General features: G+C 39.4%; 8 protein-coding genes across 10 annotated transcripts; 1 reads left to right on the plus strand and 7 right to left on the minus strand.

The window, feature by feature from the left end:
- Window positions 1–20340: 20340 nt before the first annotated feature.
- On the minus strand, window positions 20341–170704 carry LOC309509747 (uncharacterized protein). The gene is made up of 19 exons (XM_082184566.1): window positions 170247–170704; window positions 165753–166175; window positions 163096–163518; window positions 160815–161264; window positions 158489–158938; window positions 155594–156016; window positions 149301–149723; window positions 38557–39018; window positions 36260–36709; window positions 33960–34412; window positions 31447–31869; window positions 29719–29976; window positions 29364–29618; window positions 29042–29284; window positions 28581–28838; window positions 23196–23498; window positions 22854–23102; window positions 22679–22762; window positions 20341–22380 (listed from the first exon to the last, which is right to left on the minus strand). Exons 1-19 carry the CDS (start codon window positions 170675–170677, stop codon window positions 22314–22316), a joined length of 6528 nt encoding a protein of 2175 aa, XP_082040692.1. The 5' UTR covers window positions 170678–170704; the 3' UTR covers window positions 20341–22313.
- On the minus strand, window positions 83482–93933 carry LOC309512342 (tripartite motif-containing protein 16-like). Its single transcript, XM_082187886.1, has 6 exons — window positions 92898–93933; window positions 88437–88532; window positions 88108–88341; window positions 87039–87198; window positions 84795–84842; window positions 83482–84547 (listed from the first exon to the last, which is right to left on the minus strand). The coding sequence occupies exons 1-6, from the start codon at window positions 93474–93476 to the stop codon at window positions 84024–84026; spliced, it is 1641 nt and encodes a 546-aa protein (XP_082044012.1). The 5' UTR covers window positions 93477–93933; the 3' UTR covers window positions 83482–84023.
- A 300-nt stretch (window positions 170705–171004) lies between the features above and the next one.
- Window positions 171005–190496, minus strand: LOC309476857 (nucleotide-binding oligomerization domain-containing protein 1-like; the record flags this gene model as incomplete). The annotated part of the gene is made up of 6 exons (XM_082139993.1): window positions 190134–190496; window positions 184486–184837; window positions 182775–184398; window positions 180012–180389; window positions 172477–172899; window positions 171005–171044 (listed from the first exon to the last, which is right to left on the minus strand). The coding sequence occupies exons 2-6, from the start codon at window positions 184817–184819 to the stop codon at window positions 171005–171007; spliced, it is 2799 nt and encodes a 932-aa protein (XP_081996119.1). The 5' UTR covers window positions 184820–184837; window positions 190134–190496.
- Window positions 190497–203664: 13168 nt separating this feature from the next.
- LOC309499705 (uncharacterized protein) lies at window positions 203665–205665 on the minus strand (the record flags this gene model as incomplete). The annotated part of the gene is made up of 4 exons (XM_082171114.1): window positions 205537–205665; window positions 205208–205441; window positions 204224–204383; window positions 203665–203771 (listed from the first exon to the last, which is right to left on the minus strand). Exons 1-4 carry the CDS (start codon window positions 205609–205611, stop codon window positions 203665–203667), a joined length of 576 nt encoding a protein of 191 aa, XP_082027240.1. The 5' UTR covers window positions 205612–205665.
- An 8365-nt stretch (window positions 205666–214030) lies between these two features.
- LOC309510727 (polyserase-2-like) lies at window positions 214031–222440 on the minus strand. Its single transcript, XM_082185597.1, has 10 exons — window positions 222365–222440; window positions 220371–220391; window positions 220118–220280; window positions 219741–220009; window positions 219499–219644; window positions 218007–218280; window positions 216732–216903; window positions 216385–216647; window positions 215846–215946; window positions 214031–215255 (listed from the first exon to the last, which is right to left on the minus strand). Exons 1-10 carry the CDS (start codon window positions 222423–222425, stop codon window positions 214926–214928), a joined length of 1800 nt encoding a protein of 599 aa, XP_082041723.1. The 5' UTR covers window positions 222426–222440; the 3' UTR covers window positions 214031–214925.
- A 7313-nt stretch (window positions 222441–229753) lies between these two features.
- Window positions 229754–233376, plus strand: LOC309499774 (uncharacterized protein; the record flags this gene model as incomplete). The annotated part of the gene is made up of 6 exons (XM_082171234.1): window positions 229754–230929; window positions 231001–231048; window positions 231130–231417; window positions 231504–231593; window positions 231685–232118; window positions 233299–233376. Exons 1-6 carry the CDS (start codon window positions 230848–230850, stop codon window positions 233374–233376), a joined length of 1020 nt encoding a protein of 339 aa, XP_082027360.1. The 5' UTR covers window positions 229754–230847.
- A 21757-nt stretch (window positions 233377–255133) lies between these two features.
- On the minus strand, window positions 255134–256225 carry LOC309512052 (tripartite motif-containing protein 16-like protein). The gene is made up of 2 exons (XM_082187456.1): window positions 256163–256225; window positions 255134–255910 (listed from the first exon to the last, which is right to left on the minus strand). The coding sequence occupies exons 1-2, from the start codon at window positions 256194–256196 to the stop codon at window positions 255384–255386; spliced, it is 561 nt and encodes a 186-aa protein (XP_082043582.1). The 5' UTR covers window positions 256197–256225; the 3' UTR covers window positions 255134–255383.
- A 4143-nt stretch (window positions 256226–260368) lies between these two features.
- On the minus strand, window positions 260369–262153 carry LOC309511865 (uncharacterized protein). Of its 3 annotated transcripts, XM_082187225.1 has the most exons (5): window positions 261889–262153; window positions 261365–261496; window positions 261098–261238; window positions 260610–260828; window positions 260369–260534 (listed from the first exon to the last, which is right to left on the minus strand). In XM_082187225.1, exons 1-5 carry the CDS (start codon window positions 261971–261973, stop codon window positions 260452–260454), a joined length of 660 nt encoding a protein of 219 aa, XP_082043351.1. In that variant the 5' UTR covers window positions 261974–262153; the 3' UTR covers window positions 260369–260451. The 3 variants fall into 3 exon arrangements, with proteins under 3 accessions (XP_082043351.1, XP_082043350.1, XP_082043349.1); XM_082187224.1 differs by having other exon boundaries at window positions 260369–260828; window positions 261101–261238; XM_082187223.1 differs by having other exon boundaries at window positions 260369–260828.
- Window positions 262154–271800: the final 9647 nt, after the last annotated feature.

Consider the following 271800-nt stretch of genomic DNA (forward strand, 5'->3'; position numbering starts at 1 on the left):
ATGCTGTGGGAACACCTCTGCTGGATTGTGACTTGAAGCACGTGTGCGATCACAGTCCAATGGTGTGACAGAACATCATAGGCAGGAGACGTCATGACCAGGAAGCTATAAAGCACACCTGAACCAAACAATGTCAGCTTCTCTGCCTTCAGCAAGAGCTCTGTGTGAAATTGTCTCTGTCTAATTACTGTTTGATTTTCTCAATCATATTATACAGCATATATATATATTAGGGCTGTCAAAAGATTAATCGCGATTAATCGCATCCAAAATAAAAGTTTGTGTTTACATAATATATGTGTGTGTACTGTGTATAATTATTTTGTATATATAAATACACACACATGCATGTATATATTTAAGAAATATTTGCATACATATACTGTATATATTTATATATAATTTATATTATATATAAATATAAATTTTTTATATATAAATTACACATTTTTCTTAAATATATACAAGCATGTGTGTGTATTTATATATACAAATTTAATTATACACAGTACACACACATATATTATTTAAACACAAACTTTTATTTTGGATGCGATTAATCGCGATTAATCTTTTGACAGCCCTAATATATATATATATATATATATATATATATATATATATATATATATATATATATATATATATATATACAGTACCAGTCAAAAGTTTGGAAACATTACTATTTTTAATGTTTTTGAAAGAAGTCTCTTATGCTCATCAAGCCTGCAGTTAAAAACAAAAAAAAAACAAAAAAAAAAACAGTAATATTATGAAATATTATAACAATTTAAAATAATGGTTCTCTTTTTTTATATATTTTAAAATGTAATTTATTTTTGTGATGCAAAGCTGAATTTTCATCAGCAAGTACTCCAGTCTTTGGTGTCTTATGATCCTTCAGAAATCATTCTAATATGATGATTTGATACTCAGTTATTATCAATGATGGAAACAGTTGTGCTGTTTAATATATTTTTTTGGAATACTTTTTTCAGGATTCATTGATGAGTAAAACGTTAACAGCATTTATTCATAAAAACAGCATTTATTCAAAATAAAAACATTTCTAACAATATAAATCGTTACCATCACCTTTTATCAATTTAACGCATCCTTGTTGAATTAAAGTACTAATTTCTTTAAAAAAAAGAGTTATTGTTCGCAAACTTTTGAACGGTAGTGTATATTGTTACAAAAGATTTCTATTCTAAATAAATACAGTTCTTTTTAACTTTTTATTCATCAAATGATCCTGAAAAAAGTATCTCAGGTTATAAAAAAATATTAAGCAGCACAACTGTTTCCAACATTGATCATAAATCAGCATATTAGAATGATTTCTGAAGGATCATAAGACACCAAAGACTGGAGTACTTGCTGATGAAAATTCAGCTTTGCATCACAAAAATAAATTACATTTTAAAGTATATTAAAAAAAGAGAACCATTATTTTAAATTGTAATAATATTTTTTAATATTACTGTTTTTTTTAGTTTTTTAGTTTTTTTTTTAACTGCAGGCTTGATGAGCATAAGAGACTTCTTTCAAAAACATTAAAAATAGTAATGTTTCCAAACTTTTGACTGGTAGTGTGTGTATATATATATATATATATATATATATATATATATATATATATATATATATATCAAGACATGAGTATAATGGCGACCAAACAGCAATTTGAATCATGTGTCCCTCCCTGCCCTCGCTACATTACGAGTGGTGAATAATGACTTGTTTGTTTGGGAATGGAGTTTCTACTTCATTGTCAAAGAAAGGTAGGGCTCTAAGCATCTGTTCCCCTTCTTCCCCTTTGCTTGCTTTAGCTCGTGTGACGACCATATTACATGAGGGTACCAGCAGTGGTGTAGTCTATTTTTTTGTAGTGAGTATACTGTAATTCCCCACCCCCACACACCCACTCCGCCTCATACTCGCCCGTCCCATAAGCACCACCACACTCACTAATGCATACAGTATGCATCGACATGTAATTGAGAGCATTATGAAATACTAAGGGTTATCAACATGTCAATTTGTTATAAGAAACACAACTCAGCCAGTTAAGAGCTACATTTAGCCTTAGATGTTACATGCATATGGTCCCTGAACCACAGGTTTTATCAGCTGACAAAAAAAAAAAACAAAAAAAAAAAAAAAAACATTATACAAATACAAATTTGCTTTTAGAAATGGTGTTTTTGAAAAAAAAAAAAAATGGTGTTATTGTTTTGCCAAGTTTATTGTTGAAAAATTTTGTGTGATATTCCCTTAAAATAACATTTTAATAGATTGTATTATTATTATTATTATTATTATTTTAAAATACATTTTACTGTGCAATTTCTTTCTAATTTCTTTGAGTTGGACCGAACTTTTATTTTGGTGGGATGTACACATTTGAGGTGTGTTTTAATAAACTATTATTATTATTATTATTAGGCCTACTTGAAGTATACTCTACTGTGCAATAGTAATATATTTCTGTTATAATTTCTTTAAAGTTATACCGAACTTTTATTTTTACAGGTTGTCGAAAAGACATTACAGTTTATGTGTGTATATGAAACGAATGAATGATGATAGTTTTATTAAATGAAATGGTGAAATTCTCGTGAAGTGACTTTCATAGCAGCTCTGCGATGAAGTGCACATATGTAGCCTACATCATGTCTCAATACAGTGAAACGCTGAAAACACCACGAGCCTGAGTCACGCGTGCTTCAGTATGTGTGTGTTTGTGTGTGTGTGTGTGTGTGTGTGTGTGTAGCACACATTGAGCGCTCATTCCCAGAGACGCATAGAACATTTGCAGTCTCTTTTAACTTTAATATTCACAGACACTAGTCCATATCGAGATTTGATTCATTGTACAGCCCTACTTTTGATTTATTCATTCAAAAATAGCCAAATTCCGTGACTGGATTCCGCGATTTTATCCGTGTCGCTTCGCAAACACAGATGGGGTGAATTTATGAATGAAAGTGTGAAAGTTCTGACACAAAACGAAGTTGTTACGTATCCTCACGCTTTTTTTAAGTGGGTATACGGAAATCCTTGGCCTTTTCTAGTGGGTATACGGCGTGTATCACGCAATATGTCCCAGAGCACTGGCAGATCATGACCCAAAACCACAGGGAATGGTAGGTGTTCTGCTACGCCCACATCCAGAAGGTAAGTTTATCCTTTCACCTTGATGTACATCCGCCGTAGGAAGCAGCTTTTCATCCCCATGAACACAGCAAGTGGATTTCTTGTCACAAAGATTAATCCAGACCGGTGAAACAAACTGTCTATGCACTAAAGTCTAGTCGCTGCCAGTGTCAACTAGATCATGTGGTTCTTTACCGTTGTAAGGCTGGAGCCAGTATGTCTGATCGAACCCTCGATGAAACAAAAGGCTCTCCTGGACATTAACACTTGAACTATCTCCTGCATATGTAACAGGGATTTCGAGGCGCAGCACACAGTGCAGTTCACACTTCACACACACTATCTCCCCTTCATCCCCCCTCCTCCTCACCTGAAATACACTGAAAACCTATGCAATGTAAAGTGTGTATGTACAAGAAGTATCTATGCATGTTTGATATCATTTAAAGTGTCTCAGTGCGCCTGGTAAAATGGTCTCATTCTCCCAACCATAAGGAAAAGCTAAAAGAAGTTATAAAATATGAGAAAAGTGATGTATCCTCTAAAGGGTTTTCCCTCCCCCAGATCCTCCAATCAGACTATACCTCCTATATGTAAAACAAGAACCTATTCAAGTACAAATTCCAATCCCCCAGTGTGAATCCCTGAATAGGGAACCAAAATCTAATTATAATGACAGACCACCATTTGGAATATTGAATTATCTGGGTATATAAGGAAAAGGTGTAGAAAAGTTCGAGGAGTCTGTAGGTTGACTGCCCACACAACCGCATGTGTGTAATTTTCGTTGCCAGGTAATTATCCTTACAAATTCTTCTATTCCTGAATTGTTGTTATGTTATGATTAACTGATGATTTTATTCTTGTGAATTGGATTTTGAATTATTGCTTCATTACCTGGTCAATAAATTGTAAACGTTTGATTTTATTCTGACTGACTCTGAGACTTGTTTTTCCCAAATAAGATTAACAGATTCGTATATTGCCACAAGGTTGCGTCAGAGATTAGCGACGGCTAAAAACTGATATCAGGAAGTGTGCGGGCGACTTGGATGAGAGGATGTGTTTGTCCATCTAGGATCAACACGACGCTGGTTGGTTAACCTAGCTTGGACGCTTCCGATGACTTCTGTTCTAATTTAATGTTACTTAAGATAAATGTACGGGCTTGGCTAATCCAAAGCTATTAAAGAGCCAAAACCTACTAAAGTAAAACGATTGAATTAAGTTCCTGAAGGGCATCCAAGGGGGCTATTGAATATATCTTTGATTGTTGCGCGTGTACGGCAAAATCCTAGATATTTAGCCAATTGCCCCAGCTTCTGATCTTCGGGGCTGGCTACTTGGGTCGGAGACCTTGGTAAGGAACTCGAAGCGATATAGTTTTTCCTGATCTAAGTGGGTAAAATATAAACAGAGTTTAAGAGAATAATCAAATATTCGTTCACGTTTAATGATGCGCAGATATCATTAAAACCTTTTCATTTATGGAGTCAAATGAAACGAGCTATTGCATGTGAGAAAATATATTGCATTTAATCTTGTTGTGTTGCGTAAAAGGAAAGACAGTAACATGCAGAGAAACCTTCCCCGTTTCATTGGAGAGCTTCTTTGGACCAATAGACGGGCTTACACCGTTTACTTCTACAGTGGTCATGTTTAAGGACAGTCCAGGCTTTACAGGATCTGCATGAGCTCTAGGCACATAACAAACTTGAGAGAGCTTGCCAACATTCTTTGGACAAACAGGTTTGGTATGACCCTCTTGGCCACACAAGTAACAAATAGTCACTTTCTTAGGTGATTTAAATGATGTTATGGATTCAGAGTTTCCCCCCACTTACCAGAGGAGTGGTACTGGGACGGATGATAGACATGGGGTTTTCGAGAGTCTCTGCCACCCCGCCAACTCCATGACTGGAACTCATCCGCTAATGATGAAGCTTCGGCAGCCGTTTCAGGGCCTCGCTCACGGATCCATACCTGGAGCTCAGGAGAGAGCATTCAGAGATACTGCTCAAGAATAATTATTTCTCCAATTTCTGTTTTACCTTTTGGTCGAATCCACTTCCCATACAACTCCTTCAGCCTGGCATACAGCTCTTTGGGTCTCTCAGATGATTCAACTTCCAGAAAATGAAATCTTTGTCATTAAGTTTCTGAATTAATGTTGTACTTTCTCAGAATAGCTGACTTAACGCTATCATAATTAAGAGGAGCACTTTCAGATAATTAACACGAGTGGAGAGCACTCAGCAATCAATGACAAGAGGTATAGATTCAGCAATCTCACCTCAATCCCTTGACAGTTTAGCAGCATCCACCACCCCTCCTCCACACTTCTAGTCCTAACCACTTACATACGGGGGGAATGATCTGGGTTCGGAGCCCTCCCCCCGGACAGCACGCCAAATACGCTTTAAACTTTACCCCCTCTAATTGTATGTAAGTGTGAACTCGTGAATTAAGAGAGTCATCAGCTCATTATTGGCCGACGCTGGTCATGTGTGTGATGCGTGTGATGCTGATCAACAATGAGTCGACGATCTGACGTAGAACCCAGAAGCGCTGCACTGTTTACACTATGTTAACAGCGTAGGAGAATAACGTGGAAGAGAAGAGATTGTTGAATAACGTCGTTATTTGGGGGGATTTTTGCACACAAAAAGTATTCTCGTCGCTTCATAATATTAAGGTTGAACCCCTGTAGTCACATGGACTATTTTAACTATGTCTTTACCACCTTTCTGGGCCTTGAAAGTTGCAATGACGTTGATGTCAATTGTGTTCATTTGTGTTACGAAGATAAACGAAGGTCTTATGGGTTTGGAACGACATGAGGCTGAATAATTAATGACAGAATTTAAATTTTTGGGTGAACTAACCCTTTAATCTTCACTACTCCTCACCCAGGATGACTCTGTGATGTCTGGTTGCCCCACTGTGAATTATCACCCTTTTGCTCCACTCACACTTTGCTCTCAAAGACACTTGGGACATTGATTGAGAACAGTACAGGCTACACAAAACAGGCATGCAGTCCCATAGTAATGTAATTCTCTCCACTAATTCATTGACAAATCTGTCTAATGAATGAACATGCATTTCCCCAGTATATTTTGTGTATTATTACAGTTTGTATATTGTCTTTTTATATTGTATAGTGTTATGCATGCCTGATGATAGAACTACTATAGCCCCATCTAGGTGATGTTATCCTCCTATTTCCTATCCTTGTTTAATGACTCAAACTGTGGTGGACATCGCCTTCTCATAGAATGCAGTGTGTGTTTACTATCAGTGTTGGTGTGACAGATGTTAATATTCATGAGTAAAAATACACAATGTGAATGAATGTATTTCACTAATGATCCTTCCTGTCGATTTTTATTGGGGGAAAGTTACTTTTAAAAGTAATGCATTACAATATTGAGCTACTTTTTTTCTCACCTGGGCTGAGGCTTGATCTCTCTCAGGCCTTTGCAGGTGTTTTTTGTTGTTGTTGTTGTTGTTTGTTTGTTTTTATTGACTGAGAAGTTCTTGTACTAGTGTTTAACGCAGTAATGCATTCAACAACCTACACCTTCATTTTCTTTTAAAAACACATAAAGTATATAGAATAATAATATTATATACTGAAAACTTCTTGACCCCATGGCAATGCATGCTATATAAAAGATCTCTTAACATTACAGATTATTGAAAGCTGAAAGTAATGTCTTTGTTACTTTTGTACTTTTTGTATGGATAGGCCATGGCCTACATAAAGTAAATTCACTGTCCATTGTGATAACAGTGTAAGAGTGTAATATAGGCTAGATATTTGCCATTATAAAATGTTATATTAGGGCAAAAGACATATCTTAAATATTTAAAATGTTTAATAAATTAGAGAACAAATAACATCCCCAATTAAACATCAATCTTTCCGCTTTAAATTTAGAAAAAAATCTACTAAGTGTCCTAAGTAAAAAAAAAAGTCCAGATCACTTCTGCAATGCAATGAAAAACAAAACAAAAACAACAACACACATTTGTGTGTGTGTGTGTGTGTGTGTGTGTGTGTGTGTGTGTGTGTTATTCTTATCTTAATATTAAGAGTTCACTATTTTATCTGGGTTTTGTTTATTTGAGTCTCTCAAAACGCCGGTCTGTGAGATGGTTTCTTTTTGGGGTGAGGATGAGACTTCCAATACTAAACAGCCTCTCAACCGGCGCATTGGAAGGTGTTGCTGTGTTGGCTTTTAAGAGGATCTTCAAAATCCTGGGGAAATCATGTAAATTTCCCATATCAGCTGATTTCAGGTATTCACATATCTCCATGTCCACAGTAATTACTTGTTTGTCATGTTGATTCTCTTCAGCAAATGTAATTTTCATGGTCTCTGCTTTCAGGAGACTGCAGTGGCTCTTTCCGTGGTCTCTCAACGGTGAGAACACAACACTGTGCTTCCAGAATCATCCTGATGGTGTCTTTTCTTGTTTCATCCCTCAGCCAGTGCAGCTTGAACTTTGGCAGAGTTACAACAGCAAGCACAGCTTCATCACTGTCAAGGATGGTGCTAAACCGTGTCTTGATAGCCTGCAAGAGAATTATAGATAGGTTAAACAGTTCATACTATTGGATACATCTATACTGATGCTATCTAACTCAGTCACTGACTGTAGTGACTGTAGCTTTCAGCCAGGAGAAGATGTCGTCAGGTGGCATCCAACTTTCACGGGGTGTTTCAACCCTGAACCACAACACCCTCCAGTTGGCGGGTCGGCAGTGGTGGCCAGTCACTGCCCAACTCCTCCTGGCCCCCAGCTCAACTCCTCCCTCCTACTTCAGAGCCAGCAAGACGCTCTTTCTGCTGCCTCACCCAAGGCTTGGTGATACTTGGTGGCTTTCCGCTCATAGGCTTCCTCGCACCCGTCTTCCCACGGGACCGTCAGCTCAGTCAAGATTATCTTCCTTGCCTCCTCAGACAATAAGACCACGTCCGGCCTCAGCTGTGTTTGCACAACCTGGGGGAAGACTAGTTTCCTTCCCATGTCCACCCTCATCTCCCAGGATTGTGCTGCTCGCAAGAGGCTCTTAAGGCTCTATAAACTAATAGACATGCATTCATACCAGAATAATAAAAATGAAGTAAGTAGAATTAAACTTAATAGCAGATGCATAAACATATTGACTTGAATGCACTGACACTACACTCTAAAAACTGCTGGGTTAAAAAATAACCCAACCTTAACCACACCGCTGGGTCACTATTGGACAGAACACGCGCTGGGTTGGTTTGACCCAGGTGCTGGGTTTTACCATTTAACCGATATTTCTGGGTCATTAATTTGACCCAACCAGTGGGTGGATTTAACCCTCTTGCTGGGTTAAGTCCTACTTATATGCTGGGTTATTTCGTGTCTAATTACCTTAATAAAATTAGTAACAAATATTTGTTATATTACGAATGTCAATAAACAAAGGAGTATGAACAAATGAATTACAGTATTTGTAATTCATTTATTGCTCCTTTATTGCTGTTCATGTACAGATGAAGATTCCCTGATCATTTGCTGTTAATGCTCGTGTGGTTGAATGATATAAAGATATAAAGAGCACAGAAACGCTCTCGGTTACTAACGTAACCTCGGTTCTCTCTAGATGAGGGAACGAGTGTTGCGTAAGCTAGCTTACGCTACGGGAAAAACCCTTTTCTCGAGAATACTGAAGCCAAAAATTATCCTTAATTTTGCATTAGTTTAAAACGCATTGCTGCATAAGCAGACCTAGGCAGAGCGACTCGCGCGCCTATTGGTTGCTCAGCAGCAACTGCTGCAACCTATCCAGGGCCTGCTCGTGACGAAGCACCAATGAGGGCGCGGGCGCCCGTGCGCGTCACGTCCCGCCAGAATGGGCGTGGCTACAGGCTATAAAAGCAGGCCCGTGAGGTTGTTCTCTGGTTTTTCAATCTGAAGCGAACCAGAAGTAGCACAAGCACGGCAGGGTTACGCAACACTCGTTCCCTCATCTAGAGAGAACCGATGTTACGTTAGTAACCGAGAGCGTTCTCTTACGAGAGTACTCTCGTGTTGCGTAAGCTAGCTTATGCTACGGGAACCCAATGTAAAACGCCGTGCGTGCTAGAGAAGGTCCACATGCACGTTCCCAAGGGCATGTGCCCGGGGACAAACGTAAGTGGTAATATCTGGGCCGACGAGGGGTGGGCCCAGGGAGTGATAACCATTCTAGAGTGTGGGAATGGGTGCTTAATACAGTAGAACAGCCAGGTACATCCGTGGGCTGAACTAAGAATGATAACACTGCCTGTCAGCCACCTGAACCCGAAGGACAGGTGAAAATCGATCACAGACAGGAAGACCTGGTCTGTCGATCTGGAGCCTGTGTATAACACAAACCACACACAGTCTGTGTCGATCTGCAGCGAGAGCGAACAGAGCTAGTATGTTAGACTGACAACAGTTTAGCCTGTAGGGCAGGCACCTCCAGGTTATAAAACCTGATAAATGTAGACGGAGAGGCCCAGCCCGCCGACATACAAATATCATGGAGTGAAACTCCGCGAGACCACGCCCACGACGAGGCCATGCCTCTGGTGGAGTGCGCTCTGACGCCCAGAGGGCAATGAAGGTTCTTAGACCTATAAGCCATAGCGATAGCGTCAACTATCCATCTGGACAGGCTCTGTTTCGATGTGGCTAAGCCCTTAGTGCGGCCACCAAACGAAACGAAGAGCTGCTCTGACTGCCTGAAAGCATCAGACCGTTCGACATATATTCTCAGCGCCCTGACAGGGCAGAGAAAATTCACATCGCCCTCACCTCACCCTCAGATCTCGGAAGAGCTGACAGTGAAATGATCTGTGATCTGAACGGAGTGGAAAGCACTTTGGGGACATAACCGTGCCTCGGTTTAAGGATGACTTTAGAGTCATTAGGCCCAAACTCCAAGCACGAAGCACTCACAGAGAGCGCGTGAAGGTCACCCACTCGCTTAACTGAAGCGAGAGCCATGAGAAAAGCGGTCTTCAGTGAAAGATACCGCAAATCCACGGACTGAAGGGGTTCAAAGGGTTCGCCCTTCATGGCATCCAGGACCAAGGAGAGGTCCCAGGCTGGAACCAGAGGGGGCTGAGGAGGATTTAACCTCCTAGCTCCTCTTAGGAACCTAACAATGAGGTCGTCTCTACCCAGTGACTGGCCATGCAAAGGTTTTGTAAACGCAGCAATGGCCGCCACATACACTTTGAGCGTGGAGGGGGACCTGCCCTCGTCCAAAAGCTCTTGCAGAAAGGAGAGAACCTCTGTAACGCTACATCGCTGTGGGTCTAAGTTTCGGGCCGAGCACCAGCCGGAAAACACTGACCATTTAGAGGCGTAGAGCCTTCTCGTAGAGGGTGCTCTAACCTGAGTAGTTGTGTTCAACACTGCCGCTGGGAGGTCAGCGGGTACCCGTTGATGGCCCATGCATGCAGGGCCCATAAGTCGGGGCGCGGGTGCCAGACCGCGCCCCTGGCCTGGGAGAGGAAATCTTTCCTCACCGGAATCGGCCACGGGGTCGTGCTCGTCAGTTGCATCAGCTCTGAGAACCACACTTGATTCCTCCAGAGAGGCGCCACGAGGAGCACAGAGCATTTGCTCTCCCTGATGCGCTTGATTACCTGTGGTAACATCGCGATCGGGGGAAACGCATAGAGCGGACGGCTGGGCCAGTCGTGGGCCAGCGCATCTCTCTGTTTCGTGAAGAATACTGGGCAGTGCACGTTCTCCGTCGACGCAAAGAGGTCGACAACCGCTCTGCCGAAGATGTCCCATAGTAACTGGGCTATCTGAGGGTGCAGGGACCATTCCCCGGGGGGAACGTTGTCCCTGGACAGCATGTCTGGGCCCACATTTTGGCAGCCCGGGACATGTGATGCTCTCAGTGAGCGCAGGTTGTGATGGGCCCACAAGAGGAGGCGTTCCGCCAGCTTGTGAAGGCTCCGTGACCTGAGACCGCCCTGGCGGTTGATGTATGACACCACTGACATGTTGTCCGTGTGGACCAAAACGTTGTGGCCTTTGAGGAGGGGGAGAAAGTATCTCAAGGCATTTTCGACCGCTTTCATCTCCAGACAGTTTATGTGTAGGCGCCTTTCTGAGGCTGCCCACAGACCAAACACTGGTCTGCCCTCGTAGAGGGCGCCCCAACCTGAGTTGGATGCGTCTGTCGAGATTACTTTTCGTCTCGAAGTCATGCCCAGATCCACTCCTGACTGATACCAGTCTGCCGCCTTCCAGGGATTCAGTGCTGTGACACAGTTCTGAGTTACCCTGAGGCGAACGCGGCCAGCGGACCATGCTCGCAGCGGGACCTGCGTTTTCAGCCAGTGCTGCAGCGGGCGCATGAAAAGCAAGCCCAGTTGAAGCACTGCCGAGGCCGAAGCCATAAGACCCAGCATCCTCTGAAAACGTTTGAGAGGAAAAATGCTGCCGGTCCTGAAAGCTGCAGCTGAGCGCTGAATCTGCAGCGCGCGCTGTGACGTCAGCCGCGCTGTCATTGACACAGAGTCTAAGTCTGTTCCCAGAAAAGAGATTCTCTGGCTGGGAGACAGTAAACTCTTGGTCCAGTTGATTTGGAGACCCAAATCCCGTAAATGGTCGAGTAATAGAGCCCTGTGCGCTATTAACTCTGATTCTGACTGGGTTAGAATAAGCCAGTCGTCCAGATAGTTCAGTATTCGCATCCCCCGTTGTCTCAGGGGAGCGAGCGCTGCATCCATGCACTTCGTGAATGTACGGGGTGCTAAGGACAGACCGAACGGCAGGACGGTGTACTGATAGCTCAGACCCTCGAAGGCGAATCGCAAGAAAGGCCTGTGATGGGGCGCTATTTGAATCTGAAAATATGCGTCTTTCAGATCCACAGAGATAAACCAGTCCCTCGGGCGAATTTGCGCGAGAATTTGACTGGTCGTGAGCATTTTGAACGATCTCTGCATAAGGGCTTTGTTCAGCCGTCTGAGATCTAGGATGGGTCTGAGACCGCCATCCTTCTTTGGAACGAGGAAATATCTGCTGTAAAAACCTGACTCGCTCAGTGTGTGAGGGACGGTTTCTACGGCTCGTTTCTCTAACAGTTTCGCAATCTCGGCGCGAAGTAGGTGTGCTACTTCGCTGTTCACCGTGGTTTCGACCCTGGCTCGAAAGCGAGGGGGTCTGCGAGCGAACTGTAGTGAATAGCCTCGTTCTACCGTGTTCAGTACCCATTCTGACACGCCCAGCAGCTCCCTCCATGCCTTTCTGTGAAAAGCTAGAGGGAGAATAACGCGCGGGCTGTTGTCACTGTGTGTGTGTGGCACATATCTCACAGCGCCTGAGAGAGAGCACGCGCGCTTCGCACACACATAACACAGCTCGTGTCTGGTAGAGGGTGATTTACACACGGGACATGTTTTGTGTTTATTGACGGGGGCTCTGAATGAGTGCATATCACAGAGCAGCCCGTGTTTGTGTGTAGGGATGAGCGCTGTACAGCGGGCACCTTTTCCACATTCAAAACACACACGGCGTGAGCCGAGTTTATGGATATGGGCCGTGAATGAGTGTGAATCACTGAACCGGCCGTGTTTGTATGTAGGCGCGAACACTGTGGAGTGGGCACATGACCTACATTTATAACACCATCGGCGTGAGCCGGATAAACAGACAGAATGCTCTTTCTGTGATATATTTGGGCGGCCGTAAAAACGGCCTTTGGGTACAGGCGAGCGTGTTGTGTAACGGGCTCGTTGACTGTGAAATACACATCTCCAGTCACCTCTGCTGAGGGGACTGTGAGAGCGAGGCGCGCTGATTTTGATGGCGGTCCGGCCGCAGCGGGACTCGACCATCTTCGTCTTCCTAACACGGAAGACTTTGAGGGCTCTGCCTTCAGCACAATCTTGGACCGGGGTCCCCGAGGGGGAGGCGGTCTGTGGCGGCTAGAAGAGCGTGAGCGCTGCTGGGAGTCCCTCGGCTGACGGCGCTGTGAGGCTGACGGCGGGGGAGGCTGTGGCGCTGATTTCCGGTTGGACGGCTGCTTAGAGCGGCCCGTAGCGGAACTGGAGCGCTTCGGCAAGAAATGCCGCATGGCCTGGGAGGTTTTCTGTACCTCGGAGTACCGCTCCAAAAACCCCTTGACAGCCGGGCCGAAGAGACTGGATGGCGCCACGGGCGCGTCGAGGAAAGTGGCTCTGTCGGACTCCTTCATGTCGGACAGCGTCAACCACAAGTGTCTCTCGGTGACAGTGAGAGACGCCATATTCCTCCCGATGGCCTGAGCAGCGGACTTAGTGGCTCGTAGCGCTAAGTCGGTCGCGCTCCTGAGGTCAGTAAAATTCTCAGGGTTCGGGCCCGCCTCGGAGAAGGTCGGCCTGATACACCTGAAGCACGGCCATCGTGTGAAGTGCAGACGCGGCTTGACCGGCGGCGGTGTAGGCGCGACCGATCAAAGCCGAAGTAGTCCTGCAGGCTTTGGAAGGTAGTGAAGGATGAGACTGCCATCCGGCGGAAGGCGGGCAGAGGTGCGTGGCTACCGGTTCCTCGACCGGAGGAATGCAGAGATAGCCTTTGTCTTTCGCGCCGTCTACTAGAGAGAGCGTCAAAGAGACAGTAGAGCGCAGCCTGGCAGAAAATGGCGCCTTCCAGCTCTTAGTGAGCTCCTCGTGGAGCTCCGGAAGAAAGGGGGCAGGTCTGGTGTGAGGCGTCGAGCGGCGGCCTGGCAGAAAGCAACCGTCCAGCCTGCTGGGTGCAGGCTCGTCAGGAAGCGACCAATCGAGGCCGAGGTCCTCCACGGCCTTCGTAAGCAGGCGAAGAAGCTCGGCGTCAAACGTAGACCGCACACCGCTCGATTCCTGAAGAGAAGGGGCGGGGTCCGGAATGGAGCCCGACCAGCCTTCGCAGTCAGAAGCCAGAAGAGAGCAGCTGTCCCCTTCTGCGTCATCTCCCCCCGACTCGATATGCACAGCGGGCGGCTGGCCGTGATAGAGGTGGGGGATGCAGAGAGCGATGCACACGGGGAGAGATCCGGCATGCAAGCGCTCGCGGCAGATGCCTCCGGCGTTCTCTGTGAACGGCGCTTTTTACGGCGCGGCCCAGAAGAGAGAAGCGGAGGGGCGGGATCCACGCTGAAAGATGCTAGGCGAGCCCGCAGGGTCGCCATAGACATCACTTCACATTCCGGGCAGCCGCCCAGGGAAAGCGCGGGGTCCGCGTGTGTCTGTCCCAGGCAGGAAACGCACAGGATGTGGCGGTCCCCGTCGCTGAGATCGGCTTGGCAGGAGCCGCATTTTTTGAAAAGAGGCATTTGCAACAACGCCTCGCTCTTTTAGATGCAAGCGTGTGTGACGTAACACGCGGTAATGAAAGGATATCGGCGCCGGATAGCGCAGCAGGAACGGCAGAGGAAGCGGCGAGATGGCCGGCTTGAAGCTCGTCCCGCTGAAGGCTCTTCGACGGTGCAGCTTCTCCGGAGAACAGCGAGGTGAGTGTCCACTTTGCTGAAGAGTTGAAAAATCAGAGAACAACCTCATGGGCCTGCTTTTATAGCCTGTAGCCACGCCCATTCTGGCGGGACGTGACGCGCACGGGCGCCCGCGCCCTCATTGGTGCTTCGTCACGAGCAGGCCCTGGATAGGTTGCAGCAGTTGCTGCTGAGCAACCAATAGGCGCGCGAGTCGCTCTGCCTAGGTCTGCTTATGCAGCAATGCGTTTTAAACTAATGCAAAATTAAGGATAATTTTTGGCTTCAGTATTCTCGAGAAAAGGGTTTTTCCCGTAGCGTAAGCTAGCTTACGCAACACGAGAGTACTCTCGTAAGAGAACTGGTGATTTACACAGAGCTGATTATAACAGCAGGAGTTTCCTGTGTGTCAGGACTGAAGAAAATCTCCACCGCTCACTGCATCTGCTAGAAGACAAACTTCAGCATGAGCTTTACAATCCAGATTCACATGATGTCGGATCATTTGAATGTCAGGCCATCAGGAGCATTTTATTTCTCATAGTTTAGATCGTAACGTTACTGTATCAAATAATAGTCATTTTTCATTTGCCATTGAGTCACTCTAGTTCATTATCAGTCATGTGATCGTCTCAATCTGCATAATCAACCATATTCAGACATTCATCTCTGCTGTGCTCTTAACAAATGATATTTACTAGCAGTAACACTGGTTTAATTTGCTCTTTCCACTGAAGATCAGAGGTTTCATATATTTTAAAACTGAAGACATGGTTTATTTGAGTATTATTTACACAATGATACTACTTTTATTATTCGTTCTTGATTATAGAAGTGAAAACTGACTTAGTAAGGAAGTAGTTCATACATTTTGAATGGTTAAATGCTTTATTTTTCTACAAAAATAACAAATCAATAAGAAAACTTGTTGTTTAACATGCGGTTTATTAAACGGGTTGCAAATCATCTTACATCCGCATTAAAGCCAGAATATTGTCTGCAGAAAATGACACAGTTCAGGCATTAGTTACAGTCTTGAACTATTTTAAATAGTTTCTATATTCATGATTTCTATTACACTACGTCAGAAGATATTATTACTCGTTTGATTTCTTGATGTTTGTGCTGGTGATTTTTGAGGCGACAGATGCTTCACATGTCAGATCTTGGTCTTTGTCCCACTCTGAGCTCTCAATGGTTAAATAACTGCTCATCTTGAGTTTCTGATCAGGCTGCTGTTCAGCAGAGCCGGTGAAGACGCCTGTAGTGAGTTCCCGTTCACAAGCCAGCGCACATCAGCAAAAGCCACAGACATGTGATTGATCAGACACACCAGAGTGACTTTACTGGAGCTGATCAGATCTTCTCTGGATGGACGGAGGATGTTCAGCACAGGAGGAGCAACATCAGCATCTGCATCAGCATCAACACAAATCACCATTAAGGAACTGATACTCTCATCTGATGTCCAGGCGAGTGCAAAGTTGATTGAGGTCCACTAAGGGCATGTCTGTGACTCTAAGCGCATCATGAAACGAGTTCCACCTTGTAGTTTCAGGGACCAGCAACTTTCTTTTGCTGAATTCCCCCAGGATCTCTGATGCCACAGTTGATCGACTAACTTTTGACCACAAGGCTGAACACTTTCCAGTTGCACTCCTGTTCACTGCTTTGCAATCTACCTTCGCCAACACAACTTTAACTACATCGTTCGTGCTTATAAGGTTAAGGGTGTGGGATGCACATCGGTGATGTGGAGGGAGAACATATCTTTCGCTGGTCTCATTGTCATCCCGTAAAACTTCGTGCAAGTCCGTAAATATGACCTCGTCTTCATTATTCTCTGCTTCATCATCATCATCAGCTTGAAACATTCTGGATGCTTTTACAAATGTTCATGCCATTGTCCGTGCCAGTGGCAGTTATCTCACCACAAAGAGCAAATGAGCTGTAAATTTGCTCTATCTTCGCTACAGTGTCATCGTACGCATGTCTCCCATGAAATCGTCTGCAGGCGACTGCAGCTTTTTGCACGAACAGCGGTAAAATACGTGTTTTTTATTTATTTAAAGAGATAGTTCACCCAAAAATGAAAATTACCCCATGATTTACTCACCCTCAAGCCATCCTAGGTGCATGTGGCAATCAGAGTTATATAAAAAAATGTCCTGGCTCTGAATAATAGAAGTCCATAAAAGTGCATCTCTCCATCATAAAAGTAATAATTAGTAAGTTTATAAAGGCCTTCTGAAGCGAAGCAATGCATTCATGTAAGAAAAAATATTTTTGGATGAACTAACCCTTTAACTAGCAGAATTTGTTTTGATTCAGTCTATTTTGCAAATATGAATTGTGAATGATTCATCATTTTTGAATTATCACACACACACTGTTAAAACTGTTTATAGTAATTTTATTAATAGCCTATTTGTTTATGTTTATGTATATTGTGCCTTTAGACAATGAAAGCTCTGATTAAATGATTCTTTTGCAGCATCACTCAACACTGAGCACTGAACGCATTTATTAGGGTGTTTTAGTAAAATATATGTTGATAAATATAACCTAGGCCACTGATGTTTATTACTGTGTCCTGTTGTATGGGTGCGTATTACAGGTTTTCTCAATTTCTAACACTCTATAAATGATTCAGTTGGCACAATTTACCAAACCATTCATTCAGTTCTTAAAACAAATACATTTCTCAAAACAAAAATGTATTTCATCTGTTTTCACACACATTACCATTTTCGGTAACACTTTATAATAACTGCACGCTATTAATCATTAGTTAAGCATTAGTAAACAGTTAATTCATCATTTATAAAGCATTAATAGACATTAACAAGCAGTTTATAAATACAGTTATAAATGCAGTATTCTTAATTTATAAGCATATCTATAATGTGTTTAATAATTGTGTTTTCATACTTAATTAATGATCAATTTATCATTTCTAAATGAAGTATTTCATTATTTACAAACCGGTTATTTAGGAGTTGTCAGTGGTTCATAAGATCACTTAGAAAGTGTAAGTAAATTATTAATAAACTGTTTAAATACATATTATTATTCAGACATATAGTAATAGTTACTTAGTGTGTTAATAAATGGTTTATTAACATGTATTTCTACTGTAATTCAGGGTTAATTCGGGTAGTTATAAAGCATTTAGTAGTGGTCAGTTCACTATGTTTGTGAGCTAATCTAAAGTGAGGACTAGTTATGCTTTGTAAAGCGTTTATAAAGAAGATTTAAAGGCTGTTCATATTTTTATGTTCTGTATCGCTGTGTTGTATTTGTTTACTTTTTCTGTTTAGAAGAAAACTGAGTCTTTAAATCTCCTTTATAAATGCTTTACAAAGCATAACTAGTCCTCACTTTAGATGAGCTCACAAACATACGAAATGCTTTATAACTACCTGAATCTACTACATTTACTTACACTTTCTAAGTGATCTTATTAGCCACTGACAACTCCTAAATAACCGGTTTGTAAATAATGCAATACTTCATTTAAAAATGATAAAGTGATCATTAATAAATTAAGAAAATACAATTATTAAACACATTATAGACATGCTTATAAATCAAGAATACAGCATTTATAACTGTATTTATAAACTGCTTATTAATGTCTATTAATGCTTTATAAATGATCAATTAACTGTTTACTAATGCTTAACTAATGATTAATAGCGTGCAGTTATTATAAAGTGTTACCCAATTTTCTTCATGATTTCTGCAAAACTCTACATAAAATTTTTACACGAGTTTAATCATGTTCTCATGATGATCAGACTCTCCACACACTCACAGAGAAGCAAGAAGAAGACAAACAGAAAAGAAAAAGCACAGAGTAAATATTTTCGTATTTTACCTTTCCTTAATTTCATAAGCATCCTTTTCAGCTGGAAATAATTATTTCATCAACAACTTTATCAAACGTTGTGAAAGTCATTTATTTCTTGTAAAGAGTTCATGATTTCCATCCCTTGTGACCCAATATCTGAAATCTCAGAAAGTGCTTCTTCATCCCTCATCTTCTGCATCACAATTTTCCTCACATTTTGAACTGTGATTGTTTTCCAGCACTATTTTCTCCACTACTAATGTCATTTTCCACATCTTCACTCCTTACATTGTTCACAACCATTTCTGTTATTTCATTATTCAAAACCACACTATCCTCAGTCTGCTAATTTTGTAATGAACCTTCTGTTTTATTATAGTAATAATACAAATAATTAATTATGTGTCACTACAAAAAAAAAAGAAAGAGATTTTCGTCAAAACAGAGTTTGGGAAAAGCACACACACACACACACGCACGCACGCACGCACGCACACACACACACACACACACACACACACACACACACACACACACACACACACACACACACACTCTGCCATCCACCTGATCTAAAAGAAAATGTGATTCATCATACCAGTCAACCTTCTTACGTCTTCTCCAGTTCTGACGTTCACATGCCCGACGTTCACATGCATGACGGTCACATCATGGACCCTCCGGCCTGCAGCTACGCAGCCTCAAAACTGCAATGCACTGTGTGTTCTGACACTTGATAAACGAAACTAAATGTGCAATGTTGCAAACTTCATGCACTCTCGCAGCTTTCCTTCTGATAGTGGAAGGACTATCAGACGCTGACACTGGATGACAGAGTAACCTCAATATTAGAAGGCTGAGTACATAATGCATCGTGTATACTATATCATTTGGAACAGATCTTATATATTTTCTATGAAATATCTGTATAAAAAAACATCCTTTCACAGCACATGGACTTTAAAGGAAGGAAATCTGTGCTAGTCAGATTCAAACTGAAGCAGCTCTTTATGGCCGTAACAAGTTATCAAGGGGTTTATTGTGCACCAGCTGCATACAGTAATCACCAGTTTGTTTCTATACAGACGTTTTAGCCTTTTATGTTCAAACCGAAGACAGACAATGATGGAGAGACTCAAGAACAAGAGACAACATGTAGACAACATTTCTGAATGGTTAGTTGTTGAATTTATGTAGCTTATGTGTAGTTATCTTCTAGTCATTGATTAGCATATTCTTTCATGATAATCTATAAATCTCGTTCCGGGTCAGAGATTATGTAAATTTTAGGGTTAGTGATGTCACTAACCCGGAAGGAATGTCGTGTAGTCCCTACCAGCCGTTTGTTGTAGTCCTTAAAATGCAATTTCTTTAAAAGAAAATATCTCCCTTTACTTTGAACTTTGAGTGTTGTAACTTTGCAGATGTTGTTTATGCTCAAACAGCAACATTACACACTAACTAAAGTTAGAAAAGTGATAACTTCTTGATTGTAACACAGAAACCGGCTATTTGCATAAAAATGCAAGTTTTGTCTTATGATCTGGAGTGACTGGAGCCGTTGTTCCAGCATGTCTGTGGAAATGGAATCGTCATGGCAACAGCAATGATCATAAACTCTGAAGAGGAAAACACAAGTGTCCTTATCATCTCTCCTAATGTGCATCTCGATCAGATCGTCCTCTGTTTCTCTAACTTAGAATATTGTTCAAAAGAACTGCTAAAATCGGATAAATATGTTTAAAAAACTAAGTTCAGTAGCTTTAAATTCAGAAAAACTTTTATTAAAGTCTAGCACAATATTATGTTTCAAAATGAATGTATGCTGGATTTGACACGAATATGGAAAAAGACAGATTTTTATTTCAATCAGTATCAGGTTATTATCGTATCCACAGAAATAACAAATCTAATAAATACAACACAGGATTGAATGCACAAGTTATTGAAAATACATTTGAAAACCGGTCAAGTAACAGTATGACACCTTATAAACGTCCTGTAAACATTTGTAATGCATTATATCTAAACTGCCTCAGTACCATAACATTCAAGTAGAACTAGAAGATATAAAAACTAAATCAAGTTTTACTCGCCTAACTGACCAATCATTTCAGTCAGAGGAATGAGGTAAGTGTGTTTTCCTGAGTATAACGTCTCTCTTGTATTCTGTCTGCAGTAAACACTAGAGTTCAGGAAGTCAAACGGTTTCTACTCTTCTTCATGATGAAGAGGAGAAGATCAGCTAACCAATGGTGTAAATACATTACTGTATGTCCTTCAGTTTGGATGTTTTCATTATTAATGAGAGGGAAGTCGTGGACTAATGGTTAGAGAGTCAGACTTGTAACACAATGGTTGTGGGTTCGATTATCAAGGAAACGACTGAGATGCCCTTGAGCGAGGCACCTAACCGTGTGTGTGTGTGTGTCGGTGTGTTTTCACTCACTGCTCCTAATGTGTGTGGACTAATTTGGATGTGTTAAATACAGAGGACAAATTCTGAGCATGGGTTACCAAACTGGGCCTTTGTGTCACTTCACTTTCACTTTAACAAATCATTGCTGCCCTCTACTGGAAAGACATTGAAATTGAAATGGAAAATGAAAAATATCAAAATCGTCTTCAGCATTCACAGAAAAATAATGCCAGTATTTATACATACAAATTGCTCTTTTTGTTTTTAGGTGAAGTGTGTGATTCTAGCATCTACAAATAGTTAAAAATGAAATCAAAAATGCAAATCTGCAAAACTAAAATCTATCATCCATCCATCAAATATTCAGATTATGCTGATAACACACATACAGGAATATTCCAACAGCAGTGAAGCACGTCAACATCTTTTACAGAATAAAAGCTTAACCACATTATGGATCCTCAGTGTTGCCGTGTCAGGTTTTTTAAGATGCTCAAACAAGTTGTGCAATGTTACACACATCACCTTAAAACGGTTTACATCTAAACTGTTGCCATTTGTGAAAATGTGCCATAAATGCAACGCAAGGCCCACATCCAATAAAGCATAAACGCCTGGAAAACATTTTAAATACATAGATTAAATAAGCTCTCTGTCAAGGACTGAAAGCTGCATGCATGCTTCGGCTGTCTTCAATAATTAGTTGAAAAAAGGGAAATAGGACCAGAAATCCATATTATCAGTAAAGAAAACTAAGAAAACATTTTCATTAAAAAATAAGATTAACATAACATAATATTTTCATGACTCTAAAACATACTAAAATAGACCACCAATTAATTTTACGTTTTGATACATGAAATATCAAACTTGAAACCTTTATAACTCGCCTGAATTAAACATGAAAAAAGCCTCTATAGCAAAAACACTGGATTGAAAGACTTCGCTGAAATATTTTACCGTTTTTATGTTAAACGATTCCAGTTAGCATATTTACTCTAGAAGACATAAAAAAAAAAAAATAAAACATGAGAAAAATGACTGTATTAACTACACTAAAACTAAATTATAGTGAAAACTAAACTAAATTGAATATAACAGAAATAAAAACTAAATTCAAAACTATAACAGTTTAACAGTATAACTAAGACAGTTTAGAGATGGATTTAGTCATTTTACAAAACAGTTAATGCAACAGAAACACACTGTTGATTATGACTGAAGATGATGATGAAACATGAATATGGAATAAAATCTGCTGCTAGATTCATCTCTGGGACTCTGATGGGCCGATTCTTCAAAAGTGTTCACACCTGTTACCTTTTCACGAGCCTCTAGATCTCTCTAGATCTGCATTGGTTGTTTCGCTTGTTGATTCCAGAGAGAGTTTATTATCATCACCAGATCTCAAATCGTGGGTCTGTGAGGAAGAGCTTTCTGGATTCAATTCTGTTGTTAAAGAGCCTACAGATACAAACACACACTGATATTAGAAACAGCAGCTGAAACAAACACACCATCATGAACAGAAATCAGATTTGTAGACATAAATTGTTCCATTGTTTTAATTTCTTTTTAATGGATGATAAATTGTAGTAGATAGCAAAGGAAAAGCAGAAACAAAATGGCCTCGAATCACAGAGAAATCACTTAAACTCAGAGATTGCAGTTTTATTTTGAGTCTCATGTTTGTTGCTACTGTAAGACTTCAGCTCAAATCACTTTAGAAGGGAATGTGATTCTGTGACGTTCAGACACACACCTTACTGTCTTTATGTCACTGTTGCGACAGACGATACTGTAGATTCTCTGAGCCCCAGTGTCAGTGATGCTATTGCCACTAAAACTGCAGATCAAACAAACAAATCAGACAAAATGCAAAAATATTACATTAAACTACAGATTATACTTTATACTTCTTTGTGTCTGTCACTCACTCAATGTTTTGTGCTTTGTGGAGGTTTGGGAGCAGCAGATCCAGGCTGGGATCAGTGAGACGGCACTGACTCAGATCCAGTTCAGTCAGTCCTTCAGAATATTCCAGAATCAGCGCCAGACCTCGACAGACCTGCGGCTCCAGAGGAGTCTGACTGAGGTCCACCTCGTCACCCAGAGCTCGAGAGAGAGACTCCGCTTCCTCAGGACTCACATGAGCCAGAAACTGAAGCAGCAGAGATTTATCACAGCTGAAACACACAGAGAAAGAGATGATTTACATTTAGATTTATATTAGATTTCTGTCTGTTTGTGTATGAATGTAATCTGTTGATGTTTCTCACCAGAGTTTCACAGCATGTAACACTGGGAACAGCTGGTCCATTCCAGCTGTGTTAATCTCACAGTCCTGTAGAATCAGCTGTGTGTGTGTGTGAGCTCTCTGAATGACTGTGGACATCACACGGCAGTCCTCAGTGGTCAGATGTAGAGTCTCAGAGTGTGTGTTTGCTGTCAGATCCAGAGCAGAACGGCAGGAGAAGTCCAGCTTGTGTTGCAGGACGGAGAGCAGAACTGAGGAAAACTCCTGCTGGACATCAGAGACACTGCAGCAGCGAAGCATCTTCAGTAACAGCAGCCTGTCAACCCTGAACACACACACACACACACACACATCATCAACACTGAACACACACACACACACACATCATCAACACTGAACACACACACATCAACACTGCAGCAGTGAGGCATCTTCAGTAACAGCAGCCTGTCAACCCTGAACACACACACACACACACACACACACATCATCAACACTGCAGCAGCGAAGCATCTTCAGTAACAGCAGCCTGTCAACCCTGAACACACACACACACACACACACACACACACATCATCAACACTGCAGCAGCGAAGCATCTTCAGTAACAGCAGCCTGTCAACCCTGAACACACACACACACACACACACACACACACATCATCAACACTGCAGCAGCGAAGCATCTTCAGTAACAGCAGCCTGTCAACCCTGAACACACACACACATCATCAACAATGAATCAGAATCAGAATCAGAAAGAGCTTTATTGCCAAGTATGCTTGCGCATACGAGGAATTTGTCTTGGTGACAGTAGCTTCCAGTACACATACAATATAAAGTGACAAGACAAGTGACAAGTAACATAGGTATAAATAAAAAAATAGAAAAAATTAAAATAAAATAAAAATAAAAGATTATAAATATATATAAAGTTATAAGGTGCTATAATGAAATGTCTGAGGGAAGTATTGCACATGTTTGTTCCACAGTAGGGGAACATTTAAGTGTTCATGAGGTAGATGGCCTGGGGAAAGAAACTTTTCCTGTGTCTGGTTGTTTTTGTGCTCGGTGCTCTGTAGCGTCGACCAGACGGTAACAGTTCAAACAGAAAGTGTGCTGGGTGTGACGGGTCCAGAGTGATTTTGCGAGCCCTTTTACTCACTCTGGATGAGTGCAGTACTTTGAGTGTGGGAAGGATAGTGCCAGTGATTCGCTCAGCAGTCCGAACTATCCGCTGTAGTCTACGGAGGTCGGTTTTGGTAGCAGAGCCGAACCAGACGGTGATGGAAGTGCAGAGGATGGACTGGATGACAGCTGAGTAGAACTGTACGAGCAGCTCCTGTGGCAGGTTGAATTTCCTCAGCTGACGCAGGAAGTACAGTCTCTGTTGGGCTTTCTTCACAATAGAGTCTATGTGAGTGTCCCACTTCAGATCCTGAGAGATGGTGGTGCCCAGGAACCTGAATGACTCTACTGCAGTCACAGTGCTGTCCATGATGGTGAGTGAAGGGAGTGCAGGGGGGTTTCTCCTGAAGTCCACGATCATCTCCACTGTTTTGAGCGTGTTCAGCTCCAGGTTGTTATAACTGCACCAAAGAGCCAGCTGCTCCACCTCCTGTCTGTACGCAGACTCGTCACCGTTCCGGATGAGTCCGATAACAGTAGTGTCGTCCGCAAACTTCAGGAGCTTGACAGAGGTGTCTTTAGAGGTGCAGTCATTTGTGTACAGGGAGAAGAGCAGTGGTGAGAGAACACATCCCTGTGGAGCACCGGTGCTGATGGTGCGGCTGTCGGACGTGATTTTGCCCATTCTGACTAGCTGTTGTCTGTCTGTCAGAAAGCTGGTGATCCATTGACAGATGGAGCTAGGGACAGAGAGCTGGGTCAGTTTGGTCTGGAGCAGTGATGGGACGATGGTGTTGAAGGCAGAACTAAAGTCCACGAACAGAATCCTTGCATAGGTCCCTGGTTTGTCCAGATGTTGTAGGGTGTAATGCAGTCCCATATTGACCACATCATCAACAGACCGGTTTGCTCTGTAGGCAAACTGCAGGGGGTCCAGCAAGGGTCCAGTGATGTCCTTCAGATATGCTAACACCAGTCTTTCGAATGACTTCATGGCCACAGATGTTAAGGCAACAGGTCTGTAGTCATTGAGTCCTGTGATCTTTGGTTTCTTCGGGATTGGGATGATGGTGGAGCGTTTAAAGCAGAAAGGGACTTTGCACTGCTCCAGTGATCTGTTGAAGATCAGTGAGAAGATAGAGGCCAGCTGGTCAGCGCAGGTTTTCAGACAGGCTGGTGAAACACCGTCTGGGCCTGGTGCTTTCCTTCTCTTCTGTTTCCTGAAGATCTGACGCACATTATCCTCACTGATCTGAAGTGCAGGGGGGGAGGGGAGGGGGATGGCTGGAGGTGTTGATGGCTGTGTAGAGAGATGGTCAGGGCGGGTATGGGGTGTCTGATCGGGGGTCTCAAATCTACAGTAAAAGACATTCAGCTCGTTCGCAAGATGCTTGTTGCTGTCGATGCTGGGGGATGGTGTCTTGTAGTTGGTAATGTCTTTCAGGCCTTTCCACACTGATGCAGGGTCGTTGGAGGAAAACTGGTTTTCCAGCTTTTTGGCATAGCTCTTCTTAGCCACTTCAATCTCCTTTGTCAATGTGTTCCTGGCCTGATTATACAAGATCCTATCCCCACTCCTGTAGGCATCTTCTTTGACCTGACGAAGCTGTCTGAGTTTTGGTGTGAACCATGGTTTATCATTGTTGAATGATAAGTAAGTCCTGGTAGGGATGCATAAATCCTCACAGAAACTGATGTATGATGTTACAGTCTCTGTGAGCTCGTCCAGATCGCTGGCAGCAGCTTCAAAAACACTCCAGTCAGTGCATTCAAAACAGGCTTGTAAGACCTGCTCTGTGTCGTTGGTCCATCTCTTTACAGTCCTTATTACTGGCTTAGCAGTTTTAAGTTTTTGCCTGTAAGTTGGTAGAAGATGAACCAGGCAGTGATCGGAAAGTCCTAGAGCTGCTCTGGCGACGGAGCGATATGCATCCTTTGTTGTGGTGTAGCAATGGTCCAAAATATTATTGTCTCTGGTGGGGCATGTAATGTGCTGTTTGAATTTAGGCAGTTCACGTGTGAGTTTTGCCTGATTAAAGTCTCCGAGAATGATAAGAACAGAGTCCGGGTGTTGTTGTTCTGTTTCTGTGATCAGATCAGCCAGCTGTTGCAGCGCCGTACTCACGTGTGCTTGCGGTGGAATGTAAACACTGATGAGAACGAGCGAGGAAAACTCCCGCGGCGAGTAGAACGGCTTACAGTTAATGAAAAGCACTTCCACATCAGGACAGCACATCTTCCTTAACACAGTTACATCAGTACACCACCTTCTGTTGATGTAAAAGCACACACACATCAACACTGAACACACACACACACACACACATCATCAACCCTGAACACACACACACACACACACACACACACACACACACACACACACACACACACACACACACACACATCAACACTGAACACACACACAAACAGGCGCACACATCTTTGTGGGGACTCTCCATAGACGTAATGGTTTTTATACTGTACAAACTGTATATTCTGTCCCCTTACACTAACCCTACCCCTAAACCTACCCATCACAGAAAACGTTCTGCATTTTTACATTTTCAAAAAAATATAATTTAGTATGTTTATTAACCCATTTCCCTCGTGGGGACCGCTGGCTGGTCCCCACAATGGAGGTGATCTCATGTTTTACTATCCTTGTGGGGACATTTGGTTCCCACAATGTAATATAAACAAAAAACACACACACACACACACACACACACACACACACACACACACACACACACACACACACACACACACACACACACACACACACACACACACACACACACACACACACACACACCATCAACACTGAACACACACACCATCAACACTGCAGCAGTGAGGCATCTTCAGTAACAGCAGCCTGTCAACCCTGAACACACACACACACACACACACACACACACATCATCAACACTGCAGCAGCGAAGCATCTTCAGTAACAGCAGCCTGTCAACCCTGAACACACACACACACACACACACACACACACACATCATCAACACTGCAGCAGCGAAGCATCTTCAGTAACAGCAGCCTGTCAACCCTGAACACACACACACACACACACACACACACACACACACATCATCAACACTGCAGCAGCGAAGCATCTTCAGTAACAGCAGCCTGTCAACCCTGAACACACACACACACACACATCATCAACACTGCAGCAGCGAAGCATCTTCAGTAACAGCAGCCTGTCAACCCTGAACACACACACACATCATCAACAATGAACACACACACATCAACACTGAACACACACACACACACACATCATCAACCCTGAACACACACACACACACACACACACACACACACACACACACACACACACACACACACACACACACACACACACACACACATCATCAACAATGAACACACACACATCAACACTGAACACACACACACACACAAACAGGCGCACACATCTTTGTGGGGACTCTCCATAGACGTAATGTTTTTTATACTGTACAAACTGTATATTCTGTCCCCTTACACTAACCCTACCCCTAAACCTACCCATCACAGAACACTTTCTGCATTTTTACATTTTCAAAAAAATATAATTTAGTATGTTTATTAACCCATTTCCCTCGTGGGGACCGCTGGCTGGTCCCCACAATGGAGGTGATCTCATGTTTTACTATCCTTGTGGGGACATTTGGTTCCCACAATGTAATATAAACAAAAAACACACACACACACACACACACACACACACACACACACACACACACACACACACACACACACACACACCATCAACACTGAACACACACACCATCAACACTGAACACACACACACACACACACACACACACACACACACACACACACACACACACACACACACACACACCATCAACACTGAACACACACATCATCAACACTGAACACAGACACACAGTTTTTTGCCCTATAAAATACAACTAACAAAATAATTTGTCTTTAACTAGTTGCAAAATAACGCAAGCTTTTATCCATAAGGCTTTTATATCAAAACAAAATCTGTTGAATGTAACAAACAGGCCGAGAGAAAGAGGAGAAGAGAGAAATAAGGAGTTTCTCAAATGAAAGGCTGCATATCTCGACTTTCACGTCATTCAACACTGTTATATATTTATATATATTCAACACAATATATTTTTAATATCAGATACACTAGACTCCGGTGTTTAATGCTCCAGAAGGACCGGTAAAGGAGGAACGCAGCCTTCGCATTGAGAAGCCTCTCCAGAGAGAAGCAGCGAGACCTAATGTGGGAGACGTGTCTGAAGAGAGGCACAATGCTCTCCAGCTCTTCCTCTGGTATGGAGGTCCACAGCAGGTCGAGTGAAACTGCAGTGCAGTGCTGGAGTGTGAAGCGCAGCGCCGCACAGTGGACAGAGTCCAGATCTCTGCTCTGCAGGGTGATGTAGTTCTGCACTGAACTCAACAGACTGGACACACACTCAACAGAGCCGCTCTCATAGATCTCTGTGATTACAGACAGCATGAAGACAGAGCTCATCCTGTACACACACACACACACACACAAATCATCATGATTAAAGCTTGATCGTTTATATCACTTCTTGTTCGGTTCGAGATTTTATATGCAAAAAAAAAAATTAAATCTTGCCATTCATTTAAAGGTTTCATCTCTTTCATCTCAGAGGTTTTATATCATTTCTAAAGTGTTTTTGAGATAGAAATAATTTATTGAATAGCTTACCGTTTAAACTGAATCCTGTTCAGAAACGGCAGGATTTCTCTGATGTTGCACTGAATGTTGCTCTTTCTGAAGTTCACAGTGATTTGTTGAATTCTGTGCTGCAGGAAATAGTGAAGCTCTTCCCAGCTCAAGGAACAGGAAGTCAGATCTCCACCCACTTTCTGCAGGAAGTGCTGAGTCAGTTCCTCTTCCTGAGCTTCATACACACATTCAACCAGCTTCTGGAGACTCTCTTTAGGTGGTCTACACATACAGAATTCAATGTTTTATTTCTATGCCATGATAGATATAAGGTCAAACACTGCTGAAATGTGTCTTATACCTGAGAATTACTTGGCCCTGGTGACACAGTAAGACACATAGAGAAACAGACGCCATCTTGTATTCAGTCAGGTTCAAACACCGGACAGTCCAGAGTCTCAGAAAGATGGCCAAACTGCTCAGGACTCTGGACCGCTTCCTCTCTGACAGCCGTTCACCATTCAGATCAAGTGTGAGTTCATTAATAGTGACAGGAGTTCGAACCCTCATTGACCTCAACAGCTGCACTATTCTCAGCACCATATAACCACTCAGCCTAAACAAAACAATACACACTGTAAATATTAGCCAATCTCAATTCAGGAAAATTATTCAAGATCAACATTTGAAATGATTATTAATAATCCTGTCTGTACCTGAGTGTGTGTATGTGTGTGATGTGTCTGAAGAGAAGCCTTGTTCCTCTTATAGAGATGGCTTCGGGTTTTAGTGTGAGGTTGAGTCTGTCAGAAGAGAAACGTAAGACTCTTCCCACAGACCTGCAGGTTTTACTGGGTAAACTTCCTTCCAGACTGACGGAGGAGCCAAGAACCTCCAACAGTGAAGTCACCAGCTCTGGATTCTCTCTGAGCTGAACCACTTTAACTAAAGTTAACAAACACCGCTCAGAACAGCTGAAAATACAATAAATACTTGATTACAATGACATATGACTCATTACAATTGGAAAAAGAAATGAACAATGCATTGTATTTCATTTGTAAAAACATCTAAAGACTCTTAGATTGACAGAACATGTTTTTCCATTCCCTGCGCTACTAGTCCATTGTTTTTCAATTGAATCATGTGCTAGACGGACGTGTTTCACCGCTGCGCTTGCGTCTCTCACAGGCTTCGTTCTAGGATTGTGTGACTTGGGGGGAATTTTGAAAACTTATGTAATGTTTGAAGGTCACACTTGGTTCAATTTATGATTCACTTTGATTTCTAATGAAATTGTATTAAATACTAGATCAAATGATTAATTTTTTTAAATACCTTTGTCTTTTTAATACTTTCTATGAATAATAAACTACTTAGTATTGTTTATTGCATGAACAGTCATTTGAGAGGAACTTTAAATATATGTACAGTTCAAGTCACATGATGTTTGTTTACATACAGTATAGACCACAAGACATAATAATAACTGAATTTACACAAAAGATCCAGTTCATATGTGTTGTTACCTGAACGATCAAAAGCTGCAAACATTCACTGATGCTCAAGGCAACACAACACATTAAGAGCCGGTGGCTGTAAACCTTTGAAAAGGAGGATTGTATCATCTTTATTTTATTTTAAGGTCTTATTTTTTAGTACTGCTCTGCAGAAGCTGCATAAAATACTTACATATTTCCAGATGACAAATTTACCCCCAATCATCCTGTGTAATTATTTACACCCCTTGCATTTTAATGCATTATGTTTCCTTCTGGAATGTCAGTAAATGTTTTCAGTTTGTAAATTATGACTTCAGCTAATAGGCTTCTTTGACACAAAGAGAGCAAAATACTGCTAAAATATTTGAGAGCTGAGCATTACTGAACAAAACAATTCCATATTTTAGTAGAATAGTTATATACATATTTAAACTTTTTTTTTAATTCATTTTCTAGATTTTTCATGGCCTGAATCACAATTTTAAAATTACCAATTTAAATTTCCAAGTTTTCCATGATCTATTTCAAGTTTGTAACTGATTTAGTCTTTATATTTTTTTTTAAATAGTGTGTGCTATCACAAACAAAAATTGTATCCTGGGAATACACAGACACTGTGTGTCTAAACCAGACGTGAGCGGCAAATATAACCCATTATAATCAGTGATGCTGTCTACACTGGACATGGATGCAGCGCGACGACAAATTCCTGACAGTAAATTGATGCTTTCTACTCCTGATGTACTTCCAGCTCTCACACTATTTCTAACACAAAGAACAAATTTGCAACGGTCGCTTTGTCGCGTCCAGTGTAGACAGCGTTGAGCTGGGACTGCGCGGCATGACAACTGTAGCATCTGATGTTGACACATTCTGTCACTAAAATAAGAATAGTATCAACCTGAGAACACTGACACTGTAAGTTGTTGTAGATTCTCTCACCTCAGCTGTGAGATGTAGGGCAGACACCGAAGGAAACTCTTCATTTTACTCTCTTCCTCTGAACATCCTCTCAGCTTTACTGGTTTCTTCTCTGTCTGGAGTTTCAGCACTTCCAGGAGGACGGAGGTCTTTCTCTGTGAGAGATCTATGATCCAGACATCAGGTGACTGGAAAACTGACTGTAATGCTGGAAGGAAACTCCTGCCTGTTTGAGTCTCATAGTTCTTCACATGTGAGTAAAGATCCAGCAGGAAATCACTCTGTTTAATTCTGTCAGTCTCTTGATAAGGAAAAGATGTGTATGTGCAGACTGATGATAACAGTTTCAGCGTCTGCTCTCCTGTCTGTGTCTCAGTCTCTGCTGCTTTAGTCAAGAGTCTCAGAAGAAACTTCACTTCATCACTGATGTTCCTAAAGTCAAACCTGATGTTCCTAAAGTCAAACCTGTTTCCAAAAGAAAATTTAAATGTTGTATGTGTAGCAATCTATCACAAGGGAAATATGAGTATTTAAATATTAATTCAATATGATGAATAATAACGCACCACTGAACATAGTTTATAATTCAATTACATTCAATTTGTTGTTAATGCACATACTGACTTCACCCTGTGCTTTAAGATACATTTAGTTTTACATTGATAGGTTTACAGCTTGAATAAAGTCTAAACATATTGGACAAAATGTATAGTAAACTCAGCCCTATCTAATCTTTCATTTTGCCCTGCTGTGCCATTGCTAATTATTAAACTAAAGTACAGTATATTAATTTCATTGAAAGGAAAAAGTTTGGTTAATATTCTAAACTTCTATTGTATATCAAGTAAATCTGTTATAGTTTTGTTGACTTCGAAATTGAGTTTGTAGACATATGACCGATTCAGCTCTAAGCTTCAGAAAGCTTTTAATCTTTTTGGACTTCTTCATGTAAATCACAGGCCTAGTGCCGATGAGTCTGGATCAAATTGCCCCCATTGTCACTTTAGTGTCCTGGCAGAGGCTGAACAGAAACACCTTTGTGAGCGTCAAAAAGATCTGAATCAACTCAACTTCCCTCCAACGCCAGGAACTAAAGAACATGTGGCTTCTGGAGAAACACACCTAATATACAGAGACATTCTTTCCATTTAACTCATAATTAAGTCATCCCAGAATGTATATGATATATTCCTGTGTGTATGAATGTCCCCAGCTTATATTAGCCTAGTTACAACTTTCTAGTTGTGTTAGTTAAACTCTAAGAGCTTATAGTCTAGTGTAAGAATGTTTCTCTGCTTTGATATCTTCCAGCCATTTCTTTCTTAGTATCAATATATTCCTCTCGTTACACCTTAATTAATGATGTTTAGTGTGTTACAATAAAATGTATAATACTATTTTTACCATCCTTTGGAGTAAAAATGAGCAATTCTGACATCATCACTAAACATGCAGATTAGGGGTCAGAAGGAGACAAAGAAACTCTCTCCCGCTAAACGTTCCTAACTACTATTGGTGATTTCAGCCAAAATAGGTGTGGACTGATTTATCCTTAAAGGACGATGACAATAGCTCGTTTTCACTCATTCCTTCTTCCCTGTCCGCTCTTTTTCCTGTCCTTCGGATGAGACAATATCTTCTTGATTTCAGCAATTTTGCTTTCAAGTAAACCTTTTAAACTTCCCGTGAACGACTCGCCCTCCGGAAGAACCCAAAGAACACTTCAAGCTCACAAACCACGAGGATCTACACACACACACACACACACACACACACACACACACACACACACACACACACACACACACACACACACACACACACACACACACACACACACACACACACACACGCTATGCACCAAAGAATAAGTGCAAGTATTATCTCTATGGATATTTAGATGTGTTTAAGATTGTTTGCCCCTGCCTTAAGGTGATTTGATTCTTTGCTGGCTCTCACAGATTAACTGTTTGTGATATTTGCCATTCTGTGATCTCCTCTCTCTTTCTTTCTTTACTTTTTGTTATTCTGTATATATGTTTTTTTTTTTTTTTTTACATGTAGTCGTATGTATTCATGGTTTCATTTATTAAAAACCATTATACGCTTGATTGTCTCTGTTGCTGCTCACAGATCATAGTCACTGAAATGTTTGATCTTCAGCCATAAGCTTTTATACTGTTGAGTATTTTAGTTAGTAATCTAATAGAACAGAAAAGTTATTCTTCATGACCAGAAGAATAATCTTTCTTAAGAGTTGATAAGAAGATCGTACTCTTTCCTTTTTGAGCTTATGCTACGAATGTTAGTTGAGGTTTCTAGAACCTGTCAGTTTAATTTTCCTGACTATTTTCCAGCTTCTCTGTGACACTTAGAATAACATTTTTGTTTAGTTTTTTTAATCAATTTTACACATTTCTGCATCTAAAGGTAAATACAAAACAATATATTTTTTTAATGATCCATTTAATACACAAAGACCTACTCCAGCTTTTTTAAACATGTTTAGCAAAAGGCTGTAGAATATCAGGTACCTCAGCTGTGAGATGTAGGACAGACACTGAAGGAAACTCTTCATTTCACTCTCTTCCTCTGAACATCCTCTCAGCTCTACTGATTTCTTCTCTGTCTGGAGTTTCAGCACTTCCAGGAGGACGGAGGTCTTTCTCTGGGAGAGATCTATGATCCAGACATCAGGTGACTGGAAAACTGACTGTAATGCTGGAAGGAAACTCTTGCCTGTTTGAGTCTCATAGTTCTTCACATGTGAGCAAAGATCCAGCAGGAAATCACTCTGTTTAACAGGATTATCATCATATTCATCCCACTCTTTATCAAAAGGGAAGGTTTTGTAACTGCACACAGACGACAGCAGAGTAGAGAATCTTGTTCCTGTAACTGTGACATTTTCAACTGCAGCAACACTGAGATTCAGCAGGAGTTTCACTGCAGACTTCTTCATTTCTTCATCATTATAGAACCTTAACCTGATAAAATACAGAGAAATACAAATCTCATTAATTTATGACAACATACAGCATTTATAAATCAACTATATTATACATAAAAACAAGTATTCTGATAAGAAGAAACATAAAAGCAACATTTATGTAAGAGGACAGAATCTAATGACATTTATTACACTTTTCCCCAAGGTCCATATACAGTATAACGTGTAGCGTCTGGACTGAATCACGATGACCGATTCAGTTCTAAACTTCAGAAAGCTTTTAACCTTTTTGGACTTCATGTAAATCACAGGCCTAGCGCCGATGAGTCTGGATCAAATTGCCCTCATTGTCACTTTAGTGTCCTGGCAGAGGCTGAACAGAAACACCTTTGTGAGCGTCAAAAAGATCTGAATCAACTCAACTTCCCTCCAACGCCAGGAACTAAAGAACATGTGGCTTCTGGAGAAACACACCTAATATACAGAGACATTCTTTCCATTTAACTCATAATTAAGTCATCCCAGAATGTATATGATATATTCCTGTGTGTATGAATGTCCCCAGCTTATATTAGCCTAGTTACAACTTTCTAGTTGTGTTAGTTAAACTATAAGTGCTTATAGTCTAGTGTAAGAATGTTTCTCTGCTTTGATATCTTCCAGCCATTTCTTTCTTGGTATCAAAATATTCCTCTCGTTACGCCTTAATTAATGATGTTTAGTGTGTTACAATAAAATGTATAATACTATTTTTACCATCTTTTAAAGTAAAAATGAGCAATTCTGACATCATCACTAAACATGCAGATTAGGCGTCAGAAGGAGACAAAGAAACTCTCTCCCGCTAAACGTTCCTAACTACTATTGGTGATTTCAGCCAAAATAGGTGTGGACTGATTTATCCTTAAAGGACGATGACAATAGCTCGTTTTCACTCATTCCTTCTTCCCTGTCCGCTCTTTTTCCTGTCCTTCGCATGAGACAACATCTTCTTGATTTCAGCAATTTTGCTTTTGAGTAAACCTTTTAAACTTCCTACGAACGACTCGCCCTCCGGAAGAACCCAAAGAACACTTCAAGCTCACGAACCACGAGGATCTACACACACACACACACACACACACACACACACACACACACACACACACACACACACACACACACACACACACACACACACACACACACACACACACACACACACACACACACACGCTATGCACCAAAGAATAAGTGCAAGTATTATCTCTATGGATATTTAGATGTGTTTAAGATTGTTTGCCCCTGCCTTAAGGTGATTTGATTCTTTGCTGGCTCTCACAGATTAACTGTTTGTGATATTTGCCATTCTGTGATCTCCTCTCTCTTTCTTTCTTTACTTTTTGTTATTCTGTATATATGTATTCTTTTTTTACGTGTAGTCGTATGTATTCATGGTTTCATTTATTAAAAACCATTATACGCTTGATTGTCTCTGTTGCTGCTCACAGATCATAGTCACTGAAATGTTTGATCTTCAGCCATAAGCTTTTATACTGTTGAGTACTTTAGTTAGTAATCTAATAGAACAGAAAAGTTATTCTTCATGACCAGAAGAATAATCTTTCTCAAGAGTTGATAAGAAGATCGTACTGTTTCCTCTTTGAGCTTATTTGCTACGAATGTTAGTTGAGGTTTCTAGAACCAGTCAGTTTAATTTTCCTGACTATTTTCCAGCTTCTCTGTGAACCTTAGAATAACTTTTTTTTTTTTAATCAATTTTACACATTTCTGCATCTAAAGGTAAATACAAAACAATATTTTTTTAATGATCCATTTAATACACAAAGACCTACTCCAGCTTTTTTAAACACGTTGAGCAAAAGGCTGTAGAATATCAGGTACCTCAGCTGTGAGATGTAGGACAGACACTGAAGGAAACTCTTCATTTCACTCTCTTCCTCTGAACATCCTCTCAGCTCTACTGGTTTCTTCTCTGTCTGGAGTTTCAGCACTTCCAGGAGGACGGAGGTCTTTCTCTGTGAGAGATCTATGATCCAGACATCAGGTAACTGGAAAACTGACTGTAATGCTGGAAGGAAACTCCTGCCTGTTTGAGTCTCATAGTTCTTCACATGCGAGTAAAGATCCAGCAGGAAATCACTCTGATAAACAGGATCATCATCATAATACCACTCTTCACCAAAAGGGAAGGTTTTGTAACTGCACACAGACGACAGCAGAGTAGAGAATCTTGTTCCTGTAACTGTGACATTTTCAACTGCAGCAACACTGAGATTCAGCAGGAGTTTCACTGCAGTCTTCCTCATTTCTTCATCATTATAGAACCTAAACCTGATAAAATACAGAGAAATACAAATCTCATTAATTTATGACAACATACAGCATTTATAAATCAACTATATAATACATAAAAACAAGTATTCTGATAAGAAGAAACATAAAAGCAACATTTATGTAAGAGGACAGAATCTAATGACATTTATTACACTTTTCCCCAAGGTCCATATACAGTATAACGTGTAGCGTCTGGCCTGAATCACGATGACCGATTCAGTTCTAAACTTCAGAAAAACTTATAATCTTTTTGGACTTCATGTAAATCACAGGCCTAGTGCCGATGAGTCTGGATCAAATTGCCCCCATTGTCACTTTAGTGTCCTGGCAGAGGCTGAACAGAAACACCTTTGTGAGCGTCAAAAAGATCTGAATCAACTCAACTTCCCTCCAACGCCAGGAACTAAAGAACATGTGGCTTCTGGAGAAACACACCTAATATACAGAGACATTCTTTCCATTTAACTCATAATTAAGTCATCCCAGAATGTATATGATATATTCCTGTGTGTATGAATGTCCCCAGCTTATATTAGCCTAGTTACAACTTTCTAGTTGTGTTAGTTAAACTCTAAGTGCTTATAGTCTAGTGTAAGAATGTTTCTCTGCTTTGATATCTTCCAGCCATTTCTTTCTTAGTATCAATATATTCCTCTCGTTACACCTTAATTAATGATGTTTAGTGTGTTACAATAAAATGTATAATACTATTTTTACCATCTTTTAAAGTAAAAATGAGCAATTCTGACATCATCACTAAACATGCAGATTAGGCGTCAGAAGGAGACAAAGAAACTCTCTCCCGCTAAACGTTCCTAACTACTATTGGTGATTTCAGCCAAAATAGGTGTGCACTGATTTATCCTTAAAGGACGATGACAATAGCTCGTTTTCACTCATTCCTTCTTCCCTGTCCGCTCTTTTTCCTGTCCTTCGGATGAGACAATATCTTCTTGATTTCAGCAATTTTGCTTTTGAGTAAACCTTTTAAACTTCCCGTGAACGACTCGCCGTCCGGAAGAACCCAAAGAACACTTCAAGCTCACGAACCACGAGGATCTACACACACACACACACACACACACACACACACACACACACACACACACACACACACACACACACACACACACACACACACACACACACACACACACACACACACACACACACACGCTATGCACCAAAGAATAAGTGCAAGTATTATTTCTATGGATATTTAGATGTGTTTAAGATTGTTTGCCCCTGCCTTAAGGTGATTTGATTCTTTGCTGGCTCTCACAGATTAACTGTTTGTGATATTTGCCATTCTGTGATCTCCTCTCTCTTTCTTTCTTTACTTTTTGTTATTCTGTATATATGTATTCTTTTTTTACGTGTAGTCGTATGTATTCATGGTTTCATTTATTAAAAACCATTATACGCTTGATTGTCTCTGTTGCTGCTCACAGATCATAGTCACTGAAATGTTTGATCTTCAGCCATAAGCTTTTATACTGTTGAGTACTTTAGTTAGTAATCTAATAGAACAGAAAAGTTATTCTTCATGACCAGAAGAATAATCTTTCTCAAGAGTTGATAAGAAGATCGTACTGTTTCCTCTTTGAGCTTATTTGCTACGAATGTTAGTTGAGGTTTCTAGAACCAGTCAGTTTAATTTTCCTGACTATTTTCCAGCTTCTCTGTGAACCTTAGAATAACTTTTTTTTTTCAATCAATTTTACACATTTCTGCATCTAAAGGTAAATACAAAACAATATTTTTTTAATGATCCATTTAATACACAAAGACCTACTCCAGCTTTTTTAAACATGTTTAGCAAAAGGCTGTAGAATATCAGGTACCTCAGCTGTGAGATGTAGGGCAGACACTGAAGGAAACTCTTCATTTCACTCTCTTCCTCTGAACATCCTCTCAGCTCTACTGGTTTCTTCTCTGTCTGGAGTTTCAGCACTTCCAGGAGGACGGAGGTCTTTCTCTGGGAGAGATCTATGACCCAGACATCAGGTGACTGGAAAACTGACTGTAATGCTGGAAGGAAACTCCTGCCTGTTTGAGTCTCATAGTTCTTCACATGTGAGTAAAGATCCAGCAGGAAATCACTCTGATAAACAGGATAAACAGGATCATCATCATAATACCACTCTTTATCAAAAGGGAAGGTTTTGTAACTGCACACAGACGACAGCAGAGTAGAGAATCTTGTTCCTGTAACTGTGACATTTTCAACTGCAGCAACACTGAGATTCAGCAGGAGTTTCACTGCAGACTTCTTCATTTCTTCATCATCATCATAATTATAGAACCTTAACCTGATAAAATACAGAGAAATAAAAATCTCATTAATTTATGACAACATACAGCATTTATAAATCAACTATATAGTACATAAAAACAAGTATTCTGATAAGAAGAAACATAAAAGCAACATTTATGTAAGAGGACAGAATCTAATGACATTTATTACACTTTTCCCCAAGGTCCATATACAGTATAACGTGTAGCGTCTGGCCTGAATCACGATGACCGATTCAGTTCTAAACTTCAGAAAAACTTATAATCTTTTTGGACTTCATGTAAATCACAGGCCTAGTGCCGATGAGTCTGGATCAAATTGCCCCCATTGTCACTTTAGTGTCCTGGCAGAGGCTGAACAGAAACACCTTTGTGAGCGTCAAAAAGATCTGAATCAACTCAACTTCCCTCCAACGCCAGGAACTAAAGAACATGTGGCTTCTGGAGAAACGCACCTAATATACAGAGACATTCTTTCCATTTAACTCATAATTAAGTCATCCCAGAATGTATATGATATATTCCTGTGTGTATGAATGTCCCCAGCTTATATTAGCCTAGTTACAACTTTCTAGTTGTGTTAGTTAAACTCTAAGTGCTTATAGTCTAGTGTAAGAATGTTTCTCTGCTTTGATATCTTCCAGCCATTTCTTTCTTAGTATCAATATATTCCTCTCGTTACACCTTAATTAATGATGTTTAGTGTGTTACAATAAAATGTATAATACTATTTTTACCATCTTTTAAAGTAAAAATGAGCAATTCTGACATCATCACTAAACATGCAGATTAGGCGTCAGAAGGAGACAAAGAAACTCTCTCCCGCTAAACGTTCCTAATTACTATTGGTCATTTCAGCCAAAATAGGTGTGGACTGATTTATCCTTAAAGGACGATGACAATAGCTCGTTTTCACTCATTCCTTCTTCCCTGTCCGCTCTTTTTCCTGTCCTTCGGATGAGACAACATCTTCTTGATTTCAGCAATTTTGCTTTCAAGTAAACCTTTTAAACTTCCCGTGAACGACTCGCCCTCCGGAAGAACCCAAAGAACACTTCAAGCTCACAAACCACGAGGATCTACACACACACACACACACACACACACACACACACACACACACACACACACACACACGCACGCACGCACGCACGCACGCGCGCGCGCGCGCGCACGCACGCACGCACGCACGCACGCACACACACACACACACACACACACACACACACACACACACACACACACACACACACACACACACACACACACACACACACACACACACACACACACACACGCTATGCACCAAAGAATAAGTGCAAGTATTATCTCTATGGATATTTAGATGTGTTTAAGATTGTTTGCCCCTGCCTTAAGGTGATTTGATTCTTTGCTGGCTCTCACAGATTAACTGTTTGTGATATTTGCCATTCTGTGATCTCCTCTCTCTTTCTTTCTTTACTTTTTGTTATTCTGTATATATGTATTCTTTTTTTACGTGTAGTCGTATGTATTTATAGTTTCATTTATTAAAAACCATTATACACTTGATTGTCTCTGTTGCTGCTCACAGATCATAGTCACTGAAATGTTTGATCTTCAGCCATAAGCTTTTATACTGTTGAGTACTTTAGTTAGTAATCTAATAGAACAGAAAAGTTATTCTTCATGACCAGAAGAATAATCTTTCTCAAGAGTTGATAAGAAGATCGTACTGTTTCCTCTTTGAGCTTATTTGCTACGAATGTTAGTTGAGGTTTCTAGAACCAGTCAGTTTAATTTTCCTGACTATTTTCCAGCTTCTCTGTGAACCTTAGAATAACTTTTTTTTTTCAATCAATTTTACACATTTCTGCATCTAAAGGTAAATACAAAACAATATATTTTTTTAATGATCCATTTAATACACAAAGACCTACTCCAGCTTTTTTAAACATGTTTAGCAAAAGGCTGTAGAATATCAGGTACCTCAGCTGTGAGATGTAGGACAGACACTGAAGGAAACTCTTCATTTCACTCTCTTCCTCTGAACATCCACTCAGCTCTACTGGTTTCTTCTCTGTCTGGAGTTTCAGCACTTCCAGGAGGACGGAGGTCTTTCTCTGGGAGAGATCTATGATCCAGACATCAGGTGACTGGAAAACTGACTGTAATGCTGGAAGGAAACTCCTGCCTGTTTGAGTCTCACAGTTCTTCACATGTGAGCAAAGATCCAGCAGGAAATCACACTGAACAACAGGATTATCATCATCATCATAATACCACTCTTCATCAAAAGGGAAGGTTTTGTAACTGCACACAGACGACAGTAGAGTAGAGAATCTTGTTCCTGTAACTGTGACATTTTCAACTGCAGCAACACTGAGATTCAGCAGGAGTTTCACTACAGACTTCCTCATTTCTTCATCATCATCATCATCATCAAACCAAAACCTGAAAAAATACAGAGAACCAAAAATCGCATTAATTTATGACAACATACAGCATTTATAAATCAACTACAGTATATTGTGCACAAAAACAAGTATAAGAGGAAACATAAAAGCAACATTTATGTAAGAGGACAGAATCTAATGGCATTTATTACACTTTTTCCCAAGGTCCATATACAGTATAACGTGTAGCGTCTGGCCTGAATCACTATGACCGATTCAGCTCTAAACTTCAGAAAGCTTTTAACCTTTTTGGACTTCATGTAAATCACAGGCCTAGTGCCGATGAGTCTGGATCAAATTGCCTCCATTGTCACTTTAGTGTCCTGGCAGAGGCTGAACAGAAACACCTTTGTGAGCGTCAAAAAGATCTGAATCAACTCAACTTCCCTCCAACGCCAGGAACGAAAGAACATGTGGCTTCTGGAGAAACGCACCTAATATACAGATACATTCTTTCCATTTAACTCAGACAACATCTTCTTGATTTTCAGCAACTTTGCTTTCAAGTAAACCTTTTAAACTTCCCGTGAACGACTCGCCCTCCGGAAGAACCCAAAGAACACTTCAAGCTCACGAACCACGAGGATCTACACACACACACACACACACACACACACACACACACACACACACACACACACACACACACACACACACACGCTATGCACCAAAGAATAAGTGCAAGTATTATTTCTATGGATATTTAGATGTGTTTAAGATTGTTTGCCCCTGCCTTAAGGTGATTTGATTCTTTGCTGGCTCTCACAGATTAACTGTTTGTGATATTTGCCATTCCTTGATCTCCTCTCTCTTTCTTTCTTTACTTTTCATTATTCTGTATTTATTCTTTATTTAAAGGTGCCATAGAATGGAGAACTGTATTTATCTTGGCATAGCTGAATAATAAGAGTTCTGTACATGGAACTGACATACTGTGAGCCTCAAACACAACTGTTCCTCCTTCATATGTAAATCTCATGTTTGCAAAAGACCACTGAAAAACGGGCCAATCCCAACATAACACCGACTGTGACGTTGCAGTCGGGATCATTCATATTTACACCCCCAAAATGTGCATATACCAGCCCATGTTCTAGGCCAGGCAGTAACGTGGACCTGCACAGCCGAATCATCAGAAGTTCTGCAGGTATTGTGAAGAAGCAAGCAAGGACAATAGCGAAAATGGCAGATCATGGATATAAATGTTATGTTCCAGGCTGTGCAGAGGATGTGAGCACTTTTGCTAGTACAGTAATGTTAACCTTAGCTAACTAGCAAACTCCAAGTAACGAGCATCAATAACTAAATAGTATGACGACCAATTTACACAGAGATTAATATTATTTCAGGCCTGTGTTGTCAAATTAATCTACAAAATACAACTGTAGACACATCTATGTCAATCCCTTTTTGTCGGGTAGCCTTGAAACGATTGTCATTTAACAATGCATCTAGTCAATTTGTTAAAATATTTTTTGTTTGAGAACTGAAGTATGATTATTTTGCATGTTTGTATCTGAGTACATCACAGCTCCTGTGTACAAATCTGTGAAACAGCCAATCAGAGCAGAGCTCAACATTATTATCAATGACCCTTCCAAATAAGGTAATCACAGCCCATTTCATTCTAGGGACAAATCCTAGGATTGTAAATGGACATGTAAAACCTTATCTGGATAACTTTTGCCCTTACCTAAGCCACATACCTTCTATGTAGATATCAGAGAACACATTTATTTATATTACATTACATCACCTAACCCCTAAATATATATTAATATTTCCTTTTTGAGCTAATTTGCACAAATGTTAGTTGAGGTTTCTAGAACCTGTCAGATTAATTTCCTGACTATTTTCCAGCTTCTCTGTGACCCTTAGAATAACAGTTTTTTCAATCAATTTTACACATTTCTGCATCTAAAGGTAAATAAAAAACAATATTTTTTTTAATGATTCATAATAGTACACAAAGACCTACTCCAGCTTTTTTAAACATGTTGAGCAAAAGGCTGTAGAATATCAGGTACCTCAGCTGTGAGATGTAGGACAGACACTGAAGGAAACTCTTCATTTCACTCTCTTCCTCTGAACATCCTCTCAGCTCTACTGGTTTCTTCTCGGTCTGGAGTTTCAGCACTTCCAGGAGGACGGAGGTCTTTCTCTGTGAGAGATCTATGATCCAGACATCAGGAGACTGGAAAACTGACTGTAATGCTGGAAGGAAACTCCTGCCTGTTTGAGTCTCATAGTTCTTCACATGTGAGCAAAGATCCAGCAGGAAATCACTCTGTTTAATTCTGCCAGTGCATTGATAAGGAAAAGATGTGTATGTGCAGACTGATGATAACAGTTTCAGCTTCTGCTCTCCTGTCTGTGTCTCAGTCTCTGCTGCTTTAGTCAAGAGTCTCAGAAGAAACTTCACTTCATCACTGATGTTCCTAAAGTCAAACCTGTTTCCAAAAGAAAATTTAAATGTTGTATGTGTAGCAATCTATCACAAGGGAAATATGAGTATTTAAATATTAATTAAATATAATGAATAATTGTGTGTCTGATTGGTCCAGTCGGCACATATGAATAGACATTTCACAGAACTCTGAAAGGGGTCACACACACACACACACACACACACACACACACACACACACACACCGAATGAGAAGCGCAGCGATGGGTCTTTAAAATTGAAACACATTGTTTCCTATGAGTGTATGAACACCGGCAGCGTCACTCGACGTCTGTCCACGGCGCACAGATACAACACTGTTCATAATCCTGACGCACCACTGAACATAGTTTATAATGCAATTACATTCAATTTGTCCAGAATTGTTGTTAATGTACATACTGACTTCACCCTGTGCTGCAAGATATATTTAGTTTTACATTCATAGTTTTACAGCTTGAATAAAGTCGATGAATAAAGTCTAAACATATTGGACAAAACGTATAGTAAACTCAGCCCTATCTAATCTTTCATTTTGCCCTGTTGTGCCATTGCTAATTATTAAACTAAAGTATAGTATATTAATTTCATTGAAAGAAAAAAGTTTGGTTACTATTCTAAACTTCTACTTTATATCAAGTAAATCTGTTATAGTTTTGTTGACCCTTGAAATTGAACTTGTAGACATAAAATGTGCGCAGATTCAAACCGATTCAAAATACAGTGAAGTGAAACTGATAGAGAAGTAGGTACAGTAAGTGAATATCCAAAAGATCCGGTACCTCAGCTGTGAGATGTAGGACAGACACTGAAGGAAACTCTTCATTTCACTCTCTTCCTCTGAACATCCACTCAGCTTTACTGGTTTCTTCTCTGTCTGGAGTTTCAGCACTTCCAGGAGGACGGAGGTCTTTCTCTCTGAGAGATCTATGATCCAGACATCAGGTGACTGGAAAACTGACTGTAATGCTGGAAGGAAACTCCTGCCTGTTTGAGTCTCATAGTTCTTCACATGTGAGTAAAGATCCAGCAGGAAATCACACAGTTCTGGGTTGTTATTGTGTTTCACGTCAAAAGAGGAGGAATTGCACTGAGATGCTTTATGGAAGAATTCTCGAAAGAATGAGATTTGCTTCAGTGGTTCTTTCCAAATCTTTAATCTGCAACACAGAAATCATATATCAATAACAACAACACTAATAATAATCATAATAATAATAATAATTTTAAATTATAACAATTAAGCAAATTAATAAAGAAATACATTACTATGGCAATAATTATATTGAACTGTAAAATAAAGGCATTTAATAATAATAATAATAATAATACAATTTAAATGTACAGAACATCAGTAAAATTATAATACTAATATTTATGTCTTAATTTTTTTGCTTTCAAATGTTAAACTTTTATTTTGGTGGAGACCTTAGAGCTTCTCTTTAAGTCAAGTCAAGTCAAGTCAAGTTTATTTGTATAGCGCTTTTCACAATACAGATTGTATCAAAGCAGCTTCACAGTATTAAATTAAAATAATACAACAAAGTTTGTTTCAAGAGGAATTTATTGATTGATAAAATTAAATTAAATATCCTCAAAATATCCCCAACTGAGCAAGCCAAAGGCAACAGTGGCAAGGAACCGAAAAACTCCATCAAGTGACCTAATGGTGTCCTAAAACTCCATCAGGTGACCTAATGGAGAAAAAAAAACCTTGGGAGAACCCAGGCTCAGTCGGGGGCCAGTTCTCCTCTGGCATTTATGAGCTAGAGGCCGGATTGTAGTTTGAACTGTAGGATTATATGAATGCCTGGCTGAAGAGATGCGACTTTAATCTAGTTTTAAACTGGGAGAGCGAGTCTGAGCAACGAACAGTATCAGGAAGACTATTCCAGAGTTTTGGAGCCAAATGTGAGAATGCTCTCCCTCCTTTGGTGGTTCTGGATATCCTAGGTATGACCAAAAGCCTTGAATTTAGTGATCTTAAAGAGCGCGATGGATTATAGGGTGATAAAAGATCCGTTAAATAGACTGGAGCTAAGCCGTTTAGGGCTTTATAAGTCAGTAGCAATACCTTGTAATTAATACGGAGCTTTATAGGTAACCAATGCAGTGATGATAAAATCGGTGTTATATGATCATATTTTCTTGATCTAGTAAGAACTCTAGCGGCGGCATTTTGGACTAACTGTAGCTTGTTTATTGAGGATGCAGGACAACCAGCTAGTAAAGCATTACAGTAATCCAGTCTCGAGGTCATGAATGCATGAACTAACTTTTCTGCATCAGAAACTGATAGCATATTACGTAGCTTAGCAATGTTTCTAAGGTGGAAAAATGCTGTTTTTGTAACATATGAACTTTAGTTCATAACAAATCTCATTGCAGAAAGTTGAAACATATTGCCTTTTTAAATGCATGTTACAAGCGACCCAAACTTACAGCACTAGCAGAGAAGAGTTAGTGTGAGCCGATTTTTACTGACAATAGACGTGTTAAAAGTCGGCATGAAATGGAAGTTGTGACCGTTTCTTTTCCCCCATATTGTGACATATATCCAATTGAAACGGGAATTGCTTGTTGGATTGCTGTTTACTTATTGTTACTTATGTCATGCAATAAAATACAAATTAATTATTTAAAAATCATACAAAGCGATTTGCTGGGTTTTTGTTTTAGATTCCGTCTCTCACAGTTGAAGAGTACCTTTGATAAAAATTACAGACCTCTACATGCTTTGTAAGAAGTGCGTGGAGGAGGGGAAGGCATTCTGAATAAAGATTACGAGGGCACATGATTTAAAAAAAGTGATGTGCACAAATAAATATTTCATAATAAACACTGCAATATTCCATTTAGATTTCATGGTGACTTTAACTTTAACTAACTAACCCTGGCTGAGATGCTAAGCGTGTTCAATCGCTGATGGCACCGTCCGCTAGCTTGTGCAGTCCTGACGTTTTTCTTGCATTTTGCGCTGTGGGCTGTACCATAGCACATGGGGTGGCCGCAGACTATTTTACATCATTTATTGTCTCCTGCGTGGACGTCGAAAAGAATATAGTTTAAAAGGCAAACACAGAGGATTACCTTTATTCGCAATTGTTTTTTGTGCTACATTTAAAGTTCTTAAAAATGCAATAGTGTGAATCTTATCTCAGCAAATGACCTCTCGTTGCATCTATCCCCAGCCAGTTGTGGGGTAGATTGTAACTACTGAACTCTTTGTATTTGACATTAACTCACATAATCTGTGATTGTTTTGTATATGTCCAAGTGAGTTATATTTGTAGCAGACAAATGTGGCTGCCATGTATCCAGAGGTGGAAGTAACGAATTACAACTACTCACGTTACTGTAATTAAGTAGTTTTTTTGGGTACTTGTACTTTTTTGAGTATATTTTTAAATCTGTAATTTTACTTGTACTCAAGTACATATTAAGATAAGTAATCTACTTCGCTACTTGTAAAATCACATTTCGTTACTGAGTACAATTTGAATTGATATTCAAATCTTTGAATGGCATTTCGGTAGCCAATAAAAATATTCGATCGTAAACGGACCAATAAAACCCCTGATATTTGGACTGAATGAAAGCCGCCGCAGTCGCAGCAGGTTTTGAAGAGCTGATCATGAAGGAGGCGAGGAGCTCAGAGTGATTAATGGCTGGACTGAAAGTTTGGAACAACAAACTACATAGTAGTACTGTCAAAATATCTATATTTTACCAGCTGCGCGTTCTCATTCTCTCATCTCAACGACAGCGAGTTTGAAAAACCCGCCTCCTCTCAGCGCGGGATTGCAGGTAACGTTAGGCCTATTACGCATAATTTTATTAATACCTGCAAGTTTCTATGGCATATTTTAATGGCAAATGTCACGAACAATATTATAACGCGAGGGCACATTCATGTAATCGCAGAAAACTGGACGCGAGCTCTCAAATATACGAACGAACTGGACTCGGATATTGAGTGTGCGCTCTCGGACTGTGTGTCATATCATGTGCAATCGCGAATCTCTCCAAGTGGTTCTCACTGCAGACTCAAATGACGTCCAGCTCCAATCTCTCCATGCTCTTGAATTAAACGCTGTCAAAAGTTATGAAAAATCTAGTCTTTTTGCAAATTAAATTCAGTTTGAATTGAAATCAAGCTTCCTCGTGCTGTGTGTGAGCTATTGCAACAGTTCACGTTACCCTATTGTAAAGACAAATACACTGAGTGAGTAAATATTAGATTATTGTAATGGTTATTGATCAATGTTTAAATATGTAAACAAAAGCCTAAATTAAAATCTCACCTTATAAAGTGGACGTGTCTCTTTAGAAGACTTGAATTAAACTTTTCCATTCAAATAGATTACTGTTACAATGAGTGTTGTGCTTTTCAATGCTTGAAAATAATGATTGCCTTGACAAAATGGATGGACAAAAATTTAGATATTAAAATATTTAGTATGTAGTAGTTTTCCCGATGGTATTAAAAATTATAGGCTAGGCCTACTGAATATTGACATATTTCAAGGTGTCATATTGAAGTTAGAAATTCCAGTATCCACTAATTAATGTCCTTTGACAATAAGGTAAAAACGTGTTAAAAGTAGCTATTTTCTACATAAATCTATGATTTTGTTGAATATTTTTATTGGTAATGCATTAACTATCGCCAGCTAAAAAGTAATTAGTAACTAGTACTCTGAGTAGTTTTTGAGAAGAGTAATTTGTACTTTTACTTAATTACTTTTTTGACACCAGTACTTTTACTTGTAATTGAGTATTATTTCAGCAATGTAACGGTACTTGTACTTGAGTACAAATTTTCAGTACTCTTTCCACCTCTGCATGTATCACATTTTGAGAGATCTAGCACAAACAGCGGCTGAGTTACAGATGCACAAACATAAGGTGTTACTTTATCCCCGGTCTCCCCTATACAACATATTCAGGCCTACATAGTAAACTCCCCAGGTATAGATATTTTCATTGTTCGTTTCCACGGCAACATTGAACTTCCGTGCTTCTCGTTCCCTTAAATTCAGCACAGTCATTAACTCGGTTCACTACAATAGAAGCTGTTCGCCCAGGATGAGTTGAGGTTTTATCTTTCTGATAGGTTTATTATTAAATGGCAAATTCCAAAATAATTTGGGTGCATCAGGCATGCAACAATATAATAAAGTAATAAAGTAAATAAATAGAAACGAGCAGGGCAGCAGGCAAAATAAGTTGCCGGGCCAGATCTGCCTTACATTTAGCACAGTTATTAACAATAACAACTATGGCACATCATGTGAAAAAAGGTGTTCATCTGTGTTAGCCTTTTAAACTATATACTTCTCAACGAGCACGCAGTAGACTATAAACGATAACTAATTTAAATGATGTTTGTGCTTTCAGTGTGATGAGTATGTGCTTCAGATGAACAATGCAATCAATCATCACAGTTTTAAACGTGTCAAAATAAATATTCCCAAACGTTAAGAGGTTAGTTAATACAAAAATTTAAATTCTGTCTTAATTTACGCACCCTCATGTCATTCTCACACATCACACACACATACATATATTTGAACGTCTGTGTTTACTACAATTTGTGTGTTGATCAGTAATTATGTAAGTCATCATATAAAGCGATCATGTCTCTTCTCTTCAGAAGACTAGGATTAAACTGATCGATTGTTTTTTTAGTTTTTTTTTACAATGTTTTTATGGCCTTGTTGGATCTTTTAAGTTTTAGGGAAATGGACTTTAAATAGAGGGACAGAAATCTCGCAGGTTTCATTAAAAAAATGTGATGAATGAAAATCTTATGGGTTTAAAACGACACGGGGGCGAGTGCATGATGAAAGAATAAATATTTAATCTTAAGGTATTTATAATACCTTTTAAATACAGTAAACTCAGTCTTGGAGTGAACAAAAACATATTGCGTTTTACATCCACGATACGTTGTCACTTTATTTTTTTTCTATTGCTATTTATCGTTTCATCCCTATTCCCTAGTACCTGATCTTGGGTGAGCAGCTGAGCATCATGTTCATTCCTGCGTCAGTCATGTTACAGTCCTCCAGATTCAGATAAACCTCTTTATCTCTGGACTGAGTGATCACGTAAGCCAAAGCACAACACTGATGAGGGTCAAGATCCTCTTCAGGCTCAAGCTGATGGTCCATCTTCTCCAGAAACATTAAACACGCTTTAGGAGACTGGAGCTCATACAAGCACTGACACACATAGAGAAGATCAAACTCTTCACTTTCACTCTGAGGTTGGAGGAAAGTTTCCAAAAACTTCTCAATGAACCAGTCAGATGTTTTCTTTATCTGATCCTCAGGGAAGAGACATTTGATGAGTTTAATGTTGTGTTCTCCCAGAAGTCCACATAAGAAAGGAAGAACATGTTTCATGTGTTTATTCTCCTCAGTTTGACAGAGTTGTAGGACTTTCTCAATTTCACCTGGATGTCGAAGAAGCCACAAAGCTGAGAAGAATTCCTGCATTGTGTTGTGAAGAAAAGCACAGTACGTTGTTGCAGATGTTGGCGAGTCTTTTCTTTTGATCATCTTCAGAAACGCACAAGAAATGTCTGTCTCATTACAGCTAGTAAGGTTTAGGGTTTTCTGCATAGTTGCATTGAATGCCTTTTCCATCAAAAAATAAACCTGATCTTTGATGTCTTTCAAGTATTTATCTATTTGATCAATTTGTTTCTTGACAGCAACACGGAAAATGTGGATGTACATTTCTGTGACTGTGTTTGGATGGTTGAAAACGTTGTCGTTTTTAAATTGAATCAAGTCTACAATCATGAATGCATACATTGGCACATGGCTGAGACTGAACAGCTCTTGATTCTTCAAAACAACATCTAGAAGAACAGGATCGTGACCCAACATCTTCTGATAGTAAGCGTTGATAGACTCTTCACTGAATCCTTGGACATACACTTTCCGTGTCGGCCAGTCGGAGAAAAGTGGATCATATTCCACCTCTGATCTGCATGTTATTATAATCTTGGCATCAGGCAGGAGCTCGCGGTTCATTATCTTCCATAATGTGTAATTTTCTTTTAAATCTACTACGCCATCAAATACAATGACAACATTCTCAGAGTTTTCCTCAATATCTTGAAACACGACCTTTCTGTCTTTTTCCATTGGTTTTAAATATACGTCAAAGAAAAAAGACTCCAAATTGGCAATGCTAGAACTGTGAGCCAAAGTACTTTCATCAATGTAAAACATGTAGTCCAGCTCTCGGTCATCTTTCTCTGCCCACAGACGCAACATTTCCTGGACAACTGTAGTCTTTCCTATTCCAGGTTTGCCTATGAGGAGGATGTTCTTTTCTTGGCATCTCAGCAGATCCACAGGTGAAAGTGCTTGTTGCTCAGTAGGAATGTAAGAGATCAGCTTTTTGCGCCGTAGCTTTTTGCCTTTTTTGTTTTTCCATTTTATTTTGCATTGAGGAGTTTTCACCACAGAGTCTGTCTCTAAAACAACAGGTATAAAATGGAAATTTATTTGTGCCTTGTCATCCCGATATTTACCGCAACATTCTCTTTGGTCCTTCAGAATCCTTTTTGCTTTCTTCTTGAGCGCTGTTTGGTAGTTTTGACAGGGCTTTGTACCTGAGACAGCAACAAAAACCAAGATTTGTATTGAAATGTGTTAATTTACTGTCTTTTTATTGAAATGTTTTTCATGTATCTACTCACCAAATGAATAGCTGACCTCTGTATCTTCCCATCTGAAGGGAAAACAGCTGATCCAGGAGTGTAAATCAGGATGTAATGTCTTCTTCTTAGTGACATCCAAAATCCTGAGTAATTCATAGCATGCCATTTTCCCTTTCTTAATGACCCAATCCAATATACATCTGGCTTTATCAAACTCTGTCATCTCAGCTTTGAGATCATCGACCTCATGGTCATTGAAAACCCTCTGCTTATAAAGATTCTCAATGATCAGAGGAAGGTTCTTCATATGGGTCACCAGGTTTCTCCTGGCGTTTTTGAGGAACTCAATAGCAGATTGCCGTGCACACGCCATGCTGCAGGCCTTTCAAACCTGAGGTACAAGACAGAAGTTTAAGCATTTTCATGCAACAGTATTACATGTCTTAATCATATTTATTAGCTGAGAACTGGAGAGATTGGATCCAGCAATTTCATACTACCTCAAGTCCTGGATTTCCACATTCAAACGGTCAGGCAGAGAGACGTTGCTCTCCTGGAGTATAGAAACACCCCGTTGGATGGGATTTTTCCCTGCGCAGTTGCTCATGGGAAGAAGCCTGAAATCAAAGATTCCAGTGTCAAAGAAACTGCTGATGCCCAAGGTTTTCAGGCATGTGTGTAATCGACTGAGAAACAGGCAAGTCAGACAAAAGCAGTACTTTGATTGTGAGACAAGAAAGCTACCTGAAATGAAGGAGAAAGAGTGAGTATTAGACAGGATAGCACCTGCAGTGGTTCTCGACTAACATGAACAACCAAGGCCTTATACACTGTTCAAACACCAGACAGTCACATCTTCAGAAGGAATAGTAGAGACTTGCTGAAAGCAAAGGAAACAGTGTGTCCTTCAACTCAAACTGAAGCTGTGGAAGACTTACCTGTTGTTTCGCCAGATTTAGAGCTGAATTCAGAGCAGGAAAACAACATGGACAATAATGCCAGTGCAAGTTGTTAATCTTCTGTGAATGCCACGAATTCACCAGTTAGAAATAGTACATGTCATTCACTGAATAATGAGAGACTGCCAATATTTGGTAGACCTATCAGAGTGCCTAGTAGGTACCGGGTGAAATACAGTGACTGTATAGTTCTAACCCTTGTGAAAAAATAATAATATGCTAAGTATACTTGCAGCCAGACTAGTGTTGCACGGTGTACCGATACTTCAAAAGTATCGCGATACTCGGAAATTAAAAACGTCACGATACCTAAATTTATCAGTATCGATACTAAAAAAAAAAAAAAAAAAACGCCTCCCTATGGACGTCTGTGTTTTTTTCCTGACGCACGCAGCAAAGAACCTGCCGCTGTCAGTGTCATGTGACAAAACACTACAGCGAGATGGCTGCATGTGCGAGCACAAGTGGTCCACGACTCGTAGAAATAGATGACGCGAGGAGTGACATATGGAAGTACGTTGCCTACCTTTCTCTGTTGCACGGTGAACCGATACTTCAAAAGTAAATCGGAAATGAAAAACGTCACGATTCCTTAATTTATTAGTATCGATACTTCTAAGAAAGACCGCCTTCCAGATTTGTAATGCCGGCGACACACTGACTGCGTGTCGTGTCCGTTTTTATTTCGGCTCCCATGTTAACTGCCTGCGTGACACACGCGTCTGGGCGCAGCTCGAGACGCGCGGAAAACGTGTGCATGCTAGAAATAGAACCGACGCCTATTTTTCACGCGACACGCAAGCGTGTTGGAAGCGTTTCCAGGCAAAATAGAATAGGAAAAGATGTTTCTATGTCATTTTGACACGAATACATATTAATAAATGACATTTTGATGTTTGAAAGTTTTGACATAAATACAATATAAATGTATTCTGTAGCCTATTTTGCCGTCAACACTGCCGACGTTGTCTTTGCTGCTATTGCTATATATTTATGTTTAACATGAAGTATAGGCCTTCCACAACTCTCTCCCCACATGTCAAATATATCACCAATGAGGCTTATCATATGTTACCAATATTAAACATTGTTTAATATAATCGCTGTTCATATTTTTATTCAAAGTTCAGAATCAAGATAAAGCTCATGTTTCTTATGATAAATGAGATAATGCTGCTAAATTTATAAAAAAATTTACCTTGAATGTCATTGCTCTAATTAATTTTTTATATTTTTATATTTCATATTTTGGTCAAATGTTTAATATATCTGCTGTTCATATGTTCATTTATTAGTGTGTTATATGATTAGAATGTTGTCCCGGTTTTAAAATAAAGCACAGCAATGATATTTGAGAGTGTTTCTCCCTTTTCAGGAAAAGTATCGAAAAAGTATCGAAATCGCAATACTTGACTTGGTATCGGTATCGAAACAATAATTTTGGTATCGTGACAACACTAAGCCAGACTAATTATCAGTATAATTCAAGTGTGTTAATGATTAGTTAACTTGAAGTGTGCTATTTTGAAACAACTAATTTTGTACTAAGTATATATTAGTTGTAATTAAATTGTAGTAAAGCATAACTTTAAGTGTATTTAGTGTACTTTTGTGTACTAAACTGGAACAACTTCAAGTAGTGCGTAAATGTAAAAATGTTTACGCATTTTATAAAATATAAAATGTGTAAATGTAAATATTACAGTGTTACTATTATTTGTGTTACAAGTACAATACAAAATCATAACTAAAAAAAAATTTTTTGTGTGTGTGTGCCTAGGATAGGACAGTAGCTAGACAGGAAGTGAGGTGGGAGAGAGAGAGGGGGGATGGGATCGGGAAAGGTCCACGAGCCGGGACTCAAATTCGGGATCCATAGGCACTTGCCCACGAGGCTATCGGTGCCAACCATAAGTGTATACCAAAGTGCACACTTTGTCTTCAATAACAAATGCACATTAATAGACAAATAATAGGCTACTGAGCTATCCTTTGTACAAAATACTACTGTATACTATAATGTATTTTGAAAGTATACTTTCAATGCATTGTTACAATGATCATTTCCAGCACATAGTTAAAATATACCTAAAATATATTTTTAAAAAGTGCAAATAAATACACTTTTAAAAAATAAACAGAATTTTCACTTCAAGTATATTTTTCTAAAATGTATTTTTAGAAAACATACTAAAGTACAATTATTTTAAAGTGTGTCAAAAGTTATATTGTGAAAATCGGTAAAAGCATGATGCTAATATACTTTTAATATATTTAAAGATTGTAAGTATATTTGCAATGTACTATTGAAAAGGGGAATATATTTAAAATACAATAAAGTATAATTTTTGTCATAGGGAAGTCATAAGAGTAACATAAGTGTATTATTGTTATATACAAGTTTTGTTAACGTTAAAAAAAAAAAAAAAAAAAAAGATGTCCACATGTATGATGTGTAGCCTCCATGTTGTAATGTAATGTAGTGAACGCTGTGAGGCGCTATTGCATCATCATCTTCATTATAGGCAAACACGAGTAACAACCAGGGAACAACAGCCACTTCAGTTCAACCACTTGCGATCTCCTGTCATCAATACATTACAGTGGCATTTATTATGAAATTATATTTAATTATTAAATGATTATGCAACTGTTGTAAATTGAATCTTTAACTCAACGTTGTCATATAAAAAAGTCATACTTCTAGATTAAGTTCCATGACTCTACACAAAGATAGCCTCGAGATCAGTCTCCGATTCACAAACAAGTGTAAAAACGAAACCAAAACACATTTTGTCTCAATGAGGGCTAGATTTGTTGGTATTTCAAGTTGTTTAATTCGCGTAATTTATTAGTTTCACAGTATATTCTCAAAAGGCTCTGATGGGTGAACAGACGAAGACAATAATATCGTGTAGCCATTCATGCGACGCGATTATAGAGACTACGTTAAACATGACTTCAAAGACATAGGCTACAATTAGGAAATGCCATGAAAGCATGAGTAGAAATAAATGAAACAAACTTTGATGAATTAAACTGAAGATGCGATCCATGCAGTACAAGCAATGTGCGGATTACCAATACACTTGGAAGAGTTTGTAAGTGTTTTTTGATCAGACTATTATGAAATTGAGTTATGAAATAGAACTGATTAAATTAGATTCCAGCGACACATAGTACATTTACAATATCAAACGAAGCAATGTTAACCATTTGGACTGGATATAAATTACCTGCCAGTCACCTACAGCAACTTCCGAGTTCCAAAACTGTCCTGGAAACTCCACGCTTGTTCTTCTTCTTGCTTGTTTATGGCGGTTGGCATTAAACTTTTCGCTGCTTTACCGCCATCTGCTAGTTAGGAGTGTGGGTCAAGAAGATGGCATCCCCCATTATTATATCATATTATATTCAAATATTAGGCACACAAATATTGAGTTGTGTTGAACTGACTCTTGAATTTCCAAAAATATATGTGGTCTTTTAGATTTTGTATTGGAAATTGGATTTATTCACCAATTTGTTGCATTTGTGCCTAAAATTTATGGAAGCATTAGCAATATTCAATTTGAAATGTAATATGCTAAATGACAATGCAATATGTAAAATGGGAATACATTTCTGTATTTCAATTTACATTTTCCATTACATTTGTGCAACGTTTGGTGCAAAATGAAAATGTAATTATATATTTTACATTTTACATTTCATACACTAGTTTTAATATGTAAATTGAATACATGTTAACGCTTTATAAGTTGCAAAATGAAAATGAAAATGTATTGCAGAAATGATTAGATATGTTTAACATGTTCAAGCAAAAAATTTAGCAAAATGATCATTTAAATGTTATTTTTTATTAATTGCATTTACACTCACAGTTGAGACACTTGCGATTGCATTTTCATTAAATGTCCCGCAATGAATGTAGCAAAATTCAATGTGCAAATTGAAAATGCATTCCGAGCCGATCACATCCCCCCTCCCACCCAGTCAATCACATATAGTCACTATTGCATCACCATCTTCATTATAGGCAAACAGTTTGTAAGTTTGTTAGTGTTCTTTAATCAGACTGGCTTTAATATACCTCTGATATAAAATAGGACCTCTGTTATAAAATAAAACAGAAATATGGTCCATTTAGCATAATAACATAACATTTAATATAAATTACCTGAGTCACCTCGACAGCAACTTCCGAGTTTCGACAGGGAGACCGGGGATGGTTGTAACACGGGTCAGTTGTAACAATTCCAATCTGTCCAATCAGGAACTAGTTACAAATCACCTGATTCATTTCGCACATGCTCAGTTTAGTCCTTATTCCACTTATGATAAAGAAGAGCCCTGGGGCAAACATAGCTGATGTTAGAGTGGAAAAAACTATTTTGAGGTAAGAAAGTAACTTTTTTTACTTACTTTGTTTATTTTTGTTATGGGAATTTATCCTTTGTAGTTCATAAAACTCATCAAATTTAAATGTTTATTGTGTGCCTTTGTCTTTTAATGCAGGTTGTTAGTGTTTTGCCTGTTACATTTACTCTGACTGAGAGTGACAAACACACTGAGACTGAGATTGACACACACAGAAACACACATCAGTCATATTGAAAAGTCAGTGTTGAATAAAAAGCTTTCAATATCCTTTTTTTGTGTGTGTGTCATAATCCTTATTTCATTATGTTACATATCACCCCGTTGGATATCATAATGTTACATCTCACCCCAGGGTATGTTACAACTAACCCAGACCCACCCAATCAGAAGCTTGGCCCACCTTGGCCCCACACCACATTACAGCCAATCACAAAATTGTTCAATCTTCAATATTCAATCGCTGCTCTCACGCCACACCATGTTCTTATGCAGTGAAACCTACATCGTGGAGCAGAGAGGACACTGACAACACGCTGACAGACAGGACAGACCAGGTTACTTTTAATATGAAACAAAGTCTCTTTCAAATTTGGTCATTTTTTTAATGCAATTTAAAAAATAAATACCATTTTGTGGCTCTTTAATGTGTCGTGACAGATCGCTGTAGAGCCTCAGTTAAAGCTGCTGGTGAACCGATCATCACTTCCTTCTAGTTAATTTTTAGCATCAAATAAACATAAATGAACATAAGAAGGAATGTTGTTTTAACCGCGGAAAGACGTCAGTAGCCTACACGCCGTTATTCAAGTTCAAATCCTCCAACGTTAATCTACTAACTCTCCTGACTGCTTTGTCGGACGCAGATGGTGGATTATTGGTCAGATCGCCTGTCAATCAAACTCCCTGCGAAGTTTGAATCTTCATGATGACTTGTAATCAAGAGTTACCACACTCTGTAATAAAACACAACATGCACAGATTTCTTGTTCCGAAAGGAAAACCTTGTGTTTTTAGCTCATGAAAAAGCAATAACACATTAACTGGACATGGGTGAGTTTGTAACAGAATTCTCTAAAATGAGTAGAAAGCTAATGTTGTAAATTATAGTGATGTAAGTAGATCTTTTTCAAGACCTGCCCCGCTTTCCTCAAATCTAAAGTGACTAAACTGATACAAGATCTGTTTAAAAAAAAACAAGATGGTTAAAAAAAACAAGAAAAGATTCTAAATATACATAAGAATGTAAAAATAAAAGTGTAAAAAATTACAATGGCCAAAAATCTGTACTGTTATACTACATTAACAGACGTGATAATAATTCTTAAGAAAAACAGCATTTCAGATAAAAGTAACATTTTTAGTTTGTAACAGTTTTCTAAAATGAGCAAAAAGCTGATGTTGTAAATGGTATAGTGATGTAAATAGTTATTTTAAAAGACCTGTCCCTTTTTATCAAATCTAAAGTTACTTGATACAGGATCTGTTAAGGGGTAAAAAATAATAATAATAATATTACATACGCAAAAAGAGAGAATGTAAAGATATACCTGTTAAACATTTTTATCTCTCTATATATAGAGTTACTAATAGTTGCAAAATATATTTAAAAAAATTTTTTTAAATACACCCGGCCCACCTGGAACATCACTTGGCCCACCTTTCATCTCATATCTGGAGCCGGGCCTGATCTACACACACATACACACACTCACGGTTCAGTGCCAGGCAGTGTTTGTCCATTTCTCACAGGTAACAGGTAAGTCAATCTCTTCATTTATTTAATTATGGGTTACTTCTTTATCCTGAAATAAAACTTTATAGACAGATCAGTAATGAGTATACACATAAACTAGGATTTAGACGGTTATACAGAGGGACACTGTAACCTATACTTATCGTTTTTTCTCATTTTAAATTTAACAGAGAGGAGTAAAAACAAGAGTTTGCAATATTAAACGCAAGCGTTGAAAGCATATTCATTAATGTTAAGACTCTTAAAAAGAAACTTATCTGTGTCAAAATCACTTTATTGTAAATTATCTTCTCAGTGTGGAGCAGTTCTTATGGTGTAAACAAAACCGAATGATGCAAGATATCATAATGATGACAGGAGACACTAAAGGTGCAAGACCTAAACAGAAAACAATTGGATAACCCTTTATTTGATTACATCAGTATAGCCTAAAAACATGTTTATTATATGTATATTAATGTACACAAATATTGACCTTTAAATGAATATCGTTTATCAATTTATAGCCTTTTTTTTCTATCTGTAAATAGCATTAAATAAAAATGCAATACTCTGAATACCTTAGTTCCCTTTCGAAAGGGAACTCTACACTACGTCAGAATGACGCTATGGGGAACGCCTCAGGCGTGACAGGTGTCTGAAATAAGTATCAACTCACGTCAATCATGTTGACCGGCGACAGCCCGTGAATCATCAGCTTGATTGATTAACGCGCGACCTGGATGTATAAAGGGGAGCCTTGCACACATGACAACATCTTTTCGTCTTCAGGGACTGTTTTGTCTGGTAGAGTATCTTACTACAGGTAAAATGAAACGTTCAGAGAAGAAGCAGAGCTTCCGCAAGTGTGCAGACCCGTGCCCAAGGTTCTTGCCGCCGGGTGACACACACGATCTGTGCGTTTGCTGTTTGGGTGAAGAGCATGCACGAGAGGCTCTCGAGAGAGCTTCTTGTGCGAATTGCGAGAGTTTTTCTTTGAAGACTCTCCGCTCTCGTCTGACCCTTTTCTCGAGGGAAGAGGGTTCAGCTTTTGAGCCCCGTGGTGCGGGTCCCGCTCGGGCTGAGGCTCAGCGGCGACTCTCATCATGGGGGTCTCAGAAGGAGCTGGCCGAGCGTCTTGAGAGGGAGGTTCACCTCTCAGACAGCTCGTCCGCTGACGAGGGTGAGCTGCAGGTAGATGATGACGTAATATCACTATCACCTAATGCGTCTGCAGCTGCTGCTCTTCCGGAAGGGCAGGATATGGTTGATGTTGTCAGTCTGGCAGAGACGGAGCGATCTCAACCATCCTGCCCTGTGTATGCGGAGCTGGTGGATGTTATGGGGCGCGCCACCGACAAATTACAGCTGCCGTGGAGGCGCGTCAGGGAAGAAACCGCTCGTGGTCGTCTCGACGATCGGTTTCTTCCCAGCCATAGGCCACCAGCTCAGGTGAGCCTTCCATTCCTTCCGGATCTCCATACTGAGATCGGGAAGGCATGGAAGAACCCATACTCTGCCCGTATTTATCCACATCAGCGGGGTAGTTTCGCTGCTGTGGAGGGAGCGGCGGAGCATGGGTATGTGTCGATGCCGCCCGTTGATGAGACGTTGGCTAACTATCTCATCTCTGGGCAGGCGTCGACACTAAGAGCTCCTACCCTGCCATCCAAGCCGCTAAAAACAACTTCGCGCTTGAATGGCAGAGCATACACGGCAGCGGGTCAGGCCAGTGCTGCTCTGCACACACTCGCTGTGTTACAGGCATACCAGGCCGACCTGCTGCAGGATCTCGACCAGGGGGCAGGACTGTCCCCTGAGGCGGTCATTGAGCTGCGCCGTACCACGGATCTTGCTCTCCGGGCCACCAAACAATCCGCTGCCGCCGTTGGCCGGTCAATGGCGGCTATGGTGGTCACGGAGAGGCATCTGTGGCTTAACCTGGCTGACATCGGGGAGAAAGAAAAGACCTTTCTTCTCGATTCACCGGTTTCGCCCGCTGAACTTTTTGGCCCCTCCGTTCAGACGGTGGTTGAAAAGTTCAGGGAGGCGAGGGCGCGCTCAGCTGCATTCAAGAGCTGCATACCGCTGAGATCCGAGTCCGTGCCCAAACAGGCGGGAAGGCCTGGCCAGTCTTGGTCTGAGGGCCATAGACAGGCCCAGAGGGCCAGCGTCTCCTCTCGTGCGCCTCCTCCTGTCCAGAGTAGGTCACAGAGGAGACGCAGTTCCCGCAGGAAGAAGGATCTGAGGGAGGTCATTCAGCATAAGCGCACTCAGCGGCGCTAGGAATGATCTCCCCGGATGCTTTCTTCTAAAGGTCCCCAGGCATTGCTCACATCAGGCCCGGGGCTGGGCCTATGATGATTAGTAGGTCTGATGGCCCTCCTCAGCCTGGCTAGTATGAGCGCCTCTTTCAGGCATGTAAGTGGTAAACCCAGGTACTCTTTAGGAAAAGAGGGAATTCCTGACGTGTCTTTACTTCACACGCCGCAGGTGTACTGTCTGGTCTTCTTTGTAATGTTTTTTGTGCGCAAATAACATATTTCTGTTCTCTTTCAGACCGAGTATCCTGTATAGAGTTTGGGGGCAGTTTTTTGGTAAGAAGGTAAAAATCTAAAGAAAAGAATTTCCCTTTTGGAGGTGCTGTATGGCAGGTAGTAGGCCTTTGCAGGCCTCCTTGACCAGACAGTCCTCCTTTTAGAAAAGGAATGTGGTATCAGGTCAGAGGCTTCACCAAGCCTTCCTGTATATGAGCTCTCACATACTGCGGTTATCAGGTCAGAGGCCTTACTAGGCCTTCCTGTATTTGAGCTCCCACATACTGTGGGTGTTTTGAGCTCCCACATACTGTGGTTGTATTTGAGTTCCCACATACTGTGCTTATCAGGTCAGAGGCTTCTCCAGGCCTTCCTGTGTTTGAGCTCCCACATACTGTGGTTAGCAGGTCAGAGGCCTCACTAGGCCTTCCTGAATATGGACTCCCACATACTGTGGTTGAATATGAGCTCCCACATACTGTGGTTATCAGGTCAGAGGCCTCACTAGGCCTTCCTGAATATGGACTCCCACATACTGTGGTTATCAGGTCATAGGCCTCACTAGGCCTTTCTGAGTATGAGCTCCCACATACTGTGGTTTAATATGAGCTCCCACATTCTGTGGTTATCAAGTTATAGGCCTCTCCAGGCCTTCTTGAATATAGCTCCCATATAATGTGGTTATCAGGTCATAGGCCTCACTAGGCCTTCCTGAGTATGAGCTCCCACATACTGTGGTTGAATGAGCTCCCACATACTGTGGTTATCAAGTTATAGGCCTCTCCAGGCCTTCTTGAATATAGCTCCCATATAATGTGGTTATCAGGTCATAGGCCTCACTAGGCCTTCCTGAAAATGAACTCCCACATACTGTGGTTGAATGAGCTCCCACATACTGTGGTTATCAAGTTATAGGCCTCTCCAGGCCTTCTTGAATATAGCTCCCATATAATGTGGTTATCAGGTCATAGGCCTCACTAGGCCTTCCTGAAAATGAGCTCCCACATACTGTGGTTGAATGAGCTCCCACATACTGTGGTTATCAAGTTATAGGCCTCACCAGGCCTTCTTGAATATGGGCTCCCACATACTGTGGTTATCAGGTCATAGGCCTCACTAGGCCTTCCTGAGTATGAGCTCCCACATGCTGTGGTCGCCAGGTTACAGGCCTCACCAGCCTCCCTGGTGATGGGCTTCTACATGTCAGGTTACAGGCCTCTCCCGGCCTTCCTGAGTATGAGCTCCCACACACCGTGGTCGCAGGTCTTCCTAGTTATGAGCTTCCTCATGTCAGGTTACAGGCCGCATCTGGCTTTCCTGATTATGAGCTCCCACATTCTGTGGTTATCAGGTCAGAGGCCTCACCAGGCCTTCCTGAATATGAGTTCCCACATACTGTGGTTGTATAGGAGCTCCCACATACTGTAGTCGCCAGGTTATAGGCCTCACCAGGCCTTCTTGGTTAGGAGCCTTCACATGTCAGGTTACAGGCCTCACCGGCCTTCCTGAATGTGAGCTCCTACATACTGTGGCATCAGGTTACAGGCCTCTTCTGGCCTTCCTGTATATGAGCCCCACATTCAGTGGTTGGATATGCGCTAGGTCACAGGCCTCACCGGCCTTCCTGAGTTTTAACCTTCCACAATTGGTGGTCACCAGGCTTTAGGCCTCTTTTGCCTTCCTGGTTATGAGTTCTTTCATGTCAGGTGGCAGGCCTCACCAGGCCTTCCTGCATGAGAACTCCCACGTATTGTGTCTATCAGGTTGCAGGCTTCTTCTGGCCTCCTGATTATAGGTTCCCACGTACGGTGGTTCCCTGGTTACAGGCCTCACCAGGCCTTCCTGGGTTTGAGCTTTCACATGTCAGGTTACAGGCCTCACCCGGCCTTCCCTGAATGTGGGCTCACACATACTGTGATTTTAGAGTGATGAAGTACGTGCAAACCTTTACTTCATTCCTTTTTGGTACATACGTTCCATGCTTGTGATAAGTCACACGACTTATGTCTTGTGTACTTTCTAATCCATTTTTTATGGTAAGGGTAGTGCGCGTTCGCTTCTGTTCCTTCCTATGTGGCTCAGACCCTGGTCTTTCACTTCGGGTCCCACTCTAGTTACGTCATGTCGTCACTTTATAACGACAGACGTTCTGTCTCTAGCTAACTTCCACATTCTGATGAGCTCCCACACACGGTGGTCACCGTGTTTCAGGCCTCACCGGCCTTCCCGAGTATGAGCTCCCACATGCAGTGGTCGCCAGGTTAGAGGCCTCATCAGGCCTTCCTGGGTTCAGAATGGCTAAGTACATGCACTTTCTTTCATGTACTTTCTATTTTTGGTAAGGGTTGTGCGCTGTACGCTTATTCCCTTTCTGAGCAGGTTAGAGGCCTCACCGGCCTTCCTGATAGGAGTTTCCACATGCTGTGGTCCCCAGGTTAGAGGCCTCACCGGCCTTCCTGATAGGAGTTTCCACATGCTATGGTCCCCAGGTTAGAGGCCTCACCGGCCTTCCTGAAGGTAAGCTCCCACATATTGTGGTTGCATACAAGCTCCCCCATGTTGTGGTCGCCAGGTTAGAGGTCCTACCAGGCCTTCCTGAGAGGTAAGCTCCCTTTAGGCCCTCACAGGCCTCCTCAGTGTTTTGAAACACAAACACTGGGTAGATCCATGGATCGAGTAGAGAAACTCCCCTCACTGGCAAGGGTTGTAAAGCACTATGCTGAGTCATACTCTCCAGGATGTCCCGTCTCTGAGATCCGGGCTGAGTGGTTCACTGCCTACTTCGCAGTCCCTTGGGTTGGATGCCTTTCTAAGGCAAGTGTCCAGAGGCTCTGTCTTCGGACAGACAGGAAGTGGCCAGACTGTAGTGTCTTATGTAGTGACACCAGGTCAGGCCTGCCTGGTGGCATTTCAGGTGGCACGTTCCCCTGAATAGTGACTGGCTGGGGTTCCCTCGGGTCCCCTAGCCACATTCCCTAGAAGGGACCCTTTCTAGTTTGAATTGTGGTCCTAGGCCTTTGAGCTGGCCCAGGTAAACCTTCCCTTAAAACTGTGAGGTTTTCTGTGGTATCCCTTAGCTTGGGCGATGACCGTAGGGAATGCTGTCACTGACAGCCCAGACCTGAGGGCATGCACTCCCCTTAGCATGGTGGCGTTGGTATATCGTTCCCCATAGCGTCATTCTGACGTAGTGTAGAGTTCCCTTTCGAAAGGGAACGTCTCAGGTTACGACTGTAACCTATGTTCCCTGAGAACAGGGAACGAGACACTACGTCTTCCTGCCATGCCTCGGGGCCTGCCTGCAACAGTCCCTTCAGACGATAGGATGTTGTCATGTGTGCAAGGCTCCCCTTTATACATCCAGGTCGCGCGTTAATCAATCAAGCTGATGATTCACGGGCTGTCGCCGGTCAACATGATTGACGTGAGTTGATACTTATTTCAGACACCTGTCACGCCTGAGGCGTTCCCCATAGCGTCATTCTGACGTAGTGTCTCGTTCCCTGTTCTCAGGGAACATAGGTTACAGTCGTAACCTGAGACGATTTCATTTGTATCGTATTTAATGAATTGCAAAGAGCACTTTGTATGTTAGTGCAAATTTATCTCCATGACATTGACTCAATATATTATTAGAAACGACAGCATCATGTAAGTTAAATATTACGTTTTGCAGCTGAAATGTGGGGATGAGGATGATAGATGAAGGATGAAGGAACTTTGCGCAATGAAAAGAGTAGAATAATCTGATCTGGGAACTAATGCAAAGTCCAAGATATTACATCCCAGTCCCATCCTCTCCTGATGAATATCTTGAATTTGGAGGCATTTTAACTGCATAATAACAGTGAAAGCATGCACTCTCAAGGTGTGTTTGGGTTTTGCAAAGCGAGTGGCATCTATAATGTCAGTTTGCACATTGTTAAAACAATTATGGGTAACACTTTAGAATAATGGTCCATCATTAATAAGTAACTATGCAGGAAGTAATGCAGGACTAATTAGTAGTTCTACATTAACACTTCAGCTAATACTATTAACTAATATGTAAACAAGCTTAACTAATCATTAAGTAATATCAAATTTAGGACTCGAATTTAGATAGTTCCTTATTAGGTAATCAATAATTTATTTAATGAGATTGGCATCGTTAAGAACTAATATGTAATTATGACCAATTATAAAGAATTACGAATTAATTACTAATCACAACAATAATGTGTCAATCACGTTACTCTCAACGTGGTCATAAAATGCATCACTAATTATTCTAGTCACTATACAGGAACTACTAGTGACATGGACCATTATTTTAAAGTGAAATAGTTGTTTTTCACTTTAAACTAATGGTCCAGATCACTGGTTTCAACCATATGTGGAACATTCTTAGACTTGTTCATCATATTGTATCCTTGAGTGGAGGCCCTCCTGTCACGTCCCAACACTCTTTACCATTCCAATACAATTCCATATTTGATTAAGGTTTGTGTGTGCTCTGTTACAAGACACACACATCTTAAAGATTGTTTTTTTTTTTTTTTTCACACTCACACTGAAGACTAAAAACTTTACTGTTTAATGTTATGTATCTGTATTATTTTTCTTTATTCGTTTTCATAATAATTTCATAATGTATTGCAGGTTGGTGGAACACTTTTGGAAAAAGTGTCAAGTCACTTTGATTTTTTTTGGCCACTGACGACGGAGTGTGGAGATTGAAAATGACATTAAAAACATGTCCATATATGTCTCTGTAAGTCATTTATTTACTAGACAAGCTATTGGTTTGGAATGCAGTTAAAAAAGAGATGGGTGTTTATAGTTTATACAAGTTTAGAGAGAGAGGGATTTTCATTTTCTTAAGCTAAAGCAAAAACACACCTTTATGAGATACAAGTTAAAGAGAACTTGGTAAAGACAGAGTATAAAACCTACATTAAGTGCACATACCCTGCATTTTAGCCCAGACCAGTAAGCTATTTTAAGAAAAACGTATAAAAGATATAAATTAGATCATTAGATCATCTCATTTATAAGAAACAACTCAAACCAGAATCTACATTCAAACCACCTGGGAAAAGTTTTTAATGTGGGTTTTATCATGTGTGACGATGGAAATAATAATCCAAATATTTGAGTGAGTGTGCAGTTCAACTCTTTACTTAGAGAGAGAGATTTACATACATATATAGCCTACATATATGCCTATTATAAATATGTCTTTTGTGTCTTCACATATTTCCAATATCTACTGTAATGTTGCCCCAGAAACCATGTGGAGTGTGTTTTAATGCAAGGAGTAAACCGGGTCTTACCAGAAGAGGCCATCTCACGCAAGCTAAAGACAGGCAACAAAAGAAAATTAAAAAGAAAATTAATTTTGAAAGTGAGTAGAGAAGACTAGGGGCAGCTAAACTTACACATGATTAGCTAAGTTTGAGCCAGACAGAACATCAACCTGACCGTCCAGAACTTTTTGTCTCTCGAAATAAATTATAGACCCATCCATTGATATATAGAAATGAATAGATATCTTACTACTCTAGCTTTATCTTGCTAATCGTTTGTAAATAATAAATGTTGCATAATTGCTAAACAACAATAACTTTAGCAGATTATTTAACATACCTCAATTCGTGTCACTGTACAGCCTCCCCCTACTGAACACATCAGGAACAACAGGGGAGTAAAACTGCCTGGGGCGTATATCTACCGGCTCCAGGTCTGCAGCCTCCCCCTACTCTTTTCAGGACAGTAGCCTACAGGAATATACTGTGAATTAACAGCGCTCAAAGTCGACACTCAGAGGCTGTGTTCAAAATCACACTCTAAACCATATAAACCATTCATATTTCCTGCATTAGTTCACTAATATAGTCCAGTTGACAGAGTGAATGAAAAGAAGAGAGTGAATTGAGACACCGATAAACACCCGATAAGCAGAATCACTGAAGAACAGAGAAACAAGAACAGTAAAAAGAGAAACACAAGAACTACAACTGACTTCCAGTTTACAAACCAGTTTAACATTATTTCTTTCATACATGTACAAAAGTTCTTGTTGAGAATAAACATATATTTAGTTGTTGATGTTTTATTGAATATAATAAAGGTTGTAGTCACCATGATAGTGATCAGTGTTTGCTTTAGGGCTCTTGACCCTTTACTTTTTACCATTAGTTTCTCTCTGGCTGCTGTGACTGTGTTTATAAAACACATTGGTTATGGCAAGAAAAAGCCAAGAGGAAGTTTATCACGTGTTTTTGGACATTGTGATGATACCATAATCATTCTGGACGTGCTAAATTCTCAAATTTTATCATGTGTATGAGATTTTAACTTATGGTTATTTAATATTCATCATATATCTGTAAAGCTACAACATGAAATCCAGCAATGTTCCTGTAATCAGTTATTCTGAATGATATTGAAATCACAGCATATGAATTTCAACAATGGTGACAATCAAACGTTTCATGTTGCAATGCATGCTGGGTTCCAGTACAAAACTCCCAGCATGCACTGCTGCATGAATAAAATAAATAAAAATGATTGCCACCATTGTTGAGAGACATACTGATTTTTGATATCTCTGTGTTTCTACAATATGATGTAGCTCTGTTTCTTTGGTTGTGAATGATTGTAACTCATTGCTGTAGTTTCACAGTGGTGGTAATGTAACACTTTCGATAAAGGATTAAACTCTGAATGAGATTAGTTAATGAACATATGATGATTTTGTCAACATAATCAATATAACAAACTGCATTTGTTATGGCTGCTCCTATAGCTGCCGACGGCTTGGTTAAACTGCGCACTCTTTACGCACATCAACAGTCTTGTAGTCCATTTCTTCTTTTCTGTTTCTTTATTTATCAAATGCAAACATTAAACATACTCGAGACGGTAAAACATCCAACTTGGTGTGTGGTAAAAACTGTATGCGTTCCCCCACCAAGCCCAACTAACTCTACGTGTAAAACACCGGTTTAAAAACACTCTGTGCACATACTGCCCCCACCTGGTGACAGCCCGAAATACATATACATTAATACTGGCTCCAACACACCGGCCCCATAATTGTTGGTGCAACTACAATTATTTCTTAAATTATCAAAGGAGCCAAAAAAGGTGTATGTGTATTTGTTGTTGATGAAGATCAGTCCTTTATATCTTCAACCAGCAAACAGATCTTAGAAACCGGTCTATCCAGTAGTCCTGTTTTTGTCTTCAACTGTACGGAGCGAACAAATCCCTTTTTGTCAGGATATGTCTGGATGATTTTGCCTAATGACCATGAGCCACGTGGAGCTGTTGGATCCATGATGACTACTATATCACCGACAACAAAGTTTCTACGTGGTTTCATCCACTTTTGGCGTTCCTGAAGCAACGGAAGATACTCCCTTATCCACCTTTTCCAGAAAAGATCAGACAGATATTGGACTTGCCGCCATCTACGCCTGATATACGAGTCACTTTCTTGAAAAAGTCCTGGTGGAAGAAGTGGTTTTGATCTTAATTGTAGGACATGGTTGGGCGTGAGAGCTTCCAAATCGTTTGGATCGTCTGAAAGCTTTGTGATTGGTCGGTCATTAAGGATGACTTCAGCTTCACAAAGAATAGTGTGAAAGCTCTCATCATCCAAGCATTGTTGACGAAGAGTGGAGTACAAAACTTTCTTTACAAGGCGAATGAGCCTTTCCCACACACCTCCATGATGGGATCCTGCAGGAGGATTAAAGGTCCATTTTATGCCTTCTGATAGAAAGGTATGCTGAATTTCATCATGGTCCAACGTTTTCAAAGCTTCCCTAAGCTCCCTCTCTGCTCCAATAAAATTCGTTCCATTATCGGATCTTAAATGCACTACTTGCCCACGACGACACATGAAACGACGAATGCAATTTATACAGGAATTTGTATCCAGAGAGTAGGCTACTTCAAGATGTACTGCTCGACTAGTCATACAGGTAAACAGAACTCCATACCTTTTCACAACACTGCGACCTCTTTTCACATCAATAGGTCCAAAGTAGTCTACACCAGTATTAGTAAAAGGAGGCAAATCTGGTACAATCCTTTCCTTTGGTAGGTCAGACATTTTTTGTTCTCCAAATTTGCCTTGAAAACGTCGACATACGACACACTCAGAGATTACTTTTCTACAGGCAGAGTTTGCTTTAATAATCCAGTACCTTTTCCGCAATGTTGACAGCATGTGGTTTCTCCCTGCATGACCTAGTTGTTTATGAGCGTGCTGCATGATAAGTTTAGATATACGATGTTCCTTTGGCAGGATAACCGGACATTTAATCTCCTCAGGCATTGCTGATCTACTAAGTCTTCCACCCACTCTAAGTAAACCATCAATCAATACTGGATCAAGCTTGTAGATGTTACTACTCCTTTTAACTCCAGATGTTCCACCTTGCAGAGAAGAAATTTCCTGTTTGAATGAACCACGTTGAGAAAATCCAATAATTGCTGATTCTGCTTGAGAAAGATCATTTGGTGTAAGAACTTGACAACGGAATCCAGTTCGGAACCTTTTCATTTCCTCTTTAACTCTGTCCTGTTCTAATATAATATTACTCGTTCCAGAAGTAACAGAGGACTGAATATGTTTCCTGTGTTGCTTGAGCCTCCAGAGCACATCCTTGAACCTTAGAATCCATGCTACTGCAATTTTAAATTTTTTCGGATCATCCTTTAAGACCTGGTCACAATAGGATTGTGGCCATTCTTCTAAGGCTTCCAACAGGAAATCTGGACCCTGTATCCATCTGTTGGCTTTCAAGAAGTTTTCAACGGACATGCCTCTAGAGGCATCATCAGCAGGATTCAATTTTGTTCCAACATGTCTCCATTGCACAACGTCTGTTGCGTCCCTGATGACTGCCACTCTGTTTGCCACAAATGTATGGAATCTCTTTGCATCATTGGCAATGTACTTCAAGACAGTTTGACTGTCTGTCCAAAACATTGATTTGTCCAAATCCATTTGAAGTTCCTTCTTGAGCATCTTGTCAACTCGAACAGCTAAAACAGCAGCTGCAAGTTCAAGTCTGGGTATCGTTATCTGTTTTAAAGGAGTGACTCTGGATTTTCCAAGCATAAAGGAAAGTCGTACCTTTTTGTTTCCATCTTCCAGACGCAAGTAAGAGACGGTTCCATAACCACACTCACTTGCATCTGAAAAGTGATGCAATTGAGCCATCCTGATCTTTCCAAAATCCTTTGGCATAATGCATCGGTCTACTTTCACCATAACTACCTTTTTGAGATCTTGCAGCCACTCTGACCACTGACATGCCAAAATCGGTGGCATTTCATCATCCCATCCGATGTTTCTTTTACATAGTTCCTGTAATAGTAACTTAGAAGGCAGTATTAATGGTGAAAGAAATCCCAAAGGATCGTAAATAGAACTGACAACAGACAAAATGCCTTGTCTTGTGTATGGTCTTTCACTTACGGCAATCTTGAACATGAATGCATCAGATTCCACACACCAGTGTAACCCAAGCGCTCTTTCCACAGGTAAGTTGTCTTTATCCAGGTTGAGATCTTTTGTTGATTTTGACAGGTGTTTTTCTGGAATACTTGCTAGTACCTTACGACTATTACTCATCCATTTGGATAACTGGAATCCTCCTTTAGAACAAACTGCAGTTAAATCTTTAACCATGTGAAGTGCCTCCTCTTCAGTGTGAACAAATGTTAAACAGTCATCTACATAGAAGTTATGCAAGATGGTATTCAAGACTCTGTTTGGAAAGCAATCTTTGTAATCCTCCGCAAGTTTTCTCAAAGCATAATTGCTACAGCTTGGTGATGAAATTGCCCCAAACAAATGGACTTTCATTCTATATTCTTTAAAGCTTTGCGTATTGTCGCCATTTGGCCACCACAGAAAACGAAGAAAATCCACATTCTTCTGTGACACCTTTACTTGATGGTACATAGCCTCAATGTCCGCCATCAAAGTCACATGATCTTGCCTGAACCTGGTCAAAACCCCCAACAATGTGTTGGTGAGATTTGGGCCTTGCAGTAATTGTGAATTCAAGGACATTCCTTTAAAGACTGCACTACAGTCAAACACAACTCTAATCTTCCTTTTTTTAGGATGGTATACCCCGTGATGTGGGATATACCACACCTTTCCATCATCCCGCTGTAACTGATCTTGTGGTACTGCTTCAGCATACCCCTTGTCGATAACATCAGTGACGAAGGCTGAGTATTGTTCTTGAAACTCCTGGTTCTTAGTGAACTTTCTTTTCAAGGTCATTAAACGCTGTTCCACAAGGCATCTATTATTAGGCATGATAATATCATGTTTCCTAAATGGCATGTCAATACAGTAATGACCATTTTCAGTGGTAATTGACTGATCCATTATCTCCATAAAGCGTTGATCCTCTCTGGACGGTTTGAAGTCATCTTCTAAAAAATTCTCATTGAAATCATGATTGTACTGTGCCACCAGTAATTCTTCTATCTTGGCAACAGAGATCCTATATGCAGTGACTGATTGAAAGCCAGTCTTCCTTCCATCATCTGCTTCTTTTACAAGACCGTTTATGACCCACCCCAATAGGGTCTTAACGGCATAGGGTCCTTGACCTTCACTATTGATGATCTCCCATGGTTCCAAGAGTTTTGGAGCATTTGTACCGATTAACAATTCAACTTCAGCATCCAGTTTGGGAATATTGACAACATCCAAATATTTCCATTTGCTTAGATCCCTTTGATCAACTACATTGCTTTTGTTTACAGGTATTGTCTTCTGAGTAAAGACTTCAGGCAAATCCAAGAATTTATCCTCAGACATTCCTGATATCTCTAATCCAGTGAGCACAGATGTATTTACCACATTTTCGTGTCCCATTGTTCGCAGCAATATGCACTTCTTTGTCCCATTCATCTTCAGCTTCCGCATAAGCCCTTCAGTACAAAAAGTGGCTGTACTCCCTGGATCCAAGAAGGCATATGTTGTTACTGTAAAGTCTCCAAGCCTAGACTTCACCTTAACTGGCACAATAGACAATGAACAGTCTTGTTCTCCGGCCCCAGTATGAGCACAGGTCTGCAGAGTAACAAGAGCATTACTCACTGGCTTTTCTTCAAAGGTTTTACTCTTAGCTGAGATATGCAGTATAGTAGGATGCTTCTGACCACACACACAACAAGTCTGTCGACTTGTGCAATCTTTACTAAGGTGTCCAGTTTTCAAACAAGCAAAGCAAAAACCATGATTCTTCAAAAACTCAATCTTTTGACTGTGAGTCATCTTCTGAATCAAAGGGCATTTTTCCAAAACATGGTTTTCTTTGCATGCATAGCAGCAAGATGAAGAGCTATGCTGTGATGAATGGACTTTAGGCTGAAACCCTTCAACAGTGTTTACCATAGCCACTGTAGCTGAACGCTGCCCTTTACCACTGTAAGGAGGAGCAGATTTGATTTTATGTGATATAGGTGGTTGTATATCTTTAATATCTCCAAAGAGAGGATCTGTGAGAACCTTAACCTGATGTTCAATGAAGTCCACCATATCTGTAATCTTAATCCTACAACCATTGCGTTCTTGTAACTCACAGGCTATGGCTCTCCATTTTTCCCTGAGTCGGTAAGGCAGTTTCAACATGATGTTCTTAAGATTCGACGAAACATTAATCTCATCCATATACTGCAAGTTTATCATCACATTGCAATACCCTCTTAGAAACAAAGCATACGCTTGCAAACCATTGATGTCATCAGGTTTTATTACAGGCCAATTCAAAGCCTTTTCCATATAGGCTGCTGTAATTTTCAACTCATGGCCGAAGTGCTCCTTTAACAAATCCTTGGCCTTTTTGAATCCTTGTTCAGCTGGCATATGCTGACAGCTTCTCACCAGTTCTTTCGGTTGTCCTCTAGTGTACTGTTCTAGATAATACAAGCAATCCTTTGAATTTGTGGTCTTTCTTTCAATTCCATGCTCAAAAGTTTGAATAAAAGCAGTAAACTGTAATGGATCTCCATCGAAGATTGGAATAACTCGAGGAGGTAAAGAAGCCATGTCCCCCCGATGAGCAAGCTGGGCTGTTATATTTGCCTGTTGCTGCATGATGTTGTACAAGACATTTTGTCCAGTATCAATTTGCGGAGAAGATTGTGAAGAATGAACTTGTGATTGACATTGAGAAACTGGATTATTTTGAACAGCAGCTGCCACATTCTGCATACCTGAAGTTTGTTGTGTGGTTGAACAGTGCATTGGAATTTGAGTAGAATTCTCAGGCAACTGTAGTTGTACATTCAGTGAATGTGATTTTTTACATTTTGAATCATCAGAAAGTGCCCTTCTACTACTTCCATCATGCATGGTTGTTAAAACTGACAACTTTGCATCGTTGGCTGCTATTTTTGCATTCATCATAAGTTGTTCCTTTTGTTTTTTGAGTCTTTCACTTTGTATGCGAAGTCTCTCTTCTTCTTCCTCCAAAACATGTCTCCTCTCCATAGCAGCAGCATGTTGTAATAATGCAGCCTTTTCTGCCATGGCCTTTATCCGTGCAGAAGATGTTGAACTTGAAGTAGTAGTTGAACCTTTTGATGCTTGGCTATGATGAGATCGTTTTGTGGACACATTTGAAATGCTGTCATCAGGTCCTATTTCACTGCTTGTTATAGATGAAGCATCGCAAGTTTTATTCACATTCAACGATTTTCCAGTATCAGCCAACCATTCTCTGACATCTTTATCAAATTCCTGGTTTTCAGTCATTGTAGCACAGAACCATTTGTTTTGTTTGTCAGACTCATCCTGAGGTATCGGCATTTCAACGATTGAATTATGCAGTTCTTCAGCCTCTTTGCAATACTTGTCAAACTTATTAATTTGCCTTTCAACATCGGTTACAGTTTGACATGTGATTTTGAGAGAAAACAGATCGTTCACCTTTTGTTTGATCTTGTTTACTTGATTTAACTTCTGTTTTCTAGTCCTTTGCAAATTTTCAAATAACAGAGTAACCCCCTTAGCGGTCATTTTTCTCACTCTTTTTTGCGACTCATTTTCATCAACAGCACAATCATCTTTTGCAACCTTTTTCCGAACAACATCTCCAACATCAACACCAGCAGCCATCTCAAAGTCTGATTTCTCCTTTCCATCCATGAACAACAACACAACCAGCACGTAAAATCAGCATGGCATGTCTCTGATTAATTCGAACTTCAAATTCCATTAGATGAAGCCTTTTAAACAAAGTAAACAGCACCCACCGGCCTTCCTTGGTTTCCGTCCTATGTCCACGTTGCAAACTTACAGCGAGCAGGATTCCTTTAATCCTCATTCACCGTCCTTTGTTTGGAGTTAAAACAGGAAACCAGTCCAAATAGCGCTCCACGTATAATCCATTCAACGCCTCGGCGCGATCCAACGGGAACAAGTTTTTACTAATGTTATGGCTGCTCCTATAGCTGCCGACGGCTTGGTTAAACTACGCACTCTTTACGCACATCAACAGTCTTGTAGTCCATTTCTTCTTTTCTGTTTCTTTATTTATCAAATGCAAACATTAAACATACTCGAGACGGTAAAACATCCAACTTGGTGTGTGGTAAAAACTGTATGCGTTCCCCCACCAAGCCCAACTAACTCTACGTGTAAAACACCGGTTTAAAAACACTCTGTGCACATACTGCCCCCACCTGGTGACAGCCCGAAATACATATACATTAATACTGGCTCCAACAGCATTCATAAACCATGTGTGTGCACAAGTGTGGGTTGCAAAAACACGGTTCAAGCAGCAAGATAAAAACTAACATTAACAAGTCAAGGGTCAGCATCCCAACTAAAGCAAACATTCTCCACACCACTCTTCCTCCTCTTCCTCCTCTTATACTCTTCCTCCTCTCCCTCTAATATTGTTTCCATCCATTGTTGGTATCAACATTCTGTACAGCATTTTGAGTCAGTTTTGCCACTCTGAACTGACTTGTGTTATGTACAGTTGGTTTGGTCATGTTTGGACAGTTGTTATTTAACAACAACAGAAACACGGTGAGCAGAAAAATTTATATTTTTATAAAACACTGCATAAAACGTGAATTTTTATCTGTCATACTACAGACTCAGACCGTTTAACCAAACCAGGTTTGAGACAACTAAGTTAACCTGTGGCACCTTTAGACGTTTATTATTATATTCCCCCCCCCCCCCCCCCCCCATATTTAGCATGATTAATCAGCATATTAAGAGTATTTCATAATAAACAATGTTATAATTTGAAAAATTATTTAGAGATGAAGCGAAGACAAAAAAATCTGAAATTACTAGTCAACTTTATTTTGTGCTCATGATGAGAGTTTTGCTTATTAGATTATGTATGTTGTTTGTTTTTAGTTTAGTTTATTACTTTGAGTAAAATATAAAAATGGTCCATTCTTTTCTTAAGACTTCCAGAATGTTTTCTCAGTCCCAAGGCCTTCTATGTGCCAGAAACATAGGTGTCTAAATGTCACATAAATACATACATAAATACATAAAAATAGCCTGATGAAACATCTGATCTAACCTTTTATATTCATATCCAGTTGGGAGAAATAATTATGTGTGTTTTCAAGTTATGATTTTCTGATTATTTTTGTATTCAAGACTATTCTAATATTAATATTTAGAGTTTTCTTGTCTGGTTGACATTTGGCTGCATTTAATTTTGAGGAATTAAATGGTAAATACTCACATCATTTTGAGTTTCTGATTTCTGCTAATTTCTGATTTTAAAGTTAGATGCCTGTGTTAATATACTATATTAAATACAGAAATATACTTATAGTACATACAGTATACAATATATTCACCTCAGTTGTGATTATTATACTTTTTTATGTAATTGCAAAAATAGCAAAAATGTATGTGCGGAAATGGCGGCAACATACACTTTCAGGGTGGAGGGAGACAGCCTTCGCTCCAACCCTTGCTGCAGGAAGGAAAGCATGACACTGATCGGGCATTTCGTGGGTTATTGATGTTTAGAAGAACACCAGTTGACGAAGGGGTTCCACTTCAACGCATAGGCATGTCTCGTGGATGATGCTCTAGCGCAGGGAACGGCAACTGGCGGCCCGCGGGCCAAAACTGGCCCGCCAGCAATATTTTCTGGCCCCACGGATTATTTTGGTAGTCCTAAATGCTGCACAAAACTCTTCCACTACTTGAGAAAAGCCGTAGTCGCGCGGCGATTTCACCGCCGCATACTGTGTGAAACGCCCATAGGGAATCATGCGGCGCGGGATTACATTTTAAAGTATAACTGTGCGTTCACACCGGACGCGAATAGCGCGTCAAATTCGCGCCTGCCGCGTCTAGTTATACGCTTGACCACTTTGTGTCCATTCGCGCGTCAAAAGAGACGTTAGCGGTCAGAACTCTGGTGTACTTTGGACGGAGCGGGCGGTCTGACTGACAATAGCCCACTCGCACTCCCGACATCTTTTGACAGCGTATCCGCACTTAATTCTGACCGCCTGTACACCTATCTCTGAGGAGCTGTTTGGTACTGAAACCATTGTCAGTCAACAACATTCTTTTTTTTGCAAGGATGTTTGAAATAGTTCGGCAGAAAATAGCCTACTTCATTTCGTCAGTAGGGCAATATGATTTTCGTTTATGTTGCTTAGAAATTTGAGTGATAGGCTTTGTCCTATTTAATTTATGTTATTTATATTTCATTTTTTTTTTCTCTGCTGACAGTAGATGTTAAAATAGCCTACTATTTATATTGACACGAACACAATTTTTGTATAGCATTTAAAATTATTATAGGCTACTTAATCTCCTTCTTTCCGTTAGAGACATTTGAATGTGAGATTATGGAAACGAGATCTAAATTTTGTGGACCCGTCAGGTCGGGAAATAAAGCGGGTGAACACCGAGTATATTTTAAGCGGTTGCTGAATAGAACCTTGTGGGAGCGGGACGGGAAAAAAAACAGTCCCGCGCAGACCTCCTTAAACCTTAGGTGTGTATGTGTGTGTCCCCGAATAAATAATAATAAAAAAAAAAAGGAATAAAGTTAAAAAGTCGGACTGTACGGAATGAGGCATGATTGCTATTCACACCTTTATTAAAATGGCTGTAATCTGTTACCACAATAGTACTTGATCTGTTTAAAATTATTTCCTTGATATATGCATAAGGTGTTAAATTAAAAATTAAAAATTAAAAATTAAAATTTGTCTAATCCAGTAATTCATTTTTTCTATTTTTGATCTGAGCACAATCAGAAAATCAGAAAACCCGTCCTTATTCGTTTTTTTCATTTCAGTTCAGGAAATAAATAATGGAAAAACAAGTCGCTTTTCATCTTTTTATTTTTGGTTTTAATAAAAATAAAAATAAAAGATTGAATGAATGATCCACGGACGGTGACGGACACATCATATTCCACAATTATAGGCCTATATAAGAGTATTTAATTTGTATCCATAGGCCTACTCCGTGTAGCTGGCCCGCCATCTACTGGCTAAAAAAAATATTGGCCCGCGGCCAAAGTTACTTGCCGACCCCTGCTCTAGCGGAAGTGATGGTAGCGACCACCGCTGGTGGTAAGGTACTCAAACCTGCCTCGTCCTGTCCAGGAGCCACACGTGGAGGTTCCAAAGATCGGGACGAGGGTGCCATAGGGTGCCCCGTCCCTGAGAAAGCAGGTCCTTCCTCAGAGGGATTGGCCAGGGAGGTGCTGTCGCGAGGAATACTAGTTCTGGAAACCAGGTCCGGTTGTGCCAATACGGGGCAACCAAAATGACCTGCTCCTCGTCCTCCCTGATCTTGTGCAAGGTCTGCGCAAGAAGGCTCACTGGGGGAAACGCATACTTGTGTAGGCCCCGTGGCCAGTGCATCCGTGCCGAGCGTGCCCTCGGTCAGGAAATAAAACAGGTCGCAATGGGACGAGTCGTGGGAGGCAAACAGATCTACCTGTGCGTCCCCGAACTGATCCCAAATCAGCTGAACCGACTGGGGCTGGAGTCTCCATTCTCCAGGGAGAGGCCGAAGCCGAGACAGCTCATCGGCCGAAGGTTCAGGTCTCCCGGGATATAAATGGCTCGAAGCGACCTCAGATGCTTCTGACTTCATATGAGGAGGTGGCGAGCGAGTTGCGACATACGGCGGGAACGTAGACCACCTTGATGGTTGATGTTCGCTAGGGCTGGGCGATATATTGCATGACATTGTTATGCACATCTCGTCAGTAAAGCCGGTTCCTTGATTAGTAGTAAATCGCCATCACCTGCTTTCAGATGGAGCGGCATTTACTACACAGAGCCGTAGTTCACTGAGAAGCTGAGCCATTTCGCATTAATTATCACGGACGTACCGCCTGCGATAATTAATGCGATTTTAATTTAATTAAGGTGGGAGGCTTTCTAAGCGAAACCCCATTCGTCGTCACTGACGTAACTCGTAGTGACCACGAAAGGGAACAATCTTTTCACAAAACTGACAAAACCTTGTCAAACTGTCAAAATCCATCAACATTCTGTGCATGAGCTACTTTCTGACATTCTAACTGAAAGTGGGTGAATATCAAAATACATAATAGAAACATTTTGTTAAACCACTTACAAGTGTTATGTTGACAACACTATTGAAACAATGACTTTTTATTACAACTGTACATGAATAAATAGATCATTTGGCCCTGGACTAACAGGGTATTCTATTTGTCCATTCTATTGGCTCTATTCTATTTTGAAGACTTGTACTGGCTGCACAAGTCTAATTTAAGGCTCTCACAAATAAATAGTATGGGTATATTATACATTTTCTGAGTCATCAGAGTGCCTTGAGTATTGAAGTTGTTGAGTTTTGTGTCCGTGGTGTTCTTTCATGCCACAGGGATAAAAGAAAGCATACAGTTTAGGCGGAGTTATTTCTGGTTTAAAGAAGTCATGTGACCTCTGTGTTTGTCAGACAGATTCAGTACTGGGTGGGCTTAAATGAAAGCACCATATTATAGAATATTGACAATATCCCTAGCATGAGCCTAAACCCGATATACACCAGATTTCAAAAACGGAATTTATTTTAGGGGGTTAGTAACTTCATAAGCTGAAAAAAAGTGATTTCGCTACCACCCCTGCACTGCTATCGTGATTTTTCTAATACTAGGGGTGTATACCTTGCCAAAAAACAATGATAGCATTTGTCCCCCCGATGATACCGATCAACCCCCCTGGCTCATGGACTATAATGATTCTCTTGATGCAATGGAATGCTAGAAGTTTGTTGGCCAATGGACAAGAATTAAAAAATATATATATATAGAAGAGCTAGCTAGCAAACCCAGTGTTATTTGTATTCAGGAGACATGGTTGAGACCAAATTTAGATTTTAGACTAGGTGGATATGATTGTGTGATAGGAGGGAAGGAGTAGGGGGTGGGTGTGTAACATTTGTTAGAGAAGGTATTGCATTTGAAATGAGCATGAATACATAGTCATAGAGATCTTGACAAAGGAAGGAGAGCTCATAATTATTAATTATTATAATCCTTGTAAGAAATTAGATCTAAATGGGTTAATGCAAATTGAAGGAATGGATGGAAATAAGAGAGTGATTTGTGGGGATTTTAACGCACACAGTACATTATGGGGAGGAACAAAAACAGATGTAAACGGTGGGGTGATCGAACAACTGTTAGAGAAAAAGGAATTGGTTTGTTTAAATGATGGGAAAAGGACCAGACTGGATGTACAGCTGAATGTACTCTAGCTGTAGAGTAGAGTTGCAATGAAAAGTATTTATATAGCACTGATAAGATCAGTGTTAGACTATGGAAGTATTGTTTATGACTCGGCAGCAAAAACTTTGGGTTGGAAGTTGGAGAAGTTGGATGTGATACAGGCTCAAGCTTTGAGACTTTGTTGTGGTGCTTTTAAAACAACTCATGTATCTGCTCTTCAGGTAGAAGTGGGTGAAAAGCCATTACAAATCAGACGAAAGCAGTTAATGATGAACTACTGGGTAAATCTTCAAGGTCATTCAGAAGATCGTCATTCAACAGTAAAGGTACTCTTTCCGTGCTGAGAAAAGGAAAGGTCTAAACGGAAGTGTTTTGCATGGAATAGTGACAAAAAAGCTAGAGTTATGATTTTAAGTCAGAAAAGATACATTTCAACAGTACCATTATCAATAACTCCACCTTGGTTGTTTCCTGCAGTACTCATAGATTTTGATATGCTAGAGTTAATGAAATAATCTGGAAACATTGTAGCTGTTGTTGAAGATAGACTACAATCAAGCATTTGTCCCAGTATATACGGATTGATCTAAAGATTCTAAAACAGGAAGAACAGGTTTTGCTTTCAGAATTTCATCCTTAAACATTTCTGTTAATAGGAGAACATTTGTCAGTATACACAGTAGAGATGATGGCAATAGCAACAGCACTACAGTGGATAAAAGAGACTCAAATCAAAAAGGTTATACTTTGTACAGATTCATGTTTGGCATTAAAGTCATTGAAATCATTCACATCTCACAGTCGACAGGATATAGAAAATGAGATATATGAAAATCTGTATAGATTTAGGAATATGAACATCATGATAATATTTATGTGGATACCGGCTCATAGAGGGATAAAACATAATGAAAAGGTTGATAGTTTAGCAAAACAGGCTTTGGAAAATGAGGAGGTCATGAATATTTCACTTAGTAAATATGAAGCAAAAGCAGTAATTAAAGCATATACCACGAAAGAGTGGCAACATAATTGGGATACAGTAAATACAGGACGTCATCTTTATGAAATACAACGAGAAGTAGGAGTAGTGAGGATAACTAAAAGAAGCACCAAAGAGGAAAATATTTTAACAAGATTAAGGGTTGGACATACTATGCTGAATAAAACCTTAAAGATAATAAATAAACATCCAAAAGGATTATGTGAGCATTGTGGAGCATAATGCACCTTAATGTTGGTGCTACCCGCCATAAAATCGAAGAAGAAGAAGATTATCTGCAGGTCTTGTTGTTTTATGTAATGTCATCAGCTGATCATGATAGTCTGATGTGGAGTGTCCTCTGGTGGCTCTCAAGGGCACTCCAGCTGATGACCGTTACAAGTAAGTTTCCACTTTTGTTTGTTGTTTTGGCTAGACCTTCTCCTGAAGATTGAATGCTTCCATTTTCTTTGTTTAACAAAAATGAATAATTTTATTTTTGCATCATCAAGTGGTTGGCTCACATTTCTGGGGCAGAGGACTAAAGGGAATCATCCACGCTTACGTTTCTCCTTTTTGATTTAATTTAATCCTGTTATCCTCTCCCAACCCTACTGGGAGAGCTTTTAACATGTAACTATATATATATATATATATATATAGTGGGTACGGAAAGTATTCAGACCCCCTTAATTTTTTCACTCTTTGTTATATTGCAGCCATTTGCTAAAATCATTTAAGTTCATTTTTTTTCCTCATTATTGTACACACAGCACCCCATATTGACAGAAAAACACAGAATTGTTGACATTTTTGCACATTTATTAAAAAAGAAAACCTGAAATATCACATGGTCCTAAGTATTCAGACCCTTTGCTGTGACACTCATATATTTAACTCAGGTGCTGTCCATTTCTTCTGATCATCCTTGCGATGGTTCCACACCTTCATTTGAGTCCAGCTGTGTTTGATTATACTGATTGGACTTGATTAGGAAAGCCACACACCTGTCTATATAAGACCTTACAGCTCACAGTGCATGTAAGAGCAAATGAGAATCATGAGGTCAAAGGAACTGCCTGAAGAGCTCAGAGACAGAATTGTGGCAAGACACAGATCTGGCCAAGGTTACAAAAAAAAATTCTGCTGCACTTAAGGTTCCTAAGAGCACAGTGGCCTCCATAATCCTTAAATGGAAGACGTTTGGGACGACCATAACCCTTCCTAGAGCTGGCCGTCCAGCCAAACTGAGCTATCGGGGGAGAAGAGCCTTGGTGAGAGAGGTAAAGAAGAACCCAAAGATCACTGTGGCTGAGCTCCAGAGATGCAGTTGGGAGATGGGAGAAAGTTGTAGTAAGTCAAACATCACTGCAGCCATCCACCAGTCGGGGCTTTATGGCAGAGTGGCCCGACGGAAGCCTCTCCTCAGTGCAAGACACATGAAAGCACACCTGAAGGACTCCAAGATGGTGATAAATAAGATTCTCTGGTCTGATGAGACCAAGATATAACTTTTTGGCCTTAATTCTAAGCGGTAAGTGTGGAGAAAACCAGGCACTGCTCATCACCTGTCCAATACAGTCTCAACAGTGAAGAATGGTGGTGGCAGCAGCATGCTGTGGGGGTGTTTTTCAGCTGCAGGGACAGGACGACTGGTTGCAATCGAGGGAAAGATGAATGCGGGCAAGTACAGGGATATCCTGGACGAAAACCTTCTCCAGAGTGCTCTGGACCTCAGACTGGGCCGAAGGTTCACCTTCCAACAAGACAATGACCCTAAGCACACAGCTAAAATAACGAAGGAGTGGCTTCACAACAACTCCGTGACTGTTCTTGAATGGCCCAGCCAGAGCCCTGACTTAAACCCAATTGAGCATCTCTGGAGAGACCTGAAAATGGCTGTCCACCAACGTTTACCATCCAACCTGACAGAACTGGAGAGGATCTGCAAGGAGGAATGGCAGAGGATACCCAAATCCAGGTGTGAAAAACTTGTTGCATCTTTCCCAAAAAGACTCATGGCCGTATTAGATCAAAAGGGTGCTTCTACTAAATACTGAGCAAAGGGTCTGAATACTTAGGACCATGTGATATTTCAGTTTTTCTTTTTTAATAAATGTGCAAAAATGTCAACAATTCTGTGTTTTTCTGTCAATATGGAGTGCTGTGTGTACAATAATAAAAAATAAAAAAAAAGAACTTAAATGATTTTAGCAAATGGCTGCAATATAACAAAGAGTGAAACATTTAAGGGGGTCTGAATACTTTCCGTACCCACTTTGTGTGTGTGTGTGTGTGTATATATATATATATATATATATATATATTTTATATATATTATATATATTTATTTTTTTTGTAACTGCATGCTTTGGATGCTGTGTTCTCCATTTATGTTGATGTAGTGTCTATTGGTTGATCTGAAGTGAAATGGCTCGACTCTCCACACATCCATATAGAGAAGCAAGAAGACAGACGGAAAAGAAAAAAGCACAGAGTAAATATTTTTGTGAAGCTGCTCTTTTCTTTTCTTTAATTTCATTAGCATATTTTTTCAGCTGGAATCTTTTCATTTTATCCAGAACTAGAGCTCACTGCTTTTTGCAACAACACTGATATATATTTTTTACATTTATTTCTCCACTACTAATGTCATTTTCCACATCTTACATTGTTCACAACCATTTCTGTTATTTCATTATTCATTATTCCTTAATCTTTTCATTTTGTTTGTTTAATCATTTCAAATGAAAGGTACTTTTAATAGTAATATTAAAATGATTATGTGTCACTACAATAAAAACTAAATGAATATGATTTCCATCAATACAATTATAGCTTGATAAACACACACACACACACACACACACACACACACACACACACACACACACACACACACACACACACACACACACACACACACACACACATCATTCTTACTGTCTCTATAAAGGATTTAATACACACATTTATTCTGTTATTTCTGTGACAGAAGTTAAGATATTTAAGAAAATTTTAATAAGAGTCTCTGTCTCTCACTGTCACTGATTTATCGTGCAGCTCAAAGTATTATGGGTAAAATCTCTCTACAATCTGTCCTGAAACATCAACACAGTTTCACTGATGATCCAGAATAAACCCTAAACCCAGGATAGAGCGTCTGAGTGAATGTGGTCTGGACTGTGTGGATGAGGCTCATTGTGTCAGAGAAGCTGTAGAAGGACAGAGTTCCTGCACTGTGATCCACATACACTCCTATTCTTCTGCTGATGGACTTTACAGGGAGAACAGTGTGTGTGTTATTGTGCCAGAATGTGTAACTGGAGGAAGAGCACTCCAAACTCCAGGACTGATCATTGCCTCCAAACAAACAGTCATTACCCCGTCCCTTCCTGCTGATGCTCTTATATGACACTGATATATCAACACCACGACTCCCAGTCCACTCAATCTCCCAGTAACAGCGTCCACACACACTCTCTCTACACAACACCTGACACCTCTGATCAAATCTGTCTGGATGATCAGGATACGGCTGCTCTCTGACAGTGTAAGTAATAACTCTGTTTCTCTCAGACAGACTGAGGTGTTTATTCACTGTGTTCAGATCCAGAGTGAGCTGATGGGAATCTGATGGAGAGAAAACACATCAGAAACAGGAATTATGAATCTGTCTGATATTTTAATGTATCTGAACTCTTCATGAATCAATGTTCAATGTATCATCAGTGTCTCAGTACAGCTGACCAAATATCCTGTGCAAATCATCATTTACATGATCAATTATAAAACTCTTCTATCATGATTTATTTCTCCTTCTACAGGAAGAACATGAACACATTCAGTGAGTTTTTCTGCTTGTTTTCTAGTGACTCACATTGTAGGAAGTCGTTCCTGGTTTTGGGATTCATGTTGGTGAAAGTGACTGTGGAAATAAACAGACATGAACAGTGTGAAGAGAAATGACAAGATAAAATACATTCATTTCTAAGACATTTCTAATATGATGCTCTATAATATTAGATGATGGAATCATTTCTGAGAGCAGATTAATAATCTCCAGGGGCTTCATTTATAAAACACACACATCGGATTGATCCTAAATTCCATGGATTTCATCCTCCGTCATGTGTATATAAACGCTTGTCCACGATGATGAGTCCGTATTTCTGAACCATCAAGAGATATTTGTGGCCGTTCTGTAGGAGGATTTGATGGACTTGAATTTAATCATTGTAACAACAATGGCATCTGCTTTTCGCATTAAGTGGATCATGTGATGGCAAAACACATCGTCTTTGTCCTTGCTGGTTAATAATTGCCCCACGAGGACCAATTTACCAGCACCCATGTGACTCGTATCCCCCAACTTTACAGCCTCATGACATTCCGCACACACACACAAACACCCTTTTGTGTATAACTGAGAATAAGAGAAATATCTGTTATTTTCCTTTATAATGTGTGTACCTTCCTATATGCACGTGTGATAGAGGTTTGGTTTGCTAGAGTATAGTTTTGAATTCTAAATGTTCATTGAAGGGAATTCCTCAGTCGTGTCTTGTTGTAACCCTACCTCAGACCATAAAACTTTACGACCCAGGAAAGCAGGCATTCCAGCATTACACACACACACACACTCTGGACTTTGAAACAGATATTCCCCCACATAACAAGCCACTGAATGTTGATATGTATTCCTATGTTTCTCAAAGTGTCGTCACTTGCCATAACGGAAACACTGACAACTTTATTGTGTGTTTAATCAAACTTTATTTGTGTGCAATTATGCATATAAGTGTAACGTTATGTTTCCCCAATCTTTACCTGTCATAATTGATATCTCTGTAATCCTCTCCATCTCACGGAGACGAATCTTGACTGCAAAGTACAATAATATGCATTTGTTCCAGGAAATATCATATTTCTAAGTATGAATCCTTTCCCTCATAAGACATATGGTAAAAGGGGGCGTGTTTTTCTTCACACAAAGAAGACTTCTTCCCGCTACAGATCAGAAGTTTTGATTCGCTCTGTCCCCAAAACAGGGCGTAAACAGATGTCTGTTAAAAGGAAGAGACCCCCACTTCTCTCTCTCTTCTCTTCTCTCTTCGATCGCTCTTCTCTCCTCGATCTCCTCTTCTCCCCGGCTTCAAGAAACATCTGAAAGGCTCAGGCCTTCTCCTCGGACCAACACATGTTCGAGTCGTAGCTGCCGTTCTTTGCAACTAAGTTCCTATCGCCTTTCCCCTCGACAAGGGAAACGACTGAACTTTCTCGGTAACGTTAAATTCAAGTGAGCCTTTACATCGTTTTTCGAAACGACCCAGAAGACGAAGCTAGACGCAAACCAGCCGGACACGCGCACGCGCGCGTCCCCTTTTCAGCATCACACTGAAAGAGTACCACATCTCGCAAGTATCTTTCTCTCTAACAGCTGATTCCTGGTGTTTAGCTTGTTTAGTTTGTTTGTTTTATTGTTTGCATTTTACGTACGTTTATATTTGTAGCTTATAATCTCTAGCGTGTGCCATTTTATTAATAAACCCATTTATACTTTTAACTGTCTCTGTGTTTGAAAACCCACTTTTTATAAAGTCAATGAAACAAAAGATCTATAAAGCTACAGGCTCTATATTATAAAACTACTTTGAGTAGTTTTAATTTATAAACCCAAAGAGGTTTTATCTTCGTGGCCAGAAGATAAACTTTCTTGGAGTTTTGTAAACAGGAATACTTCTTCTTAACTGTGATAGTCTTACACTTATTCGCGGGACGAATAACGGATGACGAAACCAGTTACAGAACGAGGCATTTCCTATAATTGACAAAGTAAATGCATATGCGATTTATGAATTATGACCATGAGTTATGATTATTAATATTCCTAAAATTCCCTATATCCTTGAGCTAATTCGCATTAACCCAGAGGCATTTACGCTACATCATTTAAAATACATAAAGTTTATATAAAAATGACCTGTTATTTATAAACTGAGATGCATTTAATTACATTTTTGTGAAAAATTGTAACAATCGAAGGAACATTTCAGAAACGGTTGTACGTTCAGATTTGGGATCTTTCTCCACACGTCTGTATAAACGAGGCGCAGGACTTTACCTCCGTCTGAGATCTTCTTGATCTCCTCTTTGCAGAAATCCTCCAGTTTGTCTCTCAGCTGACGGACAGATTCTCTCATGCCATCAAAAGAGGAGAGAGAACTGAAGGAAACGTCGGGTTCGTCTGTAGATTCAGGAGGTGCTGAGAGAGACTGGAAACTCTACAGAAAACAGAAATCAAAACTCATCATCTCCACACTTCAGCCAATAACCTGCACTATATCAGATCTGAGCGGCTCTTGTTGACTTGACTTCTCTTCAGTGACTCGCTTCAATCCAGCACTTTCACACAATCAGCACATTCTCCTCATATTCATAATTTAATGCTACAAACTCTAGTATTTGACACTTAATAATAATATCATATATATATACTGAAAAGCAGATTGAATGTAATGCTTTCAGACACTTCATTATTTTTAAAATTAGAATTAAAATAATTATTTTAATTAATGTCTTATAGTCTAAAATTATATTAAATTAGCTAATATTTAGAGAGCTTTTTGACCACCTTAAGTAAGATTTAAGTATCTGTATGTTATTTCATAATTATTTCTATTGTCTTTGAAATATGGTTACTGCTGAATGAACTGACACACATTTATGATAAACTAAAATATACTCAATTTAATTTCTATTGAAAATTGTTTGTTTAATTTTATCAACATTATCAATATTATCAGCTTTGAAGATCACCTGACCCAATTTCCTAAAATAATTTTAGAAGAAATAAAAGATTTAATTAAAAAGATGATGAAAAATCTAGTTGGCTGGATATTGATACCATCAAGTTCACTGATTTCATCAAGACAGAAGAAACCAGAAGTAAAAATGAGTTAATATTTAATGGTAAATTTCCCAGGGCTTTGTAAGTGTGTCTCTTTAAACAGAAGATGATCAGATGAGAGTCTGACTGATGATTATATGATAACACAACACTTGACTGAATCTGACTGAATTCCTGACAACATCTCAGTCAACGGCTCATTCTGCTCTCATGAAATGTTTCTCTGTCATAGCAGGATCTTGCTCAAGTCCACTATGATCCTGTTCTTCTAGATCTCTGTTACCTGCAGGAACTGGATGTGATCTTGTGTGTGTGAAAGCTGCTCCAGCTCAGCGTCTCTCCTCCTCAGATCATTGATCTCCTGCTCCAGTCGCTCCAGTCGTCCTTCAGCTCGACTCACTGCAGTCTTTTCCTGATCTCTGATCCGCTGTGTGACCTCAGAGCGGCTTCTCTCAATGGAGCGGATGATCTCAGTGAAGATCCTCTCACTGTCCTCCACTGCTGTCTGTGCAGAGCGCTGTTACACACACATCACAATCACACAGTGGCTTCAGCACGACTGACAGAGTCCAAACTGAGACGTCTCAAACTTCTCTTCTTCTCCAGACTCACCTTATGAGACTTCACAGCCTCTCTCAGATGCTGAAGATCTTTCTGTCTCTGCTGGATTCTCTGACAGATCTTCATCTGCGTCTCCTTCAGCTGTTTCTGGAGGACAAACCAATGACAGGGAATGACACATAAAACTACTGTCATACAAACATTAAAGTTACATCAATCCAGAGTTGGTGAAGTGGTTAAAGATCTTGCATGGTAAGTTGTTACTGTCTGGTTCAAACCACAGATTCATGGTTTCCTGAAATGAATGTCAGCAGTATTTCATCAGTGCCTAGTTTTATATCATTAGTATCATCATTTACTCTCCCTCATGTAACTCCAAACCTGTATGACTTTCTGTCTATTGTGAGACACAACAGAAGATATTTAGAAGAATGTCTCAGCTGTTTACAGAGGCCAAATAAAATATGGTGACACGTCAATAACATCAAACCTCATTGGTTCTTTCATGTCACAGTCACATGACTAAACACCATGATGTCATTGTGTTACCCCATTGGCAGATAATGTTTTGCTTGTTTTAAGCAAAAACTCAATTTTTATTTATTTCCCCAGAAAACAAGACTTAATATCTTATGTAATTTTACTACTTTAGTAAAATAACGTTATGCATCTTTATTTAAGAAATGTTTGATATTTGGACTGGAAACAAGACAAAAATACTAAGTAAGAAAAGCATTTTTGCAGTGTAATAACTGAACTTGCAACAGTTTTGTTGCAAAGAACAACATTATGGTGAAATTAGATCTCGTGTTTGAGTTAAAAACGAATTATTGTTAAGCATAGCAAGAATCATAGAAAAAAGGCTAACAAATAAGAGTTATACCCACCAATTAATATTGCCCCTTCATTCATGACATGGATACCGTAATCATATAGAGTAAACATAGTTGCATTGCATACCTTTATCTTTCGCTCGTTTCTAAATTGGGCACCTGATGGCTTTGACCTTTCTTGTCCATCTCTTATTTGGCACTCGACATCGACAATCAACAGATCCCCTGATCCCCCCATAACTGTCACTCACGCTCACGAGTCACGACCAGAAGTCAAGACTAAACCAATTCACCTTGGTGGTGGTGACCAAGTAATCGTTTTGTATTATCTATTTTTATTAGCCATTCAGACCATTCAGAAAAACAAAAATGTGCAGGAAATATAGAGGCCCGTATTTATAATATTATGAATGAAATGTGCGCTATCTGGAAGAAAGTCGAGGTGTGACTGATAACTTCGATAACTATATGGACTAAATTTGACTCAAATAAAAAAAGTAGCATATTTTAAAGAGTGCACTTATTTTGGAAATTATACACTTAAAAAGAATATAATTGTGAATTAAGTGTGAACTGAACGTAATGTTTTCAGACACGTAATTGCATGTTAATTGCTATTAAAGGTACAATATGTAAGAATTTTGCATTAAAATATCCCAAAATCTCAAGGCCAGTGTTATATATTTTGTTAAGTTGATTACTTACAATATCCCAAATGTTTCCAACTATTTTTAAATCGTGAGAAAATTGTGATTTTAACCAAGGAAACGGGGCGTTAGAGCAGGGGGGAGCTGGGAGTCGCCAGTCAATTGCGTCATATCCGCGTTACCCTCGGTTTCCGCTCGTACTGCGTGGAGTCCTGGACAAATGCGGAAGTTGTAGTTGTAGCGTCTATCAAACTACAAACTTTAGCATGTTTCGTGCAGTCGTTATGGTACACAATTATTCTTTACCGATTGCAGCTGGTTCTGTCGACAAAGCATGCTTAATTTTATATTTTCCAAATGTAGCATTCGGTAATAGTTATGTTTATGCAAGGAAAGTATTATTGCTTTAGGTTTGTGTTTAGTTTATTGACATTGTTTATCACGTCTGGTATTGATGGCCATGTAAATAAACATAGCATGTGTTATACATAAAGATTAATCAGTATTTTGGCAAATGATGTGGGTATGTTCGAATGTACTTTTACAACAATTGTTTAGAACACGTAAAACTGTGCAGCGTTATCACAACAATGAATTCGACAAATACAGTAACATCTATAATAACCAATTTAGTATTAAACCTTACTTTTCTTGCGGTTAATTCATTTTAATGAAATAAAAGTGTGATGAGGTTTAAAGGGACACTTCACCCATTTGCATTAAGCTTTGTATTGTTAGAAACCCAGTCATATATTATAATAAACGTGGATTTTTCATTAATTTTTCCCTGAGATGGGAGAAATAAGGATTTAAGTGTTTTACTTCCTGCTTATTATGACGTAAAAATCATCATTTTGCGTCATAATAAGCAGGAAGTCACATTTCATTGAAAAGTGTAGAGACTACAAACACTAGCTCCTCATTATTCCAGGGGGCGGGACCCGCTCACGCTACAGGCCTATTACAGATCAGTGGGTGGGACTTCACTTTCTGAAACTAAAAGCAATATCCTCCATCTTGTTTGGAAGCTAAGCTAACAGGCACTGTGGAGCAGGCTGTGAAGATATGACAATAGCGGAGGGTAACGTTACTCAATATGATGTAGAAGAAGAGGATTTCGGAAGTCTGATGCTCGAATCAGGTGTTTGTGGCTACCTTTACAAGCCGCATAGCGAAGAGCAGCCGAGGCAGAAGACCTGCCTGTCGCGGACGAGAAGCCCAGACTGGCTCGAGCTGGGGGCGGACTGGTGGCGCCGGTGATCTCACTATGCAACTACGAACCGCTACGAACACAGAGATAGAGTCCGTCTGCTGCAAAGCATTTAAACGATGCCAATTTCTCCTGGACGAAATCTCTGAATCACACGAGGACACGGACGTTTGTGTTGTGAACCATCCTAGTTTCGCGCCGCATCTGACTGAACATCCCGGTAACGTAACTATGCAATAATTCACCACTTCGAAAGAAATACAAATGAGGAGTAATTCATTAATGAGTTCGCCAACTAACTAACGTTAGACATTTTGTGTGAAATGAATTTCAAGCTCCGGTGGTAGCTAGCCTTATGGACGGATGAGTGATTCATATGCGTCAGAGTCTCACTAGTAGCCTTGTTGTTTTCAACTGCGCTCTCTAACTGGTAGGCGCGGCTTGGGAGTGGCCTCCTAGGGCAGCGAAGCAAGTGCATTCTGGGAGTTGTTGTCTTTCATCCACATAAGCCAAAAATACATTTTCTGGCTTTTCTCAGTCTAGAAAGCTCCAAATTCAAAAATAATTTCACATTTCTTCTACATAAATGACCTATTTTAAATACACATTCATCTTTCCAGAGGTGAAGTATCCCTTTAAGAGTCAGGAAGGAAGAAGACAGGGATCGGCGTGGCTGGGACTCGTACTTTATTAAAATAAAACAAAACAAACAAAATCCGCGCACAACGCGCATTTCACTGTGGCAACCGCGACGGCTCAAAACAGTTCAAAAATGAGAGCTCGGATCCACCGGTTTTCTTCCTCTGCGTCCAATTTTCTCTCCAGTCTCTCTCTCGTTCCAGCGCGGCTTATAAGCGGTCTCTCCACGCCAATAATACTGCAATAAGACACAGGTGTTCGTCATTTGCACTTGACCTACTTGCTCGTCTCTTCTCTCTCCCATCACAGACCGCGCTGAACCACGCCCCCCTCGCCACAAAAAGCATGTCATTAAACGCAACATTTATAAAAATAGAACTTAGCCTCATCCATAAACATGATTTTTCGATTCCCGTCTGACTGATTTACATCCACGGTGGAGTTTAAAATGACAGTTCCCATCATTCCACGCTCCTTCACATCGTCATCAAGCTACGCCGTTGTTGTTGTTTGGAATGTAGCGCCCTCTAGCGGCAAACAATTGTTGCATATTGTACCTTTAAATGAAAATGTATTATAGTTTAAATGTAAATATAAAGCAATTAGCTGAACTTAAGAGTGACTTTTTGACCCACTTAAGTAAGATTTAAGTATATAATGTAATTTCATAATTCTATTGAGTTAAATATTATTAAAATGTACTTTAAAGTAAAACTTTTAATTTTACATTATAAAAAAGTGTACTTTATAAAGTGTTCTTATGAAACAGTCATGAAAGTTGACTCTCTTTAAGTGCACTTAAGTGGCCTTTCATTTCATTAATATTATATTATCTCCAAGTACAGTTTTTGGTTTTTTTTTAATATACTTTTAATTTGAAGTACACTACAAGTGCATGTCAATACACTTAAGCGTACTTCTTTCTTTAACCACTAGTTGTTTAGATTACTTTTATGCTTTTTCTCCTTTTTGGAGCTTGAAACTTTTTTACTGCATTGACTTACACTGACTTTCTCACTGACTTTCAAGGTATAAACTAAAATAGATGAGAAATTCTTCAAAATATCATCTTTTATATTGCACAGAAGAAACTCAGTCAAGCCGGTTTGGAACAACATGAGTAAATGAGTGAGTAAATAAAGACACTTTCATTTCTGTGTGATCAATCCCTCTCAGTTCATACCTGTTTCTCTGTCCTCTGTGCTGCAGTTGATACAGTGTTGTGGTTTTTATGTTCACTCTCCTTACACCACACACAGATGCACTGTTGATCAGTGATACAGAACATTTCTAGCTCTTTATCATGTTTACGGCAGATCATGTCCTGCAGTCGTCCAGTGGCATCAATCACTTTGTGTGGCTTACGAGAGGGAAATTCCTCATGACGGTCAAAATGAGTTTGACAGTAAGATTCCTGACACACCAGACAGGACTTGACAGCTTTGTATTTTCTTCCAGTACAGACGTCACACTGCACGTCTCCAGCTCCAGCGTAACAGTCAGCAGGAAGTTTAGTCTTCTTCAGTTTCTCCACCAGTTCAGCCAGAATGGTGTTTTTAGCTAAAGCAGGTCTTGGACTGAAGGTCTGTCTGCACTGAGGGCAGCTGTAGACTCTCTTCTCATCCTCCTGATCCCAGCAGTCTGTAATACAGATCTTACAGTAACTGTGTCCACAGAGGATAGTCACTGGTTCCTTCAGGAGATCCAGACACACTGGACACGTGAACTCATTCTGATCCACTGAAATTCTGGCTTCTGCCATTTTACCGCATGAATACAGAGAGACACAAACACACAACAGCTCAACAATACTTCAGTTTCGGTTTCTCTGAACTGAGGAGTTGAAATAGTTTCCTGCTTCTGTGTTTGAGTGACGTGTGTAAAACAGGAGTGTCTGTAAAGCAGCTTCCTCATTCCTGGTGAAGGAGAGTCACTTTACTGCTGTGTTTATGTGCCCTAGTGGAGTCGAAAACATTAAATTGCGTGCATGTTCAATGAGTGCATTCACACCGCGAGCAGTGTGAAAGCACACTTTTGATGGACAAAATAAATATGATTTCACACAAAAAGTACCTAAAATGCACATAATTTGCATGTGTTTTAACAAGAACTGGAGTAAGCTATGTCAGAAAAGAAAATGAAGACTCAAAAATATTTATAGAAAATTTACCCATTTAAACTTGTTTTTTATTAATCAGTTTGGGTAAAAGTGGTGTTTTATAATATATATATATATATATATATATATATATATAGATAGATAGATAGATAGATAGATAGATAGATAGATAATAAATATTTGTGTGTGCTGTAAAGTGGTTAGAAAAAATTTAATCGTAATCGGCTAAAATCTATCGGCAGGTCAAACTCAATGAAAAATCAGAATCGGCCTAGAAAATTGTAATCAGTGCTTCTCTATAATCTTTCTGATTGGCTGGTATCAAACCCCATCACATAATCTGATGTTCACCTAGATGTTTTATTTATTTATTTTAACATTTGACGTAGTATTGTCGATGGGTTCAATAACACATCCTGCAAAAGGGGGGCCTTGGCCAGAACCTAGTGGTATTTGGGGGGGCCTTGTCATGGAAAAGTTTGGGAACCCCTGGCCTAGTCCACAAGACAAAATACATTGTGTGTCATTACCTGAATGATCCACAACCGTTTTTCTTTTTTTTGTAATGGTTGTTCATGAGTCCATTGTTTGTTCCGAACAGTTAAACTTCTCAATGGTCTTCAGAAAAATCCTCCAGCTCCTGCACATTCTTTGCTTTTCAAGCATCTTCTGCATATTTGACTCCTTACTAGCAGTGACTATGATTGTGAGATCCATCTTTTCACACTGGTGACAACTGAGGAACTCATACACGACTATTACAAACCCTGCAAATATTTAGTGATGCTCAAGAAGGAAGCATTAAGAGCCAGGGGGTGTCAACTTTTGAACTGGATCATTAGTGTAAATTGTTCTTATTTTGTTTAAAAATTAATTAATTAATTTAGTCCTTCCCTTCAGAGGCTAAATAAGATATTAGCATGTAAAACAAAATAAGAAAAAATTTAAACATCACCATCATCCTGCTCAAAAGTTTAACCCTTGGCTCTTAATGCATCGTGTTGCATTCTTCAGCATTACCTTGCAGATTCTGAAAGATGTACAGTAGGTAAACATATGACTGTAACTATACATTGCAATCATTTTGTAAGGGTTACAATATTAATTTAAGAGCTCAGTGTTGAGACCGAATTTGATTGACAGGCGATCTGACCAATCATAATGCAGATAACCACCATTTTTGTCCGACAAACAAACCAAACCAGTTAGAAGATAAAGGTCAGCGGACTTGAACTTGAAAAATGGTGTGTATTGATGTCTTTTTGCAGTTCTGATGTCATTCATGTTTAATTCGTGATATAACTAGAATAGATAATCAGTTAATGTGCTGCTTGAACCGAGGCCCTACACATTAAAGTGCCACAAAACAGTATTGTTTGAATTTCATAAAAATTACAAAATGAAAGCTGAGACTTTATTTCATATCAAAAGTAGCCTGCTCTGTCTTGTCTGTTGGCGCAGTCAGTGTCCTCTTTTCTCCGCAATATATTTTTCACTGTGTGAGAACATGTGGAGTGAGAGTGGAATGGCTTGTCGGACGTAGCAACAGTAACTAAGAGGAATAACAGGGTAACTGACTTTGTGAAAGGTCAATTTCAAATAATTTTAATCTTTGTGGACTCGGCCTGACTCGACTCAAACTCGGATGTTAAGGACTCGGACTCAAGTCCGACTCGGCCCTCTTTGGACTCGGACTCGGCAATGATTGTCAAGGACTTGGACTCGACAAAGGTGGACTCGGACCCAATACTAGTTGGAAGTCTATTCCACTCATGTGTTCCTCTAAAAGCCAAAGATAGCTGACCAAAGGTAGTTCTTCAGGGAATGGTAGGTTGTCTGCTACACCCACATCCAGAAGATAAGTTTGTCCTTTCACCTTGATGTACATCTGCCGTAGGAAACAGCTTTTCATCCCCGTGAACACTGCGAGTGGATTTCTTGTCACAAGGATTAATCCAGACCGGTGAAATAAACTGTCTTTGCACCGAAGTCTGGTCGCTGCCAGTGTCAACTAGAGCATGTGGTCCTTTACCGTTTACTTCTACAGTGGTCAGGTTTAAGGACAGTCCAGGCTTTACAGGATCTGCATGAGCTCTAGGCATAACAAACTTGAGAGAGCTTGCCAACATTCTTTGGACAAACAGGTTTGGTATGACCCTCTTGGCCACACAAGTAACAAATATTGGCACTTTTTTAGGTGATTTAAATGATGTTATGGATTCAGATTTTCCTCCCACTTATAGGAGTGGTACTGTGACAGATGATAGACATGGGGTTTGCGAGAGTCTCTGCCACCCCGCCAACTCCATGGCTGAAACACATCTGCTAATGATGCAGCTTCGGCAGCCGTTTCAGGGCCTCGCTCACGGATCCATACCTGGAGCTCAGGAGAGAGCATTCGGAGATACTGCTCAAGAATAATTATTTCTCCAATTTCTGTTTTACCTTTTGGTCGAATCCACTTCCCATACAACTCCTTCAGTCTGGCATACAGCTCTTTGGGACTCTCAGATGATTCAACTTCCAGAAAACAAGATCTTTGTCAATAAGTTTCTGTATTAATGTTGTACTTTCTCAGAATAGCCGAGTTAACACTATCATAATTAAGAGAGTCATCAGCTCATTATTGGCCGACGCTGGTCATGTGTGTGATGCGTGTGATGCTGACCAATAATGAGCCGACATTCTGATGTAGAACCCAGAAGCGCTGCACTGTTAACACTACAGCAACAGCGTAGGAGAATGACGTGGAAGAGAAGAGATTGTTGAATAATGTCATTATTTTGGGGGATTTTTGCGCACAAAAAGTATTCTCGTGGCTTCATAATATTAGGGGTTGAACTACTGTAGTCACATGGACTATTTTAACTCTGTCTTTACCAGCTTTCTGGGCCTTGAAAGTTGCAATGACGTTGATGTCAATGGAGGGACAGAAAGCACTCAGATTTAATAAAAAATATCTTAATTTGTGTTCTGAAGATAAACAAAGGTCTTATGGGTTTGGAACGACACGAGGCTGAGTAATTAATGACAACATTTTTATATTGCGGAGACCAGGAAAGAGAAGCGGGTGTTCAGATTCTATAGAGGTCACACATTAAACCAGTTCATCACAAAGTTATCAAACGACTCCTCTGTTTTGTGCACATCTACATGGTGTCAGAAGCTCGATAGTCAAAATCTACGGCGCATAGAACCGCTCGTTTTTAATGAAGACATCGCTAACAACTGGCTGAAATTCAAGAGGGAATGGGACGTGTACAGCAAAGCAGGACTGTCGGACAAATCAAAAAAAAGTGCATGCTTACACTCTCCTCAATTTAGCCGGTTCGGGTGCACTAGACAAATATGAATAATTTCACTCTCAAGAGGGTGAGGACAAAAAGGATCCTGATGTGTTAATTAAAACATTTGATGAGATATGCTTGCCAGAATGGAACATGATAATGGACAGACATGCATTCAATATCTCAGTGCAAAAACCTGACGAAGGAATTCAGTCTTACTATAAGACTGTTGGCTAAATTTTTTTTACTTTGGTACGCTAACTAATGAACTAATACGTGACCGAATTGTCTGTGGCATCTACAATGATGCAGTCCATTCTCAACTATTAAGGGAGAAAGACTTGACATCAGAATCAGCAATCAGAATATGTATGTTTGAGCGTTCTAGAAGGGGTATAAGGAGTGTTTGCAGTGCAGAAGAACAAAAGACGATGTAACAATTGTGGAGGTGAGCACGATTATGAGCGCAACAAATGCCCAGCTTTTATCAAACGCTGCAATCAACGCAGCTGGGGGGATGGCGCCATCTAGTGGAACTGGTGAAAAAAACCTACACAGAGTAAATGAAGTGGAAAGTGAAGTCCACCAAGATTATTTTCATTGTGAAAGTGTGGACCTGCTTGTAAAGAAAGGAGAAATATTCACCAGTCTCAAAACAACCTGTAACAAGCAGGTCAAGTTGAAAATAGACAGTGGAGCTAAATGCAATGTTATGTCTGTATCCACATTGCAGCACGTTGACCCCAACAGTGAAATTGATCAGTCAAACAGAGTAAATCTGAAAGCCTATGGTGGTCAAACAATTCAGACACTGGGCACTGCCACCCAGGGCTGGACTGGCCATCGGGCATACCGGGCACTTTCCCGGTGGGCCGACGTGCTTTTTGGGCCGATACATCTCATACTCATTCATCATTTTTATTATTACTCTTTTTTTTTTTTTTTTGGGCCCATAAAATGTGTACATCGGCGGCCCATTCGTTTTGTTTTGTTTTGCTTAATTGGCTGGGTTAGTGCCGGTGTAATGCGATTGGTCAAAAAAAGTCAGCGTTAGTTTTTTTTTTCTTCTGACAGACCAGCCCATGAAACACGTAGATCAGCGGCCCATTGGTTCTTTTCTTGATTGACACTGGGCTGGCCCAATCACAACTTTAAACGAGTGAGCGAGCGTGCAGCAGTGTGAGTGTGTATGGCCCTGTCCCAAATGGCACACTTCATGTGCACTTTCGGTCTTGTGGACTTACAATGGCTGCCGCGTGCGCGTGTCCGTTAAGTCCGTGAGACCGCAGTGTGTCCCATTTGTCATTTTTAGATCTCAGAAGGGTGCTCACGAGCGCCCCCAAGTGGTCGATTTGCGCCCTTGATGCGCACTTTTGCCAAGCCCGCGCTGATGCGGGCTCCACCATAGACGTAATATAGATAGACGCCCTATCGACCGCTACTGCCTACTGGCGCGGGCGAGCCGTGGGGCCGCCATCTTAGACCGGTCACCCGCTCCACTCAGTGTAATCTGTATGGCAGGTGCAATGAGCTGTCAGCGCATTTAATTAATCATACCTCACTGAATACCGAACTGATTTTCACGCGGGTTTTTTTTGCTGCAAAGGTCATTCATGTAGCTATTATACAGGACACATGGTTCGGCGTATTTTAATATTCAAAGTAGGCTTAACATTAATATAATATTCTGATTTAAGATATAAAGTGACCAGACGTCCAAAATCAAAAAATGTGATGTAGGATATAAGGTATTTTATAAATCACACACTATAAATATGATAAAGAAGCAGAAACAGATAGTTGCAGTAAAGTAAGATATTTTAATAAGTTGAAGAAACGTGTGTGTTTCACATTTACATTGCTTCCTGATATCACGTGCGCAAACACAAATAACCTATATATAAAACAGTTATGTCCGGTCGAACAATGTATGAATTAACTTCAGATTGGGTTGCGCTAATAGTAAGCTTTGTGCCTCTTACAAGTGCTTTCAAACTTCTTTCTGATCTGAATGGTATGTGGAAAACACTTGAGTTGAGGGAGCCAGAAAACACTTGGGGGAGACTTCTCCTAGTGTCCAGAACGCAACTGAATGCCTTTTCAAGTGTCTCAATACTGGAAAAACATGCCCCCGAACCCCCCTAGAAGCACAGAGGTCCACCCACCACAGTTTTACCAAAAATCCTGTAAGAAACACTGGTATTGCTATGCCAATGCAGCTTATAGTTTGATTTAGGATTCATCACTGTGGAGGATAGTTCAACTATATTAAAGATATTATTAAAAAATGTCAAATTTTACTCTCACTTGTTCCTATACTCACTCATTACCTGGCATTAGTGGTTTTAAGGAATAGGAGATTGTATGCATATATTTAAGGGCGTGCAAAGATGGGTGGTGTTTATGATCATATAGTGGGCCAGTCTGGGCCAAAATGCCCGGGCCGATTTTTTGTCCCAGTCCAGCCCTGCTGCCACCCTAGTTCTTTCTAGGCTTAACACACAGCATGAGGTTAAATCTCAACGTATCCCAGAAGTACATGCTGTACAACAACAGGCTCCCCGAGATGAGTGATTATGAGGACTTGTTTCGTACTGACACGGCTGGGAAGCCATCTTCATATTTTGAGCAAAGATTATTAAACGACAACTTGCACGGATGAAGGTTTACCAGAAGACTACAGCAACGAGCTTGCACATCTGCTCCTGCATGAGAGGAATGACTGTCAACACCAGCAGGAGGCAGCAGCGTTCATCACTCAAAAGCAACTGGAACTTGGACTGCGGTTATCCAAACCATTAACAAGCAGCGCCTGATTCATTTTGATAACTTAATCTTCACTTTCTTCATTTCAAGACGGCATGGCATTCATGAGAACGTGCTTGTTTCCGTTGCTCACTCAGGTAATCAGAAAAAAAGCCCCTGATGTTCTGAAATATATAAAACATGTCATAAATCAGTGTTAGAAACAGTGAGAGGCAAAAACACACGTCACAAATTTCACTAACTACTATATACATTATTTTAAGCTCATTTTGTTTTTTTACTTTTCTTCTTGCCAGTATTTTTAATTCATTTATTGCTCCTTTATTGCTGTTCATGTACAGATGAAGATTCCCTGATCATTTGCTGTTAATGCTCGTGTGGTTGAATGATATAAAGATATAAAGAGCACAGAAACTGGTCATTTACACAGAGCTGATTATAACAGCAGGAGTTTCCTGTGTGTCAGGACTGAAGAAAGTCTCCACCGCTCACTTCATCTGCTAGAAGACAAACTTCAGCATGAGCTTTACAATCCTGATTCACATGATGTCGGATCATATGAATGTCAGGCCATCAGGAGCATTTTATTTCTCATAGTTTAGATCGTAACGTTACTGTATCAAATAATAGTCATTTTTCATTTGCCATTGAGTCACTCTAGTTCATTATCAGTCATGTGATCGTCTCAATCTGCATAATCAACCATATTCAGACATTCATCTCTGCTGTGCTCTTAACAAATGATATTTACTAGCAGTAACACTGGTTTAATTTGCTCTTTCCACTGAAGATCAGAGGTTTCATATATTTTAAAACTGAAGACATGGTTTATTTGAGTATTATTTACACAATGATACTACTTTTATTATTCGTTCTTGATTATAGAAGTGAAAACTGACTTAGTAAGGAAGTAGTTCATATATTTTGAATGGTTAAATGCTTTATTTTTCTCCAAAAATAACAAATCAATAAGAAAACTTGTTGTTTAACATGCGGTTTATTAAACAGGTTGCAAATCATCTTACATCCGCATCAACACAAATCACCATTAAGGAACTGATACTCTCTCTCTGTAATGCATCTGATGTCGGTCCGTGTACGTTTTGATAGTTTGTTTTTTCGTTTGAAACACAAAACAAAATAACGAGAAACCACCTGTTTTTCGTTTGTCGTTTCAAACCAAAAACAAAGAAACGGTAAAAAAAGAGCCGTTCTCCCGTTTTTGGTTCTGAATCCAAAAACGAAAAATGACAAAACCAAAATCAAATAACGGTCCGATTTTGGTTTTTTTGAAATTCCTTTTTCCATTTGAAGATCTACATTGAAATATAGACAGGTTGGCCACGTGACCCGGAAGTAATAGTAAATATGGCCTATCAAAATAAAAGCCAAGCTTTTAGAACGGTCATAATATTCAGCGCTAACGTTATAGAGTAACGTTAGAAGAAGAAAAATCAATTAATAAATAGCCTTATATAAACCTGGACCGGAATAAATATGTTAGCAACAGTAGTTTTTTTATTTTAATTTTTTACAAATTTTATTAACATTTTGTCAAATTACAATTTTAACACGTATACGAAATTGAATCAATATAGGTACAGCTTCATATATCTGATCTTAACAAGGTGAAAAAATACAAAATAAAGAAATAAAGAAATAAAATAGAAATAAAATAACAAAACACATAGAAACATAAATGAAAAACACTTAGGGGTCTGCTTATGCATTAAAGTTAAAATAATGAAATAATTTGATTGTTTTGTTTAATTTGTTGTTCTTTTTTTTTTTAATTTTCAATGCTGTCCCAATATTTTTTAAGGTCTGTAATTTTGAAATTGTAAAAGGAGGGTTTGCTTCTTTGCCAAATCATTTTGTGCAGATAATATTTAGCTAAAATAATTAAGTTAATTACATATTTTTCATTGGCTGATAAATATGGCTCAGTGACTATAAGAAGTATTTCAAATTTGCTTAGAGAAATATTCTTTTTTATCTTTTGGGAAATAAATCTTTGTAAATGGGACCAAAAGGAAGCTACAAGGGGACAATCAACAAAAACATGCTCAATGGTTTCTCCTTCACAGCCACAGAAAGTACAAATGTTACACACAGTTGGAAAAAAAGTACAGATGTTTGCTTTTGAAGGGTAATACCTGTGAACAATTTTGAATAAAACTTCTTTGATTTTATTTACAATAATATACTGATGAGGTAGCAGGAAGATCATGTTCCATAGTTTCTTGACCAGTAAAGTCCATCGGTGTTTACATATAGGAGTACTGGTAGGATCAAGTATGTTTCTAATAAAAGTATTGTTACATCTCTTATCTGTAAGTGGAATGCCAGAAATAGCAGGAGAACCGACTGTTACAGATAGAGAAGTATCTGTCTGTATGCTCTGTGCTAAAGAAACAAGACTAACAGGAATAGACTCAATCACCATTTCGAATTCTTCTTGAGATGTATCAATACCATATTTTTCCATGAAGTGCTCATAAGAATAAAATTCATTTTTTGTATTTAGCAGATTGTTTACTGTATTCAGATTACTCATAAACCAATTATTCAGAAAGAGTGTTTTGTTTTTGTGTAGTATATATGCATTGTTCCAAAGAATACAGTTGTGAGGGGAGAAATTGTGTTTAAAGATAAGATTCCAACATAACAAGGTTTGTTTATGAAAATTGCTTAATTTCACGGGGAGTTTTCCTACCGAAAAAGGACATATCAATAGAAAGTTAAGACCACCAATAGTTTCAAATAAGCTGTTTGGAATAATATTCCACATACTATTTGGACACTTGAGGAATCTTTTAATCCAGTTGATTTTTATAATTTGGTTAAATGAAGTAAATGTCAGTACATTCAGATCACCTTCAGCCAGAAGGTTTGAGAGAACAGACCTTTTAACCTTGTCAGGCTTATTCTTCCATATAAATTTGAAGAGAATTTTATCAAATTGGGAACAAGTGGATTTTGGAACATCTAGAGATGAGAAAACATAAGCTGCTCTTGACATCCCTTCTGCCTTACTTAACAGAACTCTGCCATATATGGATAGATCTCTGGCAGACCAACAATTAAATTTGGTTTTGATGGTCTGAGTCACCGGGAGCATATTTAGGTCCAGAGTTTCTCAAGGATTTCTCGATATTTTAATACCAAGATAAGTTATAGTGTTTTTGAGCGAGATATTACATATTTCAGATTGGCTGCTGTCTTTTAGGGGCAGAATTTCACATTTTTTAACGTTTAGTTTTAATCCTGATACTTTTGAGAACTTAGATATTGTAGATAAAGCTAGGGGTACTTGTTCGATATTTTGCAAACATAAAGTAGTTAGCAACAGTAGTTTATTACAGCTATTTAATATCGTGCCTATCCAGACATCACCAGTCACGTTTAATGAGCGCATTGTTTGGCTCAATACAGTTGGTAATATAGGTTAACCTAAGAACTTATTGTGTGTGCAGAGTTGTTACTGTTAGCGCTATATTATATAATTAAATTTGTATTTAATGTGGTTTCCACCGTAATGGACAGCGAACTGACAGCGATTGAATGAATACTTATACTTGTCAACGTGAATTCCCACGTGACGTCATGCGTAGGCCTAATAATATCAGTCCCTATCTCGTCTTTGCCATTCGATTGACACCCTCGTAAAACTTGTGTTGGTCCTCAAATATAATTTTATCCTAACAGCATCATATCTATTTTCAAAAAGCCCAAGGACACGCTGTTACCTCGCTCACGTTATACAGTGTTAATCAGTCATTTAAATACTGCCACCTGCTGGTAGAAAGGGGGAACAGTTATCCATTACGGTGGAAACCACATTAAATATACATTTAATTATATAATATAGCGCTAACAGTAACAACTCTGCACACACAAATTGAGCCAAACAATGTGCTCATTAAACGTGACTGGTGATGTCTGGATATTAAATAGCTGTAATAAACTACTGTTGCTAACATATTTATTCCGGTCCGGTTTATATAAGGCTATTTATTAATTGATTTTTCTTCCTTTAACGTTACTCTGGTTGTCTGGTATAACATTAGCGCTGAATATTATGACCGTTCTAAAAGCTTGGCTTTTATTTTGATGGGCCATATTTACTATTACTTCCGGGTCACGTGGCCAACCTGTCTATATTTCAATGTAGATCTTCAAACGGAAAAATGGAAAAAGGAATTTCCAAAAACCAAAATCGGACCGTTATTTGATTTTGGTTTTGTCATTTTTCGTTTTTGGATTCAGAACCAAAAACGGGAGAACGGCTCTTTTTTTTACCGTTTCTTTGTTTTTGGTTTGAAACGACAAACGAAAAACAGGTGGTTTCTCGTTATTTTGTTTTGTGTTTCAAACGAAAAAACAAACTATCAAAACGTACACGGACCCAGCAACTTTCTTTTGCTGAATTCCCCCAGGATCTCTGATGCCACAGTTGATCGACTAACTTTTGACCACAAGGCTGAACACTTTCCAGTTGCACTCCTGTTCACTGCTTTGCAATCTACCTTCACCCACACAACTTTAACTACATCGTTCGTGCTTATAAGGTTAAGGGTGTGGGATGCACATCGGTGATGTGGAGGGAGAACATATCTTTCGCTGGTCTCATTGTCTCCCCGTAAAACTTCGTGCAAGTCTGTAAATATGACATCGTCTTCATTATTCTCTGCTTCATCATCATCATCAGCTTGAAACATTCTGAATGCTTTTACAAATGTTTGCGCCATTGTCCTTGACAGTGGCAGTTCTCTTACGAGAGTCCTCTCGTACTGCTTTTTGTAAAAACGCTACGGGAAAAGTCTCTTTTCACGAAATACTGAAGCAAAAAATTATCCTTAATTTTCATACATGTAAAGCGCGTTGCGGCAGTGCTTAGCTATGGCGAGACGGCTCGCTCGCTCATTGGCTGCTCTGCAGCAACTGCATAAGCCTATCGAGCGAGGCCTGAGGTGACGTCAGGCCAATGAGGACGCTTCGCGCCCTCCTAGCCATTTCCCGCCGAGATGGGTGTGGCTAGCCTCTATATAAGGAGCTCGAGAAGGCTGATTCACTTGATTTTCATCTCTTCAGCGAAGCTCACGCATCGCTGGATCACGAGGAAGCAAGCGTCGTTTGAGGCAAGCATTTCAGCGGGACGAGCCACTCGAAGCTGCTGGCAACGCCGCCTTCTACAGCCGTACCTGCTGCGCTTTCCGGCGCTATATATCCTTTACCACTCTGTTTGTGTGTGTGTGTGTGTGTTCGCCGCCGCGACACTCACCCCCTAAAAGAGCTGCGTCTTTTTAAAGATGCCTTCATGTGGCTCGTGCCGAGCCCCACTCGCCCAGGGAGACCAACACGTCATCTGCGTTTCCTGTTTGGGTGAGAACCATGCAGCACTCGCGCTCGCTGACGGCGGCTGCCCTCACTGCGACCTTTTGCCGATGGTGACTCTGCGGACTCGCCTGGCATCCTTCTCAGAGTCTGCACTCCCCGCCGCGCTGCCGCGCCGTAAGAAGCGCCGCTCGCAGCGGGCCCCGGAACCCGCTCCAGCTCGACCAAGCTCGCCGGTTTGCCCGCCTGCTTCACCGGCTTCTCCTGTTTCACTTCCTGATGCTCAGCGCCCGCAGTCTGCCGCCGCTTCATCAGAGGAAGTCATTTCTGAGGCCGCGTCGAGAGAGAAGGATTCCTGCTCTCTGCTAGCTTCAGGCAGCGAGGACTGGGCGAGCTCTGAGGACCTCGCGCCTCCTGCCCGCAAGCCCACTACGAGAGCCAACATAGAGAAGGAGCTCATGCGAGTACTCGCGCTGGCCGCGGCGAGCCTCGGCCTCGAGTGGTCTGCACCGGAACTCCCTTCTCGTACCCGGCTGGATGGTAGCTTCCTCCCTGGTGAGCGCACTTCTCCGGAATCTAAGCCCGCCCCCTTTCTTCCTGAGCTTCACGAAGAAGTGGCGAAGGCTTGGAATGCGCCCTACTCTGCGCGAACGCGCTCGTCTGTGTCGCCAGCATTTTCCTCCCTGGATAATGCGAAAGACCGAGGCTACCTTTCACTTCCGCCGGTGGAACAGGCGATAGCGACCCACCTTTGCCCGCCCTCTGCTGGACGGCGGACTAAACCGGTGTTGCCTTCTAAAGCCTGCCGCATGACGTCGACGCTGCTCGCGCGAATCTTCTCCGCCGCTGGGCAGGCTGCGTCAGCGCTACACACCATGGCTACACTGCAGATTTTCCAAGGTGATCTCCTCCGTAAGCTGGACGAGATGGGACCGGAGGCTATCTGCATCGCGGATCTGAGGAGCGCTTCGGATCTAACACTCCGCGCTACCAAGTCTGCTGCACAGGCCATGGGAAGATGTATGGCTTCCGCCACTGTTGCTGAGAGGCACCTATGGCTTACGCTCACGGAAATGGCTGATTCCGAGCGCAACGCGTTTCTCGACGCCCCGCTGTCTTCCGCTGGCCTTTTCGGTTCTTCTCTCTCCGAGTTCGTGGAGAGATTTACCGAGGCCCAGAAAGCGTCCCAAGCCTTTAAGCACTTCCTGCCGAAGCGCTCCGGTTCTGCAGCGAATCGCGATAAACAGAATCCGCGAAGCACTCAGCATCAGCCCCCGCCTTCCGCCACACCTTCTCAGCAGCGACAGCAGCACAGCTCTAGGTCCCGCTCTCGCTCTACCAGCCGACGCCCTGCTCAGCGCGGGCCTCGGCCGAGGGTTGTGGTGAAGCCGGAAGCCCCGAAGAAGTCCTAGCACTCCTAGGGAAGCGCAGGTGTGTGAGCCCCGCTGCGGCCGGTCTCTCACCCAAGCGCACCGCTGTTTCAGTCCCAAGACTTGCGACTGTTCCAGCGTTTTCTGCAAGACGCAAGCCTGCACAGTTGCCCGCTCGCCTGCACACAAAAGCCGTTTTCACGGCTACCCAGATATATCCCGAAAAGAGTGTATTTTCTGGTGTCCCGGCCACGGCCGTTGGTGCTATAAATGTAGTGTCGATGCCCACTCCTCAGTGCCCATCCCTACACACAAGCACAGCCCTACACTTAGGGCTCGCGCACATAAAATCGACTCAGGTCGATTGCGCTTCCAATATAGTGAAAGTGCCCACTCCCCAGTGCCCACACACACTATGTCTCACAGACCACAGGCTCTCTGTAAAAACGAAACCTGTGCGCGCTCGCTCTGCTCAGACAGGCAGCGCGGCCAAAGCAGTAAATGTGCCCGCTTCCCGCCCACGTTTACTCGCAGACATGAGTCCCGCGGGGCTCGCTCAGACCTCCCTCACTCAGTTAAGCACTGTAGTAAGGTCGAGGACGAGCGCTCTGCCCGCTGTATTAAGCGCGCCCCCCGCCTCGAATGCCACAGGCATAACGCCTATGTTATCGCACCTCGAAGCACCTCTGTCGCACGGCGAACAGAGCGCGCTTCGCATCCAGCCCTTAGCCAGCCATGCAGAAGCATGGGCAGCGCTTCCAGGGATTTCGGACTGGGTGCTAGGCATTATAAAAAGAGGCTTCTCGCTACAGTTTTGTCGACGCCCTCCCCGCTTCACAGCGCGCGTCGAGACTACGGTGAATTTAGAAGTAGCACACCTACTTCGCGCCGAAATATCAAAACTGATATGCAAAGGGGCGATAGAGCATGTACCCCTGGCTCAAAGCGAAGGGGGGCTATACAGCAGATACTTTCTAGTCCCCAAAAAGGACGGTGGTATCAGACCCATACTGGATCTAAGACGGCTGAACAAAGCATTAGTGAAACGCAGTTTCAAAATGCTCACGACCAGGAAAATTCTCGCGCAGGTTCGCCGAGGAGACTGGTTCATGTCAATAGATCTGAAGGACGCGTATTTTCAAATACAGATAGCGTCACGTCACAGGCGATACTTGAGATTCGCCTTCGAGGGTCAGATATACCAGTATACAGTCCTTCCGTTCGGCTTGTCCCTGGCACCTCGTACATTTACGAAATGCATGGACGCGGCGCTCGCTCCTCTCAGACTCAGAGGCATGCGAGTGCTGAACTATTTGGACGACTGGCTGATCCTAGCTCAATCACGATCACAGCTCGTGGAGCACAAAACCATTTTACTCGACCACCTCGAGAATCTTGGTATCACGGTCAATTGGACGAAGAGTTCACTGAACCCCAGTCAAACGATTTCGTTTCTGGGTACCATTCTGGACTCACAGTCTATGACAGCGCGGCTGTCGCCACAGCGCGTGCTGCACATTCAGCGCGTGGCGAGATCTTTCCGCTGCGGCGCGTCTACCCCGCTCAAAACGTTTCAAAGGATGCTAGGTCTCATGGCCTCAGCATCAACGGTTCTCCAGCTGGGCTTGCTCCGCATGCGCCCTCTGCAGTTCTGGTTGAAAGCGCGAGTACCGCGCGGAGCGTGGGTGTCCGGCCGGTTGCGTCTCAAGGTCGATCAGAGCTGTGTCACAGCCCTGACACCTTGGTTGGCAGACGACTGGTACCGATCAGGTGTAAGCCTGGGGACTTCCTCGAGAGTGAGGATGGTGTCGACCGACGCATCCACCTCGGGATGGGGAGCGCTGCTCGAGGGCAGACCGTTCTTCGGCCTGTGGTCGAAACGAGAAAAGCTCCAACACATCAACTGCCTGGAAATGATGGCAGTGCACAACGCGCTAACGCGCTTTTATCCCCACATCAAGGACCAACACGTCGTAGTCCGTTCGGACAACACGGCCGTGGTGTCCTATATAAATCGCCAGGGCGGTCTGAAATCCACATCCCTGTACAGGCTGGCGAAACGCCTCCTAATATGGGCTCAGCACAGTTTGCGCTCGCTGAGAGCAGTGCATGTGCCTGGGCTCCAGAATGTGGGCCCAGACAGACTGTCCAGGAACAACATTCCCCTGGGCGAATGGTCTCTACACCCACAAACAGCCCGGCTGTTGTGGGAGAGATTCGGCAGAGCGGAGGTGGACCTATTCGCGTCCCGCGAAAACGCTCATTGCCCCGTGTTCTTTTCCAAGAACGACAGCGCGCTGTCCCACGGGTGGCCGCGCTGCCCGCTTTATGCTTTTCCCCCCGTCTCCCTCCTGCCTCAGGTGTTAGAGCGGGTCAAGGAAACGAAATGCTCGATACTGCTTGTAGCACCGTTCTGGAAGAACCAAGCATGGTTCCCAGTCCTGATGCAGCTAGCAGACATCGCTCCATGGCCAGTGCCATTGAGGAGAGATCTCCTCTCGCAGGCCGGGGGCTCGATTTGGCATCCGCACCCGGAGCTGTGGTCGCTTCACATGTGGGCGCTCAACGGTTATCCGTTAACCTCGCAGAGGGAGTGATAAACACCATCACTCAGGCCAGAGCGCCGTCGACTCGGCGGCTTTATGCCTCGAAGTGGTCGGTTTTCTCCGGCTGGTGTACAGCTCGGAGCATATCACCTCTCAATTGTGAGGTGACGGAGGTTCTCTCCTTCCTACAGGAGCTGTTGGATAAGGGCAGATCCCCTTCCACGCTCAAAGTTTATGTGGCGGCTATTACAGCGTTTTCCAGAACAACGCTGGGGCAGTCTCTAGGAAGGAACGATTTAGTCATCCGCTTCCTCAGGGGAGCTAGGAGGCTAAATCCTCCCAGACCTCCTTCAGTTCCTATGTGGGACCTTTCTACGGTTTTGGCGGCCATGAAAGGTGCCCCTTTCGAGCCTATCCAATCTATTAGCCTCAAGCATTTGTCTTTCAAAACAGTGTTTTTGATGGCTCTCGCTTCAGTGAAGCGCATAGGCGACCTGCACGCGCTCTCTGTGAGCCCAACGTGCTTAGAGTTTGGACCTAATGACTCTAAAGTCATACTCAAACCTAAGCATGGATATGTGCCAAAATCCCTCAACACACCATTTCGGGCTCAGGTCATCTCCCTGTCTGCCCTGCCGGGATCAAGTGAGGAAGGGGACTCAAGTTTTCTCTGCCCCATTAGGGCTTTAAGAGCTTACGTGTCCCGCTCTGCTGTCTTCAGACAGACTGAGCAGCTCTTTGTCTCGTTCAGTGGACGTTCCAAGGGAATGGCTGTTTCGAAACAGAGCCTATCCAGATGGATAGTTGACGCCATAGCGCTGGCTTATACTGCCAAGGGCCTCCAGTGCCCGTTGGGAGTTAGAGCGCACTCCACGAGGGGTGTTGCCTCCTCGTGGGCTTGGTCCAGCGGGATTTCCTTACAGGATATATGTACGGCGGCGGGCTGGGCCTCGCCGTCTACATTTATCAGGTTTTACAACCTAGAGGTTCCCGCCTTGCAGGCTAAGCTACTATCGGTGTAGCCGATTCAGCTGTCTAACTAGAACACTGAAATCGCATGCGCAATGCGCTGCCGACTGTCTTATGGGCAGAATTGTGTAAGACCCACATTTCCCGCATTTAGCTCAGGTTTCCCCACCCTGTCTATGCTATGTCATATTCGCGTCTGCTGACGCAACCTTATAAGGACAGAGGAATCCCCTCTTGTCTCTAGACTCTCTCTGTGAGGTCATGTTTTACGTCCGTGGACGTTGCAATATGGGGAAATTATGTAATCAGACTCTTTGTGAGTCTATCTGGTGATTATGCACTGTACACCTGGTTTGCTCCAGTGATTGGTGTCTTTATCCCAGCACGCACGGCGCTTTGCAAGGGGTTCCCGTAGCGTTTTTACAAAACGCAGTACGAGAGGACTCTCGTAAGAGAACGTACTCGGTTACTAACGTAACCTCGGTTCTCTCTAGAAGAGGGAACGAGTACTGCGTTCTCTGCCGTGCGTACGGTTCACTCTGGTTCGCTTCGGCGATGAAAATCAAGTGAATCAGCCTTCTCGAGCTCCTTATATAGAGGCTAGCCACACCCATCTCGGCGGGAAATGGCTAGGAGGGCGCGAAGCGTCCTCATTGGCCTGACGTCACCTCAGGCCTCGCTCGATAGGCTTATGCAGTTGCTGCAGAGCAGCCAATGAGCGAGCGAGCCGTCTCGCCATAGCTAAGCACTGCCGCAACGCGCTTTACATGTATGAAAATTAAGGATAATTTTTTGCTTCAGTATTTCGTGAAAAGAGACTTTTCCCGTAGCGTTTTTACAAAACGCAGTACTCGTTCCCTCTTCTAGAGAGAACCGAGGTTACGTTAGTAACCGAGTACGTTATCTCACCACAAAGAGCAAATGAGCTGTAAATTTGCTCTATATTCACTGCAATGGCATCGTACGTACAGTATGTCTCCATGAAATCGTCTGCAGGCGATTGCAGCTTTTTGTGCAAGCAGCGGTAAAATACGTGTTTTTTTTTATTTTTATATATGGGATAGTTCACCCAAAAATGAAATGTACCCCATGATTTACTCACCCTCAAGCCATCCTAGGTGCATATGACAATCGGAGCTGTATAAAAAAATGTCCTGGCTCTTCCAAGCTTTATAATAGCACTGAATAATAGAAGTCCATAAAAGTGCATCTGTCCATCATAAAAGAGCATCTCTCCATCATAAAAGTAATAATTAGTAAGTTAATAAAGGCCTTCTGAAGTGAATCATGTAAGTATAATATTTTTGGGTGAACTAACCCTTTAACTAGCAGAATTTGTTTTGATTCAGTCTATTTGCAAAAATGAATTGTGAATGATTCATAATTTTTTAATTATCACACACACACTGTTAAAACTGTTTATAGTAAATGTATTAATAGCCTATGTTTATATGTTTATGTATAGTGTGCCTTTAGACAATGAAAGCTCTGATTCAATGATAATTTTGCAGCATCACTCAACACTAAGCACTGAACGCATTTATTAGGGTGTTTTAGTAAAATATATGTTGATAAATATAACCTAGGCCACTGATGTTTATTACTGTGTCCTGTTGTATGGGTGCGTATTACAGGTTTCCTCAATTTCTAACACTCTATAAATGATTCAGTTGGCACAATTTCCCAAACCATTCATTCAGTTCTTAAAACAAAGACACATTTTCACACACATTACAAATTTTCTTCATGATTTCTGCAAAACTCTACACAAAATGCCCTGATTTTACACGAGTTTAATCATGTTCTCATGATGATCAGACTCTCCACACACTCACAGTGAAGCAAGAAGAAGACAAACAGAAAAGAAAAAACACAGAGTAACTATTTTCGTATTTTACTTTTCCCTAATTTCATAAGGATCCTTTTCAGCTGGAAATAATTATTTCATCAGCAACTTTATCAAACGTTGTGAAAGTCATTTATTTCTTGTAAAGAGTTCATGATTTCCATCCCTTGTGACCCAATATCTGAAATCTCAGAAAGTGCTTCTTCATCCCTCATCTTCTGCATCACAATTTTCCTCACATTTTGAACTGTGATTGTTTTCCAGCACTATTTTCTCCACTACTAATGTCATTTTCCACATCTTCACTCCTTACATTGTTCACAAACATTTCTGTTATTTCATTATTCAAAACCACACTATCCTCAATCTTTTCATGTTGTAATGAACCTTCTGTTTTATTATAGTAATAATAAAAATAATTAATTATGTGTCACTACAAAAAAAAAAAAAAGAAAAAAAAGTTTCACAGCACATGGACTTTAAAGGAAGGAAATCTGTGCTAGTCAGATTCAAACTGAAGCAGCTCTTTATGACCGTAACAAGTTATCAAGGGGTTTACTGTGCACCGGCTGCATACAGTAATCACCAGTTTGTTTCTATACAGACGTTTTAGCCTTTTATGTTCAAACCGAAGACAGACAATGATGGAGAGACTCAAGAACAAGAGACAACATGTAGACAACATTTCTGAATGGTTAGTTGATTAATGTATGTAGCTTATGTGTAGTTATCTTCTAGTCATTGATTAGCATATTCTGTCTTGATAATCTATAAATCACGTTCCGGGTCAGAGATTATGTAAATTTTAGGGTTGGTGATGTCACTAACCCGGAAGGAATATAGTGTAGTCCCTACCAGCCGTTTGTTGTAGTCCTTAAAATGCAATTTCTTTAAAAGAAAATATCTCCCTTTGCTTTGAACTTTGAGCGTTGTAACTTTGCAGATGTTGTTTATGCTCAAACAGCAACATTACACACTAACTAAAGTTAGAAAAGTGATAACTTATTGATTGTAACACAGAAACCGACTATTTGCATAAAAATGCAAGTTTTGTCTTATGATCTCACGTTCCACAGAAACGAACGACAGTCGTTCCCAGTCGCTCCCGGTGTAAATGTTAGGTTACTCCAGATTCCAGTTATGATCTCCATAATGATGCCGGGAAACAAATGACTTTCAGCTTAAATAACACTAAAACACACTTCAGCAGCTGCTCATCTCTTTCTCAAAGATGTTGAGATGTTTTATGTTCTGTAAGCTCTCAGTCGTCCTACTGAGATTCCCTCATACAGACACATTCAACATCAACTGAAAAACACTGAGATTGTTTCAGTGACTGGAGCCGTTGTTCCAGCATGTCTGTGGAAATGGAATCGTCATGGCAACAGCAATGATCATAAACTCTGAAGAGTAAAACACAAGTGTCCTTATCATCTCTCCTAATGTGCATCTCGATCAGATCGTCCTCTGTTTCTCTAACTTAGAATATTGTTCAAAAGAACTGCTAAAATCGGATAAATATGTTTAAAAAACTAAGTTCAGTAGCTTTAAATTCAGAAAAACTTTTATTAAAGTCTAGCACAATATTATGTTTCAAAATGAATGTATGCTGGATATGACACGAATATGGAAAAAGACAGATTTTTATTTCAATCAGTATCAGGTTATTATCGTATCCACAGAAATAACAAATCTAATAAATACAACACAGGATTGAATGCACAAGTTATTGAAAATACATTTGAAAACCGGTCAAGTAACAGTATGACACCTTATAAACGTCCTGTAAACATTTGTAATACATTATATCTAAACTGCCTCAGTACCATAACATTCAAGTAGAACTAGAAGATATAAAAACTAAATCAAGTTTTACTCGCCTAACTGACCAATCATTTCAGTCAGAGGAATGAGGTAAGTGTGTTTTCCTGAGTATAACGTCTCTCTTGTATTCTGTCTGCAGTAAACACTAGAGTTCAGGAAGTCAAACGGTTTCTACTCTTCTTCATGATGAAGAGGAGAAGATCAGGTAACCAATGGTGTAAATACATTACTGTATGTCCTTCAGTTTGGATGTTTTCATTATTAATGAGAGGGAAGTCGTGGACTAATGGTTAGAGAGTCGGACTTGTAACACAATGGTTGCGGGTTTGATTATCAAGGAAACGACTGAGATGCCCTTGAGCGAGGCACCTAACCGTCTGTGTGTGTGTGTGTGTGTGTGTGTCGGTGTGTTTTCACTCACTGCTCCTAATGTGTGTGGACTAATTTGGATGTGTTAAATACAGAGGACAAATTCTGAGCATGGGTTACCAAACTGGGCCTTTGCGTCACTTCACTTCACTTTCCTTTCACTTTAACAAATCATTGCTGCCCTCTACTGGAAAGACATTGAAATTGAAATGGAAAATGAAAAATATCAAAAGCATCTTCAGCATTCACAGAAAAATAATGCCAGTATTTATACATACAAATCGCTCTTTTTGTTTTTAGGTGAAGTGTGTGATTCTAGCATCTACAAACAGTTAAAAATAAAATCAAAAATGCAAATCTGCAAAAATAAAATCTATCATCCGTCCATCAAATATTCAGATTATGCTGATAACACACATACAGGAATATTCCAACAGCAGTGAAGCACGTCAACATCTTTTACAGAATAAAAGCTTAACCACATTATGGATCATCAGTGTTGCCGTGTCGGGTTTTTTAAGATGCTCAAACAAGTTGTGCTGTTGCCATTTGTGAAAACTAAAAGAAAACATATTCATTAAAAAATAAGATTAACATAATATGATATTTTCATGACTCCAAAACATACTAAAATAGACCACCAATTAATTTTACGTTTTGATACATGAAATATCAAACTTGAAACCTTTATAACTCGCCTGAATTAAACATGAAAAAGCCTCTATAGCAAAAACACTGGATTGAAAGACTTCGCTGAAATATTTAACCCTGTTTTTATGTTAAACGATTCCAGTTAGAATATTTACTCTAGAAGACATAAAAATACTAAAAAAATTAAAATAAAACATGAGAAAAATGACTGTATTAACTAAAACTAAATTATAGTGAAAACTAAACTAAATTGAATATAACCGAAATAAAAACTAAATTCAAAACTATAACAGTTTAACAGTATAACTAAGACAGTTTAGAGATGGATTTAGTCATTTTACAAAAAAGTTAATGCAACAGAAACCCACTGTTGATTATGACTGAAGATGATGATGAAACATGAATATGGAATAAAATCTGCTGCAGATTCATCTCTGGGACTCTGATGGGCCGATTCTTCAAAAGTGTTCACACCTGTTACCTTTTCACGAGCCTCTAGATCTCTCTAGATCTGCATTGGTTGTTTCGCTTGTTGATTCCAGAGAGAGTTTATTATCATCACCAGATCTCAAATCGTGGGTCTGTGAGGAAGAGCTTTCTGGATTCAATTCTGTTGTTAAAGAGCCTACAGATACAAACACACACTGATATTAGAAACAGCAGCTGAAACAAACACACCATCATGAACAGAAATCAGATTTGTAGACATAAATTGTTCCATTGTTTTAATTTCTTTTTAATGGATGATAAATTGTAGTAGATAGCAAAGGAAAAGGGTCCGTGTACTTTTTGATCATTTCATTTCCTGTTTGGAATGGAATAACGAGAAATGAAAACCAGCTCGTTTATTCGTTTTTTAGTTTAGTTTAAAAAACGAAAAATGAGATTTTGGCTCGATTTTTCATTTTTCGTTAGTGGTTTACAAATCAGTTTATGGGTTCGATGTTTCATTTGCACACGTGGGCGGCGCTGAAACGCCCCTTTCATCTGATTGGTCAAACCGCTCCGCCTTCAGTAAGTTACGAGCTTTTCTTTCTGTCAGGCAGAATAAGAGTCAGTACGAGTGCGGCACTGACAAATGCACTTTAATAAAATAATGTCTGAAACCACCACTCACTGTTAACTACACACAATATCTGAAGCAGAAATATGTTGCTGGTCACGTAATTCGTGCTGCTGCGACTTGCAAGCGACCCCAATAATGTGAGCCACAGTATATGACAGATTATATTAGCATATTTCCCATTGATAGGCTAAATACAGTGCAAATATTTCCATCTCTTTGGATAAAAGGGTCCACTAGAGGGGGCGACAGGATAATAAGTGTTTTCTACTCTCTTTCCCTGTTTGCATCAGTTTAAATGACAAATAAATGCATGAATTTCATTCATAAATAGGCCATATCTGTGTATCTCTCTAGTTTATTTTAAGATATTGTTATTCACACTGGTTTATTTAATGTTTTATTTAATGCATTTAATGTTTGTCCATCCGGAACTTTTATTTGTCATGAGCTCTAGCCTATATTTTAAGATGTAGCCTACTAGGAAAAAAAAATGAATCAACAACACAAACTCTGTTTTTACTCAGCAAATTAGTTTTTCTTTCAAGTAAGCTATAGCCTACAAGTTATCCTGCTTTTTGCCATGGCTTGCCATACTGCCCAGAATAAACAACATTTTCTCCACACGAGATGTTTAAAAACCCTGCATTTAGTTTTTTGTGAAGACGAGCGCATATCTTACAAAGGTTCCAGTTCTGTTTAGGCCATTGTAGTTTGTAATACAAAGGAAGTCCATTTGTGCGGTCGTTGGCGTTAAACGAAAAGGACATTCTGAATATGAGCCGACTGTAAAATTGGGGGAATTACTGGGGGAATTAACGCGTTAATCTTTGCGATTAATTTGAAATGTTTAACGCGTTAAAAAAAAATAACGCAATTGACGCAGCACTTTTTTTTTTTGCCTCGTTTTAATGATTTCCTGTTGCGTCTGCTATTAAAAAGGCCGAAATATGCCGTCCCGCCCCTCCATGTTCGGCGGTCAGGTTTCATTCTCGGGCAGCTTTCATGAGCGGGTCTTTTCCGCTCGGTATGTGCGTCGCGCTCTGTGCTCCGCGCGTGTGTGTGTGTGTGTGTGTGTGTGTGTCGGCGGCTCTGTCGTTAACGGCCCAAAGGCTTCAAACATGTACTAAGCACTGGAAAAGTAAAGTCCACTCAAGTAACGTGAAATTTCTCTGTTGACTTCTGTTTGCTGAGCTGGTATAGCCATGCTGGGCAACAATGGTAAAATGACCTGCTCTGATCACATGCTCTGGTAATAATAGCTTTGTAGGACTATATTTTGTTTTAATAATTAATAAAATAATAATAATAATAATAATAATAATCTGTTAAATTGATTATGTTGATTGATTATTGAAAAAGAATAATATATTGATATATTGATGTTTAATATTTTAATATAGGGCTATTTTCTGTTCCCTTTTTTTCCTGTGTTGTTTAATTAGGTGATTCTAAGTTTAAATATTGATGATTACAAGCTTGGGGGAAGCGCAATTAATTGCAATTAATTACAGAAATTGTGCAATTAATTAGTTAATTTTTTTTAATCGATTCCCAGCCCTAAAAAAAACATTACCGATGTGCATCTTAAAACTAAAAAGGCACTGATATATTTTTAAGATCAGTCAGTGCAAGTTTATTTCAGTGGAAACAGCTCAGACTTACATTTTAGTCTAGGACTAGTCTTAAGCCCTGTCTGTGAAACCAGGGGAAAGATTTTTATACTGTAGCCTACAAACTGTATTATCCCCTAATTCTAATTATGGGTACGGTAGGTCATCTACGGACATCTAATGTTACGGACATATTATCATGATACAGTTCATCCTATTATTGGTTTTTATTTCCACTTCCCTTTTAACCAAAGAGATGGAAATATTTGCACTGTATTTAGCCTATCAATGGGAAATATGCTAATATAATCTGTCATATACTGTGGCTCACATTATTGGGGTCGCTTGCAAGTCGCAGCAGCACGAATTACGTGACCAGCAACATATTTCTGCTTCAGATATTGTGTGTAGTTAACAGTGAGTGGTGGTTTCAGACATTATTTTATTAAAGTGCATTTGTCAGTGCCGCACTCGTACTGACTCTTATTCTGCCTGACAGAAAGAAAAGCTCGTAACTTACTGAAGGCGGAGCGGTTTGACCAATCAGATGAAAGGGGCGTTTCAGCGCCGCCCACGTGTGCAAATGAAACTGATAAACTGATTTGTAAACCACTAACGAAAAATGAAACAGCGGAAAAAAAAAATTAAACTCGTTATTCCATTCCAAACAGGAAATGAAGTGATCAAAAAGTACACGGACCGAAAAGCAGAAACAAAATGGCCTTGAATCACAGAGAAATCACTTCAACTCAGAGATTGCAGTTTTATTTTTGAGTCTCATGTTTGTTGCTACTGTAAGACTTCAGCTCAAATCACTTTAGAAGGGAATGTGATTCTGTGACGTTCAGACACACACCTCACTGTCTTTATGTCACTGTTGCGACAGACGATACTGTAGATTCTCTGAGCCCCAGTGTCAGTGATGCTATTGCCACTAAAACTGCAGATCAAACAAACAAATCAGACAAAATACAAAAAAAATTACATTAAACTACAGATTATACTTTATACTTCTTTGTGTCTCAGTCACTCACTCAATGTTTTGTGCTTTGTGGAGGTTTGGGAGCAGCAGATCCAGGCTGGGATCAGTGAGACGGCACTGACTCAGATCCAGTTCAGTCAGTCCTTCAGAATATTCCAGAATCAGCGCCAGACCTCGACAGACCTGCGGCTCCAGAGGAGTCTGACTGAGGTCCACCTCGTCACCCAGAGCTCGAGAGAGAGACTCCGCTTCCTCAGGACTCACATGAGCCAGAAACTGAAGCAGCAGAGATTTATCACAGCTGAAACACACAGAGAAAGAGATGATTTACATTTAGATTTATATTAGATTTCTGTCTGTTTGTGTATGAATGTAATCTGTTGATGTTTCTCACCAGAGTTTCACAGCATGTAACACTGGGAACAGCTGGTCCATTCCAGCTGTGTTCATCTCACAGTCCTGTAGAATCAGCTGTGTGTGTGTGTGAGCTCTCTGAATGATGGTGGTCATCACACGGCAGTCCTCAGTGGTCAGATGTAGAGTCTCAGAGTGTGTGTTTGCTGTCAGATCCAGAGCAGAACGGCAGGAGAAGTCCAGCTTGTGTTGCAGGACGGAGAGCAGAACTGAGGAAAACTCCTGCTGGACATCAGAGACACTGCAGCAGCGAAGCATCTTCAGTAACAGCAGCCTGTCAACCCTGAACACACACACACACACACATCATCAACAGTGAACACACACACATCAACACTGCAGCAGCGAAGCATCTTCAGTAACAGCAGCCTGTCAACCCTGAACACACACACACACACACACACACACACACACACACACACACACACACACACACACACATCATCAACACTGAACACACACACATCATCAACACTGAACACACACACACACACACACACACACACACATCATCAACACTGAACACACACACATCATCAACACTGAACACACACACACACACACACACACACACACACACATCATCATCAACACTGAACACAGACACAGTTTTTTGCCCTATAAAATACAACTAACAAAATAATTTGTCTTTAGTTGCAAAATAACGGCTTTTATCCATAAGGCTTTTATATCACGCAAAATCTGTTGAATGTAACAAACAGGCCGAGAGAAAGAGGAGAAGAGAGAAATAAGGAGTTTCTCAAATGAAAGGCTGCATATCTCGACTTTCACGTCATTCAACACTGTTATATATATTTTTATATATTCAACACAATATATTTTTAATATCAGATACACTAGACTCCGGTGTTTAATGCTCCAGAAGGACCGGTAAAGGAGGAACGCAGCCTTCGCATTGAGAAGCCTCTCCAGAGAGAAGCAGCGAGACCTAATGTGGGAGACGTGTCTGAAGAGAGGCACAATGCTCTCCAGCTCTTCCTCTGGTATGGAGGTCCACAGCAGGTCGAGTGAAACTGCAGTGCAGTGCTGGAGTGTGAAGCGCAGCGCCGCACAGTGGACAGAGTCCAGATCTCTGCTCTGCAGGGTGATGTAGTTCTGCACTGAACTCAACAGACTGAACACACACTCAACAGAGCCGCTCTCATAGATCTCTGTGATTACAGACAGCATGAAGACAGAGCTCATCCTGTACACACACACACACACACACACACAAATCATCATGATTAAAGCTTGATCGTTTATATCACTTCTTATTCGGTTCGAGATTTTATATGCAAAAAAAAAAACTTTAAATCTTGCCATTCATTTAGAGGTTTCATCTCTTTCATCTCAGAGGTTTTATATCATTTCTAAAGTGTTTTTGAGATAGAAATAATTGATTGAATAGCTTACCGTTTAAACTGAATCCTGTTCAGAAACGGCAGGATTTCTCTGATGTTGCACTGAATGTTGCTCTTTCTGAAGTTCACAGTGATTTGTTGAATTCGGTGCTGCAGGAAATAGTGAAGCTCTTCCCAGCTCAAGGAACAGGAAGTCAGATCTCCACCCACTTTCTGCAGGAAGTGCTGAGTCAGTTCCTCTTCCTGAGCTTCATACACACATTCAACCAGCTTCTGGAGACTCTCTTTAGATGGTCTACACATACAGAATTCAATGTTTTATTTCTATGCCATGATAAATATAAGGTCAAACACTGCTGAAATGTGTCTTATAGTCTTATACCTGAGCATCATTTGGCCCTGGTGACACAGTAGGACACATAGAGAAACAGACGCCATCTTGTATTCAGTCAGGTTCAAACACCGGACAGTCCAGAGTCTCAGAAAGATGGCCAAACTGCTCAGGACTCTGGACCGCTTCCTCTCTGACAGCCGTTCACCATTCAGATCAAGTGTGAGTTCATTAATAGTGACAGGAGTTCGAACTCTCATTGACCTCAACACCTGCACTATTCTCAGCACCATATAACCACTCAGCCTAAACAAAACAATACACACTGTAAATATTAGCCAATCTCAATTCAGGAAAATTATTCAAGATCAACATTTGAAATGATTATTAATAATCCTGTCTGTACCTGAGTGTGTGTATGTGTGTGATGTGTCTGAAGAGAAGCCTTGTTCCTCTTATAGAGATGGCTTTAGGTTTTAGAGTGAGGTTGAGTCTGTCAGAAGAGAAACGTAAGACTCTTCCCACAGACCTGCAGGTTTTACTGGGTAAACTTCCTTCCAGACTGACGGAGGAGCCAAGAACCTCCAACAGTGAAGTCACCAGCTCTGGATTCCCTCTGAGCTGAACCACTTTAACTAAAGTTAACAAACACCGCTCAGAACAGCTGAAAAAACAATAAATACTTGATTACAATGACATTATGACTCATTACAATTGGAAAAAGAAATGAACAATGCATTGTATTTCATGTGTAAAAACATCTAAAGACTCTTAGATTGACTCTGTTCACACAGAACATGTTTTTCCATTCACTGCACTACTTGTCCATTGTTTTTCAATTGAATCATGTGCTAGACGGACGTGTTTCACCGCTGCGCTCGCGTCTCTCACAGGCTTCGTTCTAGGATTGTGTGACTTGGGGCGAATTTTGAAAACTTATGTAATGTTTGAAGGTCACACTTGGTTCAATTTATGATTCACTTTGATTTCTAATGAAATTGTATTAAATACTAGATCAAATTATTTATTTTTTTAAATACCTTTGTCTTTTTAATACTTTCTATGAAAAATAAACTACTTAGTATTGTTTATTGGATGAACAGTAATTTGAGATGAACTTTAAATATATGTACAGTTCAAGTCACATGATGTTTGTTTACATACAGTATAGACCACAAGACATAATAATAACTGAATTTACACAAAAGATCCAGTTCATATGTGTTGTTACCTGAACGATCAAAAGCTGCAAACATTCACTGATGCTCAAGGCAACACAACACATTAAGAGCCGGTGGCTGTAAACCTTTGAAAAGGAGGATTGTATCATCCTTATTTTATTTTAAGGTCTTATTTTTTAGTACTGCTCTGCAGAAGCTGCATAAAATACTTACATATTTCCAGATGACAAATTTACCCCCAATCATCCTGTGTAATTATTTACACCCCTTGCATTTTAATGCATTATGTTTCCTTCTGGAATGTCAGTAAATGTTTTCAGTTTGTAAATTATGACTTCAGCTAATAGGCTTCTTTGACACAAAGAGAGCAAAATACTGCTAAAATATTTGAGAGCTGAGCATAACTGAACAAAACAATTCCATATTTTAGTAGAATAGTTATATACATATTTAAACTTTTTTTAAAATTCATTTTCTAGATTTTTCATGGCCTGAATCACAATTTTAAAATTACCAATTTAAATTTCCAAGTTTTCCATGATCTATTTCACGTTTCAAACTGATTTAGTCTTTATATATTTTTTTAAATAGTGTGTGCTATCACAAACAATAATTGTATCCTGGGAATACACAGACACTGTGTGTCTAAACCAGACGTGAGCGGCAAATATAACCCATTATAATCAGTGATGCTGTCTACACTGGACATGGATGCAGCGCGACGACACATTCCTGACAGTAAATTGATGCTTTCTATTCCTGATGTACTTCCAGCTCTCACACTATTTCTAACACAAAGAACAAATTTGCAACGGTCGCTTTGTCGCGTCCAGTGTAGACAGCGTTGAGCTGGGACTGCGCGGCATGACAACTGTAGCGTCTGATGTTGACACATTCTGTCACTAAAATAAGAATAGTATCAACCTGAGAACACTGACACTGTAAGTTGTTGTAGATTCTCTCACCTCAGCTGTGAGATGTAGGGCAGACACCGAAGGAAACTCTTCATTTTACTCTCTTCCTCTGAACATCCTCTCAGCTCTACTGGTTTCTTCTCTGTCTGGAGTTTCAGCACTTCCAGGAGGACGGAGGTCTTTCTCTGGGAGAGATCTATGATCCAGACATCAGGAGACTGGAAAACTGACTGTAATGCTGGAAGGAAACTCCTGCCTGTTTGAGTCTCATAGTTCTTCACATGTGAGTAAAGATCCAGCAGGAAATCACTCTGTTTAATTCTGTCAGTCTCTTGATAAGGAAAAGATGTGTAGGTGCAGACTGATGATAACAGTTTCAGCGTCTGCTCTCCTGTCTGTGTCTCAGTCTCTGCTGCTTTAGTCAAGAGTCTCAGAAGAAACTTCACTTCATCACTGATGTTCCTAAAGTCAAACCTGTTTCCAAAAGAAAATTAAAATGTTGTATGTGTAGCAATCTATCACAAGGGAAATATGAGTATTTAAATATTAATTAAATATAATGAATAATTGTGTGTCTGATTGGTCCAGTCGGCACATATGAATAGACATTTCACAGAACTCTGAAAGGGGTCACACACACACACACACACACACACACACACACACACACACACACACACACACACACACACACACACACACACACACACACACACACACACACACACACACAGAATGAGAAGCGCAGCGATGGGTCTTTAAAATTGAAACACATTGTTTTCTATGAGTGTACGAACACCGGCAGCGTCACTCGACGTCTGTCCGCGGCGCACAGATACAACACTGTTCATAATCCTGACGCACCACTGAACATAGTTTAGAATTCAATTATATTAAATTTGTCCAGAATTGTTGTTAATGTACATACTGACTTCACCCTGTGCTGCAAGATATATTTAGTTTTACAGAGTGAATAAAGTCTACCCTTACGAAAAAGAAGTTTATTCAAGTGTGCTATTAGTATACTTCTTTTAAACTAAAAATAAGAAAGTATACTTTCAGTCTACATTTTATGTACTTTTCAGAAATATACTTCAAATTGCACTTAAGTGTACTTGACTTATACCGACAGAAAAGTCTAATGGCCTCTACTTGTTGATCGAGATATACTTAAAAGTATAATTAAGTATTCTAAGTATTCTTGGCTTGTACTTTTGTTTACTATTTTGATTGAGTAGCTTATTAAATACGTTTTTTTTTAAACATAATATTACACACTGTCTTATAAACTAACATGGTCATGTTTATATAGTAACAAGCTTTCGGGTGGAATAGCTTATAGAGTAAATAAAATAAGCATGGAACTGAACCTGATCTTGTACACAGCGATAATAATAATGAGTTTATTCAAGTGTGCTATTAATATACTTCTTTTCAACTAAAAATAAGAAAGCATACTTTCAGTCTACATTTTATATACTTCTCAAAAATATACTTTATGTACTTCTCAGAAATATACTTAAAGTTACACGTGTACTTGACTTATACTGACAGAAAAGTCCAAGTATATTTGGCCTGTACTTGTACTCAATCATTTGATCGAGATATACTTAAAAGTATAATTAAGTATTCAAAGTATACTTGGCTTGTAGTTGTGTTAACACTTTTGATCGAATAGCCTATTAAATATAAATAATATTGATTAAAATATTAAAATATTATTTTTTGATTATTTTTGAATATTATTTTTTTGAAAATATTGATTCAAATATTGATATAAAACAGATATGTTTCTAATTATGTGTATCTGAATATTTGTTTAGGCTAGTCCACTGGTAGTGTACATAGGAATTTACTTTAATTCTACTTTACTCATTGACTGAATTTTCCAGCTATCCATATCTTCACTGTTATACGGTAGGGGGCGCTATATGACACATCTTCTTCTAGTGCAGAATCTCCAGATCAAAACACAGGAGAAGAAGAAGCTGAAACAAGTGATAGAAGATTGCTCACTCAAATGTAAAATAACGTGATCATCAAACATTAAACAGCTTGTAAATCAAAACTGCCTAATGTTTCCAAATGAAATGAAGCGTAACCCATGAAGAGAAAACAACAGTGAAGCTTTGGGGGTGTTGGACTCGATCTACGCTATCTGTGTTTTGATCATCGTTCTGAATCTGATCAAGGCGTAGTCTTTGACAAAAATGAGATTTTCTCAACTTTTTTGTTTAAAATGTTGCCTTTCTTTATGAAACTCACTAACATTCAAGTGTTGATTAAAAAGGATGCATGAAGCTAATAAAATGTTTTGAAAATTAAAGTACAGTTAAAGGTATTTTTCAAGTATAAAAAAATAACATTTGAACATATGGTATAGGCCTACTGCAAGTGCAAAAATAATATATAAATAGTAAACTATAAGTATAATGTTAATTTCACTTAAAGAAAACTTGTATAAAACGATAAAACTAGTTGTGCACTTAAAGTTTACTACTGTTACACTTATAGTACACTTAAACATATACTTTTATATACTAAAAGTGGGCCAATTTAGTCCCAAGTGGTATTAAAATAGTACACTTACAAGTTTACTACTATTGACATTAGCATACTTACTGCATAATGTATACTTAAAAATATACTTGAACATTACTTAAGTATACTTCATAAAATAAACTTGAAGTATACTTCTTTTTCATAAGGGTAAACAAGAATAAAGTCTAAACATATTGGACAAAACGTATAGTAAACTCAGCACTATCTAATCTTTCATTTTGCCCTGTTGTGCCATTGCTAATTATTAAACTAAAGTATAGTATATTCATTTCATTGAAAGAAAAAAGTTTGGTTACTATTCTAAACTTCTACTGTATATCAAGTAAATCTGTTATAGTTTGGTTTGACTTCGAAATTGAACTTGTAGACATAAAATGTGCGCAGATTCAAACCGATTCAAAATACAGTGAAGTGAAACTGATAGAGAAGTAGGTACAGTAAGTGGATATCCAAAAGTTCAGGTACCTCAGCTGTGAGATGTAGGACAGACACTGAAGGAAACTCTTCATTTCACTCTCTTCCTCTGAACATCTTCTCAGCTCTACTGGTTTCTTCTCTGTCTGGAGTTTCAGCACTTCCAGGAGGACGGAGGTCTTTCTCTGTGAGAGATCTATGATCCAGACATCAGGAGACTGGAAAACTGACTGTAATGCTGGAAGGAAACTCCTGCCTGTTTGAGTCTCATAGTTCTTCACATGTGAGCAAAGATCCAGCAGGAAATCACTCTGATTAATTATGTCAGTCCATTGATAAGGAAAAGATGTGTATGTGCAGACTGATGATAACAGTTTCAGCGTCTGCTCTCCTGTCTGTGTCTCAGTCTCTGCTGCTTTAGTCAAGAGTCTCAGAAGAAACTTCACTTCATCACTGATGTTCCTAAAGTCAAACCTGTTTCCAAAAGAAAATTAAAATGTTGTGTGTGTAGCAATCTATCACAAGGGAAATATGAGTATTTAAATATTAATTAAATATAATGAATAATTGTGTGTCTGATTGGTCCAGTCGGCACATATGAATAGACATTTCACAGAACTCTGAAAGGGGTCACACACACACACACACACACACACACACACACACACACACACACACACACACACACACACACACACACACACACACACACACACACACACACACACACACACACACACACACACACACACCGAATGAGAAGCGCAGCGATGGGTCTTTAAAACTGAAACACATTGTTTCCAATGAGTGTACGAACACCGGCAGCGTCACTCGACGTCTGTCCGCGGCGCACAGATACAACACTGTTCATAATCCTGACGCACCACTGAACATAGTTTATAATTCAATTACATTCAATTTGTTGTTAATGCACATACTGACTTCATCCTGTGCTTCAAGATACATTTAGTTTTACATTGATAGGTTTACAGCTTGAATAAAGTCTAAACATATTGGACAAAATGTATAATAAACTCAGTCCTATCTAATCTTTCATTTTGCCCTGCTGTGCCATTGCTAATTATTAAACTAAAGTACAGTATATTAATTTCATTGAAAGAAAAAAGTTTGGTTAATATTCTAAACTTCTATTGTATATCAAGTAAATCTGGTATAGTTTTGTTGACTTCGAAATTGAGTTTGTAGACATATGACCGATTCAGCTCTAAGCTTCAGAAAGCTTTTAATCTTTTTGGACTTCATGTAAATCACAGGCCTAGTGCCGATGAGTCTGGATCAAATTGCCCCCATTGTCACTTTAGTGTCCTGGCAGAGGCTGAACAGAAACACCTTTGTGAGCGTCAAAAAGATCTGAATCAACTCAACTTCCCTCCAACGCCAGGAACTAAAGAACATGTGGCTTCTGGAGAAACGCACCTAATATACAGAGACATTCTTTCCATTTAACTCATAATTAAGTCATCCCAGAATGTATATGATATATTCCTGTGTGTATGAATGTCCCCAGCTTATATTAGCCTAGTTACAACTTTCTAGTTGTGTTAGTTAAACTCTAAGTGCTTATAGTCTAGTGTAAGAATGTTTCTCTGCTTTGATATCTTCCAGCCATTTCTTTCTTGGTATCAATATATTCCTCTCGTTACACCTTAATTAATGATGTTTAGTGTGTTACAATAAAATGTATAATACTATTTTTACCATCCTTTGGAGTAAAAATGAGCAATTCTGACATCATCACTAAACATGCAGATTAGGCGTCAGAAGGAGACAAAGAAACTCTCTCCCGCTAAACGTTCCTAACTACTATTGGTCATTTCAGCCAAAATAGGTGTGGACTGATTTATCCTTAAAGGACGATGACAATAGCTCGTTTTCACTCATTCCTTCTTCCCTGTCCGCTCTTTTTCCTGTCCTTCGGATGAGACAATATCTTTGAGTACGCTTTTGAAAATATGCTTTTGAGTAAACCTCTTAAACTTCCCACGAACGACGCGCCCTCCGGAAGAACCCAAAGAACACTTCAAGCTCACGAACCACGAGGATCTACACACACACACACACACACACACACACACACACACACACACACACACACACACACACACACACACACACACACACACACACACACACACACACACACACACACACACACACACACACACACACACACACACACACACACGCACACACACACACACACACACACACACGCTATGCACCAAAGAATAAGTGCAAGTATTATTTCTATGGATATTTAGATGTGTTTAAGATTGTTTGCCCCTGCCTTAAGGTGATTTCCGCTCTCTCTCTTTCTTTACTTTTTGTTATTCTGTATATATGTATTCTTTTTTTACGTGTAGTCGTATGTATTCATGGTTTCATTTATTAAAAACCATTATACGCTTGATTGTCTCTGTTGCTGCTCACAGATCATAGTCACTGAAATGTTTGATCTTTAGCCATAAGCTTTTATACTGTTGAGTACTTTAGTTAGTAATCTAATAGAACAGAAAAGTTATTCATGACCAGAAGAATAATCTTTCTTAAGAGTTGATAAGAAGATCGTACTGTTTCCTTTTTGAGCTTATTTGCTACGAATGTTAGTTGAGGTTTCTAGAACCTGTCAGTGTAATTTTCCTGACTATTTTCCAGCTTCTCTGTGACCCTTAGAATAAGGGTTTTTTTAATTTTTTTTAAATTTTTTTTTTACAATTTTACACATTTCTGCATCTAAAGGTAAATCCAAAACAATATTTTTTTTTTTTAATGATCCATTTAATACACAAAGACCTACTCCAGCTTTTTTAAACATGTTGAGCAAAAGGCTGTAGAATATCAGGTACCTCAGCTGTGAGATGTAGGACAGACACTGAAGGAAACTCTTCATTTCACTCTCTTCCTCTGAACATCCTCTCAGATCTACTGGTTTCTTCTCGGTCTGGAGTTTCAGCACTTCCAGGAGGACGGAGGTCTTTCTCTGTGAGAGATCTATGATCCAGACATCAGGAGACTGGAAAACTGACTGTAATGCTGGAAGGAAACTCCAGCCTGTTTGAGTCTCATAGTTCTTCACATGTGAGCAAAGATCCAGCAGGAAATCACTCTGATTAATTATGTCAGTCCATTGATAAGGAAAAGATGTGCACTTAAGTGTACTTGACTTATACCGACAGAAAAGTCTACTGGCCTCTACTTGTTGATCGAGATATACTTAAAAGTATAATTAAGTATTCTAAGTATTCTTGGCTTGTACTTTTGTTTACTATTTTGATTGAGTAGCTTATTAAATACTTTTTTTTTAAACATAATATTACACACTGTCTTATAAACTAACATGGTCATGTTTATATAGTAACAAGCTTTCGGGTGGAATAGCTTATAGAGTAAATAAAATAAGCATGGAACTGAACCTGATCTTGTACACAGCGATAATAATAATGAGTTTATTCAAGTGTTCTATAAGTATACTTCTTTTCAACTAAAAATAAGAAAGCATACTTTCAGTCTACATTTTATATACTTCTCAAAAATATACTTTATGTACTTCTCAGAAATATACTTAAAGTTACACGTGTACTTGACTTATACTGACAGAAAAGTCCAAGTATATTTGGCCTGTACTTGTACTCAATCATTTGATCGAGATATACTTAAAAGTATAATTAAGTATTCAAAGTATACTTGGCTTGTAGTTGTGTTAACACTTTTGATCGAATAGCCTATTAAATATAAATAATATTGATTAAAATATTAAAATATTATTTTTTGATTATTTTTGAATATTATTTTTTGAAAATATTGATTCAAATATTGATATAAAACAGATATGTTTCTAATTCTGTGTATCTGAATTTTTGTTTAGGCTAGTCCACTGGTAGTGTACATAGGAATTTACTTTAATTCTACTTTACTCATTGACTGAATTTTCCAGCTATCCATATCTTCACTGTTATACGGTAGGGGGCGCTATATGACACATCTTCTTCTAGTACAGAATCTCCAGATCAAAACACAGGAGAAGAAGAAGCTGAAACAAGTGATAGAAGATTGCTCACTCAAATGAAAAATAACGTGATCATCAAACATTAAACAGCTTGTAAATCAAAACTGCCTAATGTTTCCAAATTAAATGAAGCGTAACCCATGAAGAGAAAACGACTGTGAAGCTTTGGGGGTGTTGGACTCGATCTACGCTATCTGTGTTTTGATCATCATTCTGAATCTGATCAAGGCGTAGTCTTTGACAAAAATGAGATTTTCTCAACTTTTTTGTTTAAAATGTTTCCTTTCTTTATGAAACTCACTAACATTCAAGTGTTGATTAAAAAGGATGCATGAAGCTAATAAAATGTTTTGAAAATTAAAGTACAGTTAAAGGTATTTTTCAAGTATAAAAAAAATACATTTGAACATATGGTATAGGCCTACTGCAAGTGCAAAAATTATATATAAATAGTAAACTATAAGTATAATGTTAAGTTCACTTAAAGAAAACTTGTATAAAACGATAAAACTAGTTGTGCACTTAAAGTTTACTACTGTTACTGAAATGTCTGCTACAGACACGGTAGTGCTTCTTCTTTAGCGTCTCGACTGGCGTCATGATGTCAATTTTGAGAACGACAAGCCACTGTTGTAGAAGCTCCGGGTCATTGCAGCGAAACGGCAGATCATGGAAGGTCTCCGGATTGAACCTTTTATCTTTTATACCGCAGCCGGGATAGATACATGTGTTTGGCATCTTGTCCTATCTTTTAAATCACGCTGCAGTAGTCTGAAGTAACTGTGTCTGACTATTTCACAACAATGCTCTGCTCAGTCAAGTGTACACAGTTGTTTCCATCAACAAAGTTTCACGCGAGAGTATAAAAATGTTTAGCTGAATTTTGAAAGTTTTATAAATCCTTGTATTTTTGGATCATCACTTAAAAAGTATTTCGAATATCATCCAGTTATCAATAAATTTCTATGGAGTGTTAAATTCACTAGCTTTTCCCTTACAGTTGTGAGTTTTGCACAGGACTTTTACGTGCTTTTCCCAAACAACGGAAGTGACCTTAGCAGTAGTTCTGTCAGGACCACTATCGTCATATATGATTGACAATTAGCATACAATTTGGATTGGCGGTATGGTTCCGTTCTGGGCGAGAACTCCCTGCGCATCTGTTACGTTAGATATTCACAATAACAGACCAGGAATCCACGTGATGCTCAGTATAACTCTTTACTCCGGAACCCCCATCATAACAGTGCCTCCCCCCTTATATCTCCCGGTACTACAACAGTTCCTTTAAACATAGTTCCCATTACAGAACACCTCCCCCTTTTAAGAAAGGAAAGACAATTTTCCAATTGTAACATATTAAATATCTCTTTACAGAACCTTTAAGCATTCAGTTACAAGTTACATCTTCTTATGAACAAACAGTTAACATTTTACTCTCTCTTTTTTTTTTTTTCTCTCTGTCTCACAAATTCAAACGTTCAGGAGCCCGTGATACTCGGCCAGAACTGGTCACGTAAGGTGCTCTACTCAACTCTGTGTCCCTGGACACATTCACTCCCTTAGTAGTGTGCATAGAAATGTCAATGTCACTATGTTCAAGGGCTGTTTCAGTCTTTTCCACAGGTTCCCGAACACACGGCGAAAGAACCGGCCGCATGTGAGTGCGGTTTCTCCTGATCAGACCTCCCTCAGTGTGCACTAAATAAGACCTAGGCGTTTCTCCCTGGCGTATGACAGTCCCTTGTGATTTCTCTTTCTGCAGCCACACGCTCTGTCCAGGCTGCAAAGTTGGTGAGGGACGTGTCTTGTAACGCATATTGTACCTGCGTCGCTGTCTCTCTTTTGCCCACTTGTCAGATTCTCTGAATCTCTTAATGTTTGGCCATCTTGGGGTCAATACAGTTGGAAGCTGTGGTATGGCAGTACGCAGCTGTCTCCCCATTAAAAGTTGTGCTGGAGAGTACCCGTTCTCCAGAGGGGTAGAGCGATATGTCAGCAAAGCTTTTGTTTTCTCACCTCCCCCTTTCCAGAGTCCTTTTACTGTAGCCACTGCGCGCTCTGCCTCCCCGTTTGCTTGCGGGTATCCCGGGCTGCTGGTAATGTGTGTGAACCCGTATTCACTGGCAAAGTTCTTAAAGAGTGCACAGCTGTATTGTGGTCCATTATCAGACATAACCGTCTCTGGAATGCCATGGCGGCTGAACACATCCCTTAAAGCGGCAATGGCAGTGCTGGCCGTGGCTACATTGAGGCGCGCTACTTCAATGTAACGTGAAAAGTAGTCTACAACCAGAAGATATGTATTTTTCTCCCAGAAAAATAAGTCTGTGCCCACCCGCTGCCAAGGTCTCTCTGGCACTGAAGTGGTTAACAGAGGCTCTCTATGCTCAGCCCTATGCTGTGAGCATGTGCTGCAGTTTTCCACGAGCTGATTGATGTGCACAGACAGTCCCGGCCACCAGATGGCCTGGCGAGCTCTAGCGCGACACTTGACTATACCCTGGTGACCCTCGTGTATACTGTGGAGGATTTCTTGCCTCATGCTGCGAGGAATCACGATTCTCTGTCCCCGTAAGAGCAGCTCTCCTGCTACTGTGATATTTTCTCTTTCAGGCCAGTATGATCCCAGCTCTGGTGGAAGAACATGTTTCTCCGGCCACCCAGTCTCACAGTATTGGATGAGTTTAGCGCAGATGGGATCATCTTTCTGGTTCTTGATTATCGTATTCAACCTCGTCTCTGTAGCTGGGAGGGTTTGTATTACAGAATCCACAAACACCTTAACATCACTCTCATTCTCCTTCTCTACCTCTGTGAATGTGTGTTTCACTGGAGCTCTTGATAATGTGTCAGCGGTTATCAATTGCTTTCCCGGCACATGAACTATATCAAAAGTGAACTTCATCAACCTCAAACGGAACCGCAGTATTCGTGGTGGGAGTTCCTCTAGCGCTTTGGTGCTTAGCAGCGAGAGCAATGGTTTGTGATCTGTCTCCAGTCGAAACCTCAGGCCCAGGAGGTAAGATGACAGCCGTTCACATGCCCACGTGGCTGCTAAGGCCTCCTTTTCAATCTGGGCATAATGTTTTTCCGCCTCAGACAGGCTCCGTGAGATGAACACAACCGGTTTCCATGTTCCATCTGTCTGCTTTTGATTCAGTACACCCCCCAAACCAAAGGAAGAGGCGTCAGCAGAAACACATGTCTCTAATTTTGGGGAGTATGATGCCAACACGTGCTGAGAACTCAGTTCTGACTTTAGTTTTCCAAAAGCCTCTCGTTGTGGTGATCCCCAGCACCATTCATTTTTCTCACTGAGCAAATCTTTGAGTGGGCGGGTGTAAGATGCAAGATGGGGTAAAAATTTACCCAGATAATTAGCCATTCCCATCACTCTCCGTACTCCATCCACTCCCGTTGGTTCCGGCATCTCCAAGATCGCCCTGACTTTGTCTGGATCTGGTGCCACACCATCTGCTCCGATTCTGTGCCCCAGAAACATCATTTTGTCCGTTGCAAACACACATTTCTCGTTAAGCGTCAAGCCTTCATCTCTCAGTCTCTTAAGGACCCGATGCAGTCGCTCATTGTGTTGCTGCATGTCCTCACCATAAACTAATATGTCGTCAGCATGACACACAACTCCTTCACAATCTTCCAGCATTTGCGACATACGACGCTGAAAATGCTCTGGGGCCGACGAGATCCCGAATGGTAGACGGTTGAATGCATATCTGCCAAATGGGGTGATAAATGTGGTTAAAAGTGAACTTTCGTTGGACAACGGAATTTGCCAAAAACCGGACGTAGCGTCCAGCTTTGTGAATACTTTGGCCCCAGCAAGCATTGCAAGTGTCTGGTCAACAGCAGGGAGGATGTGACGTTCTCTCCGCACCCATTTATTTAGGTGCGTCAAATCCACACACAGTCGTATCTTCCCTTGGGCCTTGGGCACAACCACCATGCCCGCACACCATGGAGTGGGCTGAGTCACTTTCGAAATCACTCCCATATCCTCCATTCGTTTTAATTCCGCTTGCACTTTATCTCTCATTGGCAGGGGCACACGGCGTGGAGAAGACAGAGCATATGGGACAGCAGCTGGCTCCAACTCAATTTTGTATGGCTCCTTTAATTTGCCTAAGCCAGAGAACACTGAGGGGTATTCGGCTATAATGTCCTCCTTTCGCTCTTGTACTGTGTGGAGACGCTGTATTAGAGTGAGGGCTTCAATTGCAGGGAGCCCTAACAAGGGCTTGGACAGTCCAGCGACTACATAAATGTCCTGTTCTGTAGTTTTCTCTTTTATGCTTAATCGCCCTTTAAACCGTCCCTTCACATCCAGCCTTTGATTTCCTGGCCCAAACAGCACTTTCCCCGGTGGATGTAAAACCCCATATTTTTCCGTGGAGAAACTGCTGCTTGGAATTGCTGTAACTGCTGCCCCTGTGTCTAATTTGAAGACCGTGTTTTCCCCATTCAGTACAATCAGTTCATTCCATCCATCAGTTTCTTGTTTATACACCTCACCAAGGAAAGCAAAATCCCCCTCCTCCTTACACTCTGACTGCCCCTCTGTTATGTTATGAACTCCACCAGCTGACTTACATTTTTTTGCAAAATGTCCCTTGCGATGACATCTTCTGCAGTCTGCATCTCTAGCTGGGCAGTCTTTCCAGAGGTGATTTTTAATGTTTCCACATCTACCACATCCTCGTGAGTTTTCTACTTTCATTTTAGGTGGCTTTTGTGATCTCCTTTCCTTTTTGTGTATAGCTTCAATGTGTCCAATCGGCTGCTCTGCTCCGCGCAGTATTGGCTGTTGTTTTTTCACCGCCGCACTTTGTCTCACTCGCGTTATCGCTTTTTCTAGCGTCAAATCCGCGTCCAACTGCAAGCTTTCTGACAGTTTGGCATCGCGTATGCCGACCACGATACGGTCCCTTATCAGATCTTCTTTTAGAGCGCCGAAATCACATTGCTCCGCGAGTGAATGAACAGCTGTAATAAACGACTCAACGCTCTCTCCCGGCTCTTGATTTCGCTTGTTGAATCGCGCGCGTTCAAAGATAACATTCCTCTTGCTAACGCAGTGCTTGTTAAAAGCCTCCGTAACGGCAGCATATGATCTCTTCTGAGCATCAGTCAATGGTAACACATAAAGTATATCTTCGGCATCATCTCCCGCCGCATACATCAGAATCAGAATCAGAATCAGAAAGAGCTTTATTGCCAAGTATGCTTGCGCATACGAGGAATTTGTCTTGGTGACAGTAGCTTCCAGTACACATACAATACAAAGTGACAAGACAAGTGACAAGTAACAGGTATAAATAAAAAATAAAAAAACATGAAAGTGTTCACCTGATATTCCTCTGTCTGTTTATCCAAACCGGATGCGATTCTGTAGCGCTCGAAACGCTTCATCCATCGTGGCCATTCGCTTGTATTAGTAAAGTCGAACTTGCCGGGCATTACTAGCTGTGAGGCTAACATTGGTGGGGCTGGCGCTTCTCCATCCATTTTCCCCTTTTAGGTTCGGTTTGCTTCTGACACCATGTTACGTTAGATATTCACAATAACAGACCAGGAATCCACGTGATGCTCAGTATAACTCTTTACTCCGGAACCCCCATCATAACAGTGCCTCCCCCCTTATATCTCCCGGTACTACAACAGTTCCTTTAAACATAGTTCCCATTACAGAACATGCAGCCTAGCATGGATAAGAGCAGGGAGAGCAGCAATAACCCCCCTTGGGGTAAACAGAACAGAACCAACATGAATGTATTGCAGATATCATTAATTCAAGATTTTAAAGTACGACATAATTTGAGAATTTATTCTGATTCGAAGGGAATCAGAATGCCAAATCCTGACTGACGAGAGGAGGAGCTGGGGATGGAGGAGGGTAATTCCCTCCTGAGAAACGCGATAATACTGAAGCAGCTTATATATGTATACGGTGATAGGCGTCGTATTCCTATAGGTAGATGTGGATCAGCTGATAGTCAGCTGATGCGAGCTTGACTAACATGACCTGCCAGAACTAACGCTACGCTTGATCATGAGCCATCAGGCAAGTGTTATTTAAATAAACTCCTGATGTATTTACAAACTTTCCAATGCCTCGTTTTATGAGTACAGAACCTATTTTTTCTACTGTAGAAGTTTGGTACCATTCTGGGCATTATTAGTGGGTATTTACGAGATAGATCCTTGGATCCATTAGCACCTGTTTGGCTCGAGGTCATGGTGCAAAGGACCCTAGGTTGATTTTACTCCGAACCATTCCTTTAACATGCTTTATAAAAATATCTGTGGGGTATTTTGAGCTAAAACTTCACATACACACTCTGGGGACATCAAAGACATATTTTACATCTTGTGAAAAGGGTATTATACCACCCCTTTAATTTTTCCATGATGCAGCATTCTCCATCTAAAACTTTGAGGGCTGGTAGTACTCACACCGCCTACAACGTCACCAAGGCCCGCCCCGATCGGCCTGACGGGGGCGCTACAGCGATCAAAAGTATGAAATAGCTAATAACACTCCTAAACCGTTAGGCGTAGGTTCAAGTGTCTTATATCGTTGGAATCCTTGGCTCAAGGCAGACAAAATGTATGGACAACATGCAGATTTTGCAGGCGACAATTTTGAGTAATTTTGGATTTTGTGAAAAACATACTTTTGCGCACTATTCCTCGGCTTTTGACCCGATCGGAACCAAACCAGTGCAGCAAGATTCTCTGGAGTCTGATTGTCAATTATTATCAAGAAAATTCAAAATTTCGCTGTACGGTCGCTAGGGGGTGCCAAAATGTTCTACTATTTTCTAAATATCATCACTAGACATTTTCACTAAACTCGGACCACATGTGTATGAGCTCAATCTGAGGTTACTTGGGAAAAATTGCGACGATTGGCCACTTGGTGGCGCCAAAAAATACAAAAATGTCTATAACCACCCAAGCCCAAATGACTTGATAATTGGCATGTGCTGTCTTTGAACGAGGTGCCACGAACGAGAACACTGGCTTATCTAAAAAAATATGGCGGCCAATTAAATTTGAGTAGCTATCAGACAAGGTTACGGTTAAGATGAAGGTTAAGGTTAAGGTTAAGGCTGATCAGAACGAAACTCAGTGAGCATGTTCAACTCATGGCTCTAGATTTCTGTAAGAATTTTGAAAGAAATCGGCCCCTAGTTGGCACTAACTAGTTTTATGCCTCTGTAATCACGTTGTTTTTCACACATACACACAATATTCATGCCATTTGCTCCATAGACAAAATAACAGCTGAAAAGTAATGTCAAACTAATGAGGCCCTTACGAAATAGAAGTTTATTCAAGTGTGCTATTAGTATACTTCTTTTAAACAAAAAATAAGACAGTATACTTTCAGTCTACTTTTTATGTACTTCTCAGAAATATACTCGAATTGCACTTAAGTGTACTTGACTTATACCGACAGAAAAGTCTAATGGCCTATACTTGTTGATCGAGATATACTTAAAAGTATAATTAAGTATTCTAAGTATTCTTGGCTTGTACTTTTGTTTACTATTTTGATTGAGTAGCTTATTAAATACGTTTTTTTTTTAAACATAATATTACACACTGTCTTATAAACTAACATGGTCATGTTTATATAGTAACAAGCTTTCGGGTGGAATAGCTTATAGAGTAAATAAAATAAGCATGGAACTGAACCTGATATTGTACACAGCGATAATAATAATGAGTTTATTCAAGTGTTCTATAAGTATACTTTTTTTCAACTAAAAATAAGAAAGCATACTTTCAGTCTACATTTTATATACTTCTCAGAAATATACTTAAAATTACACGTGTACTTGACTTATACTGACAGAAAAGTCCAAGTATATTTGGCCTGTACTTGTACTCAATCATTTGATCGAGATATACTTAAAAGTATAATTAAGTATTCAAAGTATACTTGGCTTGTAGTTGTGTGTTAACACTTTTGATCGAATAGCCTATTAAATATAAATAATATCGATTAAAATATTAAAATATAATGGTATACGGTAGGGGGGCGCTATATGACACATCTTCTTCTAGTGCAGAATCTCCAGATCAAAACACAGGAGAAAAAGAAGCTGAAACAAGTGATAGAAGATTGCTCACTCAAATGAAAAATAACGTGATCATCAAACATTAAACAGCTTGTAAATCAAAACTGCTTAATGTTTCCAAATTAAATGAAGCGTAACCCATGAAGAGAAAACGACTGTGAAGCTTTGGGGGTGTTGGACTCGATCTACGCTATCTGTGTTTTGATCATCGTTCTGAATCTGATCAAGGCGTAGTCTTTGACAAAAATGAGATTTTCTCAACTTTTTTGTTTAAAATGTTTCCTTTCTTTATGAAACTCACTAACATTCAAGTGTTGATTAAAAAGGATGCATGAAGCTAATAAAATGTTTTTAAAATTAAAGTACAGTTAAAGGTATTTTTCAAGTATAAAAAATAACATTTGAACATAGTAGTATAGGCCTACTGCAAGTGCAAAAATTATATATATAAATAGTCAACTATAAGTATATAGTTAACTTATAAGTTAAGTTAATATAAGTTTATAAGTTAAGTTCACTTAAAGAAAACTTGTATAAAACTACAAAACTAGTAGTTTACTGAGAGTACACTAAAACAAAACTTGCAAGTATACTTGCAGTATAAAAATACTTAACTAGTAGTTTACTGAGAGTATACTTCAAAGTGTACTTTCATAAACTAAAAATTTGCTACAAGTATTAAAATAGTAAACTTCTAGTATATCCATAAGTTCACTTGCAGTAGAAAAGAGAAACGTAATTATGAACTAGTTGTGCACTTAAAGTTTACTACTGTTACACTTATAGTACACTTAAACATATACTTTTATATACTAAAAGTGGGTCAATTTAGTCCCAAGCGGTATTAAAATAGTACACTTACAAGTTTACTACTAGTACATATTGACATTAGTATACTTACTGCATAATGTATACTTAAAAATATACTTGAACATTACTTAAGTATACTTCATAAAATAAACTTGAAGTATACTTCTTTTTCATAAGGGTAAACAAGAATAAAGTCTAAACATATTGGACAAAACATATAGTAAACTCAGCCCTATCTAATCTTTCATTTTGCCCTGTTGTGCCATTGCTAATTATTAAACTAAAGTATAGTATATTAATTTCATTGAAAGAAAAAAGTTTGGTTACTGTTCTAAACTTCTACTGTATATCAAGTAAATCTGTTATAGTTTGGTTTTACTTCGAAATTGAACTTGTAGACATAAAATGTGCGCAGATTCAAACCGATTCAAAATACAGTCAAGTGAAACTGATAGAGAAGTAGGTACAGTAAGTGAATATCCAAAAGTTCAGGTACCTCAGCTGTGAGATGTAGGACAGACACTGAAGGAAACTCTTCATTTCACTCTCTTCCTCTGGACATCCTCTCAGCTCTATTGGTTTCTTTTCTGTCTGGAGTTTCAGCACTTCCAGGAGGACGGAGGTCTTTCTCTGTGAGAGATCTATGATCCAGACATCAGGTGACTGGAAAACTGACTGTAATGCTGGAAGGAAACTCCAGCCTGTGTGAGTCTCATAGTTCTTCACATGTGAGCAAAGATCCAGCAGGAAATCACACTGAACAACAGGATCATCATCATCATAATCATACAACTCTTCACCAAAAGGGAAGCTTTTGTAACTGCACACAGACGACAGCAGAGTAGAGAATCTTGTTCCTGTAACTGTGACATTTTCAACTGCAGCAACACTGAGATTCAGCAGGAGTTTCACTGCAGTCTTCATTTCTTCATCATTATAGCACCTAAACCTGATAAAATACAGAGAAATACAAATCTCATTAATTTATGACAACATACAACATTTATAAATCAACTATACAGTACATAAAAACAAGTATTCTGATAAGAAGAAACATAAAAGCAACATTTATGTAAGAGGACAGAATCTAATGACATTTATTACACTTTTTCCCAAGGTCCATATACAGTATAACGTGTAGCGTCTGGCCTGAATCACGATGACCGATTCAGTTCTAAACTTCAGAAAGCTTTTAACCTTTTTGGACTTCATGTAAATCACAGGCCTAGTGCCGATGAGTCTGGATCAAATTGCCCCCATTGTCACTTTAGTGTCCTGGCAGAGGCTGAACAGAAACACCTTTGTGAGTGTCAAAAAGATCTGAATCAACTCAACTTCCCTCCAACGCCAGGAACGAAAGAACATGTGGCTTCTGGAGAAACACACCTAATATACAGAGACATTCTTTCCATTTAACTCATAATTAAGTCATCCCAGAATGTATATGATATATTCCTGTGTGTATGAATGTCCCCAGCTTATATTAGCCTAGTTACAACTTTCTAGTTGTGTTAGTTAAACTCTAAGTATAGTAGATTCCCTTCCTGCTCAGCTACTGTTCGGACGCTCTTGCTTACTGCTCCGCGCTTTGCTCTATCGCTTTTATATTTTATCTTCTATACTTTTATCATTTTAGCTCCTTTTATCACCTAATTTTAACTTCAGCAAATCAGCACAGTGCTCAAACGACAAAGTTTGGATTACTACAAAAACGCAGAATTCTTCTACCTGACCAGCTTACATTCCGGGGAAAGGAAAACACAACTGCCTACAAGGATAAGAGAGAAAATGCCTCTTCTGGAATCTACTTGCTGCACTAACTGCCACAGACTTTTACAAAGGATTGCAGTTCTTGAAACAAAGTTATTTACGGGACCACCAAACCAGACGGAACACACAACAGAGCTTCGTCATGGACGCCCTCAGCATATAGCCGGTGAGTCCCATGAAACTAGTGCTCCTCGAAAGGTAGAGAAACAAGCCGATCGACTTACAAATCGATGGCACAAACAGGGAGCGAGACCCAAAGACACTCGAGACATCAGATTGGCACGAGTATCACATATTGCCGCAGTAGCATCCTCTACCCCAGATACAGCTCTGATAAAGATTGCAAACACTGGTCTCCTACCAACACCTATACATCTTGAGAACAGATTTGAAGTACTAATGAATGTAAATGAGGAATCCCCAAACGTGATGAATGTGATCGAACACAGACTGTATCAGCCAGTAGCTAACACTGATGCTAACTGGCGCTCAAGGTTGAGCAGACAGCGGCACTCTGCTCAGAGCGCAGCCGAGCCCAGGACTCTGATAGTGGGGGACTCCATAATCAGAAACATTAGCAGCAGGGATACAACTACATGCTGCCTTCCACAAGCTACAACTTCTGATATAAACAGGGAACTTCAGAACATTCTAATGAAACATAAGACTGCAAATCGACTCATCATTCATGTGGGGAAGAATGACATTCATAAAGAGCAGTCAGAACTCCTTAAGAAGGATTTCAATGAACTTTTTGAAACACTTAAAAAACTGAAAGTTCAGACATTCATCAGTGGACCACTCCCAGCAAGAGGGACAAACAGGCTTTCACGGTTGCTTGGGATTAATACATGTCTGCAAAAAACCTGCAATATAAAAGGAGTAAACTTCATTGACAACTTCAATCTCTTCTGGAGTCAGAGACAACTATTTCATCGGGATGGCCATCACCCAAACAAACTTGGTTCAAGAGTGTTAAAGGACAATATCTACTTCTCCCTCAATCATCCTTCTGCAGTGTGTGCCAATCCACTCAATCAGAATGGCACACACACACCTGGACACAGTATGAATGACCACAGGACTTCACTTCAGAATGGACATGATGTTGACATATCACACAAGGACAATGATAACACCACTGAGCCACAACAACCTCTGCTCACGGACACCATCTCAGCTGAGCCCTGCCCACAGAGCTCACCACAGACAGACACATCAGAACTGCTCCAAGATTCAGCACCCAAGGACGACTTCCTGGAAAACAGCCAGGGAAGCCAGGACAGCATATCACAGCCTCCTATAACACCAGAGCAACAGCCCCTTTCACCAGACACGTTTTCCCTCACGCCAGCAACTCCACTTCTGTGCTTCTCACAGAAAATGGAAGAACTGGTGCATGCTGGAACCAGACTATCACACTCTTTTGCTGCAAGCCCCCAGATATCAACCAAAAAACGTCGGGCACCGCTACCACCAAAGCCTGCAGGCCCAGCTCACCCTCCCCCTGCCTCTGTGAGAGCTCTTCGGCCTCTGCCACAACGCCAGGGCCCACACCCTCCTCCATCTGCTCGAGGTGAACCAAAAACAACTGATACCAGCTCTCAGTGATGTGTGTCGGGTCCCCGCTTTGATAACAGTAACTTTCTCAAATGTTTACAGAACAAGCGAGAACCCAGTGTGCCTGTATCTTTCTCTATTGCTGTTCTATTACAAGATAGAAAGTCTAAGGCCTTCAATAGCCGTACAGCAAACTCAACTAATCTGGTGCCTATTGCACGTCTAACTAAGATTGGTGTAGGGAAAAAAAGTAAGACTGTTAAGTTAGCAATTTTAAACATCCGCTCACTTAAAAATAAATCACTTCTAGTCAATGACTTAATAACCACAAACAACCTGGATTTTATGCTTCTAAATGAAACCTGGCTAGAAGACAGCTGCAGTGCAACAATCCTCAATGAAACATGCCCTCCTAATTTTACTTTTATGAGTGTCTGCAGAGCTGTTAAAAGAGGTGGGGGTCTAGCTGCTCTTTTTAAAGATATCTATCAATGTAAGCAAATATCATTTGGGAACTACACGTCTTTCGAATATCTGGGTATTGTATTAAAAGGTGCTCCACGCATTTTACTCATCATTATTTACAGGCCTCCAAAATACTCTCCAGCCTTTGCTGAGGAATTTACAGAACTGTTATCAACAATTACCTCAGAGTTTGACTGTTTTGCCATTGCTGGAGATTTTAACATTCACATAGATAATGCAGAAAACAATATGGCAAAAGAAATCAAAACTGTTTTAAAAACTTTTGATCTGACTCAGCATGTACATGGACCCACACACAATCATGGACACACTCTAGATTTACTTATCAGTAAGGGTCTAAACATTTCATCGATTGTTATTAAGGATGTAGCACTGTCTGATCATTTCTGTATTTTCTTTGATATATTGATCTCTCCTGCCACTGAAGCTAGATCTGTGTCTGTCAAGAAGAGATGCTTAAATGAGAACACTAGTGTACTATTTATGAAGGCTATATCCTTAACACCAAGCATATCTGCTGACTCTGTTGATTTTCTCCTTGATTCTTTTAACTCAAAAGTTAAAAGTGCAATTGATGATATTGCTCCTGTGAAAGTCAGGAAGAAGAGTGGCAGACAAAAAGCACCTTGGAGAAACTCAACAGCAGTGCAAAATATGAAAAGACAATGCAGAAAAGCAGAGCGCATGTGGCGGAAGACAAAGCTTGTAGTCCATTATAACATCTACAAAGACAGCCTTCATGCTTTCAATATGGAACTAGGCAAAGCTAGACAGACTTTCTTCTCAAATATTATAAACTGCAATTTAAACAACACACGCACTCTTTTTGCTACTGTAGAGAGACTGACAAACCCCCCAAGCCAGATTCCCAGTGAAATGCTCTCAAACAGCAAGTGCAGTGAGTTTGCTTCTTTCTTCTCTGACAAAATCAATAATATCAGAAAGGTGATCAGCACATCCTTGAGTTGCGCCGGGGTCAGACAGATCAGACCACCTGAAAAAGTAGTAACTTTGTCTGATTTCAAAAAAATTGATGGCAAAATTTTGGTAGAAACCGTACAACACCTTAAAACATCAACATGCGCCCTTGACACACTTCCCACATCTTTTTTCAAAAGTGTGTTAAACAGTTTAGAAGCAGATCTTCTAGAAGTGGTAAATGCCTCACTTCTCTCTGGGAGTTTTCCAAACTCCCTGAAAACTGCAGTTGTCAAGCCCCTCCTGAAAAAGAACAATCTGGATAAGACCATATTAAGCAACTATAGACCGATCTCAAATCTTCCTTTCATAGGCAAGATCATTGAAAAAGTTATCTTCAATCAGCTGAACAAATTCTTAAGCTCGAATGGATACTTTGACAATTTTCAATCTGGTTTCCGACCGCATCACAGCACAGAGACAGCGCTCATAAAGATAATAAACGATATTCGCTTAAATACTGATTCAGGCAAATTATCAGTGCTGGTACTACTCGACCTCAGTGCTGCATTTGACACTGTCGATCATAACATACTTCTTGACAGGCTGGAAAACTGGGTGGGGCTTTCTGGGATAGTCCTAAAATGGTTCAGGTCATACTTAGATGGGAGAGGTTATTATGTGAGTATAGGAGACCATAAGTCTGAGTGGACATCCATGACATGCGGAGTCCCTCAAGGCTCAATTCTTGCGCCACTCCTGTTCAACCTGTATATGCTCCCAATGAGCCAAATAATGAGAAAGAACCAAATTGCTTACCACAGCTATGCAGACGACACACAGCTGTACTTAGCACTATCGCCTAACGATTACAGCCCCATTGACTCCCTGTGCCAATGCATTGATGAAGTCAACAGTTGGATGTGCCAAAACTTTCTTCAGTTAAACAAAGATAAAACTGAAGTCATTGCATTTGGAAACAAAGATGAAGTTCTCAAGGTGAACGCATACCTTCACTCTAGGGGTCAAACAACTAAAAATCAAGTCAGGAATCTTGGTGTGACACTAGAGTCAGACCTTAGTTTCAGTAGTCATGTCAAAGCAATAACTAAATCAGCATACTATCATCTAAAAAATATTGCAAGAATTAGATGCTTTGTTTCCAGACAAGACTTAGAGAAACTTGTGCATGCTTTCATCACCAGCAGGGTGGATTATTGTAATGGACTCCTCACTGGCCTTCCCAAAAAGACCATAAGACAGTTGCAGCTCATACAGAACGCTGCCGCCAGGATTCTGAGCAGAACCAGAAAATATGAACATATCACACCAGTCCTCAGGTCTTTACACTGGCTCCCAGTTAGATTTAGGATTGATTTCAAAGTATTATTACTGGTATATAAATCATTCAATGGCCTAGGACCTCAATACATTGCAGATATGCTCACTGAATATAAACCCAACAGATCACTCAGATCATTAGGATCATATCAGCTAGAAATACCAAGGGTTCACTCTAAGCATGGTGAGTCTGCTTTTAGCTATTATGCCAGCCGCAGCTGGAACCAGCTTCCAGAAGAGATCAGATGTGCTCCTACAGTGGTCACATTCAAATCCAGACTCAAAACACTTCTGTTTAGCTATGCATTTACTGAATGAGCACTGTGCCGCTGTTCGTCCGACTGTACTGTACTGTATTTCATTTTATTTTTCTAAACTGTTTTAATTATTCTTATTTCTTTTTATTATTTTAATTTCTTCTATGTAAAGCACTTTGAATTGCCATTGTGTATGAAATGTGCTATATAAATAAACTTGCCTTGCCTTGCCTTGCCTTGCCTAAGTGCTTATAGTCTAGTGTAAGAATGTTTCTCTGCTTTGATATCTTCCAGCCATTTCTTTATTGGTATCAAAATATTCCTCTCGTTACACCTTAATTAACAATGTTTAGTGTGTTACAATAAAATGTATACTACTATTTTTTACCATCTTTTGGAGTAAAAATGGGCAATTCTGACATCATCACTAAACATGCAGATTAGGCGTCAGAAGGAGACAAAGAAACTCTCTCCCGCTAAACGTTCCTAACTACTATTGGTCATTTCAGCCAAAATAGGTGTGCACTGATTTATCCTTAAAGGACGATGACAATAGCTCGTTTTCACTCATTCCTTCTTCCCTGTCCGCTCTTTTTCCTGTCCTTCGGATGAGACAATATCTTTGAGTACTTTTTGAAAATATGCTTTTGAGTAAACCTCTTAAACTTCCCACGAACGACGCGCCCTCCGGAAGAACCCAAAGAACACTTCAAGCTCACGAACCACGAGGATCTACACACACACACACACACACACACACACACACACACACACACACACACACACACACACACACACACACACACACACACACACACACACACACACACACACACACACACACACACACACACACACACACACGCTATGCACCAAAGAATAAGTGCAAGTATTATTTCTATGGATATTTAGATGTGTTTAAGATTGTTTGCCCCTGCCTTAAGGTGATTTCCGCTCTCTCTCTTTCTTTACTTTTTGTTATTCTGTATATATGTATTCTTTTTTTACGTGTAGTCGTATGTATTCATGGTTTCATTTATTAAAAACCATTATACGCTTGATTGTCTCTGTTGCTGCTCACAGATCATAGTCACTGAAATGTTTGATCTTTAGCCATAAGCTTTTATACTGTTGAGTACTTTAGTTAGTAATCTAATAGAACAGAAAAGTTATTCATGACCAGAAGAATAATCTTTCTTAAGAGTTGATAAGAAGATCGTACTGTTTCCTTTTTGAGCTTATTTGCTACGAATGTTAGTTGAGGTTTCTAGAACCTGTCAGTGTAATTTTCCTGACTATTTTCCAGCTTCTCTGTGACCCTTAGAATAAGGGTTTTTTTAATTTTTTTTAATTTTTTTTTTTACAATTTTACACATTTCTGCATCTAAAGGTAAATCCAAAACAATATTTTTTTTTTTTAATGATCCATTTAATACACAAAGACCTACTCCAGCTTTTTTAAACATGTTGAGCAAAAGGCTGTACAATATCAGGTACCTCAGCTGTGAGATGTAGGACAGACACTGAAGGAAACTCTTCATTTCACTCTCTTCCTCTGAACATCTTCTCAGCTCTACTGGTTTCTTCTCTGTCTGGAGTTTCAGCACTTCCAGGAGGACGGAGGTCTTTCTCTGTGAGAGATCTATGATCCAGACATCAGGAGACTGGAAAACTGACTGTAATGCTGGAAGGAAACTCCAGCCTGTTTGAGTCTCATAGTTCTTCACATGTGAGCAAAGATCCAGCAGGAAATCACTCTGATTAATTCTGTCAGTCCATTGATAAGGAAAAGATGTGTATGTGCAGACTGATGATAACAGTTTCAGCGTCTGCTCTCCTGTCTGTGTCTCAGTCTCTGCTGCTTTAGTCAAGAGTCTCAGAAGAAACTTCACTTCATCACTGATGTTCCTAAAGTCAAACCTGTTTCCAAAAGAAAATTAAAATGTTGTATGTGTAGCAATCTATCACAAGGGAAATATGAGTATTTAAATATTAATTAAATATAATGAATAATTGTGTGTCTGATTGGTCCAGTCGGCACATATGAATAGACATTTCACAGAACTCTGAAAGGGGTCACACACACACACACACACACACACCGAATGAGAAGCGCAGCGATGGGTCTTTAAAACTGAAACACATTGTTTTCTATGAGTGTACGAACACCGGCAGCGTCACTCGACGTCTGTCCGCGGCGCACAGATACAACACTGTTCATAATCCTGACGCACCACTGAACATAGTTTAGAATTCAATTACATTCAATTTGTCCAGAATTGTTGTTAATGTGCATACTGACTTCACCCTGTGCTGCAAGATATATTTAGTTTTACAGAGTGAATAAAGTCTACCCTTACGAAAAATAAGTTTATTCAAGTGTGCTATTAGTATACTTCTTTTAAACTAAAAATAAGAAAGTATACTTTCAGACTACATTTTATGTACTTTTCAGAAATATACTTCAAATTGCACTTAAGTGTACTTGACTTATACCGACAGAAAAGTCTAATGGCCTCTACTTGTTGATCGAGATATACTTAAAAGTATAATTAAGTATTCTTGGCTTGTACTTTTGTTTACTATTTTGATTGAGTAGCTTATTAAATACTTTTTTTTTTAAACATAATATTACACACTGTCTTATAAACTAACATGGTCATGTTTATATAGTAACAAGCTTTCGGGTGGAATAGCTTATAGAGTAAATAAAATAAGCATGGAACTGAACCTGATCTTGTACACAGCGATAAAAATAATGAGTTTATTCAAGTGTGCTATTAATATACTTCTTTTCAACTACAAATAAGAAAGCATACTTTCAGTCTACATTTTATATACTTCTCAAAAATATACTTTATGTACTTCTCAGAAATATACTTAAAGTTACACGTGTACTTGACTTATACTGACAGAAAAGTCCAAGTATATTTGGCCTGTACTTGTACTCAATCATTTGATCGAGATATACTTAAAAGTATAATTAAGTATTCAAAGTATACTTGGCTTGTAGTTGTGTTAACACTTTTGATCGAATAGCCTATTAAATATAAATAATATTGATTAAAATATTAAAATATTATTTTTTGATTATTTTTGAATATTATTTTTTTGAAAATATTGATTCAAATATTGATATAAAACAGATATGTTTCTAATTCTGTGTATCTGAATATTTGTTTAGGCTAGTCCACTGGTAGTGTACATAGGAATTTACTTTAATTCTACTTTACTCATTGACTGAATTTTCCAGCTATCCATATCTTCACTGTTATACGGTAGGGGGCGCTATATGACACATCTTCTTCTAGTACAGAATCTCCAGATCAAAACACAGGAGAAGAAGAAGCTGAAACAAGTGATAGAAGATTGCTCACTCAAATGTAAAATAACGTGATCATCAAACATTAAACAGCTTGTAAATTAAAACTGCCTAATGTTTCCAAATGAAATGAAGCGTAACCCATGAAGAGAAAACAACAGTGAAGCTTTGGGGGTGTTGGACTCGATCTACGCTATCTGTGTTTTGATCATCGTTCTGAATCTGATCAAGGCGTAGTCTTTGACAAAAATGAGATTTTCTCAACTTTTTTGTTTAAAATGTTTCCTTTCTTTATGAAACTTACCAACATTCAAGTGTTGATTAAAAAGGATGCATGAAGCTAATAAAATGTTTTGAAAATTAAAGTACAGTTAAAGGTATTTTTCAAGTATAAAAAATAACATTTGAACATATGGTATAGGCCTACTGCAAGTGCAAAAATAATATATAAATAGTCAACTATAAGTATAATGTTAAGTTCACTTAAAGAAAACTTGTATAAAACGATAAAACTAGTTGTGCACTTAAAGTTTACTACTGTTACACTTATAGTACACTTAAACATATACTTTTATATACTAAAAGTGGGCCAATTTAGTCCCAAGTGGTATTAAAATAGTACACTTACAAGTTTACTACTATTGACATTAGCATACTTACTGCATAATGTATACTTAAAAATATACTTGAACATTACTTAAGTATACTTCATAAAATAAACTTGAAGTATACTTCTTTTTCATAAGGGTAAACAAGAATAAAGTCTAAACATATTGGACAAAACGTATAGTAAACTCAGCACTATCTAATCTTTCATTTTGCCCTGCTGTGCCATTGCTAATTATTAAACTAAAGTATAGTATATTAATTTCATTGAAAGAAAAAAGTTTGGTTACTATTCTAAACTTCTACTGTATATCAAGTAAATCTGTTATAGTTTGGTTTGACTTCGAAATTGAACTTGTAGACATAAAATGTGCGCAGATTCAAACCGATTCAAACTACAGTGAAGTGAAACTGATAGAGAAGTAGGTACAGTAAGTGGATATCCAAAAGTTCAGGTACCTCAGCTGTGAGATGTAGGGCAGACACTGAAGGAAACTCTTCATTTCACTCTCTTCCTCTGAACATCTTCTCAGCTTTACTGGTTTCTTCTCTGTCTGGAGTTTCAGCACTTCCAGGAGGACGGAGGTCTTTCTCTGTGAGAGATCTATGATCCAGACATCAGGAGACTGGAAAACTGACTGTAATGCTGGAAGGAAACTCCAGCCTGTTTGAGTCTCATAGTTCTTCACATGTGAGTAAAGATCCAGCAGGAAATCACTCTGTTTAATTCTGTCAGTCCATTGATAAGGGAAAGATGTGTATGTGCAGACTGATGATAACAGTTTCAGCGTCTGCTCTCCTGTCTGTGTCTCAGTCTCTGCTGCTTTAGTCAAGAGTCTCAGAAGAAACTTCACTTCATCACTGATGTTCCTAAAGTCAAACCTGTTTCCAAAAGAAAATTTAAATGTTGTATGTGTAGCAATCTATCACAAGGGAAATATGCAGTGTTGGTCAAGTTACTTGGAAAAAGTAATTAGTTACTGATTACTGATTACTTCTCCAAGAAAGTAATCCAGTTACTTTACTGATTACTTATTTTCAAAAGTAATTAGTTACTTTACTAGTTACTTTCTAGTTACTTTTCAAAAACATGATGCACGAAATGAATAAGCTAAAGCCATAGACCTTTCTGCTTAATTCTATTCTTTCTGCATATTCCATCATCTAAAATTTAATCAAATTAAACATTCTTTTTTAAAACTTGTTTTATTAGTTTCAGTATTTTAACTTTATGCACATTGCATCAATGACTCACTCATTAAGATGGTCGCCTGCCGCCTCCTACTGGCGGTTTATAAATATTATTTCTATGCACAAATAATATTTCTTATTTGTATATTCAAAAAATATTTTAAATAATCTCATTACATTATTTAATGCAGTTTATTTGATTGGTAACAGCCCTTTAGCATGTTATTATTCTATTGTAATTTATTGATCAAATTTAAGAATTTTAAATGAAAGATGAAGCAAACGATTAGGGAAAAATGCCCTTTATAAAGGTTAAAATATCATAAATATGCTGATTTATATATGTTAAAGCTGACTGAACTGATGAGAATACTGATTCGGAATAAATGATATTTACAACACACACACAAAAAAAAAAATTCCTGTTCTAACAAGTGTTTTTACTCAGACAAGTGAATGACCGACCGAAGGACAAATGCAAAGCCCTGGTATATTTTTCTAATTATTATTCATTTATTTACCCATAAACCTGTCTTTAGGAAGCCATAAGTTACAGTGGCAAGAATAACTTTGTGAAACCTTTGGGGGTGGTGGATAGGGTTTAAATTAAGACAGGAGTTTGCCTTAATCTAGTTGATCATGCATTTCTTTTCTTTTATTCCACAGCTGATGTGTGCAGTTTTTTATTGCTTGCATTAAAATAATTTTCTCTTGTTTTGTTTTTTAATTGCAGTCTTTTTCTTCTGCCATTCATGCTTATCAGCTCCATGCAATCTTAAGCTTTTCTTGGTTCAGCTACACACAGTCTGAAAAGGTTTTTTTTTGGCAGTTTGCTAAAATAAAAGACCCATTCTAAGAGCTGTTGTCTTTTCTACCTTGGGAAATAATGTTAAACGAACAACTTAAAAAGGCATGACAAATCATGACATAAAGACTGACATCACTCACAACGTACCAATGCATTATCCCTCATGAACAAATATAACGTGTTTGCATGTTCATACCAGTTTACCATTACGACATCATTCATGAATAAACATGACGTCTGAACACGGACAAACGGTGCGTGTTGACGCGTCAAAATTCACGCGTTTCGTTTAAAGACTTTTGAACGCGATCGCTTACCATAGTGTTTACCACTGACTTCGCGGCGCTCATGTCATTTGTCACTCACGAGTCACGGCTCACTTCGCGAGACAGTCTCGCAGTGTAACGCAGTAACGCAGCCTGCTTACAGGAAAGTAACAGTAATCTAATTACTGCTTTTGCAATTGTAATCCCTTACTTTACTCGTTACTTGAAAAAAGTAATCAGATTACAGTAACGCGTTACTTCTAACGCGTTACTGCCCATCACTGCAAATATGAGTATTTAAATATTAATTAAATATAATGAATAATTGTGTGTCTGATTGGTCCAGTCGGCACATATGAATAGACATTTCACAGAACTCTGAAAGGGGTCACACACACACACACACACACACCGAATGAGAAGCGCAGCGATGGGTCTTTAAAATTGAAACACATTGTTTTCTATGAGTGTACGAACACCGGCAGCGTCACTCGACGTCTGTCCGCGGCGCACAGATACAACACTGTTCATAATCCTGACGCACCACTGAACATAGTTTAGAATTCAATTACATTCAATTTGTCCAGAATTGTTGTTAATGCACATACTGACTTCACCCTGTGCTGCAAGATATATTTAGTTTTACATTGATAGGTTTACAGCTTGAATAAAGTCTAAACATATTGGACAAAATGTATAATAAACTCAGTCCTATCTAATCTTTCATTTTGCCCTGCTGTGCCATTGCTAATTATTAAACTAAAGTACAGTATATTAATTTCATTGAAAGAAAAAAGTTTGGTTAATATTCTAAACTTCTATTGTATATTGTAACGACAATGACTATGACATGCGGTCACATGCTGTTCAAATTAGTAAATCCTGATCTCCAAGTCTGCTTGAACGGTCAAAATTGCATCTTTGTGGCTCCCCCGAGGGACATTTGAGTCACATAAGGAAACCCTGTTTTCTTAGAATCCCCTCTAAAACCCCCATTTCAGCTCTGGACTCCCTGTGACTTTTACAACCTCACAGACTCGTGACATTCCAGAACACACACACACGTACACACACACACACACACACACACACACACACACACACACCAACATCCTTTTGTGTTTAACTTAAAATGTGTGTAACTCAGACTGGTATCTGAATTTCCTGTATGTATGTGTGATTAATGTTGTTGTGATCATACAGTTATGATCTTCGAGTGTTTGGATCTGAAATGTATTTTTGAAGAATGTTCTCCCAGTAGAATCGCATCCCGTAACCCGAGCTCATTGGCAGGTCATAAAATTTGACCACAGAGCTATCCAGCCCTATGCATGAGATAACAGGGTCGCAACATTCCAACACACACACACATACAAACACACTCTGGACTGTGAAACAGAAACCCCCTACAGAAAAGGACTTTTACCCATAAAGTCACTCCTAAAGGTACTAAATATATAAATTTGTGTGTTAAGAGGTGTGTGTAACCCATAGGAAAGCATATGTCCTATTTGTGACCTTAATAGAACTGCTATTGCCTATACAAATGCATAATAATGTATCGTTGCATGGCTACAACGCCTAGATTCTATTTTTGATATCTCTGTAATCCTCTCCAGCTAACGGAGTTGAATTCCAATAACAGAATTCAGTGATGCGCATTGTTTTATAAGTTCATATGTCTGGAGAAAATCCTCTCCAGTTAAAGTCAATCATGACTCATTCGAGTGGGCGTGTCTAACCGGACAAAGGAATCTTCCCGCTCGAAAAATCTCGACAGCTGATTCGTCCTACACGAAGGAGGGGACGGCACCTGGGACACTGATAAAAGTCCAAAATCTCTTCTCTTCGCTCTCTCATCCCACTCTCAACTCATCCAACTTCTCTGGACCCTCCTCCCCGGCGCAGCGCTTCTCCAAGGAACATCTGAAGGAGGCCCTGGCCTTCTCCATCGAACGAACCCATGTTCGAGTCGTAGCTGCCGGTCTTTGCAACTAAGATTTCCAGCCTCTCCCATCCCGGGAGACGAATCTGAACTTTTCCGGTAACGTTAAATTCAAGTGAGCCTTTACATCGTTTTTCGAAACGACCCAGAAGAAGAAGCTAGACGCAAACCAGCCGGACACGCGCACGCGCGTCCCCTTTTCAGCATCACACTGAAAGAGTACCACAACTCGCAAGTATATTGATTCCTATAAAAGCTGTTCCAGGTGTCTAGGTCTTAGGTCTGTGATTTAAGTTACCCTCTATCTTCCCTCTATATCTTTCTTTCTTTCATTCCATTTTCATTCTGATCACGCTATGTTTATGTTTTTGTTCGGTTAAATGTTTATTCGTTTGTTTGCATTTTTACGTACGTTTATGTTTGTAGTTTATATAATCTCTAGTGTGTGCCATTTTATTAATAAACCCATTTATACTTTTAACTGGCTCTGTGTTTGAAAACCCACTTTTTATAAAGTCAATGAAACAAAAGATCTATAAAGCTACAGGCTCTATATTATAAAACTACTTTGAATAGTTTTTATTAATAAACCCAAGGAGGTTTTGTCTTCGTGGCCAGAGGACAAAATTTCTTGGAGTTTTGTAAACAGGAATACTTCTTCTTAACTGTAATGATCAGACAGTACAGAACGAGGCATTTCCTATAATTGATAAAGTAAATGCATATGCGATTTATGAATTATGACCATGCGTTATAAATATTAATATTGCCAAAATTCCCTATATTCTTGAGCTAATTCGCATTAACCCAGAGGCATTTACGCTACAATATCAAGTAAATCTGTTATAGTTTTGTTGACTTCGAAATTGAACTTGTAGACATATGACCGATTCAGTTCTAAACTTCAGAAAGCTTTTAACCTTTTTGGACTTCATGTAAATCACAGGCCTAGTGCCGATGAGTCTGGATCAAATTGCCCCCATTGTCACTTTAGTGTCCTGGCAGAGGCTGAACAGAAACACCTTTGTGAGCGTCAAAAAGATCTGAATCAACTCAACTTCCCTCCAACGCCAGGAACTAAAGAACATGTGGCTTCTGGAGAAACACACCTAATATACAGAGACATTCTTTCCATTTAACTCATAATTAAGTCATCCCAGAATGTATATGATATATTCCTGTGTGTATGAATGTCCCCAGCTTATATTAGCCTAGTTACAACTTTCTAGTTGTGTTAGTTAAACTCTAAGTGCTTATAGTCTAGTGTAAGAATGTTTCTCTGCTTTGATATCTTCCAGCCATTTCTTTCTTGGTATCGAAATATTCCTCTCGTTACGCCTTAATTAATGATGTTTAGTGTGTTACAATAAAATGTATAATACTATTTTTACCATTCTTTGGAGTAAAAATGAGCAATTCTGACATCATCACTAAACATGCAGATTAGGCGTCAGAAGGAGACAAAGAAACTCTCTCCCGCTAAACGTTCCTAACTACTATTGGTCATTTCAGCCAAAATAGGTGTGGACTGATTTATCCTTAAAGGACGATGACAATAGCTCGTTTTCACTCGTTCCTTCTTCCCTGTCCGCTCTTTTTCCTGTCCTTCGGAAGAGACAACATCTTCTTGATTTCAGCAATTTTGCTTTTGAGTAAACCTCTTAAACTTCCCGTGAACGACTCGCCCTCCGGAAGAACCCAAAGAACACTTCAAGCTCACGAACCACGAGGATCTACACACACACGCACGCACGCACGCACGCACGCACGCACGCACGCACGCACGCACGCACGCACACACACACACACACACACGCACACACACACACACACGCACACACACACACACACACACACACACACACACACACACACACACACGCACACACACACACACACACACACACACGCTATGCACCAAAGAATAAGTGCAAGTATTATTTCTATGGATATTTAGATGTGTTTAAGATTGTTTGCCCCTGCCTTAAGGTGATTTCCGCTCTCTCTCTTTCTTTACTTTTTGTTATTCTGTATATATGTATTCTTTTTTTACGTGTAGTCGTATGTATTCATAGTTTCATTTATTAAAAACCATTATACGCTTGATTGTCTCTGTTGCTGCTCACAGATCATAGTCACTGAAATGTTTGATCTTCAGCCATAAGCTTTTATACTGTTGAGTACTTTAGTTAGTAATCTAATAGAACAGAAAAGTTATTCATGACCAGAAGAATAATCTTTCTTAAGAGTTGATAAGAAGATCGTACTCTTTCCTTTTTGAGCTTATTTGCTACGAATGTTAGTTGAGGTTTCTAGAACCAGTCAGTTTAATTTTCCTGACTATTTTCCAGCTTCTCTGTGAACCTTAGAAAAAGTTTATTTTATTTATTTTTTTATTTTTATTTTTTTACAATTTTACACATTTCTGCATCTAAAGGTAAATACAAAACAATATATTTTTTTTAATGATCCATTTAATACACAAAGACCTACTCCAGCTTTTTTAAACATGTTGAGCAAAAGTCTGTACAATATCAGGTACCTCAGCTGTGAGATGTAGGGCAGACACTGAAGGAAACTCTTCATTTCACTCTCTTCCTCTGAACATCCTCTCAGCTTTACTGGTTTCTTCTCTGTCTGGAGTTTCAGCACTTCCAGGAGGACGGAGGTCTTTCTCTGTGAGAGATCTATGATCCAGACATCAGGTGACAGGAAAACTGACTGTAATGCTGGAAGGAAACTCCAGCCTGTTTGAGTCTCATAGTTCTTCACATGTGAGTAAAGATCCAGCAGGAAATCACTCTGATTAATTATGTCAGTCCATTGATAAGGGAAAGATGTGTATGTGCAGACTGATGATAACAGTTTCAGCTTCTGCTCTCCTGTCTGTGTCTCAGTCTCTGCTGCTTTAGTCAAGAGTCTCAGAAGAAACTTCACTTCATCACTGATGTTCCTAAAGTCAAACCTGTTTCCAAAAGAAAATTAAAATGTTGTATGTGTAGCAATCTATCACAAGGGAAATATGAGTATTTAAATATTAATTAAATATAATGAATAATTGTGTGTCTGATTGGTCCAGTCGGCACATATGCATAGACATTTCACAGAACTCTGAAAGGGGTCACACACACACACACACACACACACACACACACACACACACACACACACACACACACACACACACCGAATGAGAAGCGCAGCGATGGGTCTTTAAAATTGAAACACATTGTTTTCTATGAGTGTACGAACACCGGCAGCGTCACTCGACGTCTGTCCGCGGCGCACAGATACAACACTGTTCATAATCCTGACGCACCACTGAACATAGTTTATAATTCAATTATATTAAATTTGTCCAGAATTGTTGTTAATGTACATACTGACTTCACCCTGTGCTGCAAGATATATTTAGTTTTACAGAGTGAATAAAGTCTACCCTTACGAAAAAGAAGTTTATTCAAGTGTGCTATTAGTATACTTCTTTTAAACTAAAAATAAGAAAGTATACTTTCAGTCTACATTTTATGTACTTTTCAGAAATATACTTCAAATTGCACTTAAGTGTACTTGACTTATACCGACAGAAAAGTCTAATGGCCTCTACTTGTTGATCGAGATATACTTAAAAGTATAATTAAGTATTCTAAGTATTCTTGGCTTGTACTTTTGTTTACTATTTTGATTGAGTAGCTTATTAAATACTTTTTTTTTTAAACATAATATTACACACTGTCTTATAAACTAACATGGTCATGTTTATATAGTAACAAGCTTTCGGGTGGAATAGCTTATAGAGTAAATAAAATAAGCATGGAACTGAACCTGATCTTGTACACAGCGATAAAAATAATGAGTTTATTCAAGTGTGCTATTAATATACTTCTTTTCAACTAAAAATAAGAAAGCATACTTTCAGTCTACATTTTATATACTTCTCAGAAATATACTTAAAATTACATGTGTACTTGACTTATACTGAGAGAAAAGTCCAAGTATATTTGGCCTGTACTTGTACTCAATCATTTGATCGAGATATACTTAAAAGTATAATTAAGTATTCAAAGTATACTTGGCTTGTAGTTGTGTTAACACTTTTGATCGAATAGCCTATTAAATATAAATAATATCGATTAAAATATTAAAATATAATGGTATACGGTAGGGGGCGCTATATAACACATCTTCTTCTAGTGCAGAATCTCCAGATCAAAACACAGGAGAAAAAGAAGCTGAAACAAGTGATAGAAGATTGCTCACTCAAATGTAAAATAACGTGATCATCAAACATTAAACAGCTTGTAAATTAAAACTGCCTAATGTTTCCAAATGAAATGAAGCGTAACCCATGAAGAGAAAACGACTGTGAAGCTTTGGGGGTGTTGGACTCGATCTACGCTATCTGTGTTTTGATCATCGTTCTGAATCTGATCAAGGCGTAGTCTTTGACAAAAATGAGATTTTCTCAACTTTTTTGTTTAAAATGTTGCCTTTCTTTATGAAACTCACTAACATTCAAGTGTTGATTAAAAAGGATGCATGAAGCTAATAAAATGTTTTGAAAATTAAAGTACAGTTAAAGGTATTTTTCAAGTATAAAAATTAACATTTGAACATATGGTATAGGCCTACTGCAAGTGCAAAAATAATATATAAATAGTCAACTATAAGTATATAGTTAACTTATAAGTTAAGTTAATATAAGTTTATAAGTTAAGTTCACTTAAAGAAAACTTGTATAAAACTACAAAACTAGTAGTTTACTGAGAGTATACTTCAAAGTGTACTTTCATAAACTAAAAATTTGCTACAAGTATTAAAATAGTAAACTTCTAGTATATCCATAAGTTCACTTGCAGTAGAAAAGAGAAACGTAATTATGAACTAGTTGTGCACTTAAAGTTTACTACTGTTACACTTATAGTACACTTAAACATATACTTTTATATACTAAAAGTGGGCCAATTTAGTCCCAAGTGGTATTAAAATAGTACACTTACAAGTTTACTACTATTGACATTAGCATACTTACTGCATAATGTATACTTAAAAATATACTTGAACATTACTTAAGTATACTTCATAAAATAAACTTGAAGTATACTTCTTTTTCATAAGGGTAAACAAGAATAAAGTCTAAACATATTGGACAAAACGTATAGTAAACTCAGCCCTATCTAATCTTTCATTTTGCCCTGTTGTGCCATTGCTAATTATTAAACTAAAGTATAGTATATTAATTTCATTGAAAGAAAAAAGTTTGGTTACTGTTCTAAACTTCTACTGTATATCAAGTAAATCTGTTATAGTTTGGTTTGACTTCGAAATTGAGCTTGTAGACATAAAATGTGTGCAGATTCAAACCGATTCAAACTACAGTGAAGTGAAACTGATAGAGAAGTAGGTACAGTAAGTGGATATCCAAAAGTTCAGGTACCTCAGCTGTGAGATGTAGGGCAGACACTGAAGGAAACTCTTCATTTCACTCTCTTCCTCTGAACATCTTCTCAGCTCTACTGGTTTCTTCTCTGTCTGGAGTTTCAGCACTTCCAGGAGGACGGAGGTCTTTCTCTGTGAGAGATCTATGATCCAGACATCAGGAGACTGGAAAACTGACTGTAATGCTGGAAGGAAACTCCAGCCTGTTTGAGTCTCATAGTTCTTCACATGTGAGCAAAGATCCAGCAGGAAATCACACTGATCAACAGGATCATCATCATTATACCACTCTTCCTCAAAAGGGAAGGTTTTGTAACTGCACACAGACGACAGCAGAGTAGAGAATCTTGTTCCTGTAACTGTGACATTTTCAACTGCAGCAACACTGAGATTCAGCAGGAGTTTCACTACAGACTTCCTCATTTCTTCATAATTATAGAACCTAAACCTGATAAAATACAGAGAAATAAAAATCTCATTAATTTATGACAACATACAGCATTTATAAATCAACTATATAGTACATAAAAACAAGTATTCTGATAAGAAGAAACATAAAAGCAACATTTATATAAGAGGACAGAATCTAATGACATTTATTACACTTTTCCCCAAGGTCCATATACAGTATAACGTGTAGCGTCTGGCCTGAATCACGATGACCAATTCAGCTCTAAACTTCAGAAAGCTTTTAATCTTTTTGGACTTCTTCATGTAAATCACAGGCCTAGTGCTGATGAGTCTGGATCAAATTGCCTCCATTGTCACTTTAGTGTCCTGGCAGAGGCTGAACAGAAACACATTTGTGAGCGTCAAAAAGATCTGAATCAACTCAACTTCCCTCCAACGCCAGGAACTAAAGAACATGTGGCTTCTGGAGAAACGCACCTAATATACAGAGATATTCTTTCCATTTAACCCATAATTAAGTCATCCCAGAATGTATATGATATATTCCTGTGTGTATGAATGTCCCCAGCTTATATTAGCCTAGTTACAACTTTCTAGTTGTGTTAGTTAAACTCTAAGTGCTTATAGTCTAGTGTAAGAATGTTTCTCTGCTTTGATATCTTCCAGCCATTTCTTTCTTGGTATCGAAATATTCTTCTTGTTACGCCTTAATTAACAATGTTTAGTGTGTTACAATAAAATGTATAATACTATTTTTTTACCATCTTTTAAAGTAAAAATGAGCAATTCTGACATCATCACTAAACATGCAGATTAGGCGTCAGAAGGAGACAAAGAAACTCTCTCCCGCTAAACGTTCCTAACTACTATTGGTCATTTCAGCCAAAATAGGTGTGGACTGATTTATCCTTAAAGGACGATGACAATAGCTCGTTTTCACTCATTCCTTCTTCCCTGTCCGCTCTTTTTCCTGTCCTTCGGATGAGACAACATCTTCTTGATTTCAGCAATTTTGCTTTTGAGTAAACCTTTTAAACTTCCCGTGAACGACTCGCCCTCCGGAAGAACCCAAAGAACACTTCAAGCTCACGAACCACGAGGATCTACACACACACACACACACACACACACACACACACACACACACACACACACACACACACACACACACACACACACACACACACACACACACACACACACACACACACACACACACACACACACACACGCTATGCACCAAAGAATAAATGCAAATATTATTTCTATGGATATTTAGATGTGTTTAAGATTGTTTGCCCCTGCCTTAAGGTGATTTGATTCTTTGCTGGCTCTCACAGATTAACTGTTTGTGATATTTGCCATTCTGTGATCTCCTCTCTCTTTCTTTCTTTACTTTTTGTTATTCTGTATATATGTATTCTTTTTTTTACGTGTAGTCGTATGTATTCATAGTTTCATTTATTAAAAACCATTATACGCTTGATTGTCTCTGTTGCTGCTCACAGATCATAGTCACTGAAATGTTTGATCTTCAGCCATAAGCTTTTATACTGTTGAGTATTTTAGTTAGTAATCTAATAGAACAGAAAAGTTATTCTTCATGACCAGAAGAATAATCTTTCTCAAGAGTTGATAAGAAGATCGTACTCTTTCCTTTTTGAGCTTATTTGCTACGAATGTTAGTTGAGGTTTCTAGAACCTGTCAGTTTAATTTTCCTGACTATTTTCCAGCTTTTCTGTGACACTTAGAATAACAGTATTTTCTTTTCTTTTTTTAAATCAATTTTACACATTTCTGCATCTAAAGGTAAATACAAAACAATATTTTTTTTAATGATCCATTTAATACACAAAGACCTACTCCAGCTTTTTTAAACATGTTGAGCAAAAGGCTGTAGAATATCAGGTACCTCAGCTGTGAGATGTAGGGCAGACACTGAAGGAAACTCTTCATTTCACTCTCTTCCTCTGAACATCCACTCAGCTTTACTGGTTTCTTCTCTGTCTGGAGTTTCAGCACTTCCAGGAGGACGGAGGTCTTTCTCTCTGAGAGATCTATGATCCAGACATCAGGTAACTGGAAAACTGACTGTAATGCTGGAAGGAAACTCCTGCCTGTTTGAGTCTCATAGTTCTTCACATGTGAGCAAAGATCCAGCAGGAAATCACACTGAACAACAGGATCATCATCATTATACCACTCTTCATCAAAAGGGAAGGTTTTGTAACTGCACACAGACGACAGCAGAGTAGAGAATCTTGTTCCTGTAACTTTGACATTTTCAACTGCAGCAACACTGAGATTCAGCAGGAGTTTCACTGCAGACTTCCTCATTTCTTCATCATTATAGCACCTAAACCTGATAAAAATACAGAGAAATAAAAATCTCATTAATTTATGACAACATACAGCATTTATAAATCAACTATATAGTACATAAAAACAAGTATTCTGATAAGAAGAAACATAAAAGCAACATTTATTTAAGAGGACAGAATCTAATGACATTTATTACACTTTTCCCCAAGGTCCATATACAGTATAACGTGTAGCGTCTGGCCTGAATCACGATGACCAATTCAGTTCTAAACTTCAGAAAGCTTTTAACCTTTTTGGACTTCATGTAAATCACAGGCCTAGTGCTGATGAGTCTGGATCAAATTGCCCCCATTGTCACTTTAGTGTCCTGGCAGAGGCTGAACAGAAACACCTTTGTGAGTGTCAAAAAGATCTGAATCAACTCAACTTCCCTCCAACGCCAGGAACTAAAGAACATGTGGCTTCTGGAGAAACGCACCTAATATACAGAGACATTCTTTCCATTTAACCCATAATTAAGTCATCCCAGAATGTATATGATATATTCCTGTGTGTATGAATGTCCCCAGCTTATATTAGCCTAGTTACAACTTTCTAGTTGTGTTAGTTAAACTATAAGTGCTTATAGTCTAGTGTAAGAATGTTTCTCTGCTTTGATATCTTCCAGCCATTTCTTTCTTGGTATCGAAATATTCTTCTTGTTACGCCTTAATTAACAATGTTTAGTGTGTTACAATAAAATGTATAATACTATTTTTACCATCTTTTAAAGTAAAAATGAGCAATTCTGACATCATCACTAAACATGCAGATTAGGCGTCAGAAGGAGACAAAGAAACTCTCTCCCGCTAAACGTTCCTAACTACTATTGGTAATTTCAGCCAAAATAGGTGTGGACTGATTTATCCTTAAAGGACGATGACAATAGCTCGTTTTCACTCATTCCTTCTTCCCTGTCCGCTCTTTTTCCTGTCCTTCGGATGAGACAACATCTTCTTGATTTCAGCAATTTTGCTTTTGAGTAAACCTCTTAAACTTCCCGTGAACGACGCACCCTCCGGAAGAACCCAAAGAACACTTCAAGCTCACGAACCACGAGGATCTACACACACACACACACACACACACACACACACACACACACACACACACACACACACACACACACACACACACACACACACACACACACACACACACGCTATGCACCAAAGAATAAATGCAAATATTATTTCTATGGATATTTAGATGTGTTTAAGATTGTTTGCCCCTGCCTTAAGGTGATTTGATTCTTTGCTGGCTCTCACAGATTAACTGTTTGTGATATTTGCCATTCTGTGATCTCCTCTCTCTTTCTTTCTTTACTTTTTGTTATTCTGTATATATGTATTCTTTTTTTTACGTGTAGTCGTATGTATTCATAGTTTCATTTATTAAAAACCATTATATGCTTGATTGTCTCTGTTGCTGCTCACAGATCATAGTCACTGAAATGTTTGATCTTCAGCCATAAGCTTTTATACTGTTGAGTACTTTAGTTAGTAATCTAATAGAACAGAAAAGTTATTCTTCATGACCAGAAGAATAATCTTTCTCAAGAGTTGATAAGAAGATCGTACTCTTTCCTTTTTGAGCTTATTTGCTACGAATGTTAGTTGAGGTTTCTAGAACCTGTCAGTTTAATTTTCCTGACTATTTTCCAGCTTCTCTGTGACACTTAGAATAACTTTTTTTTTTTGAATCAATTTTACACATTTCTGCATCTAAAGGTAAATACAAAACAATATTTTTTTAATGATCCATTTAATACACAAAGACCTACTCCAGCTTTTTTAAACATGTTGAGCAAAAGGCTGTAGAATATCAGGTACCTCAGCTGTGAGATGTAGGACAGACACTGAAGGAAACTCTTCATTTCACTCTCTTCCTCTGAACATCCTCTCAGCTCTACTGGTTTCTTCTCTGTCTGGAGTTTCAGCACTTCCAGGAGGACGGAGGTCTTTCTCTGGGAGAGATCTATGATCCAGACATCAGGAGACTGGAAAACTGACTGTAAAGCTGGAAGGAAACTCTTGCCTGTTTGAGTCTCATAGTTCTTCACATGTGAGTAAAGATCCAGCAGGAAATCACTCTGTTTAATTCTGTCAGTCTTTTGATAAGGAAAAGATGTGTAGGTGCAGACTGATGATAACAGTTTCAGCTTCTGCTCTCCTGTCTGTGTCTCAGTCTCTGCTGCTTTAGTCAAGAGTCTCAGAAGAAACTTCACTTCATCACTGATGTTCCTAAAGTCAAACCTGTTTCCAAAAGAAAATTAAAATGTTGTATGTTTAGCAATCTATCACAAGGGAAATATGAGTATTTAAATATTAATTAGATATGATGAATAATTGTGTGTCTGATTGGTCCAGTCGGCACATATGAATAGACATTTCACAGAACTCTGAAAGGGGTCACACACACACACACACACACACACACACACACACACACACACACACACACACACACACACACACCGAATGAGAAGCGCAGCGATGGGTCTTTAAAATTGAAACACATTGTTTCCTATGAGTGTACGAACACCGGCAGCGTCACTCGACGTCTGTCCGCGGCGCACAGATACAACACTGTTCATAATCCTGACGCACCACTGAACATAGTTTATAATTCAATTACATTCAATTTGTTGTTAATGCACATACTGACTTCATCCTGTGCTTCAAGATACATTTAGTTTTACATTGATAGGTTTACAGCTTGAATAAAGTCTAAACATATTGGACAAAATGTATAATAAACTCAGCCCTATCTAATCTTTCATTTTGCCCTGTTGTGCCATTGCTAATTATTAAACTAAAGTACAGTATATTAATTTCATTGAAAGAAAAAAGTTTGGTTAATATTCTAAACTTCTACTGTATATCAAGTAAATCTGTTATAGTTTTGTTGACTTCAAAATTGAGTTTGTAGACATATGACCGATTCAGCTCTAAGCTTCAGAAAGCTTTTAATCTTTTTGGACTTCATGTAAATCACAGGCCTAGTGCCGATGAGTCTGGATCAAATTGCCTCCATTGTCACTTTAGTGTCCTGGCAGAGGCTGAACAGAAACACATTTGTGAGCGTCAAAAAGATCTGAATCAACTCAACTTCCCTCCAACGCCAGGAACTAAAGAACATGTGGCTTCTGGAGAAACGCACCCAATATACAGAGATATTCTTTCCATTTAACTCATAATTAAGTCATCCCAGAATGTATATGATATATTCCTGTGTGTATGAATGTCCCCAGCTTATATTAGCCTAGTTACAACTTTCTAGTTGTGTTAGTTAAACTCTAAGTGCTTATAGTCTAGTGTAAGAATGTTTCTCTGCTTTGATATCTTCCAGCCATTTCTTTCTTGGTATCAATATATTCCTCTCGTTACGCCTTAATTAATGATGTTTAGTGTGTTACAATAAAATGTATAATACTATTTTTACCATCCTTTGGAGTAAAAATGAGCAATTCTGACATCATCACTAAACATGCAGATTAGGCGTCAGAAGGAGACAAAGAAACTCTCTCCCGCTAAACGTTCCTAACTACTATTGGTCATTTCAGCCAAAATAGGTGTGCACTGATTTATCCTTAAATGACGATGACAATAGCTCGTTTTCACTCGTTCCTTCTTCCCTGTCCGCTCTTTTTCCTGTCCTTCGGATGAGACAACATCTTTGAGTACGCTTTAGAAAATATGCTTTTGAGTAAACCTCTTAAACTTCCCGTGAACGACTCGCCCTCCGGAAGAACCCAAAGAACACTTCAAGCTCACGAACCACGAGGATCTACACACACACACACACACACACACACACACACACACACACACACACACACACACACACACACACACACGCTATGCACCAAAGAATAAGTGCAAGTATTATTTCTATGGATATTTAGATGTGTTTAAGATTGTTTGCCCCTGCCTTAAGGTGATTTCCTCTCTCTTTCTTTCTTTAGTTTTTGTTATTCTGTATATATGTATTATTTTTTTACGTGTAGTCGTATGTATTCATGGTTTCATTTATTAAAAACCATTATACGCTTGATTGTCTCTGTTGCTGCTCACAGATCATAGTCACTGAAATGTTTGATCTTCAGCCATAAGCTTTTATACTGTTGAGTACTTTAGTTAGTAATCTCATAGAACAGAAAAGTTATTCATGACCAGAAGAATAATCTTTCTCAAGAGTTGATAAGAAGATCGTACTCTTTCCTTTTTGAGCTTATTTGCTACGAATGTTAGTTGAGGTTTCTAGAACCAGTCAGTTTAATTTTCCTGACTATTTTCCAGCTTCTCTGTGAACCTTAGAATAACGTTTTTTTTTTTGTTTTTTTTATTTTTTTTTTACAATTTTACACATTTCTGCATCCAAAGGTAAATACAAAACAATATATTTTTTTAATGATCCATTTAATACACAAAGACCTACTCCAGCTTTTTTAAACATGTTGAGCAAAAGGCTGTAGAATATCAGGTACCTCAGCTGTGAGATGTAGGGCAGACACTGAAGGAAACTCTTCATTTCACTCTCTTCCTCTGAACATCTTCTCAGCTTTACTGGTTTCTTCTCTGTCTGGAGTTTCAGCACTTCCAGGAGGACGGAGGTCTTTCTCTGGGAGAGATCTATGATCCAGACATCAGGTAACTGGAAAACTGACTGTAAAGCTGGAAGGAAACTCTTGCCTGTTTGAGTCTCATAGTTCTTCACATGTGAGTAAAGATCCAGCAGGAAAACACTCTGATTATTTCTGTCAGTCTTTTGATAAGGAAAAGATGTGTATGTGCAGACTGATGATAACAGTTTCAGCTTCTGCTCTCCTGTCTGTGTCTCAGTCTCTGCTGCTTTAGTCAAGAGTCTCAGAAGAAACTTCACTTCATCACTGATGTTCCTAAAGTCAAACCTGTTTCCAAAAGAAAATTAAAATGTTGTATGTTTAGCAATCTATCACAAGGGAAATATGAGTATTTAAATATTAATTAGATATGATGAATAATTGTGTGTCTGATTGGTCCAGTCGGCACATATGAATAGACATTTCACAGAACTCTGAAAGGGGTCACACACACACACACACACACACACACACACACACACACACACACACACACACACACACACCGAATGAGAAGCGCAGCGATGGGTCTTTAAAATTGAAACACATTGTTTCCTATGAGTGTATGAACACCGGCAGCGTCACTCGACGTCTGTCCACGGCACACAGATACAACACTGTTCATAATCCTGACGCACCACTGAACATAGTTTATAATTCAATTACATTCAATTTGTCCAGAATTGTTGTTAATGTACATACTGACTTCATCCTGTGCTTCAAGATACATTTAGTTTTACATTGATAGGTTTACAGCTTGAATAAAGTCTAAACATATTGGACAAAATGTATAATAAACTCAGCCCTATCTAATCTTTCATTTTGCCCTGTTGTGCCATTGCTAATTATTAAACTAAAGTACAGTATATTAATTTCATTGAAAGAAAAAAGTTTGGTTAATATTCTAAACTTCTACTGTATATCAAGTAAATCTGTTATAGTTTTGTTGACTTCGAAATTGAGTTTGTAGACATATGACCAATTCAGCTCTAAGCTTCAGAAAGCTTTTAATCTTTTTGGACTTCATGTAAATCACAGGCCTAGTGCCGATGAGTCTGGATCAAATTGCCCCCATTGTCACTTTAGTGTCCTGGCAGAGGCTGAACAGAAACACATTTGTGAGCGTCAAAAAGATCTGAATCAACTCAACTTCCCTCCAACGCCAGGAACTAAAGAACATGTGGCTTCTGGAGAAACGCACTGATACTCTTTTCATTTAACTCATAATTAAGTCATCCCAGAATGTATATGGTATATTCCTGTGTGTATGAATGTCCCCAGCTTATATTAGCCTAGTTACAACTTTCTAGTTGTGTTAGTTAAACTCTAAGTGCTTATAGTCTAGTGTAAGAATGTTTCTCTGCTTTGATATCTTCCAGCCATTTCTTTCTTGGTATCAATATATTCCTCTCGTTACGCCTTAATTAACAATGTTTAGTGTGTTACAATAAAATGTATAATACTATTTTTACCATCCTTTGAAGTAAAAATGAGCAATTCTGACATCATCACTAAACATGCAGATTAGGCGTCAGAAGGAGACAAAGAAACTCTCTCCCGCTAAACGTTCCTAACTACTATTGGTCATTTCAGCCAAAATAGGTGTGCACTGATTTATCCTTAAAGGACGATGACAATAGCTCGTTTTCACTCATTCCTTCTTCCCTGTCCGCTCTTTTTCCTGTCCTTCGGATGAGACAACATCTTCTTGATTTCAGCAATTTTGCTTTTGAGTAAACCTCTTAAACTTCCCGTGAACGACTCGCCCTCCGGAAGAACCCAAAGAACACTTCAAGCTCACGAACCACGAGGATCTACACACACACACACACACACACACACACACACACACACACACACACACACACACACACACACACACGCTATGCACCAAAGAATAAGTGCAAGTATTATTTCTATGGATATTTAGATGTGTTTAAGATTGTTTGCCCCTGCCTTAAGGTGATTTCCTCTCTTTCTTTCTTTACTTTTTGTTATTCTGTATATATGTATTATTTTTTACGTGTAGTCGTATGTATTCATGGTTTCATTTATTAAAAACCATTATACGCTTGATTGTCTCTGTTGCTGCTCACAGATCATAGTCACTGAAATGTTTGATCTTCAGCCATAAGCTTTTATACTGTTGAGTATTTTAGTTAGTAATCTAACAGAACAGAAAAGTTATTCTTCATGACCAGAAGAATCATCTTTCTCAAGAGTTGATAAGAAGATCGTACTGTTTCCTCTTTGAGCTTATTTGTTATGAATGTTAGTTGAAGTTTCTAGAACCAGTCAGTTTAATTTTCCTGACTATTTTCCAGCTTCTCTGTGACCCTAAGAATAACTTTCTTTTTTTTTAATCAATTTTACACATTTCTGCATCTAAAGGTAAATACAAAACAATATTTTTTTAATGATCCATTTAAAGGAGACATATCATGCTTTTAAATTGTTCCTTTTTACATATAAATCATACATTTGTAGTCTATATAAAGCGGAACTGCAATGCTTGGGTCTGAATTCCTCATTATTATAGCTCCACAGGCCCCTTTTCTAATGTGCTTCTGAAAGCAACTCGTTTTGGTGCGGTCTCTTTAAATAATATTGAGACACTTCATACCCCGCCCCCTCTCCAGGTTGTAGCGGTGACACTCGGTTCAACTCCACCCCGTTCGGCCATTTTTGTAGTCTGGTAGCAGAGATAGGATTATCTAGCGCACAGAAACTTTTATACACACGTTATTAACAAAATGTCAACAACGGAAGACTTGTCCAGCCAGCCTTACATGTTCGAGCCAGAGCCGGAGCGAGATGAAAATGAAGACGACGAACCTGCAGAACAACGTCTTCATATGGATGTATCGCAATGGTGTGTACTGTATTTACACATGAAACTTTGGTCTTCCGACCTTTTACCACCGTGTCGATTTATTTTGATTAATATGTCCGAGGGAGAGAGAGCAAGACAGCGTCTAGTTTGGAGACGGTGATGTCTTGTTTACACTTTCGCCTGGCTCTGAAGAGAGAGAGTGAGCGCGCGCGCGACCGGGTCTCTCTCTCTGCTCGTTCTTTCAGTTAAGCCCCGTTCACACTGCCAGCGATTTTGTCGCTGCATGTCGCTAGTCTCTGTACTGTGAAGTCGCTTGTGGGCGTTCATAGTGCTGTCGCTCTAATGTGACTGGTAGACTGCACGTCTGGCCATATTACAAAATACCATCACAAGTGATATATACAACTATATCATTTTAATTTGACTAGGATTTAGGCTCAAAAGAAACAGTATGCTGTTGGGAGAGTGTTTTTATATTACCACAGCAGTGTTCAGTGGATTAAATCATTTAGCCTACTGGATTAACGATCGATCAATCAACAGATTAACTCATACTGTCATAAATTACTAAAACGTCATTCGAATTTGACAAATAATCAATTTTCTTGTCCCTAATAGTCAACATAATGCAGGGGAAACTGTAAAATGATCTGCAGCAGTGCTAAACTTGCATCATAATTACAACACTCGAACTAAATGTGTGAATTAAACTCACTGAGACTGTCGACAGTTTCTTTTCCATGCATCATTTTATTATATCCATGTGTGGTTACAGTCAAATCATATAAAACAGTGAAATCGCCCTCGAACTCCTGTCTTGCCTGCACTCGAGACGATGACGTGAGCTGAGCTCCTCTGAAAGTCTTCTTTCCTATTGGTTGTCGCTCGCGAAAATCGCTTCTCATTTGCATAAAGTTGAAATTTCTGAACTTTTGTCGCGCGTCTCGTGTCGCTTGACACGCCCACATTCTGTCGCCAACGGTCACTGTCGCTCGTGTCGCCGGAAGTCGCCAGCGCTCCATTGAAATGAGTGGGATCATGTCGCTTTGTCGCTGCGTGTCGCTGGCAGTGTGAACGGGGCTTAATGAAGCGTGTGGGTTACTACATCCAACAACCGAACATTTTAACTTACCCTCTCGTAACTTCTGCATCCTTTAGCTTGGACTACAAAATTGCAGCGAGAAATAATAATGGCGGATTGCTCGAAGTGTTGGGCCGGAAGTCAATGTCCTTATTTGGCAGTTCCGCTGCAAATACTGTGACGTGATAGTTCAAAAAACGTCATAGATAACAGAAAAATCTGAACCGGTTGAAAAATATGACCAAAACAGAATATAAAGATATCAACGAAGCACCTGAAGAGAATAATTTCATCTTTTCTGTACTTCTAAACACTCCAAATATACAACAAAATGCATTTAAGGGCTAAAAAAGTGCATTTAGCATGATATGTCCCCTTTAATACACAAAGACCTACTCCAGCTTTTTTAAACATGTTGAGCAAAAGGCTGTAGAATATCAGGTACCTCAGCTGTGAGATGTAGGGCAGACACTGAAGGAAACTCTTCATTTCACTCTCTTCCTCTGAACATCTTCTCAGCTTTACTGGTTTCTTCTTTGTCTGGAGTTTCAGCACTTCCAGGAGGACGGAGGTCTTTCTCTGGGAGAGATCTATGATCCAGACATCAGGTAACTGGAAAACTGACTGTAATGCTGGAAGGAAACTCGTGCCTGTTTGAGTCTCATAGTTCTTCACATGTGAGTAAAGATCCAGCAGGAAATCACACTGAACAACAGGATTATCATCATCATAATCATACCACTCTTCATCAAAAGGGAAGGTTTTGTAACTGCACACAGACGACAGCAGAGTAGAGAATCTTGTTCCTGTAACTGTGACATTTTCAACTGCAGCAACACTGAGATTCAGCAGGAGTTTCACTACAGACTTCCTCATTTCTTCATCATAAACATCATCAATCCAAAACCTGAAAAAATAAAGAGAACCAAAAAACTCATTAATTTATGACAACATACAGCATTTATAAATCAACTATATAGTACATAAAAACAAGTATTCTGATAAGAAGAAACATAAAAGCAACATTTATTTAAGAGGACAGAATCTTATGACATTTATTACACTTTTCCCCAAGGTCCATATACAGTATAACGTGTAGCGTCTGGCCTGAATCACGATGACCGATTCAGTTCTAAACTTCAGAAAGCTTTTAACCTTTTTGGACTTCATGCAAATCACAGGCCTAGTGCCGATGAGTCTGGATCAAATTGCCCCCATTGTCACTTTAGTGTCCTGGCAGAGGCTGAACAGAAACACATTTGTGAGCGTCAAAAAGATCTGAATCAACTCAACTTCCCTCCAACGCCAGGAACTAAAGAACATGTGGCTTCTGGAGAAACGCACTGATACTCTTTTCATTTAACTCATAATTAAGTCATCCCAGAATGTATATGATATATTCCTGTGTGTATGAATGTCCCCAGCTTATATTAGCCTAGTTACAACTTTCTAGTTGTGTTAGTTAAACTCTAAGTGCTTATAGTCTAGTGTAAGAATGTTTCTCTGCTTTGATATCTTCCAGCCATTTCTTTCTTGGTATCGAAATATTCCTCTCGTTACGCCTTAATTAACAATGTTTAGTGTGTTACAATAAAATGTATAATACTATTTTTACCATCTTTTGGAGTAAAAATGGGCAATTCTGACATCATCACTAAACATGCAGATTAGGCGTCAGAAGGAGACAAAGAAACTCTCTCCCGCTAAACGTTCCTAACTACTATTGGTCATTTCAGCCAAAATAGGTGTGGACTGACTTATCCTTAAAGGACGATGACAATAGCTCGTTTTCACTCATTCCTTCTTCCCTGTCCGCTCTTTTTCCTGTCCTTCGGATGAGACAATATCTTCTTGATTTCAGCAATTTTGCTTTTGAGTAAACCTCTTAAACTTCCCGCGAACGACTCGCCCTCCGGAAGAACCCAAAGAACACTTCAAGCTCACGAACCACGAGGATCTACACACACACACACACACACACACACACACACACACACACACACACACGCACACGCACACGCACACGCACACACACACACACACACACACGCTATGCACCAAAGAATAAGTGCAAGTATTATTTCTATGGATATTTAGATGTGTTTAAGATTGTTTGCCCCTGCCTTAAGGTGATTTCCTCTCTTTCTTTCTTTAGTTTTTGTTATTCTGTATATATGTATTTTTTTTTTTACGTGTAGTCGTATGTATTCATAGTTTCATTTATTAAAAACCATTATACGCTTGATTGTCTCTGTTGCTGCTCACAGATCATAGTCACTGAAATGTTTGATCTTCAGCCATAAGCTTTTATACTGTTGAGTACTTTAGTTAGTAATCTAATAGAACAGAAAAGTTATTCATGACCAGAAGAATCATCTTTCTCAAGAGTTGATAAGAAGATCGTACTCTTTCCTTTTTGAGCTTATTTGCTACGAATGTTAGTTGAAGTTTCTAGAACCTGTCAGTTTAATTTTCCTGACTATTTTCCAGCTTCTCTGTGACACTTAGAATAACGTTTTTTTTATTTTTTTTTATTTTTTTTACAATTTTACACATTTCTGCATCCAAAGGTAAATACAAAACAATATATATTTTTTAATGATCCATTTAATACACAAAGACCTACTCCAGCTTTTTTAAACATGTTGAGCAAAAGGCTGTAGAATATCAGGTACCTCAGCTGTGAGATGTAGGGCAGACACTGAAGGAAACTCTTCATTTCACTCTCTTCCTCTGAACATCCTCTCAGCTTTACTGGTTTCTTCTCTGTCTGGAGTTTCAGCACTTCCAGGAGGACGGAGGTCTTTCTCTGGGAGAGATCTATGATCCAGACATCAGGAGACTGGAAAACTGACTGTAATGCTGGAAGGAAACTCTTGCCTGTTTGAGTCTCATAGTTCTTCACATGTGAGTAAAGATCCAGCAGGAAAACACTCTGATTATTTCTGTCAGTCTTTTGATAAGGAAAAGATGTGTATGTGCAGACTGATGATAACAGTTTCAGCTTCTGCTCTCCTGTCTGTGTCTCAGTCTCTGCTGCTTTAGTCAAGAGTCTCAGAAGAAACTTCACTTCATCACTGATGTTCCTAAAGTCAAACCTGTTTCCAAAAGAAAATTAAAATGTTGTATGTGTAGCAATCTACAGTATCACAAGGGAAATATGAGTATTTAAATATTAAATATAATGAATAATTGTGTGTCTGATTGGTCCAGTCGGCACATATGAATAGACATTTCACAGAACTCTGAAAGGGGTCACACACACACACACACACACACACACACACACACACACACACACACACACACACACACACACACACACACCGAATGAGAAGCGCAGCGATGGGTCTTTAAAATTGAAACACATTGTTTTCTATGAGTGTACGAACACCGGCAGCGTCACTCGACGTCTGTCCGCGGCGCACAGATACAACACTGTTCATAATCCTGACGCACCACTGAACATAGTTTATAATTCAATTACATTCAATTTGTTGTTAATGCACATACTGACTTCATCCTGTGCTTCAAGATACATTTAGTTTTACATTGATAGGTTTACAGCTTGAATAAAGTCTAAACATATTGGACAAAATGTATAATAAACTCAGCCCTATCTAATCTTTCATTTTGCCCTGTTGTGCCATTGCTAATTATTAAACTAAAGGACAGTATATTAATTTCATTGAAAGAAAAAAGTTTGGTTAATATTCTAAACTTCTACTGTATATCAAGTAAATCTGTTATAGTTTTGTTGACTTCGAAATTGAGTCTGTAGACATATGACCGATTCAGCTCTAAACTTCAGAAAGCTTTTAATCTTTTTGGACTTCATGTAAATCACAGGCCTAGTGCCGATGAGTCTGGATCAAATTGCCCCCATTGTCACTTTAGTGTCCTGGCAGAGGCTGAACAGAAACACATTTGTGAGCGTCAAAAAGATCTGAATCAACTCAACTTCCCTCCAACGCCAGGAACTAAAGAACATGTGGCTTCTGGAGAAACGCACTGATACTCTTTCCATTTAACTCATAATTAAGTCATCCCAGAATGTATATGATATATTCCTGTGTGTATGAATGTCCCCAGCTTATATTAGCCTAGTTACAACTTTCTAGTTGTGTTAGTTAAACTCTAAGTGCTTATAGTCTAGTGTAAGAATGTTTCTCTGCTTTGATATCTTCCAGCCATTTCTTTCTTGGTTATTTACATTACATTTAGTCATTTAGCAGACGCCCTTATCCAAAGCGACTTACAAATTAGGACTAAGTTCAGCGAGTCATCATAAAGAGGCAAAAGCAACAACAACGCAGGAAGTGCTCAAAATACGAAGTTCAGGTATTATTCAGAGTAGCCTAAGCCTGATAAGTGATGTTTCAAAGGGAAAGGATTATTTTTTTTTATTTTTTTTATTTTATTTTTTTTTTATTTTTTTTTTCTATAAGGTTAAGTGCTCACGGAAGAGATTGGTTTTCAGCTGTTTTTTGAATGTTGTCAGGGATTCTGCATTCCGGATGAGGGTGGGGAGAGCGTTCCACCAGCATGGAACTGTAAATGAGAATGTTCTGGAAAGTGATTTTGTGGCTTTCTGTGATGGAACCACGAGACGTCGCTCGTTGACCGATCGTAGGTGTCTGGTAGGGATGTAGACTCGTAGGAGTGAGTGAAAGTAGGAGGGAGCTGAGCCTGTGATAGTTCTGTAAGCAAGCGTCAGTGCCTTGAACTTGATGCGAGCAGCTAGAGGTAGCCAGTGCAGAGAGATGAACAGAGGAGTGACGTGGGCCCTCTTGGGCTCGTTGAAGACAAGACGAGCTGCAGCATTCTGGATCATCTGTAGGGGTTTGGTCGCACATGCTGGGAGTCCAGCCAGAAGGGCATTGCAGTAGTCAAGCCTAGAGATGACCAGGGCCTGGACGATAAGTTGTGTTGCATGCTCAGTTAGGAAAGGCCTGATCTTCCTGATGTTGTGCAGTGCAAACCTGCATGATCGAGCTGTCTTTGAAATGTGATCTGTGAAGGTCAGCTGGTCATCAAACGTTACTCCAAGATTTCTGACCGATCTTGATGGGGTGATTAATGATGACTCTAGCTGGATGGTGAAGTCGTGCTGTAGAGACGGATTGGCAGGGAGGACGAGAAGCTCAGTCTTTGCCAGGTTGAGCTGCAGGTGGTGTTCCTTCATCCATGTGGAGATGTCCGCCAGACAGCTTGAGACCCGTGCAGCTACTGTGGGATCATCTGGTTGAAAGGAGAGGAAGAGCTGTGTGTCATCAGCATAGCAGTGGTAGGAAAAACCGTGTGCCTGTATGATGTGTCCCAGTGATGTGGTGTAGATGGAGAAGAGGAGGGGACCAAGAACTGAACCCTGGGGAACCCCTGTGGTCAGCTGATGTGCTCTGGATACCTCGCCTCTCCATGCGACCTTGAAGGACCTACCTGTGAGATAGGACTCAAACCAGTGGAGTGAAGTTCCTGTGATGCCCAGCGATGAGAGGGTGGACAGAAGGATCTGATGATTCACCGTGTCGAAGGCAGCAGACAGATCCAGGAGAATGAGGACTGAAGATTTGGAAGCAGCTTTTGCGATCCGTAGGGCTTCTGTGACTGACAGTAATGCAGTCTCAGTTGAATGTCCTTTCTTGAAGCCAGATTGGTTGACATCCAGCTGGTTGTTTAGAGACAAGAAGGATGTTAGTTGGTTGAAGACAGCTCTTTCAAGTGTCTTCGCAATGAATGGTAGGAGAGAGATAGGTCTGTAATTCTCTACCAATGATGTGTTTAGCGTTGGTTTTTTGAGAAGTGGAGTAACCCGAGCCTGCTTGAATGCTGTAGGGAAGGTGCCAGTGTGGAGGGATGAGTTGATGATGTGTGTGAGTGATGGTAGAAGTGTGGGAGAGATGGCTTGTAGAAGGTGTGAGGGGATGGGGTCAAGCGTGCAGGTGGTAGGGTGACTGGAGAGGAGAAGTGTAGATACTTCTTCCTCGGTTAGCGAAGAAAAGGAGGACAGAGGGGTATTGGCTGTGGAAGGGGTCGGTCTGGGTTCCTGTGTGTGTGGAGCTGAGAACTGACTGCTGATAGCTGTTGTTTTGTTGGTGAAGAAGGTCGCAAAATCGTCAGCAGTTAAGGAGGAGGCGGGAGGTGGTGGAGGTGGACAGAGGAGAGAGTTGAATGTCTTGAAGAGTAATCGTGTGTTGGAGGAGCTGTTGATCTTGTTGTGGAAGTATGAAGATTTTGCAGCATGAACATCAACAGAAAAGGAGGAGAGGAGGGATTGATACATACTCAGGTCAGATGCGTCTTTTGATTTGTGCCATTTCCTCTCCGCTGCCCTGAGTTTGGTCCGGTGTTCCCGAAGAACCTCAGATAACCAGGGGTTAGAGGGAGTAGTGCGTGCTGGCCTGGAGGAGAGAGGGCAGATAATGTCTAGAGAAGAGATTAGAGTGGAGCATAAGGTGTCCGTTGCGGTATTCACATCCAGAGATGAGAATTGTGAGGGTGGGGGAAGAGAGGATGACACGGCAGAGGAGAGATGGGAGGGGGAAAGTGAGCGCAGGTTTCGTCTGAAAGTGACTGGTGGTGGGGGTGCAGGGGTAGAGAGTTGTAGACTGAAAGTAATGAGGAAATGATCTGAAACGTGGAGAGGTGTCACCAGGATGTTTTCTGTGGTGCAGTTGCGTGTGTAAACCAGGTTATCAATATATTCCTCTCGTTACGCCTTAATTAATGATGTTTAGTGTGTTACAATAAAATGTATAATACTATTTTTACCATCCTTTGGAGTAAAAATGAGCAATTCTGACATCATCACTAAACATGCAGATTAGGCGTCAGAAGGAGACAAAGAAACTCTCTCCCGCTAAACGTTCCTAACTACTATTGGTCATTTCAGCCAAAATAGGTGTGCACTGATTTATCCTTAAAGGACGATGACAATAGCTCGTTTTCACTCGTTCCTTCTTCCCTGTCCGCTCTTTTTCCTGTCCTTCAGATGAGACAATATCTTCTTGATTTCAGCAATTTTGCTTTTGAGTAAACCTTTTAAACTTCCCGTGAACGACTCGCCCTCCGGAAGAACCCAAAGAACACTTCAAGCTCACGAACCACGAGGATCTACACACACACACACACACACACACACACACACACACACACACACACACACACACACACACACACACACGCTATGCACCAAAGAATAAGTGCAAGTATTATTTCTATGGATATTTAGATGTGTTTAAGATTGTTTGCCCCTGCCTTAAGGTGATTTGATTCTTTGCTGGCTCTCACATACCCCTTTTCCACCAAGGCAGAGCTGGTGCTGGTTCGGAGCCAGAGCCTAGTTTCAAATCGGTTCTTTGTTTTTCCACCGCCAAAGCACCAGCTCCGAACCAGTAAAACTGGTTCTTAAGTAGCACCAAATCATTGCAGGGTCTAGAACGGAGCCAAGAAAGAACCGCTTGCGTCAGAGGCTGGGGGCGGGGTTACCGTGGCCAACAAGACTGAAGAGAAACTTGTGACCGCCATTTTCAAATAGCAGCTAATCGAGCTAATAGCGGCTCGATTATAATATCCGTCTATGTAAGTTACGGCGAGCTGCACGAACGCGTTGGATTCGCCGTGTTTGGATGCCGATTTATTTTCGCAAACCCATGAGCATCCATAGTAACGCAACGTCTATTATTGTTGATGCCTTGTTCGAGATGCACCGGAGCAGCGTGGACCGATCAGAGCTGCGGGAGTGTTTGGAGATCATACGACTCCTTGTGCTTTTTGATCGCTTTCGCGGTGCTTTGATTTCATGTGCTGATCATTCTGCGAGAAGCCGATGCATCTCGAACAAGTCTGGTGTGTTTGTGTTTGGCGCTGCCGCACTAGCGTTGCTGGGCAACATGATACGTATGCAGTGACGTAAGATATAGCTCTGTTGTGGCTCTCTGGCCGGTGGAAACGCAAACCGGTTCGTCAGTCGAACCAACTCCGAACTGGCAATAGCTCTAGCTCTGAACCAGCACCCGGTTCTTGTTGGTGGAAAAGGGGTAACAGATTAACTGTTTGTGATATTTGCCATTCTGTGATCTCCTCTCTCTTTCTTTCTTTACTTTTTGTTATTCTGTATATATGTATTATTTTTTACGTGTATGCATTTATAGTTTCATTTATTAAAAACCATTATACGCTTGATTGTCTCTGTTGCTGCTCACATACCCCTTTTCCACCAACAAGAACCGGGTGCTGGTTCAGAGCAAGAGCTATTGCCAGTTCGGAGTTGGTTCGACTGACGAACCGGTTTGCGTTTCCACCGGCCAGAGAGCCACAACAGAGCTATATCTTACGTCACTGCATACGTATCATGTTGCCCAGCAACGCTAGTCCGGCAGCGCCAAACACAAACACACCAGACTTGTTCGAGATGCATCGGCTTCTCGCAGAACGATCAGCACATGAAATCAAAGCACTGCGAAAGCGATCAAAAAGCACAAGGAGTCGTATGATCTCCAAACACTCCCGCAGCTCTGATCGGTCCACGCTGCTCCGATGCATCTCGAACAAGGCATCAACAATAATAGACGTTGCGTTACTATGGATGCTCATGGGTTTGCGAAAATAAATCGGCATCCAAACACGGCGAATCCAACGCGTTCGTGCAGCTCGCCGTAACTTACATAGACGGATATTATAATCGAGCCGCTATTAGCTCGACTAGCTGCTATTTAAAAATGGCGGTCACAAGTTTCTCTTCAGTCTTGTTGGCCACGGTAACCCCGCCCCCAGCCTCTGACGCAAGCGGTTCTTTCTTGGCTCCGTTCTAGACCCTGCAATGATTTGGTGCTACTTAAGAACCAGTTTTACTGGTTCGGAGCTGGTGCTTTGGCGGTGGAAAAACAAAGAACCGATTTGAAACTAGGCTCTGGCTCCGAACCAGCACCAGCTCTGCCTTGGTGGAAAAGGGGTAACAGATCACAGTCACTGAAATGTTTGATCTTTAGCCATAAGCTTTTATACTGTTGAGTACTTTAGTTAGTAATCTAATAGAACAGAAAAGTTATTCATGACCAGAAGAATAATCTTTCTTAAGAGTTGATAAGAAGATCGTACTCTTTCCTTTTTGAGCTTATTTGCTACGAATGTTAGTTCCCCTTTTCCACCAAGGCAGTGCTGGTGCCGGTTCGGAGCCGGTGCCTACTCGCGAACCAGTTCTTTGTGTTTCGACAGCCAAAGAACCGGTTCTCGGCCAGGAAAATTGGTTCCAAAGCGGCACCAACTCTTTGCTGGACTAGAACCGTTCTTTAACCACGTCATGCTGGAGGCGGGGTTATTGTCGAACTTCTTCTCGAACGTAACCTCCGTCCGAACAGCACAAATGTGTTCTAAACGTCTTCTTCTGACCCCAATATAGGATCGCAAAGCAAGGAGAAACATTTGCAGAAAGACGATGTATTCCGCCATTGTAATTGTTATGTTTGAATTTGGCGCAAGTGTTTCTAGGAAAGCTAAAGGGGGTCGCACACCGGACGCGCAGCTCAGCTCAGCGCGACGCGCCGCGTCTTTTAAATTCGAACGCATTATTCTCTAGAAGTGTACACACACCGGCGGTGCCTTTCGGCGTCTGTCCGCGGCGCCCAGCAACGGCTCAGGACCGTGTTCAAAATCCTGCCGCGCAACAGAGCGCCATTTAACCGACGTTACATAGTTTTATATTAAATTTGCATGTGTCTCATATCGTAGTTAATGTATACTGACTTCACCCTGTGCTGCAAGTTTTATATTCATTTACAGAAATCAGGAAAATTGCTGATGTTATTGGATTTGCAGGTGGTGTACACCCCCTTAAGACGTAGCCTATGGCAACGTACACAGTGATGACGCCGTTCGCTGGGCTCTCTAGTCAGTGGAAAAACAAACAGGTTCTGAGAAGGTTCGCAAGTTGAACCAACTTTGAACCAGCACCAGTTCCGAACCAGTTCTTTTTTGGTGGAAAAGGGAGGTTTCTAGAACCAGTCAGTTTAATTTTCCTGACTATTTTCCAGCTTCTCTGTGACACTTAGAATAATGTTTTTGTTTTTTCAATCAATTTTACACATTTCTGCATCCAAAGGTAAATACAAAACAATATATATATATATTTTTTAATGATCCATTTAATACACAAAGACCTACTCCAGCTTTTTTAAACATGTTGAGCAAAAGGCTGTAGAATATCAGGTACCTCAGCTGTGAGATGTAGGGCAGACACTGAAGGAAACTCTTCATTTCACTCTCTTCCTCTGAACATCCTCTCAGCTCTACTGGTTTCTTCTCTGTCTGGAGTTTCAGCACTTCCAGGAGGACGGAGGTCTTTCTCTGTGAGAGATCTATGATCCAGACATCAGGAGACTGGAAAACTGACTGTAATGCTGGAAGGAAACTCCTGCCTGTTTGAGTCTCATAGTTCTTCACATGTGAGTAAAGATCCAGCAGGAAATCACACAGTTCTGGGTTGTTATTGTGTTTCACGTCAAAAGAGGAGCAATTGCACTGAGATGCTTTATGGAAGAATTCTCGAAAGAATGCGATTTGCTTCAGTGGTTCTTTCCAAATCTTTAATCTGCAACACAGAAATCATATATCAATAACAACAACACTAATAATAATAATAATAATAATTTTAAATTATAACAATTAAGCAAATTAATAAAGAAATACATTACTATGGCAATAATTATATTGAACTGTAAAATAAAGGCATTTAATAATAATAATAATAATAAAACAATTTAAATGTACAGAACATCAGTAAAATTATAATACTAATATTTATGTCTTAATTTTTTTGCTTTCAAATGTTAAACTTTTATTTTGGTGGAGACCTTAGAGCTTCTCTTTAGTTCATAACAAATCTCATTGCAGAAAGTTGAAACATATTGCCTTTTTAAATGCATGTTACAAGCGACCCAAACTTACAGCACTAGTGTGAGCCGATTTTTACTGACAAAAGACGTGTTAAAAGTCAGCATGAAATGGAAGTTGTGACCGTTTCTTTTCCCCCATATTGTGACATATCCAAGTGAAACGGGAATTGCTTGTTGGATTGCTGTTTACTTATTGTTACTTATGTCATGCAATAAAATACAAATTAATTATTTAAAAATCATACAATGCGATTTGCTGGATTTTTGTTTTAGATTCCGTCTCTCACAGTTGAAGAGTACCTTTGATAAAAATTACAGACCTCTACATGCTTTGTAAGAAGTGCGTGGAGGAGGGGAAGGCATTCTGAATAAAGATTACGAGGGAACATGATTTAAAAAAAGTTATGTGCACAAATAAATATTTCATAATAAACACTGCAATATTCCATTTAGATTTCATGGTGACTTTAACTTTAACTAACTAACCCTGGCTGAGATGCTAAGCGTGTTCTCCACTCAATCGCTGATGGCACCGTCCGCTAGCTTGTGCAGTCCTGACGTTTTTCTTGCATTTTGCGCTGTGGGCTGTACCATAGCACATGGGGTGGCCGCAGACTATTTTACATCATTTATTGTCTCCTGCGTGGACGTCGAAAAGAATATAGTTTAAAAGGCAAACACAGAGGATTACCTTTATTCGCAATTGTTTTTGTGCTACATTTAAAGTTCTTAAAAATGCAATAGTGTGAATCTTATCTCAGCAAATGACCTCTCGTTGCATCTATCCCCAGCCAGTTGTGGGGTAGATTGTAACTACTGAACTCTTTGTATTTGACATTAACTCACATAATCTGTGATTGTTTTGTATATGTCCAAGTGAGTTATATTTGTAGCAGACAAATGTGGCTGCCATGTATCACATTTTGAGAGATCTAGCACAAACAGCGGCTGAGTTACAGATGCTCAAACATAAGGTGTTACTTTATCTCCGGTCTCCCCTATACAAAATATTCAGGCCTACATAGTAAACTCCCCAGATATAGATATTTTCATTGTTCGTTTCCACGGCAACATTGAACTTCCGTGCTTCTCGTTCCCTTAAATTCAGCACAGTCATTAACTCGGTTCACTACAATAGAAGCTGTTCGCCTGGGATGAGTTGATGTTTTATCTTTCTGATAGGTTTATTATCAAATGGCGAATTCCAAAATAATTTGGGTGCATCAGGCATGCAACAATATAATAAAGTAATAAAGTAAATAAATACAAACGAGCAGGGCAGCAGGCAAAATAAGTTGCCGGGCCAGATCTGCCTAACATTTAGCACAGTTATTAACAATAACAACTATGGCACATCATGTGAAAAAGGTGTTCATCTGTGTTAGCCTTTTAAACTATATACTTCTCAACGAGCACGCAGTAGACTATAAACCATAACTAATTTATATGATGTTTGTGCTTTCAGTGTGTATGTGCTTCAGATGAACAATGCAATCAATCATCACAGTTTTAAACGTGTCAAAATAAATATTCCCAAACGTTAAGAGGTTAGTTAATACAAAAATTAAAATTGTGTCTTAATTTACTCACCCTCATGTCATTCTCACACATCACACACACATATATATATTTGAACGTCTGTGTTTACTACAATATGTGTGTTGATCAGTAATTATGTAAGTCATCATATAAAGCGATCATGTCTCTTCTCTTCAGAAGACTAGGATTAAACTGATCGATTGTTTTTTTAGTTTTTTTTTTACAATGTTTTTATGGCCTTGTTGGATCTTTTAAGTTTTAGGGAAATGGACTTTAAATAGAGGGACAGAAATCTCTCAGGTTTCATAAAAAAAATGTGATGAATGAAAATCTTATGGGTTTAAAACGACACGGGGGCGAGTGCATGATGAAAGAATAAATATTTAATCTTAAGGTATTTATAATACCTTTTAAATACAGTAAACTCAGTCTTGGAGTGAACAAAAACATATTGCGAATGATTTTTTTACATCCACGATACGTTGTCACTTTATTTATTTTTTTCTATTGCTATTTATCGTTTCACCCCTATTCCCTAGTACCTGATCTTGGGTGAGCAGCTGAGCATCATGTTCATTCCTGCGTCAGTCATGTTACAGTCCTCCAGATTCAGATAAACCTCTTTATCTCTGGACTGAGTGATCACGTAAGCCAAAGCACAACACTGATGAGGGTCAAGATCCTCTTCAGGCTCAAGCTGATGGTCCATCCTCTCCAGAAACATTAAACACGCTTTAGGAGACTGGAGCTCATACAAGCACTGACACACATAGAGAAGATCAAACTCTTCACTTTCACTCTGAGGTTGGAGGAAAGTTTCCAAAAACTTCTCAACGAACCAGTCAGATGTTTTCTTTATCTGATCCTCAGGGAAGAGACATTTGATGAGTTTAATGTTGTGTTCTCCCAGAAGTCCACATAAGAAAGGAAGAACATGTTTCATGTGTTTATTCTCCTCAGTTTGACAGAGTTGTAGGACTTTCTCAATTTTACCTGGATGTAGAAGAAGCCACAAAGCTGAGAAGAATTCCTGCATTGTGTTGTGGAGAAAAGCACAGTACGTTGTTGCAGATGTTGGCGAGTCTTTTCTTTTGATCATCTTCAGAAACGCACAAGAAATGTCTGTCTCATTACAGCTCGTAAGGTTTAGGGTTTTCTGCATAGTTGCATTGAATGCCTTTTCCATCAAAAAATAAACCTGATCTTTGATGTCTTTCAAGTATTTATCTATTTGATCAATTTGTTTCTTGACAGCAACACGGAAAATGTGGATGTACATTTCTGTGACTGTGTTTGGATGGTTGAAAACGTTGTCGTTTTTAAATTGAATCAAGTCTACAACCATATATGCATACATTGGCACATGGCTGAGACTGAACAGCTCTTGATTCTTCAAAACAACATCTAGAAGAACAGGATCGTGACCCAACATCTTCTGATAGTAAGCGTTGATAGACTCTTCACTGAATCCTTGGACATACACTTTCCGTGTCGGCCAGTCGGAGAAAAGTGGATCATATTCCACCTCTGATCTGCATGTTATTATAATCTTGGCATCAGGCAGGAGCTCGCGGTTCATGATCTTCCATAAGGTGTAATTTTCTTTTAAATCTACTACGCCATCAAATACAATGACAACATTCTCAGAGTTTTCCTCAATATCTTGAAACACGACCTTTCTGTCTTTTTCCATTGGTTTTAAATATACGTCAAAGAAAAAAGACTCCAAATTGGCAATGCTAGAACTGTGAGCCAAAGTACTTTCATCAATGTAAAACATGTAGTCCAGCTCTCGGTCATCTTTCTCTGCCCACAGACGCAACATTTCCTGGACAACTGTAGTCTTTCCTATTCCAGGTTTGCCTATGAGGAGGATGTTCTTTTCTTGGCATCTCAGCAGATCCACAGGTGAAAGTGCTTGTTGCTCAGTAGGAATGTAAGAGATCAGCTTTTTGCGCCGTAGCTTTTTGCCTTTTTTGTTTTTCCATTTTATTTTGCATTGAGGAGTTTTCACCACAGAGTCTGTCTCTAAAACAACAGGTATAAAATGGAAATTTACTTGTGCCTTGTCATCCCGATATTTACCGCAACATTCTCTTTGGTCCTTCAGAATCCTTTTTGCTTTCTTCTTGAGCGCTGTTTGGTAGTTTTGACAGGGCTTTGTACCTGAGACAGCAACAAAAACCAAGATTTGTATTGAAATTTGTTAATTTACTGTCTTTTTATTGAAATGTTTTTCATTTATCTACTCACCAAATGAATAGCTGACCTCTGTATCTTCCCATCTGAAGGGAAAACAGCTGATCCAGGAGTGTAAATCAGGATGTAACGTCCTCTTCTTAGTGACATCCAAAATCCTGAGTAATTCATAGCATGCCATTTGCCCTTTCTTAATGACCCAATCCAATATACATCTGGCTTTATCAAACTCTGTCATCTCGGCTTTGAGATCATCGACCTCATGGTCATTGAAAACCCTCTGCTTATAAAGATTCTCAATGATCAGAGGAAGGTTCTTCATATGGGTCACCAGGTTTCTCCTGGCGTTTTTGAGGAACTCAATAGCAGATTGCCGTGCACACGCCATGCTGCAGGCCTTTCAAACCTGAGGTACAAGACAGAAGTTTAAGCATTTTCATGCAACAGTATTACATGTCTTAATCATATTTATTAGCTGAGAACGTCTCGGGTTATGACTATAACCCTTGTTCCCTGAGAAGGGAACGAGACACTGCGTCGTTGAAAACGACTCTTTGGGGACGCTCCCTTAGCGTGCGCCTCTGAAGTATGAATGAAACTAATCCAATCCTGATTGGTGTTGCGTCATGACGTAACATGTGACGGCATAACCGGATGCATAAAAGTGACGCTGGCACACACACACATTAGCCTCGCGATGAAGCAAGCCGCTCTCAGGCATTGAGGGGCGTGGCAGGACGACGCAGTGTCTCGTTCCCTTCTCAGGGAACAAGGGTTATAGTCATAACCCGAGACGTTCCCTTTCGAGGGAACTCGCACTGCGTCGTTGAAAACGACTCTTTGGGGAACGAATGCCCACTAGGCCACGCACCGAGAAAAGGCCTGCCCTAGAGTGAAACTGAACTCAGGCACCCATCTAGGACGAGAGCACATGTGCGCCAGGCGTACTAGGGAGGTGCAGACTATAAAACCTGATAAAAGTGTGTGGGGTAGCCCAACCGGCTTGCCTCACAGATCTCCTGGAGGGGCACTCCCAAGAGGAGGGCTCTAGAGGACACCATGCTTCTAGTAGAATGAGCCCTTACAGCCAAAGGTGAAGGCAAATTGCGCACCTTGTAGGCCTACTTATGGTTTGTTTAGCCGGGAGCCCCTCATTAGGTGACCCGAAACACACTACAGTAAGTCCGACCTCCTCCAAGAAGAGGACCTCTCAAGGTAATACTCGGAACTCTGACTGGCAGAGCAAGGAACCTCTTCTCTTCTGCCGACACATGTGGTGGAGGATGAAATGCTTGCAGGACCATGGACCTAGCCATGTTAAATTGCACTTAAGGCACATAGCTGGGTCTCGGATGCAGGATGGCCTTAACTCCGCCGGGGCAAACCCCAAGCAAGCTGGCGTTAATGCCAGGGCTTGGAGGTCTCCCAGTCTCTTTATAAGAAGTAGCTAAGAGAAAGGCTATCTAGAACGTGAGGTCCTAGGCAAAGCCGACTGAAGGGATTCGAAGGGAGCCAGGGATAGCCCTTCGAGAACCACCGCCAGGTACCAGGAAGGAACCCTGGACCTGACTGTCAGTCTCATCCTCTATGTACCAAGGAGAAATAGTATGACCAGATGGTGCCTCCCCAAAGGCCCAATATTCAGTGGTGCATGGAACGCCGCAATGGCATCCATGTGCACCATCCATGTGGACGGGGAGAGATTCGCAGAGAACGATCTTGAAGAAAATCCAGAACTGAAGCCACTGGGCAGTTAACTGGGCCTAACTCATGTTCTCTATACCAAGTGGAAGAACATTCCACTTAAGGCCATATAATCTCCTAGTAGACGGAACCCAGAGATAAGTATGGTTCCGTGCACCCCAAATGATAGAACAGCATTTAGGTACTGAGCCCCCTCAGAGGCCAGACCCACAATTTCCACAGCTCTGGGCGAGGATGGAATATAGTACCCTCCGCCTGAGATAACAGATCCCTCCTCAGAGGAATCTGCCATGGCGGAGCTATCCGGAGTGAAATTAAATCCGAAAACCATACTCGGGCCGGCCAAAACGGGGCTACCAGAAGAAGACTGATGCCCTACTGACGGACCCTCTCCAGGACTCCCGGGAGCAGAGTGATCGGGGGAAAAGCGTACAGGCGAAGCCTCGGCCAGGCCTGTACCATGGCATCCAACCCCAACGGGACTGGATGCCCGGGCCTCAGCCCCTGCCTTGACAGGATGTCTGCTCCCTGATTCTGAACCCCCGGGACATATATTGCTCTCATAGATAATATTTTCCCTTGGGACCATAAAATAATCTGATGCGCCAATCTGGATAGAGGGCGCGATCTGAGTCCCCCTTGTCGGTTCAGATACGCTACCACTGATGTATTGTCCGAACGTATCAAGACGTGGTAACCTTTGATGTCTGGGAGGAAACTCCTCAGAGCCCTGAACACAGCCAACATTTCTAGGCAATTTATATGCCAAGAATGATGAAGGTCCTGCCACAGTCCCCTGGCAAAGCGCCGATAACCGTGCCCCAGCCAGTGAGGGAAGCGTCTGTTGAAATGGTTTTCCGGCGACATGACGCCCCTAATACTGGCCCTTGGGACAAGAACCAAGATTTCTTCCATATTAATAAGGAACGAAGGCATCTGCGCGTAACCTTTATTATACGGAACGGATTCCCCTTGGGGGAAAAACCCCTTGGCTTTGAGCCACCACTGAAGGGGCCTCATGTGAAGAAGGCCCAAAGGAATTATGTTGGATGCCGCTGCCATGAGGCCCAGCAGTCTTTGAAATTGCTTTACAGTGATGGCCTGGCCTAGCTTTATCCCTGACACCATGGTCAGGATGGATTTCGATACGTGCGGGAGACATAGGTGCCTGCATCGTAACCGAATTCCATACTATGCCCAGAAAAGTAGTTTTCTGAGCTGGTTCTAACACACTTTTCCTAGTGTTGAGTCTCAACCCCAATTTCTGAATGTGGCCAAGAACGACATCTCGATGCCGAATTGCCATTTCTCGAGACTGGGCCAATATGAGCCAGTCATCGATATAATTCAGAATACGGATGCCCTGAAGCCTCAGTGGAGCCAGAGCTGCATCCATACACTTAGTGAACGTGCGGGGAGAGAGTGCTAGGCCGCACGGAAGAACCCGATATTGGTACGCTTCGCCCCCGAAAGCAAACCTCAGGAACCTCCTGTGACATGGAAGGATGGAGACATAAAAATAGGCGTCTTTTAGATCGATCGTGACAAACCAATCCTCGGATCTGATTTGATTCACGATGATGGGAACAGTGAGCATCTTGAACCTGAATCTCCTCAGAGAAAACTATTCAACTGCCTCAAATCTAAAATCGGCCTCAGCCCGCCATCCTCCTTTGGAACTATAAAGTACCGGCTGTAAAACCCGGACTCTTTCTCTGGTAGGGGAACAATTTATATGGCCCCTTTGACCAGTAGAGTTCTGTACCTCTTGTTCCATAACCCGAGCCTGTTCTGGAACCACTGCAGTCAGTACCACCCCAGCAAACTTGGGAGGTCGGTGACCGAACTGCAGTATTTAGCCATATTTTATAATATTCAGGACCCATATAGATATATTCGGAAGGCGTTGCCATTCTTCTACAAAATCTACTAAGGGAACCAGCCCCTCGAGACTGACCTCGGGTGTTTTTCGAGCACTATTCTCGACCTCCTGAAGCGGAGGACCGGCAGGAAAAAGTCGAGAAAGATTTTGTGACCATAGACGGTGCCCTATTGCAAGCTTTTGGGGAGAACGCCACGGTGTGCGTTCGCTGGAAATCATTGTGGCCCGAAGCGCACTTTACGGCGGGATACAGATATCGATTTCCTGAGGGCTCCCCCAGAGGGGAGACTTTTTGGGTTTCGTTCTCGACACCCTGAAGCGGAGGACCGGCAGGGAATAAATCGAAAACAGTTCCGATTGGCGAACGCGAACACTGGCCGCAAGCCTTTTGGGCGCCTTTTACAGCGTGCATTCGCTGAAAACCGATGTGTCCCAAAGCGCACTTGAAGCTGGATACAAACATCGATTTCCTGAGAGCTCCGCGGAGGAGCGATTCTCGCTCATACCTCCACGGGGGGGGGGGGGGGGGGGACAGCCATCTTCGTCTCGTTTTCGATACCCTGAAGCAGAGGACCGGCAGGGAAAAATCTTAAACGATTTTTGATGTTCGCTGCTCATCATTTTAATTCTTCAGAATTAAATGCAGCCAAAAACACTCGATAAGTGAAACACGGTCTGGATGGTAGGTTGAATTAAAATATCTAACTTCTTAAAGTCAGATAATATATTCCATCATTTCAATTCCATCATATTAATTCATAGAATTTAATGCAGCCATAATCACCAGACAATACTGTTTTAATATTTATTTATACGGTCTCGTAATCTACACGCTGCCTCGGCAAACGCGAGATTCGAGCCGTTACAATATATTTGGCTTTCATCCCTCGAGAAGAAAGTCATCAGGTGCGAGGTTGAAACATCCGACAGCGCACGGATTGCACTCGCGCCGATATATTTCTCAATGAAGTGAACACTGCCAGCACCCTCAGGAGCTGATTGTGAATGCCTCGCACCCAAACAGTATTATTTCACAGATCGCGTGTGTCCCTTTTATTGCAGACTCGTAATCTAAGCGCTGCCTCAACAAACGCGAGATTCGAGTCGTTCACAATATATTTGGCTTTCATCTCTTCGAAAAGAAAGTCAACGGGCTCGAGGCTGAAACACCCGAAACGCACGGCTGTGTGCGTCGAGATATTTCTTAAAAACCACAGCCAGCACCCTCAGGAGCTGACAGTGCATGCCTCGCACCCACTCAGAATCTTTATTGCAGAGTAGCCGTCATCTACGCGCTGCCTCGACAAACGCGAGATCCGAGCTATAGATTCTGTATTGCAATGTAGTGGGACAACTCTTTATTATGGGTTACAACAACACCGGCGAGTGTGACTCATGTTCCTCGTCCCCGATGCTGAGCACATCCACTTCCTCAGAAGCAGATAGCTCGAGCATCGGGCACTCGTCACGGGCAGAAGAAGGCACATCGCGGGCTTCTGCGTCGTGAGCGAGCGTTATAGAATCTGCGGATGATGAACATGAAAGTGCCTCGGCAGTCTCGTTCTCATCCGCGAGATCCTTCTGCGATCCCCACGATCCAAGCCACCGCGCCGCCTCAACGGACGCGGGACCCGAACCGCGGGGATCGCGAGCCAAGTGGGAGCGCAGCACTCTATAGTACTTTCACAGTGTTCACAGGCAGCCCCCTCGAGAACTGCCTGTGCGTGCTGCGCTCCTAACAGTGTACACACAACTGATGCGTGTCTCCACCCGTGAGAAATATAGGGCAGGGGTGCACACACTTAGTGTATCTTTCACTCGCCATAATATAGAGGATTTCACTGACAAACAACATCAAATAAGACAGACAGTTTCACAGAGAGCGCTTGCTGAAGAGCGAAAGCTAATGTGTGTGTGTGCCAGCGTCACTTTTATGCATCCGGTTATGCCGTCACATGTTACGTCATGACGCAACACCAATCAGGATTGGATTAGTTTCATTCATACTTCAGAGGCGCACGCTAAGGGAGCGTCCCCAAAGAGTCGTTTTCAACGACGCAGTGCGAGTTCCCTCAAAAGGGAACTGGAGAGATTGGATCCAGCAATTTCATACTACCTCAAGTCCTGGATTTCCACATTCAAACGGTCAGGCAGAGAGACGTTGCTCTCCTGGAGTATAGAAACACCCCGTTGGATGGGATAGGCCTTTTCCCTGCGCAGTTACTCATGGGAAGAAGCCTGAAATCAAAGATTCCAGTGTCAAAGAAACTGCTGATGCCCAAGGTTTTCAGGCATGTGTGTAATCGACTGAGAAACAGGCAAGTCAGACAAAAGCAGTACTTTGATTGTGAGACAAGAAAGCTACATGAAATGAAGAAAGCAGAAAGAGTTAGTATTAGACAGGATAGCACCTGCAGTGGTTCTCGACTAACATGAACAACCAAGGCCTTATACACTGTTCAAACACCAGACAGTCACATCTTCAGAAGGAATAGAAGAGACTTGCTGAAAGCAAAGGAAACAGTGTGTCCTTCAACTCAAACTGAAGCTGTGGAAGACTTACCTGTTGTTTCGCCAGATTTAGAGCTGAATTCAGAGCAGGAAAACAACATGGACAATAATGCCAGTGCAAGTTGTTAATCTTCTGTGAATGCCACGAATTCACCAGTTAGAAATAGTACATGTCATTCAATGAATAATGAGAGACTGCCAATATTTGGTAGACCTATCAGAGTGCCTAGTAGGTACCGGGTGAAATACAGTGACTGTATAGTTCTAACCCTTGTGAAAAATAAATAAAAAATGCTAAGTATACTTGCAGCCAGACTAATTATCAGTATACTTCAAGTGTGTTAATGATTAGTTAACTTCAAGTGTGCTATTTTGAAACAACTAATTTTGTACTAAGTATATATTAGTTGTAATTAAATTGTAGTAAAGCATAACTTTAAGTGTATTTAGTGTACTAAACTGGAACAACTTCAAGTAGTGCGTAAATGTAAAAATGTTTACGCATTTTATAAAATATAAAATGTGTAAATGTAAATATTACAGTGTTACTATTATTTGTGTTACAAGTACAATACAAAATCATAACTAAAAGATTTGTTTGTGTGTGTGTGTGCCTAGGATAGGACAGTAGCTAGACAGGAAGTGAGGTGGGAGAGAGAGAGGGGGGATGGGATCGGGAAAGGTCCACGAGCCAGGACTCAAATTCGGGATCCATAGGCACTTGCCCACGAGGCTATTGATGCCAACCATAAGTGTATACCAAAGTGCACACTTTGTCTTCAATAACAAATGCACATTAATAGACAAATAATAGGCTACTGAGCTATACTTTGTACAAAATACTACTGTATACTACAATGTATTTTGAAAGTATACTTTCAATGCATTGTTACAATGATCATTTCCAGCACATAGTTAAAATATACCTAAAATATATTTGTAATAAAGTGCAAATAAATACAGTTTAAAAAAATATACAGAATTTTCACTTCAAGTATATTTTTCTAAAATGTATTTTTAGAAAACATACTAAAGTACAATTATTTTAAAGTGTGTCAAAAGTTATATTGTGAAAATCGGTAAAAGCATGATGCTAATATACTTTTAATATATTTAAAGATTGTAAGTATATTTGCAATGTACTATTGAAAAGGGGAATATATTTAAAATACAATAAAGTATAATTTTTGTCATAGGGAAGTCATAAGAGTAACATAAGTGTATTATTGTTATATACAAGTTTTGTTAACGTTAAAAAAAAAAAAAAAAAAAAAGATGTCCACATGTATGATGTGTAGCCTCCATGTTGTAATGTAATGTAGTGAACGCTGTGAGGCGCTATTGCATCATCATCTTCATTATAGGCAAACACGAGTAACAACCAGGGAACAACAGCCACTTCAGTTCAACCACTTGCGATCTCCTGTCATCAATACATTACAGTGGCATTTATTATGAAATTATATTTAATTATTAAATGATTATGCAACTGTTGTAAATTGAATCTTTAACTCAACGTTGTCATATAAAAAAGTCATACTTCTAGATTAAGTTCCATGACTCTACACAAAGATAGCCTCGAGATCAGTCTCCGATTCACAAACAAGTGTAAAAACGAAACCAAAACACATTTTGTCTCAATGAGGGCTAGATTTGTTGGTATTTCAAGTTGTTTAATTCGCGTAATTTATTAGTTTCACAGTATATTCTCAAAAGGCTCTGATGGGTGAACAGACGAAGACAATAATACCGTGTAGCCATTCATGCGACGCGATTATAGAGACTACGTTAAACATGCCTTCAAAGACAGGCTACAATTAGGAAATGCCACGAACGCATGAGTAGAAATAAATTAAACGAACTTTGATGAATTAAACTGAAGATGCGATCCATGCAGTACAAGCAATGTGCGGATTACCAATACACGTGGAAGAGTTTGTAAGTGTTTTTTGATCAGACTATTATGAAATTGAGTTATGAAACAGTTATGAAATAGAACTGATTAAATTAGATTCCAGCGACACATGGTCCATTTAAAATATCAAACGAAGCAATGTTAACCATTTGGACTGGATATAAATTACCTGCCATTCACCTCTACAGCAACTTCCGAGTTCCAAAACTGTACTGGAAACTCCACGCTTGTTCTTCTTCTTGCTTGTTTATGGCGGTTGGCATTAAACTTTTCGCTGCTTTACCGCCATCTGCTAGTTAGGAGTGTGGGTCAAGAAGATGGCATCCCCCATTATTATATTATATTATATTCAAATATTAGGCACACAAATATTGAGTTGTGTTGAACTGACTCTTGAATTTCCAAAAATATATGTGGTCTTTTAGATTTTGTATTGGAAATTGGATTTATTCACCAATTTGTTGCATTTGTGCCTAAAATTTATGGAAGCATTAGCAATATTCAATTTGAAATGTAATATGCTAAATGACAATGCAATATGTAAAATGGGAATACATTTCTGTATTTCAATTTACATTTTCCATTACATTTGTGCAACGTTTGGTGCAAAATGAAAATGTAATTATATATTTTACATTTTACATTTCATACACTAGTTTTAATATGTAAATTGAATACATAGGTTAACGCTTTATAAGTTGCAAAATGAAAATGAAAATGTATTGCAGAAATGATTAGATATGTTTAACATGTTCAAGCAAAAAATGTAGCAAAATTATCATTTACATGTTATTTTTCTTAATTGCATTTACACTCACAGTTGAGACACTTGCGATTGCATTTTCATTAAATGTCCCGCAATGAATGTAGCAAAATTCAATGTGCAAATTGAAAATGCATTCCGAGCCGATCACATCCCCCCTCCCACCCTGTCAATCACTATTATAGTCACTATTGCATCACCATTCTTCATTATAGGCAAACAGTTTGTAAGTTTGTCAGTGTTCTTTAATCAGACTGGATTTAATATACCTCTGATATAAAATAGGACCTCTGTTATAAAATAAAACAGAAATATGGTCCATTTAACATAATAACATAACATTTAATATAAATTACCTGAGTCACCTCGACAGCAACTTCCGAGTTTCGACAGGGAGACCGGGGATGGTTGTAACAATTCCAATCTGTCCAATCAGGAACTAGTTACAAATCACCTGATTCATTTCCCACATGCTCAGTTTAGTCCTTATTCCACTTATGATAAAGAAGAGCCCTGGGGCAAACATAGCTGATGTTAGAGTGGAAAAAACTATTTTGAGGTAAGAAAGTAACTTTTTTTACTTACTTTGTTTATTTTTGTTATGGGAATTTATCCTTTGTAGTTCATAAAACTCATCAAATTTAAATGTTTATTGTGTGCCTTTGTCTTTTCATGCAAGTTGTCAGGGCTAATGTTTTGCCTGTTATACAGAAGCTGTAAGGTGAGCTAGTTCATGGCTACATGACTCTGGGTTAGTTAACAACAAGACTTGGGGTTAGTTGTAACAACGAAACGTTACAACCTAACCCTAACACCTTACACACACACACACACACACACACACACACACACACACACACACACACACACACACACACACACACACACACACACACACACACACACACACACACACACACACACACACACACACACACACACACACACACACACACACACACACGTTCAATTTACATTTTATTATGGCCATTGGCCAATACTATAACTGACAGTCACAAACGTGCTCACACAAACACAATGTTCAAGTGTTCAATTTACATTTTATTATGGCCAATACTACGACTGACGGTAACAAACATGCTTACACACAAACAATGTTTGTGTTCAAGTTCAGTTTATAATGGTCATTTACTCTGACTGAGAGTGACAAACACACTGAGACTGAGATTGACACACACAGAAACACACATCAGTCATATTGAAAAGTCAGTGTTGAATAAAAAGCTTTCAAAATCCTTTTTTTGTGTGTGTCATAATCCTTATTTCATTATGTTACATCTCACCCCAGGGTATGTTACAACTAACCCAGACTATGGGGTGAATTTAACATTTCACTCCTCGTGTTTGAAACTAAACCATGCATTTCCTGTTTGTGGTGCAAAGATAATAGCATGTCATTGGATAGCAGGCACTTGTAACTATTTTGAATCACATTTTGAGCACACTGGCTTAAAATTACTTCAAGATATAGACAGAAAGGTAAAACATTTTACAACCATCCCCGGTCTCCCCTACAGGAAACTGTTTCTGCAGCGCTTCCTCTCCAGAACCGGGATGAAGTTTCTCACAGTATTATTAATGATACCTTATCTTTCACGAAACTGCAAATTACCAGTAACATTCCCTGAATCATCAACATTTATTTTCTGCAAATGCTGATAATAGCAGGACATTTAATCATAAGCAGGCCCAGAATCTATGGACTTTTTCCTTATTTATTTAAGACAATCTGAAGAATGGCTTTATATGTTAATATGTGTTAAACTGAACTAAGAGGACCTGAAGGGTAATAATAATGTTCAGCAAGACACATTATTGCCCAAACAGGGAATTTTTACATGCATCTACACACACATACACACACTCACGGTTCAGTGCCAGGCAGTGCTTGTCCTTTTCTCACAGGTAACAGGTAAGTCAAACTCTTAATTTATTTAATTATGGGTTACTTCTTTATCCTGAAATAAAACTTTATAGACAGATCAGTAATGAGTATATACATAAACTAGGATTTAGACGGTTATACAGAGGGACACTGTAACCTATACCGTTTTTTTCTCATTTTAAATTTAACAGAGAAGAGTAAAAACAAGAGTTTGCAATATTAAACGCAAGCGTTGAAAGCATATTCATTAATGTTAAGACTCTTAAAAAGAAACTTATCTGTGTTAAAATCACTTTATTGTAAATTATCTTCTCAGTGTGGAGCAGATCTTATGGTGTAAACAAAACCGAATGATGCAAGATATCATAATGATGACAGGAGACGCTAAAGGTGCAAGACCTAAGCAAAAAAACAATTGGATAACCCTTTATTTGTTTACATCAGTATAGCCTAAAAACATGTTTATTATATGTATATTAATGTACACAAATATTGACCTTTAAATGAATATCGTTTATCAATCTATAGCCTTTTTTTTCTATGTATAGCATTAAATAAAAATGCAATACTCTGAATACCTTAGATTTCATTTGTCTCGTATTTAATGAATTGCAAAGAGCACTTTGTATGTTAGTGCAAATTTATCTCCATGACATTGACTCAATATATTATTAGAAACGACAGCATCATGTAAGTTAAATATTACGTTTTGCAGCTGAAATGTGGGGATGAGGATGATAGATGAAGGATGGAACAAAGGAACTTTGCGCAATGAAAAGAGTAGAATAATCTGATCTGGGAACTAATGCAAAGTCCAAGATATTACATCGCGGTGCCATCCTCTCCTGATGAATATCTTGAATTTGGAGGCATTTTAACTGCATAATAACAGTGAAAGCATGCACTCTCAAGGTGTGTTTGGGTTTTGCAAAGCGAGTGGCATCTATAATGTCAGTTTGCACATTGTTAAAACAATTATGGGTAACACTTTAGAATAATGGTCCGTCATTAATAAGTAACTATGCAGGAAGTAATGCAGGACTAATTAGTAGTTCTACATTAACACTTCAGCTAATACTATTAACTAATATGTAAACAAGCTTAACTAATCATTAAATTTAGGACTCGAATTTAGATAGTTCCTTATTAGGTAATCAATCATTTATTTAATGAGATTGGCATCGTTAAGAACTAATATGTAATTATGACAAATTATAAAGAATTACTAAATTACTAATCACAACAATAATGTGTCAATCACGTTACTCTCAACGTGGTCATAAAATGCATCACTAATTATTCTAGTCACTATACAGGAACTACTAGTGACATGGACCATTATTTTAAAGTGAAAAAGTTGTTTTTCACTTTAAACTAATGGTCCAGATCACTGGTTTCAACCATATGTGGAACATTCTTAGACTTGTTCATCATATTGTATCCTTGAGTGGAGGCCCTCCTGTCACGCCCCAACACTCTTTACCATTCCAATACAATTCCATATTTGATTAAGGTTTGTGTGTGCTCTGTTACAAGACACACACATCTTAAAGATTTTTTTTTTTTTTTTTCACTCACACTGAAGACTAAAAACTTGACTGTTTAATGTTATGTATCTGTATTCTTTTTCTTTATTCATTTTCATAATAATTTCATAATGTATTGCAGGTTGGCGGAACACTTTTGGAAAAAGTGTCAAGTCACTTTGATTTCTTTTGGCCACTGATGATGAACTGTGCAGATTGAAAATGACATTAAAAACATGTCCATATATGTCTCTGTAAGTCGTTTATTTACTAGACAAGCTATTGGTTTGGAATGCAGTTAAAAAAGAGATGGGTGTTTATAGTTTATACAAGTTTAGAGAGAGAGGGATTTTCATTTTCTTAAGCTAAAGCAAAAACACACCTTTATGAGATACAAGTTAAAGAGAACTTGGTAAAGACAGAGTATAAAACCTACATTAAGTGCACATACCCTGCATTTTAGCCCAGACCAGTAAGCTATTTTAAGAAAAAATGTATATAAGATATAAATTAGATCATTAGATCATCTCATTTACAAGAAACAACTCAAACCAGAATCTACATTCAAACCATATGGGAAAAGTTTTTAATGTGGGTTTTATCATGTGTGACGATAGAAATAATAATCCAAATATTTGAGTGAGTGTGCAGTTCAACTCTTTACTTAGAGAGAGAGATTTACATACATATATAGCCTACATATATGCCTATTATAAATATGTCTTTTGTGTGTTCACATATTTCCAATATCTACTGTAATGTTGCCCCAGAAACCATGTGGAGTGTGTTTTAATACAAGGAGTAAACCGGGTCTTACCAGAAGAGGCCATCTCACGCAAGCAAAAGACAGACTGCATCAGCCTGCTAATGTTTTTAATGTTGATGAAGATGATAATCAAGAACAAATTGAAGGTGTACAAGCAGAGCAGTTAGACGAGGATTGGGATGAATTGGAGCAAGAGGGAATTACAGACAGAGTAGCCCTTTTTCTAGCTCCAGGTCTTCCCATACATTTACTAACATAAACTATGTGGTTTAACACACCTCACGTTTAATTGGTGACATTGTGAACAGACTGAAAACCAAGACAATGTCACTGTTTAGTCAGTTAGGTCATGATCAGAGCCCACAGGTAGAAGAGCTCCGGCAGGAGTTTTCAGACGCAGCCGAGCCTCTCAAAGGACTGGAGACAGACTACAAACAGATAAAGTATTTCACAACATTGGGGAACTTCATTCAGCCAGTTGAGGAGGTTTTACCAAGCGTCTCTTATGTTCAGCAGAGGGATTCAGTCACTGGCAGTGTCCGACAAGTTGCTGTGGCTGATACCTATCAGCGTATTCTGCTCAAGCCTCTTCTAGTCAAGATACTGGAACTTCCTGGCATTTTACAGGCAATGATGGAATGGCAAAGGAAAAAGAGGGATTTTCTTCAGGATGTGTTTGACGGAGAATTTTGTAAATCACTGTTAAGTTTAAGACATTAAAAAATGTGTTCATGCACATTATACCTCTATGCTGAATATTGTTTAATATTCCACATGACCGTTTACCGAAACTAAAAGGGGACTGACACTGTCATGATTCTGCCATCTAGTCTTTGATTTTCCCTGGTCTTGAGGCAGGATCATGACAGACCCATGTTTTATGTGCACACACATGGCCTTTTGCTGGGCCATGTGCTTGTGTTGTCTCGTCATCTAGCCCCGCCCTCCTTGTTATCCTTGTTTAGTCATTATTGTTTCCCCATTATCACCTGTTGCCCTCATCATTTGTTCCTTTTTTAATCCCCTTGTGTTTGCTGTCCTGTGTCGGTTCATTGTGGTTCCTACATGAGTGTTATTCATTATCATTGCTAATCATACCTGTGAGTACCTTGTGGAAAGTCTTGTCATTGTGAGAGTATTTATTAGAAGTATTGTTTGTTTATTGTCTAGTTGTAGTTTAGTCTTGTCAGCCCGAGATTCCTCGTCCTGTCCATGTTTTGCCCCCTCGTGGGTTTTGTTTTCCTGTTTTTGTACCAATAAACCTTGTGTTCATTGTACACTGTCTGCATTTGGGTTCATCTCCTTGCACCATCATAACAGGACTCTTTTTGCGTACAGTGTGATCCCCACTAAGGATTTGTTAGCTATTGATGTGGAAGAGCTACTTGATCATCACCCATTACATGCAGTCAAGTCATACAGAGAACATGATGACACTTCTTACATCTCTCTGCGCTACAGACTTTTTTAGACTGCAGTTAAGCATGTGAACAGCCACTTGCACTATTTACACTGCTTTGTTGACGTGGGAACACACCAACCAAGTTAGTCTTAATTCTGCCTCAGTGGAAGAGGATCAGTATCACCCCAATCACTCAATGAATGACATAAATATTTGGACAACTTGGAGGGGACACTACTTGGATTACTGAGATTGGATAAATTGGACTGTAAGTAAGTGTTTTTTTTTTTTATATAATTTTTTGGTATAACTAAACACTATAATACACAACCCTATGACACTCACCTTGATCTATAATGCACTGGTCACTTAAGACAAGAGTGTACCGTGACAAAGTAATAATATATACACAGGTAGCCAAACCCATTGAATCTTAAGCTCAAAACATTATTTATATATTTTCTTTTCTGCAGAAGGGCTCTAATGCTCCGCCAGCTGCTGTGTCACCTCAACCTTCGACTTCTAATGAATCCAGAAGCCATGATGCTGACCCCATATGCCCCCTGGAAGAATCAGAGGCAGATCAGGTGTTGATGTTAGAAGCAGTTCCACCACTTGTAAGGGTTTTTTTTTTTTTTTTTTTTTTTTTTTTTAAACATTGGCACTCACAGTAGCTAATTGTTTTGGGGAAAGGAAAATATGTGCCCTTACTACAGATCAAGTAGAAGTTGATGGATGGAATGAAGCACTAATACATTATTAATACATACATTACAAGTAGTTTTAGTACTTGTTCCCCTTTTCCTTTTGCTAATACTTGACTATGAAACTTCAGGTCAGGATATTAAATATTCACGTTTAGATTTGTGACTTTGTCCAAAATTGGTATGCCAGGGTTAAATTGGTAAATTGCAATGAATCCTCAACAACTGTTCTTGTCATTTATTTTAGGATATCCAACAGGTTCTTTCTGCAGTCTCCAGTGGCAGAGAAATAATGAAGAACCTTCAAGACATCAATAGAAAACAAAGGATCACTCTGACCCAAATTCTGGTGTCTTTCTTGATTGAGAGGTTTGGAGAGAGGTATGTTAAATATGGGATACATCTGGTATAACTTAAAGAGGCCATACTATGCTCATTTCAGGGGCTTTTAGTATGGTATTGGACCTCAGTGGAGCACATTTGAAAGTTTACATCAACAAAAAACTCTGTTACTATTGCATACAAGCTGGCTGTGTATTCTTCCATTCTGGGTCTTTCCTACTTTGCTCCCAGATCTAGTGTTTCGCCCCTCCCCTTGGGCTTCTGCCTCCGCTGCATGCAGCAGCCCAGGGGGAGGCGGGAGAGACGCTTCTGCTCACATTCAAGGAAGTTGTCACTCCCAGTAAATGAAAAGTACAGAAATCAGCTTGTTTACTATTAAAAATGTCGATTTCATCCATTCAACAGTACGTATTGAACCCGGAAACTGACCCAGACAACAAAACACACAGCCTGAAACTGAGTCTTAGCAGGTCCTCTAGAATAAGTATCCAACATTTTAAAGATATTTATAAGTCTGAAAAACTGGAAAAGCACAATAGGTCCCCTTTAAAGCTAGGCAACAGACTTAAACATTAGTGTTTTGTGTTCAGGTTCTCTGCTGATGCTTGCAAAAGTATTAGGTTGAGTATTTGAAATTCAATGTCTCTGATATTTTCAGATTATCTTACTTCTGGAAATATTTAAATATCTGGAAATTTAAATGTATAGGCTGTACATTTGTGTGTCACTTGTTTATTTACTGAAAGTGTTTTTTTTTTTTTTTACATTTACAGGCCATCCACAAACATAAAAGAGGCCCTGGCGCTATCATTGGTGCAGACATTCCCGGCCCTGAATGATGGATCAGACAGTGGCTATGTGAGTTTAATTATCTTGGTTCATATGGAAATTGATGCGGCTTTATAACTAAATTTTTTTTTTTTTTTTTTTTTTTTTTTTACAAAGATGTGAATGTACTTAATAAGCAATGGTGTCTAATGAGATGAAGGGGTCATACAAGACATAATATATTGTATGTGTACATGTATCATTTTCTTTAATTTAGCTTTTAACCCTTGTTTCTCTTGTTCCTTATCTGGTCCTGATGTGTGTTATCTCTACTGCAAAACTTTGTAAAAGATTAAAAATGTCCCTCTTGGATAAGGAAAGTTCTATCTTTTTTTTTCCAGGAAATATGGTACACAAAAGCCAGGAGGTGGGTTGCCAGAGCTCGCTCACTGTTATGTCTCTCTCTCTCTCTCTCTCTCTCTCTCTCTCTCTCTCTCTATATATATAATCATCGGACACAAATCAAATTAAACTTCTTTGTGTCATTATTTTGCGCCGTAAATTGCGAGTCAGACTCAGATTTAGAAGCTAGTGCATGAAAGTCAGAACACACACACAGGTAGATTATCAGAGTTTAGTCCGTGAATCCACCTGGATAGTCTGTTTCAGAGACATTGCAGGCTGTCTGTGGAGGTTTGATTGATGTGAGTGTCTGATTGGCAGCCGGAGCGTGACGTGGGGCTCCGGTTTCCCAAAAGTTGAATCTGGCTCAACTTCTCTCGTCGGATGCCGGTGGCATTTTTTTTGCGGCAACCCCTGCATTGCGGGCTGTGGGCACGTAAACGCACAACCCCCACTGAAATTAATTGAAAAACGTCGCCGGCTTCCCTGTCCCTGTCTGAACGCGCGCCACTGGAAGAAAACCCATAAACTTATTTGTAATCTCTTGTGTTTTTCTGGAGAATCAACCGTCCCAGAAGAAAGGGCCCTCCAACAGAAGGAATGGCTGAAACACAATTCAGAGCCTTTCACCCAAGTGCAGTCCTACATGAAGGACACAGTGTTATGCAGAGCCAACTGGATCTGGGCTAATAGCTCCAAGGACATACTGGAAATCCTCACAGAGTACCCTCATCTCACCAGTACGGGCATGGTATGGTTCCACTGGAACATATAGTAGTAATACCTTATTTACATTTTGTATCAAAGGAGCGGATTTCACATTTTTTCCTTTGTTTCCTGTGTTTTTTTTAGATTGCGCAGGACTTCCTGGTTCTACATGGTGAGGCTGCACCTAAATTATTTGAGACTTGGCTCCCTGAATATGCTGAAAAGGTCCTGTCCTTGGCCAAGCAGGACAATAAACTCCATCCACTTACTGTTGAGGACATGACACTGGGTAAGTTAAAACTGACCTTTTGTGTGTTCTATGGCAAGGGTCCTGGGATTCCTTTCCTTTTGGTCACATTTGTCTGTATGTTGAGACACAAATATCTGTTCATTTACATATTTCTATACTGTCATTTTATTTTCCACACACATACTGATACCTAGAATATTGTTAACCTACAGATGCCAAAGGGGAACTAGCTCTAAAAATGCTACCCACCATGGTGTCACAGGCCGTCTACAAGGTTGGGAAGAAAACTATCCGGCACTCCACTGAAGAGTCCCGGACAGCGTTCATACACCAAATGCCTGTAAGTACAATGGACCAGTTTCTCAGCACCACTCTGAGAGAGAATATTATTAATTCTAACTATACTGTACAGGTGAAAGAAGGCAATCCAAGTGATATGTTTCATGTGAAAGCTAAAGGGTGAATCCTGATTTTTTTTTTTTTTAAACAACTCCAAGGTTCCTCACAGTTGTATTTTAGTTTTGGGCGATGCCATCCAAGGTAGCAATCTGACTAGAAAGTGAAGTTAAAGATGTTAAATTTTATTACTCTGTGGTTCTCAACCCACATTTTTTATTGTACACATTCACGACCCACTCAAAATGAACACACCAATTAAGAACCACAGCTCATTTGGCTTCCTTGTACAGTTAGTATCAGCATTATAACACAAACTGGTAGTCTATTATCTTGCTTACAATTCACCTTCTACACAATATTCACTTTCTTTTATCTATCTTTCTGTCTCTGTCTGTTTTAGGTTGGAACAAATATGGTGGAATACCTCCAGCATTCGAAGCCATTCCCCTCTGTCCTGGCACTGGGAGATCCCCAGCAATGTGCCTCTCAAGCATTTGTGATATTAGCTGGTCAGGCACTCCCTCAGAGCACGCTGCTTGGGGCAGTTGACGTGTGCTTCAAGGCATTTTATGTTCTTGATATCAACTACCCCAAGCAGTGTGCTCCCGCATGGGAGTTTCTGCAGCAAGTTGTGTATCAGATTGAGGGATCTGAATCAAAACCAGTCAAATTTCTGTTGTTGTTCCCGTAATTAAGCTGCAGTAAATGACACAACCAATGTTTGAAGACTTTAAGCCTTAAATCCAGTCCAGTTATTGAATGTTGTCGAATGTTTGAGAATTGTTTATTTTTCTATTTTTTCTCTCTAATATTTTTATTACAGTATGAACTAAAATAAATGGGAAAATAAATATGTCCAAGTGTGTGTTTTTTATTATTATAATTTTTTTATATATAGATTTTAATTTAATGCAATAAAAATGCAATAGTGCTTGAAGTGTGTATTTTATTTTCTGAAATAAGGCATACTGGCATATTAACCCAAGTTAGGTTATTTTTGACCCAACTCCTGGGTTTTAAAAAGGATCAACTCATTTTTGGGTTATTTCAACCCAGATATTGGGGTTGCTCTTTTGAGCCAGAAGTTGGGTTATATTAACTACAATTTTGTTTGTTTTTTAACCCAACATTTGGGTCAGGTATTTAACCCAGAAGTTGGGTCAAAAAGAATAACCCAATTTTCTGGGTTGAAATAACCCAGAAATTAATTGGTCCCCTTTTTAACCCATTATGGGTCATTTTTGACCCAGGAGTTTTTAGTGTGTATCATGATTTATTTCTCCTTCTACAGGAAGAACATGAACACATTCAGTGAGTTTTTCTGCTTGTTTTCTAGTGACTCACATTGTAGGAAGTCGTTCCTGGTCTTGGGATTCATGTTGGTGAAAGTGACTGTGGAAATAAACAGACATGAACAGTGTGAAGAGAAATGACAAGATAAAATACATTCATTTCTAATAAGATGTTCTATAATATTAGATGATGAACTCATTTCTGAGAGCAGATTAATAATCTCCAGGGGCTTCATTTATAAAACACACACATCGGATTGATCCTATAAATTCCATGGATTTCATCCTCCGTCATGTGTATATAAACACTCGTCCACGATGATGAGTCCGTATTTCTGAATCATCAAGAGATATTTGTGGCCGTTCTGTAGGAGGATTTGATGGACTTGAACTTAATTTATTAATAACTGTGATTTAAAACTGAGATGCATTTAAGGACATTTTTGTGCAAATGGACGTTTTATAAATCATAGGGACATTTCGGAAACGGTTGTACGTTCAGATTTGGGATCTTTCTCCACACGTCTGTATAAACGAGGCACAGGACTTTACCTCCGTCTGAGATCTTCTTGATCTCCTCTTTGCAGAAATCCTCCAGTTTGTCTCTCAGCTGACGGACAGATTCTCTCATGCCATCAAAAGAGGAGAGAGAACTGAAGGAAACGTCGGGTTCATCTGTAGATTCAGGAGGTGCTGAGAGAGACTGGAAACTCTACAGAAAACAGAAATCAAAACTCATCATCTCCACACTTCAGCCAATAACCTGCACTATATCAGATCTGAGCGGCTCTTGTTGACTTGACTTCTCTTCAGTGACTCGCTTCAATCCAGCACTTTCACACAATCAGCACATTCTGCTCATATTCATCATTTAATGCTACAAACTCTAGTATTTCACACTTAATAATAATATCATTTAAATATATATATATATACTTAAGAGAAGATTGAATGTAATGCTTTCAGACACTTAATTCTTTTTAAAATTATAATTAAAATAATTATTTTAATTAAATGAATATCTTATAGTCAAAATTTATATTAAATGCAATTAGCTATTATTTAGAGAGCTTTTTGACCAACTTAAGTAGGATTTAAGTGTCTGTATATGTAATTTCAAAATTACTTCTATTGTCAACTTTGAAGATCACCTGACCCAATTTTGGTGCCAATTACTGAAATTATTTTAGTAGAAATAAAAGATTTCATTATAAAGAAGATGAAAAATCTAGTTGGCTGGATATTGACACCATCAAGTTCATTGATTTCATCAAGACAGAAGAAACCAGAAGGAAAAATGAGTTAATATTTAATGGTAAATTTCCCAGGGCTTTGTAAGTGTGTCTCTTTAAACAGAAGATGATCAGATGAGAGTCTGACTGATGATTATATGATAACACAACACTTGACTGAATCTGACTGAATTCCTGACAACATCTCAGTCAACGGCTCATTCTGCTCTCATGAAATGTTTCTCTGTCATAGCAGGATCTTGCTCAAGTCCACTATGATCCTGTTCTTCTAGATCTCTGTTACCTGCAGGAACTGGATGTGATCTTGTGTGTGTGAAAGCTGCTCCAGCTCAGCGTCTCTCCTCCTCAGATCATTGATCTCCTGCTCCAGTCGCTCCAGTCGTCCTTCAGCTCGACTCACTGCAGTCTTTTCCTGATCTCTGATCCGCTGTGTGACCTCAGAGCGGCTTCTCTCAATGGAGCGGATGATCTCAGTGAAGATCCTCTCACTGTCCTCCACTGCTGTCTGTGCAGAGCGCTGTTACACACACATCACAATCACACAGTGGCTTCAGCACGACTGACAGAGTCCAAACTGAGACATCTCAAACTTCTCTTCTTCTCCAGACTCACCTTATGAGACTTCACAGCCTCTCTCAGATGCTGAAGATCTTTCTGTCTCTGCTGGATTCTCTGACGGATCTTCATCTGCGTCTCCTTCAGCTGTTTCTGGAGGACAAACCAATGACAGGGAATGACACATAAAACTACTGTGATCAATTGTGATCAATCCCTCTCAGTTCATACCTGTTTCTCTGTCCTCTGGGGGGGGGGGGATATAAACCATCATCACTGAGTATATTTCAAATAATAATAAAATGAATGATGTCTTTGATTTTGCTTATTTTGGCAATAAAAGTTAAATATCCCCATTTGACCAAAAAGTAAACATTCATATTGACCGACCACCCCCCTGTATCTGCATGAAATGGTTTGGTCCTGCCTTAGCGTGCGCAGTGGTTAGTTGCAGCCAGTCAGTCGATGCGCCAGAAACACAGAGACCACAATGTTGCATAGTAAAAGAAAAACTGGTTTTCAAAAAAGGAAAGAGAGAAAAGAGACAGAGGGAAGACAAAAGAAAGGGTATTAATCTGTAACCCAGTTTTTCCCCAAGAACGGTGGGTAGCCTTTAGTCTGTGAGTGGTATTAACCTGTTGTCCATAGTGAAATAAGCTAGCTAGCTGCAGGCTAGTGTTAGCCTACATTTCATCAACATTTAATCAGTGCAGGGAAAGATATTCATCTTAAATCATTGTCCATGCACCTTTTAGCAGACTTAACAACAGACGAGTCAGCAGCACCCCAGTCTCCCCATAACTGCACCCCTCCCTGACCCAGTGAAGAAGGTGAGCAACAATTGAGCGTCAGCGTCAGTTCTGGCAGGCCAGGTAGTCAAGACGCTGCTAATGCATTGCTTCAACACTGTCCCGCCAGCTGATCTGCTCTAGCTGATCTGCTTCAGCTGAGTTGCATTAGCTGGGTAACTCCCCTCGCTGCTCAATGGCCAAGCTCAAACAAGGCGCCCTATTTAAAGCACATTCAGTTTGCTCATACATGCTTGCTGCTCGCTACTGCTGCCCGCCACCTCCCCAGCTCCTCCTTATGCATAACGTGGCATTTTGCTTTGTCATGTTGCCTGCTCTGTTCACGGGGGGATATTTTAGCTCTCACAGTCCTAAACTGTGAGCGTTCCCTATGCTGCTGCTGTCCTCTGACTCTCTGCTATTTCATGGTGCTCATGAAAGGTCAGAGGACTCCCTGAACAGAGCCATACCGCCAAATTCAATTCAGGAACATCAACCTGTTTGCAATCTATTCAATAAAAATTCTTAAATTATTTTTATTGTCTGTGTGTTCTTGACTTAATGGACCTGACAGAATTGTGTTAATGACTTAGCATCATTCCAGGGAGTCTGTGTGGGGTTCTCTGACTGTCTCTCTTGCTCTTTTTACCATAACAAAAAAGAAAATGAAATATTTACAGTATTAATGACAGAAATCAAACACAAATAATTTTCTCACATAATGACCATTATGACATAAAAACAAAATAATTAAAAACAACCTCCTGTCTGTACTGGATGCAGTTAGAAACAGTTAGAGTAGCTTACCTCAACCTAGTTACAGACAATATTAAAATAATCCAGTTTGATGCATTCATTTAGACTGAATTTTGGCCGTTAAATGACATCTATAGATACAGACTTTGTTATTCCCATCATTCCAAACCTCAAAACTTATGTATTTTAATTAAAAAGTTGTATTTTATTTTAATTAAAAAAATATTTTAATTAAAAAGGTAATATATATTTAGGTTTTTTCTTTTTTCTTTTTTTTTTTAAATCTGTCATTAATTTTACAATAAAAATACATTGAGACTGTAAAGGATTGCCTTAAGGACATTTTTATGGTGGCTTTTAATCTTGCATCAAATAGTGAACTGCATACTGTATGCAGACTTGCATTTACAAATCACCAGCAGTAAATATTGTGCTAGTACTAGTATTGAACTACAAGAAGCAAGACAGTTGCAAGCCTTTGATTAGAGTTATGTAAAGCTTTTGATGGGACAGTTAGGTCCTAGAGATGTGGGGACAACAGCTGCACAGAGGGGGCCCAATTTGATTTTGTTTGTCATGTGGCCATGGGCATCAGTTTGGTTTGAGATGTGCTGGGGACAAAGAAGCATTCGGAAGTGCATTTTCAGAAGTTCTGGGTACAATGACGCATTCATTTTTTTTTTTTTTTCTCTTTCGCGCAGGTCATGTTTTGAAAGACGATGTCCTGTAGCTTACTAATGTAAATGAATTAAAATGTATACAAAAATGTGATGACGTCCGACTCGTTTTATGAAGAAGAAAGATGTAAGTTTTCAAAAAGCACAAGACATATGATATGACCCACTATTCTGCTTCATTAGTACCATGTTGACAATATGACATGGACATGACGTGGTTTAATGTACCTAAACAATGATTACCAAATTTCTCTCTCATGTTGCTCCTCATAACCACTGAAACCGGTAAAAAAAAAATCGAACCCAAAGTCTAATTATTATGGACGTTATCTAGTCCAGTCATTTTATGAAAAAAGGTTGAACAAATTGCAACAGAAGCAAACTCAACTGATTTTGTATCCTCAATATGTCCTGAGTAAGGGAAAAAAAGTCCAGAAGAATCCCATTAGGGGAAAGTTTAGAAAAAGACCCAAATATATCCTATTCATACGCCTATTTTTTTTTTTTCTTATGTGAATAGGGTAAAAATGTTAACCTTTAGATATCACCATGAAAATGACTGAGTTGATTACTTACATCAAGACAAACAAAAAATGTATTACAAGTTTTTTGAAATTGTTTGTTAACATGGACAAACAGTGCATAATCTAATTATGTATGTACTAATTTGCATAAATACCACAACAGATCTAAACATTGGGTCTAGCCAGGTGAAAATGTCTTGTTAGAACGAAACAAATACTTTGCTAGTTAACTGGATATGTTTTATTTATTTATATTGGTACATACGTGCCGCGAAAACCGTGACCCTAAAACCGTGATACGAACCGAACCGTGGGTTTTGTGAACCGTGCCACCTCTAGTGTGTAGATATGGTCAATTGTACTGGGAATTAAATCTAAATATTAGCAAAAAGGCATAGCCACACATTTTCCCACTGAACTCCAACACGTAGCCTATGGTTGGCCAGGCCTATTTTCCTTGCTTCATTTTTCCTTCCTGACGCTTAATGTCAGATTAGTCCAGTCATTTTAGGCCAAAATGGGGGTCAACCTTGAACAAATTGCAACAGGAGCAAACTCAACTGATTTTGTATCCTCAATCAGTGGCGGCTGGTGAAAAATATCTTCGGTGGGGCTGTGTCATATCTGAATATCTGACATCATTTTTTATCTGAATATTACTCTTCAGCTCACAGTCTGTAAATTCTACATTGTTATTGATATGCTATTTGTTTGAATCCCTCTTTGTTTTGTGTCTTTAACCTAACTTTGTAAGTGACCTCTGTATATTAGGCCTACTTTCTGCCCTTGATATGTGTATTGTGCTTTGATGTTGATGTTTATTTTGTTCTATTCCTTAACCCAGTCCCAGTGGTTCTCAAACTTTTTAGAGTTGTACCCCATGAGGCTTTTGCCATCCTTCTGCGTAAGTTACCCACTCTTCAGTCGCACCTTTCTCAGTAAGGGACAATATTTGCCCCTTTAAATCAATTTTTACAGTGCATTTTTACCTTTACAAATACCTTTATAAAATAAATAATGCTTTAAATAATGAATGTTCATAATAAATGTTCAATAGAGAAATATGCAATGGTAAAAACGAAGTGATGCTTTTAAATATTGAATTAAAACCGCCAGTAGGTGATGAGTCATCGAGTCATTCACTCAGTAATGAAGCAAGTGGCTGTATTTATGAATTAATCATTGAATCATTGACTCGAATGATTCGTTCAAAGCCGCAGATTCGTTCACAATCATTCCTGTGTGCTGCAGTTCTGCTGTGGCTTTCGTTGGAGATATTATTTTGTTGTAAAAAAAAAATATATATATTGACAACTGTGTTGAAAATGAACATCACTTAATATTAATATTTCGTTTGTTGAACTGTTGTATAAAATCAATGTCACATTCACAATCGTGTGGATCTTCATATAATGTGATCATCATTAAACACAGGAACTCACACATGGTATGTGTTTGTATCGAAGAGAGTTTGAATCTTATATCGATCTCCATGCTCAGCCTGTGTCTATATTTGTTCTTCATGCTATTAAGTGCTAACTCCCTACTTTTACAAAGGTAACGTACATTGTCGAGAACGGCAGTATAGCGCGATTTGCCAATGCAGCAATCTGCACGAGACCTGTCATATAGCCTATACACTGCTTACATGCAGAAAGTTTTGACCGCAAAAGATGAGGTAATTTGATCGGATGTCATGTATTTACAGCATTGTACCTGGTAGAAATGCATGCTCAGTTCAAATCTTATTGAGGTAGTATTAAAGGAACGGCAAAATTCAGCATTTTGTTCCCGCACCCCCTTCTGTGACCTCATGTACCCCAGTTTGAGAACCACTGCCTTTTACATATATTTGAAGAGTTCAGATGCAAAAGCCTCTAAATGCCATCTGAAATTTTCTTATAGAATGATCATTTTTATCAAGCTCGTATATTTAAATTCAATAATTTCACTTAAATGGCAATGAAGATTACCTATTAATTGTCATTTAAGTGAAATTATTGAACTTAAATATACGAGCTTGATAAAAATGATCATTCTATAAGAAAATTTCAGATGGCATTTAGAGGCTTTTGCATCTGAACTCTTCATTTGTAAAGCGACCTTGGGTGTTGGAAAGGCGCTATATAAATAAAAATAATAATAATTATTATTATTATTAACCACCCAAACACAATTTAACACAAACTGCATGATACCAGTGCTCTGTGAAAAAGTCAGTAATTATTTAATGCCATATTACAAGGCTGAGGCATTCTTACACAAAAACAAACAAATTGCACAAACTTTCCATTTGCATTTGAAATTGAACTCACTTCCCTCACTCCGGTAACTGTCCATGCCGGATCTGTCCCCGTTGTTTTAAAAAGTAATCACAGAAAGCAAAACAAGGCATTAGCATGCATCCACGCATGAGTGCGCGCGCAGCTTGGGGCGCTAAACAGAAGCGCCCATAGCTGACTAGATTTGAGCTCACTGATTGGCTACAGTTTATGTCAAACATTTATATATTAAATCAGTAATTGGCCAGAGCCCGTCTGAATTGGCTAAGCTGCTCCACAGACCCACATCTTTGGGGCATTGACTCCAGCGCCCCAGAGCTGATAAGACGTGCACGCAGGTGGAGGAGACGTGTTGAAAAAGCAGACATTTTTAATTTCTATCATTTTTCACATATACTGGGTGCATTTAATATCTCAAACACACAAATACTGACAATTTGTATGTATGATTTATGTATATATTTTCTTATTTATTTAAAGAGAGTGTGGCTCATAAACTGTGGTCTGGCTCATGGGGGGGTGGCGCCCTAGCGCCCTCTATTGGCCAGCCGCCCCAATATGTCCTGAGTAAGGAAAAAATCGCTGCGATCAGTGGCACTGATACAGTGTTCTCTTGTGCCTCACGCACACGCCGCACAGTCTTCACTCGGAAGCGCGCTTCAATCCGTTGTGGAGACTCTCTATTCGTTCCGGTGAAATCACAAAACAAAATTCACACAAATCTGTCCCTGCTTGATATACAACCACTGATAAACATAATCGGTTTTGATGAAAAAGAAAAAATATATATATACGAGTGCGGATTAGAACTCATAACCTATGACACGCTTGGCAAAAGTTCTGCCACTGGACCAATAAAGTACATATGTGAAACAGTCGATCTATGTATTCACGTGAAAAAACAACTAGTGGAGTACCTAGATCTCATTAAATGTCTAAGTAAACCCAGTGTACTATTTAAATCAATTGCTGGACCTCGTAATGTTATTCTACATACATCTTATTTATGATTTTGCATTGTATTAGCACAGGCATGAGGCTACATTGCGCATGCGTCGAACCGTGTGACGCACACACGCTCCGAACCGAGACAAGCGAACCGAACGGTTCGGATGTTTTTTCATGTACCGTGCCACCTCTAGTATATATATATGTATGTCAACAAAAAATACTTATTAGTAACATGAAAATGACCTTTCTTTGGGAGGGTTTGCCTTCGCCATGCTTCCTGGAAGTAGGGGTAGGAATTTGACAGCCTCATGTGACAGGAAGGATGTGAATACCTTTTTTTCTTTTCTTGAAATCCTTTATTTGGTTGTTTGCTTGCATGTCATTGAGACATTAAACATGGATAACATCTAGAAAAATATTTACAAAAGGAAAATGACAACTATACACTGCGGCAACGATAGTTGCCGGTGGGCTTAATTAGTCCAGTGTTATTTTAGTATTATTTATTTATATATAGACTATCATACATTTTAGTAATATTTTATTTGCATTGCTATTTGTATTTTTATTTTTTTTATTTTTCAGAATGTTTCTGGATGTCATGACGTTTTGTCACTAACTTCTGTGAATTCTGTCTTCATAGAAAACATATACATTACACACTTAATTTGTTCACTTTGCTTGACACAAAATTCAAGAAATTTGCCAGATTGTGCCACACAACATTGCAAAACTACAAGATATTTGAAGGAAAACACCATCTATTTTATGTTTCGCACAGCAAGAAAACTCAACATCAAATATCTTCATAATCTCTAGATATTATGAGAAATTATCCATAAGAGACCGATGCATACCATGTCCGGGTTGCAAATTGTGCATACACCAAAATTCTTTTTATGAATATGGTCCATTTCGAAGTGTTTAAATCCAAGCAAACAATATTCGTAGATTCTCCTCTTCTCCTGTATTGTTTTGTGCTTGCACAGCATCATGCAGCATGTAGACTCTGATCAGAGGCGCCGGCGCCGCTGGTTCCGTGACGCACAGTTTGTAGGCTATATTAGCTAATGTCGCAATCATATTTAATTAAATTTGTAAAGTTTAATTACAATTCTTATAAAGTCATTATCGAGTCATGCGGTATGACGCTGATTTAATTTAAAGTATTCGTTCTCAATTCAAAGTCACATATCGGCCGAAAAAAAACCCCTGATTGTGTTATTATGCATTACATTCATTCAGCCACAGAGCATTGTAATGACATCAAACCTGGTCTGTCCTAACACTGGAAGACGGTACCAAAATCTAGCACTGCAACAACTCGCTAATTAAAGAAAAAAAGGAATATAAATTAGCTCAACTTACCATGTGCTTATTTTTAGTTGGAAAACATAAGCTCACTATTATTAGTCCGGTTGTTGAGAAGCATGGCCAAACCGTTAATCATTCAAAAGCAAGCCGAAAGATAGAATTTGAAATTTTGAGTGACAGACAAGTAGAAGGGTGGGGGCACATTGGGGGGCCAATCAGTTTTCAGGAGGGGCCAGTGCCCCCATGGCCCCTCCCCTGTTTATGCCACTGAAAAAGGCCTCAATGATAAACCCAATATTTCCATATCAGAACTGCACAATCTCTCTCACTGTATAGGCTACTTGCAGCACCATTCATCCCTAATGTAGACACCGCCTCTCGTCTTCCCCGAGTTTTCATCCCTGTCTGCTTGAACAAGGGAAAACCCTTCAAGTTCATCCACTGAGCTAGGGACATGACGGTGGAGCCAGGTCTCTGTAAACACCATCAAGCACGAGTCACGATACTCAAGCGCAAGTTTATGCACAGCTCCTCTATTTTGTTCCTTAAAGACCGCACGTTGCTCAAAATCATGGACGGCAGATGTTTCGGAGACGGTTTCCTCCTCTCTTTCCTCTTCTTCAGGGTCATGTCGGATGAACACTTTTCCTTCTGACATCCTCAGGTATGTCCGTGGATAGCGTCATCCTTGCAGGCCTCAGTGAAAGCAGCTCCTCTCTAGTGTTGCACAACGATAGCAGTCCGACAGAGCGTGCAGGTGTCACTCGATTCAAAGCGAAAATCTCCGCTCCGATCAAGACCAGCAATAAAAACTGTGCCAGAATTGTCCTCATTGTGATTAATTAATTACCTTAACTTGACAACTTTAACTTAAGACAGCACTTAATAACACGTAGACAACAGACAACAGCTGGTCAATGCTCACGAGTCAGTGTCGCCAGCAGAGCAGCGCCACCATTAATCAGTGTTTTCATATCTCCTCTCACTTACCATACGAGTTGATGGCACACTTAGGTCACTGTGCTATTGTTGAGCTTCCTGTTGCTGGCATATATAACACTATTTAAAACAGGAATAAAATTACCTTTAATAGGAAGCTGAAAATACAGGTTGTGTGAGATGCTTCAGGAAGTATATTCTTTTGTTGATCTTTTGTCAGTATCTGTTAAACTGCACAGGCTCACATTTAGCAGCAATGACTCTGCAGAATATAAGCCACATTCTTACCACATGCCTCTGCTTCTTGCCCAGGATACTTCAAATAAATGCACACAACAGGGTTTTTTAGCTTAATTTATTTTAATTGAATCATTTTTACAACCTAAAAAATACACATTTTAATAAAATAGATGAATTTTACAAAGTACTTTTTAATTTATTTAACTTACAGTAATGTCCCAAGTGTGGTACAGCTTGGGGTACTTGTTGGTTAAGCTACGCTACAGTGAGTATTATAAATTAACCACTCAAATTGGGACATTTTCATAAAGTGCCATGCTGAATCACAACTACATGTTGTATCTGCTACAATGCAACTATATGTAAACTATATGCCTGATTACACAAATTATTAGCTGCACTTTAAAAATAAATAAAAAAATTATTAGTTATGCACTATTGCACTTGGTACTGCAAGAGAAAACCATAGTAGTTAGAACAACAGGCAACAGCTTCATGGTGTGAGATAATAGAGATCTTAAGAGTTCACATTTGTCAGAAGTAAAAATGAATTATGTGCTCCACAAAAGCTTTTGATGTCCTTCGGACGAGACGTTAAACCGAAGTCCTGACTCTCTGTGGTCACAAAAAATACCATGATGTCTTTCGAAAGAGTAGGGGTGTAACCCCGGCATCCTGGCAAAATTTGTCCCTTTGCCTCTTTCCATCATGGCCTCCTAATCATCCTCATATATACTGATTCGCTTCATCACTGTCTCCTCTCCACCAATAAGCTGGTGTGTAGTGGTCATTCTGGCACAATATGGCTGCCGTCGCATCATCCAAGAGATGCTGCACATTGGTGGACATTGAGGAGATTCCCCCTTCTATGTAAAGTTCTTTGAGTGCAGAGAAAAGCACTATATAAATTTAATGAATTCATTATTATTATTATTATTATAGTTAATGAAAAGTGGCCTATTCTACTCAAAAGACTCAATCGATGCCTTGAAGAAAGATTTGGAAAGCTGCAAGTGAGAGGAACAGGACAGAAAGCGTAAAAGAGATGGAAGATACTTGTGACCCATTAGTGGCAGCTTGGGTGGGGTTGGTGCTGGTTGTAGTTGCACTTATGGAGCTTGTGGAGCTTGTGGCTTTTGGAGGGAAAGGGCCCACCACAGTTCTCAGGAATGATTCAAAGCTGGAGGTTTTAGTTAAGACCTGGACATCTTGACGGAGAGCAGAGCGGGATCTGTCACTTGTCAAAACAGCAGCATGGATCCATGACAGACCCTGTTTACACATCAGCGGACCCCCTTGATCACCCTGTGTGTGTGTGTGTGTGTGTGTGAGAGAGAGAGAGAGAGAGAGAGAGAGAGAGAGAGGGAAATCTTTACTGAATGTTACAAAATTTACAAAAATTTATATTTGTCAGTTATCACACTTGTCGCAAATATATTTAAATAGAAAACAGCTTTTTTAAATTGGGTACAGCCCAAATTTAAAACAGCCCATTACTATTTTATCATAATAATTCATGTTACTAATTATACTTTATTTTAGATTAAATAAATGCAGCCCTGGTTAGTTTTATGGAAACAAGTTAATGAAATAGGCTTCATGAACTAACAATGACCAACAATTTTTGTTAATTTATGTTTTATTTTTTTTGTTTAATGTTAATTTAGAATATACAATGTTCATTGTTCATTAATTTTTGTTCATAATTCATTAAGTAATGTTAATACAACTTGACATGTATTAATATATATATAATTTAATATGAATCTAACTTGATCTAAACATACTTTAGTTCAAGTTACCTAATGCATTAAATAATAATAAACTAAACTAAACCTTATTGTAAACTGTAAATATATTAAATTTCCTTCCTGTTTCAAACAGAATTAACTTGCCTGCTGTAAGTTCAAAGAACTTGTGCAAATACTGTTGCTTTGTTGTTGTGAGTTTCCACAATCCACAATAGAGGTCTTGAATTCCTGAAGAGTTTGATTCACTATAAAAGAAGGAAAACAACTTAAAATTTGGAAGACATGGAAAAAGGATAAACATTCTAATAATCTAATTTTAGCAGTTAGTGTAATGTTTCAAAGCATTCACACACACACACCCTAACTCTAAACCTACCCATTACAGAAAACATTACTTATGATTTATAAACTGTTTTCCTCATGGGGACCAAAAATATACATTTTGTATATTCCCATCTCCCAAAGTAGGGTTTTCCAGGACATGCACACGTCGGGTTCCATGTATTATGGGGACTTTCCATATACAAAATGATTTTTATACTTGAATTTTTACATTTTCAAAAAACATCACTTAGTGTGATTTATAAGCTGTTCTCCTCATGGGGACCAAAAATGTCTTTGTGGGGACATTTTATCCCCATTACATAGGATTTACTCGAACCACACATACACACAAAACACACCTCCTCCTGCTCCTGCTCCTGAGCTCCATCCTGCCACCCAGCATTGAGTATTAGCGCTGAAGGTATTCTCTCCCACGTCCACACATATAGACTGAATGAAATTCGTAAGGTTTGGTGCAACGGCCAGCTGCAAGACTGCAACGTTGTCGCCTGAGGCATTGCTGATGGTGAGATTCGCCACTTTTATAGAGACCTCATTGGGGTTGGAGCCGTTCTGATTTAGACGGCCCAGGATCACGGACCAATCGGAAGCATTGTTGGAGCTGGACAAAAAAGAATTCCATTAAATCAAATCATTTTGATTTCTCTAATCAAAATGTCCTTTTTTCATATTTAAGTGCCATTACCTGGTAAAACAGCTGGCAGAGCTCATGACAAACCGTTCAGCAATTAGCGTTCCTCCACAAACGTGACTGCCATTAAACTGCAGACTGGCCATCCATGGCCATATGCCTGGAGACACAAGGGAGCTGCTTGCTCCTACACGGGTGTTAAGATTGGCACTTCCACACACTACAGCTACAGGAACAGAGAGAAAGACATTGAATGCCGGGTTTTATCAGTCAAATGTTTCTTTGATCTTTGATTATGCTTAGACTACACAGTAATGGGCTATTAGCATAGAACATATCTTATGAAAGCTATGTAGAGCACTGGAAGAACAGGCTTTCAGGCCATTGTTTGTCAATTGTTTGACATCACAAACAAGCCTCTACACTGTTTCAAGTACTATTCATTTATAGTGCAACTTTAAGCTAAGCATTTAAAAGTTCCCAGCATTCACTTCAGTCCCCAGCAGAGGTGGACAGTAGTGAAGTATTTTTACTCTGCTTAAGTACATTTTTCAAGTGTCTGTACTTTATCAGAGTGTTTTTCTCTGGAAAACTTTTACTTCACAACATTCCAAAGCATAATGTCGTACTTTCTAATGAAAGTGTTTTATTATTTAAGTTTTTAAGTATTATTTAGTATTTAAGTTTAATTAAATACTTGACTAAAGTAAAAAATACTTCACTACTGTCCACCTCTAGTCCCCAGATATCAGTATTTAAATGATACAGAAAAGATGAATCGCTGTCTGGCCAACTGATATTTCAGCAAGGAGGTAAAGGTTAGGATCATGAATTTTCAGTAGTATTTCAGCACACCACAAGTGTATAATATACATATTATACATTATAATATATAGTGTTTATTATTATCCTAAGTCTGAAGTCACAAGCATAATGCTTTTTCATTAATACTTTTTTACTGGATCATTAAAAATAACTGGTTCATAAGTCATTTGTTTGTTCATTGTTGCATTTAGGAACTCTAATGAAATGATGATATCTGATAAAAGTGTTGCTAATTTTGAATGTTTTTTAAATTATTGTAGCAATTTTTTTAAATTTTTTTTTTTTTTTTGCATTGGGTCTGGAGCCCTGTGCCTCTTTCACCTTGCTTGAAAATGACTACATGAATTTCCTTCACTAGCAATATAAATATGTGTTTACCTGAATTTAAGTAAAAACACTTTGAAATCAAGTACACTTTTAATCCACAAAAGTCTTTGGACAAGTTGCCAAGTGAACAATGTATGCATGTTTTTTCCAGGATCTTATAACTTGAAGGAAACTCACTTGGGACAGTTGTAGTTGGAGGGGCAGTAGTTGTCGTAATGGCAGGCACATCAGTACAGCTGGTGCTCAGGTCACTGTCAGTACCATTGGAGGTGAACGTAATGAAGCCTGGCTGGTTGGTGGTGATATGCTGATTGATCCAGTTCTGGTACTTAGAAACTCTGGCATACACACCAGGTAAATTGGGTTTAGCACAACCTATGCCAAAGCTCACAACTCCAGACTGGATCCAGACCGAACCCTGTTTGCTGACCATAGGACCTCCAGAGTCACCCTGTAGGATGAAGAACAGGTTAGTGACATGCCAAGTAACCTGTTCTACACATCTATTCCAGTTGTAGTTCACAGCTGTTATATATAATATGAAGGAATAATGGGAAGATGACATCCTTGTTATTGCATGTTTAAAGCATCAAGTCAGTCGTATGTTAGGAAATGTCCTGAAGATTTTAGTGCTTCTCTTTTTATGGACGATCAACACTCGTCATTGAAAATTATACAGTTATGGTTGGAAGACTTGTCACATGAAAACTACAACATGACCATGACCACACACACATGTATGTCTATACCAGGGATTTTCAAACAAAAAAATAAAGAATATTCTAGGGGGAAATATGAGGGGAAAATGAGGGGGGAAAAGATTTTACAAAATGTAAGTAAAAAGACTAATATATAAAAGCCAATTATTTATTTTTGCCAACAACCAAATCACACTTTTTCTCACATAGTATGTGGTATTATAGTATTGTATGAATTGTATATATAGCTGTATTTATATTTAAGGAATGGGGATCCTTATCTGTTCATCTGTAAACTTCTTCATTGTTCAGTTGCAATTTTCAGTTATGAGTTAATTCCACCTAGCTGTATAAAAACCAATTATTTAATTTAGCAGACAACATGTTGCCTTTATACCACACTGTTTCTCACACAGTATACATGGGTCTTTTATGAAAATATACAAATGTATAGCTGCCTTTGAAGGGGATCATAATATTTGGGGGCCATTGTCATTAAAAAGTTTCAAAACCCCTGGTCTATAAAACAATCTCGTCTTCTTCATTACAGTACAAACATTAGCAATTCCATTTATTTATTCTGAATTGGGCAAAACTGTATATATATATATATATATATATATATATATATGTATAAACATATATAAATATGTATATATTTATTACATTTCTGCTTGCAAAACTAATATAAAATATAATATACTAAGTCATTGACTGTGCAGGGAAGATCCCAATAGTCTGAGCATTGCAATTAACCCAAAAGTGTTTTGAGAGTGATTCACTAGGTTGAATTCCCTTACATTTGTCAAGGTTCAACCCTTACATTATTAGTTTATTTGTATAAATTAAAAGTTTTAGTAGAGACCCCTTATTCTACTTATTCTTAACTCTATAACTATATAAACTTTGCAAAATATTAACAGCCCATTAAAACTACATGAAGTAACAAACAGAAGTATGGGAGTTGTTACCTGACAGGAGTCTTTGCCCCCTTCCAATAGTCCAGCACATATCATGTTGTCTGTGATTGTTGAGACACTATAAAGACACTTACACTGCCTGTTTCCAACAATAGGCACATCCACTTCCTGTAGAGTTTGCGGTGAAGGCAGGGGAGCTGAGAAACACATAAAATGATCAAAATATACGTCAACTATTGCGATAGTACAGTATCCTGTGACTCTGATCGAGGTTAGATAAATTAAATATGTACTGTTTGAATGAATCGTTCCCCATCCTGTGACCCAGCTGGAGGTTTGGGTGAAGAACACACTGTTTGAGGAAGCCAGACAGACCGGACTGATGAAGTCAGTAAAATTCACTGGCGAAGCCAGTTGCAGAAGAGTGATGTCGTTATTGTTAGTGCTGCTAACGTAGTTTGGGTGTTTTATGATACTAGAGACACCTATGGACACCTCATCTGCATTAGTTCCTTCCTGTGTCTGTCGGCCCAGGTACACAATTAGGCCAGAGGTTGAAACACTGGAATATGGTAGAAAAGGAAGTGTTAAGCATTCTCCACATCAACTGAATGCATTTAAAATAAAAATAAAAATAAAAAAATGGCAAGGGTTGGTTTATTATAATTACCTGTTAAAGCAGTGAGCTGCTGTCAGAACCCATTGATTGTTGATGAGGGATCCACCACAAAAATGTCCCCCGCTCCTATGAAGGCTGACCTGCCATGGCCAAGCCCCAGCGAGTGCATTCAGTCCCCCCACTATCCTTGTGTTGAAACGTGCTTTGCCACACACTGACAATGGACAAGGTAAAGAAAACAAATTTTAGACTGGGAATTTTTTTAAGGGAATTTGGCTACTTAAATTGTTGAAAAACTAGTTACCATCCAGTTGTGCGCCACACCCTAGAAAATAAGAAACAAAGTTTAGTAACCAATAACTTAAGTGGAGAATTTTTTTATTTTTTTTATTGAAGGGTGGGAAAACAAAGGTGCAAAATGGTGATGCAGTCCCAGCTGAAAGCGAACCACGGTTGAATTATTTTATGAAGCGAACAGTATTGCCAGTATTGGAATACTTTGGATGTAGAAGGTTGTCCTTGAGGATAGGTATCCAATTAGCAAAAAAAAAAAACATGGATGCAAAGTGGATGCAAAAGGAAACAGAGAACACCATCCCTCTGTGCAGATGTCCCGTTTATAACTTAAGGCAGAATGAATTCCGTGATGCAGAGGGAATCCAGGAATCCAGTCATTAAAATTGAATTTAGCCTACATAACGCAGATGTCACGTAAAACACGACAAGTGATGGATGGATGAATAAATCTAAAGTAGAGATGTGCAGTAAATCCAATCGCCACATGGACTGTGAATATTAAAGCACAAAAATACTGCTATGAAAATATATAATCAGCTTGTTTTGTGTGTCAGTATGAATGAGCTGCTGTTTCTAGCTACATAGACTACAAGTACACAACGCGCTCATGCTGTTATCAGCATCTGACAAATAATATGATGAGTAGCCTACATGAATACATGAACATTTCCAGAGCTGCTCTGGGAGAACGCCTGAACATTTTCATCATTTTATTTGAGAAAATGTCAAATACACTCTGAGACAGGTCTTCACTACAGCTCGTCAAAATAAAAGTTTGGTTTAGCTAGGAGAAAATTTTTAATGACATAAAATTGTAATAGGCATGACGTGAAGAGGCTCTGGCTTGGAGGGTACTGTGGTCTTTCGGGGCTCCTCGTCCGCAAAACCCACAGTAAAAGTTGAGTCTCTTTCACGTCATGCCTGTCAAGCCTGAGACTGTTCATGCCAGGTCAGCCGTGCCTGTGTCTTCGGACAAGATGGCTGCTGCGCCTGAGTGAGCTCCGGATGATACAGCACTTATGATAATCGCCACAGCTATTTTGTGTGTGTGGGCAGCACACACATCAGCTCCAGCCTGTGTATTTAAGCCCTCATGTTTGCCATGTGTCTTTGTCAAGTTTTGTTTCACTTTAACACTTTGGTAAGCGTCACGTTCATGTTTATGTTTCTACCTTGAGTTTCATGCTACGCCATACCTTTAAGTTTGATCACATTTTGTAAATAAACTGCACTTGGATTCTCATCTACACTTGCCTCCAGTGGAATACATTACGACTCTATTATTCTTAAACATTTAAATAAATTATCAATGTTAAAAATAAGTTTTTAATCTAATTCATTATCAATTATTGAATTTAGTTGATTAGACATGTTTTATTGAACAAACAAACGGTTTCAACTTTGTTATAATAAAAGCATTTGTTCAACCAAAAAAATAATAATGCTGTTTTCATTCATTTAAATGATGATTTAATAATACAGTTTATTTATTTAATCATTGATTAATACCGTAAACCATGATATTTTCTGAGATGGTTATCATACCGTGAAATTCTCATACCTTTACAACCCCACACGGGAGAGTCCCCCACCCCACCCCCGCTGTTAAAAAAGTAAATTTTATATGAGCTACTTTTTACTTTTACTTGAGTAGATGTTTTTACTTGTATTTAAGTAAAATTTCATTGAAGTAGTAGTACTTTTACTTGAGTAGAATATTTTTTTACTCTTTCCACCTCTGCTTAGTAATAACAGTAAATTATGCATAATTACATTCAACTAACCCAAATCTAACCCTATAGTAAGTACATGTAGTTGCTTAATATTACTTAGTACTTAAATATATAATCACACTATAACAATGAAACCTTAAGATAAAGTGTAGCCAAAAAGTGTACATGCCATATAAAACGTAGTTGCATAAAAGTAAGCAATAGTTATGTTAGTTAAAATGAATTATTAGGTATCCTAAAGTATCAATTATCCAATAAAAGGTCTTACCGCTCATTAGAAGAGAGACAACAAATGCTACACAGAGTTTGTGGATCATCTTCATCTTCATCTCTGACAACACGGACACCTGCAGTCCTGCTCTTAAATACTCCTGCTAACCTGTTTCCAACACGCCCACCTGTTTTTAACGCCCTTCATTGTTTATTGAAAGTGTAATAAGGGACATGTTGGCGATTCTCAGTCATGCGTAATTGTCACCTGTGCAAACTCTGAAATCTAAACTTGTAAAAAAGAAAAAATACGATTTTTGTTTGTGGTGACTTTTTAATGTTGAGAAGATCGAAGAAGGTTCATGAGGTGCTTTAGTGTTTCTAAAAATAAAACTATTTTATGAGGTTATGTTTTCATATGAGTTTGTGCCATGTGATGCATACAGAAAAAAAGTTTTTTATAGGTTGACCTAAGCATGAAGGTCCAAAAAAAAAAAAAAAAAAAAAAGGAACACTTTATAAAAACGTTCAGTTGTAAGTCATTTATAAGTGGTTATAGTTAATGATGAACTAATCATTTACAAAACATTCATAAATGATTAGCAAGTGATATACTAACATTTTATGTATGTTTTGTAAATTCCGTTACAAGTCATTTACAAGTGATTATTAAATGATTAACTAATCATTTACGAAACATGACTATGCATTCATAAATGATTAATAAGTGATATGTTCATTATTTTATGTATGTTTTGTAGATTCAGTTATAAGTCATTTACATTTGATTAGTAAATGATTAACTAATCATTTACAAAACATGACTATGTGTTTCATAAATGTTTCATAAATGATGTTAATTTTCTTGTATGTTTTGCTCACATCAGGTGCACAGTGGTTAAAGACTCCATGTGTTTCAGAGAATATGTTTACACATCATTCGTAGATAAGTTTGTTGATCTTATGCCTTATTGATTCTTGAAGTGGTAATCTACGAATGATGTGTAACACATTTACAAGTGATTAATAGTTTACACTTTAGATTAGGGGATGCAGAAAGTGTTGTAAATGATTTATTCATGCATTTACACATCATTGTGTTGAACACTGTTACTTACCTGTTACAAATTATCTGTACGTGTATACAAGGCATTTACAACACTTTCTGCACCATCTAATTGCTACATACATACGAAAAAAATAACATAATTTATTAAACATTTATGAAATGCATATTCATGTTTTGTAAATGATTAGTTAATCATTAACTAATCAATTGTAAATGACTTATAACTGAATCTACAAAACATACATACAATAATTAACATATCACTTATTAATCATTTATGAACGCATATTCATGTTTCGTAAATAATTAGTTAACCATTAACTAATGAATTGTTGGAATCCCCGTAAAAACTGTAATTGTGTTCTTATAAGTTTAAAATTAAAATATGAAATAAAAACATATTTATGATTGATGGTATAATTTAACGTCCTAAAAATGTCAGTAAAATCTTCTCAAAAAGCCACGGTAACAGTGGCAAGTTAAAGTTGTCTTGCAATAGTAAAATGATTGAATAAATCCTGTCCGCCATGGTGTTCCTCAGGGATCTGTCCTGGGCCCCGTATTGTTTAGTGTTTACAGTGGTGGTCAGAATTAATGGCACCCCTGGTAAATATGATCAAAAATGGCTGTAAAACATAAATCTGCATTCTTTATCCTTTTGATCTTTCATAAAAAAAAGCAAAAATCTAACCTTTCACTGAAGTAAAAGAATTTAAAGTGGGGGGTAAATCACATTATAAAATAAATGCTTTTCTCCAAAACATGCTGGCCATAATTATTGGCTCCCTGTTATTAAATACTTTTTGCAACCTCCTTTTGCCAAGATAACAGATCTGAGTTTTCTCCTATAATGCCTGATGAGTTTGGAGAATAACTGACAAGAGATCATTCCTCCATAGAGAATGTCTCCAGATCCTTCAGATTCACAAGTTCATGTTGGTGCTACTTCTGTTCAGTTCACTCCACTCATTTTCTTTAGGGTTCAGTTTAGGGGACTGGGACGGTCATGGCAGAAGCTTCATTTTGTGCTCAGTTACCCATTTTTGTGTTGATTTTGATGTTTGTTTTGGACCGTTGTCCTGATGGAAGATCCAACCACGGCCCATTATAAGATTTCTAGCAGAGGCAGTCAGGTTTTGATTTTTTAGCTGTTGGTATTTGCCAGAATCCATAATACCATGTATCTGAACAAGATGTCCAGGACCTCCAGCAAAAAAATAGGCCCACAACATAATATCCAGCAGTGTATTTAACCGTAGGCATGGGGTACTTTTTATCCCTGTTTGCACTAAACACATCTGGTGAGTTTGCTGCCAAAAAGCCCTTTTTTTGTTTCATCTGACCACAGAATCCGGTCCCTTTTTAAGTTCCAGTCGTGTCTGACAACTGAATATGTTGGAGTTTATTTTTGGAGGAGTGAGGAGGATTTTTCTTGAAACCCTCCCAAACAACTTGTGGTTGTGTAAGGGTTGTTTGATAATTTTTTTTTTTTTAGGCTTTCTGACCCCAAGACTCAAGTAATCTCTGCAGTTCTCCATTTGTGATCCTTGGAGTGTCTTTGGCCTCTCAAACTCTCCTCCTCACCGTGCATTAAGACAGTATAGACACACCTGTCCTCTTCCTGGCAGATTCGTAACAACTTTAGTTGATTGGAACTTCTTAATTATTGCCCTGATGGTCAAAATGGGGATTTTCTATTCTTTAGCTATTTTCTTACAGCCACTTTCTATTTTGTGATGCTCAACAATCTTTTGATGCACATCAGAATATTCTTTGGTTTTACTCATTGTGATGGATGATTAAAGAAATGTGGCCTTTGTGTATTCGTCATATTTAAACTCCTATGAAACAAGAAGTCAAAGCTTGACAATTTCATGTTCCTAGTCACCCTGGTGTGCTAAATAAAGGTAAATATTAATGGGAACATACTTCAGAGATATTTTACTCATAAAAAATTCTAGGGGTGGCAATAATTGTGGCCGACGTGTTTTGGAGAAAAAAACATTTGTTTCATAATGTGATTTCCTCCCCACTTTAAATTCTTTTACTTCAATGAAAGGTTTGATTTTTTTTTTATGAAAGATCAAAAGGATAAACAATGCAGATTTCTTTTTTTACAGCCATTTTTTTAAATCATATTTACCAAGGGTGCCATTAATTCTGACCACCACTGTATACAAAGATATGTGATCATCTGTGAAAACATAAAGAAACACAAAGAAACAACGAGGATCATAGAGAAAGTGTCACGAGTGGTTGGACCAGACGAGGAAGTAGGATCCATTTGCAGTATTCCTTTATTACACAAACTCAGACTACACAAACGTAAACTCAGACTCAGGAAACAAGGCGTGGGAACAGAACAACCAGAAAAATATACTTGAAGTGAAAATTCCGTTCATTTTTTAAAAGTGTATTTATTTGCACTTTATTAAAAATATATTTTAGGTAATAGAAATATACTGTGTGCTGGAAATGATCATTGTAATAATGCATTGAAAGTATACTTTCAAAATACATTATAGTATACAATAGTATTTTGCACAAAGTATAGCTAAGTTTTATTGTACATTTGTTATTGAAGATAAATTATGCAATTAGTAGTATTTGGAATAAGCCAAAGGTATTAATGAGTCTATACTTTTTACTGAAATATATTTCCTTGTGGGAAAGTGTACCGACATGTAGCGCCATTGTGCTTCGGAAGACCTGAGTTCGAGTCCCGGCTCGTGGACCTTTCCCGATCCTGTCTCCCACCTCACTTCTACTGCTACTGTCCTTTCCTAATAAAAGGCAAAAACGCCAAACATAAAATATATATATAAATACGCTTATGGTATATTGCTTGTATGTTTCGAAGACACTCGTAATGATTTTGTAATGTACTTGGAACACAAATAAAGTACACTTTAAAATCACTAATCAAGTATGTAATTAGTCCCTATACACTAATAATAGTCCCTATACTAAGTATACTTGAATCTGGTCCAATTTAGTACACTAAATGCACTTAAAGTTATGCTTTACTACAATTTAATTACAACTAAAATATACTTAGTACAAAATTAGTTGTTTCAAAATAGCACACTTCGGATGTTATGCTAAATGATGCATAGTTACAACTAAGCCTAAACCAAACCCTAACCCTAACCTTAACTCCATAGTAAGTACATGAAGTTTATTAAAATAACTCAGTACTTATGTGACAATGTAACTGTCACCTTAAAATAAAATTTGTTACGAGGTGGCTGTTTAGATCATACAAAGACGCAGGAGATAAACAAAATAGTCTTTAATAGTAACTCTAATACGTACACAGGAGATCACTGGAATCTAAGCATAACACAAAGCATTAACGAGACTGGACAAAGAACTGAAATAACCAGGGAGGTTTGCTTGGTTCAGTTGGTTTGTTTGGTCTAGACCCAAAAAAAAAAAAACAAAAAAAAAAACATTTAGTCCTGGCCCGCTTAGCGTTCAGATTGGCTGAACCTAAAGATACCAATCCTAAAGGCATCGGGATATGCTCAATCTGATTGGTCGGCTTTTATGACGTATAGTATAGGGTCTTTTTAGGGTCTCATCTTCCTGTTTCTGGTTCGTTTACATGTATTTGGTCCGTGTTGCATTCATATTTAGTTCAAAGCGGACCGAGACCCATCTTTTCAGTGGTCTCAGATCGCTTGTTTGGTGCGCACCAGGGTTCTGATCGCAGCGTTCACACTTATTCAAATGAACCACACTGCAATCGCACCAGGTTTCGATTACTCAAACCATACACAGAGTAAATGAGGGAACTAAACAGGAACAGAATGATACCCAATGGGTAATCATTGAAACTAACAAGAACTCAGACAGGCACAACAGGAACTAGACACAATAGAACTAAACCGGACATGACTGTGACATGTACATCTGTACTAACTTAAGTATAATTTCTGAGTATATTGTATACATCTGGAGGTTTGGAGTGACATGAGGGTGAGTAAATGATGACAGAATTATCATTATTTTTGGGCGAACCATGTCTTGGGCATTGTTGAATTTAACACAATTAAATTATATCTGAAGAAAAAATCTTGATTTTATATTTCAGAAAACAGAGCTGAGGTTGCTCAACATTACTGTAGATCACAAAGCAAAACAAATAAGAAAGTATTGTTTGTATCTCTGTACCTCAATAGTTCTGGAAATCCACTTCTTGATTCCAAGTGGATTAAAGTGACTCAGTGTGTTAAAGTGGGTTTATTTCACAAGTTTGTAAACATTTGTCTTTAGTTACAATGGCATGCACACACACTTGCAGATACTGTACACATTCAACCTGTTTGGCCTGTTAAACACGTCCTCAAATTGGACAACACCAGCTAAACAAACACAAAGCTTTTATTTTTTTTGATCACTAAAAATGTCATGCCAGGGCAGTGTTTCCTTGAAAGGAAAAGGACTGTTTTTGTGTCACAGTAAAAAAACTTAATAAGGGACCGTTCGGTATTTATGGAAGGGGCCACCGGAGGAATATAGGGGAGGGTCATGTCTTTTTATTCTTTGTTGAGGGGAGGGTCATTCAACTTTTTTTAGTCTAGGGGGAGGGTCACCCAACTTTTATATACATGAAAACAGCAACATTTCAAAGTGGCTTGTTTGGTGATATTTTTTTCCATTTAGCTCCATGTTGATCTCGCGTTATCAGCCCCCCTTCGATATCAGATGGGTCTGACCCAACAAAAATCCAGTTTGGCGCTGTTTGACAGTGCGCGCGCACTTCAGTTCGCGCTTAGAAAAAATGCATCAAGTCAGAACAGAATGCCAATGAAATGTTTACCCGGCAAAGCTTTAAAGCACGAGCACAACTTTTGTGATTGCGAATAAGTGCACAGTGTCCTGTGAGTGTAACTCTACCACTGCATTAACATGTGATGTGAACGTACGTCGAGTTTTACAGTATTGCGACTGAGGCGCCAGAACTGCTGCTGATAGAATGTGCGCTGTAGCGCGATACTACCATATTTTAGTTCCATTCTTATTTTGTTTCCACGATGTGTAAGATGTAGGGCTACCACATCTTTAAATTACTATTAGTATTATTTAAGTTAACATAATAAAATACGTAGACCTACACCACAAAAACTAGTTGAGGATAAATTAGTTAAAATTGGGCGATTCCAGTGTTATAGACGTAACATTTGCAGTCAAAACTTGAAATATAAATTCTCAGAAAATGCATTTAATACCAATATTTTGGAGTCAAGACATTAGAAAAATAAAGGAGTCAAGACATTAGAAAAATATCAGTCTACACATTAAATGTTATATTTAATATGAGGGAAATACACATGTGACGTGACGTGACACAAAAAAATCTTTAACTTTTAGGTGGCAAAATATGTTTTAGTAATTCTTCTATAAATTACACTGTGCAAACCAAAAGATATATACCCACCGGATGAATAAAGATCGGCCTCCACAGAACATAAAATATTATTTTTATTTTATTTTTCGTGTTCGCATTTATGTAAAAAAAAAAAAAACAATGTTACAGGCGTGACAGTTCTCCATTACGGACATGACTGCTCTGAAAGCGACTTTAAAAATTGCACAGAGACCTCAAATAGAAAGCACAAAGCCTTTCTTTAAAGTGAATTTCGTTTTTTAATCAATGTTTCATCTGGATTTAATAAATAAGAAGTAAATATAGTAGAAAATAGATAATCACGGAGGCGCGGGCGAGTGAACTGGACTCTTGTCTCATAAATGAACCGAAACTCAGCGTAAGGTATGCTACTTGCCTCACAGACCTGAGAAATATATAGATAGCTTGAAATGTCTACTTTTAAACAGAACAATTCAAAACGAAGGAAAACAGACTGCTTTCTGCTTATGAAATGTGCATTAGAGAGAGAATAGAGGGCACCTTTCATCAAAAAAAACTGACAGTTTTATTGCTTTATGGCCCTCAAAGCCCCGCCCCTTTTGACCGTGGGAATTTCCCACGCTAGCTCCTCCCACTTATGGGCTGTACAGTACACCGTGGGAATTTCCCACGCTAGCTCCTCCCACTTATGGGCTGTACAGTACACCGTGGGAAAATCGGATTTGTGTCACGCCTCCTTAGGGGTTGAACATCTGAAGCGTGGGAAAATTTCGCACGCTCAGTAGTTCTAAACAGTGTAAATTAAAACTTTTTTAAAAATGTACAATAAAGACATAGCCAGAGTGTGAGATCAGTGCTTTTATTAAAGAAGACAGATGTACATTCATCACTTTTAAAACATCAATGAAATAAGTTAAAATTGCATTTTTCTCTAAAAGAGATATTAAAAAATGAGTTAGTGTTATTTAAAGATGTTAAAACATTAAAACAAGTTAAGAGTTTTTTAATTTACAGAAAGGATTGATTTGTAAGCATTTAACTTTCAGACAGTATTTGTAAAACTTTTACATAAAACACAAACTAGTTTAAAAAGTGTTACGTTTTTACATACCCAGTTGTTAAAGACTCGGAGTTTAAAGATATATAAGTGGTTCGTTGTAGTGGAGCAAAGTGTAGAGCGTCCATTCAGTCCACAGGTCAGACAGAAATAAAGCAGTCTGAGGCCTACAGAGAGACACACACAAACCCCGCCCCTAGCCCCGCCCCAACAGATGTCACCGTGGGAAATTCCCACACCCCCTTCAAGCTCCCAAATAGAAAACACATCCGGTCAGCTCAGTAGCCAGACTTAAATGACCAAAGAAAACCGATGCAACGGCCCGGAGAGACCACACCCCCCTAACACGCCCCTCTCAAAGCTCATAGGTTGTGTAAAATTAAGACACACCTCTCAGATGTCATTGGATGATACAAATGACATCACTCATAGGAATCCCCCTACCACAGCATCACAGTTAAGAGTTTAAAAAGCAGCGGAAACTTCAAGTGAAATACTATTTGTTTTATCTATCGTTTTTATACCGTTTTTTATGTAAACCACTTTAAACATCCATATGAAATGTGGTAAATAGTCACGGTTTCCAATATTTAATTGTCACAAAATTATTCTATATTTTAAAGTAGGCTATAGTCCCCTAGAGTTTTTTAAGGCTCTCTCACCTATCATACCACACACACACACACACACACACACACACACACACACACACACAGAGCGTCGCTATGTCTACCGAGGTGTTATGGGGCATATGGTAGCATCCTGCATATTTAATTTTTTCTCTTTTTGACGGAATTGTGTGAATTAGTTTTATTGCAGAGCTTATTTGAAGAGATGGGTCAAATTCGACATGTTTTTTCTAGTCATACAAATCAGGTATCAGACTCCATACCACATGCAGAGATGAAGGGTTTCTTTGAAAATTAAGCGGGGAAAAAGGTGTTTTTAAAACGCATCGTATCGCAATCTTTAAAAGGAGTCATTTGAGTATTTCATTTGAGTACCCAACCGACGAAGGAGACACACGATCGAGCCAGCGCAATGTCTACAAATCATCATCATGGAGCAGAAGGAGACGAAGGCTCTTTTGATTCCGAATTAGTGGAAATTCTTAACGATTTATGTGAGTTTTTTTATCATAAATCATAACCTACAAAATTGAAAAGATATCTCAATAAATGCTTTTATTTGCAGATGATACATCATTCCCCGAAGGTGTCGCGCCAGGTGATTTTTTTCAAGGTACGAGGATATATTTTTGTCATGTCTTTTTTAATATTTACTATTTAATATTTGTTTTAAAGAAAAAACTACTTTCAACAGAAATCACAGAGGACGCACCGGCTCATAGCTCCACCCAACCGCCGGACCCAGCCAATCAAATTTACGAAGACGTCACGCCCAATTCAACCCCTACAGCTGTGGTCTGTGCGGACACAGAGAGTACCGAAAGTCAAACCTCACGTCCAGTCGAAGAGGAGAATTCTCCCCGTTCGAGCCCGTCTTTGGATGAGGGAAACACCGGATCGATTAACATCATTGACGCTTCACACAGAGGGGTGAAACGTCTTCGGGAAATTTATGGAGAAGAATTAATCTATCCGGAGAGAGGTAAGGGAAAAAGAAAACTATTTGGTCTAATCTTTTATATTTTTTTATTCGTTGAATTTTTTTAATTAACTGAATATTGTTTTTAGAAGAAAACAGTACATCTGTTACATCGACAACTGGAGGAAAGAAACGATTCGAGAAATATTCTCCCGAGAGTCCGAATACGGATGAATACGGTAAGATTTCTTGTTTCATTAGACTATATTTTATCTATATTAAATAATTCATATAATATATATTTTTTATTTTTTATTTTTTTTCCTTTAGAAGAAATCCCCTCTTCTCCAGAAAGAGGGGCAGAGGTGTTTTTGGCTTCTCAACAATCGGTACTGGAGACCATCAATTCGGAACGGGACTTATCAGAAAGCAGTGATGAAGACGACCGGAGGTTTAGTCCTCTGTACAACCCTGCAGATCTCCGTGGATTGAGTTATGCCACTTTACGGAGTGCAAACAGAAGCTTCCAACGTGTTATCGAAATCGCCACACTACCTCTCACTTACCATCAGACAGCGGATATAGTTTCAGGAGCGCAGAGCGGTATTACGGACCTTCTACATAGAGTCATTGATACACAGAATCAACACACCGTCGATTTAAGAAGTGCGGTGGAATTTTTCGGTGTTAGCCAAGACCGTGTGTTGGAAGAAAACAGACAGTTGCGCAACACGGTCTTATCACTTCAGCAAAACCTTTTGGAGGTGAGGAATGATCATTCATTGTTAATTACTGTACTGTCCCTAATATCTGAAAGATTAAATATTATTCAGAGACAGTCGAGGGATAGGCCTACATAAAATGATGATTGACTAGTTTTTTAAAAACATTTCACTGTTATTGTTTTAAAATCGTTTGCCTGTTATTGTTTCTATCTAAGTGTGAGATTTTGTATTTGTGTTTCAGTTTTTAAAAATCTATTTCTCTGTTATTGTTTTTTTATCTAGAGGTGTGTGTATGGGTGATTATGTTTTACTAATAGCCTACATTTTATGATGTATACCTATTAAAACCATTGTGGTGTATATTTGATGGGATCCTTCTGTTTCACACGATTTTTAAAATAAAAAAAACATATCAAAATGTTTCCTAAAAGACAGAGAACCGACTCAGAGTGTGATGATATAACTCGCTCAAGATCGAGACCTAGGTCTGAGAATAACGAGAGACTCGATATTTTAATACGTGAACAGTTAAGAGGTCTAAATAGTACTGTTTTGTCTAATACGGAGAGATTGGATAATATTATAATCGACCAGCATAGCTGGATAGAGCAGACCGGGGATGATGGAGATGAGAGCGCACAGACAGCTGGTACACTAGCGACATCTCAAACGCGGCGTACGGAGTTAAGTCCTGCCGAGATAGATTCTCTGATGACTGACGGTGGTGTTGTTCAGGGTTTCACGATAACACCACGACCGCGTTTTAATGGGGTAGAGTTACAGAGATCGTTAGATCTCAGACAAATACAGACCAGCGATTTTGTAGAATATAATTCACGCCTCCATAATATCCTAAACGAGGTGGTTGACCTTTCACATCAGCTGGCGGGCGAGACGGGGTTCATAAACATAGCGCTTGCAGGAGAAAGTTTGCCGGGGTCAGTAAATGCAGTATTAACACCTGATAACAACCACGATGCTTCATTATTCATAAATCAGATTGAGCAAGTTGCTCAGAGTAATGCTGATGTGGCTAGTGACTCGACCCTAGCATTACAAATCTCAATTGTGAGAGATAAAACAGGAGGGGGAAGAAGAAAGATCAATCACCTAGCTATCAGCGAGAGTATCAGTAGGAATAAAATGCATTTATTTAGCCCCATTAATATCGATAATGAAATGTGTTTGAGCTACTGTCTAGCATATTTCCTCAATCCAGATTTCACAGATCAAGAGTTACACACACCTGCGATGGAGATTCACACGGGATGTGGTTTTATGGCACACGAGCAGATAGCTCTCCATAATTTGTCGGTTTTCGAAAATAAATTAGACATAAAAATTGTAGTTTTTTATAGAGACTGTTCTGGCAAGGTGGTTGTGTACAAAAACACAGACGAATTACACCCAAAGACAGTCCATCTATTTCTGCACGAAGGACATTTTCATCTAATAAAAAATTTAACCGGATTTATTGGAAGCTCGTACGTGTGCGAATACTGCTTCAAGGGGCATAAAGACAGAAAAACACACGAATGTCAGTTTGTTTGCAAAATATGTATGACATCTGAATGTCGCTCGTATGCGAGCAGAACAAGACAGTGTGCAGAATGTCTGAGATTCTGTAAAAACAACTTCTGTTACGAAACACATAAAAAATCACAAACCCCCGGCGAGAGATCTCAGTGTGAATCTGTGAGATTCTGCTCAAAATGCCATGCCGTTTATAGAACGCCCTCTGGTGGTGAAAAAATAAAACCTCACAAATGCTCTCCAGAGTATTGTCTACATTGTTGTGAGATTTTGACGAGCGACGGTGGTCACGAATGTTACATTCAGCCTCTAAAACCTGAAGCCAAAGACAAAAATTACATTTATTATGATTTTGAAACATTCGTTCAAGATGGGAGACACATAGCAAATTATGTTTGTGCAATGACAGAGACAGGCGAGACGTTTGAAGCTGCGGGGGTAGATTGTGTGGCTCGTTTGATTAAACACTTCAGACGCCCAAAATATACAGGATACACGTTTATTACACATAACTCGTCCGGTTTTGATGCATATTTACTCCTTAATTATCTTGTCGGGGAGGGCTTGACGCCAAAAGTTATTATGCAGGGATGTAGAATTCTATACATGTATGATACTGTGTTTAAACAACGTTTCATCGACTCATGGCAATTTATCCCCTTTAAACTAACTAACATACCCAAGGCCCTTAACTTAGATACACAGGAGAAGGGTTATTTTCCGCACCTTTTCAATAAACCAGAAAATGGAGAATATATCGGTCCCTATCCTGCAAAAGAGTTTTACGGTTATGAGACAATGAGTGAAGCCGAGCGTGTCAGATTTGACACTTGGTACGCAGATGTATCGAATGATATCTTTGACTTCAAAAAGGAGATCGCTTTTTACTGTAGGAATGATGTAATTATTCTACGAAAAGCCTGCAAATGTTACAGAGACGAATTTATAAATTTCACAAATATCGATCCGTTCAAATCCATCACATTACCAGGTGTGTGTATGAAAACTTTCAAAACAAATTTTCTCTCGCGCGACACACTGGCTCTAACACACAGCCACGCCTATATTAATCAACACAAGACGTTTTCAAACGTATCTATCCAATGGCTTGAGTATGTCAAATTGAGTCAAAACGTGGAGATAGAACATGCAGTAAACATTGGCGAACGTGCGGTGGGGCCATATCACCTAGATGGTTATTATGAGGATGATAATGGGACAAAGATAGCCTTGGAATTCCTAGGGTGCTTTTTTCACGGTCACGACTGCAGATTTAAGGCAGAAGAAATTCAACCTTTATCGAAAGTGTGTTTTGGGGATCTCAGAAGGCAGTCGGATGCAAAACTAGAAACCCTGCGAAAAGTTTATGGATTGCGCGTTATTGTTATGTGGGAATGCGAATGGGAGGGGCTGAAACAGACAGACCGTGATGTCATGCGGTTCATGTCATCTTACGAAACACACGAGAGGCTTAGAGCTCGAGATGCTCTATACGGCGGTAGAACCAATGCGTACAAGTTGTATCACAAAACAGCTGAAAATGAGAGAATCGACTATTATGATTTCACATCGTTATACCCTTTCGTCCAGGCTACTAAAACGTATCCTATAGGTCATCCTAAAATTATATTCAAGGACTTTGAAGCGATAGAGAACTACTTTGGGCTAATAAAGGCCGAAGTTCTTCCTCCGCGGGGATTGTATCATCCAGTACTGCCTTACAGGTGCGCTGGTAAGCTAATGTTTCCTCTATGTAAGACTTGTGCAGAGAATCAGATTCAGGATACACAATGCTGCCATACAGAGGCTGAGAGATGTATTACAGGCACATGGGTGACCGTTGAACTCCAGAAAGCTATTCAACACGGATATTGCGTAATAAAAATACATGAAGTCTGGCATTTCCCAGACACGTCCGATACATTATTCACCGAATATGTTAAAACATTCCTTAAACTGAAACAGGAAGCGTCGGGGTATCCGTCCGATGTAGTGACAGAGACAGAAAAACAATCTTACGTAGCTGATTACCTGGATAAGGAAGGGATCCAGTTAGATCCGTCTAAAATAATAAAAAATCCAGCAAAAAGATCCATTGCTAAGCTCATCTTGAATACACTTTGGGGTAGGTTTTGTCTGAGATCTCACCTTGCACACAGTGAACTCCTGGCAGACCCAGAAGAGTTCACTCAGCATCTCTTTAACCACGCCCACGTAATACATCATTTCTCTTTCGTATCTGATTCAGTGGCTTTGATTCAGTCGAGTAGTGCACCGCAAGACCCATCTCCCACGCGGGATGTAAATCTTTTGGTAGGCGCTTTCACGACTTGTTACGGGCGACTCGAGTTGTATAATCTTCTAGATAAATTACGGGAGAGAGTGATTTATGCCGACACAGACAGCGTGATTTTTGTATCAAAAACCGGTGATTGGATTCCTGAGACAGGATCTTATCTCGGTCAGCTGACGAGCGAGTTAGATTCTGGTCAGCATATAATCCAATTCGTTTCCTCGGGTCCTAAATCTTATGCATTTAAGACATCCGATGGTCGTTCATGTCTCAAAGCTAAAGGCATCACGTTAACAGCAGAGAATGGTGAAATAGTTACGCTACAGAGTCTGACCGATCTTGTGCGAGGTTATGTCGAAAGAGGTGTCAGATTACACCTGTCCGCAAAAACAAACACCATCACACGGAATAAGAGGAGATTCACATTACACAACAGGTCAAATGTGAAAAAATTTTCCGTGGTGTATGATAAGCGGGTACTCCAACCAGATTATACTACATTACCTTACGGATTCTAGTAATATATTTTAAAAATGTGTGAAACAGATGTGTTTGACTGCAGACTGCAACATCCTTTTTCGACAATCGTAGCCGGTCCAAGTGGTTCTGGGAAGACTTTTTTTGTGAAGAATCTAATGTATAATTCAGAGAAAATGTCCTCTGTCAAGTTTGACAATTTTGTCTATGTGTATACATCCTGGCAGCCAATGTATGATGAAATGTTACATGCTTTTGATATTAAATTCATTGAAGGTATACCAAAGAAATTGGATGACGAATCATTATTTCCTCCTGGCAAAACATCTATACTCATCATGGATGATGTTATGAGTCAAGCTGCTTCTAACGCTGAAGTCGAGAAGATTTTTACACAATACATACATCACATGAAGATTAGCTGTTTGCTATTAATACAGAATCTGTTTTTCCAGGGTAAATCTACCAGAACAATCGGGTTAAATACAAATTATTTAATTATATTTAAAAATCCTCGAGATAAACAACAAATAGGCGTTTTAGGTCGTCAAATGTTTCCGGGTAATACACAATTTTTTATCGAAGCGTATCAAGATGCAACCGAACGGCCTTACAGCTATTTTTTGATCGATTATAAACCACAGACACCAGAAAAATACCGACTCAGAACGGATTTACTGTCAGACTACCCGGTGGTGTACGTCCCGAGGTGAAAATGAGCACAAGGCTTTCCAGAAATCTCTATCTCTTAAAGTTATTATACAAGAGCTCACCCAAGCAGAGACGTGTTATTCTGCATTCAGCCCCCGATGAGCTAATATTAGCTCTATGTGAACTGGCTCTCAATATTCTGCATGGCAAGGTCCCTCTAACTGCGAAACAGCACGGGGCTTTAAAAAGAAGGAAAAACGAGATAAAGTACGTTGCAAATAAAAATATTAATATCACCAGGAAGAGACGTATGATTAATCAAAAGGGCGGTTTTCTGCTTCCCCTACTCAGCGTAGCACTTCCCTTTATAACTAGCCTCATAACTAGAAACTGAATCTGAAGAGAAAAATGCAACACACCGAGAAATTGTATCTAGTGCCAAAACAACAGTTGGATAGACTAAGAACTGCACCGGTTCGTGAGAATATTCATGCGTTTGTGGAGAATGATTTGGATTCATCTATTAGAGATATACTACAGAGGCATGATTTGAACACTTACGAAAAATCCAAGCTCTACACTAATGTTTTACAACGATTCTTAAATGTGGTAAAACACGGTGATATGGAAAGTAACAGTCTAACTCTTACATTACCGGAGCATGCGACACCTAGCCCCTCCCACACCCCCGAGGTTAGTATTGATGACGCCAGTGATGACCCAATCTTCTCAGAAGTTTTAAACAACGTTCCTCAGAGAAGCTTGAAAAATGTAAAATATATTATGGATAAAATGTCCAAAGCCAAACACTTGTCTTCATGGACTGTTGATGGAGAATTTGTCTATAAAGGGGGAATCATTCCCGGATCCCATATATTTGATCTGGTAAAGAGCGTAACGTCATCACAGATGTTGCATGACAATCGACGCCCTACAGGATGGTATGAGTTTCTGGATGCATTTGTAACATTAAATATTCCTCATTCGACTGTAACCAATCATAATGTAAGACGGATGCTTGAATCACTTAAAAGGAAAACACACGTGGATGACTTTGGTACTACAGCTAGTAAGTCTTTGAAAAAACGTCACACACACACACACCCACGCGCCTCTGATGAAAACCTATTTAACATCCCAAGCGTAGATACAGAACAATGGATGAATTTTTAACAACTATATGTAATGGTTGTTATGTTTGTTTTTTTACAAAATATTATCATGTGTGAGATTTTCATTATGTGTATTTGTGTTTTAGTTTTTAATCTATCCATGTTATTGCACAACATATTGTATATAACGTCCATGTATGTTGTGTTATTGTTTTGATGTCAAATAAAAGAAAAAACAAAATTATCCACCTGATTACGAGTCATTTATTCATTACATATTCTTTATTTATTCGTTACAGAGGAATTAATAAGACTGGAACATTTTACCAGACTGTACACACTGGATACATTTTAATCTTTTACTATCACAGACTATGGGTTTTATTTTTTTCACAAAAAGAGACACCATAACATCATTTCTTAATAGATTATCGTTATGGTAAAATTTCATTATATCTTCATACTTAACACCTCGTGAAATATGATACAGAAAAAAGACACAATGCTCCCCGCAGGTGACAGATGTAAAATCTTGGACTTGTCTGGTAGAATGATGAACTTGGGTAGAATTGTTTTTTAGAAAGTAGAGAATAGATGGAGGGAAAAAATCTGAATCCGGAGGATTCCCGAAACTGTCAAAAAAACATCCGACCCCGTTTCGACCTATGTACACTGCTAACCAATGGCGGCCTGGTTCGTCCGATCGATCCGTATTACAAATTAATAGAGCTGGAAGATCTATCAACGGTTCTTTGGGGAGATGATCGCTAGCGTATACTCCTAAAAAATTAACATTACATGTAATGTTGTCCATAATTCCAGTTAGCTCCACAGTGTTCATTTCAAGTCGTTTAGTAGTGTTCTGCCAACACCTGTCTCCTATTTGATATTTCAAGAAGAGAATCATACGTAGCGTAAATCAAAATGTTTACTGTGTTTTGTAGAGGCTCTCTAAAACGCGCTTCTAACCTAATATTTCCTGATCTAATCAGCGACACATGCTGCGAGCAGTCTTCATCTGGAGAAAGGTTATAGGCAAACAACGTGTAGCCGTTGAGAAAATCCTCCCTATCTATGGCCAGTGACTGATTCTTCAAATGCCTCCCCGTGGCGGTAACCAGTTGATAATACTCTCTCACGGCATTTCCTAAATTAAACTCGGGTTGAAAGGGGCGTGTCCCAATATGAAGCCCGTCTGAGGTGAGATTTAAATATTCAAGATTAAAATGTTTGAACGCAAATGGGTTTTTTTCGAAGGAGCCAGTAAAAGCATCGTTATCCGTCATTGCTATAACGATGGATTTTGGTAAAGTGCCTAGGAAGAGGTTTTCATGATTTGAGACGCGAGATCCAGCGGGAATACTAAAATTCTTGACACAGACTCTATCGAAACCATACTTGGCTGTGGCCGACAGTAAAGCTTGAGCATGACCCAAACGCACCGAAGGGGAGACAGACACTCTTTTGATGAAGAGAGAAGCGGAGATTATTTTTAGTTTATAATCGATCGCGTCCCCGCGCATAAGGCAGAAGGTGTCTTTCGCTCTAGTTAAACGAATACGAATATCTACACCGTTCAAAAGTAATTTCGGCTGAAAAAATATATCGCTGTGTATAGGGGCTAATAACTCCACAACATTGCTCCCATCTGTAAACGCAGCCCTTTTTGTTAAACCTGCATTTGCACCTGCCGGGTCTGTGGCATCCATATGGCCAGCGGTATCTTTGTAAAACAGTCCAGCTGAAAAGTTATTCTCTAGGGTATCTTTTCCATAATTAATAAGCATTTCAATCAAACACCTGTACGGATACGTGTTGGAGGATTGTGACACTAGTCGTTCTCCTAGCGAGACATCCACCTGCGAGAAAATCGTAGCCCCGGGGTAGTTTATGAGCGAAACGGGAGCGCCTGGCGGTAGGTCATCTCCGCTTGGCAGAGTTATTTTAACCCGAGTGTATAGCAATGTGTTATTCAGATCTGTGTAATCTTCACCAGTCCCCGCGATGTAAAATTCAATCGGAGAAGAATCATTAATCGCTGACACTGGAGGGATCTCCACATAAGTGTTTTTCTCAATAGCTGTTTGAGTTAAAGGCAGGGTAAAAATATCCAATTCTGATTTGATACATTCGTCTGACATGGCATGAATCAACGACATGGTTTAGAAGATAGTGTTGGTTCGTCTTTTCAAACTTGTAGATCTTTTCACACGCTTCGTGCGGCTTCTTGCTCTGCTTTTTACAACTGGGCGTTTCTTAGTGACGCGTCTAGTCTTCTTTATACCGTGACCACGCCCCCTCCTCATACGGGTCCCCGGTGGCCTTAAGCCTCTACGCATGACCATAAGACCGTGACCCCTCTGTCCCTGATCACTGTTATCATTATTAAATGACTTTGACAAGGCACTGGTAACTACATCACTTACTATATTTTTTGCCGCAGCTTTTATGTGCGGCTTTGCTATACTGAAACCCCTTCTTAGAAACGGTATCGCCATACGATATAATCCACGAAATAGACCCCCGATCCCTGATGCAAAGCCGGCCCCATACATTACACCGCTTCCGGCATAGCCCGGCATCCCATGTCCTGTTTGCGCCTGATAATATGAAATATAACGCTGGGGGTCCTCCTGGTACGGATTGAGATAAGCCATTTTTAAAACAAATGTTTTCTCACTGGTCTAAAGTGCAGCTTCGTCACAACTTTCCCGTAGGTGAATCGTACGTCTTTATTCTGATCGTCTTTAATCTCGATGCCGATATCTGATATGTTGTTTTTATTAAGACGGACGTAATGAGACTTGTCGTACCTGACACTCACTGCTTTGTTAGTGATCGGTTCAATATGTATCGTCTCTAATAATGGAACATACGCGTCACCGACTGCTTGATATTCTATTATATCTATGTATACAAATAGAGTGTAAAATCCTCCAGTAATATCAGCCTGATGTGGTGCGTATGTGCGCACGTCTTCGTGTTCATCCGAACTGTTTACATTTTCTATAGGAACACCGGTTTTTAATCCTAGAATAACGGCTAGCTTTCCATAAAACGTTAGTGATGCTCTCTGAGCTGCTTTCAGAAATATCTTATTCTTTATATTATCGTAGCCGAGCTGAACCCGTGATGGAAGAGTTGCGTTTATCTCTTTGAGTAATACTGAAATATCCTCAAAATAGCCGTATTTTATATTATTATGATTCGTAGATATTTTTAAGGCTTTCCGGAAAGTTTGAATATTAAGATCCCCCCGGAGTTTGGTACGTTCATCGTCATTCAAGCATTGTTCACATTCAATAATAAAACCAGCGTCTTCCTCGTTGAAAGTATGCCAAGTTTTTGGATAGTGAAACTCAACCAGAGCCACTTCCCATATTCCTTTTAAATGTATTGCCTTTGCCAATCTGGTTCTGTAATTAGATATGGTATTCTGTGGGTAAACATGGCCGGATGCATTGTACGGGAGTGTGACGTAGAATCCGTCCTCCTCAGACATCTCAGATGTTTTTTGGTTGAATGAGAACGTGAGCGACTCTCCCTAGGGTTTTAAGGGAGATTGTAGATCCATCACCTGCTTTTCATGAACCCAACTATTGAATTTTGATGGCCATCCAAACCATTTCACCAGAACGTACATGGTTTTTCCGCGTCGCTTTTTATCGAGAATTTTTTCGACTTTAAACGATTTATCATTACTCACAATAATTTTTTGGAGTTCTTTTTCGTAAAAAAAACCCTGTATTATCTCTCCATCATAGTCCTGTATCCTGTATACGACTGGATTTCGGGGTATACACGCACTTATAGTAAAGTATTCTTCGGTATAGTTCTGCTCATAGCCTTTGGTAAATATATTCCGGACTTTAGATATTCTGACCACGTCCCCCACTGAGAATTTAAAGACGGGGGTCTCTTTACGTATTTTCCCGTATAAATTGTTGAATACCACGGATTCATTTTCTTTATTTACATCCAACGGTCGCATTTTTATGGACTTGTGATAACTGGAGTTATACCCCTCTGTCAAATCTTGCAAAATATCACAGTAGCGTCTGGAATTTATCGATGTAAGATACCTCCACATTCGTCCTTTTAAAGTTTTATTAAACCTTTCGACCACACTCGCTTTTAATTCAGAAGCTGTTGAAAAATTTGTTATATTATATTTTTTCATCATCTGTTGAAAAGACTTGTTGAAAAACTCTGTGCCCTTATCTGTCTGCAACTTGATAGGTATTCGTCCCTCTCTCAAAACTGACAAAAAAGCTTTAGTTACTTCGGACGCTGATTTATTTCGCAACACCCTTGTCCAGGCATATTTTGAGAAAATATCAATAATAGTTAAAATAAAATTGATATTGTCGTTCTCTTTTGCGTAGGCTGACATATCTACTAAATCGGCCTGAAACTGCTGGTCTTTCCCATAGACAACCACACGATTCCGCTTATAATTTATTGGTGCGGTTCGATGGAGCGTGTATGTGTCTTGGCTGGATAGCCAATCACTCACATCTTTATCGGATAATCTTACACCGTGTTGTTCTAATACAGCTTGTTTTAATCTGTCTCTACCTCCGAGAGCACCCGAATTGCTGGGGTCGTAGTATATCTTTTTCATTAATTCTGCCATGTTAACGCTATGAGATTTCAGTCATAATGAATCGAGTTACAAATTTGTTCAGTATTTTATTTTATTTCACAATATAAAGTCACAAGCATTTTCAAACAAAAGATATTTTTATTTCACCATATAAAAGTTACACAAGCATTTTTTATTTCACCCAATAAAAGTTACACAAGCATTTTTTTTATTAGAATGTAAGAAGTAGAAGGTTACAAACATCTATAATGTGAATTATATCACACAAAACAAGAAATAAAATTTCACACATATTTCAAAATTCTTCTCCAAAATGTAATCGACTAAAAAATCTAAAATATTACATACATCTGGATGTTCATTACTTAACAAACTACAGACATCAGTCACATATGTACAAATACACAATATATCTCCTATTCTAAGAGAGTCGTGGCACTCAGGCATCAGCTCGAGAATGTTTTTGATAACCGCAGAAGGTGTGTTTTCACTGGTAACAGACATTTTTACCATATGATTCCATTCATCCGATAACCCCCTCACGGCATTCATTAAATCCATTAGTCGTTTTTCATCCCGAGTTATGCTGGTGTTTGTAGCCCAATTATTCTGGATAATCTTGTGGAGTAGGTTAGATATTCCATATTTAACACGTGATTTAAAGAAATATTTTGTAATCCAAGAGGTAGAGCAGAAGTTTCCCATTTTCAAACCTGTGTGATCTCCGGATCTTCAGCCACGGCTCGTTTCCATTTATCCACAGCCGTGTATATTATTTCCTCGCAAGATTCATCGATCAGCTTGTCCCGAATTGAAGATAATTGTTCCACGATGTACATTTCATCTCTGAGACCGTATAAAATTGCCTCAACAGCTCCTTGGATCCTCTGGAGATGGGGGCTGCCTCCGTACTGACTCAAGGCCTGCGCTAATATGTTTTTCAACTCCGGTGTGAGAAGCTTCAGACTGATTTCTTCAAAGCATCCGTAAAAATAATATGCAGAAGGTTCAAACAAACAAGTATGTCTAGTCTGCGATGGGTGATCCACCGTGCAGCCTGAGCAATTCTTCTTCATTTGTTGGTCTATCAAAAATTCCAGAATGACAGCCAAAATAGCTTTGATAATCCTGTGACCTGTGTCCCCGAGACATCCGTCCGTCTCATCGCTGGTTGTGTCAGGGGTCTCAGCGTTAGCGGCAGGTGTTGAAACTCCATAGTTTCTGAGGAACGCCAGATTGTGATAGCCAAGTTGTGTGCAAAAATTATTTATCCATTCGATGTTTTTCTGAGGTAATCCATTTGTGATAGTCGGTAATCCATTTTTTGTAAATCCATCAGTAGCTCCAAGCAGTTGAGATGAGGTAGAAGGAGAACCGGTATCCTGAGACATGATGCGTGTGAATGAGTCAGACTCCGGAGAGAGGGCCCTTTAAATGTCTGTACACACTTGGGGGCGTGACGTGAATTCCACGTCTGGTGGGAGTCGCCCACTCAGGGTGGAAAAGTTTGACTTTAATGTTGTTATAGCGTTCATACGCGCTGGTCCATTGGAAAAGCTGATTGATCTTGGAAAAAATATCTTCCACAACCGCTAGATCCTTCCATTGAAACATGAATTTCAGATCATACAATTTTAGATGTTCCTCCTCGGACACCGGCCAAGAGCATTCTGGTAAATTCTTACCAAAATCACTGCACAGGATATAGATATAATCTTCAGGATGTTTGTTGATTTGATCCGCGAGGATTCGGTACCTTGTCCCCAAAGTCATTGCTGTCCATTCGGCAATGAAAAGTGGCATATCCCCGCCGTCTTTCAAATCTGGCCATACTTTTGTATAGAATAAACCCCACTCTCTCTCCGAAAAAACTAAATCCGGGTCCTCCGTTGTATTCGTTGTGAATCGTTCATCGTCATCCACGTTAACTAATCTAACCTCCATGTTGATTTTGTCATAAACATACGTACACGCACGTCCTCCAGATAAACGGAAGGCATATTTCACAGAATCTGACGGTTCGTGAAGAAATCGCGTTAAGCATGGCCCATGCGTTTCTCGTTTTTTTCGTGGAGCTAAAGTCAAATCCTCCATAGCCTCAGTAATCCTTCTCTCGGGAGTTTTGGGTTCTGACGCCATAGCCATTTTACTTTATCTGATTTGTAAAAAACCACAAGTAGTATTTCACTTGAAGTTTCCGCTGCTTTTTAAACTCTTAACTGTGATGGTGTGGTAGGGGGGTTCCTATGAGTGATGTCATTTCTATCATCCAATGACATCTGAGAGGTGTGTCTTAATTTTACACAACCTATGAGCTTTGAGAGGGGCGTGTTAGGGGGTGTGGTCTCTCCGGGCCGTTGCATCGGTTTTCTTTGGTCATTTAAGTCTGGCTACTGAGCTGACCGGACGTGTTTTCTATTTGGGAGCTTGAAGGGGGGTGTGGGAATTTCCCACGGTGACATCTGTTGGGGCGGGGCTAGGGGCGGGGTTTGTGTGTGTCTCTCTGTAGGCCTCAGACTGCTTTATTTCTGTCTGACCTGTGGACTGAATGGACGCTCTACACTTTGCTCCACTACAACGAACCACTTATATATCTTTAAACTCCGAGTCTTTAACAACTGGGTATGTAAAAACGTAACACTTTTTAAACTAGTTTGTGTTTTATGTAAAAGTTTTACAAATACTGTCTGAAAGTTAAATGCTTACAAATCAATCTTTTCTGTAAATTAAAAAACTCTTAACTTGTTTTAATGTTTTAACATCTTTAAATAACACTAACTCATTTTTTAATATCTCTTTTAGAGAAAAATGCAATTTTAACTTATTTCATTGATGTTTTGAAAGTGATGAATGTACATCTGTCTTCTTTAATAAAAACACTGATCTCACACTCTGGCTATGTCTTTATTGTACATTTTTTAAAAAGTTTTAATTTACACTGTTTAGAACTACTGAGCGTGCGAAATTTTCCCACGCTTCAAATGTTCAACCCCTAAGGAGGCGTGACACAAATCCGATTTTCCCACGGTGTACTGTACAGCCCATAAGTGGGAGGAGCTAGCGTGGGAAATTCCCACGGTGTACTGTACAGCCCATAAGTGGGAGGAGCTAGCGTGGGAAATTCCCACGGTCAAAGGGGGCGGGGCTTTGAGGGCCATAAAGCAATAAAACTGTCAGTTTTTTAGATGGAAGGTGCCCTCTATTCTCTCTTGCATTTCTCTCTGGTTCTGAGAAGATCGCGACGCATCGTCAACTTAAATCTTTGCAGTCGACACAGAAAACACTTGTTTATTAATAAACAATTCAAATGTTTCCTTGCTATATTTGACATATTAATAATCATTACTTTTGCTGGTTCTTTGTGACAGCTTTTAGATGCTTTATTGGCAGCCCCACCCACATGTTGAACGAGTCACAAACATCAGCACCGAAAACATGATTTTTTTCAAATCTAAAATCAAAAATCGTGATACGAACCGAATCGTAGGTTTGGTCTATCGTTACAGCCATAGTAAGATGAGAAAGCAAGAGTTTATGGTTTAAAAAACAAACAAAAAAACAAAAAACAATGGCTATCTGAACATCTTTGCCAAGCGCAAACCAGTACAGAAGTATAGGCTAATCAATAAATTGTCGGGGAGGGTCATGCCTTTTTTCACAAACATTTTGGAGGGTCATAGAAAAATGTATTGCTGGCGAAGGGAGGGTCATGTCTTTTTTGACAACAGATCTCAAAACTCCTCCGGTGGCCCCTTCAATAAAAAACGAACAGTCCCTAAGTAAAAAACTTAACAGCAATAAATATGTTTAACATTATCATGTAAATAAAATGAAAACAAATCAGACAATAAAATGAGATACATTTTATTTAGCCGAGCGAGAAGCGCATGCGTGAACAGCGTGTTTTTTTATTTAAAGGGATAATTCACCCAAAAATGACAATTACCCCATGATTTACTCACCCTCAAGCCATCCTAGGTGTATATGACAATCTTCTTTCAGACGAATACAATCTGAGTTGTATATTCCCCCATGCCATCTCCAGCTTAAACAGCTAAAACAGCAATTAACACCTGCTGTATAACTCATTCAGTACTTGAGAGAGAAGCAAGAGTTTTTTTTTGTGTAAATACATATACAAATTTTATTTATAGAGCTGTACACACAATGCACAAATCTGTACATAAGTATTCTGTTTCAGATGTATACTAGAACTATTATTATTGTTTATTCTATTTATTTATGTTCTCATTTAAATGCCTGTTCTAATGTCATATATGTATGTATGTACCAAGAGCTCCTGTAAAAACCACTAAAAATTCCTTGTGTGTTTGTGCACACTTGGCGAATAAAGCTCATTCTGATTCTGATATATATATATATAAAAATAATAATAATAATAAAAAAAAATGTCCTGGCTCTTCCAAGCTTTATAATAGCAGTGAATTCTGTTTTGAAGTCCATAAAAGTGCATCTATCCATGATAAAAGTGCATCTATTCATCATAAAAGTGCTCTAAATGAGGCTAAACGGATTTTAAGTGACCCATCTCATGTACTCTACCACTCTTATGAACTCTTATAATCTGGAAGAAGGTACAGAACTTTCCGTTATAAACACAACAGGTTCAAAAACTCTTTTGAACTCCAGTTTTGGCTAAATGCTGGCTATGGAGTCTATTACAAATTTCCCTATCAGGGACAATAAAGTATATTTAATATCATTTCATTTCATTTCATTTCATATGCATGTGTTTCAGTTCTCGTTTGTCAGTTCTCATTAACGTTGTGTGCGTGGTGATGGTTAATCCTTTGTTAATACAGTCTTTTGCATTAATCTTCTTCGTCTTGCCGTCTACCTCTGCTAATCCATGACACTAGTCATGAAAGTTTCTCTTTTTAAGTGGACTTTAAGTGGACTTTTATTTGAATACATTTATTTGAACTCCATTATATGAAAAAATATATCTTTGTAAGATTTGAAGTATTTAACTACTAGTGCACATTCAATTAAGCACACTTCTTGGGGGACTATGTTAGCTAAATTTTATTTCTGTGTCATGCCAAACATTTGACCCATCCCACATGGGATTACAAGACACCACAAACTTATTTAGCAAACATCTTCCTATTGCATATACAAGTCATTCGGGGAAATACATGAATACAAATATATACATACACACATGTATACATACACAAATACACACACACACACACACACACACACACACACACACACACACACACACACACACACACACACACCATATACAAACAAATCCTCATCTACAGCTCATCTCGATAAAGAGCTTTTTTTCCTCTTCTCCCATGCTTTCTCAAGATAATTGGCTAATTTATATGTTTCACATGTGAACAGCCATCTAAGGCTACATTTACACGTGGCCGGTTATTTTCATAAACGGACATTTCACCCTCTCCGTTTTCAGAAAAGTGTTCGTTTACACAAACCCGTGTATATGCCGTCAAGAGCATGCCAAACCTGTAGGTGGCAGTGTAACGAGAAGCTCAAGCCCATGTTAGCCAATAAGAATCCCGAAAATATAGGTTGCACCTTTGACGCAGTGCAAGTTCTGTCGCATACTGTGACGAAGATAATACACTCAGCTGAAAATTGCATTTTTAAGTTCACTTATCTATTCTAAAAATCCATTCAAAAAATGTGATGAAGTCACATATTTTCATACTGCCAGAGGTGCTGCTTTACGGCAATTTCTGAGTCACTTCGGCACTTCCGCTTCATGGCTTCCTTTCTCGTGGCATCGGCAACGATAACACCAGCTGCTATTTGAGGTAAGGCTCTTTCGGTTAATACACGAGTTACAAAGAGTTCTAGTTAGCTAATGTAAAAAGGAAAATGCACAAATATTTAGCTGAATAGCTTCAGGTGCCATCAAACAGGGTCTCTGGTCGTAATCAGTCACAAGTCCGTCACTGACCAATCAGCATTCATTAGCAGAATGCTAGCGTGTTCCAGCCAACAACGGTCCAACCTGTAAGAAATCGAAAGGACATAAGTACTCATTCATTCGACTTTTGGACTATAATCTATATTGAAATTGCGGAATCATCAATAAAATCTACGTTGATTCAATGACAAGCAGGAGAAAGAGATACATTTAGCCGTCTAGCTCCATAGACTCCCATTCAGTCTGCGCTCGCGATCACCTCCAGTGGAATTCTAATGGAACTGCAACCAAGATCGATACAATGGGGCTAATAGGAAGTGGCAAGGCTCTCCGTAGACGGGCTCTGGTTTTTCTCAGTTTACATATGTGGCAATCTGGATTTCTAGTGTTTACTACAATACCAATTATGGCACTAAACCGACTACGCCACCCCGGAAATGGGCCGGGGACCCACAGTTACATAAACTGTAAAGCACACAGATTCGCAGTGGCGGAGTCAGATATCAGACATGGATAAACGGTTCACAGATTTTATTCAATACGTACAATAAAATACAAACTGGTATCTTTTTAATATACAAACAATAAAAAAAGGGGAATGCATCAGTCATGGAGCATGATACACAGACACACACACTCACACACACACACACACTCACACACACACACTCACACACACACACACTTTACCACTTCAGAATTGGGGAGTTCATCTTGCCTATCCAATAAACACAGCAACTACTCGTGCTCTCACACAACACCAAATTCACCCGCTGTGAACACTGCACAGTGCAGATCGATAGCCGAACCACCACCACACACAGAGGACTCTGGCTAATCTGGAACCCCAATTCTGAGTGGAAGAGAAGACAACATGAGATACAAACAAACACACAAATACACATTCCATGTAATGATCTATCAGTTACACTTGTCACATGCTGCCAGAAGGAATCGGTTTATCAAAATGATGCAATCGTTCACTGGCTGATACTAGTTAACTCTGTCAGCCCCGTGCCATCCTATAAAAATGTATTCTCAGACTGCAATACAATAGAATACTCAAAAGCACATTCACAAACAACCGACATTCAAAGAGACATAATATTCGCAATGAAACACAATAATAGTGACAAAAGCTTCCCGCCACTGTAAGTTACTCAAGTCTTAATGTCAATTCTGGAAAAGACTAAATTTAGATGCGTCACTACAGGCTGTGAACGTGCTATCGTTCCGGTCGTCAAGGAGACCTTCGTTCACTGAAATGAGATCGTCAAACAATTAGAGTAAATGTACAGATAAGCAACTGATGCGTCGTTCCGGTCGTCAAGGAGACCCTCGTTCGCTGAAATGAGATCAAGTAATTCGAGTAAAAGTACAAATCAGCAGTAAATGCGTCGTTCCAGTAAAAGGCAAAGGAATGGTCGAAGACAGCTTGCAGAGGAGAATACAACTCCGTTCCGAAGCGCTCCAGTTCGAATAATGACTACCAGCTGCAGGCAATCCTAATTCACAGGACCAGCAATGGGTCGCATAAAGCCTAACAGCGCCCACAAAGCCTGCTGCAACACCTCCTGGCCCCCGTGTCACTGTGTATGGTAACTCACACCGCCCAGTGCACTCGATGGCGTGCTAATTATGGCCTCACATTGACAAATAATTGTTCGACATGTCTAAAGTAGGCCTACTCCTCAGCCACACACTCCTGGACATAAACACGGCGTGACAGAAATGACGTCACTCCCAGGACCCAGAAAGACGTGCTTAGGGAGATGTCAATCTCATCTCCTTTTATACTCATTGAACGTACCGTATCTGCCCCTAATCACTATCATAACTGATCGCATCACCACACATGCAAACGTGCAAACAGAGTTTTCCAAAATCTCCGCTCTGGCCGGAGTTTTTAGAAAGAATCGTTTTCAGAGGCGAATTCTCCGATTGCGTGTAAACGAGGGGCACAACCGAAGGGAAATGTCTCCGTTTTTCAAAATAACCATGTATGTGTAAACGGGGCCTCAGTCTTTGAACATCATCCATATTTACTAAATCAATCTCTGATTTTATCTTACAAAACAAAAAATCACGCTGTTCACAGTAAAATGGACGGTAGAAAACAAAATGGAACTAACTTTCTACATCATTCAAACAACACATGGGACAGATCCGTTTTTCCTCTTCTAAATTAACATATCGTGCTGTTTCAACAGTCAAAGGTACACTGTAAAAATGAATACGCTATATCTACTCAATAAAATTGTGGCAACAGATTACAAGCAATATTATTAATTAAATTTAACAAATTAGAATTGAGTAATAATTAATCAAATTAATTCCTTAAAAGTTAACCATTTAAAATGAGTCAAATTTACAAAAAAAATATTTTAAACAAAATATCTGAATAACAGATGTCAAATATGAATTAAGAACTCTTTATTTTTTATTGCCAACATTGAAGACACCTGATGATAACAAGCAGAATCACTGAAGGAGAAAACGGTAATTTTACAATTTCACCATTATGGTGATCAGTGTTTGTTTTAGTTGGGCTCTTGACCCTTAAATTATTAACTTTAGATTTTGTTTGGCTGCTGTACCTGAGTTATAACACCCAGATGAACAAATAGAAAAGGTGATCTGATGGTGTTTGTCGTGTTTTAACATAATCATTATTTCACAATCATTTGACTTGAATCAATGCCGTACATCTGTGGTGTGGGAGCATTTCCGTTTGGAAACCCCAAATAAAGTGAGATGTATGTATTGTGATCGGCAGAAATACATCAACCATGATGCGCCATTTGAGGAGCACTCATCCTGCCATTGTGCAGGGTGCAGAGGATGGTAGCATTCCCATTTTTTCAAAGGCTGGAGAAATTATCTGTAAAAAAAAGAAGTAGGCTAAGTCCTTCCACAGCAGAGAAATTTATATTTTTGAATAAAAATCTATAAAAAAGTAAGATATTGTGACTTGATTTCTTTTATTAATATTCACTTTTCATGACCAAAATAACATTATGGAGCCTACAGGTTACAAGCTTCACATATTAGAAAAATACAATAATAATAAAAAAAACAATTTTTTTAATGGCTTGTTGTCAAGGTTGTTTCAGATCAACACCTGCAATTGACCACTAGGTGTCACCGTTGAGACGGGTGTCGGATTGTTTCGAAGCCTCGACACAATATGGCACATTTGCTTCAACTGTTTCATTGTTTCACGAAGCCTCGATCTGCCCACCACTAGTTTGAGTGACGTGTGTAAAACAGGAGTGTCTATAAAGCAGCTTCCTCATTCCTGGTGAAGGAGAGTCACTTTACTGCTGTGTTTATGTGCTCTTCAAGTGGAGTCGAAAACATTAAATTACGAGATCCGAGCTCAGGAACCATTCAATCCGGTAAATTCTGCGTTATACAGTAAATTGACTCAATTCCGTCCGTGTTGGGCTTTACTTTTGGTTTTATTTGCGGTAGTTTGCGCGTTGGAAGAGATTCTCATCTGATCATCTGATGTGATGCGTGTTGCAGAACCCTGTCATATCTGGCTATAATATGTCATATACAGTGTTGCCATATCTCGCGAAATAAATAAGCAACCAAACCTGTGAAAACAATCCCAAAACAAGCGACTTTTTCTACGCAGGTTCCGTCCGGGAAGAGAAAAATAAATAAACTGTGTGCACGGTTTTACAGTCCGTGGGGACGGATTTTAAACTGTGGATACAGACTGTCAATTTACATCCATGTGGACAGATTTGTAAACTGTACGCAGTTTTGCAAAACTGTACACAGTACAATTTATTTATTTATCTCCCCCTGAGCTTCAGGACAATGACCACAAGAGGGAGTTAAACCACCTTTTAACAATATTTAACGTTAGAAAACTGATGGGATATCCAATAAAGACTGATGTACTTAGTACATTAAATACACAGTAAACCTCTGATCATTAAAATTTGCACACACAAATACATATAATCCTGAATTCACAAAGTCTTTATGTATTATTGCAGGGACTGCAGAAGATCCCATTTTTAAATAACTATAACTCAGAAACAGGAGAAATTATTGATAATCTTAGTGTGCAGCAATAAAGTGGCTCCTGCTCTGATAAACAAATGAGTGAGTTAGAAAAGACTTAAACTAAACTGGTTTAAAAACCATTCCAGTCAAAACCATTTGAACAGGTGAGGATGAGGCTTGGTCTAAAACATTTTTTTCTTAAGACACATAACACTTTAGCCTCATTTATATGAAGATGGTAACACCACCAGTATCTTTCAAGTTGTTTCAGGTACCAAGGTGCAAATTAAACATATTTAACAACATAACAATTTTTCTGAACTGAACCTATGAAATATCTGAAAATATCTTAACTATCCTGAAACATTCAACATGTTTTAGTTCTACATCCAGATGTTCTTGATGGCCCACATTCAAACAAGAACATAATAAAACAATATAAATAATAAAAACAAACATCACAAAAACTTGTGTGAAATGAGAATGTAACTATCCTCTTGTTTAGTTGAGGAGAGTGTGGTGACCCAAAGAGGGCCAATCAAAGTCAAATGTCAAAATCCATATGAGCTTAAAGGATTAGTTCACTTTAATGTTTTTTTTTATTTTTTATTGTGCTTATATTTTACTCACCCCGATGTCATCCAAGATATCCATGTCATTCCTTCTTCAGTTGAAAAGAAATTAAGGTTTTTGAGGAAAACATTCCAGGATTTTTCTACACAGAATGGACTTCAATTGCAACAAACCATACCAATGTTCAAAGAAGGTTCAAATGTCCGTCTCGATGGAGCTTCAAAGTCTCTACACGATCCCAGTCGAGAAATAAGGGTCTTATCTCGCGAAACGATCGGCCATTTTCTAAAAAAATAAATATATATATATAGTTTTTAACCACAAATGCTCGTCGTGTACATCTCTGAGATGTGCCACGCATTGTGTCATCACGTTGAGGTATAATATACTGTATAATAATAATAGTAATAATTATGTGTTTCCAAGTTATGATTTTCTGATTCTTTTTGTATTCGAGACTATTCTCATATTAATATTTAGAGTTTCTTTTTTTATATAATATTTTATAATATTATCTTTTTTATAATATTTAAACTGTTTTGAGGAATTAAATGGTAAATACTCACATAATTTTGAGTTTCTGATGTCTGCTAATTTCTGATTTTAAAGTTAGATGCCTGTGTTAATATACTACATTCAACACAGTACTATACTTACAGTACATATAGTATACAATTTATTCACCTCAGTTGTGATTATTATACATTTTTATGTAATTGCAAAAATTTAAAAACTGGTAATTTAGTTCTCCTTCCAATAGTAACGGTCACCAGCTGGAGAGCCCTTGAGAGCCACCAGAGGACACTCCACATCAGACTATCGTGACTCATCATCCCTGATTGGCTCTCAAGGGCACTCCAGCAGATGACCGTTACAAGTAAGTTCCCCCTTTTGTTTGTTGCTTTGGCTAGACCTTCTCCTGAAGATTGAATGCTTCCATTTTCTTTGTTTAACAAAAATAAATAATTGTATTTTTGCATCATCAAGTGGTTGGCTCACATTTCGGCAGAGGACTGAAGGGAATCCTCCACGCTTACGTTTCTCCTTTTTGATTTAATTTAATCCAGTTATCCTCTCCAAACCCTACTGGGAGAGCTTTTAACATATTAGTATAGATTTTTTGTCTTCTTTTTTCCCCCTTTTTTTTCTGTAACTGCATGCTTTGGATGCTGTGTTCTCCATTTATGTTGATGTAGTGTCTATTGGTTGATCTGAAGTGAAATGGCTCGATTCTCCACGCATCCATAGAGAAGCAAGAAGACAGACAGAAAAGAAAAAAAAGCATTTTGTGAAGCTGCACTTTTCTTTTCCTTAGTTTAATTTCATCTTTTTCAGCAGGAATCTTTTCTTTTTATCCAGAACTAGAGCTCACTGCTTTTTGCAACAACACTGATACATTTCTCCATATCTGGAAAGAAATATTTTACATCAACAACTTCATCAAACGTTGTGAAAGTCATTTATTTCTTGTAAAGAGTTCATGATTTCCATCCCTTGTGACCCAATATCTGAAATCTCAGAAAGTGCTTCTTCATCCCTCATCTTCTGCATCACAATTTTCCTCACATTTTGAAATATGATTGTTTTCCAGCATTATTTTCTCCACTACTATTTTCTTCCACATCTTCACTCCTTACATTGTTCACAACCATTTCTGTTATTTCATTATTCATTATTCCTCAATCTGTTCATTTTGTTTGTGTTTAAAAATGTCAAATTAAAGGTACTTTTAATAGTAATATTAAAATGATTATGTGTCACTACAATAAAAACTAAATTAATATGATTTCCATCAATGCTTGATAAACACACAATCACTCTCTCACACACACACACACACACACACACACACACACACACACACACACACACACACACACACACACACACACACACACACACACACACACACACACACACACACACACACACACACACACCATTCTTACTGTCTCTATAAAGGATTTAATACACACATTTATTTCTGTGACAGAAGTTAAGATATTAAAGAAAATTTAAATAAGAGTCTCCGTATTTCACTGTTACTGATTTATCGTGCAGCTCAAAGTATTATGGGTAAAATCTCTCTACAATCTGTTCTGAAACATCAACACAGTTTCACTGATGATCCTAAGGAATGAACCCCAAACCCAGGATTGAGCATCTGAGTGAATGTGGTCTGGACTGTGTGGATGAGGCTCATTGTGTCAGAGACGCTGTAGAAGGACAGAGTTCCTGCACTGTGATCCACATACACTCCTATTCTTCCGCTGATGGGCTTTACAGGGAGAACAGTGTGTGTGTTATTGTGCCAGAATGTGTAACTGGAGGAAGAGCAGGACAAACTCCAGGACTGATCATTAAATCCAAACGCACACTCATGACCCAATCCCTTCCTGCTGATGCTCTTATATGACACTGATATAAACACACCATCATCTCCACTCCACTCAATCTCCCAGTAACATCGTCCATACACACTCTCTCTACACAACACCTGAGGATAATGATCAAATCTGTCTGGATGATCAGGATACGGCTGCTCTGTGTCAATGACAGTAATCACTCTGTTCCTCTCAGACAGACTGAGGCGTTTATTCACTGTGTTCAGATCCAGAGTGAGCTGATGGGAATCTGATGGAGAGAAAACACATCAGAAACAGGAATTATGAATATGTCTGATCTTTTAATGTATCTGAACTCTTCACGAATCAATGTTCAATGTACTGTATCATCAGTGTCTCAGTACAGCTGACCAAATATCCTGTGCAAATCATCATTTACAAGATCAATTATAAAACTCTTCTATCATGATTTATTTCTCCTTCTACAGGAAGAACATGAACACATTCAGTGAGTTTTTCTGCTTGTTTTCTAGTGACTCACATTGTAGGAAGTCGTTCCTGGTCTTGGGATTCATGTTGGTGAAAGTGACTGTGGAAATAAACAGACATGAACAGTGTGAAGAGAAATGACAAGATAAAATACATTCATTTCTGAGACATTTATAATATGATGATCTATAATATTAGATGATGGACTCATTTCTGAGAGCAGATTAAAAATCTCCAGGGGCTTCATTTATAAAACACACACATCGGATTGATCCTAAATTCCATGCTTTCATCCTACGTCATGTATATGTTTCTTAACACACTTTAATAGATGTTTAAAAAGTGCACTTCACAATGTTGAATTAAAAGTTTTAATTTGTACATTTTAATCATTATGTTTTAATAATCTTTTGTCATGCTTCAAAGAAGTGCAGTTATTTTGATGTGTTTACTAACATACTAAAGCACATGTAGAGTACTTGATTATTATTATCATGTATAATATTATAATGTTATTCAATAATATATTTAAAATTAAACAAGTAAGTTTAAATTAAACTTTAAAGCTTCAAGTTCATCATCATGTTTATATATATATAAACCCTTGTCCATGATGACTGCTGTATTTTTTAATCATCAAGGGATATTTGTAGGTGGATTTGATGCACTTGTTCACATTGCATATAAATTTAAGATGATTTATAAACTGAGATGCATTTAAGGACATTTTTGTGCAAATGGATGTTTTATAAATCATAGGAACATTTCAGAAACGGTTGTACGTTCAGATTTGGGATCTTTTACGTGTTGTGCCATTTATGCTGTTCAGCGACATGTTACAGATCATAGCACTCCTGATGACAATATCAGAACCATAGTAGAAAGGAATTTCTATGTGGACAATTGTTTGAAGAGCCTACCATCATCTCAAGAGGCAAGGCAGCTTATAGACAGACTTCGCACCCTCTTTGACGGTGGTGGGTTCGAACTTCGCCAGTGGGCAAGTAATGATCCCAGTGTGGTGGACCACCTACCAACAGAAGCAAGATCCAGCAGTACCGAATTGTGGCTATCTCAAGATCGTACCGATGCTCAAGAATCTGCACTAGGCTTGAGGTGGCACTGCAAATCAGACCTCCTTGGGTATAACACCTGTCCTGTCAAGTCTGGACCATGTACCCTTCGACACGTTTACAAGGTACTTGCAACCCAGTACCACTCCCTAGGCTTCATACTCCCATTTACCACTCGTGCCAAGATTTTAGTTCAGAGATTATGGGACAAGCAACGAGACTGGGATGACCCAAATCTACCTGACGACCTTTTGAGATCCTGGAGAGAATGGGAGGTGGAACTCCCTACGGCAGCAAGTATTTCACTACCCCGCTGTGTCACATCTTCAGACATTAATCACTCCCACAACACCAGACAAATTCACATCTTTTGCGACGTTTCTGAACAAGCTTATGGATCGGTCACCTACCTACGTACTGAGGACGACAGTGGTCATATTCATTTAGCCTTTGTACTAGCAAGGTCCAAGGTTGCCCCAAAACGACGTCTGACAATTCCTCGACTAGAGCTGTGTGCTGCCCTGAATGGTGCTCAATTAGCCAAACTCTTGAATACTGAGCTCACCCTCAAGATAAATACAGTGACACTATGGACCGGTTCCACCACTGTTCTAGCCTGGCTCAAATCTGAATAATACCGATTCAAGGTATTTGTTGGAACCAGGATAGCCGAAATTTAAGAGCTGACTACAGAATGTTCCTGGCGATATGTGAATTCCAGCAGAAATCCAGCAGATGACCTCACCTGGGGTAAAACTCTTTCTCAGCTATCAGTGCCCAACAGATGGAGCCAAGGACCATCGTTTCTGCTCGAGTCTGAGTCAGTATGGCCTGTCTGTCCTCCTATTCAACCACCGGAAATCAAAACAGAGCAGCGCAAAGGAATCTTCTGTGGACTTATGATGGAAGTGGTTGTTCCTGACATTCCTGACCCTACCACACACAACACCTGGAGCGAGTTAGTAGAGGCCACAGTTCAGGGGCTAAAAGATACAGGACCACCATCAGCAGTGGACTACCAAACTGCAGAATGGCATATCCTGCAGAAATCTCAACTTGAATTTTTTTCTAGATGAATACAAACTGCTAAAAGCTAGTAAATCTGTGCCTTCCACTAGTCGACTACTTGGTCTTGCCCCAGCATTTGACGACTCTTGTCAGCTTATAAGAGTTGGTGGTCGTTTACCTCGAGCTTAAGGACTAGACTGGTCAGTTATACACCCTGTAGTCCTTGACCCACATCACTGGGTTACCAAGTTACTGATCCGAGACTACGATAGTAAACTCTGCCATCCAGGACCTGAAAGAGTCTTTGGAGAGATAAGCTGAAACTTTTGGCTACTGAGAGGGCAAGAAGCTATACGTAAACAACAACATTTGTGCAAAGACTGTCAAAAATGGAAGAACAAACCAGTCAGCTCGACTCAGACTGCTCAAACCCCCATTCTACAGTACAGGCATGGACTGTTTCGGACCATTCCAAGTCAAGACTGGAAGACGATGTGAAAAGAGGTGGGGAATCATTTTTAAGTGTCTCACAACGCGAAGCGTTCACCTAGACCTCCTTACATCCATTGATACTGATTCCTTTCTGATGGCCTTGAGGAGATTTGTAGCTCGCCGCGGCACACCTTCTGAGTTATATTCAGACCATGGCACTAACTTCCATGGAGGACAAAGAGAGTTGCAAGAAGCCTTTTCATCGCTCACTCCCCAAATCCAGCTACATTTAGCTAAACAGAAAATTTCTTTCCATTTTAACCCACCTGGAGCCCCACACTTTGGAGGTGCGTGGGAAAGAGAAATTGGGTCTGTCAAGACTGCCCTCCGGGTCACAGTCAGCTCCCAAGTTGTAACAGTGGAAGTTCTCCAAACAGTACTCATCGAAGTGGAAGGAATGCTTAATAGCAAGCCCCTTGGTTATATTTCCAGTAATGTAGCCGACCTTGACCCTGTTACACCAAATTGTCTGCTTATGAGGCGGCCAGACAGCTCACTACCCTTTGTAGTTTATCCTGCTTCTGAACTTATGGGCAGACGGAGATGGAGGCAGAGTCAAGTTCTGGCCGATCTGTTCTGGTTAAATTTCATTCGTCACTACCTGCCTACACTACAGACCCGCAATAAGTGGCACACAAATACTGGTGACACTTCTACCGGAACCGTGGCAATGCTCATTGATCCACAGCTACCACGTGCGTGCATTGTGGTTGGTAGACAAAGTTGTGAAGACCTTCCCAGGTTCTGATGGCCATATCAGAGCTGCCGAAATTCAGGTTAAGGATAAGACCTACACCCGGCCTGTCTCCCGCCTGATCCCCCTTCCCTCATTCTCAGATCAAGAGGAACCTATCTGAGCCCCCTCAGACTGATTAATTCTACAGAGTACAAATATGCATAGCATATTTGGGGGCGGCAGTGTTAAGGATTCAACCAATCAGAGCGCCGTTTACTGAATGACGTTAGTCAGTGCCTCGCAGTCAGCAGGAGACGAACTATGAATGCTCATGTGTAGAATTTTATCTCTTTTTCCTTTGGTAGTAGACTTATGTGAGCGAGTTAATGACCAGAATGTAAGTTGTTTATTTCCTATTATCCTGTGACCTTTCCGATCTTTGAAAGTAGATTTTTGTTCTTTTTTGATGTACATGAAGCTCATTGGGTTTCCATCGCGGCAATCCGCGTTAGCGCCTGAGTTCACAATTTACAATATGCAGAACTAATGCCCGAGTACCATTATAGTGCGAGTAATATCTCTGGATGGTGATTTATATTGTTAATATATTTATATGGTGATATATAAATTGCGTTATCTGCCATCACTGCCTAGAAGGACAAATTAAAATGGCGTCTTTTACATCTAATGCCATGTCTGAGCTCTCAATGACATCTTGTGGACAAACTAAGTACTGCAACAACTTTAATAATGTAACCTGGATTATTGCCTATGTTAATGTTATTGATTTATTTGTAACCTAATATTTTGTTATTTGATATTTCAGACCACCCATTCAAACTAATCATCAGTAAACTTCAAGTTCTGGTTCAACTGAGTCTTATGTGTTCTTGCCGACACACCAGTGCGGATACAAATCCACCTGTTCCAGCACAGAATACAGTCCTTACATAAATCTCCAGAACACAAGCAAAACAAAAACATTTAATTAAATATATTTATTTGGTGATAAACAGGGAACATTCCAAATGAATAAAGCATTGAATTGATCTGTAAAAGAACTCCAGCATAAGTTCGGCAAAATCAATATGGTTATGACTTGCATTGGCAATCGTGATCGCCGGGACCGGGGTGACCGTGATCTCCGTGACCTCCGTGACCGGGATGACCGTGAGCTCTGTGACCGGGATGACCGGGATGACCGGGATGACCGTGACCTCTGTGACCGGGATGACCGTGATCTCCGTGACCTCGGTGACCTCGGTGACCGTGGTGACCATGACCAGCGCACTCTGGTTGCGTCGGCAGTTCAGCTGCAGGCTTTGGAGGTTCGGCCGCAAGCTTCACTGGAGGCTTTGGAGGTTCGGCCGCAGGCTTCACGGGAGGCTTTGGAGGTTCGGCCGCAGGCTTCACGGGAGGCTTGGCCGCAGGCTTCACGGGAGGCTTTGGAGGTTCGGCCGCAGGCTTCACTGGAGGGTTACAGATAGTCGGCTTTAGTCTTTTTCCTTTCAGTGGCATTCAGCACAAAACTCAAATCATGAATAGCAAGTCTTACGGAGTGAAATGCATTTAAAATATTCATCTTTATTAATGTTGTAGAGCTAGTCTGTGAAACTGTGCTATGTGCCAAATTCAGAATTTTTTTGTCATTGAGTAGGAGATGACAACCAAATTATAAAAGGCACACTGGAAAATAAAAAAGCTGACCCAAACACTAGATAACCGAATATAATACAACTACCTGTACATGGAGCCATACACTCATGTCCACATCCATTGCTGCAGCATTTCTCATTGTTCGGACAGTCACTGTCATAGTAACACAACTCGGCACAATTTCCTCTTCCAGTTTTGGTGCTTGGACACTCTCCTGGCTTTGCTATTATACAAAGATTCATGTTTATATCAATGTGTTACTTGTTTCTTTAAAAAAAGAAATTAAAAAAGAAAATTATCAGGGTTTCTTTTGGGAGGCCTCTAGCATCCATCATTAATTGAAACTCACTGAAAACAGGCGGCACACATGCGGGCCCACAGGGGAATTGACAGCATTTGTGTCCTCCAGAGCAGTCTCTATCAGAAGTACATCCTCGGCGGGACGGCACGACCGTCAGCATCACCGGACACTGACCGGACACTACAGAAGAGGATCATTAAGGGGGACCAAGTAGAGTTGTAATAGTTTCAGTATTTAGAAGTCAGGTTTTTTTTTTTAAATATATATATATATATATATCTATGTCTCAAAACTTTATCAGCTTAAAAGCAAGTAGAAATGCCATTTGTCCCTTAACTGTCAATTAGTTTTAAAGACAAAGAGTAGCCTACTGTTACAACCTACCCCCCTACTGGTGGGGTGTGTAATAGAAGCACCATGCAGATAGAAGACATGGACAGTTAATATGTTTTTTTAATAAATTTACTATTGCATCTAAACGTACTGTAGCTACATGTTCAAAAGAAGTCATATTTTGTAAGGCACTTATGCATTTCTTCGGGCCGTGTAATAAAGCTAAAACATCTTCTCACCTGCGACTCCAGCGTGTGTTGTGCTCAAACAGGCAGACAGACACAATAAAACAGCACTAAACAAGCAGTACACTCGAGCAGTCATCCTCTCGACCTGCGATCTCACTATCAACTCTGCTGTAAAACTCGCTGAATTAGTCAGTCTGAAGGAACAGTGAGGCACGCACACAAAACTACAACAGAAACATGTGCTGCTGAATCCCGCAATATATATCGCTGTATGTGTATTTTTTTTGAAAACGCGTTTTTAAAGATCCAAGGAGGCCTGGGTAACTCCAACACTGATCAACCTCACCTGCCTGTAGCTTTCAAGTAGTCTAATCTTGAAGACCTTGATTAGCTTGTTCAGGTGTGTTTGATTAGGTTTGGGAGAGCAGAGCGTTGTGTTCACGCCAGATGTTGTAATAATTACCGTAATTAGGAGATGATAAAGATGACGACAAGTTTACAAGTTGTTATTATGACTAACTTCTACATCTCTTTCACCTAAAATCTGCAGGAAAGTTGATCTCTTGTGAAAACTTTTGCCATAAATCTGCATAGAATATACACCGACAATAATTGCATTTACCCAACTCTGAGCCTTTTGTCTTGCTCCACACACTTCAACTGTATTCACTAGGGATGGGGAAATGAAGCCTCATGAATCACTGAGGCTTTCCCCTGACTGTTCCGGGAAAAGATTCAAAGCTTCGAGAGTGTCGAGAACAGCGCCGAGAGCAGCGCCATCTGGTGCTTATTTAAAATAAAGCAGCCAGAAGCCTGTGTTAGAAGCTCTGGCAGATGAAGCAACCACAACACACTCCATAGTTTCAATGTTATGTGTACAAATAAAAAGCGTACATGTTTGTGTTTGATTTGTTCATTAAATAAATTATTTTACCCATTAAAGTGTGACAATTAAAATATAAAATGAGCTTATATGATTCAATAAGATCTAATGTAGGCTCTATATATATTTCTCTCTCTCCACACACACACACACACACACACACACACACACACACACACACACACACACACACACACAAAAAATGAATAAGGACATTGTCTGATAGGATCATCTGTTATTAAATGTGCTTAGGACACTTGTTACTGATAGTGCTTAATCAACTGTAGGAATGACAGAAGGTTGATAAAGTTTTTTATTATTTTTATATTTTTGGATGTTGCCATTGCTCTAAATACAAACCCTTCACCAAACACCAACACCCCTCTCCCCTAATCCCACCCTAAACCCCAATACCAACACCAAATTACCTAAAATCACCAAAAAGTACAAAGATTTTACAAAAACAAAAAGACACAACAACAAAAAAATAGTAGCCTAAGTAGCGAAAAATTAATTTTGCTTATTTAAATGTAATATATTGTTTAACTTTCAAAGTAGGCTACAGCACTCTCCTCACAAACACATCAACCAGACTGAGGCAACGACTCGTTAAATACGATCTGGAGTTCGAGCCTTCTGACACCCAAAGCGAAACGCGCACGTGACTGGAGAGAAAGTGTATGGAGCGAAATATGTGCCATAATTTAACAAACAAATCCAGCATTTTGCAAACAAACTCAATCTACTTTGCAAAGGAAAACTAGACTCGCAAACAAACTCAATCTACTTCGCAAAGGAAAACTCGACTCGCAAACAAACTCGATCCGCTTTGCAAAGGAAATCATCGCAAACAAACAGAAAGCAATGTGCAAGCACAAAGGTCACAAATGCGTGCAGGCAGATTTTCTCACAAATGCGTGCAGGCAGATTTTCTCACAAATGCGTGCAGGCAGATTTTCTCACAAATGCGTGCAGGCAGATTTTCTCACAAATGCGAGCAGGCAGATTTTCTCACAAATGCGTCCAGGCAGATTTTCTCACAAATGCGTCCAGGCAGATTTTCTCACAAATGCAGTTGAGCAACTTCCTCCTCTAAAACAGTAGATGGCGCTAAACTATAGGCTAATTTAGCGCTAGTCTCCCAGGAGAAGCACTGATTTGAAACTTGCCTTTGCCTACAGCTGAGGAAAATGACCGGTGAACGGGTGTGTTTCTGTCTTATTTGATCTATAATTAACCTTTTTGAGGTTTTCTCTTGCCAAACGTTTATTGCATATCTAGACAGAAATCCACATTAGCACCATAAATTAGTGATTATGTCTACACTTGAACGAATCTATTTCTTTCGTTCTCCATAAATGAATGAGAACATTTCATTTAATTGAGCGGCGGGTTTCATTTGTGTGTCCAAAATAATAATTTGGCCACTGCATAGGCTACGTCACAGGCAAGATAAGAAACAATTGTATATTGTTTTTTTTGTTTGTTTTTTGTTTTTTTTTGCATTAATTATTTTATTACATTAATTGTTAAGCTGACTGAATTCCAACTAGGCTAAATAAATAAATAAGTGGGAGCCTCCTTTCAATTAAATTAAATGTTCTCATTAATTTATGGAGAACGAAAGAAATAGATTCATTCAAGTGTAGACATAATCACTAATTTAGTAATTTCGCATGAGTCCGATGCAGAAAAAAATGACAAAAAGCAACAAGATGGCAGAGCTTTCAGCTTATAGATTCCCCGATCCTAGAGTGAAGTGCTACTAAGTGCTAATGTGGATTTCTGTCTAGATATGCAATAAACGTTTGGCAAGAGAAAACCTCAAAAAGGTTAATTATAGATCAAATAAGACAGAAACACACCCGTTCACCGGTCATTTTCCTCAGCTGTAGGCAAAGGCAAGTTTCAAATCAGTGCTTCTCCTGGGAGACTAGCACTAAATTAGCCTATAGTTTAGCGCCATCTACTGTTTTAGAAGAGGAAGTTGCTCAACTGCATTTGTGAGAAAATCTGCCTGGACGCATTCGTGAGAAAATCTGCCAGGACACATTTGTGAGAAAATCTGCCTGCACGCATTTGTGAGAAAATCTGCCTGCACGCATTTGTGAGAAAATCTGCCTGGACGCATTTGTGACCTTTGTGCTTGCACATTGGTTTCTTTTTGTTTGCGAGTCGAGATTTCCTTTGCAAAGCGGATCGAGTTTGTTTGCGAGTCGAGTTTTCCTTTGCGAAGTAGATTGAGTTTGTTTGCAAAATGCTGGATTTGTTTGTTAAATTATGGCACATAATTCGCTCCATAAAAGTGAGGCTTCGTTTGTCATCGATCACGTGACTCTAGTAAACCAATACACACCCCGATACGGGGCTTCACTAGAAATTGTTTCGCTTGTGTGATACGCGCATCGATGCTTCAGTGTCATATGTAACATCACTAGTATTCACATCAGGGGCGTTTCTAGGTTTTAAAAACACCAGGGGCTGAGCCCAAAACATCAGGGGCTGGGTAACAAGATAACATGATTCGATACAGAGAATAATGTATATATTTAGGCCTATATGCAGGGGGGCAGACTGGTTAAAAAATTCAGTCCTGGCCCTGTAGCCACACCAGGCCATACTACCACACAGACACACACATTCAAATGCGAGGTAGTTAGGGGGGTTCGGGGGCATGCTCCCCCGAGAAAATTTTGATTTCTCAGACCTACATATGTGCATTTTAAGGTGTTTGAAGGCCAACATTTTTTGATAACAATAGCTTTAAAAGCATGTCAGTGGGCAGTAGCATAAATTATTTGTCAAGCAGATAACAGATTCTTAAACATGAGAAGGAGGATAAATGTTGAAATGAATGATCCACACTATAAAATGGAAATGCAGAATGTTTCTGCTTATTGTTGACAATACACAACCACATATTCCAAACAGGAATGGCCTTAAATGAGAAATCTTTCAAGGATTATTTTGCATAGATGTAAACTTTTTAGCATTAAAGATTGGTTTCAGCAACTTGTTTCTTTCTTCAGTTAATCAATGTTTTTGGCACTATTAAATCAGTTCAATTAAATTTCAATTGTTCACTCATAAAGACAGTCACTTGTCACCATTACTGGCCTAATGATGCAAGTTGTGCAAACACAGACAAGCGGAGTGATAGAAACTGTGAAAAGGCTGATGCTGGTGAAATATTCGAACACATTCGAAGACCTTATATATAGGCTACATATCAGAGTTAAATAGGAATACATTGTAATAATCTTAATCAAGCAGACTAAATCACACGACTGCACAGCAATATTTAAGCACATTATACAAAGGAAATAATACCAATCTAGACAAATTGGGTTGCTTATAGTTAAAAGAATGTCATGAACGATCATTTAGGCTAGATGTAGGCCTATTTTTCAAATTTTTGGTCACAAAATATTTAGTCAGTTTTGATGACTTTGCAATATTGATAAAATATTAGAATATTAATAATGAAAACTGAGTAGGGCTACGCCAAAATGTGTAACATTTATGTAGCCTACAAAGGAATACAAAAGCCCCGACATACTGTAGAGTTTTGACGCAGCTTTAATCTCCCTTTTGGTTGTTTCAATACTTAATTGACGACAGAACACGACGTTACATGCTAGTTTATTTTGCGTGATACAGGGCGCGCCGCATTTGCGTGATTGAAGAGTGCGCGCCGCGAGCAAACGGCTGGCACGACGTAAGTAAGTTAGTTTTTCTGAGTTTTACTGACATATACTGTAGCCTGTAGTGATGTTACATATGACACTGAAGCATCGATGCGCGTATCACACAAGCGAAACAATTTCTAGTGAAGCCCCGTATCGGGGTGTGTATTGGTTTACTAGAGTCACGTGATCGATGACAAACGAAGCCTCACAGTAGGTGTGTTCGACATCGGCTGCGGCTGGATGTAACCGATCGGCGAGAGTAGCCGCGTGCAGGCGGGGAGGAGCTGCAAACGGAGACGTGAAGTCGGACACTTTCTGGTTCCCGTAGTGACCGCTCACGTGGTGTTTGCATACTTTACCACAGCTGAAGTGAAATAAATGCAATATTTGCCTAATAATACACAGATGTTTCAGAGACATTTTCATTCAATACTTTATGTACTGCTTCATAGAGCGTCTGTTTGAACAAGAATAAAGTTCAACATAAGCTACTATCAATGAAGTGGAGTCTACGTTTTTTAAGCAGTTTTAATTTGATAAACATGACACAATATAACATGACAACGACATGAAAAGAGTGTTCACTGTTATAATAAACTGATTTGAGAGCTTTAGAGGAACTAAAGGTGTTCGAATAAACACGAAACACACGTGATCGTTGTCATGCGGTGAATCTGGCCAATCGTGGGACAGCTGTGTCGTCATCAGCCCTCCTGCAGCCCAGTGCAGCCGCTCTTGAGAAGCTGCGCTGGCTGAGTTCTCCGGCTACTCTCGAATCGCTCTCGCGGTACTTTGATGGCATACGTCACAGTCACGTGGCGTCGGCGCTGTATCAAGGCTGCGTTCCAGTCCAAAAGTAGGTGTGTTCGACATCGGCTGCGGCTGGATGTAACCGATCGGCGAGAGTAGCCGCGTGCAGGCGGGGAGGAGCTGCAAACGGAGACGTGAAGTCGGACACTTTCTGGTTCCCGTAGTGACCGCTCACGTGGTGTTTGCATACTTTACCACAGCTGCAGTGAAATAAATGCAATATTTGCCAAATAATACACAGATGTTTCATTTCATGAGACATGTTCATTCAATACTTTATGTACTGCTTCATACAGCGTCTGTTTGAACAAGAATAAAGTTCAACATAAGCAACTATCAATGAAGTGGAGTCTACGTTTTTTAAGCAGTTTTAATTTGATAAACATGACACAATATAACATGACAACGACATGAAAAGAGTGTTCACTGTTATAATAAACTGATTTGAGAGCATTAGAGGAACTAAAGGTGTTCGAATAAACACGAAACACACGTGATCGTTGTCATGCGGTGAATCCGGCCAATCGTGGAACAGCTGTGTCGTCATCAGCCCTCCTGCAGCCCAGTGCAGCCGCTCTTGAGAAGCTGCGCTGGCTGAGTTCTCCGGCTACTCTCGAAACGCTCTCGCGGTACTTTGATGCCATACGTCACAGTCACGTGGCGTCGGCGCTGTATCAAGTCGGACAAAATTTCTAACCGGCATGCACTGCTTCAAGTCAGCCGCCGATCGTTCTGCGCAGAGCTGCATGAAGTCGAACAAGCCCATTGTCATGCCCTTCACTCGCTAACTTCCCTCCGTCTCGTTCACTCGGATGTACGTCATTGCGAGTGCTCACTACTGGCGGAAACTGCAATGGGCTGAAATGGAACGTCCTAAGCCCTTGATCACTTGGAATCAGCTGTGGAGTTGATTTATTATTTACATTTTGTTTCCCTTTAAGAATTTGTTTAATGCAGCATCCAAATGTTTATAGGTGTGTTTGGGTTGTTTTAAATTAAAAATATATATTATTAATATATCATAGAGTTGTCTGTTGTGGTGGTGATTAGATGAGATATGTGGGGACGTCACAATCGTACTGCATTGTGGGACATATAGGTGCCTGAAGTGTACATTGAAGCAGACTCGCTCCCTCGGTCAAAATCGAGGGAACGAGGGTCTGTCCATATAAACTTCCCTCGTCCACTTCACGAAGTGGAACGCACTTCAAAATGGCGGCAGGGATTCCCCCAAGGGGAAGTGCTTAGGGAAGTTCGCAAGTGCGTGTCTAAAAGTGGACTGGAACGCAGCCATAGTCGGACAAAATTTCTAACCGGCATGCACTGCTTCAAGTCAGCCGCCGATCGGTCTGCGCAGAGCTGCATGAAGTCGAACAAGCCTTTTCTCTCCAGTCACGTGCGCGTTTCGCTTTGGGTGTCAGAAGGCTCGAACTCCAGATCGTATTTAACGAGTCGTTGCCTCAGTCTGGTTGATGTGTTTGTGAGGAGAGTGCTGTAGCCTACTTTGAAAGTTAAACAATATATTACATTTAAATAAGCAAAATTTATTTTTCGCTACTTAGGCTATTATTTTTTGTTGTTGAGTCTTTTTGTTTTTGTAAAATCTTTGTACTTTTTGGTGATTTTAGGTAATTTGGTGTTGGTATTGGGGTTTAGGGTGGGATTAGGGGAGAGGGGTGTTGGTGTTTGGTGAAGGGTTTGTATTTAGAGCAATGGCAACATCCAAAAATATAAAAATAATTAAAAACTTTATCAACCTTCTGTCATTCCTACAGTTGATTAAGCACTATCAGTAACAAGTGTCCTAAGCACATTTAATAACAGATGATCCTATCAGACAATGTCCTTATTCATTTTTTGTGTGTGTGTGTGTGTGTGTGTGTGTGTGTGTGTGTGTGTGTGTGGAGAGAGAGAAATATATATAGAGCCTACATTAGATCTTATTGAATCATATAAGCTCATTTTATATTTTAATTGTCACACTTTAATGGGTAAAATAATTTATTTAATGAACAAATCAAACACAAACATGTACGCTTTTTATTTGTACACATAACATTGAAACTATGGAGTGTGTTGTGGTTGCTTCATCTGCCAGAGCTTCTAACACAGGCTTCTGGCTGCTTTATTTTAAATAAGCACCAGATGGCGCTGTTCTCGGCGCTGTTCTCGACACTCTCGAAGCTTTGAATCTTTTCCCGGAACAGTCAGGGGAAAGCCTCAGTGATTCATGAGGCTTCATTTCCCCATCCCTAGTAGCCTGACAAGATCTGGTGTGACTGAAGACTGTGCGGTGGTGCTGACTGCGTTATTTTTTTAAAACCGGTGCGGCGCGCGCGCCCCTGAAGTTCATCCGTGAGAAACTTGAAACCAGTGCTTAACTTGAATTCAGGTGACTCATTAACACTCGCGCTTCTGTCCACGCCCTGCTCTCACGGCTCGTGGACTCGTGCTGCTTGCCACTTTGCCTAATAATAATTATCAATCAATTAAATGTTTTGAGATCCGGGGCTATAAAAAGCTGAAGCCCCGGACTGAAGCCCCGGATGTCCATATCTAACGACGCGCCTGATTCACATCTCTTTTTTTTCCCCATCAATCCCAGATTTCTTTGTTTAATCCAATAAAAAAAAAAAAAAAAACTGCTTTAAGGACTTTTCATTGAATAATTTCTTCGTTCCCCCCTTCAGATTCACCAAGGATCCAGCTGATTACTGGCAATTTGGTGGAGGATTATTCTTTAGCTGCTACATTGCACTATCACTTCTTGTACGGATTCATTGACCTTTTGTGTTATTTTTATTTCATTTTTCTTTACTTAATTTAATAAAAGTTTACTTATTTAATTAGTACAATGTATGGCATTGTATAACTCCACAAATATTATCAGAAATATACGGAGCGCCCAGGGGTCAGGCAAAAATTGTTGAAACAATATAAACCTGCATTGAAAGATATAAGCCAAAGATCCACAGACCACAACCTTCTAAGCTCAACACCACAATTTGTTGATTTCATCTGTGTTAAAGGTTGTATCAGTGATTTCAGGCCCCCTAAAAAAAAGCCTGAAATCACTGATACAACCTTAAAAGATGAAATCATGACCTTATGATGATAGTAACCGCAACTGACACATGGAGTAATATAACATTTTTCTCAATTCCACCTCGGGGCTCTGGAGAATTGCTTGTGAATAAATGGTTGATATTGTAAATTTACATCTGAATACATAAAATATGTGTTTTAGAATGGATAGTGTTGTATACTTTGTTATACCCGACTGTAATTGAACTGTTAAGTGAAAATCTTGTACGTGACTTATATTGTTTTCAGTTTTCTTGCTTTTATTTATACAGGATAGTACAGACAGCGGACAAGAAGTGAAGAGGAAGTGATGGCATCGGAATAGACCTCGAGCTGGGACTCTGTCGGAGCACTGCACAAGGCTGTCACATTTTATTGAGAATTTTAAAACTTTTTATTTTATTTCTGTACATTTTAAATATTAAATGTTTAATTTAAGGTTTACTGTAATTGAAAAAACAACAACTGTCTTTAAACATTCCATTTAGATTTCTACTTCTACAGGTTTTTTAACATTACTTAAAACGAAACATTACGAAAACGCTGCAATTTAAAGTTTGAGATGTTTTTCATCTGTTTTAGAAATTATTTTTAGACTTTTTGTTTTGTTTTCCAAAATAAAACTTATTTTCCAATCTTGAGCATGTGTTAACTTTATTAAATGTTTAAGCCATTGATGCCAGTCATTTGAACGTTAACAATTTTTTAGTGTACAGTATGTACAGTTAATCACAAATTCAGTCAGCATTGTCATGACTCATGTTCCAACAGAAAACTAGCTTGTAATTGAATGCACAATTGTATTCAATTACAATTGAATACAATTGTAGCAAAGTTTTATTTACAAATGTCAAACTTATAATTCTAGACTCTAGATAATGATCTTCTCCAGACTGGGAATTCGGACAAATATCTATCATGTAGTGTATTCACCTTTAGACTACAGCATTTTTTTATTTTTTTAATAATAATAAAAAAAAAAGTATGTACATGTATTTGTATAACGCCTTTCACAATGCCTTGAAGCAGCTTTATAGAAAATGCATGTTTCTACATAATGTGCCAAAGTAATGTCCATATGTCAGAAAGTACAGTTCAATAAAGTACAATATAGATCATGCAGTTAGCTAACATTATGTATTAATTTAGGCAGAAACCTAAATCCTAAATTTTATTCTAGCTTCATGCATAGAATCTTTTTTTTATGAAAACTTGAATGTTGGTAAGTTTCATAAAAATAGCAACATTCTGAACAAAAAGCTGAGAAAATCGCATGCATAAGCAATGCCTTTATCGCTTGTTTCTTCCTGTGTTTTGATCCGTAGATTCTATCATCTTTCAGAAGATGTTTAATACTGCCCCCGTATAACAGTGAAAAACCATGGAAAATGTAATCTATGGCAGAGAAGCGTTGTCTTATATTTAATGGAAAATTCCATCAATGGCAGTGAGAGTTAAAGCAATTATTAAAAGTTATATTTAATGATTACAATATAT

The sequence above is a fragment of the Leuciscus leuciscus genome (genome assembly GCF_965113295.1).
Source record: "Leuciscus leuciscus genome assembly, chromosome: 1".
Classification (NCBI taxonomy): Eukaryota; Metazoa; Chordata; class Actinopteri; order Cypriniformes; family Leuciscidae; genus Leuciscus; species Leuciscus leuciscus.

Bases quoted from the DNA above. Each gene is read 5' to 3' on its own strand.
- LOC309512052 (XM_082187456.1), bottom strand. From the start codon at position 256,196: ATGAATCCCAAGACCAGGAACGACTTCCTACAAT. The intron at 255,911-256,162 runs GTGAGTCACTAG...TCTCTCCATCAG, and splicing joins CAGGAACGACTTCCTACAAT to ATTCCCATCAGCTCACTCTG.
- LOC309510727 (XM_082185597.1), bottom strand. From the start codon at position 222,425: ATGAAGATGAAGATGATCCACAAACTCTGTGTAGCATTTGTTGTCTCT. The intron at 220,392-222,364 runs GTAAGACCTTTT...CTTATTTTCTAG, and splicing joins TGTCTCTCTTCTAATGAGCG to GGTGTGGCGCACAACTGGAT. The intron at 218,281-219,498 runs GTAACAACTCCC...TTCATCCTACAG, and splicing joins GGGGCAAAGACTCCTGTCAG to GGTGACTCTGGAGGTCCTAT.
- LOC309511865 (XM_082187223.1), bottom strand. From the start codon at position 261,973: ATGACTGCTCGAGTGTACTGCTTGTTTAGTGCTGTTTTATTGTGTCTG. The intron at 261,239-261,364 runs GTGAGTTTCAAT...TTTGTATAATAG, and splicing joins ATGTGTGCCGCCTGTTTTCA to CAAAGCCAGGAGAGTGTCCA. The intron at 260,829-261,097 runs GTTGTATTATAT...GTAACCCTCCAG, and splicing joins TATGGCTCCATGTACAGGTA to TGAAGCCTGCGGCCGAACCT.
- LOC309512342 (XM_082187886.1), bottom strand. From the start codon at position 93,476: ATGGCAGAAGCCAGAATTTCAGTGGATCAGAATGAGTTCACGTGTCCA. The intron at 87,199-88,107 runs GTAACAGAGATC...TGTTTTCTGTAG, and splicing joins ATCACATCCAGTTCCTGCAG to AGTTTCCAGTCTCTCTCAGC. The intron at 84,843-87,038 runs GTAAAGTCCTGC...TTATTTCCACAG, and splicing joins CAAGAAGATCTCAGACGGAG to TCACTTTCACCAACATGAAT.
- LOC309509747 (XM_082184566.1), bottom strand. From the start codon at position 170,677: ATGAGGAAGTCTGTAGTGAAACTCCTGCTGAATCTCAGTGTTGCTGCA. The intron at 29,977-31,446 runs GTGAGAGAATCT...TTGTATTTTCAG, and splicing joins CCCTACATCTCACAGCTGAG to CTGTTCTGAGCGGTGTTTGT. The intron at 29,285-29,363 runs GTATAAGACACA...CTGTATGTGTAG, and splicing joins CAGGGCCAAGTAATTCTCAG to ACCACCTAAAGAGAGTCTCC.